This window comes from Eublepharis macularius, chromosome 12 (genome assembly GCF_028583425.1).
Source record: "Eublepharis macularius isolate TG4126 chromosome 12, MPM_Emac_v1.0, whole genome shotgun sequence".
NCBI lineage: Eukaryota > Metazoa > Chordata > Lepidosauria > Squamata > Eublepharidae > Eublepharis > Eublepharis macularius.
In genome coordinates, this window is record NC_072801.1 from 75,724,389 (window position 1) to 75,999,399 (window position 275,011).

Here is a 275,011-nt window from a genome sequence, read left to right on the forward strand (position 1 = left end):
GTCAGCGTTTGATCAGATTCTACATCCTGCTTTCCCCAAGCATTTCTGAAAACATATTGATTGATCCCACTGGTGTTCCACTCTCCCTCCAAGAGAGCTGCATCCGTAGCATTAGCCTATTTTATCTACACCCCACCTGCATGAGTTAGGATAGGCTGAGCATGATTTGTCCAAGACAGTATGGTGGTCTTCTTGGCTGAACGAGGATTTGAACACAGGATTCTCTTGTCTGAAGTTTTATCGATTCTATGGCAATGGCTCATTAAGGGCTTGATTGGCATCTTCATCACGCAGATCTTGTGAATGCAAAAGTAGGAATCACTTGGGTACACAAGGCAGATCACTACTTATAACCTGATTAAACCAGAGGATGTAGTTTTCTGCCAATATAACACCACAGTCTGAACTACATTGTTTGGAAGTAAATTCCTATAACATCCACACAATTACCTTCAAATTATCACATTGAACCTTCCCGAGTGTAGCCGATTCCGCACAGCTTACCTGAAGCCGGAACGTTGCAGGATGTTGCAGAACATGTCGGCAAAAACGCAAAAGATCGCGTTTTCTCGCGCGAGTTTTGCGCAATGTCGTGCAAAACTCGCGCAAGAAAACACGATCTTCGGTGTTTTTTCTGGCATGTTCTGCAACATCCCAGCTTCAGGTAAGCCGTGCAGAACTTTCAAACACATATCAGGATATATGGCAAATATTAAATTCAGTTATACCACTCACCTTTCAGTCAGAATTGAAATGCATGCTTATGCGTTTCATCTATGCATCCCCAGCACAGACCATAAGAAACAGCATGCCTAGAATACTCCTTAGAAGTCACTGAGAAAGTTAGCAATCCAGGCCACATCATAAAATTTTGGAGAATCAAATGTGCAACAGAAGAACAGCAAATCCGAAATGTGGTTGGCCTCTCCTCTCAGAAAGCAAAAGAGTTAGGAAATCCAGTCAAATAGTGATTTAAAAAGCCATCCCAGTGCGGGTCCATTCTGCACTACTAATTTAAAAAAAAACAGTCAGCTCTGCCCATGAATCCAGGCTGGAACTGCATACGAACATTAAAAATTATGTTCTTCTTCCCAAACATTTTACACACACATATGTCTGTCTGTACCAATGTGTATTTCAGCATCTATCTACATAATTCTCTCTCTATATCCACTCTTTCTTTCTCTCGTCCATCACAAAGTCAGCGTGTCTGTCTGAGGGCCAAGCTACACATGACGAATGACACTTGAATGGCAAGTGGATTGAGTGGAGGGCAAGTGAACAGGGAGAAATACACTTGCCATTCAAGTGTCATTCGTCATGTGTAGCTTGGCCCTGAGATGTCTTCTGCATCTGCAGTGACAATGGCTCAAGCCACGATGCCACTTTGAAGAACTTGTTGCAACAAAGCATGAAAGATAAAAGCGGCGTCTCCTTTCCCTCAGGAGATCCAAAATTAACCCCAAATGGGAAGTCGGTTCTGTCTTCTGTTTCCTCCCATAGATCAGCCAATACAGTGGCAGGATGGGCAGATGGCACAAAACCACAATAACCAATAAATGACTGCAAGAGAGAAATAGGGGAGCAGAGGAAGAGAACTTCCCCTCGAGTCTCTCAAAAATAAATTTAGCAGACGTTGGAGCTTGAAGAATGCAAACAAGGTCAATTCACATAAACTGTTTTTTTTTAATGGCAGATTACTTTTCCAGCGACTTGTCACACAAATTTCATAGGAGCAGGAAGTTAAAGCCAGGAAATCAGTCCACTGAGGGCTTTCATTTATTTTGGAGCAAAAGTTGAAGGCCAGATGTTTTCTAACAAAGACGAGATGGCGTAGTTGAGTAGACATTTGCCCCCTCAATGGATACATTTCCTGGATTTGTTCCAAGTGAATAGACCGGGGCTTTTTTTCCGGGAAAAGCGGTGGTGGAACTCAATGGGCTGCTAGCACAGGGGGCAACTCCTGGTGGGAGGTGGTGCCCTTGGTACCACATGTGCTCGCGCAAAGTGCGCGCACACTCCAAGGACCACACAATGACATCACTTTGGGTCACCTAGAACAAGGGGGAAGTTTTTTAAAGTTCAAATCACCCTCAGTGAAAAGGTCACATGGCCAGTGGTCCCGCCCCTGATCTCCAGACAGAGGGGAGTTTAGATTGACCTCTGCACCAATGGTGCAGAGGGCAATCTCAACTCCCCTCTGTCTGGAGATCAGGGGGCGGGGCCACCAGCCATGTGACCATTTTCAAGAGGTGCCGGAACTCCGTTCCACTGTGTTCCAGCTGAAAAAAAAGCCCTGGAATAGACCGTTGGTGTTCACAAAGAAACACATCCTGCATTTCACTTGCCCTGTAAATGACAGCAGTCCCCCAAGAGAATGTCTGCTGAAGGCTCTGAAAGAAGTTGGAACGAAGTTAAGGAACGAAGTTGGAACGAAGTTATAGGGCGCTCTAATTATGGACAACTGGCCTAATTTTCAGTAACATGCAAGTCCTCTACCTGAGACCCTGGAGAGCCACTGCTAGTCAGAGTAGACAAGATTAACCATGATAGATCAAGGGGCTGTCCCTGTCGAATGCCATTTCCAGATGATGTCATCTCTCGATTCTTTGGCAACCGACATGGAGACTTGAGAAAAATTGTGAGGTGAGGCCAGGGCAACCTTACACTGAGTGTGATTGGAGCACTCAGTCACTCCCAAGAAAAGATGCAGTTGAATTTTGTGGTATCCGAAGAGGCTGCCTGTTCCTTCTCTGCATGAGTCCCTGGGTGCAGGGATTTGGGAAGCCCTAAATTAAATGCACAGGACTATCAAAACCCCTCCAGAAAGTCAAGGAGAGCTCCCAACTAGCTCCTACCAGAGGTCAACCCACACCAGAGCCTGCTGCAAAGAAAAACATCAGTGAAAAGCTTTATTGGTCAGGCTTCAAGGGAGCCAATGCCACCCTCTGATTTTATCTGACCTCTTCTACTCTACTCTTCTAATTTGGTCTTGGTTCATATCTATATCATCCATTCCCCCCTCTGCTCAGCTGTATGATCTTTGTGATATATCATCCCATTCCTGCTCACACCATCCAGGCAACACTTTCAGTCCAAGGGGAGAAAAAGAATTTGTGCTGTCACTGCCTGGCTCTTGATGGTGTATCTGGCTTGACAGGATTTTCTATGTACCTCTTACAAAACTTTGTCCAGTAATATGCAAATTCTCTTACTGGCCCTCCATCCAAATACTAGCTCAGAGCAGATGAGTTCTTAACTTCGCTCCATCTCAAGGGAAAAGCTGCATTGGAAATTCTGGCTGCCTATTAAAATTCTCTCTGAGAGATTACCATGGCACTTGACTTCTTTTTTGTATTTCTCCTGGCCCTCCGCCTGGGTTGGTATTGCCTAAAACTTTCCCAGACTCTCCTACAAGACAGTCAAAAGGAAACTGCTGCTTAAGCCATTGAATTCTGTTGCTCTTACTGACATCCAACACTGCTCTTGTATTTTGGGTTAAGTGGGTGTGATTTTCAGAGACGAAACGTTTCAGGTATGGCTATGCTAGTTTAACTCTGGGTTTCTTTGCCTCCCAAAGGAGTTTCATCCGAGCTCCAGTTACAGGAATCTGGGACAGGAGTGGTGAAACCAGGAGGCACCTTCGAACTCACCTGTATAGTCTCTGGTGCCAAAGTCACCAGCAGGTATGGTTGGAACTGGATTCGCCAGCCCCCTGGGAAAGGGCTAGTCTGGATGGGATACTGGGGTGGAGACATCAGTTATGCTCCAGCACTGGGAGATCGAATCAACATCTCTGTGGATCCTTCACAAACCAAGTACTTTTTAAGGCTGACTTCGATGACGGCTGAAGATTCTGCCATCTACTACTGTGCAAGAGGCACATTGGGAGAGACGCGAGAAGGAGCCTGAACAAAAGGGGGAAGTGAACAGTGACTTCAAGGAGAAGTACATGGAGGCCCATCTGTTGGAAATAGGCAGGGTTTTCCTTAGGTAAGGCTTTATTTGTTCATTTGGCAGCCAGAAAAGCATCCTTCTTATTGATTTCTCTCTGATCTGGGAAACAAAGTGAGTTTTCAAATGGCTTTTGCCTCCTCCACTTAATCTTCATAGACAGATCATGGTGAGGGTCAGTTAGGATGAAAGATTGTGAAAGGCCCAAGATCAATCAACAAACTTCCATGGCAGAGGTGCGGATTCTGACCCGGTTTTCCCAGTCCAACAATCTAACTTCACCAATGTAACACCTAAAGCTGCAATCCTCAAGTGCCACCCCCACAGGATATGCACCCCCTCTCAGAATATAGGTGTTGAAGTGCCTGAGTAGAGTGTGTGGGGTTGCCAGCCTCCAGGTGGGACCTGGAGATCTCCTGGAATTACAACTAATCTCTAAAGATCAGGAGATCATTAATCTCCTACCAGAAACTTTTTTGTCTCATATGGATTAAAGCTACAGTTGCTTTGTCCTCATTGGTGGGCCACTTTCTAACCTCTGTTCTTAGTGGTTATTGTTTAATATTCATACTTCTTTGTGTTTAGATAACACAAAAGTTCTCGGAATGCAAGACCAAATAAAGCAACAAAGATTATGTAAGTGAACAGAAGCCAAGCACGATAAGGGGCAGAGGGGGTTTGCCAGGTACCAAAGACCTGACAAGTAGCTTTCTTAGGTGACTGTTACTTGGAGTCCAAGAAAGGACAGCCCTTAAGGGATATTTAGGGTCTCTCTAAATGTTACTTCCTTCACAAGCTCTCTATGGAGCCAACCTAGGCTTGCACAGACACACACCAGCTTTGGGGCATGGGTTGCATTAAAAAAGAGAGAGAGCCCAAATGAGCTTGGAAAGGTACTGCCAGAAGGGGGAGATCTCCAGACCTTACTCCCAAGCTTTGTTCCCTGTGCCAAAAGAGTGGTAAAGGGAGGAAATTTCCCATTTCGTCTGTTCTACATGGAGGTACTTTGTGCACGAGGCAGCAGAAATGGGAAAACTGTCCCCCCACCACTGTTTTTGCATAGGAGGAAGCTTGGGAGAAAGGCTGGAGTTCTCCTCCCCCCAGCGGCAGCTTTCCAAGCCCATTTGGGACTCTCTTTTTTATGCAAGCCATTCCTCAGAGCTGCTGTGTGTCTGCATAAGCCCAGACTGGCTTCATGGAGCACTTGTAAAGGAAGTAACGTTCAGAGTGACCCATAGGAAGAAGCAGAGATGATTGGTTGTTCCCAGCCACCTGACTGTCAAAAGGATGGAGACTCCAGCCACTCACTGGAAGAGCTTGCAGTCCATCCGTCCCCCTTCTGTCCAGCTGTCCTTATGGGGTAGGAAATTAGAGGATGGTGCCTGACTCCCAAGGCACTCAGTTCAAATCCTACAATAGTCTTTTTGTTTTCTTTCTGGAACTGAGCAACTGCAGCCTTCAATGGTTGAGGTTTCTGGACATTCTTCAAGAATAAAGTGATGCAGTTACTCAAAAGTTGGTTCAAATGCTTTTAAGCTTTTAATAGTTCCTGTGTCTGCTCCCAACCCGATACTTGGTCATTTTAATTGATTGTCACCAGACCTGCACACGAGGATTCCCTTGTACTTGAACTCTTGATCTGCTACGCTCAGAAATTGTGCCTCCTTTTATCCACTCTGCTTCTGGCCCATGGGCCCTTTATGCAAATCTCCCTGGCAGGCCCCTCCTGCTTAAATAGCATCATCCTCTATACCTCTGTGGTGGGGCTGTCTCCATTTCCTTCTGTTTGAAAGGAAGAGAGAGGGGCGAGAAGGAAGGAAAAGAGATGGAACCCATCCTGATTTCTCTCATTCTGTTATGCATTACACCAGGTGAGGGTTTATGCAGTTGGTAAAGATAAGAGAGGAATGCAACAAGAGGGAATCCCGGGACTGGCTCTCATCGCTCTCCTCCCTTTTTTCCCAGGCACCTTTTCCAGTCCCCAGCTGACCGAGTCTGGCCCAGCAATGGTGAAGCCAGGAGGGTCCTTCAAAGTGACCTGTACGGTCTCCGGGGTTCAAGTCAGTGATTATTACTGGAGCTGGAACCGACAGCTTCCCGCAAAAAGCATGGAGTGGCTGGGATTCATTCGAAGTACTTCACGGGGAGGAACCACTAAGAACAACCCAGCATTCGTCAGCCGAATGAAGATCACCAGGGACACCTCCAGGAACGAAGTCTACCTCCAGCTGAGCTCCCTGACAGCTGCAGACACTGCAACGTATTACTGTGCAAGAGGCACAGAGAGGCGAAGCAATGGACCATCCAAGCAAAAACCACACTCACACTCCACTCCCCCCCCCCCACATACATTGATGCAAGTGGGCAGCGCAATCCTGAGGCATGCCACTGAGGGCCAAGCTACAAGTGACGAATGACACTTGAAGGGCAAGTGAACGGACTCATGTGTATTCCTCCCTGTTCACTTGCCCTCCACTTGCCCTCTACTCGATCACGTAAGACAAGTGTCTCACGAATGACAAGTACTTGTAGCTTGGCCCTGAAAATCTCAAAAACATGCACTTCCAAATTTGATATTGTTCCTTATAAAAATATCATATATTACTATTGTTTCATTAATTGTTTTTCTTCTACATGCTTAATAATTCTCTGAGAACAGCTTTTATGATTTAACTGACCTTAATATTCTAGTTCTCTTCTAGATTCAACCTTTTAAAAATCAATGTTGCATTTACTATTTTCCAATCAGCAGTTTCACATATGAGTTATTTGAACAGGGAACATGAGTTCGAAACAAACATGATATAATTAGATTTGTTACACAAATTGTCATTATCCAGTCCCACATAACCTAGGAACGCTCCTGATCAATTTTGAACTTACTCTTAAATAGTGAAAGAATAAGAACAAAAATTTGCTCTTTTGCCTTGTAATGAGGTTGGCTCCAGTCGAAGGAAGATTATGTTGAATAGAAAATGTTTACCTACAGACTCTCTGGTCTTCTCCTAGCGAGAGTGCTGCATTTTTAGACAATTACCAGTAGGTGGCAGTATTATATATATAAACGTTTAAGGTTGGTACTTTACATATTCATACATGGGCACCACTTTGCACTTTTGATAACATTCCTAAGATTAAATCAAGATATGCCTCCTTCCATTGTTCCCTCTTAGTGAATGTCGCTGAATTTGTTTAAATTGCATCTGGTCTGTAATAACAGCTGGGCCTGTTGTGAGAGTAAACACATTCTTCAAAATTCCTACATTTGTAGAAGAGCAAAAATCTAGCTATATTCCTCTAATACATCTGTCTATAAATATGGTTTTTTAAAGTGGAAAGTTACAGCTAATTAAACACTTCTGATTTAAAGAATAAAGTAAATGTGTGTGTGTGTGTGTTATGTGCCATCAAGTCGCCTCCGGCCTATGGCGACCCTATGAAGGAAAGACCTCCAAAACGTCCTATCATTAACTGACTTGCTCAGATCTTGCAAAATGGAGGATGTTGCTTCTTTTATTGAGTCACATCATCTCATTTTAGTCCTTCCAATGTGCATAGTACATTTTTATTTTTTAAATTATTTACTTTATATATAGTTCACCTTTCTCACTGAGATTCAAGGTTAATTACACTGGATAAGTCAATATGATTCTTGACCAGGACCATCAATGAACAATACAATAGGGAAAGCATAAAAGGAATTTGAAAACAAGTAGAAGTCTGATTACGGAATTGGAAAAAATGCTGAAACAAGCCATTATCAGATTGATATGACACTGATCAATATGGCATATTAAACAGCACATAACTAATCAGTAAGAGTATATTTGCAGCAACAGGCAATATATAATAATATAATACAGCAAGAGACAAAATGTTGTGGAGTAAATTACCCTAGTTTTATGGGTAGCCTCAGGGTGGTGCCTATAGATCTCTCATAATTTCAACTGATTCTAGATGGCAGAGATCAGTTCCCCTGGAGAAAATGGCTGCCTTGCAGGGTGGAAATGATGGCATTATACCATGCAGAAGTCCCACCTCTCCCCAGTCTCCACCACCAATCTCTAGGAATTTCTGGTCCTGGAGTTGGTAACCCTAGTTGAGGAAGATTCTTAGGCTGTGATTTTTGGTGTAAGAACGGGGCATCTGCAAATTCACCAGTGCCTTTTTGTTTCACGCCTCACAACATCTCCCCATGTTCATGCCATTGCTTCCAGTGTATCCAGAAGTGATGGAGCACATGAGTGCACATGCAGCATTTTGCCCAATATGCCTGCAAATGGTGGGCGATCTCAAATGGCAGTGATCAGTGGCCACAGTGGCCAATCACTCGGAATTTGGCTTTCACTGGCAGACCGTTGCCAAGAGGGTCTCCCCAAAAATTTAAACTGTATACAAAATCCAATAGTGTCTGCATACTGCTAAATCACCCTTCTAACATCATATATAAATCACTGCCACTTGCAAAAATTATTTTTATCTATCACAGTGAATACTTTAACCAAAACACAGTCTACTTAAACCAATACACAGTCAATGAATGTAGAACTACATGTGGAATTACATATGTGCAAATCAATACAAAACAATGTCTCTCTGTCTGCATCTACCAGTAGTCCATAATATGTTCTCAACTCCAAAGGATGTTCCAACCTGATAGTAAACATTCAAGATGTAGGGGAAGGTCCTCCTTCAGGTGGGGAAGAAGTAATGAAAGTGCTGTTGCGCTGGCAAATCCACGTCCTTTCAACCGCAGGCTTGAATATGCGAAGGGATCCCCTTGCCTCCACAACAGTCAACGCATTCCAAGTTGCAATCTCTCCCCTGGAGTAACAAAGACGCTGTTCCCAGCCTGACAAAATGCTAGCAATTTTTGTTTCGCTTGATAAAGCTTTCTCAGGGGCTTTGTGTTTCAATTCATTTCTAGGCATAGAACTAGTCTGGAGCCAGTGTGACGGCAATTCTCTCCATGACACCAGGCAAGCCCACTCAAAGGGAATGAGTGCCAGAGTATGAAATGCTTTCAAAATTCTCCACTGTTCATTCTCTTGACTGCCTAGTAGGCCCATTAAACAGATCTAACCGTATGGTTGTTGTGGATTTTCTGGGCTGTATTGCCGTGGTCTTGGCATTGTAGTTCCTGACATTTCGTCAGCAGCTGTGACTGGCATCTTCAGAAGTGTAGCACCGAAAGAAACTACAATGTCAAGAGCACGGCAATACAGCCCGGAAAATCCACGACAACCATCGTTCTCCGGCCGTGAAAGCCTTCAACAATACATAGATCTAACTGTACTTTCTTTATTTCACCAGCTATGCACTTATTATTTAATACTTAATTTACTTGCTCTCATAAAAAAAACCGCCAGAAGACACAGAAGTCTGGAGGCTGCACGACCTGGAGACGAGAGTGTTTTGAAACCCCCTTTATCTTCCCTTCTCTAAATACAGCTGAACGAAATATTCGAGGGAAATGTATGACAGCAGTGCTCATTCAGTTAAACACTTATGAAATGTCATAAAGAATCTCAAAACGAAACAAAGAATTAAATAGAAATTTTTGAGCAAAACACAAGAAAAATTCTAAACAGACCGTGGCACATAATAGAATCAAAAGACGTACATGCAGATAATCGGAGCAATGAAGGAATTTTCATTCATTCATGGTGTTATGGGACCTATACCTGTAATGTACATCATGTCAAAAACTCCACTGATCCACTTCTTATTCCACTCCTCCATTAATCACACAGACCTATGACCAAGCAAATATCTTGTGGTTCCTCTACATCATTTAGGGATTTACCTAACATTAATTCAGGTTCCCTGCTTCAAAGCTGGAAGGATACAGTTCAGGCCATGAAATGTCAGCAAAGAAGAAATATGAACACTGGAAAAGCTCAGTCGTCCCACCAGCCACCTAAGTGAGAAGTCCCACCGGTTTCTTCGGAATCATGCTAGATTCAGGGGTTCCATGAACAAATCCATATGGGCATGGCACTGCCAGGGGCAAAATCCAGAGAGGCAGCTCTGTCACCAATCACAACTTATACCTCAACAATATCCTGCCAACCTCCACATTTTGTCAAGTGATGTATCATAGTGGATATTATAGTGGTTGGAGCTCCCACAGTGATGGAGGCTCAGACAAAAACCTGCTCAGCCTATTGTCATCTCACAACCTGTGCAATTACTCATCTGTCTGCATACTTTCTTTACCAGAACATAATTCTTTCTACCAGGTTACACTAGATTTAAAGGTGATCTTGCAGCTCCTTTATACCATTCTTAAGAGCTCAAAACACATTTGGAATGCTCATGGAAAGGTATTGTTACAGACTGCCATCCTAAACAGGTCTATTCAAAATCTACTCTGGTCTAGTCGATGAATCTTACTCCCAGGAAAGTCTCCTTAGGGTTGTACTCTAAGGAGCGTCGTCCAGAGACTTCCAAGCAGAAACATAAATACAGCTGTGCCAATGAACATTCACTCTTTTGTCAGGTTGGAAGCCGCTGATGAAATTCCCCCACGTAAAGGTGATGCATGCGCTATTTTCAGAAGAAGGCTCTCTGTAGGGTGACTGCACAGACCCCTGAATCCAGACCACAAATGGCAATTCTAAATATGCTAACAAAACAAATACCCACTGAATTCACTGGGAGGTTAGATTCTGAGGAAACAGATTCAAGATCAGGTTTTTTTAATTTTTGGAGGCTTAAGACTGGATCAGATAAAAACTTCAGATTTGCAAACTGTTTTAAGTTTGTGGATAGGACTGCTGTCCTAAACAGGTCTACTTGAAATCTACTCTGGTCTAGTTGAAGAATCTTACTTTCAGGGAAGTCTTTTTAGGGTTGCACTCCAAGGGACACAGACCAGAGACTTCTCAGCAGATATTTAAATATAGCCGTGCCTATGAACATTCACCCTTTTGTCAGACTGGATGCTACTGATGGACTTCCCCCACATTGAGGTGATACGTGTGCTATTTTCTGAAGAAGGCTCTCTGTAGGGTGACTGCACAAACCTTTGGATCAGGACGACAATTCTAAATATGCAAACAAAGGAATCCCACTGAATTCACTGCAAGAATAGCTTCAATGGAAACGGATTCAAGATCAGGTTCTAAATCAGCGGAGGCTTAAATTTAGTGATAGAGTTGGGGATAAGGGAAGAAGATAATGGGTCTGTTCCCCAACACAATACTTGTCCCTTTTAATTGATTGTCACCAGACTTGCACACAAGGATTCCCTTGTGCTTGAACTCTTGATCTGCTAAGCCCAGCAATTGTGCTTCCTTTTATCCACTCTGATTCTGGCCCATGGGCCCTTTATGCAAATCTCCCTGGCAGGCCCCTCCTGCTTAAATAGCATCATCCTCCATACCTCAATGGCGGGGCTGTCTCCATTTCCTTCCGTATGAAAGGAAGAGAGGGGGTGAGAAAGAAGGAAAAGAGATGGAACCCATCCCGATTTCTTTCATTCTGTTATGCATTACACCAGGTGAAGGTTTATGCAATTGGTAAAGATAAGAGAGGAATGCAACAAGAGAGAATCCCAGGACTAGCTCTCATCGCTCTCCTCCCTTTTTTCCAGGCATTTTTTCCGGTCCCCAGCTGTCCGAGTCTGGGCCGGCAATAGTGAAGCCAGGAGGGTCCTTGAAATTGACCTGCACGGTCTCCGGGGTTCAAGTCAGTGATCATTACTGGACGTGGAACCGGCAGCTCCCAACAAAAAAACTGGAGTGGTTCGGATTCATTCGAAGTACTCCACAGGGGGGAACCACTCAGAACAACCCAGCATTCGTCAGCCGAATGAAGATCACCAGGGACACCTCCAGGAATGAAGTCTACCTTCAGCTGAGCTCCCTGACGGCTGCAGACACTGCGACGTATTACTGCGCAAGACTCACAGAGAAGCAAAGCAATGGGGCATCCAGGCAAAAACCACCCTCAGACTCCACCACCCTACACACATTCCTGCAACTTGAGTCACCCACAACCACAGTCCACACAGCAACACAAGCCAGTTTCCTTAAAGTGTTGGAGTTTAGGTAGCAAAATACCCATCGCTATGATTGGCAGAGGGGATTATGCTGCCCTCTAGGATTCCACACGTGTTCTTCGATACACACATCTCTATACGGCCCAGCCCTTTGTGTCTATAGCCCTCCCTCCAGTTCTGTTTCTTCCTCATATCAAGGTGCTGAGAAACTGGCTTTGAATAATAGCTCACAGAGGTGATTTAGTCTGCATTATTCCCGGGAGTTGCATACTTGATTGCTTATGTATTGAAATTTTTTTCTAAATATTTTGCCTGAGTAGTCAAACGGCACCAGAAGCACCTGGGATGAAGAAGCAAAAAGTGGAATCTGCTGAGAATATGAATGGCAGCCATCCATCAGCAATTAATAAGTGATCCAATTTAGTCTGCCGCACCTTCTGAGCTCCAAGGTTATAATGTTACAAGCTTCCAACAGAGGATTCAATCCAGATTAAATTGGTAATTCCTACCAATTCTGTCTTCCCACTACAGACTCCCTAAATGTCATTCCTTGGGGTTACCCTTCCCACTGGAGGAGCATATTTTGCTGACCAGTAAGCTATAGTGGGGGGGGGGGGGGGAGACAGGGTAGTTTGTTTTCATTAAGGAAACAATTAGGTAGGCCCCAACCCTGAAATTATTCTTCCACCCACCTTTTAACGTTTTTTGCTCAATACCCAGCCTGAAGAAGAATACTAGAGAATCTCAAAAACAGGCACCCAGATTTTTTATTGTTTTAATAAAAATATATATTGCCATTGTTTCATCATTTTTCTTCTAAATGCTCTGAGAACAGCTGTTATGATTTAACTGGCCTTAATTTTCTAGTTCTTCAGTAGATTCCAACTTTTCAAAATCAGTGTTAAAATTTACTATTTTCCAATCTTCTGGCAAGAACAAGTTTAGTTCTGTTAGGAGATCAGCAGTTTCACTTATGGGTTATTTTATCAGGGAATATGAGTTCGAAACAAACACCATGTAAAATAGATTTACGCCAGTTTAGTGTAGTGGTTAAGAGCACGGGACTCTAATCTGGAGAGCCGGGTTTGATTCCCCACTCCTCCACGAAGTCAGCTGGGTGACCTTGGGCGAGTCACAGTTCTCTGGAGCTCTCTCAGCCCCACCCACCTCACAGGGTGATTGTTGTGGGGTAATAATAACACTTTGTAAACCGCTCTGAGTGGGCATTAAGTTGTCCTGAAGGGCGGTATATAAATCGAATGTTATTATTGTTATTATTATTATGCAAATTACCATTATCCACATGTCCACATATCATAGGAATACTGATCATTTTTAATGTACTCTTAAAAAGTGAAAGATTAAGAACAAAAATTTGCTATTTCCACTTATAATGAAGATGGCTCCTGTCGAAGAAACATTATGCTGGATAAAAATGCTTATCTAAGGACACTCATGTCTTCTCCTAGCAAGAGTGCTGCACTTTTAGACAATTACCACTAGGTGGCAGTATTTCATATATAAAAGTTGAACTGTTGATAATTTATGCTGGTACTTTATCAGATGATATGACATAGCTTGATATGACATATTAAACAATGCATAGCTTTTCAGTAAGAGCATATTTGAAGCAAGAGGCAATACACAGTAATATAACACAGCAAGAGACAAAATGTTAGTTTTATGGGTAGCCGCAAGGTGGCACCAGTAAATAATACACGGGCATGGCATGGCATTTTTGGAAACATTCCTAGGATCATATCAAGGTATGCCTCCTTCCCTTGTTCCCTCTTAGTGAATGTTGCTGAATTTGTTTAAATTGCAGCTGGTCTGTAATAAGAATCGCGTCTGTTGTGCAAGTAAACACATTCTTTAAAGTTTCCACAGTTTTGAAATTTGTAGAATTTCAGCTGCTGTAGAAGGGCAAACATCTAGCCATATTCCTCTAAATCTATCTATATATTTTTTTTAAAAGTGGAAAGCTATGGTTAATTGACAAAAAGTAAAGTAAATTTGCATAGTACATTTTTATTTTATTTACTTTAAATGTAATCCACTTTTCTCATGGAGATTCAAGGTTAATTACACTGGATAAGTCAATATGATTCTTGACCAGGACCATCAATGAACAATACAATAGGGTAAGCATAAATGGAATTTGAAAACAAGTAGAAGTCTGATACTGAATTAGAAAAAATGCTGAAACAAGCCATTATCAGATTGATGTGACACTAATTGATATGACCTATTAAACAATACATAACTATTCAGGAAGAGTATATTTGCAGCACCAGGCAATACATAGTAATATAATACAGCAAGTGACAAAATGTTGTGGAGTAAATTACCCTAGTTTTATGGGTAGCCTCAAGGCGGTGCCTGTAGATCTTCCATAATTACAACTGATTTCTAGATGACAGAGAGATCAATTCCCCTGGAGAAAATGGCTACATTGCAGTAGGGAGTTGATGGCATTCTACCATGCAGAAGTCCTGCCCCTCCCCAAGCTCCACCACCAATCTCTAGGAATTTCTAGTCCTGGAGTTGGTAACCCTAGTTGTGATTTTCGGTCTAAGAACCGGGCATCTGCAAATTCACCAGTGTCTTTTTCTTTCAGACATCACAACATCTAACTGGTAGAGTTGTAAGGTTCCCCTGACAACTGTTGTTAGGGTGAGGGGGCTGGGGGGTACCGATATTTACCTTTCCCCATTTTCATGCCATTGCTTCCAGAAGTGACTTCATGATGTGCGGCACTTGAGTGCACGTGCAGCATTTTGCCCCATCTGCCTGCAAATCGTGGGTCTCCAGGTGGCCTACCTATTCCTGCCAGATGGCAGCAATCAGTGAGCACAGCGGCCAATCGCTGGGAGTTTGTCTGCCACTGGCAGACACCTGGTAAGCCCACTCAAAGGAATGCTTATCAGAGTGTGAAATGCGTTCAAAATTCTCCACTGCTCATTCTCTTGACTGCCGAGCATGCCCGTCAAAAAGATCTAACTGTACGTTCTTTATTTTCTTCATCAGCTATGCACTTATTATTTAATATTTATCTACTTGCTCTCATAACAAATGCAAAACCAGAAGACACAGAAGTCAAGAGGTTGTACGACCTGGAGACAAGAGTGTTTAGAAGCCCCTGTATTCTCTAAATACAGCTGAACATATTATTCGAGGGGAATGTAAGACAGCAGTGCTCATTCAGTCAGGCACACATGAAATGTCATACAGAATGTCAAAAAGAAAAAAAAGACTTAAATATAAATTTTTGAGCAAATCTCAAGAAAAATTCTAAACAGACCTGGGAACAAAGGAGAATCAGAAGACCTAAGTGCAGATAATCGGATTGACGATGATTCATTAATTCCTGGTATTACGGGACCTACATCAGTAATACACAGCATGTCAAAAATTCCACTGATCCACTCCTTCTTGCACTCGTCCATCCATTAATCACACAGACCTATGACCAAACAAATATCTTGTGGTTTCTCTACATCATTTACGGATTTATCTAACATCAATTCAAGTTCCCTACCTCAAAGCTTGAAGGATACAGTTCAGGCTATGAAATGACAGCAAAAGGGAAACTTGAAACGCCCCACCAGTGACCTAAGTGAGAAGAAGTCCCGCCGGCTTCTTCAGAATCATGCTAGATTCAGTGGTTTCATGAGCAAATCTCATATGGGCATGGCACTGCCAGGGGCAAAATCCAGAGAGGAAGATCTGTCACCAATTACAACTTATGCCTCAACAATATCCTGCCAACCTCCACAATTTGTCAAGTGATGTATCATAGTGGATATTATTATAGTAGGAGCAGGTACTCCCACAGTGATGGATGCTCGGTCAAAAACCTGCTCAGACTATTGTCATCTCACAACTTGTGCAATTACTCATTTGTCTGCATACTTTCTTTACCTGAACATAATTCTTTTTACCAGTCTACACTAGATTTAAAGGTGATCTTGCAGCTCCTTTATATCATTCTTAAGAGCTCAAAACACATTTGGAATGCTCATATCATGCTATCCTAAACAGACTGCCATCCTAAACACGTGCTATTTTCAGAACGAGGCTCTCTGTAGGGTGACTGCAGAAACCTTTGGATCAGGACGGCAATTCTAAATATGCAAACAAAGGAATCCCATCTGAATTCACTGGGTGATTAGCTTCCAGGGGAATGGATTCAAGATCAGGTTCTAAATCGGTGGAGGATTAAAGTCAGGGAGAGGGTTGTGGATAAGAGAAGAAGTACGGAGTTGCAGTTCAGGTTCCCTACCTCAAAGCTTGAAGGATACAATTCAAGGCATGAAATGTCAGCAAAAGGGAAATTTGACAGTGGAAATGACCCACCAGTGACCTAAGTCAGAAGTCCCACCGGCTTCTACAGGATCATGCTAGATTCAGTGGTTCCATGAGCAAATCTCATATGGGTGTGGCACAGCCAGGGCCAAAATCCAGAGAGGAAGATCTGTCACCAATCACAACATATACCTCAACAATATTTGCAAACCTCCACATTTTGTCAAGTGATGTATCATAGTGGATATTATAGTACTAGCTGGTACTCCCACAGTGATGGATGCTCGGACAAAAACCTGCTCCGACTATTGTCATCTCACAACTTGTGCAATTACTCATTTGTCTGCATCCTTTCTTTACCTGGACATAATTCCTTCTACCAGTCTACACTAGATTTAAAGGTGATCTTGCAGCTCCTTTATATCATTCTTAAGAGCTCAAAACACAATTGGAAAGTGCATGGCAAGGTATTGTTACAGACTGCCGTCCTAAACAGGTCTACTCAAAATCTACTCTGGTTTAGTCCATGAATCTTACTCCCAGGAAAGTCTCCTTAGGGTTGTACTCTAAGGGGCAGTTCAGAGACTTCCAGGCAGATATAAAAATACAGCTATGCAGATGAACACTCACTTTTTTGTCAGATTGGAAGCCGCTGATGAAATTCCCCCACGTAAAGGTGATACCTGTGCTATTTTCAGAAGAAGGCTCTCTGTAGGGTGACTGCACAGACCCCTGAATCCAGACCACAAATGACAATTCTAAATATGCTAACCAAAAGAATACCCACTGAATTCACTGGGAGGTTAGATTCTGAGGAAACAGATTCAAGATCAGGTATTTAAATTTGTGGAGGCTTAAGATTGGATCAGATAAGAACTGTTTTAAGTTTGTGAATAGGACTGCTGTCCTAAACAGGTCTACTCAAAATCTACTCTGGTCTACTCAATGGATCTTACTTTCAGGAAGGCCTTTTTAGGGTTGCACTCTAAGGGACACAGTCCAGAGACTTCTCAGCAGATATTTAACTATAGCCATGCCTATGAACATTCACCCTTTTGTCAGACTGGGCGCCCCTGATGGACTTCCCCCACACTGAGGTGATACCTGTGCTATTTTCAGAACGAGGTTCTCTGTAGGGTGACTGCACAAACCTTTGGATCAGGACGACAATTCTAAATATGCAAACAAAGGAATCCGCACTGAATTCACTGGGAGATTAGCCCCCATGGAAATGGATTCAAGATCAGGTTCTAAATCTGTGGAGGATTAAAGTTAGGGAGAGGGTTGTGGATAAGGGAAGAAGTACGGAGTTGCAATTCAGGTTCCCTACCTCAAAGCTTGAAGGATACAGTTCAAGCCATGAAATGTCAGCAAAAGGGAAACTTGAAATGCCCCACCAGCGACCTAAGTCAGAAGAAGTCCCGCCGGCTTCTTCAGAATCATGCTAGATTCAGTGGTTTCATGACCAAATCTCATATGGGCATGGCACTGCCAGGGGCAAAATCCAGAGAGGCAGCTCTGTCACCAATTACAACTTATACCTCAACAATATCATGCCAACCTCCACATTTTGTCAAGTGATGTATCATAGTGGATATTATAGTGCTAGCTGGAGCTCCCACAGTGATGGAGGTTCGGACAAAAACCTGCTCAGACTATTGTCATCTCACAACTTGTGCAATTACTCATTTGTCTGCATCATTTCTTTACCAGAACATAATTCTTTCTACCAAACTACACTAGATTTCAAGGTGATCTTGCAGGTCCTTTATATCATGTTTATGATCTCAGAACACATCTGGAATGCTCATGGCAAGATATTAAACAAAGCAGCGGTGGCTCTCCCGGTTACAAACACTTGCAAAAAAGGTGGTGGTGGGGGGGAGACAAAGGGCCAAGCTACAAGTGACAAATGACACTTGAACGGCAAGTGGATTGAGTGGAGGGCAAGTGAACAGGGAGAAATACACTTGCCGTTCAAGTGTCATTCGTCACTTGTAGCTTGGCCCAAAGTCCCTCATGGGAGAAAAATGCACTTGACGCTGTGCAGGCTATTTGTCAATTTAAAGTGCAAAAGTGCTAATACATATTATATACTAAATCTCTTGCACAATATACAGTGTCCCAATACAAAAAGTACAAAATTCTTCCTGTGTGAATTTGCTACAGTCTTACAGATTGAGATAATTCCGGAGGAGAACAATAAAGTCCATTAGGTGGAGGCAATTAGTTTTTGTCTGTTTCTTCTTGTGTTTTCTTTAACTTTGTTAATCTCCAAGCGTTGTGTGGTCAAACTGAAGGGAAGATGGTAATGTAGTCGGGAAAGTCCCATGGCAAGACATTGGCTGATTCCGCACACATTGGATAATGCACTTTCAATGCACTTTAGCAATCGTTTGGAAGTGGCTTTTTTGTTTCACACACGAAAAATTCAGTTCCAAATGATCTCTCATGCATCTGACGAAGAGAACTGTGATTCTCAAAAGCTTATGCTACAATAAAGTTGGTTAGTCTTAAAGGTGCTACTGGACTCTTTTTGATTTTGCTACTACAGACTAACACGGCTAACTCCTCTGCACCTAAAGAGGATTGGAAGTGCATTATCCAACGTGTGCGGAATCAGCCATTGTTACAGACTGCCATCCTAAACAGGTCTTCTCAAAATCTACTCTGGTCCAGTCGATGAATCTTACTTCCAGGAAAGTCTTCTTGGGGTTGAACTCTAAGGGGCATCGTCCAGAGACTTCCAGGCAGATACATAAATGCAGCTATGCCTAAAAATATTCACCCTCTTGTCAGATTGCACACCACTGATGGTGATATATGTGCTGTAGGGTGACTGCACATATCCTTGAATCAGGACGACAATTCTAGATATGCAAACAAAGGAATCGCCACTGAATTCACTGGGGGATTAGCTTCCAGGGGAACCGAATCAAGATCAGGAAACTTTCTGCTCTTTCCAAATCTCTGTGTTATTGTTCATAACTTAAGGTAATCTGAAGGAAAGTAATTCTTATGACCAAGAATGTTTCCCAGTGGATGTTTGGGTATGAGCATGTATCAATGTGCTGCTGCTGATTATGAGACAGATGATTATGGCAATATAGTAGCAGTGAGTTCCACAGTGGTAAAGAGCCTATCAAAAACCGCTGGGCTATTGAGCAATATCCTCATCACTCTTTCCAATAGTCAATGTTTTCTAGAAAGGAAGAGATCCTCTCTTGACCCAGAAATAACCTTTGTTTCAAGCAATTATGGATCCCCTCAGGTTGGAAGGAGAAAAACACCTCAAATATTTATTTAATTATTGGGGTAATACACACACTCACCTCATAACAGCTCCCTAATATCTCCCTCTAAATACCAGAGAGAACTCCAAAGTGAACAGACTCGGATATGTGGGGAGGGAACAACAGTTTACATAGCTAGGGAGTCCGATTTCCCAGCAGGTATATAAATACAGCTATGAACATGCCACCTTTTGTCAGATTGGGCGCCACTGATGGACTTCCCCCACATTGAGGTGAAACATGTGCTATTTTCAGAAGAAGGTTCTCTGTGGGGTGACTGCACAGACCCCTGAATCAGGACCAAAAATGACTATTCTAAATATGCTAACAAACAAAATGAAATTAAATCCTGCCCTCAAGTCAAAGTTGATTTATGAGACCCCTAGTGGGGGTTTCATGGCAAGAGACTAACAGAGGTGTCTTGCCATCACTGGCTGTGCAACCCTTGTCTTTGTTGGTGGTCTCCCATTCAATTACTAACCAAGGCCAACCCTGCTTAGCTTCTGAGAGCTGATGAAATTGGGGTCTCCTGGGCTCTCCAGGTCAGGAAAGTAACAAAAGAATCCACACTGAATTCATTGGGAGTTTAGCTTCCATGGAAATGGATTCAAGATCAGGGGCTAAATTGGTGGAGGCTTAAAGTTAGGGACAGGATTGTGGACAAGTTGCAATGTATTGCCCCCAAATCTTGAACATTTTCCAGATGAACACAATTATTCTAGCATAAACTTTTGGGACCAGATGAATCAAAAGCGAACATTCCCCAAATGCTGCAAAGAAAAATGTTCTGTTCTTTCCAAATCTCTATTATTTATCATAATTCCAGGTAGTCGGAAAGAAAATCATTCCTATTATCAAGGATGTTTCCCAAAGGCAATTTTTGTATGAGAGTGTATCAATGTGGGCAGCTGTTTATACCATACTGGAAGCATATGAAATTGGAAGACATAGAACAGAGTTCTAGAATGGTTCAGACTCTGTCAAAAACCAACTGGCTAACAAGAGCGATATCCCCATCATGTTTTCCATAGCCAATGCTTCCCAGAGTGGGGAAAACCCTCTCTTGACACAGAAATCAAGCAATCTTCGATCCTCTCAGCTTCAAAGGAAGAAAAAATCCACAAATGTTTATCTAAATATTGAAGTAATGCATGCTTTCCCCTTCTAACACCTCCGTAATATCTCCCACTTTGTACTTGACGCAATTGGAAAGAGAACAGACTCTGATGAATGGAGAGATCACAACACAACCGTTTACAGACAGCTAGGAGATCCTACACCAAGAACAAAAGGCAGAAAAGTACAGTCATCCCATGGATCATCAACAACAACAATAACAGATACAGATACAGCCAGACAACTGTAAATTCGTTTAATTTAAAATCTTGATTTTCTCATTAGCTGTTATTTAATACTGAAAATATCAAAAAAGCACCAGGGAGCCCACTGCAACTATTAAGTAAACAGGGAAGACTGAAAAGTAAACACGAGAGCAAACTCACAATTGTGGTCCTTATATAACCTTAAGTATTTTATAGAAAGTGCAAAGTGCAATATACATAAATAGGAAAGGATCCACATACTATTACAATAACAGTCTAAAACTTTGGTTCCATACCAGTCTCCTGTAATCGCTCAAGGTAAGCTACAAAGTCAGTTTCAAAAGTAGGTAATATTATCGTATGTGTATCTTTCAGATGAAAACAACAAGCTCATTCCACAGCCTTGCCATTCGCCAGCTTCGACAAGATGCCGGCTTTCTTTCCTTGTTTCGCAAGGCTTCCGCAGGAAATGCATACGGCATGAATCTTCTTGTTGTGAGTTTCCCCTCACAGCTCACATTGGCACCAAATCATTCACAACCATGGCCGCCCCACATCTCTCATTTTAAAGGTGCTTGCTCCCAGTTTACACATACTTGGGATTGTAGCGTAAGCTAAGTAAAGATATCAGCCTCGACCTGACTCAGCACCCTCTTAATGCTCCAGGACATATTTTAGGTTATGATGCAAAACCAGGGTTATGAGGTCAGTATCATTGTACACAATACAGGAGTGGGTGGAGTGATTTCCAATTATACAAACACCTACTGCAACCACTAATCACCATAGCCTCTATCCACAGCTTCACCACTGATCAACAGACACAAACTCATGAGACTAACAGTGTTGAACAAAGTGTCTGATCAGGTTCAACCTCATTCTTTCCCAGTGCCTGGTCCTGTCTGAAATTTTATCTTACTGGCTCGCTCACGGCTTAATTTACATCTGCATTGTGGGGTTCTTATTAATACCAAGTAGGAACAACAGGAAGTTCGCTATTAAAATCCACAACCTGGCTAAACTGGAGAATATAGCTTTATAAAAATACAACATCAAGGTCTGAACCACATTGTTTAGAAGTTAGACCCTGGCTGATTCCGCACATGTTGGATATTGCACTTTTAATGCACTTTAGCTATCGTTTGGAAGGGGATTTTTTGTTTCACACTCGAAAAATTCAGTTCCAAATGATCTCTAAAGAGGATTGGAAGTGCATTAGCCAACATGTGCGGAATCAGCCCACGTCAAATCATCATATTTTACCTCTAAATTATCATGTTGATTGTCCTCAGTTTAAATGCTGAGCAGAGATCATTAGGCCCATGTGGACTGTGAAACATGTATCAAGATGCGTGGCAGACCGAGTTACACTACTTAGATTTTGCCCAGAATTGAGATTCATGCTTATGGGTCTCATCTGTGTATCCCCAACACAGGCCACAGAAAGTCATACCTCAAATATGCTTCAGAGAAATCCAGTCCACACTGAAAAATCTGGGAGAATTAAACATGGAACAGAAGGACAGAAAATGCAAGATGTGGTTGGCCTCTCAGAAGGCAAAACAATCCTGAAATCCAGTCAAATCATGATTTGAAAAGCCAACGAGATGTGAGTCCATCCTGCATTGCCAGTTTGAAAAAAAGTCAGCTCTACAAAATGAGTTCATGCATAGGAGTGCAGCATGAACCTGCATATACACATTAAAAATCTTGCTCTTCTTCCCAAACATTTTACACACACGTATGTCTACCTCTACCAGCATGCATTCCAGCATCCATCTACATAATTCTCTCTCTCTGCTTACACTCCACAACTCACAACTATCACAATCTCTCGTGCTCTCTTTCTCTCTCTCTCTCATCCATCTCATAAGTCACTGTGTCTATCTGAGATGCCTTCTGCATCTGTAGTGACAATGACTCAAGCCAGGATGCTCTAAGAAGAATTGTGTGTAATAAAGCACGAAACATGAAATGGCATCTCTTTTTTCCTCAGGAAATCCAAAATTAACCTCAAATGGGAAGTCTGTTCTGTATTCTGTTTCTTCCCATAAATTGACCAACACAGTGGTTGGATCGGCAGGTGGACCCAATCTAAGTAATGTAAGAATGAGAGTCAGAGAGCGATAAGGTCGAACAAGGGAGAGAGTTTCCCCTCTAGTTTCACAAAAAATAAATTTAGGGGACACTGCAGCTAGAAGAATGCAAACAAGGCCAATTCACAAAAGCAGGGATTCTTTTTAGTGGAAGATTACCTTTCAAGTGACTTATAGGAGCAGCTGGGAAAGTCCATAGAGGGCATTCATTTACTTCCGAGCAAGAGCTGAAGGCCACATGTTTCCCAACAAAGACGGGACAGTGGGGTTGAGTGCAAATTTGCCTCCTTGACGGACAATTTCTTGGATTTGTTCTAAGTACAAAGACTACTGAAGGTCACACCTCTCACCTGGCTGGCAGGGCGGGGAAAGGCAAGGGAACGGGCCTCTGTGGGTACGCTCCTGGCATGGGGCAACCACATCACTCCCAGGAGTGACATGATCACGCAGACCCCAAGAGTGCTCCCGCACTTTGTGCCTGGCCGATCTGGGCCCCTAATGGGTCAATTCTTTAAGAATCAGCTGGGTGCGAAGCGCAGGAGCACTCCCGGGGCCTTCAGAACGATGTCATTCACAGAAGTGGCATCATCGCAGCATGAGCAAACAGGCTCAAAAGGTGAGTGCCAATATCCCCCAACTCCCACCAGGAGGGTAAGGGGACGGGCAACCCGAAAACATGTCCTTTTGCATTTCACTCGCCCTGTAAGTGAGGGCCAAGCTACACATGACGAATGACACTTGAACGGCAAGTGGATTGAGTGGAGGGCAAGTGAACAGGGAGAAATACACTTGCCGTTCAAGTGTCATTCGTCATGTGTAGCTTGGCCCTAAGTTAAAGCAATGTTAGAGGGTACTCTAGTTATGGACAACTGTCCACATTTTTGGTAACCTGCAACTCCTCTACCTGAGACCCTGGAGAGCAAGGGTCTGATGCTGTAGATGTCATTTTCAGGATATATCATTTCTCGATTTATCGGCATAGTGCTTGGATACTCGGAGAAAATTGTCCGGTGAGCCCAGGGGAATGTCTGCACTGAGAGGGATTGGAGCATTCAGTCACTCCAAAAATGAGATGCAATGTTGTGCTGGAGGGTGTTTCCAGCTACTCCCTGGAAAGGCTTGCAGTTCCCCCATACCCCATTCTTTAAAGTTCCTACAGCTGGAAATTTGTACTTGGCTTCATTAGAATCATGCTGGAATAAGTGTTGAATTAGCAGCTTTGGAATTCTGTCTTATGTCTGTAGAACTGTCATGAGCCAAAGTCAGAGAGGAAGATCTGTCACAAATCACACAACTTATAGCTGAACAATATCCTGCAAACCTCCACATTTTGTCGAGTGATGTATCATAGTGGATATTACCGGGGCTGGGGCTCCACAGTGATGGAAACTCGGTCAAAAACCTGCTGAGACTATTGTTATCGCACAACTTGGTACAATTACTTATTTGGCCGAATCCTTTCTTTACCAGAACATCATTCTTTTTACCAGGGTCTTTTTACTGGGTCTAGAAGACATCTTGCACCTCACTTGTATCATTGTTATGATCTCAAACTACATTTGGAATGCTCGTGTCGAGGTATTGTTACAGACTGCCATCCTAAACGGGTTTACTCAGAGAATCTAGTCAGATCTTTTCCACGAGTCTTACTCCCAGGAAAGTCTCCTTAGGGTTGTATTCTAAAGGGCATCATCCAGAGACTTCCAGGCAGATATATAAATACAGCTGTGCCAATGAACATTCACTCTTTTGTCAGATTGGAAGCCGCTGATGAAATTCCCCCACATAAAGGTGATACATGTGCTATTTTCAGAAGAAGGCTCTCTGTAGGGTGACTGCACAGACCCCTGAATCCAGACCACAAATGACAATCCAAAATATGCTAACAAAAAGAACACCAACTGAATTCTCTGGGAGGTTAGATTCTGAGGAAACAGATTCAAGATCAGATTTTAAATTTGCAGAGGCTTAAGATTGGATCGGATAAAAACTTCAGATTTGCAAAGTGATCCCCCCAAGTCTAGAACAACAGCTGTCAAGGGACTGATGGCACTATCCAGATGAACACCATCATTCTAGCATAGACCTTTAGAGACCACAACATCAGATGAGTCAAGAGCCAACTTTCCCTAAACGTTGCAAAGAGAAACTTTCTGCAGTTTCCAGATCTCTGTGTTATTTTGCACAATTTATGGTGCTCTGAAAGAAAGTAATTCCTATGACCGAGAATGCTTCCCAATGGCAATTTTGGTATGAGCATGTATCAATGTGCTGCTGCTTATACTATAATAGAGGGTGATATGATAATAGAAGAGTTCCACAGTGGTGAAGTGCCTATCAAAAATAAATGTGCTGACATGAACAATATCCTCATCACCAATTCTTCCCAGAATGGGGAAAACCCTCCCTTCAGCCAGAAATAGTTTTGGATGCCCTCAGCTTGGAAGGAGAAAAAAACACACATAAAAATGTTTATTTAAATATTGAAGTAATTCACATTCTCCCCTCCTCATAATATCTCCCTCTAAATACCAGAGAGAACTTCAAAGTGAACAGACTTGGATGGGAAGAGCAGGTCAGTTCACACAGACAACTAGGGGGTCCTACACCATGACCCATAAGGCAGAAAAAGACAATAAACCCATAGATCATCATCAACCACAATAACATAGACACAGCCAGACAACTATAAACTCATTTAATTTACAATCTTGAATTTCTCATTAGCTGTTATTTAATATTGAGGGTTTTTTACCCATGTGTTGTACCAGAGAGAATTATAGTAATATTACGTTAAGAAAATGGATAAAGAAAGGAAATTTAACATATCTGCAAATCCCTTACTTTAAAGGCACTTGCTTCCAGCTTACATATACTTGGGATTGTAGCATAAGCTAAAAGATATCACCCTCGACCTGACTCACTATCCCCTTAAAGCTTGAGGGCACATTTTATGTTATGATGCTCACCGCAACCACTAATCACTATATCCTCTATCCACAGCTTCACCAGCAATCAACATACACAAATTCATGAAACTAACAGTGGCTGATTCCGCACACATTGGATAATGCACTTTCAATGCACTTTATCAATCGTTTGAGGTGGATTTTTTGTTCCACACCAAAAAAAAATCCGTTCCAAATGATCTATAAAGAGGATTGGAAGTACATTATCCAATGTGTGTGGAATCACTCAGTGTTGAACAAAGCATCTGATCAGGTTCAACATCATTCTTTCCCACTTTCTGGCCTTTGAGATTTTATCTATGACTGGCTCACTCCCAGCTTAATTTACATGTTCATCATGAGGGTCTTGTGAATATGAAGTAGGAACCACAGCTATAAGAACAGATCACTATTAATCCATCAAGGTGTGGGTCCATCCTGCATTGCCAATTTGTAAAACAGTCAGCTCTGCAAAACGAGTTCGGGCATAAGAATGCAGGATGAATTTGCATACGCACATTAAAAATCTCCTTCTTCTTTCCAAACATTTTAACATACACATATTTGTACTAATATGCATGCTAGCATCTATAAAATATCTACTACTCTCTCACACACACACACATACACACACACACATCGATCTCAGAAGTTTCTGTGTCTACCTGAGATGTTCTTCTGCATCTGTAATGATCAGGGCTCAAGCCAGGACACCAGTATGAAGAATCTGGTGTAATAAGGCACGCAACACAATAGTGGCATCTCGTTTTCTCAGGAAATGTAAAATTAAACCAAAATGGGAAGTCTCTGCTATTTTTGGTTTCCTTCTACAGATCAACCAATCCAGTGGCAGGATGAGCAGATAGAATATGTCAGACTAACCCATGAGTGAACTATAGGGTATTAGAGGGAAATAATTTTCCTATCTAGTTTCTCTAAATTCAGTGGAGCCTGCAGCTTGAAGAATACAAACAAGGGCAATTCACAGAAGCTTTTTTTAAAAAATGGAAGGTAGCTTTTCAGGTGACTTTTTACTCAATTTTCGTAGAAGCAGGAAGTGATGACTGGAGAAGTCAGTCCACTGAAGATATTTGTTTTATTTATGTGCACTTCTTTGGGAGCATGAGCTGGAGGCCAGAGGTTTCCTACCAAAGATGAGTGGAAATTCGCTCCCTTTACTGATAAATTTCTTGGATTTGTTCCAAGCACATATGCTATTTGTTGGAAATTGCAATGTCTGGTGTACTGCAGCAGCAAGAAGGGAAGAAGAGCCTTCTATGCAGGGGGCAGCAAGGATCACTGAGAGCCAAGCAACAAATGACGCCTGACACAGGTTGGACACTTGTCAGCTTCCCTCAAGTTTTGATGGGAAATGTAGGCATCCTGGTCTTGCAGCTGTAATGGAGAGCCAAGCTGTAAAACCAGGACACCTACATTTCCCATCAAAACTTGAGGGAAGCTGACAAGTGTCCAACCTGTGTAAGGCATCACTTGTAGCTTGGCTCTTAGTTAAGACAGTGAGATCAGCATCTCTCTTGTTTCCTGGGGGTCATTTCCTTGTCTTGTCTCTTATTGGGCTAAACAGGGCAATATCCTGCTTCGTCTCTCTCCTGATTTCTTCACTCTTCTACAAGATGTACTCAGAGAGCAAGGACTCTATCCCTATCTCTCTTCTTCACTCTCAAGTATGTATTTCTTAAACTTTTTGCCTCCTTATTCAGCACAGCATAACTTCTCTGCCCTGTTTACACTCTGCTAACACTATTAGTGGTCACATGGAAATACAGCCTTCTACATTTCACTTGCCCTGCAAGTGACAGCACTCTCTCAAAAGAATATGTGTTGCAGGCAGAAGTAGCAACTAAGCTAAGGCTGTCTAAAGAGGGGTTCTAGTTATGGACAACTGGCCCAGTCTTTGTCAGGAGTGAAATGTTGATTTCACATTCACAATAAACACCTGATCACTCATTTCCTTTGGCAAATGCTTAGAATCTCTGGACCAATTTGGCTCCCTACAAGGTATGCAAAACTTCTAGCCTCATATTGTCAAGCCATTCAAAGCCACAGTGATTGTGAGAGGCACTGCCTTTCTACCCATCTCCTAAGACTTTACAAAGCACAAAAAGATTATTTTCCCCTCTGACATATTTGGGTGATCTCAGTTGAAGAGGGCCTTGAGACCAAGGCCTTGACACTAACAGAGCTATCCTGTGCAAAGTTACTCCAGGCAAAGATCAATCATTTCAATGGGCTTAGACCAGAGTAATTCTGCAAAGGATTGCACAAAGTTTTCTGCAACAAGTGGCTGAAGGTTCCACAAGGCCTCACAACAATAAAAAAAGATAAGTGTAGACATATTCGCCATCCATCTCTGATTGACACTGGTAAGAACTGGTAAGACAACCTGAAAAGCCACATGAATTTTAGTTCCACTGTTCACCAAAGTTGGGGGACATTTGTAGGAAGGGGGAATACACATGCACTGATAGGTTTAGGAAAGTGTTACTGGAAAATGCAGAGAGAGAAAGCAATTAGCACATGTCATCGCAGCTTATGAGCCGAGTCCAAATGCTAAGAAAATATGCAGAGGAATTCAGCACCCAATGTCAGTGCAAATGTACCCCTGCTATACTCTATAGGGCCATGGTGCTTGCTGGCCACAATCCATTTTGATAGGCTTCAAGGAAGAGACGTTTTTGTCAGGGTTTCAGTCATTGTGGATGGACTGGCAGCACAGTGATATAGTCCCCTACAAAAAGAAAAAAGAACCTTTGGACAGTAAGAGAGGAAGTTGCCAGATTCTCTCCATCAGCTGCCCCTGAGATGGCATCAAAAGTTCAAGCTGGAGATGATAACTCTGGCCACCCTGCTGCATTTCTCCCCAGCATTTACTTCTCACAATAGGGTTGCCAGCTCCAGATTGGAAAATTCATGGAGATTTGTGGGGGGGGGGGGGTAGAGCCTGGAGAAGGCAAGATATGGAAGGAGAGGGACCTCAATGGGGTACAATGCCATACAGTTCACCCTCCAAAGCAGCCATTTTCTCCAGGGGAACTGATCTCTGTAGCCTGGAGTTGTAATTCCCAGAAATCTCCAGCCACCACTTGGAGGTTGACAACGCTAACCCACAAATAGACTTCTGGTGAAGCCAGAAAGAAGAAAGATGCCTTGGGCTAGAACTTGTGATCCAGTCGGCCTCCCCTTCTACCTATTCCATTTAAAAAATAGCAATAAAAATCCTTTTCATTTAGAAAGAGGGATAATGTTTGGGATCTTTGCCCAAATCAAAGTCAACTATGGATTTGCTGGTGAAGAAATAGTTATGCATAGATTCTCATTCATATTCACCATCAAATATGTTATTCCAGGCAATAAGAATGTTTAGGATCAGCTCATAAATAAGTACAAGGGTTAAGACGATGCTTAGATTGGAGAATGTCCTGTTTGAGATTTGAAGAGGGTTACATCTCAAAAGCCAGATTTTTCACTCAATCTCTCGCAGTTCCCTCCTTACAGACTAACCTTCCTCACTTCATTCTTTTCAGGATAAAATGGAGGAGAGGAAAATGATGTAAGCGACTTTGGGTCTCCTTTGGTAAGCAAGGCAGGGTATTATTGAAGTAAATAAAAAAAATAATAAATGAATAATAAAGCCTTCATCCTACATGGCTTCCATCCATGTAGATCCCATCCATGTAGATCCCATGACCCCCCAGCATAGGCAGTTTTAGTGACCAAAAAGCGATCTCTCCTTCCTTTTTCACAAGCACAAAAGCTGGTTTGATCCCAACCCAATATTCCCTGAAAGCTTTGGGATGGAATTATCTGTCAAAAGCCAAATGCATGATTTTTTTTAAGTCAAAGTCATACCACAGCTAATAGTTAACTACAGTTTAATTCATTTAAAGAACACTCACTTCAGCCAAAAAAAAAAAGTATCAAAAGCTTTCTAGTGGGAGCAGCCAACTCTTTTTCTAGTTTCTTTTCTAAACTTGTGGGGAGCAGGACGAGTGTAACTTTTCAAGGGCTTTTCAAGAACACTGATTTAATACTCTCGTTCATCTACAGGAAATAAAGTATCCCTGGAAATTTGAACCTACCGTTCCCTCCCAGTCTTTGTTCTCTCCAGAGCAGATTCCCTCACAGAGTTCCCGCTTTTTTGCCACCACAGAGTTTTTGTACGGCAACACACCACTGTGTCACCAGGAGCTGGCACTGTGACAAACACCCTTTCAAAACCATCTGCATTCAGAACCAAAGAGGATGCCCAAGATTTAGAGAAGGATTGGAGATCTTATGGCTTATGCAGTTTAACGGGGCTATCACATCAATTATGAACGTATGAGGCTATTCTCTGCCTGGAATGAAATGTTTCAGTCTTTTCCCAGCTTCTTAACTATACATTTATCTCAGTTGTTTACAGTAAATCTCTATAATTTTTCTCAGAGATAGTTCTGGGGGGGGGGGGTCATGGAACATACAGTGGTTTAGCAGGTAAGCTGGAAAACCTGAGTTCCAGCTTTGCCTCTATCATGATTCTATTTAGGTGGGTTTTAGGCCTGGGCCAGACCAACATATCTCAGGGCCTCCCAAATGTGTCTGGTATATGGACAATGATTGGGCCTGCCTGACTTATGGCCACTTAGCTGTGAAGCTCACTGTGTGATTTTGACCTGTTGCTTTTGTTCAGCCAAACCTACCTCACAAGGAGTGGAGAACAACATATGCTGTCCTGAGAACTTGAGGAGGCAGGATTTTTTATAAAAAGATCTGTCAGTCAGTCAATCAATAAATTGAACAGCAGGATGTCATTGGAAACCAGTTCCACTGATGTCCAGCTTTAGTATTTGACACATTTGCTGACCTAAACTAAGTAAGCATCTCTGCCTGCACTGGCCCACATGTCAGTGAATAATATAAGTTACAGAGCAAGGGGGTAGTGAATAATATAGGTTACAGAGCAAGGGTTACTGTCTGGATGTGTATCATTGTGGGAGGTACAGGAGCACAGTGATTGGTGGCAGTTAGTATTTTTACGGCCAACAAAATCCCAAATTATCCAGGTAATTCAGGCTGGGGTCAAGTTTTAGAAAAATAGAAGACAAGAGAATTTGTACAGAGACAAATACGGCTATCCACACTCATTAGAACGAGACATATGCCACCCTTTCTCAGGCAGCACAGAAAAGCAACCATTGTGTTAACTGACCGCATTTCTTCCAAGGAAACTTGTGTCATTCCACCTTGCTGGGCTGGGAACACAAGTCACTACATTTGAACCCTGTTATATCCAAGCCCGAAATGCTACCCACTACTACATAGGCCACCTCATAATCAAGTGGTTCCTGTAGAGAATGTTGACATCTGGTAGATTCAGAGACTTTCTTTCAATAAATATATTTAGGACTGAGGCTGACATTTCAGTAATAAGCATATTAAGAGCATGAAGAAGACAAGTAGATGGACAGGTGCAATGATAATGCCACCCAAGTCCAGTCAGTAAACTTTGGAATTCACTTCACATTTGAAAGTATCACGCAGTCTACTTTACACAGAAAAATCTAGATAGATAAGAAAGCCAACAGTACGGCAGTAATGATAACATCCTACCTGTTGACAAAGTATCTGAGATCTATATTCCTTGAAACGCAATGCTTGTTGACTGCTCTTCTTAGAAAACAAATTTGGTTTAAAATCCAACTATGTAAAGATTTTTAAAAGCCATCAAAATGCACATCCACGCTGAGCTGCCATTTTGGAGAAAAGGCCATTCAGACATACGCAAGAGAGTTTTTGTACTTTCCCTCATAAAAAAACACCTGTACTGAGGCATTTCTTCACTTTTACCTCTTCCTTTCTATGGATCTACCATAAACATTTTTCTCCATAACTTTCCATGCAAAATCCTCCAGAACTGAGGAAAAAGTTCTCTCTTCACCACCTCTCTGTCTGTCTAAAGAAACCAGATAGGAAACATGAGAGAGGAAGGCACTCTAGAGAATAAAACTCGTGTCTCCCTTTCTCAGAGCACCCCAAATTAACCTCAGACAGGAAACCTGCTCTGTTTCGGTTTCCTCTCACAGTTTAAGCAGGAAGTTGGCATCAAAAGTTGGCTGAGGAGATGAGATTAAGGACATAAGGAAATAACTGATTGGTTTGTAGATGGGGTACAGAAAAGGGAGGTGGCTTCTGCTCTGGTTTTTCTGAGACGGATAGAAATGGGACAACACATGCACCTCTTTTTGAAATTCAAAAGTCTTCCCGAAGTAACTTTCTCCATGTTTTCATATAAAGAACACAACAATCAAAGCAAATTAATCCACTTGTGAAATCGGCTGCCTGGGGAAGTGGTGGGTTCCCCCTCATTGGTAGTTTTCAAAAAGCAGCTGGACAAATACTTGTCAGGGATGCTTTAGGCTGTTCCTGCATTGGGAGGGGGTTGGACTAGATGGCCTGTAAGGTCCTTCCAACTCTATGATTCTATGATTCCTTTGGGATCACTGAGAAAAAGAAAACCTATACTTCTGATACTCTTTAAAAAAAATTATTGGGTGAGTAAAGATTAATATTACACATTTTCAATTGAAACCCTCATTTCCATATTCTCCCACCCTTTCCCCCCCTCTTAATCTAAGACTTCCAACAGTTTTCCAACCCGCTGTCTAAACCTACTACTTATATCTCCTTTTCTATTCTTAACTATCTTAATACACTACTGAGATAGATTATATATACTGAATTAAGCAAAACCTAACATCCAACTATCAATTACATTATATTTCTAACTTATCTCCCCTCTTCTTTTGTAAAGATCAGTATCTCTTCCTTTCTGTAAGCTTAATAGTTATCTAACAACCATAATTCTCCCTTTACGTCCCACTTCTTTTCCAAATACTGTTTTAACTTCCCCCAGTCATTAAAAAATTCTTCTGGATTCTGTTCTCTCAACTACTTCTGATACTCTTTTGTTTCCCATCTTCCTTTCAGCATTTTACCCTTCTTGTTTTGCAGATTTGTGTCCAATCTGTGCTGAGAAAAAATAAAATTTCTGCACTAAATGAAAATGAATCCATTTTACATAATTTATTCTGCATTTGCTACTGAGCAGTAGGGTCTGTTCTAGCCTGTACTACTACTCTCAGTCCTAAAACAATCTTCATTCAGAACTGACTAATTCTGAGCTTTCTCTTTCTACTGGCACCACATTTTCAAACCAACCTTCTCAGTCATAAAGACTAGAAACGTCCCTTTTTAAAACAGGGAAACTGACAGTCCAGGAGGCTAAATTCTTCTCACTAAATAATATGCCTGCATGGAACCATGAATGTTCTTCATGCTATTGATGTTGTACACTGGAAGAAGAAGATTAAAATGAATGCATGTGTTTGCATGAGTGCATGCATGAATGCATATGAATGAGGTACATCGGTTGCAACAATTGTCATTTGTGGCTGCAGAGATGCAGATGCCAAATGGCACTTCTCCTTCTCTGATAAGTTTTACACCTAGCAGAAAACACTGTGGCATGGTATAGCAACCACAGTGTTACATCTCAGGACAAAAACTGTTTCCTGAGATGAGGACAGGCAAGGGGAGGGGGGTCTACTCGCCTATCATAGGCAGTTTTTTTTCTGGTGAGTATATCAAACCAGCTCCGTTTTTATTCCTGGGGAACAGAACAAGTACAGATGGATAAAAGGATCCACTTTGTGGGCCAGACTGGTGGTTCCTTTAGCCCAGCCGTGGCTGCTGTAACTGGCCCCCACCCACCAAAGTCCAGAGCAGATGAATTCCCAGTCCTGCTACTTACTTGACATTAATGGTTCCGACCAAATTTGCAAATAACGAACTTGCAATACAAGCTTCCACCGCTCAGACATGCTTGGTTTTGATTCCAGGTTCGGTTCCTGCAGCCTGAACCGCTTAGTCGATTCGTAATTCATTATGGGATGGATCCCATGACACATAAGCACTTGCATACATAGACAAAACACCCTCTCCAGCATCTGCATGCGAGTCCTGAAAAACTGGCGCCAGATGTTGGGGGAGCTCGTGGGCAGAATGCCATCGGGCATGGTTATCTGCACTGAGGGTCGGGCACCACCTTTGGCCAGACCAATTGGATGCATTTCGAGCTGATTTTCCAGTTTTGCATCTGAGTGGCTCACATTAATCAGACCAGGAAAACTGGCGCCAGATGTTGGGGGAGCTCGTGGGCAGAATGCCATCGGGCATGGGTATCTGCACTGAGGGTCGGGCACCACCTTTGGCCAGACCAATTGGATGCATTTCGAGCTGATTTTCCAGTTTTGCATCTGAGTGGCTCACATTAATCAGACTAGGAACTTTAACCAGCAGAAGCTGATGACGTTTTCAGAACTTAATTACTTTAACCCTTTAATTGGTCTCATTGAGGAACTATCCTTGTTATCTGAACTGACTTAATGGAGGTTTTTTGGTGGCATTGTAATTTATAGGGGAAATTACAAAATTCTATTAGATCAAATTTCTTTTTTAAATAATTAAATTTTTATTTCAATTGACAACTCAAAAATGTACAACATAAAATGCAATCAAACAATCATCCAGATCGTCTCTCTACCATCATCCACAACTGCAATAATTGATAACCTTCTAGATCCTACATAAAACCTAACCACATCATCCAAATCTTGTATATATTAAAAAATAGGTAAATTATATCATCTCTCTGTATGAAATTTGCTCATATATGGTCATAGTTTTTTCACTTCTATTCAAATATCTTTCTGTTTTCATATCTAAACAGTAGCTCTTTTTTTCCCCTTAATTTTCAGCTATATAATAAAAAATATTTTCCATTTTTCTTGAAATTCTGAAATTGGCCTATTATTTAGATAGAATTTCTCTTCTGAACCAGGTCCCCCCTCCCTCTCATATTACACATAATCTGAAAACCACATCTGTGGGGTTTGTCTCTTTATAATGAACAGTCTAGCTAAGTTTATAGTTGTCCCCCACAACTTTCACTTACACTTCGTTATTTCCTAAGATTCCCACAGTATCTACTGCATTTAAGATCTCTGGGTGCTCATTTCTGCAACTTTTGGATCATTGGAAAAAGCACACCCAGGTCTTCATTGGGGTTCTCTAGTCTGATACAGGGAGATTCTCTAATGTGTTATATTTTCACCAAAATATTGGTATTCTGTGCTGCAGACATGCATTCCTTCCATGCGCTCAAGCATAAGTAGTCTTTGCATGGGTGTGGTGGAAAGCAAGTGCATACCTCAGCCTGGACTCTGCAATTCTGTGGCTCCAGAAAACTTTAGCACTGATGCCTCCCTATGCGCTAGTATCAATAGAAAACCATCTCTGCTTCTCATTTGCCTTGAAAGCCCCAGCAGGGGTCACCATAAGTCAAATTGTGACTTGACAGCACCTTACACACACACATGCCCTGGTATACTAAAGCAAATATGGACTCTCTGCACATTGTTTCCTGGGGGTAGGGCATGGTCACACCCAAATTAAATACCATTTCCTCTCAGCTAGGACTATGCTAAACACAGGTGAGCTGAGACTGGAACTCAAGTCTCACCTACCAAAGTCTGGCCAGCTGACTGTTGGTATTCTGCAATGATCCGCCCTGAGCCTGCTTGTGGGGAGGGCGGAATATGAATACGATAAAATAAAAATAAAAATAAATGCTGACCCACAGGAGCATATTTGTCCCCAGAAACAAATAAAAGTCTCCAGTATTCTCCACCCAGGTTTAATCTGGATGGACTGACCAGAAGGAAATTACAGCAATCCATGTAACCATGTGGGTTTTTGCTGAGCGTCACATCACTGTGGCATATAGCTGGGGTGGGACACAGTGATAAACTCACGTACAAAAACACTGTATGTTGCTTCTGCCAAGTCCTTAGGCAGGAAACTAGTATTGTTAGTCATGGCTGATAGGCTGCACGCAAGCCTTATATGAGATGCTGGAGTGGGGCGGGAGCATTGCTCAGCAGGAGAGCACTTGCTTTGCCTACCAAAGATGCCAGGATCAGCCTCGGGCATCTCCACTTAAAGCATCTGAGGTTGCAGGAAAGACCTTTCCTGTCCTGAGACCCTAGAGACAGATCCTGTAAAGTAAAAAACATCCAGTTGGATGGACCAGTGTTCTGACAATGGATCTCTTGAGGCAGCTTCATCTGTTGAATTGAGCATTTTTGGTTTAACTGGAGTCTCTCTGCTACTCACCTTGTGGGCTCAAAGCATCTTCTATACGTCTTCTTCTCCAAATGTGGGCAAAGTACAGTTGGGGGAATAAAATGTGCCCAGTGAAACTGACACGATCATCAAGCGGGCATTTTAAAAATATTGCACCAGAGTACAGAACAAATCCCGACAGGGTCATCAGTTTTGCTGGCACCACTGAGATGGAATGGGTGGAAATGAGACGTTCGACCACGGCATTGCTGATTCCATGTTGGAAGAGTGGCTTTCTGATCCCAAGAGAGACGAGCAGGTGAAGAAATGATAGCCTGGCCCATCTCAACTGACCCTGCTTCCCCATCACTTCCCCCAGGATGAATGAGAACAGCAACATAGGACAAGATGGCAGCACAGCTAAGGTTACCTATCCACAGGGTGAAAGGGACTGTTCTGGCTCCAACTGTTCTAAGTAACTCTCGCTGCCTCCCCTTGCTCGCTGGCAGAGGAGCCACATGTTACCCATGCTGCAGGGGTGTTTCACTTGACATGAGGCAAGGAGAAGTCTGAAACCCTTCAGGGCAACTCAAGCCAGACTCCCCACTTTGGGGGCTGCATGCTTACGGGCAAAGACTTGTCACCTCTCCACTTCCTCCCTCCATTCCTGCATCAGACAGCAGAAGAAGGGTGCAGCTGCAACTTCTGAGTCATAGATTCTTGGTTAGCTCATGGGGGGACCCAAAATCAGCTCTCCATTTCTGACCCCGACACTGGCCCTGGTCCCTGGTGGAGCAGCAATGGTGTCTCTGGAGCATTGTTCGGGAGGAGAGGGCAAGCCTCTCTTTCCTTATATGGAGGATCCCCTTTGGTCTCTGGCGAATGGGTTGGCACAAGCTGTCACAGCGCTGTGCATCTCTAGTCTAGCTGACTTAAGCAGCTCTCCCAAGCTGAGAGGGAAGGAGGTTTTTGTCAAGGCTGCAGCCATTGTGGGCCCAGCTGGGGCCCACAGTGATACAGTCTCATACAAAAAGCCCTTCAGAGACAGGCAAAGAAAGCAGCGCCTTCAGACCACGAATTCCATCTGAGCCCCGATACAGAGGGAGGAAGTGAACAGAATTCCTTGTGCTTGTTCTCTGATAAGATGGACACTTGCTCCTGCTGTCACACTTGTATGATACCCATTCACGAACCTCCATGGGTTTGACTGCCAGCACACCTACTCCTCCTTTTTTTAAAGACTGCGTCCCATCAGCCTCTCTCTCCCTCTCCCTTCCTCTCCCCCCCTCTCTCTCCTCCCTTGCTGTTGTGCAAATCAATCGATTCAAATTCTCTCTTTGATTTCCTTTTGCTCTTTCTTTCGTTTAAAGTTTGTTTGGGGGAAAGTACTTCTCTTTTTTTGTGTCTATGTTTGGGCTTTTGCTTTAAACGATAGTCAAAAACATTTCCACTAGCCAGGGATCTCCCTTAAAGATTATATGGGAGGGGGTGAAAGAAGGGGATTTTTTTTAAAAGAAGAAGAAGAAGAGTGGAAAACCCCCCAAAGCAAAGTAGTGTCACAATGCTTTGCTTGGTCCTGCAATTCTCCCCTCCATTTCTTTTGCATTTAAACCCTTCCCCATCTGATTTGCAAAGACATCTCTCTCTCACTCTCAAAATAAGGCACGGGCAATATTTTGGAAGGATACTTTTTTCTCCTTTTGCTGGGAGTGTGGGGCACACAGCTCTCTTTCAAAGTCTCCTCTTTCCTCTTCCCCCCCCCCCATCACCTCTCTCCCTCTCTTTTTTCTCTGTCAATGCTTTTGTGATCTGAACAGCAAGACACTTTATGCCAATGAATCTATCATTTAAGTAAACACAGAGATGCATGGTCATAGGACCAGGATATCAAGTGGATGGAGGAGGCACGGGAAGTGCTGTTGAATTAGCAGATAAATGGACGAGCAGCTACACATTCAAATTAAACACAGGAGACCCTTGCATGAACTCGTGAAGGATGTAGCGTCTATTTCCTCTCCAAGTCACCACATATGGTTCGATGTTGTCTTTTTGGTCTAATGTGTTTTTGCATTAAGGCTTGGCTCAGGCCAAGGTCCTGCCAGGCCAGCATTCAACTCCCCAAAAGCTGCCAGCCAGATGTCTCCTCAAGCCCAGAAGCAGGCTGGGAATTTAAGGAACATCTCCTACTGCTTGTTCTGAGTATCTGTTCCTCAGAAGTACACCACCACTACACGTGGGTGCTCTGCATCCTATATTGATTGTTATGGATTTTTCTATTCATTTGAAAAACCATTTCTTATCCAGAGGCCGTCACTAGTCATCCCAAGATGTTGTATGGTGGTGAAGTTGTCACAGATTTCCAGCATCAAACCTACACATATTCACATCCTCTGGTATATACAAAACAAAGTTCTTTTTGCACATTTATTTATTTAAAATATTTATATGCCATCTTTTCATCCAAAATAGAGTGATAATCAGTTGATAATTAAAACATGAAAATAACATAGACTCCAGGAAGGCATTTACACTCTTCTCATTGTCATTTCCTAGCTCCCCCCCCCCGCCCCCGCCCCCATTTCACATATACACAGGGTTATAGGCCCAGAATAAATACTTTAGTTTTTTACCTTGTTCATAATGCCATGTGGAGGCCTGAGCCTTTGAGACAGGCTACAGAATAGCTCAACATGTTGTCTGTGTAAAGGCGAGTAAAAGCTCTCCTAAGGAGTCGATCTAAACAGGCAGGTGACCCTACAGGAGTCCCTGAATGGGTTGAAAGTTATTTGATGAAACTCTCTACCCTATATGTCACAGCAGTGTGATTTGCAAGAGCATTTAGTAGGATTTGAGAGCTATGGGTATTGGGTTTTCTGTGCTATGTTTTATCTGATGTGTCAGGGATTGAATGGAATGAATTATAAGCTGCCTTGAGCCACGAAGGAAAAGGCAGAATATCAACATTTTAAGAAAACGAAAAACAAAATCACTGCACCACGTCTCTACTGGGGTGTGACTGAAGCATTCAATCTTGCCCAGTACAGTGAAGCGACTCTGTAGCCTGCCCTCAGGCTCCTAGTTGCTCCTCTGCATGAGTCACCACTCTCAGTTTGCCTCCTTCCCATCTCTGTGGTGGGACATGTATTTGGCTGCAATATGGGAGGACCATTTTGAAATCTGGTGTTCAGCAGTGACAGTGGCAGGAGAATCCTGAGGGTCTATGAAAGTACACAAGGAAGGTGTTTATACAATAAAGCAGTCTGTGTTGCATTCTAAAGACTATCCGTTTCAAGACACTCCCTTATAGTGTGTTATGGAAAGTGGACTTTCAGAATGAGCAACCTATACAACTAAAGGCAATTGAGCCAACAGCAAGGATTGAGCCTTTATTGACAGCCATGGCTTCTCCTTGACCAGTGCTAAGATCATGATCATCTACAATGTACAGCCAGGTAAACCAACAAAGAGTACCCAAATGGTTACCAACAGCTCCTGAGGTGAACAACTCCTGGAGTTTATAAGGGAAGTTAATTGATTCCTTACAGTTTGCCAATCATCTGGGTTTCTACCTGCTGGTGTGAACAGCCTGCAGTCACAGACAGTCCTGATATCTTCTGCATCTTCTACCAGAGAATGTGCCTCTGATTTCCTCCCCAGAGAAGCGTCCAAAATCTTCAAGGGCAAGTTCATATAACAATACATTGCAGTAGTCTAGCCTTGAGATTAGAGAGTTTGAATCAAGGCTCCTTGTGACACAAATTGGCTCTAGATGTATTTTCCAAGTCAGTTTAGATGATGTCCATATATCAGCACCACACACCTGATCCAGGCAACAAAATTTGATAATTTTGCAATTGAAATTTTGAACTGTCAGTCCTAGAACGAATGTCTCCTTCAATCATCTTTGCTTCATCAACATGGCACTAGATTTGCATGTCCTCCATGCAAATCCCATAAACAGGAAACTCTTGTTTACATGACATTGTTTGGGATTGCTCTGTGGTCAAAATTTGTCATCTGGCTCTATCCATTTCACTCTGTACAAAAGAGAAGCAGAGAAAGACAGAGATGAGAGTATGTGTGGGGAGGTCGCCATCAGTTGGCTGCTACTTAACAGCACTTTACACACACAAAAAACAGTATCTTATTGTACACTCTAAATTTCCCACCAAGTCCCTAATGCTGGCGTAAAGTCCTTCATAGTGTCCTTTTAATTTTCAGCTAGAACCAGGGCTTTTTTTCAGCGGGAACGCAGTGGAAGGGAGTTCCAACACCTCTTAAAAATGGTCACATGGCCAGTGGCCCCGCCCCCTGATCTCCAGACAGAGGGGAGCTGAGATTGACCTCCATGCTGTCTGGAGATCAGGGGGGTGGGGCCACTGGCCATGTGACCATTTTCACCAAGGGCAATTGAAACTTTTAAAAACTCCCCCTTTGTTCCAGCTGACCCAAAGTGATGTCATTGTGTGGTCTTGACTTCCACCACCTCTTTTTCCTGAAAAAACGCCCTGGTTAGAACCAAATATAGCCAAGCCAATCAGCCAGGGGTTTTTTTCCCCAAAAAAGCCCTCCAAAAAGGCAAACAAAGCCATAAATAAGCAGTATAGATGTGAATATAAATCTCCTAAGTGGTGCCCATCCACCAGTCAGCCTCTTTAGAGTTTTATATGACAGTCATCATAATGAGCAAGGCAACAGAGGATAGGACACTTCTGGGTAGCAGTGTGTGGGAACCAAATCTTGGGATTCGGGTGCATAGGAAGCTAAATATGATGTGTGACGTAGCAGCAAAAAAGGCAAATGCAATCTTGGGGTGTATCAACAAAGGCAGAACGTCCAAATCGCAGGATGTCATTGTCCCACTATATACCACTTTGGTCAGGCCCTAGCTGGAGTGTTGTGTGCAGTTCTGGAGGCCTCACTTCAAAAAGGATGCGGATAAATTGGAAGGAGTGTAGAGGAGAGCAACCAGGATGATCAGGGGCCCAGAGAACAAGCCCCATGAGGAAAGACTGAAGGACCTGGGCATGTTCAGTCTGGAAAAGCGGAGGTTGAGGGGGGACATGACTGCTCTCTTTAAGTATTTAAAAGGCTGTCACTTAGCAGAGGGAAGGGAGCTGTTCCTGTAGGCAGCAGAGGATAGGAAGCGAAACAATGGGTTTAAACTACAGGAGGGAAGGTACTGGCTGGACATTAGGAAAATCTTCTTCACATTAAGAGTAATTCAGCAGTGGAATCAGCTGCCTAGGAAAGTGCTGGTTTCCCCCTCACTGGCAGTCTTCAAGGAGCAGCTGGACGAATACTTGTCTGGAATGCTTAATGCCGTTAGTACATTGGGTAGGGGTTGGACTAGCTGGTCTGTAAGGCCCCTTCTAACTCTATGATTCTATGCTTCTAAGGACATTCGTCATGACCCACACCTCCCTGGCTCTTAGTCTCACTGCAGATAGTACGGGCTTGGATCCAGGGCACAGGTTATTGCCAGGGTTTGCATCACTGTGGAGGCTACTGGCGCACAGTAGTTTCTAGATGTTCAAATACCAACAGCGGCCCCTAAGAGCCTAATGCTGAAAAGGCAGCCAGGGAATTGAATCACTGTCTACCAAACAAGAGTAGAAAGTGGCTCAAGGAGCTGCTGTAGCATAGTGGTAAAGTGGCTGGGCTATGAATCAGCTCTCTGCTGGTTTGACTCCCAGGACTGCCATGGCCTCTGCAGGTGGCCTTGGGTCAGCCACTCCTCTCAGCCCTAGCTGTATTGTGAGGATAATAACACTCTTCACCTGTCTGAGTGTGGCATTAATCTGTCCAGAAGGGCATCATCATCACCACCATCATCATCATTATTCAAATTACACACAACACAATCAATAATAATAAATAAAGATCACATGTTATCATTGATTGGCCTTGCTGAGCTGATACAAGTTTCCGCCAGCTACCTAAGTATCAGCCAAGCATCTGTGCAATATGTACGCTGTTCCAAGTAACCTGTCTTTTGCAATTCTGTAGGTGTTATGTCAGAAAGCTGCAGTTTTCCCAATTTTTGAAATAGTTCCCAGTGCCCCAATGACAATGGGGACAACTGTTACATTCTTCTTCCATAGTTGGGGGTTTCTATTGCCAGATATCATCATCATCATCATCATTAGCTAAAAGGTACATAATAATAATAATAATAATATTTATACACAGTAAATGTCTGATGAGGAACATTATCTTAGAGTGATGTTACGTCATCTTTTCTCTGGTCCCGCTGGAAAGCTCTAATTGATTGCTATGACCACAATTATATGTCCACTATTCTATATCCACGGGGTTGTCCCATTTTTAACCACAAAATATCTTGAGCTCAGAGTCACAGCCTAACCCAAACCACCAGCTCACCCTCATGATTGTGTGCAAAGATCTGAACTTTTGAGTTTTAAATTCTGCCAAACAGAAGGCCATGTTTGTTTCTGCTACTTAACTCTGCCACACTGAGGGCTTGGCGCGGTTCAGGGAGAGGGACAGAGGAAGAACCATGGGCAGAGTTTGCTGCAGTTGTCTATAAGCAAACTAAGGGCCAAGCTACACATGACGAATGACACTTGAACGGCAAGTGGATTGAGTGGAGGGCAAGTGAACAGGGAGAAATACACTTGCTGTTCACGTGTCATTCGTCATGTGTAGCTTGGCCCTGAGTTAGATGAGATGAGTGGTGTATCTAGTCCAGCATCCTATTTCCCTACAAGCAGGACAAACATTCCATGGCTTCCCCCTCTTACTGCTCCCAGCCATATTCAGAGGGTAACTGGCTCTGATCATGGAGTTATTATGATTAATAGCTGTTTATAGACCTATCCTGCATGAATTTGGGTAACTTACAGAGGGCCAAGCTACACATGACGAATGACACTTGAACGGCAAGTGGATTGAGTGGAGGGCAAGTGAACAGAAAGAAATACACTTGCCGTTCAAGTGTCATTCGTCACTTGTAGCTTGGCCCTAAGACAGACCATGTGGAGTCAAGACAATATATCTTGCAAACCACTGAAACCAAACACGTTACTTGGATGTATGTTCTATTACACATAATCAAATGTGCTTCCAAGCCACATGTTCATGCATCAGGAAATCGCTCCACTTTAATGCCTGGTGAACCAAGCTCAAAGTAAACATTTTGGGACACCAAGACTGATGTCAATGGAGATGGACAGACAGACAGACAGACAGATAGACAGCAGACTGACAGATACACCCACATAAATCTTAGCTCTGATATAAATTCTTGTTCGTGCATTTGATTGGCTGTGTTCAGCACAGACCTTCAAAATAGATGCTTCCTACCTGGCATAGAATCCAGAAGTCAAGAGCTCAACAGTCCGTTTCATGCTGGAAAATCAGGGAGGATTCAGTTGGCTACAAAAGGTTAGTAATGGCTCCTCATCTTCCGGTAAAGATAAATCCAAAGATCTGCAGTCCTTTAGGAACAAGCATATGTGTTGTTGGCCTCTTGTCCCACAAAGCAAAACATCACTTAATTCCAGCCATGTGATTACAAAGCCATCGTGGTGTGTATCCACTGAGAGCTCAGGCATAATTCAGCTTTGTCTCCTAAATCATAAACATACACACACCCCTATTCCTCTCTCTCTCCAACTCAGGATATGAGAAACTAGCCTGCAGTCGTGAACCCCCTGTGCGAATGCAACAGGGAAAGAAAACTGGTTTCTCTCTTTCTTGTGGCATCCAAAATCAATCTGGGACAGGAAATCTGTTCTACAGGAAGCTAGTAAAGTCCCCCGAGCTTGGTTGAGCAGATGGGATGAGACAAAGGAAACAATGAATAACAGATCCAGAGGAGTTAGCCGTGTTAGTCTGTCCCCTTCTGATATATGTCTCCTTCTCTCCCCTATCTCCCCTCCTCTTCTGTATTTGACCAGTTTGGATCATGCATCTGACGAAGAGAACTTGATTCTCGAAAGCTTATGCTACATTAAAAATGAATAACAGGACAGTTTGCGGGTGGAAGAACGAAGCACTGTTCTCCTCTCTGGTTTCTTAGAAATGCCACCAGACTTGAAAAATGTAAGCCACATGAGAATTTCTGGAGATGGAAATGACCACCAAGTAACCTTTTCTTCATGAGTTGTCAGACATTTCCTGACTCTTTTCCTCCCCCAAACTCTAAAGTGTTTTGTTCACTGCTAAGGAAAAAAATGTAAAATCCTGCAATGAACACAGATATGCAAATTGAGCTATTTTGCATTATTAATTGAGTTTGTACTACTCAGGAGGAGGAGGAGCGACTTCAGGTATTCAAACACTGCTGCATGGCCACTGGAAATCCTAACCCTATCTTAGGGCCAAGCTACACATGACGAATGACACTTGAACGGCAAGTGGATTGAGTGGAGGGCAAGTGAACAGGGAGAAATACACTTGCCGTTCACGTGTCATTCGTCATGTGTAGCTTGGCCCTCAGACTAACTCTGAACTTTTTCCAGATTACCCCCCACACACTTTCAAACTTATCTTCATAACGCCTAGAAACACATTCATTTTTTGAAAAGAAGGCTGAGATTCTCAGGATGCTCTTACTGGGAAATTTCATGCCTGCATGGACTTACAGACAATGCATAGCCCTACTCGCGCTGTAAACCAGAAGAAGAGGACTGAAATGAAGGCATGCACGTTTCCCCAAGCAAATACTGTCCACCAGTTGACAAACTGACATTTGATGGTGGAGAATTCCAGATGTCTTTCCCAATGATCGTGCTTCTCTGTATCAAGATCTAATAAGGGTTTTTGTACTAGCCCAAAGCAGTGTGGGAGTATATAGCAGCCACAGTGTTACATACCAATACAAAAACTAAAAAGTGTAGTTCACAAAAAAGCAGAAAGGATTTCAGGACAGTTTCCGCCAGGTCCTCCTGTTTGGCACATCAGTTTGTTCTCTTTGTTGCCACCAACCCTTGGCTGCTTGAAATCTTCACAGACTATCCAAGGGTCATCCCCAGAAGACAGTACAGGCAACTCATTCTGATGCAGTTTAGGGTAGAAATACACATTACGAAGTACCTAGGGATGCTCAAGTTAACCTCATTTCATGTGTCCCCCCTCCAACTTCCCATGCACTCGCTCACACAGTCACACTTCAAATGTATTCACACGTTCAATATCAGTTCCCCCTCAAGTGCTAAAAGTATCCCAGTTCCCCCCACCTCCACATCCATTCATTGAAATGCAGATCTTGACAATGTATCACACTTTAAAGAAATGCAAATTGGCAAGTCAAAGGAGCCTACAGTAGTTGTTCTTCACTTGTAGATGCAGTCACACAAAGGGAGCTCCAGTGAAAGTGACATTCACGTATGCTGAGCAAGAGCAGCCTGCGTGTGAATTGAGAACCATACATAAAATTTTCTCTTTGACTCCCGAAGTCTCTGTCAGTTTCACCTCCCCTTCTAGGAGGTGAAGAGGAAATAAACCCTCTGAGGAGCCATCTTTGCTGGCTCTGTAGAGAGAGGAAATTGACAAAGCCTTCCAATCTCTTTTAAAACTCAGCTTCCTGGCTAACATTGTGACTCCCTTCACGTGAGCGTCCTTGTGTAGTTTAGCTCTGAAATGTACTACTTAGTTCAAGATGAGTAGCCGTGTTAGTCTGTCTGTAGCAGTAGAAAAGAGCAAGAGTCCAGTAGCACCTGCAGACTAACAAAATTTGTGGTCGGATTTTGTTAGTCTTTTGTTAGTCTTATAGGTGCTACTGAACTCCTGCACTTTTCACAGCCAGCCGATAAACCTGGCAAGTCTTTCGATCAGTTCTTACACTTACTGCACAGGTGCAAAAGACAGGCAATGAGTTCTATGTGCCATTACACATTTAACAGTGAAATCCTAAGCAGAGTTACTCCAGTCTAAGGGCCAAGCTACACATGACGAATGACACTTGAATGGCAAGTGTATTTCTCCCTGTTCACTTGCCCTCCACTCAATCCACTTGCCGTTCAAGTGTCATTCGTCATGTGTAGCTTGGCCCTGAGTCCATTGATTACAAGAGATGCATCCAACTGCACAGGGGCAAAGAGATGATGAGCTGAAGTGATTCCATGCTTTATAGAAAGTGCTCCATTTCATGATCTGTCCATTCTCCAGCAACTGATCAGATGTTGTGCTTGAAATGGAGAAAGGGGGCATCACTAGAGGGTGAAAGTGCCCCTCATATGGCTGCACCAAGGAATTCTCACCATCTGAGAAGACAGAATGTTTTTGTCAAAGCTTCAGCCATTGTGGATGGAGTGGGAACCACAGTGATGCAGTTCCATACAAAAAACCCTTTGGAGACCAAGAAAGGAAATTACTAGGTTGACTATAACTGTGTCTAAGTGAATGTTATGAGGATGAATCTATAGCCATCGCACATCATTTGCATATGTGTTTTCTATTCAGCTTTATTCATGTTTTTTTTTTAAATAATCAGTTACCATATGTAACTACAACAAGTAAACAATAACAATTTGTTACATTAACAGTCAGCTTTCAGACTAAACAACCACTCGAAGTTATGTCAAATAATCATATGGAGAATTGTAGAAGTGACTAGACATTAGATCAACAAAAAAGAGAGAGAATTACACTCTCTTTGGGCCAAGCTACAAGTGACAAATGACACTTGAACGGCAAGTGTATTTCTCCCTGTTCACTTGCCCTCCACTCAATCCACTTGCCATTCAAGTGTCATTCGTCACTTGTAGCTTGGCCCTTAGTATCCAAACCACTCATAGAACGAGGTATGTATCTGACTATCTGTAAATGAATGTTGTTTCTCTATATATTCCGGTACGGGCTGCCAAGTTTTGAGAAAGGTGGAGTCATAATTAGTGTTTTCTGTCATTTTTATTTGGTCTGCCATCTTTTCCGTTATTAAACTATTTTTAAAAAATTAAGAAAACCAGCCATAAAACAAACCAAGAGCACAGCACGCTGGGGAAATAAAAGCAGTACTAAAATAATAGCCCAAAAAAGCCCTCAGGCAAGGGGAAGGCCATAAAAGCAAAACTAAAAAGGATGGAACCTTTGGGTTAAAAGTCTGAGGGAAGAGATCTGTTTGGACCTGCCTCCCGAGTGACAGTAGCTACTACAAATACAAAAGCAGGAGGGGGGTGTGAGGAACTCACAGGGGAGCAAATATCCCATCCCATCTCTGATCCCTGCTTTCCTTTACTTGCTTTCCCTTACTTTATTTCTGCCCTCCGTCACCATCACCTCTGTTTCATCTCCTCAGCTCCAGCTCCAGCCCCATCCTTCTGTCCCCTCCGCTTTCCCAACCATGCTTCTTTCCTTCCCCCACCCCTTCTGCCTCTGTGGTTTCCCCCTCCTCTAATCTGTTTCCTACTTTTTTAGTCACTTGGTCATATGTCTGCTAGACAACTGTGATGTGTGAGCAAGAATCACTGCTCCAGTAGAGGGTTGCTCCCCACGTTTTTAAACTTTTGAGAATTTTCAGCAAATCTAGAAGTTGCAGGAAATTTCTTCAAGGAGTTTGAGCCACCTTTTATACTAGAGAAAGCACTGCACTTCTCACAACGTGCCACGAGGTGGCAGCATTTCATATATAAAAAGCCCAAAGGGTCTCATCTATAGCAGCGCAGGTACACTGTTGGAACGCATCACCGTTCTCACAACCACAACCTGCCATGTTTTGGTTCCAAACTGCTTCAGCTTGTAGCAAGGCAGTCATGCACACATGCTGCCAATGATAGGATTTAATTCCATTTCAAGTGTGACAGCTCAGATGGCATCGCCATAGGATGCCCTGAACTGTATTGTATGTATGCCAGACATTGCACACCCATTGCATGCTCCTACAAATAATTCTGCAAATACCCTTTGGTATTTGCAGAGGTTTCTATGGGGGGGAGTGGCTGTTGTGAACTGGGAAACCCAGCTGCTCTCAGTTTCTATCTATGGCTCTAGTCCCTGATGCCACTGAGGCAGCACAAAACCAACTTTACTGCAGAGAGACACTACCTCTTTTGTCTGTTGTCTGAAGATATATCTGCTTCTCTTCCTCATCACAATACAATTTATATGCTTCCTTTGAGATTTGGTTGCTGTTATGATGGACCTTCATAGTCCACAGATGGGGACCTTGATACGAGCTGATACCAAGTGTGGAACTGTTATGAGTTGCATATCTCTCCACTGGGGTTTCAGTTCTTCACTGCCAGTTCCTCCTTCGCGGGCCACACAGCCGGCAATCGGAGACGTTATCTGGGTAACAAACCCTTTGCCACAATCAGTGTTTTTTCCGGGCATGCTGGACCTCTTGCCAGCTTGGCTTGCATCCAGATTGCAATCAGTTGCCAGCAGTTTGCCAAGCTGTTTGGATGTTTTTAAATGATACCCATTTGTAGGAATAAAAACTTCCTTGCACAATTAGGCTTCTATCTCAGTTTGGTGTAGTGGTTAAGAGCGGCAGGACTCTAATCTGCAGAGCCGGGTTTGATTCCCCACTCCTCCACTTGAGGCCAGCTGGGTGACCTTGGGTCAGTCACAGCTTCAAGGAGCTCTCTCAGCCCCATCCACCTCACAGGGTGATTATTGTTGTGGGGAGAATAATGGCATACATTGTAAACCTCTCCGAGTGAGTGTTAAGTTGTCCTGAAGGGCAGTATATAAATCAAATGTTGTTGTTATTCCTAGTGGCATGATGTTAAATCAGCGCCTCCTTCCCAACACCTGATGTTTTTTTAACTGGAGACAGAACTTGCGCATGCAGCGTAGGGCTGCCCACTTCCATGTGGGTCCTGGAGTTCTCCCAGAATTACCATTGATCTTCAGACTACAGAGATCTGTTCCCTTGGAGAAATTGGCAGCTTCCGAGGGTGGAGTCTATGGCATCGCATCCCTGCTGAGCCCCCCCCCTTCCCCAAACGCTGCCCTCCCAGGCTCCACCCCAAATCTCCAGGAATTTCCCAACCCAGCATTGGCATGCCTAATGCAAAGTGTGTGCTCTACCGTGAGGCCACACTTTTCTCCAATGACATAAGGATTAGCCAGAGATGTGAGGCTCATATAAACAGATCAGTTACTAATCGGGTAGACAGGGTGCCCTGGAGACAAATTTAGATGATAACATTACTCTGTGAGAAGCAGATTGAGGAAGGACCTGTCACATTACAGCTGGGTTCTGCAGGAGGATTTTACACAGCTGTGTAGCACTGTGGGATGGGACTACACAGTGAAACGCAGCATATCAAAAAGGTAGGAGCGCAAACCTTCCATTTTTGCCTCAGCAAAGCAACAACATAATCTTGGTAGACACAAGACTATTTTGAAAACGAGTGTGTGTGTGATTCCTAAGACCACTCGTGTGTATCTTAAGAGCAGTGATGGAGCAGCCCCAAGAACCAGAGGCACCACTTTTATTTCTGGGTGATAAAGGAGGCTCCATATGAAGGGGAAAAAAACAGAGATGCTGAGAATAACAATCAGAGATGGCGGCAGCAAAATGATGGTGGAGGACTGACATCTGAGAGATAATATATAATAACAATAACATTTGATTTATATAACACCCATCAGGAGGACTACTTAACACCCACCCACAACAACAACAACAACAACAACAACAACAACATTCAATTTATATACCGCCCTTCAGGACAACTTAATGCCCACTCAGAGTGGTTTAAGAAGTATTTCATTATTATCACCACAACTATCACCCTGTAAGGTGGGCGAGGCTGAGAGAGCTCCTAGAAGCTGTGACTGACCCAAGGTCACCCAGCTGGCTTCAAGCAGAGGAGTGGGGAATCAAACCCGGTTCTCCAGATTAGAGTCCTGTCACTCTTAACCACTACACCAAACTGAGATAGAAGCCTAATTGTGCAAGGAAGTTTTTATTCCTACAAATGGGAATCATTTAAAAACATCCAAACAGCTTGGCAAACTGCTGGCAACTGATTGCAATCTGGATGCAAGCCAAGCTGGCAAGAGGTCCAGCATGCCCGGAAAAAACACTGATTGTGGCAAAGGGTTTGTTACCCAGATAACATCTCCGATTGCCGGCTGTGTGGCCCGCGAAGGAGGAACTGGCAGTGAAGAACTGAAACCCCAGTGGAGAGATATGCAACTCATAACAGTTCCACACTTGGTATCAGCTCGTATCAAGGTCCCCATATGTGGACTATGAAGGTCCATCATAACAGCAACCAAATCTCAAAGGAAGCATATAAATTGCATTGTGAAGAGGAAGAGAAGCAGATATATCTTCAGCGGCATTTGCAAAAAACAGAAAAACCCTTTGTGTTAAAAATGACTCTTCTGTTGAGGTGGGTCGGAGTTTTTGACTGTATACCACGGTGGATGGAGCTAGAGGTTACCACAATGCAATGATACCAATCAAAAACTTGCATGTCATAAGAGAGGCCTGTGCTACACTCTTGAGCTACACACAGGACACCAGGAATCTTTTGTGGAATCCCACGGACTCCGCAAGCTTCATTTTCCTACCTAGCTGGAGTGCAGAAGCAGGATTTCTAAATGCTTGCAGGACGCAGGTGGACGTCCTTTGGCTTTGTATATCACAAAATGTGTCACTCCATGAGACAGCTGCATGGGAAAGAGGTCAGCCCACCAATATGAAGTCCTGCCAGGGGATTTTGCACAGCTCCGCACCACTGGGCTCGTTGGAGCAGTAGTGGCGACTACCACAGTGAAAAGAACCCTGTCAAAAAGCCGGGCGCACCATGCTCGCATTTTCTAGAGAGCAACCCTATCATTCAATAAAACATGTTAGCATTCTGCTAAAAGTGCATCCCTCTGAAATTTGGCAAAACAGAAGCTTTTGAACGGTAAAAACATTCACTTTTTATTTTGAAACTCTACTGAGTTTGTGTGCCTACTCCTCCAGATCTACATATACCCTCATAATTTCCAGTCAATTAATTTTACAATTTTAAAATAATTGGGTGAGTCACATGCTCTCAGAGCTTATTGCTAAAAATGCCCTTTGGTTTTATACTCAGTATCTACCATTTTATGCCCAGTATCTTACCACTCTGAGCCCCTTGGCACAGAGTGGTAAGCTGCAGTACTGCAGTCCAAGCTCTGCTCACAACCTGAGGGCCAAGCTACACATGACGAATGACACTTGAACAGCAAGTGTATTTCTCTCTGTTCACTTGCCCTCCACTCAATCCACTTGCCGTTCAAGTGTCATTCGTCATGTGTAGCTTGGCCCTGAGTTCAATCCTGGCGGAACCCGGGTTCAGGTACCCAGCTCAGGGTTGACTCAGGGCCAAGCTACACATGACGAATGACACTTGAACGGCAAGTGTATTTCTCCCTGTTCACTTGCCCTCCACTCAATCCACTTGCCATTCAAGTGTCATTCATCATGTATAGCTTGGCCCTCAGCCTTCAATCCTTCTGAGGTCAGTAAAAGGAGTACCCAGTTTCCTGGGGGTAAAGTGTAGATGTCTGGGGAAGGCAATGGCAAACCACCCCGTAACAAAAAGTCTGCCAAGGAAACGTGATGCAACGTCCCCCCATGGGTCAGTAATGACTCAGTGCTTGCACAGGGGACTACCTTTACCTATCTACCATTTATCCTTAGGCTGGGATAAGCATCTTGCATACTTTCTAGTGCATCTAACACTTCCATAAAACTTCTCCTCACCTAAGTCTTGGGAAATCCATTTGATTGGACACCTCTGCTTAGTATTAGTTTCTAAAAGTTACATAAACCTGTAGATGTTCTCGTTTATAACTTGATACACAATGGTACATAGCTACAATGCTGAAGACATTTATATACTAATTTACCTATTGATTCATTCCTAAACCTCTAGGAGAAAACATTTCAGCTAGCATTAGAGAATATTGTTCATATGAATATTTCTTTGTCGCTAGAACAGTAACATAGACCATGCCGAAAAAATTCACTCATTCATAAATTATGCAGACGTTTATCCAAACACAGCTACATTCACACCTTTACTTGATACAGTGTTTACGGTTTTCTACAACCGCACTTGGATACACTGGAAACTATGAAAAGGCCATTGAACAACTTCAATTATGAATAATCAAACATTTTACCCGTTTCCCACCAACCATCCAACTTCAGTAGAATTGCTCAAGTCATTCATCTTGTGACTGCTTTGGGGAAACACATCCCAAAAGAGCTAGTATCTTACACCAGAGGTAAGTCAGAAGAAGAGTAGCTGACCCCTCCCCACCTCCCGTGTGTGTGTGTTAGCAGAGATCATGAATCCTCTGTATTTGTCAAGCCATGTATCATAGTGCACGATATAGCTGGGGTTCTGGCTACCACAGTGACATACGCTTGGTCAAAAACCTGTTCTGATTATCATCTGGCTGAAAAATTGCAGCTGCTAAACCTTTTTGCCTACTATATTCTCAAAGGCTTTCACAGCTGGACAACGATGGTTGTTGTGGATTTTCCGGGCTGTATAGCCGTGGTCTTGGCATTGTAGTTCCTGACGTTTCGCCAGCAGCTGTGGCTGGCATCTTCAGAGGTGTAGCACCAAAAGACAGAGATCTCTCAGTGTCACAGTGTGGAGAAGATGTTGGCAGGTAATTTATATCTACTCAGGAAGGTGGGTTTGGGCTGAGTCATCCTATAAGAGTTTCCCAGGGTGTGGAAAGCTAATGGCGGGAGGCTTCACTGTATCCTGAGTGAAGAGACCTGTATATACTAAGAGTATATAGAGTATACTCTACATCCTACAATAGCCTTGCAGAGAAGATTAGCATATCAAGCACCAATCCATATGCAAAAGAACCTCCTCAGGATACAGTGAAGCCTCCCTCCATTAGCATTCCACACCCTGGGAAACTCTTACAGGATGACTCAGCCCAAACCCACCTTCCTGAGTAGATATAAATTACCTGTCAACATCTTCTCCACACTGTGACACTGAGAGATCTCTGTCTTTCAGTGCTACACCTCTGAAGATGCCAGTTACAGCTGCTGGTGAAATGTCAGGAACTTCAATGCCAAGACCATGGCTATACAGCCCGGAAAATCCACAACAACCATCTTTTTGCCTACTGTTTACACAAAATAATTATTTTAAGGGCCACAATTAGACAGGAAAAGGATTTTTCTGTTTTCCAGTATGCCAGCCAAAATATTTAAGACTGCTTTCAAGCATGCAAATCAGCTTCCATGCATTTACTCTGACATCAGCCCCTTTCACTGCATAGAAGGCCATTGTTGAATTTCCTGTATGTCTTTTTGCAGTGACTCTCATAGTTATGTAGGATGCATCCACAAGGAGGGGACACAGAAGACCCATTACCCATTCTCAGATTCCTGGATCAGTCCTCAATTACACACACCACAACGGATGTCTCATTGAATTCGTGGGATTTCGTGTGGAACCAGATGTTCAGAACCCAACATACATCTCAAAATTCTCACTGCTGATTCCATATTACTGAAAGACACACCCATGGCTGCAGGTTTAGAGGAGCAAAGAAGCTGTAGGAATTTCATCGTGCATAGTCACCACTGAAAATCTTGATCCTACATTACTTAATACTCTTTGTTTTTGTATGGGAATGCATCACTGTGACCCCGGGCTCAGCACTGTGACTAACACTCGAACAAATTCTTCCATGCTCAAAAGGAGAAGTAGGGAAGAAGAACACAGTTTGTGATAGATCAGGTTTAATACGGCCACCACATCAAGAATGCACGTGTGCTTGGAACGTAAATGAGGCAAGCAAATCTTTCTCTTTCTTTCAATCTTCTTCAAAAATAATAGCAATATTTTGTAGAAATTCCATATGATCTGAAAAGAAACCAGGAATTCCATCATTTTCTATACAGATCTATCTCTGGGCTCATATAATGGAGTATGGCTCAAAATGTGCACTGGGAAGTCTTGTGTCAAGTCTAACCTCAACCATGAAGTTAGTTGCATGTATCACTTCCTCCAGCCTCTGCCCCCCTAACACACACACCTGTTAGTAACATTATAAAGTACTGTCCTACCTTACAAAGTTCTTGCAAAGATTACCGAAAACATGCTTATGAAATGCTTTGAACCTTCTGTCACCATGATTATATTCAATCTATTTACCTATTTTCCATGCATTTGTGAAATTTGAGAAAATCAATTGGACACCTCCATACGACTGACACTAAAAATCAGGAAAAACTCAAAAGTGCATAAATCCCAATTACAAATATTACAATATTAAAATAGTAGGGATGTGCGTTTCGGCATTCAGAATGCCGAAAGAATGCCGAAACAAAAATGTTTCGGCTTCTTTCGGGGAATGCCGAAACGTTTCGGGGAATGCCGAAACGTTTCGGGTAGCCGAAAGAAAAAAGCCGAAACGTTTCGGGATTCTTTCGGCTTTCTTTCGGCTTTTCTATGGGAAAATGCCTCCGTCTTCCAGGACGTCTGGAGGAAGCATTTTCCCACCGAATAAGCCCAAAATTGGTGGGGACCTTCCTCTAACCCTTCTCTAACAACCACCCAAGTTTCAGACAGATTGGACTTTGGGGGGCCATGTTATGGCCCCCCAAAGCAGGTCCCCCCATCCTCCCATAAGAAAGCGAAGGAGCAGCATATTGTTAGCATGCTGCTGCTGATCTTTCTTCATTATTTCCTATGGGGAAAAAATGAAGAGGCAGGCTTCCTTTGCCAGGGGTGGCATTTTGCATGCAAAATGCCCCCCAGCCCTCAGGGGCCCTTCTCCCACCCCTCCTCCCACCCCCCACCAAGGCTCAGCCTGCTCCCACTTGGGGGGGGGCATTTCATGGCCTCCCCAAGTAGGTGCTCTAATCTCTACCACTGACAGCTGGGGGAGGCTTGTGTTGCCAGGGGTGGCATTTTGCATGCAAAATGCCCCCCAACCCTCTGGGGCCCTTCTCCCACCCCTCCTCCCACCCCCCACCAAGGCTCAGACTGCTCCCACTTGGGGGGGCCATTTCATGGCCTCCCCAAGTAGGTCCTCTCAGCCCCTAAAGTCCACCCCTTACAGCCCCACACAAACCCAATTCCCCCCCAGCTGCCACACACAGACCCAAATCCCCACATTAGCCCCTTACAGACCCAAATCCACCCCCACCTGCCCCACACCCATAACCCCAGGAACAGGCTGGCAAAGGCCAGCCCTCTCCCTTTGTTCCCTATGCTGGGAACTTCTAAACTCTCTTTCCCTAGGCAATTCTGCACAGCCCAGGGGTGCCACAATGGTGGGCACACTTCTGAGTGCCAGCTGGTCCCTGTGAAAGAGCACCTGAACTACAGACACCCTCCCTCAAATTCCCCCACCACCTACAGAGATGGCTGGCCAGCCAGCCCCATTGTTCCCTATGATGGGAACCAACTGCACAACAAAGAATAAAACAAGAACAACACAAAATAAAGTTTTTAAAAAATTATATTCTCCCTTCCAAAGTACAAGTAGGCAAAGCATTATGACACATTACACCAGCAGTCCCCCACACAGAAAAATTAAAACAAAACTCACTTAACATCAGAGAATCACAAAGCATGATTCCTGTCAAAAACACTTTATTTCTTGAACAGCTTTAGGTTACACAGCAGGGGGGAACACCAAAGGGCATGGCAGCACTATCTTACACAAAAATAACACAACTCACTTCACATCAGAGAATCACAAAGCACAATTCCTGTTAAAAACACTTTATTTCTTGAACAGCTTTAGGTTACACAGCAGGGGGGAACACCAAAGGGCATGGCAGCACTATCTTACACAAAAATAACACAACTCACTTAACATCAGAGAATCAAAAAAACACAATTCCTGGCAAAAACACTTTATTTCTTGAACAGCTTTAGGTTACACAGTAGGAGGGCACAACAGGGCATGATAGCAATGTACTGCAAAAAATAATACAACCCACTTCACCGTTTTTGACAGCAATTGTGTTTGTGTGATTCTCTGATGTGAAGTGAGTTGTGTTATTTTTGTGTAGTACACTGCTTTCCTGCTCTGTGGTGCCTTCCTAAAGCAGTTACAGAAATAAAGTGCTTTTGACAGCAATTTTTTGGGGTGATTCTTTAATGTGTACTTTGGAAGGGAGAATATAATTTTTTTAAAACTTTATTTTGTGTTGTTCTTGTTTTATTCTTTGTTGTGCAGTTGGTTCCCATCATAGGGAACAATGGGGCTGGCTGGCCAGCCATCTCTGTAGGTGGTGGGGGAATTTGAGGGAGGGTGTCTGTGGTTCAGGTGCTCTTTCACAGGGACCAGCTGGCACTCAGAAGTGTGCCCACCATTGTGGCACCCCTGGGCTGTGCAGAATTGCCCAGGGAAAGAGAGTTTAGAAGTTCCCAGCATAGGGAACAAAGGGAGAGGGCTGGCCTTTGCCAGCCTGTTCCTGGGGTTATGGGTGTAGGGCAGGTGGGGGTGGATTTGGGTCTGTGAGGGGCTAATGTGGGGATTTGGGTCTGTGTGTGGCAGCTGGGGGGGGGAATTGGGTTTGTGTGGGGCTGTAAGGGGTGGACTTTAGGGGCTGAGAGGACCTACTTGGGGAGGCCATGAAATGCCCCCCCCCCCAAGTGGGAGCAGTCTGAGCCTTGGTGGGGGGTGGGAGGAAGGGTGGGAGAAGGGCCCCAGAGGGCTGGGGGGCATTTTGCATGCAAAATGCCACCCCTGGCAACACAAGCCTCCCCCAGCTGTCAGTGGTAGAGATGAGAGCAGAGCATCTACTTGGGGAGGCCATGAAATGCCCCCCAAGTGGGAGCAGGCTGAGCCTTGGTGGGGGGTGGGAGGAGGGGTGGGAGAAGGGCCCCAGAGGGTTGGGGGGCATTTTGCATGCAAAATGCCACCCCTGGCAACACAAGCCTCCCCCAGCTGTCAGTGGTAGAGATTAGAGCACCTACTTGGGGAGGCCATGAAATGCCCCCCCAAGTGGGAGCAGGCTGAGCCTTGGTGGGGGGTGGGAGGAGGGGTGGGAGAAGGGCCCCTGAGGGCTGGGGGGCATTTTGCATGCAAAATGCCACCCCTGGCAAAGGAAGCCTGCCTCTTCATTTTTTCCCCATAGGAAATAATGAAGAAAGATCAGCAGCAGCATGCTAACAATATGCTGCTCCTTCGCTTTCTTATGGGAGGATGGGGGGACCTGCTTTGGGGGGCCATAACATGGCCCCCCAAAGTCCAATCTGTCTGAAACTTGGGTGGTTGTTAGAGAAGGGTTAGAGGAAGGTCCCCACCAATTTTGGGCTTATTCGGTGGGAAAATGCCTCCTCCAGCCGTCCTGAAAGACGGAGGCATTTTCCCAAAAAAAAACCCCGAAAGAATGCCGAAAGAATGCCGAAAGAATCCCGAATCCCGAATCCCGAAAGAGATTCTTGTTTCGGCTTTCGGCTTTAACGGTAGAGAATCTTGTTTCGGGTAATCCCGAAACAAGAAAGCCGAAAGTTTTTTCCTTGCACACCCCTATAAAATAGTCAAATCTACTATGAAATACAGACAGATTTTAATGTAGAGTGTTGTAGTCAAGCAAATCTTCCCCAAAGGCCTCTGAAAACAAAAATGATTTGGGCATTTTTGATTCTAAAAAAGCATTGAGCAAGTAGTATAAACATATCTGCATGTAAATATAAGTATGACTGTCTTTAGTGTACACACACATCTCTCTGTCCACCAATCAGTGTTCCATTCTGCAGCTTTATACATTACTGATTGGTGCATCTTTACAGCGTTTCTTGTCCTAAGCTAAGCTCTTACCCATGATGACCACTCCAAGCTTTGCCCCCTTCCTCTTAGCAGAGGTTATTGTCATGGTTTGTATCATTGTGGAAACTACGGCAGCACAGTGATTTGGAACCATGCAAATACCAGCAAGAGCCACCAAGAAAATGCAGCCTCAGCTTAAGATAATTAGTATTGTCTTCAAAAGAAGAAGAAGAAGATGACGACAATGACGACGACACATGAGGTACACCTTGTCTTTTCCCCAACTCGTACAAAAAAAATACTTCATTGATCATATTTCTATGTTACCCTTGTCTCAAACAAGCTGCACGTGGAATTGCCCTTTATTATCATCATATCAAAAATACCGATTGTTTCAAGAAAACTCATTGAGCTTCAGAAGAGTTGCCCACATCCAGCCCCATAATTCTACCCCATTTGACACATTGCCTCACTTCAAAAAGATCCTGGACAGAACACTCTCGGTACAGAGAGGGAATCAAAAAAGAGATCCAGAAAGCAAAACATTACTGTTGTTCATAAACTAGTAAAGTGAAAATATGCAGAGTGGCAACAATATAATGCAATCCATACATTATTTGGAAGTAAGTCCTATTAGAACCAAGAAAGATACTTCCAATGAACAGGCTCAATCCTATAATTCAGTTGATGGTGGAATTTTCCTTCCACCAGTGGAAAAGATATCTCTTGTGGGTAGAAGGCTCTTTGTTCCAGAGGAAGGCCACAGTGTTAGCAGAATGGAATAATAAGAGCCGATCCAATTCATTTAGGATTAAGGTGATCACGTCAGCTTAATGGCTGGTAGATAAGACTGACAGTTAAGTGAGAAATACACTAGGACTTCAAGACTGATGCCAACAGTGACTAATAAAAAAAAGAAGTTGGGATGGATGAATATTGGAAGCCCCCCTAACATCACCCATAATCTAATTTCATATTTATCCTTTTCTCCTAGGTATCCACAGAGACGCTTGAAATACACCATACATTTCAAAGAGTTAAGGGAATTACACCAGTCCTGCTGACAGGAGGAAAAAATAAGGAAAAAAAATATTTAACAGTGGTGGCTTTTCATCTTATGACCGTGCCAAGTATACTAACCTGTTGTCTTGCAGGTACAAGAGAACGTTGCTCGACTTTCAAAAAGCAAACCAGTTTTTAAATCCAGGAGTTTAATGATTTTAGAAATTCATCAAGATGTAGAACCATACTAGGTTCCCATTTTGCAAAACAGTCAGCAGTTGCTGCCTGAGCCAAGAAGGAAGGCGGGGTATAAATATTTGAATTTTAATTAATAAATAAAATAGAGCAAGCTGTGGAAAATGAAGTCAAGCATATGGGCTTAACAAATCTTTCTCTGCCTCTCAACGAAACACACACAAAACCTTCCGTACGTCTATCTGTTCCCGTCTTCATATCTTTACAAAAGTATGTTTACTTTAATCTTGATATTCATACCAAGCTCTCCCTCCCTCCCTCCCTCTCTCTCTCAACATCTCGCTCTGGATACACAAAGCCAGTTCAGCCCCAAGGAAGCCCTTAAAGCAAGGCACCAGGGCATCCAAAATTAATCCTGGACAGGAAATCTACTTTATTTCTGTTTCCTCCCACAGTTTAATCAGGAAGCTGGAAGGTGGAGAAGGAAATAAAAAATGAGAGTGCTGGGTGGGCAATGGGTCAGTGGAAAAGACCACACTTTCTAATTTCTCAAAATTAAGCAAAATGGATATTAAATTGACTTTTTAAAAAATTTTAAATTGACTATTTATTTATTTTTGTTTATTTAAATAGCTATACCCTGCCTTTCCTCTGGGCTCAAGACAGTTTATAAGTAATAATTAAAGGTAAAGGTAGTCCCCTGTGCAAGCACCGAGTCATTACTGACCCATGGGGGGACATCACATCATGATGTTTTCTTGGCAGACTTTTTATGGGATGGTTTGCCATTAAAACATTACAAATTAAAACCAAGCAAATGAGGCTGTACTCCTCCTGAGTATTCCTATTACAAAGACATAAGGGAAGTCCATGAGAACAGCAGTTGTGCAAAACTGAACACTAGACATTTGACCCCATACATTTTCCCCATACATTCATTTTCTTGACAACCCTGCGATGCGACCAGACCAACTCATCTTTCTCAGCACCTGTTGCTCAAAATAATGTTCTTTGAACTTGCTGAGCATTTGTGCATGCAAAGCCAGTGCTCAGGCAGGGACCCACAGGATTCCCCATGGAATTCATTAATACACCAAGTCAGCAAAGTTAGGACACAGCCAAATAGAGAGATTGGTTATGAAAACTGTGCAGACCCTGGAGACAGATCCAGATAGTGACATTACTTTGTGAGAAAGCAGCTTGAAAAAGCAGCCGTCCCACCACTGCTCAGCCCTGCAAGAGGATTTCAGACAGCTATGTACCACTGTGCTGACGGGAACTACCACAGTGAAATGCAGTGTATCAAAAAGGAAGGAACATCAACAGGGCTGCCAATTTTCCACCAGAGGTATGGAATTCCCTGTCCCGGCTCCTGTTTCCCACCATCGCTCCTGAGGACAGTGGGAGAAAAAATGGGGGGTGGGGATAGCAGTGGCAACAGTGGCCCTTTTCACACTGCTTACCTGCTCCCAAAACGTTGCGAAATATCGTGCAAAAAACGTGGAAGGTAGCGTCTTCTCGCAAGAGTTTTGCGCAACATCGTGCAAAACTCTCGCGAGAAGATGCTATCTTCCACGTTTTTGTGCAATATTTTGCAATGTTGCGGGAGCAGGAAAGTAGTGTGAAAAGGGCCAGTGTGATGTCACTTACAGAGGAAACTTAGGGCCAAGCTATAAGGGACGAATGATACTTGCCTGGCAAGTGAACAGACTCATGTGTATCCCTCCCTGTTCACTTGCCATTCACTTGCTCACTTGATCAAGTGGAGAGCAAGTGAATGGCAAGTGAACAGGGAGGAATACACACGAGTCTGTTCACTTACCTGGCAAGTAACATTCGTCCCTTATAGCTTGGCCCTTAGAAGTGACATCCAGAAATTCCTAGAGAGGTGTGATATCATGTCCGGGTTTTCCCTGGAAGTGACATCACAGCATTACTACTGGCAGCCCCATGTCTCATAGCTTACACACTCACCATGGAAAAAACTGAGAATTTTCATGCACAAGCTGCATGTTGTAAAATTCCTGGAGATTTTGAGGGTGGAGCTTGAGGAGGGTGGAGTTTAGGAAGGGAGGGACTTCAGCAGGATATGATGCAATAAATTTCACCTTCCAAAAGAGCCACTTTCTCCAGGACAACTGATCTCTGTTGTCTGGAAATCAGTTGCAATTCCAGATGTTCAGCCAGCAAATCTAGATACAATTCACAGCAAGTTCAAGCACTTCATTAAAAGCATAATTCTCTCAGAGATTCAAAGGGTCAACAAATGACCCAAATAGAGGAGAGCTCATCGTTCATAACTACCCATTTCTGGCTGTATTGTAACTGGGATGTATAAGGAAATTCCCATATAAAACGTAACAGTAATACTTTTGCTATTGGCTTGTAATTTTTTGAAACCAGGGCTTTTTTTCAGCAGGAATGTGGTGGAATGGAGTTCCGGCACCTCTTGAAAATGGTCACATGACTGGTGGCCCCGCCTCCTGATCTCCAGACAGAGAGGAGTTTAGATTGCCCTCCATACCGCTTGGTGGCGCCACCAGCTATGTGACCATTTTCACCAAGGGTGATTTAAACTTTAAAAAACTCCCCCCTTGTTCCAGCTGACCCAAAGTGACATCATTGTGCAGGCTTGAGTTCCACCACTGAGTTCCACCACCTCCTTTCCCAGAAAAAAAGCCCTGATTGGAACTAAATAAGGAATATAAAGAAGCGTCACAATGGTGACCTAGATCTGAAAGTTGCACTGGGAAGATAAACAAGACATGCTTCTAAAGCATTAAAATAAATTATCTTCCAAGTTCCCCTGATCTGAAGTGGTTGGTCTGGCTGTAGACCAAGACGGATAGAGCAAACCACCATGTTGCAATACCCATCAAACCCCCAGCTATGACAGCCCAAGCTTGCACATCTTATAAAGCCCCAAGTTATACATAGTTCGGCACCTATCCGTTGTGGACTTCTAGGAGTCTATAAATCTTCCCTCTTTGCTGTCTGCCCATCAGGAACTGCAAAATATGCAGAAGGTTTAAGAATACAGGAAATGTCTGGTGGAATATATTCCACTATTATCTGAAGAAGGGAGCTTTGACTCCCAAATACATATACCCTGAAAATGTTGCTAAGATGCAACATTTGAGGTGGACTCAAATCCTGATACTCCACTTGGCAGAACACAAGATGCTTCGGCACATGGTAAATTGAGAGAGTCACTCCATGAGGCAATTACAGGGGAAACAGGTCAAGCCACCTATCCTCCTACCAGAGGATTTTGCAAAGCTCTGCAGCATGGTGATAGATGGGGTAGCGGTAGCTACCACAGTGAAATAAGCCCTATCAAAAAACTGGCCACATGCTTCACAATGTTGAAATAGCACCACTTTAGAAATTGTCAAAATTTTAAAATTTGAAATGCATACTTCACTGTGAAATTCAATAGTACAGAACGCTTCAAAAACAAATGAACCTTTGAATCAATACAAGCATCAACTTTCCAAATTCAGTTCTTATAGACCTCAGGTTTTGTTTTTGTTTTTTTTAAAAAGCTCCCTAAAACCAACCGCATGACTTAATTGTGAACACCAACAAAAAACCTGAAATGTTACAAGTGTGACTAAAGAATCCTTTCCGTCCCAAATACTTCCGGCTCTTTGTTCCTATTTACATTCTTTGAGAGGGCACAGATTCTGGCGCTACCCAAATCATACCTGCATCATGTAGACACAAAGACTGCATCATATAGACAGAAAAACTTTAATACTGGCCTTTCAGCACTATACACTTTCAGAGGGAAACCTGGGATGAATCCACACTTACCGGCATAGCGCTAAACAGTCAGAGTGATAGCTTCTTCCTGGAACGTTTTATGACGTCATCGCACCATGAGAGCGGCATCGTGGCATGATGACATCATAAAACACGCCAGGAAGAAGCTATCACGCCGACTGTTTAGCGCTATGCTGGTAAGTGTGGATTCAGCCCTGGAGCACTCTGTAGACTGTATATGTAAAGGTAAAGGCAGTCCCCTGTGCAAGTACCGAATCATTACTGACCCATGGGGGGATGTCGCATCACGACATTTTCTTGACAGACTTTTTTACGGGGTGGTTTGCCATTGCCTTCCCCAGTCATCTACACTTTATCCCCAGGAAACTGAGTACTTATTTTACCAACCTTGGAAGGATGGAAGGATGAGTCAACCTTGAGCCGGCTACCTGAACCTGGCTTCCGCCAGGATCGAACTCAGGTCATGAGCAGAGCTTGGACTGCAGTACTGCAGCTTACCACTCACACATTAAAAATTCTATGAGGAGCAATTCTTGAATCCACACCCACTATGTTTCCTTCAGTTATGCCACCAACACTAACAGATATCCTGGACACGGGACTTGTTTGAGCGTACATGAAGTATCTGCCATTTACACCCAAAATGGATGCCTACATTACCTGGCAGTGCAATCTTAAGCAGAGTTATTCATTCTAAGCCCACTGACTTCAATGGACTTAGAAGGATGCGGAAAAATTCCTTCCTATCATTATATACTAAAGTGGCAGATCCCTGTGCCAGTCACAAATCACAAAAACCACAGGGGACACCAGCAGCACCCCAAGATATGGAGGGAAAATATACCTGTGCATATTAAACAAAAAGAAAATGGAGGGGATCAAAAAGAAGCTTGGTAAGCACTAAATTTCTTCCAGGAACAATATGCTAACTTTACTTTACTTTATTTGGTATTTAGCCCTCCCTCCCCACAAGCGGGCTCAGGACGGGGTACAACATTAATAAAATACATAATTATATAAATACAATTAAATCATATCATAAAATCATAACTCAGATGGCCTGTTGCACATTTCTGCCCTCCAATACAAAGAGGGAGACATTCAGACGGATGGGATGTCATTGGATAGGAGAAGGCAACAGGAGGCTCAATGATGATCTTAATACTGGCCTCAACCATATGCCCGGCAGAACATCTCCATCTTGCAGGCCCACCGAAATGATACCAGATCTTGGCGAGCCCAGATCTTGCTGAGAGCATTTGAGTCACCTAAAGGAAGGCATTCTTGTGCATTTACCAGAGAGATTTGCAACGTGGTCATGAGCAAGGAGCTCATCATCTGGCAAGCTGTTTGGATGTGTCTGAATGAATGTGAACGTGCCATTTGCATGTTTATGCTTCTTTCCATGGTTACAGTGCTTCTATACAGCTGCATTCCCCCATTCATCTGCCACCTTCTCCAATTTTATAAAGAACATAGAATAATTAGCTTGAGATTTCTGACTTGAGACTTACTACTAGTGTTTCTGTGTACCTTCACTGTCTGCCCAACGAACCCAGCTAATGTTGTGATCATTACTTGTGATCGTTTCTTGAATACGCAGCACTGACTTCAAAGATAAAAAGCAGGTTGTATCCAACGGCATAGATGTAAAGAGGAAAAAAAAGTGCAAGTGATTCCCTGATCTGTAATATAAGTCAGACACTTTAATGACCCAACAATGACTATGGAAAATATGTGCCTCCACTGAGAAAATAAACTTCTCATACTGTGTATAAGAAGTCCAAAGCCAAAATGACCTAGCTCTGTAGAACTAACAAACTATTGTGTAGTACAAAATTTAGACAGTTATTGAGGCAGTCTTTATTAGGAGCTCACCTTCAAGGGAACAGCAGGATTTGAGTCCAGTGGCACCATTGAGACCAATAAGATTTTCAGGATATTTTCACCTTCAAGGGAGTTGAGCAAGATAAGTTCATCTAGTGATCACGTTCATATCAGAGTTTACAACATGTCTACTTATTACTAGAGATGGGCATGAACCGAAATACAAACCAAAATTAAGCACGAACCAGGCTGGTTTGTGGTTCGTGAACCGCAGTTCGTCAGATCCCATTTCTGACGAACCGTCACAAACTTTAGGCTGGTTCGTTTGGTTTGGTTTTTTGGTTCGTAACTGCAGACAGCCTGGTGCCAATCAATCAGTTTCCTAGGCAACAGGGGATGGACTTTCTGCAGACCTTCTGCTGACCCGGAAGTGACCTTTTGCTGGCCAGGAAGTGATGATTTTCTGAGCCGGATGTGACATTTTCACCAACCAAATGAACCGGTTCGTGAACCAGGGGCAGGTTCAGGAAAGTTCATGGTTTGTGAAATTTGACGAACCATAAACTGCATGGTTCGGTTTTTTTTCCGGTTTGTTCCCATCTCTACTTATTACTACTATAGACAAAGGAATAATTAGGCTGCTTAAATCACTGGAGGAGAAAGCATTGGAGTGTTGCATTTTCCAAATTGTTCCGCATAACAGCAGCAATTCTGTCTGATCCAGCTTAATAGAAGATTATGTATATGAAAGTAGCACAGCACCACTGTCATTATGGATGCTACCACATTACCATACCCAAAACTCCTTTCTTTCCATCAAGTTCTCCAGAACTTTGTCCAATGTGAACTATATTCATAGCTTTTCCAAAACAAAATGATTACTTAATAGAACATAGAGGATACCCTTTAAACTATGGAAAGAGATGTCCACATGGAGGGAAAATAATAACATAATAATAACATTCAATTTATGTACTGCCCTTCAGGAAAACTTAACACCCACTCAGAGCAGTTTACAAAGTATGTCATTATTATCCCCACAACAACAAACACCCTGTGAGGTGGGTGGGGCTGAGAGAGCCCTTAGAAGCTGTGACTGACCCAAGGTCACCCAGCTGGCTTCAAGTGGAGGAGTGGGGAATCAAACCTTGTTCTCCAGATTAGAGTCCCACGCTCTTAACCACTACACCAAACTAGCTCTGTGGAGGGTTTTTTTTAATGTTCTCAGTCTACCACAAACCAATTATGTCAAAAGAGATTCCTTTGTCTTTACTAGGATCACATGGGAGTAGATCTTTTCATGGCCAGTTGGCCACCTTTTAGAATCCCATCTGAAAACAGCAGATATTTTATGCCTGTGATCCATCGGAAAAAGTCAGATTGGATTGCTTCTCCCAAACACATTTGTACACAGCTCTCTTTTGTCAAGCCATGTATCACAGTGTGCTAGATAGCTGGGGCTACCACAGTGATGGACATTCTGTCAAAAACCTCATCTAAATATCAACAGGAAATTATCACTTACACAAAGACAACATTTTAATATGCTACATTCAGCTATCGTTAACCACTCAAGTCAGAAGAAGCAAAATTAGTTTGATTAGCCTCATCCTGGAATAAACGGTTACCTCATCACCTTTCTGAATTCTGACTAGAAACAGCAATTATATTATACCTAGTGGTGTATTGTTAGCTACAGTCACAATGGATATCTTGTCTCCGACATCTGAGCAATGATCTTGAATCCTTCCTATTTGTCAAGCTATGTATCATGGTGCAGATTATAGCTGGAGCTACCACAGTGATGAATGCTCACACAAAAACAGCTCCGACAACCGCACAAAATCTGTTCATTAAAGAAATATTCTTAGCAGGCTATATCAAACTGTCACTGACTACCCAAGACAGAAAAGGCCTCACTGGCTTGACTAACTTCAGCCCAAAATAAATGGATCCCTGATCACCTTTTAGAATTGTGAGAATAGCAAATCTCTTACATCTGGCGTTTCACAGGCCATCTTCAGAACAGATGTCCTGTCTCATATATTTGACCAGCATTCTTGAGTCCTCCGTATTTGTCAAGTCTTATATCAAAGCCAGTTTGGTGTAGTGGTTAACAGCAGTAGGACTCTAACCTGGAGAACCGGGTTTGAGTCCCCCCACTCCTCCGCTTGAAGTCAGCTGGGTAACCTTGGGTCAGTCACAGCTCTTTCAGAGCTCTCTCAGCCCCACCCACCTCACAGGGTGTTTTGTTGTGGGGATAATAATGGCATACTTTGTAAACCACTCTGAGTGGGCATTAAGTTGTCCTGAAGGGCATTCTATAAATTGAATGTTGTTATTGTTATCATGGTGCATACTATTACGGCAGTGGCTACTACAGTGATGAATACATGGTTGAAAATTTGCTGTGATTATCGATGGATTCCTGGATCTCATACTAAGTCTGTTTATCACTCCCATTAAGATAATACTTTCTAAAATGCTACATTCAACTATCACCAACCGTCCCAATCATAAAGGGCACCACTGGCTTAGCTAGCCTCTTCCAGAAATCAATGGTCCCAGCTTAGAATTCTATCAGAGAACAGCAAATCTCTTCCATCGGTGGTTTCACAGACCAAAGTCAGAATGGATGTCCTCTCTCATATGTTTGAAGAGCATTCTTGACTCCTCCCTATTTGTCAAGCCTTGTATCATGGTGCATACTATAGTGGGAGCTCCCACAGTGATGAAGGCTCTATCAAAAACTTCTTTGATCTTCTATGGATTCCTGGATCCCATTACAAAGTATGTTTATCACTCGCTTGAAAATAATACTTTCTAATATGCTCCACTGAACTATCACCAACTTTGATTAGCCTTCTTAGGAAATAAATGGTCTATCCAAGAACAGCAAGTCTCTTTCATCTGGGGTTTCACAGGACAAGGTCATAACAGATATCTTGTCTCGTACATTAGAACAGCATTTCTGAATCCTCCATATTTGTCAAACCATGTATCATGGGGCATACTATCATGATGGGAGCTACCACCGTGATGAATGCTCAGTCAAAAACTTGCTCTGATTATCATTAGACTCCCAGATCCCATGCAAAGTCTTTTTATCACCCGCATGAAGACAATACTTTCTAATATGCTACATTCGACTATCACTAACCTTCCCAGTCAGACCTATATCTGAAAGAAGATCTGAAGAAGTGAGCTGGGACTCACGAAAGCTCATATCTTACCACAAATTTTGTTAGTTTTATAGGTGCTACTGGACTCTTGCTCTTTTCTACTACTTCCCAGTCAGAAAAGGCTCCGCTGGTTTGATTAGCCTACTTAGGAAACAAATGTTCTTTCATAGAACAGCAGATCTCTTACACCTTGAAAGCCATGGGCCAAAGTCAGAGGAGACAGCCTACCTCATATCCCTGAATCATCCATATTTGTCAAGCCATGTATCATGGTGCTTACTATTATAGCGGTGGCTCCCACAGTGACAGATGCTCTATCGAAAATTAGCTATGATTACCCATGGACAGCTGGCCCAAGTACTAAAGCTGCTAATTCCATTCATCAGTTGCACCCATGGAATTATCCTTTGACTTACAGTGGTAGCTCCTTGCACTGTATTGAAAACTACTCCTGATATTGGTAGTAGCTTTATTGCTGGTGCGGAAACTCCAAAAGGAAGGGCTTGGAAACTTCAACACACATAAACAGATCTCTAGATCAATCCTAAATATATATACCAAGAAGGATGTTTCATTGAATTAGTGAAACTAAGATGTTTGGAGGCTGACGTTCCTCAGAACTCTAATGATGGCTTCTCCACTTCTCCCTTACCCATCCCCAGCCAGTGTCCAGGATAAATATGCAGAGGATTAAGATTAGAGTTAGGGTTAAGGATCAAGGTAAAATTCAGAGTTTGATAGAAGTTTCATCTAAAACTGATACTCCTAATTTAGTCTGCAGGAAGAGATATTCTGCCCAAATCCAAATGAGTCAAATACATCAGTCGTAGACATAGACATATGTGCCGTCAAGTCACAACTGATTTATGGCAACTCGAGCAAGGGGCTTTCAAAGCAATGGAGATGCAGAAGTCATCCCATTCAGAAAAGGCTCCACTGGTTTGATGATCTGCCTCCAAGAAAAAAATGGTCTGTCAAAGAACAGCAACTCTCTCACCCCTTCAGAACCATGGACCAAGGTCAAAGGAGATATCCTGCCTCATTCTCTGAATTGTCCATATTTGTAAGGCGATGTATCACGGTGCATGGTATAGCAGTAGCTATGGCTACCACAGTGACAGATGTTCTGTCAAAAACTTGCCATGAATATCCATGGACAGCTAGCTCAGATGCTGTAGCTACTAAATCTATTCCTCAATTGTATCCATAGAACCATTCTTTTGCTTACAGTAATTAGCTCATTGCACTGCATTAAAAACTACTCCTGATATTCTCCCATATTTGAGTAGTGAGTTTATTGGTGGTTGGGAGACCCCACAAGGAAGAGCAGCAGTCCTTTGCCATTCACTACAGAACAATCACAGTCTCCCCAGGTGGTCTCCCATCCAAGTTCTGACCTGGGTCAACCCTGCTTAGCTTCCATAATATGACAGGTTCAGGCTATACTATGCTACCTTCCCTCCTAATGGTAGACTAGAAGTGTAAATTTCAATACTAATGCTTTGCATTAGTAGAAGTTTTCTTATTGGCATGTTTTACTGTGTTTTCTGTAACTCTATTAACATTGCTCCAACAGAATGCTCCTAACAAAAATAAAATCAAACAAAGTCCCATGATGATGGGAAATGTGGGATTATTCATCCCACATCCAATCCTTCTAACTCAGGAATTTGGGGGTGGGGGTCATTTCTCGAGACACAATTTAAACCCAGTAAGTAACCTTTGCTGGCTAATAGCTTAGCTTTTTCACTGAAACTCGACTAAGGCAAACTATTTAAGATGTTTATTCATATTAAGGCAATTCATACTGTCCCCTTTTGTACTCACTTGCCTTGAATCCGGAAGAATGAGAAAGCTCAATGGTTTTTGCGAGGCTTTTCTGAAGTATTAAAAAACTGTTGCACTGAGCTATCATTTTATGCCACAACAACAAATCAAGTACCAAAAATCATGCAGGAATCACAAACTCTTCACCTGTTAATGGGGGGGGGGGGGTGTTATCATCTTTTCAAGACATTGGCTGCTTCCACACACGTTGGATAATCCACTTTCAATACTCTTTAGTGAACATTTGAAACTGATTTTCCATGTGTGGAACAAAAAATCCACTCCAAAAGGATTGCGAAAGTGCATTGGAAGTGCATTATTCAACGTGTGTGGAAATGGCCACTGTCACGAATGTCTGGTACACTTTCTTCCTTTCTATCATCACTAGTGTAGCGGTTCCAGTGTTAGGCTATGAGCTGGGATAACCAGGTTTGAATCCCCAAACTGCTGTGGAACTTCATTGGGTGACCTTCAGCCCATCACATTCTCTCAGACTAGACTACCTCACAAGGTTGTTCTTGGGAGGATAGAGGGCAGAACAATTTATAAGCTGCTTTGGGTCCTGATTAAGGAGAAAAGTGAGATATAAATAAGAAAAGTTCATTTTAAGAAACCATCTCCACCCCCAAGTACCTCTTCTTCTAGGACTATGGTCTTTGATAGTTTCCCGGTAATCTTTTACCACATACTTTTTGTAGAGGGAAATATCACTGTGTATACTGGGATGACCCTGGAGCTGATATACTTACAAAATCTTTGACTGCTAGGAAGGACAGTCATAAAAATGGAAAACGGGCCATACAGTGTATCCAAGTTAATGAGTTTATCATCTCAGCCACAAACATTTGAAGCAATTCTTCAATGAACTGGACAATGTCTGTCTGTCTGTCTGTCTGTCTGCCTGTCTGTCTGTCTGTTTGTCTCCATCTTATTCAACATACACCTCAGGATTGTCTTTTTCTCCATAGTTTTCCATACTGATCTGTTGGCTCATATAATGTACAGCTGACAATGTAGACTATGAGCTGAATTGGGTGTGATGTAATAAATAAAGGGCCATGACCTTACTTATGCCTTAGGCCAGCCACAGCTCCACCACCACAATGGATAATAATAACCAGGCTACTTTACAACACTATATGAGAGATACCAGAACATTTATGAAGTACTTCTATCAATCAAAATACTGTTTCAATGTCATCATGACTGCTGTTGTTGTCATTGTTGTTATATTTCTCGGTCTCATTGTCTCTGTCTCATTTGTCACACCCTTTCGAATTTCTAGATTTATTGCGTTATTTTGTGTTTCACATTTATAACTGGACTTTTCAGGGGCTCTCATGAAAGAGCACGAGAAATCAGTTGAAAGCTTACAGAGCCCAACATATGAAGAATAAACTCAAAACCATCAAGTCAGAAACAGTGTAAAAACTAAAAAAAACAGACACATCCAGACCAGCTCTACTGAAAGACCTCTAAAAACAGAAAAACAGTTGCCACTTTTCTAAAAACTACGAGTAACCATGTTCAAGTCCACATGTGGGCATACATATAATTGTCCTAAGGACACAGTCAGATCTCTGTCCCTGTCTTTCCATCCATCCATCCACTTCTCACTGTCCACTCCCCTCCCCTTCCCAAGAGCTTTATGTATCGCCAATGGCAGCATCTTTTCAACATTTGTGACTCACACAATTCAACCATGGATTCAAAAACAGGGATAAACATGCAGTTGCATCTGCTTTGGACATCACATTCAATCCTTACTTGGAAAAAAGTTCCACTACTTTCAGGGGTTCTGGTTTTCACTTCTTTTGATTTTTTATGATATACGTGTTTGCTAACAAAAGAGCTCTGCTTTGGTCCTCATTTCCCCCTTTTTTGAGTGTGTATCAATGGATATTTTAGACTGAAGTTATTGTTAGGGCGTGCATCATTGTGTATAACTACGGGGCACAGTGATTTCCAAGCATACAAATACTAACAGCAAAGTCTGAGTCAGACAGAAAATGCAGGTGGAGATCCACAAAGAAGAAAAAATAAAGACAATGGGCATCGCACATTGTCTGTTGAAGTTAACTGTTTTGAACCAGTTTCCATGACCCATTGGGAAACAGTCAGTTGTTGGCCTATCACAGTTATATGCACACCCTTTCTCCAAGGAAGTGGAGTACATAATGGCATCTCAACAATCCCATGAAGATCAGGTTGAAACACACAACCTAACCTCTGGATGCTCAGTGGCTGAGCAAGATTTTGAACCTGGAGATATTCCCATGATTCAATTTGCTACACCATAGGAATATAAGGGCTGCAGGGTCAAATGGTCTATCTAGTCCAGCATCCTATGTCACACTGTCCAACCAGGGCCATTTCCACACACGTTGAATAATGCACTTTCAATGCACTTTGGTTATCCTTTAAAAGTGGATTTTGTGTTCCACACATGAAAAAGTTCCAAATGATCACTAAAGAGCATTGGAAGTGCATTATCCAATGTGTGTGGAAGCAGCCCTGATGTCCCTGATCCATACTGACTCAGTAAGTGCTTGGAGTTCTTCCTATAGAGAACACGGAGGCCTGACAGCTTCAGAAGAACCATGCACAGAGAGACTGTAGGCAAAGCATTGACATCATTTATAAACTGTTTAAGGCAGCATATGTGGGCTGAAGAAAGTGTACACCACAGCTGTAAATTCATTACTTGGGAGTAAGCCCCATTATACCCACCCAGACTTGCTTCCAATATGCTGTTTATGACCCAACTTCACGGCTGTTGGATGAAGTTTACTGATATTCTTGAGAAGGAAAGTTGGTGACAATGGAAGATAACATTGAAAACAAACTGGATGAAAAGAGGGAGAGAGAGGGAGGGAAAGGAGGCAAAGAAACAGATGTAAGATAGATTCAGGATGAGAGAATGCCATCTTGTTTAAAGTTTTGAGCAGAACCAATTTGAAAGTTCAAAAAAAAGCTGTTTTTCATCCAATGCTCAAAATTATTCTAATTTGTATTGCAAGTCTTTTGTGCATGCATGTTTTCACACTGTTGTCCATGTATCTCTCATCATCTGCCCACCCAACCAACCCGAAGGGGGGGGAAATTAACTTACATATCCATACATTCCTTGGTTTACTCAGTCCTGCTGGGGAGGGAGAGAGCTGCATGGATTGTCTCTCCAGTATTCCATTCTGCCTGCCTTATTCCCAACGCTAAATGCATTCAGCAAGTGTTCTAAATTAGATTGAAAGTACTTTACGAGCTTTCAAAGTGCATCCTGGGGACTGTAGTTCAATCCATTAAGTTTTGAACATATGTCACTTTGATGAAGGCCGACGACTGACAAATTCTGCCAACTTTACAGATGCAGAACTAGCATACACCCTTGAAATGTAACTGATGCACAATCTCTCCATCATCGCTCACATGCAACTGTAATGCCAGCACTCCAGTAAATTATGGATATATGCCAACAATAGCTATTTGGTCAATGGCCACAATGAATGCTCCCAACAGCAAACGTGCAAAACTAGTCAGAAAACTGCTTATTTTAAATTGCAAGGAGATCGTCAAAGTGAGCATATGGGGTGCTCGACTTGACAGAAAAGACACATTGCAAGTTGGGTAAGACCAGTTTTAGAAGACTTTTTGCCAAGTTCACAGCAGATAAGTCATCAAAGTCTTGTCTACTGAGGATTTAAAGGCACAGAAAGAGTCAGCAGTCCAACTCACTCACCGCAGTGAAAGTCAAATAGACAACCAAAGAACACGAAAGGCATCTCATCTTCTGGCAGAGAAAAGTATACAGACCTGGTGTCCAGGAACAAGCACATGTTGTCGATCTCTTGCTTCAAAAGAACAGAACAACTCCTGCACTGAGCAGGGGGTTGGACTAGATGGTCTGTATGGACCCTTCCAACTCCGTGATTCTATGATTCTATAACTTTCGAATCCACCCATTTCATAAAAGCCAAAGTACAGATACAGAGTAAGTTGACGTTATCAAAAACTGCCGATGGAAAAAAAGTGAAATGAGTTCAGGTGTCTTCACATAACAAACCTTTCTCTCCCTCTCAATGACACATCTATTCTAGTACATCAATGATCTCTATATACCCATCCATAAATATCTATCTACATAACTTTTCACAATATATGACTCTCTCTACTTCCTAACTCAGCACTGAATCCACCTTCCCCATCTCTCAGAATTCTTCATCTCTGAAAATCTCGCATCTGTCCAGAAAGACATATGAATCTCAAGATAAGCAAAACCAACCTGCCATCCGGAATCCCTTAGAGAACAACACTCTGGGATAAAACGGGCATCTCACTGCTGTCTCAGAGCATCCAAAATTAATCTTGCACAGGAAGCCTGTTCTATTTCTGTTTCCTCCGACGGTTCAGGCACAAAACTAGTAAGGGATGTTAGTTGCACAGATGAGATGAAATGACAAAAATAAAAAATGAAATGGGGGATGGGGCAATGGAAAGAGCAAGACTTTCCTCTCTAGATTCTCAAACGTGAACTAAAGGGAGCTTGCAGAACAGAAACTCTGGACAATTCACAAAACCATTTTTGAAAGAGAAAACTCATTTCATAGAGGCTTTCCCCTCACTGTTTATAGGAAGTTAGTCCATCAGAAGTATATAAGCTGACTGGCACTACTGGACTGCCAACTCTTTTGCTAAGTTTTTTCCCTTTTCAGCCATTTTTGTTAACCCCTTATCTACCACTTTGTGTGTGCTAAGAAAAACAAATTGTCACCAAATGCAATTGTGTAAATTAAGCCATTTATGCTGCTACTGCAACTCTGTTACAAGCAAGGGCTGGTGGTATTCTAAGCACCTCAACTGTTGTGTGTCCACTGGCAATCAGAATCAAGCTGCATTCCAGGCTGCCTAATTCTGAGCTTTTATCACACACTGACCATATACTGTCAAATTTACTGGTACAATTTTACAGTTGGATCCAACCAGCTTTGTCCAGTCCTCCTTACGACAGCCTCCATCCCACATGACTTTTGGTCATGAAGGTCCCGTGATCAGCCTTTGTGTGATCAAAGAGGATCTCTCCATCCTTTTTCACCAACAGAAGAGCTGGCTGGATCCAGCCCCCTTTTCACTACATTCTTGTTCCAACATTCCATATACCCATACAATAATCAATGTACCACCCTTGTGCATGCAGTAAGCCAGAAGGAAAAACAACACAGAACTGAATGCAGGCACATCTTCCCAGTATGAATAATGTGTCATCTATTGCAGAACCCATCATCTAGGATTGCAGAATTCCTGACATCTTCTTACAATGCCTCAATGATGTTTCTCTGTCTTGGGGACTGATAAAGGTTTTAGTTCTAGAAGTAACCACTGTGAGACAATATAGCGGCCACAGTGCTACATCTCAGCACAAAAACCAATGAGTAGAGTCAAAGACAAGATTCCCTGGAAAAGTCGATAATGGTAGGAAAAGTGTAAGGCAGTGAAAAAAGAGGAAGACCTAAAACAAGATGGCTTGACTCAATAAAAAAAATCCATGTACTCCATTTTACAGGATCTGAGCAAGTCTGTTAATGACAGGACATTTTGGAGGTCTTTCATTCATAGGGTCGCCATAGGTTGGAAGTAATTTGATGGCATGTTACACACAGAGTCAAATCAGGTGTTCTCTGCAGTAATAGGTTGGTGTATTTTCTGGGAGACAGACCCCATTCACCCCTTCATTGCCCTCCTTCCCCCACCTCTCGACATTCATTGCAGAATATCACAAGATCATCCTCAGAAAATGATTATAGCTGTCTCATTTTAATGCAGCTTAGGTCAATACAAGAATCTGGCTCAGATTCATGGTTCACCTAGTCCTTATCTCCTATTGCTGATTAACAACCAACTCTTCAAGGATCCAGGCCAATGCTCTCCCCAGCCTTGCTATCTTCAACTGTTTTTGAAAGATTGACCCTGGAGACTTGCATGAGCAAACCTGGAGGTTTGGAGGAGGAGCCTGGGGGAAGGGAAGGACCTCAACTGGGATGTGATGTCCTGAGGTCCACTATCCAAAGCTGCCATTTTCTCCAGGGAACTGATCTCTGCAGTCTGGAGATCAGTTGTAATTCCTAGAGAATGTGGAAGTTGGAAGGCTTGACTGCAATGTAGGAGGGTGAAGGAAGCCCCAGTAAGATCTCACAGGCCACAGAGATTGGCCAACTGGATGAGAAGAAGCCAGGCTAGAGTTGTCAATCAGGTGAGGGAAGAAGTTATCTCAGAATGAAATCCCATCTCCTGACTATAGAGATCAGTTGCCCTAGAGAAACCGGCAGCTCAGTCAATCAATCAATCAATCAATCAATCAATCAATCAATCAATCAATCAATCAATCAATCAATCAATCAATCAATCAATCAATCAATCAATCAATCAATCAATCAATCAATCAATCAGTTTATTACAGTCAAAGACCAGTGTAGCACAGAAACAAGAAATTATGCTATCCTAAAATACGATTTTAAAATGTAGAACCAATATACTATTTAAAATGTTATTCGAATACACATTAAAAATTAAAAAGTTATATACATATAAATAATTCCAAATAAGTAGGTACAATAATTATGGCAGCATTATTCTATAGAATTGTACCATCTAGTTTGTATCTTCCATTGACAGTGGCTTACTACTAACATTGCTACTATTCGATGTTAATTATGATATTTTGCCAAGCTTTATAAACTGCTGCAAACATTTTGCAGTGGCTGCTGTGACCTTCTTCTCCCATAAGCAATATTCTAACATATGCTTGATTTGAGCAGCCTGTAAATCTGTCCAGCAGGAGAGAGAGATACTTTAAGCATGGGAGATATATACTTTATTGTGGTAGCATTTAATTCATCAGTTTCGTTCTTTCTAAAGTTGCTAAAATGGATGGCCAGATGTTTCCTATGAAGGAAGGGATGGTGAGAGTTAGCAGAGACGTTCTTCTTTGGTTAATATATTATACTCACTGCGGTAAAAGCAAAGGGGATTTATTTTGGTTGGTAGCCATAGTGAAACGTATTCCTTCCATATTTCACATATCCCTCAACTAATAACACTCTCCTCGAAGAATGTGTCCCACAGGCTGAGACAATTTTAATGGAGATAAACCTTTCTGCTTAGTCCTAGCCAGGGCTTTTTTTTCACACAGAACATAGAGCAGAGCCACAAGTGACAAAAGGCACAGATTGGACACTTGCCAGCTTCCCTCAAGTTTTGATGGGAAATGTAGGCAGCTTGGCGGAATGTTAGACAAGTGACAGTTGAAAAGTCCATTGGACAGCAGTCAGAGAGCGAAGCTGCGAGATCAGGATGCCTACATTTCCCATCAAAACTTGAGGGAAGCTGACAAGTGTCCAATCTGTGCCTTTTGTCACTTGTGGTTCTGCTCATAGTCGAACAGAGTTCCAGCACCTCTTGCCCCAGGCACAAAATTCTGAGGAGCTGTTTGGCACTGTGCAGAGGTCCAGCATATGTGGCTGCTCGGGGAGGGGAGGCTGGAGGAATAGGTCTCCTCAGTAGATATGAAGGACTCACCTCAGCTGCCCTGGGGAGAGTATAGAGGCGGGGCTGGAGAAATTTTGTACCCCTCAGAATTTTGCACTCAGGGCAAGAGTTCACACTTATTGTAGGATCCTACTGGGTAGTTCCTATATCGCTAAATACAGCCACCTCCCACAAGGTAGGGGGTTCTGTCTCACAGTTGATGTAAGTCCATAGCACATGAAAATAATATTATTTCAAAGAATCCCATGCATTTCTCCCTCTTTTCGCTCTTGAGAGTTCCTCCACCTCTTTTCCCAGAAAAAAAGGCCCTGGGCCTATCCAAATGATGCTCTGCACTGCAGCCATATACACCTTCTGTAAGCTCCAGAGGTAAGTAGGCTGTACAGGGTGAGGAGGGGAAGGGGGATGCATGCCCAGCTGAGAGGTGCAGGGTCCTTGCCCTGCCCTCCTATAGCATATCAGGAACAAGACTGCACATGCACTGATTCATTAGACCACATTTCCCAGAATCTCCATACTAAATTCTCACACTGCTTTTAAAATAAACTGAACAACCATAGCAGTTTTTGTTGTGCTCTCTATCACAGTGGGAGCTGGCTGGGGGAACACACTGATAAGTTGTTCTACAAAAACATGGTAGGTCAGCACTGGAAAATCCTTCGAGAGTAAAACATTATTGGAAGTCACAGCTGATGGCCTACACTGAAACTGAAACTGTATAAAGGAGATTGTTATGTAACTGAGTGTACCATGCTGGCACAAGCCGCTCCATGCACACTCACAGTTATGGACACCTGTAGGACTTAAAGACCCAGCCCATGCTTGCACAAAGTAATTCCGGCAAGTTGGGAGGAAATGAAGTTTTTGTCAAGCTTTCAATCACTGTGGATGGGGGGGGGCACAGTGATACAATCCTATACCAAAAGAAGTGTGCCAAAGCCCAGAAATGGCCAGATTCATTCCAACTGTAAAGGAACCACAAATTAGGAGCCCTAACAAAGTGGACACATACCACTCCATTTGTCTAGGGGTCATTGTGGATAGCCTTGAGACCACAAGAGTTGTCCCCTCAGAGCAGTTGTCTCGGCACATCCAACCCACATTCTGTGTTAGACGAAACTACCCTGATGATTCTGGAAGCTCACAAACTGAGTGAGGGTCAATCCCCATCATTTATTCCTACCATCGGATAGGAAGAGGTATACTGCCTCTGAACATGGAGGTTCCATTTAGCTACAATGCCTAACAGTTGACAGGCCATTAATTTGTCTCATTGTAAAAAAAGTGTAGCTCATGGCCATCAATAGTCGTAAATAGTAATCCTGCAGCAACTAGAGTGGGAAGTGTTCTATTGCAGAAGGACAAAAAGTCCCCATATCCAAAGCTTACATATTCACACTGATCCAGCAACATCAAGTCACACATAAATGCAAAGAACTTTGCATACTCTTCAAAGCGAGAGAATGAGCGGAGCTCGTTCCTTTTGCTCACAGACATTTCCCAGCACGAAAGAGAATAGGAGAAAGCGAAATCAAGTGAAAGCATACACATTTGTGAATATAGGAACCCTCTGGAGCTTTAGGTCATTCTGAGTCCAAACCTCTGACAATGACATCGACCAGGATAAATATCTGTAAATCACATTGCACTTTGAGTGAGTTAGAAATTAGATGGATCTGAATCCTTCTAAAAAAAAGGAAGGCAAAAACTGGCATACTTACAAAGATGCTGATACTTGAATGTGATTGCCATGAAAACATACCTTGTTCAAACTCCTTGTAGATAAATTGCACCCCAGTTCTGTCTGATGTTTGATTCAAATTCCATACACATTCCACATGCTCCAGGTTCATGGCTTGGTCATACCCTGCTAAATAACTTTCATTTACCGTTGTATTACAGCTCTTTTTGCTCCTGCAAAGTCTGTGAAGTCAATCTTCCCAGTCACAGGAGAAGAGGGCAGGTATCTTCCAGGGTCCTGGTTGGGCCATTAAAGTAACCAACATTTCAAGCTCAGGTCACTCACGTTTTGCCTTCCTCCTCACCCCTGTGGCGAAGACTTGTTTGACACATGAAAGACACATTTAAGCTGTTCGAACATAAACGAAAAATCCGCCGAATGTTCAGCTCCTGTCTATTAGGAGGTCAACTCAACAGCTGAACCTCCAAGTAAGTGAGCATCGCTTCATATTAACAGTTTATCTACAGGCAATAGGTACAAAACACTCCAGAATTTTACATACTGATGAAGGCAGCCACCTCTCTAAATGGCAAATCACCACTGGCATTTAACTAGTTTCCATCCAATATTCCAACTATGATGCCACCAGCTGGTTCAGGTGCCCCCTGCCCCAAGGAAGTTGGCGCGCTCGCTAGGATTTTTGGCCTCTGCACTGCATCTCCCTCCCTAAACACAACACAAAGTTCTTTTGCAAGTCAGTTTTTGAAATGTCAGCTTCCAAATCAGTTTGCTGAATGGAATGGGGGAGGGTGTGTTTTGAAAAACTCAAATCCCAAACCCCCTCGAGTATGCAGAAGTGGAAGCAAGGTTCATTGATTTCTGGCCTGCATCTGAGGAATTCAGCTTCTCAAGCCAGCTGAGAAAAGATTTCAAATTCCTTAAAAAGGGGACTCTACCTCCTCCAAAAATCTTGAAAATTAAATTATTCTCTTTCAGAAAAGGAGCATAAAAATACTATTTATAATAATAAAAGAATCAGTATGTTCATCAATCCATTTGACCACCTGTCCTTTTGTGGCAGAACTTAAAGCAAGGAGCCTCAAAATTGGCCGTTACCTTAACAGAGGATCACGGGAGCTGAAGTGAGAAACATGACAGGAACTGGAAAATCCTGGTCCCGAAATCACCTGTCGTGCCATCCACAAAAGAAGCTAAGACTCTCTGTTTGTGTCAGGCAAAACTCACCAGAAAATAAAGTTAGGAGTGCCTCCCTACATCCTATTTGTAATGGCAACAGTGGTTGTCTGTTTGTGGCAGGAATAACTCATCAGAAACTAAAGCTGGAGTCGCAAAATTGCCTCCTAGCTTTAGGATGATGATTGGACTTACAGAGCCTAAAGTGAAGGGAATCTTAACATGCTGGCTTAGATTACCTCCGGAATCTTCCTATGCTGTTTGCAAAGGAGGCAAAGGTTTACTCAGAAGAAGGCAGGAAGATGGTGGCAGCATAAACAGGGATGGTGTAAAATGCCCACTCCGTTACAAAACAACAATCAGAGCCAGTGTGATATAGTGGTTAGAATGTCTGACTATGATCTATAGGAGAAGCTACAAGTGACGAATGACACTTGAACGGCAAGTGTATTTCTCCCTATTCATTTGTGCTCCACTCAATCCACTTGCCGTTCAAGTGTCATTCGTCACTTGTAGCTTGGCCCTATGAGGCCCAGGTCTGACTCCCATCTCTACCACAGAACCTTGCCTGGCAAACTTGGCCCCCTCAGTCACACACTTTTCCTAACCTACCTCACAGAGTTGTGGTTTTCTGGATAAAATGGAAGCCAGGAGAATTGTATAAAGAACTTTTGGCCCAAACTGGTGAGAAAGGGAGCAGAGGGTGAGTGGAAAATATTCACTCCCTCAGAAAATGACAGGGGAGGGAGTTAAGAACTTCTCCAAGCTAGAAGAACTAGTATGGAGAATTAGTCAGAATGTCAGACTAGGATATGAGCCCTCATCTTCATTCTGCTATGGAAGATTGCTGAATGACCTTGAGGTAGTGTTACCAGGCCCCCTCAACATCCCGGTGTGGGATAGGGGTTGGCACTTACTGAGGGGAGTGCGCATGTGCAAACCATGCACACACGCCCTCACAAGCGCGATGACATCACTTTGGGAGTGCCATTGTCATGCGGCCCATGGGAGCATGCCAGGGCTCTGCAGGGGCTCAAAACGGGCCCGATTCGCACCGAAACAGGCCTGTTTTGAGGCGCTGTGGAGTGCAGCAGCGCTCCTGTGCTCTGCAGTGCCTGAAAATGGGCTGTTTTGCTGTGGATCAGGTCCATTTTGAGGCTCTGAGGAGTGCAGGCGTTCCCGCGCTCTGCAGCAACACCGATCCAGGCCTAAACAGGCCCAATCCCGGCGGTTGCTGCGCATGGGAGCACACAGAGCTACTGGGGAGCGCACATGGAAGGTGTGTGCCCCCCATTGTTTAGGTAAGTGGGGGCGGAGTGGGGGAAGTGGGGGTGGGGGAATCCCCTGCCCCCACCAGGGGTCTGGCATCCCTACCTTGAGGGCCAGTCACACACAATCAGACTAACCTACCTCGTAGGATTTGGTGAGGATAAATGGAGGAGAGAAGAATGATGTGAGCTACTTGGGGTTCACATTGGGAATAAAGTAGGGATCTCATTCCACCTTTTTCCCCTCGTCACTACTTACCTGGCCAGTGGAGTAGAAAGGTGGGGAATGGGCCTCCTAGGCATGCTCCCGGGTCCAGCATGGTGACCTCACTGATGTCATCACACCATCACAAGAATGCTCCCATACTTCGCAGTGGGGTGATTTGAGCCCAAATTGGTCTGCTGCGAAGCACACACAATGATATCACTTCCCAGGAGGTGAATGCCAGAAGCAAGAAGAAAGTAATTGCCAGGTACCCCCTCCCCACCATCCCCAGGAGGGTAAGGGGACCTGACAAATAGAGATGGGCACGAAGAGCAATACGAACAAAAAAAAGCCACAAACAGCCCAATCTGCTGTTCATGAACAAGCTGTTCGTGAGGCCCCATTCTAAATGAACAGGTGGTCGTTGCAAGCCTCGTTTGTTGCTGTTCATTGTTGTTCGTCAAGCCAGACAATCTGGCACCTGCAATCAATTCGCTTGGCAATTTAGGCAGGGATTGTCTGAACTCTGTCTGAAATCCTGCTGTTGCCCTGGAAACCCCAATCTAAGCACAATTTAGCTTGATAGGCAGGTCTTCTTTCAAGTGTGGAGCTCAACATTTCTTACAAGGGAGGCTCTGGTTTTGCAGATAGTGCAGAGGGAGAGACTGTTGCTGTTGGCATTTTGATAGAGAGAGTGCTTTGGAGCTTGAATTTTCTTTGTGTGTGGTGGGATAGGGATCTACTCCTTCAAGTTCCAGGGCTGCTGCCAGGCTCTGGGCCAAGCTATTATTTATTATTAGTACCTTTCCTACTGCCTGCTCAGGTCAGATTTCTGGGAGTGGTGCAGTAGGGATCTTGACTTGAATGATGGCTGGAGGAGAGCCTGCTGGCCTCCACGAACAGCCAACCATGAACATGTTTGTGAACAGGGCCATGTTCGTGGTTGTTCGTGAGTTCACGGATGGCAATGAACAATGAACATCATGTTTGGGTTTTTTTCTGCTCATCTCTACTGACAACCCTAGAATAAAAGGAGAGTAAGACATCTGGTATAAATCTAATTAACCTGCTGCAACTCTTTTGACAGAACTACCATTAAATACTGCAAGTGTGGTGAGCTATGGGGTTGGTAAGCACAGCATGCAGGGGAAGGTAAAATAAAATGGGATTGTTATGACAGCCACATAGATATCTTCTGTCATTTTGGTCCAAAATAACAAGAAATGTTCAAGAGGGATGGTGACATTATCTTGACACAAGAAGCCTTCCTGATTGGCGGCAAAATGCAGGCTTCCTTACATTATAAAAAACTTTTCAGAAGAAAACATCTTTCTCTCACATTTTCTTCTGGGCCTTCGCCAAGGAGCTCAGAGTGGCACACATATTTTTCTTCTCTCTTCCCCGCATTTATCCTCACAACAACCCTGAGAGGTAGTGAATGACTGCTCAGGGTCACCCACAGAGATTTACAGCTCAACTATGAGAAATAGAAGTGGCACTTCAGCCATTGAACTTCGCTGCCTCTCCTACCAAAGCTTTACTTGAGTATTAAGGCCCTTGTTTTCTGAAAAGGAGAAACTTGTTTCCTATTTTTTTGATTCAGCCAACAGAACAAATTTTAGATTTTTTTTCCTGTGGTGAGAAGGGGACATTTCAGATACTTGAGTACAAAGGAAACACAGAGATGCTCGATACAGACTGTGGTCAGGTTCTTCTGGGCTCATATACCACAGGCAATGCCAAAACTTGTGTGGGTTTTTTGTTTACTTGTGGTTAATAGAAGGAAAGTTATTACAGTAACATGCAGTCATCTTGGCTATAAATATTCCCTTTCAATATCTCTGAACTAAATCAGCAATGACTAAGGTTTTTTTTACACAGAACCTTCCATTTCCAGTGCTAGAGCTATCCTCTTATTGTTACCTGCCTATATGTATGCATCTCTCTATTTACCACTGCCATCAATACCCAACGATTTTTCTCTTTGTCCCTCCTTGCCCTTTCCACTCCAGATATATGATCACATATATAATGGCTTCCGTCTGTCAACTCCAGCTAAAAATATAAAAACAAAACACAAGCTCCTCTGAATTAGACCAAAGGTCCATCTACTTCTTAACACTGGCCGTTTCCAGACTACTCACCTTCAATCAGAACGCCATGGAACGTTGCAAACAAAACCCGGAAGATAGCATTTTCTCACGTGAGTTTTGCACAACGTTGAGCAAAACTCGCACGAGAAAACGCTATCTTCTGGGTCTTGTTCGCAATGTTCCACAGCATTCCGATTAAAGGTGAGTAGTGTGGAAACAGCCACTGTTTCACACAGTGGCCAACTAGATGCCACAAACATGGATAAAGAAGGCAATATAGCCCTCATATGATGCTACCCCCTAAGCCGCTGGTATTCAGAAGAATATTTGGAACATAGAATCATAGGATTGGAAGGGACCTCCAGGGTCATCTAGTCCAACCCTCTGCACAATGCAGGAAATGCACAAATACCTCCCCCCTCCACAGCCCCAGTGACCCCTGCTCCATGCCCAGAAGATGGCAAAACACCATCAGGATTCCTAGCCAAACTGGCCTGGGGGGAAATGCTACCTGACCCCAAGGTGGCGATCAGCCTTACCCTGGGCAAGTAAGAAGGAGCCAAAAGAACCCTTCCTGCCTTCCCTCTCATGATCTGTCTAGGTTCACAGAATTAGCACTGCTGTCAGATGGCCATCTAGCCTCTGCTTTAAACCCTCCAAAAAAGTAGACTCCACCACCTCCTGAGGAAGCCTGTTCCACAGAGGGACTGCTCTAACTGTCAGGAAGTTCTTCCTAATGTTTAGCCAAAACCTCTTTTGATTTAATTTCAACTAGTTGGTTCTAGGGGCAGCAGAAAACAACTGCATGCCATCCTGTATATGACAGACCTTCAAGTACTTGAAGATGGGTATCATATCACTTTTCAGTCATCTCCTCTCCAAGCTAAACATATTGAGCTCCTTCAACCTTTCTCCATAGAACTTGATCTCCAGACCCCTCACCATCTTCGTTGCCCTCCTCTGGATACATTCCAGCTTGGTCTATATCCTTCTTAAATTATGGAACATGAAGATTTCATTTAGGCATCATTGCTAATAGCTACTATGAATTAGACCAGTCCCCTTTAAAGCTAGCAGTCATCACTAGGCGTGTGCAGGGACTGAAAGATTCGGTTTTCCCACTTTGGAATTTCCAAAGTGGGAAAAAGAGTCAGAAATAAGTGATTTCTGAAGGAGCAAGCTGCTTCAGAAACCGCTCATTGCTCATTGCTCATTGCTGCACTTCACTATGCTCCATAAAGATTCAGAGCACAACAAAGCTTCTGCCCCACCACTTATTTCACCCAATGGGATGGAGATGAGGGGGTTCCCTCCTCCCCCTCCCACGGGGTGAAATAAGCGGCAGCAAGGCTTCCCATGCTTCAGCTGGCAGGCGAGGGAGCCCTTCTCCACTGGTCAGCTGGAGCCACCTGCGGGGTTTGAAAGCGCCTCAAATCTTCCTGAAGCGACCCAAATTGCTTTGGGAAGCTTTGATTTGGCATTTCCTAATCGGGGTCAGCATGCTGGGCCTGATTCAGAAATCCTGAATCTTTACAAATTGAATCCAATTTGGATATTTATCCTGAATTGGAAGCCCGAATCACACACTAGCCCGAGTCATCGCTACATCTTGTGGCAGTGAGTTCCATCTCTGCTAGATGACATCTCCCCCTACGGCAAGCATAGAAAAGTGTCAGTGGCTTGCAGATATATTTAGCACTGTTCTTGACAAGCAGATTTATTAAAGACATATAGTGTGCTACTGGGCTGCTCTTGCTTACTGGGGCCAAGGGACTATGGTTACCGTGACCACAGGTAATTTATAAGCAACATTTCTTGATTTTTAAAAATCTACTATTGTGATATTTTCCAGTTCAGGCCAGATAACTATGAAAAAATTATTTTGGCTAACGAGGAGAGGTTGTTAGTGTCTTCTGTATAACTGGGACAGTTTATTAAGCGGAATGGGGAGGGGAACCTGGAGGCATGGAAACGGCCCATCCATAGGTTGCAGTAAATGTTGGGCTTGGAGAGAGAGCTAAACAACTGTGCTACTGGGCTCTTGCTAACTGGGGGAAAGGAACCTTGGTGACAGTAACTTCAGGTAAGGGATTCTGTTTTGAATATGTTTATTCTTTCCCTCAGCTTTGGTTTTTTTTATCACTTTTTAAAATTCTGAGAAATGAGGCTGTTCCTCAGTTGCTTTGTGACGGGATTCAAAATGCTCAAACTAGGGTGACCAGAAGCAGTCCGAGATAGGGGCTCCTTTACCTTTGATAGATGAGGCAATTTAGCAGATGTAACTTGACATGTCCCGGTGTTGTATAGATGAAAAAAACTGGATGTGCCAAAATTCTCTATTCCACAAAACTGTTCAGTTAACAGGTGAGCTCTGACTTAGATTGCTTCTGGTTATCCATAGCTCTAATCTAGGTCTCTGTTAACTGAGTTTAAGTACAAATTCAGGCTGCAATCCGATGAACACTTACCTCGGGTAAGTTCCAATGATTATGTGACTGACTTCTTGGTAAATGTACTTTGGATTGCCCTGTTTGTTGAAAGGAAATTGCGCATGATCAAGTTTGGAAAGAAAGCTTCTATATAATATCTTCCCAGTACAAGAAGATTAAATTTCTCTAACTTTCAAACAGAAAGGGTTTAATTAAAATGGTACAATGATCACATTGACTACAAGGAAAATATACTCTTGACATGGTTAGAACAGATTTTTAAAAACTCTTTTTGGAAGTAGCTGAATTAGGGCCAAGCTACAAGTGACAAATGACACTTGAACAGCAAGTGTATTTCTTCCTGTTCACTTGCCCTCCACTCAATCTGCTTGCCGTTCAAGTGTCATTCGTCACTTGTAGCTTGGCCCTTAGACCCATAAGGTAATTTTATCTGAGATTTTGCATGGCTATCAGAAGAGAATTGAGCAATGTGCTACCTCCAGTACTGGGGAAAAGGGACCCTCGTCACAGTCACATCAGGTAAAGTGCTTTATTTTTCTTTCTTTCTTTCCTTGGAAGCTTTCTCCAAATCCAGTTTCGGTGTTAAAATCACTAACTTAAAACCAGCCAGGATAAAAGGTTTTCTATTTGCCAAAAATACTACAAGCTTTTGAGTTACTCTTCACTAGGGAGTGACATGAAAGGTTGACTATTATTATACTAAGAAAATATTCCATTAAAATAAGTCATTTGGTGTATTTTAGAGCTTTAAAAGTCAGTCTGAATGACTGACAATTCTCATTTGTTATATACTGAAGAATCCCAGTTTTAGAGTCTGTCTCTCTCTCTCTGTCCATATGGGTGATTTTCGTCTATGAAGTCAAACCCAGAATACAAAGTATTTGTAGAGTTCCTCTTAGGATAGATACAATTGTGCTACTACGCTTATGGCTTTGATTACTGGGGCCAAGGGACATCAGTCACAGTTACTTCAGGTAAATGTTTCTTTGCTTTTATTTGTTCAGTTCCATCCAACTGGGGGGGGGTGTCCCAAAGAGAAATTACTGCTAACATTTTCCAACAGCTCTATTGTCATTTATGTGTGCCCCAGTTAATGGTTTCATCCATCTGTCTGGCATAATATCGATTACACATCATTCCGATTGATTTTAGCAATCATATTGGACAAGGATGGTTGATCTGTACCTTTAGGAAACTTTCTAGTGTCTTATGCAAGTCTCAGTACACTTTGATCTAAATAGGGTCTTAAATTAACTCTAAACAACTTTGAACGAAGTAGCTTGATTGTTAAGTAACTGTGCTATAACTGGGTTGCTTTTGATTACTGGGGACAAGGCACATTGGTTACCGTCACATCAGGTAAACATTTAACCTTCCATCAAGTTCTTATTTCTAGCGTGAAATGTACAGTTCTTGTCTTTTTTGGGTTGGGTTCTTTTGTGAGTATTTGAACTGAGTAGCTTGGATGTTAGGCGACTGTGATACAGCTGGGATGCTTTCGATTACTGGGGACAAGGCACCTTGGTTACCGTCACATCAGGTAAATTTCTAGCCCTTCTTATTCTTATTTCTAGCATAAAAAGTATGGTTGTTGACTTTCTTGGGTTGGGTTCTTCTATGAGTATTTGAACGGAGCAGTTTGGGCAAGCTATGACTGTGCTACGATGCTTTAGATTACTGGGGACAAGGCACCCTGGTTACAGTCACATCAGGTAAGACTGCTCTTTAATCCCAATTATATTAGTACAAAATATAAGGATAAATACTGCCATGGGGATTTTCTGAAAGGGGATTTTATGGATTTTCTGTTTGGGGCATGTTGATTCCAACTGTCACTGCAAGCCCAAAACATGAGCTTTGGCTTTAAAGCTGTGTGCTTGTAAGTGGATAAATGATGACAGTTATTATTTTTGTGTGTAGAATTAAGATCCGTTTGGGTTTTTGATCTCAATGTAACTTCCATACCTTAGTTCAGTTGGAATAAATAGATGTGTTCAGATAAACCAGATTTAATTGAAATGTATTTTAAAATCTGGACTGTATTTACCAAAAGAGGGGAAAAAATACCTAGGGGTTAGTTCAAATTTTTTTTCCATCACTGCAGCTCTTAAGACCAGGGTCAATGGCCTTTTAAAATGGTTAGATTCACATCAGTGTCACACTTATTTTCATGACAAAAGCATCACCAGAGAAAAGTCTCATGTCTGCCTTTTCTGTAACATCTGAAAGGTCCTCAATTTTGTCTCATTTTTCTGGACCTATTAATGACTGGATGGTTGGGGTGGAAAGAAAGTCCACACTTAAGACAGCAGAATTACTTGGGAGAACCTAAGTGTTGCATTTTAAAGAGAAAGAAAGAAAGAGACAAAGGAAGAAGGCAGCAAAGAACTCCGTCCACTAAATCAATGAAGCCAACAGAAAACTTATCGTACCCGGTCTTGGCATTTCTATTTTGTTGCGGCTTGAGTTCCAAAACTCCTTATTCAGTGGTAGTCTTAGGGAAATTTATGGGGAACTCTACGCAGAAAAGTTGCAGCCTAAAGGATTTCATCCTAGAATGGAGCAAAGAAAAATAGGTAGTTTTGCATCATGAAAGCACTTTTTGTACAGACGTAGCATGGAATAATCCTAGTGTGCTACCCATTTGAGTACTGGGGCCAAGGGACAACGGTAACTGTGACATCAGGTAAGAACTCTTTCTAATCCTATCCATTTAATCTTGGGATAGTTTGGTTTTGTCTCAAGATATCCAAAATGTACCAGGGCTATTTTGAAATGAGACGTGTAAAGACCACTTCCAATGTTCTCTTGAACAGAACTATACCAAGATGCACATCTTAAAAAAGATGTCTGGATGTCACAATAATGAGAAAATGTTTTAAAAGATATGTGCACAATGTTTAGAGATATTTTTTTCCTTTCTGAATGCTTATCTTGCCAATGAAACAGGCAAAAACTACTCTTAAGTGACATTCACATGTGGTACAAAATGGGTCGTACAAGGCTGTTTAAAAAGCAATACTGGAAGCGTCTTTGGGTTAAAGCTGAAATGTAAAAAGGGAAAAGGTGGATAAGAAAGAGGGCAGTGTAATGCCATTTAGTCTGCGGTAGAAAAAAAAGGAAAACTCTTAAATATGTTTGCAAAAGAAAGCAATCTAATACCATCTTCTAACTAGTTCAGTTTGAAAATAACCCTTGGAAAATGTGAAAAGAGGTCAGAGATATTGTTTTGGAAAATAACTGTAGGGATTTAGTTTCTTCACTGGAACACCAGTGAATGCCAAGAGAGAATGGAGATTTTGAGCTAGGTTCTTAGTTAGAAATGTCTCTGTGCTACTGGTACTTCGATTACTGGGGGAAAGGAACCATGGTGACCGTCACATCAGGTAATTATTTTTATTCCTCAAATACTGTAGATGTTTGTTGCAGATTAACCTAGAACATGTGAGTTTTTTGGTTCTCGGTTGTATAATTCTTCATGTGGGTCTCTTCTATTCCCATTCTACAATCTAAGGTTTAGAAGGGGGGCTAAGGTTTAGAAGGGGTTTTATGGGGGGGCTATCTTTGCTATTTACAACCTATCTAAGGTAGAGTGGTCATATTAACATCAATAGGACTTTTCCAGAGCAACTGAGTTTTGGGTCACTGATTAACTTACCTAGCATCTGCAAATTTTAGAAATACAAATATAACAGACAGTGAATCAAATATGTAATGGGGGTTATTTTAAAGTTGGAAACAAAGTCTAAAGACTCTAAATTATGAATAAGTTCTGCCTAAGTTGTCTAGACCTGTGCCCAAGGAAACCTACTTTGGATTCCAATTGTAGAACTCATGCGTTTATTTCATGAGCACTCCAATTCCCTATAAAAACCATCAGGCAACTTTTTGTGCATTACTGAAAAGATGTTTAACCAATGTGTAACTGGGGCTTCGATATCTGGGGACAAGGCACCCAAGTGACTGTCACATCAGGTAAAAAATTCATATTCCATTATTGCAATCTGTAGAAAGTTTGCTTGAAATGTTTTTTTTTTTTTTAAATCAGGGTTTTTTTCTTGCTGTTGCTTTCTGGCTTCTTTCAGTCCTTAGTTTTATTCCTATGAAGCATAAACTCTTGCTCCCCTTTAAATCTCCAAAGGGGTAGCTTCGTGTGATATAACAAAACTAGAAAGAGTTTTGTGGCACTTTAAAGGCTAACAAATTCCTCACCACAGAAATGCTTATAGGCTGTGATCCATGGGACTTTGTGTCGTAATAAATTTGTCAATCATTAAGATGCTGCAAGATTTACTTTTACTTTTTGTAAAGTGCATAAGGTATCTGATCTTGGCCTTTCGTGAGTTCAAATACAAGAAGGAAATAATGGCTTAGATCACTCAGTAGGAAGGTATTAATCAATTTTGCCACTTTACTTGCTTTATGTCTGGGAGCAAGTAACCCAAGTTTTGCTGTCAGGAGGTTAAAAAAAAGTTTTTTGTCTGTGGTATCAAAATAATGAAGAAGGATTTTGCACACCAATCAGCAGAGAACTGAGTGGTGTGCAATGCTGACTTTTACTACTGGGGACAAGGGACTCTCGTCACAGTCACAACAGGTAAAAAATACTTATTTTTTGTAGTAATTTAAAAAGCCAGACCCATTAACTATCTCTAAGTAGGATTTTGTACACCTCTCGGTAGTCAATTGAGTAGTGTGCTACTATGGCTACTTCGACTACTGGGGACCAGGGACCCTCGTCACAGTCTCAACAGGTAAAAAAATACCTCTCTTCTGCAGTTGTGGAAAGGGCTAGATCCATTAACTAGTTCTAAAAGAGATTTTGCACGCCTCTTGGTAGAACATTGTATGATGTGCTACTACGACTACTTTGAGTATTGGGGCAAAGGGACCCTTGTCACGGTCACAACAGGTAACCAATGTTTTGACTTATATCAACCTGTAGAAAACTGTCTTGAAATGTTTGCTCTTCTTAAGTCTTAGGTTTGATCCAAAAGCAATCTTAATTTGCAAGGTTTCTTGCCAGCTTGGTTTTGGATCACACCTACATACAGATAAATATTAAACCACTTTTGTTGTGATGTCAGTGAATTTGAAGAAATGATTGAAAAGCAGGGAACATACAAAGAACATAGAATTCATGACGATTAACCATTCAGTTTTCATAGTTCAGCAAACTGCAACTCAGAACAAAATTTACAGTTGTACAGCCTAATCCAGAAGTCTTAAGTATTTAAATTTAGACCAGTTTAATCTTCTTGAAATGAATGGACAAGTGCATCTTAACTTTGAGTTTGGGGAAACTTCCTGATTTTAATCATATTTATGTTGGAGAAAGCTCCTCTGACTTTAAGTGAACTTACATAGAAGTAACTTTCCATTGGAATTATTGGGGTCTACTCTGCTAAGCAAATAGTTTTAGGATTGAGGTGCAAGAACTATAGATGTGATGTTTATTATGTCAAGTGTTTGTATACAGAAATATAAATTATTTCCCCCCAATATTACATTGAAAATCTAGATATATGCTTAAAGGACATGTGTAACTAATAAACGGAAGAAATCATAACTGATAGTCAAAGAGCCAAAGGGGTAAACTAGAAAGTGTTGGGTCACTGTCAGACTGTCTACAGTTCTCTTAAATCCTCTTAATACCAACCTATCGGTGGCCTTTGCAATACAGCCATATTGGTTATTGTTCGCATGTCAATAGCAGAGTAATCAATGTGACTACTATGCTCGCTTCGATCATTGGGGCCAAGGGACCATGGTGACCGTCACTTCAGGTAAAGTTTTCAGTACTCTTTCCATTCTGTGTTTATTGTTGAATTAAACATCTAGTCCTTTTGGCAACATTAGCAGAACTTCATGACAGTTTTTTAAAAAACTTGTCGAATCAAGATGGTTTTCTTAGGTCCCCCCTCAACATTTTGTGTGAGGCAATGTGATCTTAATTTTTTTAAAAGAAGGAAAGTACATTTGTGTCCCTGAGGGATAATTTAGATATGATCTCTGGCGTCTCTTGAGCTGAGGACACAAAGTTTTTAGACGCCTAAGAGAGGAATTAAAACCACTGTGACTACTATGCTTTCGACCACTGGGGCCAAGGAACAATGGTGACAGTGACCAGTGGTAAGTTCAATTGCCTTGTTTAATTCTGTCTAGTGTGAGTTAAAAAAATTTGTCTGAGTTTTCTAACTTTTTTAAGGCCTGATAGTTCCTGCTGCTCCCTTTGACTATCTCAGTCCATTTACTCCAGAGTATTCCCTACCTTTAAATAAGACAAGTCAAGACTAAAAATACAGTTTTGATTATATATCAATCTAACCTATGACTCAAATAGATTTGTGGTGAACCATAGATTGGAGAGGTTAGGAATTTAATTCCCCTAAATTCATTCTTTTTTCCCGTTAATACTGTATATGTCCTGGGCGGCTATTGTTTCCACCTAAGTTTATGGCCTGAAAACCATCATTTGACAGATAACTAGAATTTTGGTGGATTGTGAAGGACAGATGTAGCCCTCTTTAGGTTTTTGTGCATGGTGTAGAAAGGTTTTAGGCAATGTGACTACTTCGACTACTGGGGGAAAGGAACAATGGTCACCGTCAGTTCAGGTATGATTTTAATTCCTTTTCAACATGCTAGTATTTAACAGGGCATTTCTCTTATTTTTTGAAGTGATGCTTTTGAAAAATTAGTTTTTTCCATTGTTACTTAGATAAGAGTCTTAAAATTCCTTTTGGGGGCATGTTCTAGGATTTGAGGGTCAACAGCATTACTCCAAGAGGAGTCCAATGCCATTCAATCAGTTTGGCAGCTTGCTGGAGATAAAATACCGGACTGGACCTTGGGTCCAATCCAGGAATACAGTTTTTATGTTCTTCTGTGAGAGTGACATAATCTTAAATTAATCTTAAACTCATTTACACAAGGAAAGAGTATGTTTAATTTAAAATACTAAAATTTATTTTCAAAACATAGATTTAGGATTAAGATATAAGACAAGGGCATAAAACCCAATCCAAGTCATGTTCAATAGGGCAACAAATGTCTTAAGAAACTAGCTGATGGACAGAAACGGTTTTTGTAATATGTCCCCGCATATACATCCCAGTGTGATAACTGGTTTGACTACTGGGGGAAAGGAACCCTTGTCACCGTTACATCAGGTAAATCAAAAATTCTTTTCTGAAATGTTCCGAGTGGGAACAATTGTCTTTGTAATTATTGTTAGGCTAATATGAGTTTAACTGGATTCACTGGAGGACTCTTCATGTGTTTCAGAACAAATTGATTTTTTTCCATCTTGCATGGAAACTAGAAACCCAAACCACTCTTTATCATTTCTTTTGACTATGAACTATTTATTTTCTGTGCTTTTCCTGTTCCCTGAAAGTGTTGTACTATATGCCCTATTCATTTCCCAAGAGTCTAGAAATATTTACTTTTTTAATATGCAAGTATTTTGTCAGACTCTTTCTAAAAGATGATGCCCCCTACCCCAAAAAGCATATTATAGGGACTTCAAGTAATTGAGGAAAATGCAATTCCACCCCTTAAAATAAAAGATTCACTAAAATTTAGTACTAGATCTTATGGACATACATTTCTGACCTCCGTGACTATAGAATATTAAGTATGAGGTCACCAGGACTTTGTGTTAGAGTGTACTACGGATTCCGCAACTGGGGCCAGGGGACCCTGGTGACCGTTACTTCAGGTAAATTAATATTCTTCTAATTCACACTAATTTCTGTCAACACTCGGGATTAAATTCCTTTTTGGCGAGGACTATGCCTCCCACATAGAAACCGATTTTTCAAACGTGTCAGAGTTTCCAGATTGTAACATATTTGGAGAGGTCATACAAATTATAGAATGAAATTCTACGTATTAAATGAGGGGATACGTGATATTTGTCCCTTAGCAAACTCTTGTTCTCTTCCTTAATGGACAAAAAAGTCTCCTTCTTACAAAAAAAGTTCCAAAAATGTGAGTCTGTCTATCTATGGCACAAAGATATCTATCCATCATATGCGTTTCTGTCTCTGTCCATAATAATTTACCCTTAATCATTCATTCTGTTATCTATTCATCATCTATATTACCTTCAGTATAGCTAGATATTCATTTCTCCATCTACTTATTTCTCTAAGACTGTCTGTCCATTCATGGGTATTCTGTCTGTTTGTCTATTTAATTACCAGAAGTAGAAAAAATTAGTTTGTTATATCAAAAATGGATCATGGGCACCTAACAGATGGATAAATGTATTGTGGAATATGCTTTCATAGATATAATCTTACTTCCTAAATTTAAATCTTCATTTGGACCAGATAAAGTAGGTTGGGCTCCTGTCTATAAAAGTTCATGCCCGAATACATCTGTTAGTTGTCAATAGATCCTTTCTTATTTTACCTATAAACTTTATTCCTTCTAATGGCCAAGTTTAATTAACTAATTAATTAATTAATGTCAAGTTTACTTTAGATATGCCCTAGTTCTTTGGTAAAACCATTGTAATGGTTTTCTATTAACTCCCCCATCCCACATTGCTGCATACAACAAAATCTTTGTACAGGTTCCCAATCCTAAGCAATTTGTTATGTTTTGATTGGGGGGGGGGGTCCCATTTGAGAAAAATTAGCTTGAAACCAGTTCAGGCACTCACTTTGAATCCTAGCCTATGTGATCTTTTAATTTAAAGTGGAAAGAATTCTACATTTCTAAAAAGTGAGGTTTCACTCCAAGATATTCTTAAATAGCAGGGCCTGCTGAGATAAAGACCTAGAAACAGAATTATGGGGTCTGGTTTGGATTCCTCAGAGATGTAGGAAAGATACTCTGCACATGTTCACAGTATTGTTTTATGTGTTCATATGTTCAGAGGCAAATCACAGTCACTGAATGGAGGTTTGAGGGGGTTCATGACTCAAATTTGAGTGATCAACATTTCTTATACTTGAATTACTTCCATCAAACACAGGGTAGTTAATGGCATGGCAACATAAATTAATATGCATTAAAATCTTAAGTCAATACAGCAATTAATAAAAGGCTTTTAAAACAGTTTTATTTTCAGTAAGCCTAAAATGGAGGCTCAGAAAATGGGATCTCTCTGAGGGAATTAAGAAAACAGGTGGCCTCAAATTCGTTTCTCAGTTTTGGTTTATTTTAAGATCCTAAGTTCCTTTTCTTGGGTTCATGAAATGCTAAACTGGTTTTGCATGGCTGAAAATAGCTGGAATGTTTCGAAAACAACAACATAACACCTGTCTTTTTAAGATTTGTGGGGGTTTTGAGAATTGTGGTTTAGAAAAATAACCCAAATCTATCATGCTTTTGGCTTAAAGAAAAAAAAAATCTGGTTCTCGTATTATAGAGGTCTATTTACCATTTCAACTAGAAATCGTGCATTTAAAGGGTAAGAAAAATGGATTTATTCCTCTAGAAATATTTTTTTACTTTTCTTTTCATTATTTTAATTGCAAGTTAAAAGAAAGCAATGATTTTTTTTAATTAGTTTGATTATTTTTATAAATCTTAAGTTATGTTTATGGAAACTTAGCACAAAATCCTGCAGTATAATGGTATCTGAGAAGATAAAGTTTTTATATTCTATTATTTGCATATTTTTCTCAAAAAAGAGGTAATGAATTTGTAGAACTAAACACTATTTTATTATTTTATTTTCACTAAAGAAGCCATTCTTAACTGTTACTAAGTTGGGCGGTGGAATTTTTCCTAACGTTTTGCCTCAGTTTTATTGTTCGTTCTTTGTGAATGGGAAGCTGAAATAGTATTTATATTTTTATATATTTTTATATTTCTTAATGGTATTATTTCTTCTGAAACTTCCATCTCTGAATGTAGTATAATTGCATTGATTTTTTTCAGATTAGTAACTGGGGAAATTAATGATTTTTTAAAAAGTTATTTATTTTACATAGGAACAGGGAACAGCAGAGTGAATAACCATTTAGATTTTTTAAATATACTTTTGGATCAGTTTATTTATTATTCAATCACAGAATTAATTTTCATGATTATTAAGCAGAATTTCTGGTTCCAGCTATGAGAATTAATGATAATAGTTGATTGTTTAGCAGTTATTTTGTGGATATTGATTGTGATTAGACTATTAGTACCTTTATTAGTACCACCACAATCCAGTTTGTAAATTGAGAGGGATGCCCTAATCATAGCGGGAACCTGACCGTGCATGAAGAGGCATTTAGGTCCCCCATCAGAACCCTACCATTGGGTCTGACTGCCTTTCAGATCTTTTGCTACAATAGCTGGGGCACACAAAGCTACTGTAGTCTCTCCGAAGCCCAGTGCTTTTCAGTGGAAGCTTTTATCAGCTGCCTGCTGAATTGTGGTCGTAGGAATAATATCTAAATCACCTGGTGGTCCCCTGGGTACCCTGAATGTCAATATGGAACTGGGAACAAGGCAAGCCTTGCAGGTTTTTCGCAGAGATAGTTGGGGCTTAGGGAGCAACCAAATCACTCCCAGCCCGGTGCGAAACAGAAGGAGGTTTGGGTGGCTCCTAGCAGAACTGTAGTGTTCTGAATGGCAGGAGATGCAACTGGCAACCTCCTAGCTAGCCCAAAGACACCTTTGTAGCAGGGAGCCAGGCAAAATCTTTTGCAGAGCTTTTGCAGCTCCTTGCAGAGGTGCAGTGGTGTGAATTCTGGACAAAGCAACACGCATCCCTCTAGCTACCTTGAGACCACTACAAAGCACGGAACCAGGCAAACCTTGCAGGTCTTTTTTTTGAAATAGCTGGGTGCAGGGAACTACGGCAGTCCCCGCAAAGCCCAGTGGTCGTACCATGCACCCTCCAGTGCCTAGTACTCTACGGGGGTAGGTTTGGGTGGCTCCTTGCAGAGTTGTGGAGGTGTGAATGCCGGATAAAGCAACCGGCATTCCCCTAGCTAGCTTGTTGACTGCTACAGAGCACGGAACCAGGCAAACCTTGCAGGTCTTTTGTAACAATAGCTGGGCGCAGAGAACTACAGCAGTCCCTGCAAAGCCCAGTGCTACACAATGGATGATTTGGGTGGCTCCCTGCAGAACGGTAGGGTTGGCAATGAGGAGAAAAGTGCCTGGCATCCCTTAGCTCCATGATGCTTCATGGAGCTACTGGAGTCTCTCCAAAGACCAGGGCTCTGCAGGAGGTTTTCTTGGCTCCCTGCTGAATTGTGGTGTTCTGAATGGCAGGCGACACAACAGGCAACCCCTAGCTATCCTGAAGCCCACCATAGAGCAGGGAGCCAGGCATGCCTTGCAGGGCTTTTGCAGCAATAGCTGAGCTCCAGGAGCTTCAAGAGCTCCTCCGGAGCCGAGTGCTCTGCAGAGGTTACCTTGGCTAGTTGCGTGCAGAGTTGTATTGTTCTGGATGCTGAAAACAGCAACCGGCACACCCCTACCTAGCCTGAAGACCACTATGGAGCACAGAGTCAGGGCTTTTACAGCAATAGCTGGGCACAGAGAGCTACGGCAGCTCCTGCGAAGCCTAGTACTATGCAGGGAAGGGTTTTCTTGGCTCCCTGCTGAACTGCAGTGTTTTGACTGGTGGGTGACACGACTGGCAACCCCCAGCTATCCTTAAGCCTACCATACAGCAGGGAGCCAGGCAAGCCGTGCAGGGCTTTTGAGGCAATAGCTGAGCACCGGGAGCTACAGCAGCCCCTGCGAAGCCTAGTGCTATGCAGGGAAGGGTTTTCTTGGCTCCCTGATGGATTGCAGTGTTGCGAATAGCTGGTGAAGCATGGAAACAGGCAGCCTCGCAAGTCATTTGTAGCAAGAGCAGGGAGCAGGGAGCTAGAAGACCACAACAGAGCGGGGAACCAGGCAAGCTTTTTCAGGAATAGCTGGGCAAAGGGACCTGCTATGTTCCCTCTGGTGCCCCGTACTCTACAGGGGTAGGTTTGAGTGGCTCCCGGCAGAATTGTGGGGTTTTGAATGGTGGGTGACACGACAGGCAACCCCTAGCTATCCTTAAGCCCACCATACAGCAGGGAGCCAGGCAAGCCTTGCAGGTCTTTTGCTGCAATAGCTGAGCGGCCAGAGCTACCAGAGCTCCTCCAGAGCCCAGGGCTGGGCAGGGGGTGGCTTGGGTGGCTGCTTGCAGAGCTGTACCATTGTAAATGCTGGAAACAGCAGCCGGCATCCCCCTAGCTAGCCTGAAGACCACAACGGAGCACGGAATCAGGCAAGCCGTGCCGGGATTTTGCAGCAAAAGCTGGGCACGGGGAACCAGGCAAGCCTTGCAGGGCTTTTGAGGCGACAGCTGAGCTCCAGGAGCTACCGGAGTTCCTCCGAACCCAGGGCTCTGCAAGGGTTGGCTTGGGTGGCTGCTTGCAGAGCTGTACTATTGTAAAGGCTGGAAACAGCAACCGGCATCCCCCTAGCTAGCCTGAAGACCACTGCAGAGCACGGAATCAGGCAGGCTGTGCAGGGATTTTGCAGCGATAGCTGGGTGCGGGGAGCTATGGCAGCCCCTGCGAAGCCCAGTGCTAGACAAGGAAAGGTTTTCTTGGCTGCCTGATGAATTGTGGTGTTGTGAATGGTGGGTGAAGCATGGAAACAGGCAGCTTTGCAAGTCTCTTGTAGCAAGAGCAGGGAGCAGGGAGCTAGAAGAACACAATAGAGCAGGGAACCGGGCAAGCTTGTTTGGGAATAGCTGGGCACAGGGACCTACTATGTTCCCTCTGGTGCCCAGTACTCTACGGGGGTAAGTTTGAGTGGCTCCCGGCAGAGTTGTAGTGGTGTGAATGCTGGACAAAGCGACCGGCATTCCCCTAGCTTGCTTGTTGAACACTACAGAGCATGGAACCAGGCAAACCTTGCAGGTCTTTTCCAGCTATAGCTGGGCACGGCGATTCACAGCGGTACCTGCAAAGCCCAGTGCTACGCAGGGGATGATTTGGGTGGCTCCCTGTAGAATGGTAGGGTTGGCAATGAGGAGAGAAGCGCCTGGCATCCCCTAGCTTCCATAAACCATCAAGGAGCTAGAAACCAGGCATTCCTTGCAGACCAGTTGTAGCTATAGCAGGGGCACAGGGCGCTACTGGAGACTCTCCAAAGACCAGGGCTCTGCAGGGGAAGGTTTTCTTGGCTCCCTGCTGAATTGTGGTGTTCTGAATGGCAGGCGACACAACAGGCAACCCCTAGCTATCCTTAAGCCCACCATACAGCAGGGAGCCAGGCAAGCCTTGCAGGTCTTTTGAGGCAATAGTTGAGCTCCAGGAGCTACCGGAGTTCCTCCGAACCCAGGGCTCTGCAAGGGTTGGCTTGGGTGGCTGCTTGCAGAGCTGTACCATTGTAAATGCTGGAAACAGCAGCCGGCATCCCCCTAGCTAGCCTGAAGACCACAACGGAGCACGGAATCAGGCAAGCCGTGCCGGGATTTTGCAGCAAAAGCTGGGCACGGGGAACCAGGCAAGCCTTGCAGGGCTTTTGAGGCGACAGCTGAGCTCCAGGAGCTACCGGAGTTCCTCCGAACCCAGGGCTCTGCAAGGGTTGGCTTGGGTGGCTGCTTGCAGAGCTGTACTATTGTAAAGGCTGGAAACAGCAACCGGCATCCCCCTAGCTAGCCTGAAGACCACAACGGAGCACGGAATCAGGCAGGCTATGCAGGGATTTTGCAGCGATAGCTGGGTGTGGGGAGCTATGGCAGCCCCTGTGAAGCCCAGTGCTAGACAAGGAAAGGTTTTCTTGGCTGCCTGATGAATTGTGGTGTTGTGAATGGTGGGTGAAGCATGGAAACAGGCAGCCTTGCAAGTCTTTTGTAGCAAGAGCAGGGAGCAGGGAGCTAGAAGAACACAATAGAGCAGGGAACCGGGCAAGCTTGTTTGGGAATAGCTGGGCACAGGGACCTACTATGTTCCCTCTGGTGCCCAGTACTCTACGGGGGTAAGTTTGAGTGGCTCCCGGCAGAGTTGTAGTGGTGTGAATGCTGGACAAAGCGACCGGCATTCCCCTAGCTTGCTTGTTGACCACTACAGAGCATGGAACCAGGCAAACCTTGCAGGTCTTTTCCAGCTATAGCTGGGCACGGCGATTCACAGCGGTACCTGCAAAGCCCAGTGCTACGCAGTGGATGATTTGGGTGGCTCCCTGTAGAATGGTAGGGTTGGCAATGAGGAGAGAAGCGCCTGGCATCCCCTAGCTTCCATAAACCATCAGGGAGCTAGAAACCAGGCATTCCTTGCAGACCAGTTGTAGCTATAGCAGGGGCACAGGGCGCTACTGGAGACTCTCCAAAGACCAGGGCTCTGCAGGGGAAGGTTTTCTTGGCTCCCTGCTGAATTGTGGTGTTCTGAATGGCAGGCGACACAACAGGCAACCCCTAGCTATCCTTAAGCCCACCATACAGCAGGGAGCCAGGCAAGCCTTGCAGGTCTTTTGAGGCAATAGTTGAGCTCCCGGAGCTGCCCGAACTCCTCCAGAGCCCAGGGCTGGGCAGGGGGTGGCTTGGGTGGCTGCTTGCAGAGCTGTACCATTGTAAATGCTGGAAACAGCAGCCGGCATCCCCCTAGCTAGCCTGAAGACCACAACGGAGCACGGAATCAGGCAAGCCGTGCCGGGATTTTGCAGCAAAAGCTGGGCACGGGGAACCAGGCAAGCCTTGCAGGGCTTTTGAGGCGACAGCTGAGCTCCAGGAGCTACCGGAGTTCCTCCGAACCCAGGGCTCTGCAAGGGTTGGCTTGGGTGGCTGCTTGCAGAGCTGTACTATTGTAAAGGCTGGAAACAGCAACCGGCATCCCCCTAGCTAGCCTGAAGACCACAACGGAGAATGGAATCAGGCAAGCCGTGCAGGGATTTTGCAGCGATAGCTGGGTGTGGGGAGGTATGGCAGCCCCTGTGAAGCCCAGTGCTAGACAAGGAAAGGTTTTCTTGGCTGCCTGATGAATTGTGGTGTTGTGAATGGTGGGTGAAGCATGGAAACAGGCAGCCTTGCAAGTCTCTTGTAGCAATAGCTGGGTGCAGGGAGCTAGAAGACCACAATGGAGCAAGGAACCGGGCAAGCTTGTTTGGGAATAGCTGGGCACAGGGACCTACTATGTTCCCTCTGGTGCCCAGTACTCTACGGGGGTAAGTTTGAGTGGCTCCCGGCAGAGTTGTAGTGGTGTGAATGCTGGACAAAGCGACCGGCATTCCCCTAGCTTGCTTGTTGAACACTACAGAGCATGGAACCAGGCAAACCTTGCAGGTCTTTTCCAGCTATAGCTGGGCACGGCGATTCACAGCGGTACCTGCAAAGCCCAGTGCTACGCAGGGGATGATTTGGGTGGCTCCCTGTAGAATGGTAGGGTTGGCAATGAGGAGAGAAGCGCCTGGCATCCCCTAGCTTCCATAAACCATCAGGGAGCTAGAAACCAGGCATTCCTTGCAGACCAGTTGTAGCTATAGCAGGGGCACAGGGCGCTACTGGAGACTCTCCAAAGACCAGGGCTCTGCAGGGGAAGGTTTTCTTGGCTCCCTGCTGAATTGTGGTGTTCTGAATGGCAGGCGACACAACAGGCAACCCCTAGCTATCCTTAAGCCCACCATACAGCAGGGAGCCAGGCAAGCCTTGCAGGTCTTTTGAGGCAATAGTTGAGCTCCCGGAGCTGCCCGAACTCCTCCAGAGCCCAGGGCTGGGCAGGGGGTGGCTTGGGTGGCTGCTTGCAGAGCTGTACTATTGTAAATGCTGGAAACAGCAGCCGGCATCCCCCTAGCTAGCCTGAAGACCACAACGGAGCACGGAATCAGGCAGGCTATGCAGGGATTTTGCAGCGATAGCTGGGTGTGGGGAGCTATGGCAGCCCCTGTGAAGCCCAGTGCTAGACAAGGAAAGGTTTTCTTGGCTGCCTGATGAATTGTGGTGTTGTGAATGGTGGGTGAAGCATGGAAACAGGCAGCCTTGCAAGTCTTTTGTAGCAAGAGCAGGGAGCAGGGAGCTAGAAGAACACAATAGAGCAGGGAACCGGGCAAGCTTGTTTGGGAATAGCTGGGCACAGGGACCTACTATGTTCCCTCTGGTGCCCAGTACTCTACGGGGGTAAGTTTGAGTGGCTCCCGGCAGAGTTGTAGTGGTGTGAATGCTGGACAAAGCGACCGGCATTCCCCTAGCTTGCTTGTTGAACACTACAGAGCATGGAACCAGGCAAACCTTGCAGGTCTTTTCCAGCTATAGCTGGGCACGGCGATTCACAGCGGTACCTGCAAAGCCCAGTGCTACGCAGGGGATGATTTGGGTGGCTCCCTGTAGAATGGTAGGGTTGGCAATGAGGAGAGAAGCGCCTGGCATCCCCTAGCTTCCATAAACCATCAAGGAGCTAGAAACCAGGCATTCCTTGCAGACCAGTTGTAGCTATAGCAGGGGCACAGGGCGCTACTGGAGACTCTCCAAAGACCAGGGCTCTGCAGGGGAAGGTTTTCTTGGCTCCCTGCTGAATTGTGGTGTTCTGAATGGCAGGCGACACAACAGGCAACCCCTAGCTATCCTTAAGCCCACCATACAGCAGGGAGCCAGGCAAGCCTTGCAGGTCTTTTGAGGCAATAGTTGAGCTCCCGGAGCTGCCCGAACTCCTCCAGAGCCCAGGGCTGGGCAGGGGGTGGCTTGGGTGGCTGCTTGCAGAGCTGTACCATTGTAAATGCTGGAAACAGCAGCCGGCATCCCCCTAGCTAGCCTGAAGACCACAACGGAGCACGGAATCAGGCAAGCCGTGCCGGGATTTTGCAGCAAAAGCTGGGCACGGGGAACCAGGCAAGCCTTGCAGGGCTTTTGAGGCGACAGCTGAGCTCCAGGAGCTACCGGAGTTCCTCCGAACCCAGGGCTCTGCAAGGGTTGGCTTGGGTGGCTGCTTGCAGAGCTGTACTATTGTAAAGGCTGGAAACAGCAACCGGCATCCCCCTAGCTAGCCTGAAGACCACAACGGAGAATGGAATCAGGCAGGCTATGCAGGGATTTTGCAGCGATAGCTGGGTGTGGGGAGCTATGGCAGCCCCTGTGAAGCCCAGTGCTAGACAAGGAAAGGTTTTCTTGGCTGCCTGATGAATTGTGGTGTTGTGAATGGTGGGTGAAGCATGGAAACAGGCAGCCTTGCAAGTCTTTTGTAGCAAGAGCAGGGAGCAGGGAGCTAGAAGAACACAATAGAGCAGGGAACCGGGCAAGCTTGTTTGGGAATAGCTGGGCACAGGGACCTACTATGTTCCCTCTGGTGCCCAGTACTCTACGGGGGTAAGTTTGAGTGGCTCCCGGCAGAGTTGTAGTGGTGTGAATGCTGGACAAAGCGACCGGCATTCCCCTAGCTTGCTTGTTGACCACTACAGAGCATGGAACCAGGCAAACCTTGCAGGTCTTTTCCAGCTATAGCTGGGCACGGCGATTCACAGCGGTACCTGCAAAGCCCAGTGCTACGCAGTGGATGATTTGGGTGGCTCCCTGTAGAATGGTAGGGTTGGCAATGAGGAGAGAAGCGCCTGGCATCCCCTAGCTTCCATAAACCATCAGGGAGCTAGAAACCAGGCATTCCTTGCAGACCAGTTGTAGCTATAGCAGGGGCACAGGGCGCTACTGGAGACTCTCCAAAGACCAGGGCTCTGCAGGGGAAGGTTTTCTTGGCTCCCTGCTGAATTGTGGTGTTCTGAATGGCAGGCGACACAACAGGCAACCCCTAGCTATCCTTAAGCCCACCATACAGCAGGGAGCCAGGCAAGCCTTGCAGGTCTTTTGAGGCAATAGTTGAGCTCCCGGAGCTGCCCGAACTCCTCCAGAGCCCAGGGCTGGGCAGGGGGTGGCTTGGGTGGCTGCTTGCAGAGCTGTACCATTGTAAATGCTGGAAACAGCAGCCGGCATCCCCCTAGCTAGCCTGAAGACCACAACGGAGCACGGAATCAGGCAAGCCGTGCCGGGATTTTGCAGCAAAAGCTGGGCACGGGGAACCAGGCAAGCCTTGCAGGGCTTTTGAGGCGACAGCTGAGCTCCAGGAGCTACCGGAGTTCCTCCGAACCCAGGGCTCTGCAAGGGTTGGCTTGGGTGGCTGCTTGCAGAGCTGTACTATTGTAAAGGCTGGAAACAGCAACCGGCATCCCCCTAGCTAGCCTGAAGACCACAACGGAGAATGGAATCAGGCAGGCTGTGCAGGGATTTTGCAGCGATAGCTGGGTGTGGGGAGGTATGGCAGCCCCTGTGAAGCCCAGTGCTAGACAAGGAAAGGTTTTCTTGGCTGCCTGATGAATTGTGGTGTTGTGAATGGTGGGTGAAGCATGGAAACAGGCAGCTTTGCAAGTCTCTTGTAGCAAGAGCAGGGAGCAGGGAGCTAGAAGAACACAATAGAGCAGGGAACCGGGCAAGCTTGTTTGGGAATAGCTGGGCACAGGGACCTACTATGTTCCCTCTGGTGCCCAGTACTCTACGGGGGTAAGTTTGAGTGGCTCCCGGCAGAGTTGTAGTGGTGTGAATGCTGGACAAAGCGACCGGCATTCCCCTAGCTTGCTTGTTGAACACTACAGAGCATGGAACCAGGCAAGCCTTGCAGGTCTTTTCCAGCTATAGCTGGGCACGGCGATTCACAGCGGTACCTGCAAAGCCCAGTGCTACGCAGGGGATGATTTGGGTGGCTCCCTGTAGAATGGTAGGGTTGGCAATGAGGAGAGAAGCGCCTGGCATCCCCTAGCTTCCATAAACCATCAAGGAGCTAGAAACCAGGCATTCCTTGCAGACCAGTTGTAGCTATAGCAGGGGCACAGGGCGCTACTGGAGACTCTCCAAAGACCAGGGCTCTGCAGGGGAAGGTTTTCTTGGCTCCCTGCTGAATTGTGGTGTTCTGAATGGCAGGCGACACAACAGGCAACCCCTAGCTATCCTTAAGCCCACCATACAGCAGGGAGCCAGGCAAGCCTTGCAGGTCTTTTGAGGCAATAGTTGAGCTCCAGGAGCTACCGGAGTTCCTCCGAACCCAGGGCTCTGCAAGGGTTGGCTTGGGTGGCTGCTTGCAGAGCTGTACTATTGTAAAGGCTGGAAACAGCAACCGGCATCCCCCTAGCTAGCCTGAAGACCACTGCAGAGCACGGAATCAGGCAGGCTGTGCAGGGATTTTGCAGCGATAGCTGGGTGCCGGGAGCTATGGAAGCCCCTGTGAAGCCCAGTGCTAGACAAGGAAAAGTTTTCTTGGCTGCCTGATGAATTGTGGTGTTGTGAATGGTGGGTGAAGCATGGAAACAGGCAGCTTTGCAAGTCTCTTGTAGCAAGAGCAGGGAGCAGGGAGCTAGAAGAACACAATAGAGCAGGGAACAGGGCAAGCTTGTTTGGGAATAGCTGGGCACAGGGACCTACTATGTTCCCTCTGGTGCCCAGTACTCTACGGGGGTAAGTTTGAGTGGCTCCCGGCAGAGTTGTAGTGGTGTGAATGCTGGACAAAGCGACCGGCATTCCCCTAGCTTGCTTGTTGACCACTACAGAGCATGGAACCAGGCAAACCTTGCAGGTCTTTTCCAGCTATAGCTGGGCACGGCGATTCACAGCGGTACCTGCAAAGCCCAGTGCTACGCAGTGGATGATTTGGGTGGCTCCCTGTAGAATGGTAGGGTTGGCAATGAGGAGAGAAGCGCCTGGCATCCCCTAGCTTCCATAAACCATCAGGGAGCTAGAAACCAGGCATTCCTTGCAGACCAGTTGTAGCTATAGCAGGGGCACAGGGCGCTACTGGAGACTCTCCAAAGACCAGGGCTCTGCAGGGGAAGGTTTTCTTGGCTCCCTGCTGAATTGTGGTGTTCTGAATGGCAGGCGACACAACAGGCAACCCCTAGCTATCCTTAAGCCCACCATACAGCAGGGAGCCAGGCAAGCCTTGCAGGTCTTTTGAGGCAATAGTTGAGCTCCCGGAGCTGCCCGAACTCCTCCAGAGCCCAGGGCTGGGCAGGGGGTGGCTTGGGTGGCTGCTTGCAGAGCTGTACCATTGTAAATGCTGGAAACAGCAGCCGGCATCCCCCTAGCTAGCCTGAAGACCACAACGGAGCACGGAATCAGGCAAGCCGTGCCGGGATTTTGCAGCAAAAGCTGGGCACGGGGAACCAGGCAAGCCTTGCAGGGCTTTTGAGGCGACAGCTGAGCTCCAGGAGCTACCGGAGTTCCTCCGAACCCAGGGCTCTGCAAGGGTTGGCTTGGGTGGCTGCTTGCAGAGCTGTACTATTGTAAAGGCTGGAAACAGCAACCGGCATCCCCCTAGCTAGCCTGAAGACCACAACGGAGAATGGAATCAGGCAGGCTATGCAGGGATTTTGCAGCGATAGCTGGGTGTGGGGAGCTATGGCAGCCCCTGTGAAGCCCAGTGCTAGACAAGGAAAGGTTTTCTTCGCTGCCTGATGAATTGTGGTGTTGTGAATGGTGGGTGAAGCATGGAAACAGGCAGCTTTGCAAGTCTCTTGTAGCAAGAGCAGGGAGCAGGGAGCTAGAAGAACACAATAGAGCAGGGAACCGGGCAAGCTTGTTTGGGAATAGCTGGGCACAGGGACCTACTATGTTCCCTCTGGTGCCCAGTACTCTACGGGGGTAAGTTTGAGTGGCTCCCGGCAGAGTTGTAGTGGTGTGAATGCTGGACAAAGCGACCGGCATTCCCCTAGCTTGCTTGTTGAACACTACAGAGCATGGAACCAGGCAAACCTTGCAGGTCTTTTCCAGCTATAGCTGGGCACGGCGATTCACAGCGGTACCTGCAAAGCCCAGTGCTACGCAGGGGATGATTTGGGTGGCTCCCTGTAGAATGGTAGGGTTGGCAATGAGGAGAGAAGCGCCTGGCATCCCCTAGCTTCCATAAACCATCAGGGAGCTAGAAACCAGGCATTCCTTGCAGACCAGTTGTAGCTATAGCAGGGGCACAGGGCGCTACTGGAGACTCTCCAAAGACCAGGGCTCTGCAGGGGAAGGTTTTCTTGGCTCCCTGCTGAATTGTGGTGTTCTGAATGGCAGGCGACACAACAGGCAACCCCTAGCTATCCTTAAGCCCACCATACAGCAGGGAGCCAGGCAAGCCTTGCAGGTCTTTTGAGGCAATAGTTGAGCTCCCGGAGCTGCCCGAACTCCTCCAGAGCCCAGGGCTGGGCAGGGGGTGGCTTGGGTGGCTGCTTGCAGAGCTGTACTATTGTAAATGCTGGAAACAGCAGCCGGCATCCCCCTAGCTAGCCTGAAGACCACAACGGAGCACGGAATCAGGCAGGCTATGCAGGGATTTTGCAGCGATAGCTGGGTGTGGGGAGCTATGGCAGCCCCTGTGAAGCCCAGTGCTAGACAAGGAAAGGTTTTCTTGGCTGCCTGATGAATTGTGGTGTTGTGAATGGTGGGTGAAGCATGGAAACAGGCAGCCTTGCAAGTCTTTTGTAGCAAGAGCAGGGAGCAGGGAGCTAGAAGAACACAATAGAGCAGGGAACCGGGCAAGCTTGTTTGGGAATAGCTGGGCACAGGGACCTACTATGTTCCCTCTGGTGCCCAGTACTCTACGGGGGTAAGTTTGAGTGGCTCCCGGCAGAGTTGTAGTGGTGTGAATGCTGGACAAAGCGACCGGCATTCCCCTAGCTTGCTTGTTGAACACTACAGAGCATGGAACCAGGCAAACCTTGCAGGTCTTTTCCAGCTATAGCTGGGCACGGCGATTCACAGCGGTACCTGCAAAGCCCAGTGCTACGCAGGGGATGATTTGGGTGGCTCCCTGTAGAATGGTAGGGTTGGCAATGAGGAGAGAAGCGCCTGGCATCCCCTAGCTTCCATAAACCATCAAGGAGCTAGAAACCAGGCATTCCTTGCAGACCAGTTGTAGCTATAGCAGGGGCACAGGGCGCTACTGGAGACTCTCCAAAGACCAGGGCTCTGCAGGGGAAGGTTTTCTTGGCTCCCTGCTGAATTGTGGTGTTCTGAATGGCAGGCGACACAACAGGCAACCCCTAGCTATCCTTAAGCCCACCATACAGCAGGGAGCCAGGCAAGCCTTGCAGGTCTTTTGAGGCAATAGTTGAGCTCCCGGAGCTGCCCGAACTCCTCCAGAGCCCAGGGCTGGGCAGGGGGTGGCTTGGGTGGCTGCTTGCAGAGCTGTACCATTGTAAATGCTGGAAACAGCAGCCGGCATCCCCCTAGCTAGCCTGAAGACCACAACGGAGCACGGAATCAGGCAAGCCGTGCCGGGATTTTGCAGCAAAAGCTGGGCACGGGGAACCAGGCAAGCCTTGCAGGGCTTTTGAGGCGACAGCTGAGCTCCAGGAGCTACCGGAGTTCCTCCGAACCCAGGGCTCTGCAAGGGTTGGCTTGGGTGGCTGCTTGCAGAGCTGTACTATTGTAAAGGCTGGAAACAGCAACCGGCATCCCCCTAGCTAGCCTGAAGACCACTGCAGAGCACGGAATCAGGCAGGCTGTGCAGGGATTTTGCAGCGCTAGCTGGGTGCGGGGAGCTATGGCAGCCCCTGTGAAGCCCAGTGCTAGACAAGGAAAGGTTTTCTTGGCTGCCTGATGAATTGTGGTGTTGTGAATGGTGGGTGAAGCATGGAAACAGGCAGCCTTGCAAGTCTTTTGTAGCAAGAGCAGGGAGCAGGGAGCTAGAAGAACACAATAGAGCAGGGAACAGGGCAAGCTTGTTTGGGAATAGCTGGGCACAGGGACCTACTATGTTCCCTCTGGTGCCCAGTACTCTACGGGGGTAAGTTTGAGTGGCTCCCGGCAGAGTTGTAGTGGTGTGAATGCTGGACAAAGCGACCGGCATTCCCCTAGCTTGCTTGTTGACCACTACAGAGCATGGAACCAGGCAAACCTTGCAGGTCTTTTCCAGCTATAGCTGGGCACGGGGATTCACAGCGGTACCGGCAAAGCCCAGTGCTACGCAGGGGATGATTTGGGTGGCTCCCTGTAGAATGGTAGGGTTGGCAATGAGGAGAGAAGTGCCTGGCATCCCCTAGCTTCCATAAACCATCAAGGAGCTAGAAACCAGGCATTCCTTGCAGACCAGTTGTAGCTATAGCAGGGGCACAGGGCGCTACTGGAGACTCTCCAAAGACCAGGGCTCTGCAGGGGAAGGTTTTCTTGGCTCCCTGCTGAATTGTGGTGTTCTGAATGGCAGGCGACACAACAGGCAACCCCTAGCTATCCTTAAGCCCACCATACAGCAGGGAGCCAGGCAAGCCTTGCAGGTCTTTTGAGGCAATAGTTGAGCTCCCGGAGCTGCCCGAACTCCTCCAGAGCCCAGGGCTGGGCAGGGGGTGGCTTGGGTGGCTGCTTGCAGAGCTGTACTATTGTAAATGCTGGAAACAGCAGCTGGCATCCCCCTAGCTAGCCTGAAGACCACAACGGAGCACGGAATCAGGCAAGCCGTGCAGGGATTTTGCAGCGCTAGCTGGGTGTGGGGAGCTATGGCAGCCCCTGTGAAGCCCAGTGCTAGACAAGGAAAGGTTTTCTTGGCTGCCTGATGAATTGTGGTGTTGTGAATGGTGGGTGAAGCATGGAAACAGGCAGCCTTGCAAGTCTTTTGTAGCAAGAGCAGGGAGCAGGGAGCTAGAAGAACACAATAGAGCAGGGAACCGGGCAAGCTTGTTTGGGAATAGCTGGGCACAGGGACCTACTATGTTCCCTCTGGTGCCCAGTACTCTACGGGGGTAAGTTTGAGTGGCTCCCGGCAGAGTTGTAGTGGTGTGAATGCTGGACAAAGCGACCGGCATTCCCCTAGCTTGCTTGTTGAACACTACAGAGCATGGAACCAGGCAAACCTTGCAGGTCTTTTCCAGCTATAGCTGGGCACGGCGATTCACAGCGGTACCTGCAAAGCCCAGTGCTACGCAGGGGATGATTTGGGTGGCTCCCTGTAGAATGGTAGGGTTGGCAATGAGGAGAGAAGCGCCTGGCATCCCCTAGCTTCCATAAACCATCAGGGAGCTAGAAACCAGGCATTCCTTGCAGACCAGTTATAGCTATAGCAGGGGCACAGGGCGCTACTGGAGACTCTCCAAAGACCAGGGCTCTGCAGGGGAAGGTTTTCTTGGCTCCCTGCTGAATTGTGGTGTTCTGAATGGCAGGCGACACAACAGGCAACCCCTAGCTATCCTTAAGCCCACCATACAGCAGGGAGCCAGGCAAGCCTTGCAGGGCTTTTGAGGCAACAGCTGAGCTCCAGGAGCTACCGGAGTTCCTCCGAACCCAGGGCTCTGCAAGGGTTGGCTTGGGTGGCTGCTTGCAGAGCTGTACTATTGTAAAGGCTGGAAACAGCAACCGGCATCCCCCTAGCTAGCCTGAAGACCACTGCAGAGCACGGAATCAGGCAGGCTGTGCAGGGATTTTGCAGCGATAGCTGGGTGCAGGGAGCTATGGAAGCCCCTGTGAAGCCCAGTGCTAGACAAGGAAAAGTTTTCTTGGCTGCCTGATGAATTGTGGTGTTGTGAATGGTGGGTGAAGCATGGAAACAGGCAGCTTTGCAAGTCTCTTGTAGCAAGAGCAGGGAGCAGGGAGCTAGAAGAACACAATAGAGCAGGGAACCAGGCAAGCTTGTTTGGGAATAGCTGGGCACAGGGACCTACTATGTTCCCTCTGGTGCCCAGTACTCTACGGGGGTAAGTTTGAGTGGCTCCCGGCAGAGTTGTAGTGGTGTGAATGCTGGACAAAGCGACCGGCATTCCCCTAGCTTGCTTGTTGAACACTACAGAGCATGGAACCAGGCAAACCTTGCAGGTCTTTTCCAGCTATAGCTGGGCACGGCGATTCACAGCGGTACCTGCAAAGCCCAGTGCTACGCAGGGGATGATTTGGGTGGCTCCCTGTAGAATGGTAGGGTTGGCAATGAGGAGAGAAGCGCCTGGCATCCCCTAGCTTCCATAAACCATCAGGGAGCTAGAAACCAGGCATTCCTTGCAGACCAGTTGTAGCTATAGCAGGGGCACAGGGCGCCACTGGAGACTCTCCAAAGACCAGGGCTCTGCAGGGGAAGGTTTTCTTGGCTCCCTGCTGAATTGTGGTGTTCTGAATGGCAGGCGACACAACAGGCAACCCCTAGCTATCCTTAAGCCCACCATACAGCAGGGAGCCAGGCAAGCCTTGCAGGTCTTTTGAGGCAATAGTTGAGCTCCAGGAGCTACCGGAGTTCCTCCGAACCCAGGGCTCTGCAAGGGTTGGCTTGGGTGGCTGCTTGCAGAGCTGTACCATTGTAAATGCTGGAAACAGCAGCCGGCATCCCCCTAGCTAGCCTGAAGACCACAACGGAGCACGGAATCAGGCAAGCCGTGCCGGGATTTTGCAGCAAAAGCTGGGCACGGGGAACCAGGCAAGCCTTGCAGGGCTTTTGAGGCGACAGCTGAGCTCCAGGAGCTACCGGAGTTCCTCCGAACCCAGGGCTCTGCAAGGGTTGGCTTGGGTGGCTGCTTGCAGAGCTGTACTATTGTAAAGGCTGGAAACAGCAACCGGCATCCCCCTAGCTAGCCTGAAGACCACTGCAGAGCACGGAATCAGGCAGGCTGTGCAGGGATTTTGCAGCGATAGCTGGGTGTGGGGAGGTATGGCAGCCCCTGTGAAGCCCAGTGCTAGACAAGGAAAGGTTTTCTTGGCTGCCTGATGAATTGTGGTGTTGTGAATGGTGGGTGAAGCATGGAAACAGGCAGCCTTGCAAGTCTCTTGTAGCAATAGCTGGGTGCAGGGAGCTAGAAGACCACAATGGAGCAAGGAAGCAGGCAAACCTTTTCAGGAATTGATGGGTGCGGGGACCTACCACGGTCCCTCCTGGGTGCCGTACTCTGCAGGGGTAGGTTTGGGTGATCCTTGCAGAGTTGTAGAGATGTGAATGCTGGAAAACGCACCTGGCATCCCCCTAGCTAGCCTGAAGACCACTATGGAGCACAAAATCGGGCATGCCTTCCATGCCTTTTGCAGCAGTAGCTGGGCACGGGGAGCTACAGCAGTCCCCGCAAAACCCAGTGCTGCACAGTGGATGGGTTCAGTGGCTCCCTGGTGAATGGTAGCATTGACAATGAGGGGAGAAGCACCTGGCATTCCCCTCGCTTCTCTGAAACATCTTGGAGCGAGAAACCAGGCATTCCTTGCAGACCAGTTGCAGCTATAACTAGGGCATGGGGAGTTACTGTAGACTCTCTAAAGACCAGGTCTCTGCAGAGGAAGGTTTTCTTGGCTCCCTGTTGAATTGCAGTGTTTTGAATGGTGGGTGAAGCAACTGGTAGCTCCCTTGCTACACTGAAGTCCCCCATAGAGCAGGGAGTCAGGCAAGCCGTCAGGGTCTTTTGAGACACAACTGAGTGCCGGGAGATACCGGAGTTCCTCCAGTGCCCAGTGCTACGCAGACGGTTTGGGCAGCTCTCTGAGCAGCTATAATGTTGTGCATGCTGGAAATATTAACCGGCACCCCTCTAGCTACCCTGAAGACCACAATGGACCAAGGAGTCGGGCAAGCCTTTCAGGCCTTTTGTACTGATAGCTGGACTCAAAGGGCTACTAGAGTTCCTCCAAAGTCCAGTGCTATTCAGGGTTTGCATGGCTCCCTGCTAAACTGTGGTGTTTTGAACAGTGGGTGAAGGAAGCAGAAATCCCCGAGCTATCATGAAGTGTACCATACAGCAGGGAGCCAGGCCAGCCTTGCGGGTCTTTTCCAGCAATAGCAGAGCGCCGGGAGCTACAAGAGCTCCTCCAGAGCCCAGCGCTCTGCGTGGGTTGGTTTGGCTGGCTGCTTGCAGAGTTGTACTGTTGTGAATGCTGGAAACCACAACCGGCATCCTATAGCTAGCCTGAAGACCATTGTGGTCCATGGAATCAGGCAAGCCTTTCAGGTCTTTTGCTGTGAAACCTGGGCGTGGGGAGCTACCAGAGTTCCTCCGGAGCCCAGAGATCTGCAGGGGTTGGTTTGGATGGCTGCTTGCAGTTTTAGTAGTGTGGATGCTGAAAAAGCAACCGGCAGCCCCCTAGCTAGCCTGAAGATCATTACAGAGCTTGGGGTCCGGCAAGGTGTGCAGGTCTCTTGCGGCAGTAGCTGGGTGCAGGGAGCTCTGAAGCCCAGCGCTATGCAGGGAAAGGTTTTCTTGGCTGCCTGATGAATTCTGGTGTTGTGAATGGCAGGTGAAGCATGGAATCAGGCAGCCTTGCATGTGTTTTGTAGCAATAGCTGGGCACGGGGAGCTATCTTGCATCCCTAGCTATCCTGAAGCCTACCGTACATCAGGGAGCCAGGCTAGCCTTGCAAGCCCTTTGCAGCAATAGCTGAGCGCCACAAGCTACCAGAGCTCTTCTGGAGCCCAGTGCGCTGCACGGGTTGGTTTGGGTTGCTGCTTGCAGTTTTAGTGATGTGAATGCTGAAAAAGCATCCAGCATCCCCCTAGCTAGCCTGAAGTCCGCTATGGCGCAGGAATCAGTCAGTCTTGCATGGGGAGCTAGAAGACCGCAAAAGAGCAGGGAACCAGGCATGCTTGTTCAGGAATAGCTGGGCGCGGGGACCTACCACGGTCCCTCTTGTGTGCAGTACTCTGCAGGGGTAGGTTTGGCTGGCTCCTTGCAGAGTTGAGGCAGTGTGAATGCTGAAAAAAGCAACTTAGCTAGCCTGAAGGCTATATGGAATCTGGCAAGCTTTGCAGGCCTTTTGCTGGAATTGCGGGGCTTCAGGAGCTACCAGAGTTCTTCCGAAGCCCAGCGCTATTCAGGGGAAGGTTTGCTGGGCTCCCTACCTAATTGTGGTGTTCTGATTGGCACGCGAATTTACCTGCAACACCCTAACTATCCTAAAGCCTACTATACAACAGGGAGCCAGGCGCTCCTTCCGGATCTTTTGTTCTGAGCACCAGGAGCTGCTAGAGCTCCCGCAGAACCGAGTGCTCTGCAGGGGTTGGTTCGGGTGGCTGCTTGTAGGATTGTAATGTTGTGAGTGCTGGGGAAACAACCAGCATCTCCCTAGCTAGCCTGAAGACCACTACAGAGCATGGGATCAGGCAAGCCTTGCAGGGCTTTTGCAGCAATAGCTGAGCACCCAGAGCTAGAGCCCAGTGCTACGCTGTGGATGGCTTGGGTGGTTCACTGCTGAATTGTGGTGTTGAGAATGATGACTGGTGCATGATGCGCCTTGAAGTTCACAACGGAGTAGGGAACCAGGCAAACCTCGCAAACTTTTTGCAGCAATAGTTGGAGCACAGGGAGCTACTGTATTTCTGGAGACCAGTGCTCTGCAATGAGAACTTTGCTTGGCTGCCTGATGAATCGTGGTGTTGGCTGGGCAACCCTATAGCTACCCCATAGCCCACCATGCAACACAGAGCCAAACAAGCCTCTCTGAACTTTTGCAGCAATAGCTTGGGATGGGGAGCTACCAGAGTATCTCCAGTGCCCGGTGCTTCACTGGAGTAGGTAAAGGTTGTTCCCTGCAGTGTCATACTGTTGCAAATGATGGAGAAAGCACCCATTGCCCTCATTGCTACCCTGAAGACTACTATGGAACAGGGAACCAGGCAAGCTTTGAAGGCATTTCCCAGTAGTGGGGGCACACGGAGCTACAGTTGTCCCACCAAAGACTAGTGCTGATCAGGGAAAGGTTTGCTGTACTGCACTGTTGTGAATTATGGATGAAGCAACCAGCACCCCTAACCTGCCCTGAAGCCTGCAATGGAGCTGGAAACTAGGCAAGCTTTTCAGATCTGTTTCAGCAATATCAGCTACGTGGGGTCCCTGTTGCAGTTCTTCAAAGCATAGGACTCTGGGGGGGGGGGGAGGTTTCAGTTGCTCCCTGCTCAACTGTGATTTTCAGAATGGTGGGAGAAGGCAATGGCATTCCTCTAGCCTAGCAAACCGTGCAGTTCGTTTGCAGCAACAAGATATCCTTATTGGTCTTTAAGGTGCTATTGGGCTCAAATCTGGCTCTTTGGAAGCAAGGTGAATTGCTTGGATGCATGCAAACCTTCCAAGTCCATAACCACACAGGTGGGGGTTCACAGCAGTCTCTCTGAGAGCCAAGCTACAAGTGACGCCTTACACAGGTTGGACGCTTGTCAGCTTACCTCAAGTTTTGATGGGAAATGTAGGCGTCCTGGTTTTACAGCTTGGCTCTTCATTACAGCTGCAAGACCAGGATGCCTACATTTCCCATCAAAACTTGAGGGAAGCTGACAAGTGTCCAACCTGTGTCAGGCGTCACTTGTAGCGTGGCTCTGAAATTCAAAACTCTGATGGGACAGGCTTGGAGGGCCACATGCTCAGACAGAGGAAGATATGAGAAATGCCCCCTAGCTTCCCTGAAGCCCACAATGCAGTTAAGAGCCAAGCAAGCTTTCCCCATTCTTTGCAGCAATAACCAGGACATGGGGAGATACCAGAATCTGTCTGGAAACCCGTGCTCCACTTCATTGAATATGTGAATGCCTCTTTGCTAGAGTTTAGATTTGGGGATGGTAAGTGAGCATCTGCAGGGCTTTTACCTTATAATAATTTTACTTCTGTAATAGCTGAGAGGCATGCAGTCTTTCCATCTCCAGCCCTGAGACCCTTCCTGCTTGTATCTTTTTTTCTTATTATTCTCTGAGAAGTCTACAGCCAGTTCTTCGGACTCCATGAGCATATAATACTGTGTACTTTCCTACTAAGCACGCACTACTGGTCGGTAACTCTGAAGCCCAGATTTTGCCTCAACGTCAGCTTTGGGGTTTCTCTTATGAGGCTCACAGTCTGCTGTGTAGTCCTTGATATACACACTGTTGCAAAAATGCCCCCTGTGCTCCAACCCAATCCAGAACAAAGGGAAGAGAGAAACAAGAGCTTTTCAAGAGTATAGAGTCCAGTAGCACCTTTAAGACTAACCAACTTTACTGTAGCATAAGCTTTCGACTATCACAGTTCTCGTCAGAGGCTTCATCCTGCATCTGATGAAGAGAGCTGTGGTTCTCGAAAGCTTATACTGCAATAAAGTTGGTTAGTCTTAAAGGTGCTACTGGATTCTTTTCTGTTTTGCTACTACAGACTAACACAGCTATCTCCTCTGTTTCAAAAGTATGTAAATATAATTTTTGTGTATATTTGGAGGGGGGTTATCTTACATTCAGGATTATCTTCCTTTCCAGTAAACACGGTACTTGCTGTAGCCCTGCTAGTTCTAGTGGGTGGAATGAAGTAGAACTAGCGGCTGTTCTATCCAATATCAGCACCAAGGACAATGTGAGGCTCTTAAATCTCTGTGGCAGTGTGGCATGTGTGGCATATCTGAGGGCCAAGCTACAAGTGACGAATGACACTTGAATGGCAAGTGGATTGAGTGGAGGGCAAGTGAACAGGAAGAAATACACTTGCCGTTCAAGTGTCATTCGTCACTTGTAGCTTGGCCCAGAGTCTCTCCTTCCCCGTGGATCGCTTTTTATCAGTTCTCATGTCTTGTATGAAGAAACAGTAGTTTGGTGTTCTCTGATAGCTAGCGTTATATCAGCGTGGCGCTGGAGGTGAAATTTCTGAAGCACTACTAGCCTCAGCATGAAAATGAAGAGATTTTCCACAGGGGTTCCCAATTTTCAAGTTAGCTCAAGGTGCCTGTTTTACATCACCTGTGGAATTTGTTATTTCCCACTTACATGAGCTACTTCAGGAAAAATTGGGGGGTTGCCAACCTCCAGGTACTGGCTGGAAATTTGGAATTACAACTGATCTCCAGGCAAGAGAGATCCGTTCCCCTGGAGAAAATGGCTCCTTTGGAGGGTGGAATCTATGGCATTATTCTGTTCTGAGATCCTTCCCCTCCTAAACCTTGCCCTCCCCAGGCGCCATCCTCAAAATCTTGAGGAATTTCACAACTCAGAGTTGACAACCCTGTCTGCCTGGATGTCTAAGGCTTTGAGGCCTACCAAGCCTATTTGTGTACCAGGAACTTCGGAAGTAGGATTTTTGTTTGATTTTGATGACCAGTGTCTGAAGTATTAATTGGCAACGCAGTGCTAATCCTTTTGAATGGTTTTGGAAGGTTCTAAGAGCTTTTTAATAATGTGTTCATTGTGCAGACATAGCCAAGGAGTGGAGTTTCTGCATTCTCCCAAGCATAACTTGATGGGAGTTGTCAGACTTTCAACAATGTGAAATGTCCCTACGTTTTTTTTATTTGTTTGTTTTTTAGAAAGAAGATGGGATTTTTACAAAAGAGTTGGTATTATTTAAGGAGAGTGCACTGTTGTGGGGATGGTCAATATACAATATAAATGCTTTAAACAGTAACAACAGGAATGTCAAGTGGTTGGGTGGGGCTATTGTGTGAAAGAATGCATGATTTTATTGCGTATTTTAAATCAGTATCTCAAACAAACTAAGATTCATTTCATTTTATTGCATGTGAAAATTATAAAAAAAAAAGTTGGTATTGCGGTAGTGATGATGGAGGAGCAATTATCTTTCCAAGAGCATAGTAAGAAAGCAAATATACACACCAGGTTCCACAAAGTTTCTACATCTGGGTCCACTAACTCATTTCCTGTTTTAAAAATGCTCTAAAGTTCATGTGTTTCCTTCATTGGCCAAGGAAAACATTCTGACACAGGCCCAAATGGGGGCATTACAAAATGGCTTCCAGTTCTAACAATGCTTTGGGCCAGGCTAACCTCTGGAAAAGTGATGCTAAAACAGCTTCTCCGCCGGTCCTTGCTGCTTCACTGAAGGTACTTTGCCTTCTCAATGGATATTGACCACAGCCCCTGGGGATGGGCGGTATATAAATTGAAATATAAAATAAAAAATAAAATATTCTAAAGAAGGTCCAAAGAAGGTCGTTTCTACAACTTTAGGGGAACACTATCCCTCCGCAAAGAAAGGGTTCCTCCAACTTAAATCTTTCAGTAATAAAATTTCAAGCAGATGGACCCCAACATCATCATGAGTACTGTATGGAAGGCGGTTGTCTTTTGTGAGGGAGGAGGTCCTAGTTGATGGCAAAAAAAAATAGACCCTCCACTAGGAAAAACATGTGTGTTTGAATGCTGAATAATCTTGTCTTTCTTACCTAGTTCACATTTTGGATTAATCAGTCCCAGATGAACATTTAACTCCTTTCCAAAAACCCTGCATCCTTCTGTTTTTTTCTTCTCCCTCAGCTTCCCAAAGTGCCCCTTCTCTTTTCCCCCTCATTCCATCGTCGAGCATCACAGACAGTAACGAGATCACCATCGGGTGTATGGCCAAGGATTTCCTTCCTGACTCACTCACTCTGTCCTGGCAAAAGCCAAACAATGACAGCCTTGAGGCAGACAAAATCAAGCGGTTTCCTTCCATTAACAACCCTACTGGGACTTTCACTGCAAGCTCAGCGGCAACTGTCCCTACTAGTCAATGGGATGCATTCAAACCCTTCTACTGCAAGGCTGAACATGCTTCTACAACCAAAGTGGCACGAGTTGTTCGCCAAAGTAAGTACATGTGTAGTTTGTTTTGTTCAACTAGCAACACACACACACACAACACTAGGCTAGAACAACATAGACCCATTTCAGAAGATCAGCAACAAGTAGTCAGAAAGAGCTGTGGCAGTCTTAGAAACTAACTGGTTTATTATCTCAGAATATCTTGCAAGAATTACTGCTTACATAGTATCTAATAACTAGCTGGTCCCTAAAGTGTTATATCCTGGTAGTGTTTTAACATAATAAACAATTACTGAAATCCAGTGCAGAACTCATCTTTACTAGCATAGGAAGCTTCCCCTTCTGACCCAGAAACCTTCCTGCAAATAAGAGATGTGGATGAATGAGAGGTGGTTATTCTGTAGTAAGGAAATGTGTTCTGCACATGCTCTGTAGCACTCTTTCTGAAACTACAATCTGTTTTGGAGCTGAGCATCTTGGCTTGAATGATGCTCTGCTTGCCACAGATTCAAATGAAAGTGAAAATGTTTCTCCAGAAAGAGATAAGCATATAAACCACTTGAAGGAAAAAGACTTTGTGTGTTTGATGGAGATAGATTCCAAGATAGATCTGGATTTGTAAATATGAGACTATCATACTTTGGTCACATCATGAGAAGACTCTCTGGAAAAGTCAGCAATGCTAGGAAAAGTGGAAGGCAGTAGGAAAAGAGGAAGACCCAAAATGAAATGGCTTGTCTCAGTAAAGGAAGCCACATCATCCAGTTTGCAGGATCTGAGCAAGTCTGCTAATGAGAGGATGTTTTGGAGGTCTTTCATTCATAGGTCCGCCATAGGTTAGAGGCAACTTGATGGCACATAACTCACACATATTAATACAGTTTCAGTTGCCATTTAAATGTTACTGTTGGGATAATAAATTCACCTGCAATGCGTTTGTTCTTCTAATTTTCCTTCCCTCCTGTAGCACCAATCGTACCTATTGAACCTACGATTATTATCCGAGTGCCTCCTCTAGAAGATTTTCTTGGTCCCTACCTAAACGCCAGCCTTCTCTGCAAGGCTGATCACCTGTACACTGAGAAAACTACCATTAGCTGGATGAAGAACGGGCAAGTGGTTATCTCCGGCATCACCACCACTGCACCAATCAGGCAAAACTCTGGTTTCTCCATAATCAGCGAGCTCACTGTCACCAAAAAGGACTGGTATGCTGACACGGAATTTTCCTGCCAAGTGCAAAATGAGAAGTTCAATGAGATAAGGAACGTCAGCAAAGTCTCAGTTTGTGAAGGTAAGTTGAATCGTTCCATCCTACAACATCAGAGAACGTGCCAAATAAAATCCCAGACAACATTGACTCTTCGATTTTTGTCATTCGTATAAAGGAGTCAAAATCAGCAAGTGGAGGAAACCTTGGAATAAACCAGCCGAAAAATTTGATGCTGTAAATTTAAATAGAAAAAAACAGGGAAAGGCATTCACTTTGTCTGAATTGGCAATCATTCAGACACAGAAAAATCTGAAAGTCCCTTCAGAAGTTGGTAACAGGTTCTGGGAGTTAAGTAGTGCAGCTCTCTGGCAGGCCTGGCCAAGCCCTAGCTAGGAGATCACGTTCCCCATGCATGTCGCATTGAGCTTCATAGAGTAAATGCAGAATAGAATAATCCACAAATGAGAAATAGGCCTAATACTAAATTTTGAAATGTTCTCTGTTCAAAATCTGAGAATTCAAATAACAATCATTTGTGGAAAGATAGTGGCTGTTTTCACAGGCGCCCCGGGAGATTGCGGAAACTCACAGCATGCAGCGTCTTCCTAGCACCATCTCCCGGCACAATCCCATCAGAAAAAGGGCCATTAAACCGGATCATGCTGAGAAATTGCACTAAGAAGATGCTTTTATGGTGTGAGTTTCGAGAAATCTTCCAGGCGCCTGGCTGTGTGAAAACGGCCACTTTCTCCCTCTACTGCAAAATGAGCATGCAAAGGTCCTTCCTTTCTAGTTCCAGCTCCCCTGAGAACTCTTTGATGCCCATACAGTTTAAAACATCATCCTATTCAAGTACCCAAATGCATTTCAAATAAGGCCAACATTGGATTAAATGTCATATAGGACATCAGTTTATCCATATTTTGCTTTCTATATGAAAAACTTTCTCCTCTTTGGTAATTCAGGCATTAATACTATATTTACAGCTGAACTGCATTTGAGGAAAGAAAAGTAAACTCTTCCGAGTCCGACTTAAGTTTGTTTGTGAATATTTGAATTTCTGTTCTCTTTCATCTTTATTTTAAGAATTCTTTGTGATACGGTATTTTACAAAAAAGACACAAACAAGTCCGCTGACCTAAAATTTCATCAGACTTTAAATATCCTACCAAGTATCAAAAAGCAACATTTTATGTTAAATTTGTATCAAATGTTCTTGTAGGTCCATCCATTTTGTTCTACTGTTATCTTTAGGATGTAAGTAAGTGAAAGTTTATTGTATATAGCCATAGGTCATTACAAATCACAAATAGCAAAAAGTAAAAAACCAGAAATATATAATTAAGTAAAACTGATGTAACATAGTCAGAACAATAACATTTCAAACTAAATAAAACCGATAAACCATTTTCAGTTGACAGATTCAGATAGGACAATGAAAGAGTACATAATTGATAAAAACAGTAAAAATCCTGAAAATTCAGTATTAATTGAATCCCTTAAGAACCGCGTTAGCCCATTTTTTTTTTTTGCAGCCAGGGCGTATAAAGCCATTTTATAAGATATATTGCCATCAGAATCGGCTAGTAAAGCTACAATCTTTAAGATGTAGAAAGAGGGAAGAATGGCTGAATACATAAGCCTCCATAATATCAATCTTTTGCCAGTTCCATAGACCTGTATTCAAACGTATGTTACAAAAATATAGCAATTAAAAGCAGAGGGATGCCCTAGCATATACTGAAAATCCTATCATAACAGAAAAACTGTAATTGGTTTCCTAAAAACTGACTAAGCCAGGGATTGGTGGACTTCCAACTGAAAGGACTTCCACAGCTGTGAGGCAGACATCAAGAGTGCCTGTCCACAGCCTGAAAAATGCTCATTTGATCCAAGAAACTGATTAGCCACAGAGATGAAGACATTGAAGTATCTTGGTCATTTGAAATATGCGTAGTATGTATTTGGTATGAAGCACCTGCAGATTTTCAGGTGCCATGCTTTCATTTACTATGAAACGAAACATTGTTCTCAGCTGTCCCTCTATTGCTCCTCAGGTGGTGGTGAATGTAATGTGCGAATCCGCGTGGAGACCATCCCACCATCCTTCAATGATATTTACCTGACCAAGTCAGCCACACTGACCTGCAGAATCTCCAACATACCCTTTGGTGAGGATCTTGCACTGAATGTCACCTGGACGAGAGCATCCGACAAAAAAACATTGGAGACCACAACTGGACAGGCTAAAGAGCAAGAAAACAGAGAGCTGGTATTTGTGGATGCTACAGCCACAATCTGTGCAGAAGAATGGGAGAAAGGGGATACCTACACGTGCACAGTTAAACATCGGTTACTTGCTACTACTGAAGTAAAGTCTTTGAAGAAGCAGAATGGTAGGTGACTATTTTATATCATCCCACAAAATAGTTAAAGAGCCCCCAGTATCATTGTCTTCCACATATCTTTGATTCTGGTAGATTCCAGAGTTTCCAGAATGCTTATGAACTGCCCTTTAAATCATTAACTACAACCTAAAGCAGAAACAAGGGTACCCCAAGATACCTTAACTTCAATGAATTCCCATTACAATATCTCTTTACATGGGGAGCTCTTTTGTCCTTTCTGCTTCATAATGGCTCTGCAAGTTGGGTCAAACTAACAGTTAATGATTTGGCTAAGACCAACCAGAGGGCTTCCAGGGACTTGTATATCGGCTTCTTTGGGTGAAATCAAGGGAGCTGGTTGAGTGCTAACACTAGTTCATAGCCTATTCTTTGAGGACTGAAACTGCATTACCACTTTCATTTAGAATGGTATGCATAATTTGCAGCCCACCAAATCAAAGGCATCTCAGCATCCATATACGTTGTGACCTTTCAAGTGACTAGGAGTCTGAGGAAAGCAGCAAAAAGGAAAGGGTTCTTAAGCCTCTGGTGGCCCACCAGACAGGACTGGTGCAGGAGCTAAATGGCTGCCTTTGGATGGCAGCTTCACGAGTTGTACAGACTTACCTGCTCACCCCACTTATGCGGAGAAACCAGAGCATCATTGTGTTCAGTGAAAGATGGGTCTGTTTCCAGTTGATAGAAAGCTACTGAATCGAAAAATTCAATTGGGTCAATGGTGCTGGTGTTAGCTTTGCTGGCTCCAGTTCACCTTTTAAAGGAGCACCACTGTACTGCTTTCTCAGGACAAGCTATCTGAGATCAGTCAGAGTTCAGTTGTCATCTCAAGAAGCTAAAAATGCTATACTAAGAATTTCTTCAGATATAACGAGCAACATACATTTGCCCATGTGCATACTTTTTCTTCTTTTCACTATCCAGGTGGTAGTCACAGTGCTCCAGCAGTCTATGTCCTCCCCCCACCCTCAGAGCAACTGGCTTTGCAGGAAACAGCCACTCCCACTTGCCTGATAAAAAGTTTTTACCCCGGCGACTTCTTTGTGAAATGGCTGCAGGATGGTGAGCCCGTGCCAGTTTCGGAATACTTCACTAGTGGCCCCATACAAGAATCCAAGTCCCCCGAGCGGTACTTTGCCTACAGCATACTGAATATCAACGAGCAGGACTGGAATTCTGGAGCCCGTTTAACTTGCGTGGTGGGACACGAGGCACTTCCCCTCCAGATGACTCAGAAGACCGTAGACAAGCACACGGGTAAACCCACCAATGTCAACGTCTCCCTGGTGCTCTCCGACACCGCCAGCACTTGCTACTAACCATCATTGTCATTTCTGCTGACCACCTTCCATCCCGCTCCTTCTGCCAGCATCTTTCTCTTGTTGTGTCTCCTTGTCTCACTATTGGTTTTGTAGCAGAAAGGATAGGCAATGTTGGTGGTCTAAATGAGTGTTCTTAAATGTTAAATCCATTGACTGGCTGCATCTTTGTGATGAAGAATGAGAGTTTGCAATAAAGTATGTTTTTTCAAAACAGAAAGAAAAAATCTGGCGTGATGTGAGAAATGGTGTTCGGGAGTAGGGGGAGGATTAATATTTCTTTTTGATTGTGCAAGCATGGAAAGACCTACATCCCATTTGAATTAAATGGGAAATAAAGCTTCATTTAAAAATACTCCCACAACTTCTTCTCAACAGAGGTCTGAGATTTTCATAACAATCCTAAAAACATTAGAGATGTCCCGTGTTCCCATGGATGAACCATGAGGACTGAAGTTCTTCTCCCATCCATTCTCTGGCTGTGGTCTTTTATTACCATTTTCTCTTGCGAGTCCCTCTTCCATTGCTTCCTCTCTTACCTCATTACACATTATGATGCTCTTTGATCTAAATCGTTCAATTACCATTTCTAAGATGAGGAAGAACTGTTTTAGAAAGCTAGAAAATCCCATTTCTCTTATTCTATCTCATGGATTTTTTGTAATTTGGGATGATCCAAGACAATCTGATAATCCATTCCCCATATCATCTCAAGAACCCTCTCAATAAATGTAGGGACTGGGAGGATAAAAGATTTAATAGTTCTGCATAAGAAAGGAGATGTCTCACTCATTGAGTGTTAGAACCATCTATGCCAACATTATTTTTTCCAAGACAAGCATGTTATTAAACCTTATCTTGAGAATTTGCAACACACTTTAAAATGACATATGAAATGACTGATGAGAGCTTGATTTTGTTAATGCACTGATGCACAAACTTACACACACACACACATATAAAACCACATTTCTCTCCACAGAGGTGATACATAAATGATCTAAATAAATAAGGATATATTTTATGCACATCAAAAGGCAGTTGTTTCCATTGAAGCACACCTAACACTGTCTTCAGATAAGCTGACCCAACTTGTCTTTGTCTGTCTTACAAACAAAGACAGCAGACGCCAGTTATTCAATAAACAAACCACTTCCTCATGGATTTATGACACACTGGCATTTGTCAAGTAACAAATGCAGGATATAACAACTGCAGTGGTGATGCCATCAAAGTGTTTATGGTGACATCTTGGTAGCTGGCGCACAAACGTTTAGATGCACATTGTACATGAACTCTAACTTAGAAATGTTTGGTTAAAACATTCAGTTTTGTTGCAAAGAACACTGTTGGTCTTTGCAACAAGAAGGGCTATGTCACTTACTACTAAAATTTGGACATTAATTTGGATGTTGAATTGTAGTATTAGCTTTTAAGGAAGGAGCATCCGCATGACTGAAAAAGCATTGCCCACTTCACACTCACACAGACGATTCATCTCGTTGGCCAAAGACATTCTCCATTGTCCCTATGGAGAAGATCACTCACTCTCAGACACAAAAAAAAGAAATGGAAAGTACTATCAACTGCTGCTCCAACTCTGCACCAACAGATCACCATATTCCAAAACATTCCTGCTTGCCCAGGAATTTCTTTGCTGTAGTCATGGCAACAGTGGTAATTCTACCACAATTAGACAGAAGACCCAGGATAAGTCTACTACTATTACTTCTTTTCTAGAAGCAGCCATGGGGGAAAAGATACGAGATGAGGTGCTTATTTGGAGACATGGTTCATCCATGCACCAGACTTCCTTCCTTCTTTTCCAATCCCACAGAGAGTCACGTTTGACTAGGACAAAACTTAGACAAGACATCCATTTTTTCCAAAGATGTTTAATAATGGTGTTTAAGAAAAGACCAGTAAGTAGGAAAGTGTCATGGTTGTCCCCATCCCTCCCCAGCAAAGCATTTTTCTCTTTGGGAGGGAAATGTCACCGATTAACCTCTCATCCCAGGCATTCGACCTTCTTTGCTTCTCTTTCCATACGCAAACATCTTTCTTCCTGTTCCCATATATAATTCAGAACCATTTCCATTCCTTCCTGTCAAGATCAACTCACAAAAGGAAGAGCAAAGTAACTGGGAGGAGTCAGTACACCCCCTTCCCCACCTCACCCTTAATAAGAACAACAACAACCGATTTATATACCACCCTTCAGGACAACTTAATGCCCACTCAGAGCAGTTTACAAAGTATGTTATTATTATAGCCACAACAAAACACTCTGTGAGGTGTGTGGGGCTAAGAGAGCTCCTAGAAGCTATGACTGACCCAAGGTCACCCAGATGGCTTCAAGTGGAAGAGTGGGGAATCACACTCGATTCTCCAAATTAGAGTCCTGAGCTCTTAACCAGTACACCAAACTGGCTTTCAGGGGATAGAAGGACCATGGGCAATACAGATCAGTATCAGATGGTTCTGAGGTGCTCCCCAATACAACCTCATGGGAGATGACCCAATTCAACCCTTATGCTCGAATCACTTTGGATTCAGAAAGGAATTTTAACCCAGGTTAGCTGGATCAGGAATACTGGCACAGTGACTGTCTTCTGTACTTGTTCTGATCCCATCATAAAGGATAATAGTAATAGATAAAATCCACAGAGTATTCACATAAGGAAAGACAGGGAAGTGTCACCAGCACACACACACAAACACACACAAATAGAACACATCAGTACCATGGAGTAGATCGAGTTCTGGACTGAAGAGAAACTCTGTTCAAACATGAACCCCACCTTCCCTCTAACTTCTCTACAGTTGTACCAGTAAATGATACACTAATTATAAGACACTCTTTAAGCTATACATTCAACCCTAAATAGCTAAATACTCCAAGAAGATAAACATCTGAATAATAAGAACAACATCTGATTTATATACCACCCTTCAGGACAACTTAATGCCCACTCAGAGTGGTTTACAAAGTATGCCATTATTATCTCCACAACAAAACACCCTGTGAGGTGGGTGGGGCTGAGAGAGCTCCAGAGAACTGTGACTAGCTCAAGATCACCCAGCTGGCTTCAAGCAGAGGAGTGGGGAATCAAACCCGGCTCTCCAGATTAGAGTCCCACGCTTTTAACCACTACACCAAACTGGCTGTATGTGGAGTTCAATTTGCGGGAAAACTTTTAAAAGAAATCTTCAAATGCAACATTGAAGAAACTCATAAACTTTGGGGAAGGCCCATGGCTCAGTGGAAGAGCCCCTTCTTTGCATGTCAACAGTCCTAGGCAAAGTTCCTGGCATCTCCAGATAAAGAATTTAAGTCAGCAGGGTAGAGCTGCTGCCAGTCAAAGTGGTCCACTGGTCCGCTTCAGTATATGAGTTTCATAGCTGTATGTTCAAAGACAACCACAAGTATGAGACATCTCTCTTATTACATCACTATTAAGCAGAAATCAAGTATCTGATCAAATGAGCTCTGTCTCACGACGGCTTATCTTGGAATACATTTCAGTCTTTTGAGGTATTACTGGATACCTGTTTAAGTTTGCTAGCACACCTATTCCCTCAGGAATTATTTCACCACCATTTCGCCACAATTATTTCACCACAACCATAAATTCTGTATTATAAATTGCTCTCAGCTTGAAAAAAGCCAATATAAAACCATCAAGCAGTTCCTTCTTCACAAATTTCCCAAGGACCATCTTCATCACAAGACAATTGTTGCAAAATTTCTATGAACTTTATGTAGTTAGAAGGGCACCATACCGGAAGGAGACATTCCTGGCTCCCTTTACCAAGCAGGCCTTACCACACACAATTCAAGCATGCTTTGCTTCCATTGGTATGAGCTCAACTCCTAGGTTGTTTTCATGTTGGATATATGTCAGTATTCTACTATACCAACACAACCAAAGATACCAACATGGATCCATTATGAGCTTCCTCATATTGCTGCTTGGTCTAATGTCATGGTGGAAAGGGCCGTTGAGTCATGACTGACTGATGATAACCCCTGCTGGGGTTTTCAAGGCAAGAGACTAACAGAGGTAGTTTGTCATTGCCTACCTCTGCAACCCTGGTCTTCCTTGGAGGTCTCCCATCCAATTGCTAACCAAGGTCAACCCTGCTTCACTTCCGAGATCTGATAAGATCGGGCTTGCCGGGACTATCCCGTTGAGGGTCCTTGGTCTAGTATCCCAACCATTATCTCCCTAATTACCCAATTCTCTTAATTTGTATTCTTCATCTGGATCCAATAGCAGAATTCGAGTCAACAGCAAACCGAACAATAATTCTTTGCCCAGAGAGAAAAAAATGATGGCTTTCCCCTTCTCTCTCAAGAAAATGGGGTATTGTTCTTCATCTGGACAACACTGAGAAATGCCTCCATCTGCCAAGATACCAATCCTACTCTCTGCTACTTGACTTCTCTTTCCCCTCCACGGTTACAGATTCCATTGGGGTAGTTAAGTTAAACTGTAGCTGCAAAAAGAACAGCCTTGTGGCACCTTAAAGATTTTTTGGGCACAGAAAGTGTCATGTGGTATATATACTTCCACTGACAGAGCTGTTGCTTCCTGCATCTGATGAAGCCGAGGGATTGGATCCAGCCACAATTCTTGTTACTACAGCTCCCATCTCATATGGCTTTTTACCATGCAGGTCTTCTGATCAACAGCAGTCCCTTTTTGAGCAATTAAAGGGCATCCCTTGTTCCTTTTACACCAGCAGAGAAGCTGGTTGGATCCAACCCAGTGACAGTTTGCGCTTGATACACCTGTGATTCTTTAAGTTACCACAAGATTTTTTCTTGTACTTACTGCTTGGCATAATCAAGACTTAACTGTTGTCTATCAAAAAATTCTTTCCCATTCCCTCCTCACTTTCCCTGCTTTTGTCCTCGCTGTGTTGCCATTTGTTGTGTTCTATGTCAACTACATTGATGCCTCTCCTTTTCTTTCTGAACTCCTAAAGAAATTGATTTCCATTTATCGTCCAAAGCTTACCTTGATGGGATTGTATTCATTGATGACGATGAAGGACTCCTAAACATCTCGTCAATCCTTTCCACGTTCATCATCCTCTTCCTTGTGAGCCTCTTCTACAGCGCCACCGTGACTGTCATCAAGGTAAAGTTGGTGGTATGGGAAGGATTTGAAAGGAAATTTCTAGAAGACAGTCTTACAAACTATGGTCCGGCCATCATTCCCTTCCAGAAGAGAGGAAAACTAAGAGCAAAATCTACATTCATTGCTAGTAGTCTTCACAGGATTGGCCCAAGGGTGGTCATGTTTTGTGGACCATTGTGTTATTCAAAGAAGGTACCACATCAGTAGTTCCAGCCCTCTGCTTTTGAAGGATATAGATAGGCCCAAAGCCATCATTTATATTGTGTAAAAAAGTTATCATGCCATTGGACGGCATCTTTCTTACCAGATGGTGATGGTGAGCCAGATGCCACAGAGATTGAAAGGGAATGGGTAGTTTTATAGTATGTATCCTCTACAGCAACACTAATTCTACTTTTATTTCCTCCTCAATTCCAGGTGAAATAGCGATGACAATGTTTTGCGGACAGTGGATTAGGTGGACTCCATACTTTCCCTCTCTTTCATCATACTAATCAGGAACTTACATCTCTCTTTTCATTTTTGTGAGAGGACTGACATGGGGGCAGGGCTTGCATTATTCTCTTGGTTTCTATCATAATCTTAAAGTTCAATATGTGTTAAACTAGATTTGTGGCCCACTTGTTTACATTTTAAAGCCATCTAACCGACGTGGTGCAATTTTGCCTTTGTTTTATCTGTTTCTGTGGTGGTCATATTTTATTCTAGCTTTTGTTGTATAAAGCCATGAAGAGTTCAGGTGCAATAGAGTTCAGGACCGTTGCAGAATCCATACCGACTAGAATGTTTGTCATTTTTACTTTGGTTGCATGTATAATATTACAATAAAGATGAATTCTTTATCAACTCTTTCTTATGAATTGTTACACTTACTTGTTGCTGGTAGTTCCTGTGCATAAGGTATCCCAAATTAATTTTGCAGCCAGGGACAAAAAGGGGTGTATGGTATTAGGACTCTGAAATTCTTGTAAAAAGAAGAAGTAAACACTAGTATAAATTTCATGATGAGATATGCCTTCCTCAGAGAGATGTCTTAATGTTATCAGCTTCATATCTACCACCCCTGTGGAGAAATAGTGGAGGAATTTGTCGTCAACACAAAATTTGTAAAAAAAATAGAAAAAGAGTTAATGGTGTGTTTATAATGCTGTATAAGTCCAGCTAAACAGAGAAAAGATATAAATGTGTCCCTGTTATATCCCTTATTCTAACGGGTACCCATGCGATATAATTGGCCTGCTTCTATGATTGGGCAAGAGCACCATTTTGAATGCTGAGCACTGAGCCAGGTGGGAGAAACTGAAGAAGTTTTATACAGACTTCTGCAGGTGATGTCAGAGTTTTGTGTGACCTTCTCTTTCAAGAAAAAACTATATTAAACAGTGGGATTTGTGTGGGCAACGGGCTGTGAGCAACTTTCTCCCTGAAAATATTTAGTCCATCTTCGCTCCCTGGTCTGTATGTTAATTTTGATCAGAATTTTGTGAGGAGTTCCACAATGACATGCAATGGCTGAAGAGATGTCCTGAATGACCGTTTGCCCATTGTTAACATATTTTTATGGTGCATACTCAATTCATGGAGGGAAATGGCCAGGACTTGATGTGTTGCCTAAGAAATAGATTCTGCTTGTATCCTCCACAACAGAGACTCCAACATCCTCTACAGTATCAAAGGCATGCTTCTCTAAATACAGAGGAGTTAGCTGTGTTAGTCTGTCATTGCAAAATAGTAAAGAATCCAGTAGTACCTTTAAGACTAATCAACTTTATTGTAGCATAAGCTCATTGACTCAGCCTTCTATCCTTTCGTGGTCAGTAAAGTGTAGATGACTGGGGAAGGCAATGGCAAACCACCCCGTAAAAAGTCTTCCAAGAATATGTCATGATGCAATATCCCCCCATGGGTCAGTAATGACTCAGTGCTTGCACAGGGGACTACCTTTACCTAAGCTTTTGAGAACCACAGCTCTCTTTGTCAGATCTGACAAAGAGAGGTGTGGTTCTCAAAAGCTTATGCTACAATAAAGTTGGTAAGTCTTAAAGGTACTACTGAACTCTACTATTTTTCTTATCTAAATACATCACTGTAAAGAAATTTTTCTGAGGATCTCACAGAGATATAATCCGGTTACTGTCACAAATGGGATTAAAGGACTATAGGAATAGTTAGATTGATGCACAGGGTTCACTACACAGAGAATAGCTGCCCGGAAATGATTTGGGTGTGGCTTCCATCACATTTAGATCTACCTCAAGCAAGTCCAACTATAGAGTATTCACTATATGAATACATTTAGTGATTATATTACAACTCAGCAACACTGTGAGGAAAGGAGGAAGGAAAGAAAGTTACGATGACTGTCAGATTTCTATCATAAAATGATAGAAATCTGTCAGAGTGACACGCAAACACAAATAATAATAATAACATTTGATTTGTATACTGCCTTTCAGGATAACTTCATGCCCCCTCAGAGCGGTTTACAAAGTATGTCATTATTATCCCCACAACAAAACACCCTGTGAGATGGGTGGGGCTGGGAGAGCTCCAGAGAACTGTGACTAGCCCAAAAACTAAGAATATATAATGGTATTTATTCAAGTTCACCTAAAATAACGTGGGCTTTTTCTGTCCTTCCCAATCCACCTCCAGACCAATGTAAGCTCCTTGGAGCAGGAACGTGCTGCTTTAGCACAGTGGTTAAGTGGTTCAGCTGTGAATCAGCACTCTACTGTTTCGAATCCCACTACTGCCATGAGCTCAGTAGGTGGCCTTGGGTAAGCCACTCCTCTCAGCCCAGCTCCCCAGCTGTATTGTGGGGATAATAATAACACTTACTTGTCCACCGTTCAGAGTGAGGCACTAATCTGTCTAGAAGAGCGGTATATATAAGCGAAATTATTGTACACTGTAACGCAACACGAATTTTAATGGGATATAGAGATAGACAGATATACATAGAGAGAGGGAGAGATGCATATAAGGATGCAGAAAGAGAAACAGAGAGCAGGTCTTCGTTCATGTATTAACAAGGTTTTTCTATACAACTATAAACAAGACAGACAGAGATGTATAGGGGATAGACAAACTTATGAATATAATGTGACTGAAAATTTATTTCTGTCATTTTGTGTCTCCTGTTGCTTCTGTCCCTTTTCCTTCTCCCACAGCACAAGCACAAGCTCCCTCCGTCTTTCCTCTGCTCTCCTGCTGTGGCTCTGATACGGAAGAACTCTCTGGAAGTGTGACCTTTGCCTGCCTGGCTACTGGCTATTCCCCAGGCAATGCAGAAATCACGTGGGAACCTAAAGATGCTACAAGAATAATGACATTCCCGGAAGTGCTCCCAAATGGAAGCAACATGTTTTTCACCCGTAGCAGTCAGTACACCGTTCCTTCCACGGACTTTAAAAAGAACACCTATACATGCATCGTGAAGCATGCTGGTATTACAAAGCCAGAGGGTGAACGGAAGCACATCGAAAGCAACCGTAAGGCATTTATCATGGGGTAAAAACCATGAATGGAAATTTGAAATATGCTGTACACTCAAAACAAACCCAGTTGTTCGGGAGAGGGGTTGATAAAAGGAGTTCCAAACATATTTAGGGGGGGAAGGCACTGTAAGATGGTTTCCCACATCATGGAATGATCTGAGCTGCCTTGAGCCTCAGAAGATAAGGTGGGGTACAAACATTTTAAACAAATGAAATAAAATCCCACAGAAAATGAGGGTGGCCCAAGAGCTGAGTCAAAAAGAAGGCGTCCATTTGAAATTTAATGAATGTTTACACTTTATGATTTATAATTTTGACATATCAATTTTGAGTGCAGAGAGCCGCTTTATGCCATTTAGAGTCTGCCTTTCTCACTGAGACTCAAGGCGGATTACATAGAGAGAGATTAGCACAATCAATATCAAGGCCACGTCAATAAACAATGCCATAGGATAAATAAATGCAAGTGATGCTTCAACTTGCCAGATCTGGCAAAATTACTTAAATCCAATGCTTCATAATCAGCAGTGTCTTGAATGATGCCAGAAAAATGAACTTGATTCAATAACAACTAGCTTAGATCGTTTCAATGGGGGGGGGGAGGTATGGGGGGCAAGGACTCCTGCTGGCTCTTATCCATGATAGCAAAATGGGACCTCTGGAGACAGAGGATTGTCATGTGCTAGAGAGCTCTCAGCAGGTGAGGGATGTTGGCTGTGGGGCCCTGCTTCTTGCCTTGCCTGTGGCATCTGAGTGGTTCTTGGAAACAAGATACTGGACCGAATTAACCAGGGTTAATTAACACAGCTTCTCAGAGCTCTCTCAGCCCCACTCATTCACAGGGATAATAATAACACACTTTGTAAACTGCGCTGAGTGGGCATTAAGTTGTCCTGAAGGACGGTATAGAAATTGAATGTTATCATCATCAGATGTTGGTATGGTTTGATCCAGCAGGGCTACTCATTTTATACTGGCATGTTGGACGGAAACAGTTATGTAGGGGGGAAATGTACTTGATACTGAGAGCCAAGCTACAAGTGAGAAATGACACTTGAATGGCAAGTAAACAGACTCATGTGTATTCCTCCCTGTTCACTTGCCATTCACTTGTGCTCCACTTGACCACATAGTGATCAAGTGGAGAGCAAGTGAATGGCAAGTGAACAGGGAAGAATACACACAAGTCTAATGTATTGTCGAAGGCTTTCACGGCCGGAGAACAATGGTTGTTGTGGGTTTTCCAGGCTGTATTGCCGTGGTCTTGGCATTGTAGTTCTTGACGTTTCGCCAGCAGCTGTGGCTGGCATCTTCAGAGGTGTAGCACCAAAAGACAGAGATCTCTCAGTGTCATGAGAGATGTTGTGGGTTTTCCGGGCTGTATTGCCGTGGTCTTGGCATTGTAGTTCTTGACGTTTCACCAGCAGCTGTGGCTGGCATCTTCAGAGGTGTAGCACCAAAAGACAGAGATCTCTCAGTGTCATGAGAGATGCAGTGTCATGCAAGAATGAACAGAGCATGGTTTCCAGTTCTGAAAAACACCAGGCTAACAAAAGACTCTATACCCAACAATAGCCCTGCAGAGAAGATTAGCACATCAAGCACCAATCCATATGCAAAAGAACCTCCTCAGGATACAGTGAAGCCTCCCGCCATTAGCATTCCACACCCTGGGAAACTCTTACAGGATGACTCAGCTCAACCCCACCCCTCCTGAGTAGATACAAATGACCTGCCAACATCTTTTCCACACTGTGACACTGAGAGATCTCTGTCTTTTGGTGCTACACCTCTGAAGATGCCAGCCACAGCTGCTGGTGAAACGTCAAGAACTACAATGCCAAGACCACGGCAATACAGCCCGGAAAACCCACAACAACCAACACACAAGTCTGTTCACTTGCCATTCAAGTGTCATTTGTCACTTGTAGCTTGGCCCTGATAGTACTATGCTCATACTGTGTAATCCGCCTTGAGTCTCAGTGAGAAATTCGGAGTATAAATGATATAAATAAATTTTAAAAATGCAGAATGTGGTAAAGGAATTGCATACCAACCACAGTCTTGTCTTACTCTGACCTACCCCACTATGCATAGTGGGGAGCAGATATTATGAATGTTTCATGGGGACAAGACGAGCCCACTCAAAACCCATAATACTCCCTATGGAGGCATATCCTTACTCCTGTATGCTTGTTCCCAAATATCAGCAAATTTCTCTTTTTTCCCACTCCTTTACTTCCAGATTGTGTTGAAAGAAAACCAAAGCCAATTCAGGTCCGACTTTTAACCCCTGACTGTGATGAGGAGAACGCAGAGGCCAATCTGGAGCTTGTATGTATTCTTTTGAGTTCTGGCCCTGCCCAAGCCAAAGTGGAATGGCTGCTCAATGGAGCTGTGGAGCAAACCAAGGGGAAGGTGACCCTCCGTGGAAAAGAAGGCGAGGGTTACTCCAGCTACATCAGACAAAACATCACCAAAAAAAGTTGGGACGAAGGGGACCGCTACACCTGTCGAGTGACTCATCCGCCAGGCTCTCAGAACATTGCAATGTACAACACCAGCAAATGCGAGGGTAAGCACTGGTAGGTGTAAAGAAAGAGGAGGACAGATCTTGGTCAAGAGGTGTGATTAGGATGGATATAAGCAATGTAATGGTTCTGTGAACTTGGGTTAGAAATTTAAGGCAAAATCAAAAATCCAAGGAAGGCAGACCTAGTGCAGGCAAGTGAGTGGGAGGGTAAATAACTTCAGATTCAAGGGTCCTTGACAGGCAAGGAAAAAGAGAAGCCAGGTAGAAAATAGTGCCAGGGGCATACACTCAATACAGAACAACCTGCAAAGGAGCTAGAAAGAGGAATGAATGGTCAGTCTACAAGTAGCCACTTCCCACAACCTTGTCCAAAGGCTTCTGGGAAATTGATGCCAATCAGGGCTGAGCAAGTTGAGAACCAGTTTGGTGTAGAGGTTAGTGCGGGACTACCGGGTTTGATTCCCCACTCCTCCACTTGAAGCCAGCTGGGTGACCTTGGGTCAGTCACAGCTTCTAGCTCTCTCAGCCCCACAGGGTGTTTTGTTGTAGGTGTAACAACAACATACTTTATAAACTGCACTGAGTGGGTGTTAAGTCATCCTGAAGGGCAGTATAAAAATTGAATGTTGTTGTTGATGTTGTTATCTCATCTGCATTTAAGAGAAAGTAGCATGGGAGAGCTGAAGGGTAATTTGAGACTATTATTATCAAGACTTTTATCCTTTAAGAACATTTTCATTACATTTTTCTCAACTACAAGGCATACAACCCAATCTCTGCAGATTTACTGAAAAGTACATCCGGATGAGATTAATGACTCCGGTGTGGCATAGTGGTTAGAGTGCTGGATTAGCGTGGTATAGCGGTTAGAGGATCTTGGACCCAGGTTCAAATTCCCATTCTGCCATGGAAGCTCACTGCGTGACCTTGGGCCAGTCACACACTCTTTGCCTAACCTATCTCATAGAGTTGTTGCCAAGATAACACGGAAAAAAGGAGAATGTTGAGATCCACATTAGAGGGGAAAGGAGATACAAATAAATAAATAAATAATCAATCTTATTCCAAGTAAGGATGCATAGATATATGACAACAGTTTTTTGAATGCTAAGAAGTCTGATTATTTAAGCCATAATTGAAGTTTTCTTCTCTCTCATTATGTTTTCCAGGCTGTTATAAATCAATACAAAAGCCAACCATCTCCATCACAAAACCATCCTACGGAGATCTGGTTGAAGGGACAGCCAGTGTCACATGCCTTGTGGAGGGCTCCTTCCTTGAAAAGATCCAAATAACCTGGAATGTAAATGGCAGGGCTAGCACTGAGCCTCAAACAAATGACATTGGCCGTCCGAATGCAATAAGTCGCCGCCACTCGGTATCACTAGAACAATGGAAAAGGGGCACCACATTTCAGTGCAAAGTGACCACCACGTGCTTTGGAGAAATCAGCAAAGATATCACAATCAAACAGGACACACGTGAGTACAGACTCCTGGCTTTGATTCTACTAGAAGGATACTCTCCTAACGAAGTCTTTCTAGCTTTCTGTCAAAGTTTTGTCTAGCTCTTCCTCCAACTTGATCAGCACTCATAATTCCAACTTAAGGTAATAATGATCTCAACTTGACCCTTGTATTTTAGATGTACAAACTAGCAAGCCTGTAATCAGGATCTCCCAAGCCTACCGTGAATTATCTTCCATCAGCACCATAGCCCAGATTCTTATGTGTGATGTGAGTGACTTTTCCCCAATGGAAATAAGCATCTCATGGAAGAAGAACGGCATGCCACTTGCCAAAGCACTGTATGACAATGGGCCTGTACTGCCATCTGGGAATGCCTACACCACTTACAGCATCTTGAAGATTGGCAGGGATGGTGAAAGAAAATGGGGTGGCAAATACACCTGTGTGGTCCATCATTCCTCCTCTCTTGAGCCAGTCTCTGTCAATGAACCAGTATCTTCTGGTAAGTGAACCTTCCAAGGGGGGCATTACCTAGAGATCAATTAGATCATTTGCATGAATTATCCCCTCTCAGCCAGTCTTTCATTTATGATGGCCCTGTCATTTCCTTCACCAGTCTTTGACCAAATTACTTTGGCTTTAGGAAGAATGTTCTGGAAACTGATGCAAGATGTAATGTTTGTTTATTCTTTCCTGGTTGAAAGTTCTTCAGTACCAATCAAAAGACTGGGAACAAGGGTTCTTGCGTGATGTTTCCATCATGCCGAACCACACTGAGAATGTAGACACTGATGCAGCAAAATAAGATGGCAATGCATTGCGCAAGTAATGGCACATGCCAGATGAGAATAGAGGAGACACAAAAAAGGACAGGGAAGCATCAATGTGGAGCCATCCTATAGTCTTCAGCTGGAGCAAAGAATCTCACATATCTCAGTCTCACACTGATGAAATGTAGTGACCACAAAACGTAAGTATTAACGGGAAACAACAAATACCAGCTATAGGATGCTGGTTAGATTGGGTCAAGCTACACGCGACGAATGACACTTGAACGGCAAGTGAACAGACTCACATGTATTCCTCACTGTTCACTTGTGCTCCACTTGATCACTATGTTCAAGTGTCATTCGTCGCTTGAAGCTTGGTTGATCACTATGTTCAAGTGTCATTCATCGCTTGAAGCTTGGCCCATTCAGACTCCGTCTGAAGTTTTGTCCCTCCCCTTATGTCCCCATGCACCAATTCATGCCTTCTGGTTTCCACACTCTAGTTTTTCCCTGCTGAAGGTGGCCCATTTGGCATCAACTAGAACCCGTTCCTTTTCTAGATGGGCCGCTATTTGGTGGATGGACTCTCTGAGGAGATGAGGGGGCACCATCTTTAGAAGTTTTTAGGTGTTGTACAGCTATTTTATTTGCAGAGATTTTTAATGTGGTTTAAGCTACAAATATATTCTTTGGGAGGTGGTACATAGGGTTTTCCTAAACTTAACTGCATGTTTTTTTTGTTTAATTTTTTGGATTTTTAAATTCCCTTAAGCTACAAGAAAAGGGTATGGTCTAAATTATTTTAATCAGTACAGTAATAAATAATGTAACTAACTTGGATGAGGGCAAATAGCAACCATCATTTGCAAGCACTAATTGGTTTGGGCTGCCCAGTACCTATCAAATAGCTAATTAAAGATTGCAAGTTACACACAATTTGAGAAGCAATTCCACTGAAAAGAGGATGAAAATAAAAACTATGTTTTACCTAGGCCTCTCAGAGGAATTGTATATTGCCTCTCTCCTCTCAGATCACGAGCTTCGGATCATAGAAAAAGCAGCCAGATTTTGTGCACCTGCTAGAGCCCAGCCTACTAGAGTGCTATATTAATCTACTGGATTATATTTTCTCATTTTAATACAATTTATGTTATTTTTTATGTATTGTAACTGGTATTGTATTTATTTCTGATCTGGTCTTTGGACATAAGAAATCATTCATTCCACTTAGACCTCACGAAGCCTCAACCCAGATACAAGAGGCTTGAAGAGCTCCCTGCCAGGACAAATCCACGCAGGCAAAATACATATTGCTCCAATTTGGGTTCTGATTTACACATGCGAAACAGCCATCAAAACCAAACACCACAGACAGAACTTTAATATCACTTCACCTCACTTTGAGGCTGCACAGTATGTTCTGTTGGAGGCTCACCAGAATCCAAACCTAACCTCTGCTTGACAAATGTAAATGCATCACTCACTCATCTTCAGGAGAACATGTGAATGCACTCCACTGAAAAGCACAAAGAGTGCCCTTGTTCTCTGAACTTGGCCTACAGATAGAATAAGCAGGGAATGTTCTTTGTGATTCATAATTCCACCTTCATTGCCCAGAAGACTCACTTCTGTATAAGATACTGCTGGGTACATTAACTGGTGCTTGATCTCCATTAGGGCATGTTCCAAATTCAGTTTTATCAGCTTCTTTTACCAATTGCATGGCATGGATTCATTCCTTCTACTAGCCACAAAGGAAAGACACACATGGCCCTCATCTGCTGTTTACCTTGTTTGGCTCATGAAGAACATCTTCATTCCTTTTGCTAATGCACCTGAGGGATTCCTTGGCTTGATCCAGGTAATTTAGTATCTTCCCAGCCACCTTCTGCTGCTACTCTTTTTCCTTGTCATTTTGCTGTCCCTAACTGCATTTTCTTCACAGATTTACCCAAACCTCAAGCCCCCAGTGTTGAACTCCTGCAGATGGTAGACCAAAAGAAGAAAATTGTGACATTGAAATGTATTGCATCTGACTACTGGCCTGAAAAAGTTGCTATCAATTGGAAGAGTAGTCCACAAAGTAAGAATGTAATGTTCACAGAACAAAAAATGGCAAATGGAACATACACGGCCAGTAGCCAACTCAATATCACCTTTTCTCAGTGGCAAGAAGCGGACAGCAAAGCTTGCGAGGTGGTGCATAAGGAATCGAATACAAAGATTGTCAGGAAAATCTCCAGAAAAGGTGAAGTGGGACAACGTATTCACAGCCACACACCATACAGTCAGAATCTCTGCAGCACACTTCCCAGTTAGATCAGATAGCACTCTTTCAAAATTAAGCAAGCTGGTAAAGATAGAACTAGTAAGGTGTCTGCTGTTAGCCTTGGCATAGCCTTCCTGAAACTATGCAAGTCTAGGTCTGGTCTGTACCTGGACTGGAGACATCCTTGGAAATCTATGCTTTCATTTCCATGATAAAAGGAAGGCAAGATAGAAATGGAAGGGATGAATCAATGAATCAGTGAATAGGAGCAAATCAGTCTTCTGAGTTAGAATGTCGGGAAATAGATTAGGAGGCAAAAACAAGACATCCTATGGCCTGAGGAGTGAATAACAAATGAAGTTAACATGGTGCAAACAGATATCAAGAAAAGGAAGGAAGGACTCTGATTGAGAAAGCAAAAAGATTCACCTTCCCAAAATGTACAAGGATCATGATTATGACTAGCTTTATTCTAAACTCCCAAGAACTATTTAGAGAAATCTTACATTCACCATAATCTCATGAAATAAGCTTGGATGAAAGAATATATTTTTCTTTCTTCCTTTCTTCAGACTGGATTATGCCCGCACCCCTCACTCTGAGGCTCAGCACTGAACCGCACTGCCCCAGCCTAGGCCTGAGTGATAGCAACAGTATCACTTTACTCTGTTCCGTCCATGGCTATCTAGAGGACATCCAAATCACCTGGGAAACTGGTGGGAAGGTTCAAAAGAGCCTGAAGATGAAACACCCTCAGGGTAAAGGGGACCAATTCTATACCACCAGCAACCTAACTGTGCCTCTTGAAGAGTGGAACAAGTTACAGGAATATACCTGCCGGGTGTCTCAACCTGAAACAAATATCACCCAGACAAGCAACATCAGCAAATGCACAGGTGAATCCATTTTAGATTCTCTTGCTCTCTTTTTCATGGATCTTTTCACAGTCGATAAAATATATTTATGCTTTCCCTATGCTATGCTGCTGTCTCACGTGCGTACTTGATTCCTATTTAAAGCTAAGACTTACTGTCCCAGTCTGTGCTCTGTGCTTAGTCATAGGTGTAAAGTTTACAGCCCACACATCTGAGAATTTAACAAAAGAAGGCATAATACTTTGGAAGATGGTCATCATTTCCACCATCACTCTTGAAAAACAGTTGGCATTGTCAAACTCTCAAATAATAACAATAACAACAAACAACAACTGTGCTTATATACCACTCTTCTAGACAGATTAGTGCCTCACCCAGAGCGGTGAACAAGTTAGTGTTATTATTATCCCCACAATACAGCTGGGGAGCTGGGGCTGAGAGGAGTGGCTTGCCCAAAGCCACTTACTAAGCTCATGGCAATAGTGGGATTCGAACCAGTAGAGTGCTGATTCACAGCAGAACCACATAACCACTGTTGTGCAGCAGTTCTCAAACTGTGGTGGAGATAAGGCTCTAGCTACTCCCATCCTACATTTCCCTTTCCATTCTCTCTCTAGTTCTCCATTTCTTCTTCTCTTCCCCACCCCCAACAAATGCTTATCTCTGCCCATTGTAAAATACTATTGTCTTTTTTTTTGCTTTCCAGCATGTAAAGACAGCATCCCACCCCCCAGCCTCTACCTCTTGAAGCCATCACTCGAGCGACTACTCTTCCAAAAGAAAGCTGTCTTGACCTGCCTAGTGGTAGGGTATGAGCTAGACCATAGCATACTCACGTGGATGGTGGGTGGTGTTAACCACAGTGGAAATAGGACAACTGGGGGGATCAGAAATCATGAAAATAAGACCCAGAGTTTAGAAAGTCAGTTGGCCGTCTCCAGAGAAGACTGGAATTCTGGAAGCCAAGTCCAATGCATACTTTCTCATCCCTGCTCACTTTTCCCAAAGAAGAATGCAACAATCCAAAACATTCAAGGTGAGAGAAGATTTAAGAAGTATATAAGTGGTAACCAATAGCTTTATCATAGTGTGCCACTGGAAGTATTATTCTGTCTACCAACAAAAACTTGGTGGGGGGAGCCTTCCAAGTCGATATCTGAGCGATGTTTCTTATGTAAAGTGAAGACTTTACATAGTGAGATGCCCTATCCTGCATCACCACATTTCAAAAGAAAAATACTAGGATCTCTCTCCAGATGCTAAGATGATCCATTTCTATTTCTGCCCCCTTCCCTACAGATTCCAAAACAACTAAAGCTCCCTCTCTCTCCTGGGTCAACTCACCATCAACACAACGTATGCAACCTACTTCCCAAGCTGTCGCTTGGGTGGCTTGTATGGCCTCTGGGTTCTTCCCAGCAGAAATACTGTTCAGGTGGAAGAAGAACGACAGCAGCGTTGATGTGTCTGAGTACATCACCGGGCATCCAGCGGCCGAGGATGAGAAGTCCACCTTTACCACTCAAAGCATCCTGAGAATTCCAGCCTCTGAATGGGAAAGCAGAACTCTGTATACATGCATGGTGGGGCACGAATCCTCCCCTGACATGCGCAACATCAGTCGGGTTTTGTACGGTAAGTCTGGGATCTGGAAGAACAGGATGGAACTCAAAGTTGCAAACCACAAATTATCGTCTAAGCTGTAGCTAAAGATGAATCATTGGATCCTGCTGCTCTGATACAAATCCATTAAAGTTGATACACACACAAACTTCTTTCACTTGGCAATCTTATCAATTCTTGGATTAACGCTGAAGTTCCTGTATTTAAAAATACTGTGTTTTAGGTGGCCTCAGTCTGTGTTTTAGGAACACTCTGTCTGTGGTGTTCGGGCAGGGATGGCAATTCACGGTTGCAAGTCATCATTTGAAAATGCATCCATCAAGTGATGGATTGTTAATTCATCCTTTACTTAAAAGCAAATCACTAGAACTTAAAGCCATTGAAGTCAGCGGAATCAGGCATTTTAATGTATGAAGTCAAAAGCATTATTTACTTCCACATAAGCCTCACATATGAAAATGCCCTTTAATTTCACATATATATTACAGTGTCAGAAATGTGACATTGCCTTATCTGTGGTTTGGGTTATCCTCTTAAGCTCACAGAAAATACTATATCCGGCAGAAACAATTTGTGTTGTTCATCCAAAAGGTCAACCATTTCATTTCAGATATTCTGGAACCAGCTTCCCCTCAAGTTATGGCATTGCACACCTCTGAGGAAGAGGGAAGACATAACCTTATTTGCTTTGCCACTGGTTTCCATCCAAAAACCATAGACATCCAGTGGAGTGTCCCAGGAACAGATCTCAGCTGTAGTGCTGATTCTTCAGCTCTGGTGGCTCTTGGTGATGGGAAGTATCAGAAGAGCTGCAATTTGGCACTCACTGAAGAAGAATGGAGAAAACCCAAGACATATACGTGCACCGTCAATCATAGCTCAACCAACACATTGATTAAGAAGGTCTTGCATTCTTCTGGTAAGTCAAAATATGAAGGCAAATGGCATACAAAATGTGTAAATGGACAAAAGCCAAGATTAATACAGGGGAAACTTCTTGGTATCTAAAGAGTGTCATTCCCTTACCACTAACTGGACACAATCATTCTTCATATACCTTATAAGGCTATTAGAGCTCCTAAGCAAGATGGCATGGCATACAGGTTGCTGAGTAGGGATAAAGACTAGACATGGGCTCCCCATGAACCACCCAATCTTCCGTTCGCAATCCGGCAGTTCGTGAGCGCCCATGGCCAATGAACCACCGTCGGTTAGAGGTGTGGTTCGGTGCATTCTTCTGCGGTTCGTGAAGCCAGACAGTCAGGCACATTCAATCAATTCCCTTGGAAATGGAGCCGGGGGAATGTTTGAACTCTGTCTGCACTCCTTCTGTCGCCCTGGAAACTCGAATGGAAGCCCAGTTTACCTTGATTGGCAGGTCTTGCTTCCAACCATGGAGCTGCAAAGTGGTTACAACCTGGGAGAAGACACCCGGGGGAGGGAGGGGGGAGGGAGTGTTCTGTAGCCATGGGCACTCCAATTTCATCTCTGCAAACCCTGATAGGCAGCTCTGATGGCCAACCACAGACTTCCTGTGTTGCTCAATGGGACCTCAGCTTATAAAAAGCAGTGGGCTCCCAGGCTGGGTTTCACTTTCAGCGAGCAGTGGAGTGTGACAGAGCTGTTGCTTGCTACTTGCTAGCCTTTGGGGAGAGAGAGAGAGTTTAATTGGAGCTTGAATCCCTACTGCAATCTTGACCGAACTTGGGTAATGGCTGGAGGAGAGCTTGTTAAACACTCCCTGGGAATATGGGCTCTCCAATTCCTACAGGGACCGTTCTGATGCCCACAAACCTCAAACCAGTTCAGCAACAGGAAAAGTTCATTGCGGTTCGCTAGTTCAGGTTCATTATCGGCACCGAACCACGAACCGCTGGTTCGTTCAATTTTTTCGGTTCGTGCCCATGTCTAATAAAGACATAAATAAATAGGGCTTGTGATTGTCTGCTGGTGAGCAAGATGGTTGGAATGATATTGATTGAGTATAGTTGTGCATAAAATGGATGGAGGAAATTAACTGATTCATTACTAGACTATTTTCACATGTCTTTAAAATGCCTGAATACTCATGGAAGGCTGCCAGCTTCCTCATGAGACTTTTGATACCATCCCTGATGATGGCACCTTTGTGGCTGCCTGCCTCCAATTTGTAAACAGATGGCGTCAAAAATCACACGAGGAAGCCAGCTATTTTAAAGATGGGTGAAGACAGCCCTAGTGTTGCAGTAGATATTTTAAAGATGTAGTGGACATATGATTAAACACAGATGAATGCTCGGAGGAGGACACTCACTTGCTCTGGCAATGGACCCAGTTTCAACTCAGATGAAGGTGGCAAACTGATCAGTTGGTTAGGAGAAGGTAGGATCATTGGTAGATGGGGCTGAACTCATATCACACCATGGAGTTGTGTCAGCTTCCCCCACTCTTCACGTCTATCAATCAAAACTGGGGGTTATTTTCATTTTCTACAATAGGGGTAGAAAAAAACAAGCAGGGAGGTAGTTGTTGCCTTCTCTCTTCTTTCATCCTCATTTTAACATATACCTCTTAAACTTCCTTGGTGTAAGTCTCATTGCATATTTCAACACAAAGTATATTGTGTCTTTAACCAGGGCTTTTTTTCAGCTGGAACACAGTGGAACGGAGTTCCGGCACCTCTTGAAAATGGTCACATGGCTGGTGGCCCTGCCCCCTGATCTCCAGACAGAGGGGAGTTTAGATTGCCCTCCACGCTGGTGCACGGAGGGCAATCTAAACTCCCCTCTGTCTGGAGATCAGGGGGCGGGGCCACCGGCCATGTGACCATTTTTGCCAAGGGTGATTTAAACTTTTAAAAAATCCCCCCTTGTTCCAGCTGACCCAACGTGACATCATTGTGTGGTCCTGAGTTCCACCACTGAGTTCCACCACCTCTTTTCCCGGAAAAAGCCCTGTTTTTAACCATTATGAAAGATGAATGAAGTAACTGGTGGAAAGTTCATCTCAAATTATTTCATACCTGTGATGGTTTATTTTTGAAGGAATGGTCTCAACTCCTATCAACACAACAGTTATATCCATGCAACCCCCGCCCTTCGAAGACCTCTTTATAAACAAAAGTGCAGCTCTGATATGTACGGCACCTCTTGCTGATACAATGATGAATTGGACAGTCAGTTGGATTATGGATGGAAAACCTGCCAACACACAAGCTGTGACCACGAAAGTCTTGAATACATCCACCAACACTTCCTGCCTCTATAGTCAGTTGTTGGTGAACCTGACTGAATGGAAAGCCACCGTAAAGTTCACCTGTACCATTTACAGTGGATTAGGAGAAGCTAAACAGCTCTACGAGCGAAGGAACGGTGAGAATTTATGGCAAGGGTGGGTGGACACTGAGGATATCAAGTATGACAGGCGATGACAGGATAGAGTAGGAATATAACAAAGTTACTAGCGGTAACTTGAACAACAGGCTCACCTAATCAGCCCTCTTTGTTGCAAACCGAATTGGATGCTACTGAGCATAATGGCTTCTGATCAACCCTAAAGCCTGACTAAAGGAATGGAGCCACTGGTTGTAGGGCACAAGTATATGAACGCTTACCCCTCTCCTTATGGCACTTTAATTCACAAGGAATTATAGGAATTATAGTTGGGGATGAAAAATCCTATTAAAGATCTTTATCCCATATCCCTCATAGTTGCCTGGGTTTCCTGGGAAGGAATGACGGCTTTAGGCAATATAAATCTGTAGTACTGATTAGACTTTTTGTTCCCATAATCATGTGTATGCACTTTCTAACACAGGCACCATGAAGCACCCCAAAGTCTACCTCCAGCACCAGTCCTCCAAAGAAGACCTAAATGTAAACTTGCTCTGTATAGCCACAGATTTCTACCCCGGAGAAGTTTTTGTACAATGGCAGAAGGAGAACACAGAGATGTCACTGAAGGGCCACGAGCCCCATGACTTGAAATGTGACCACGAAAGAGAAAGATGCACTTTCCTGAGCATTCTCGAGGTCCCCAGAAACCAATGGACGATGGGAGCTTCCTACACCTGCCTTGTAGCTCATGTCTCCTCTGCAAACTTCATAGTTAGAAGAGTCAGTTCTCATTCTGGTAAACACCTTAGCGGTGCCATTTGAAAATATCACCAGACAAAAAAGATGGTCTCTTTTCCTTGGCTTCTTTCTCCAACTTCATTGTTTGGCCCATAATTGCTCTTTTCCATCCATCAATGGAGTGCATCCTCTCCTTTACATTATATATCATTGTGTATGTATACTGCAACTTTATATTAAACTAATACTCCAAGGGATATTTCTCTTGTTCTTCTTGCACTAGGCTTAACTCACACTATCAGACACTCTTGGGGTGCTATGGATCTTGACCAGGTGAATGGAGCTTCCATTTTCAAAATGTGAACAATAGTTACTGGGGGAGGGAACAAAGAGCAGGGAGGAGGCTATAGCATTCATATCATGGTAGCGGGTGACCCAGAAACATGATCAGCAACTGTGCAAAAGAGGATGCCAAATCATTTGGGCCTTTGTTCTGATTCAGTAGGGCCAGGGCTTTTTTTTATGGGAAAAGAGGTGGTGGAACTCAGTGGGTTGCCAGCAAAGGAGGCAACTCTTGGTGGGAAGTAGTGCCCCTGGTACCACATGTGCAAAGTGCACACATGCTCCCAGGACCGCACAATGACATCACTTTGGGTCAGCTGGAACAAGGGGGAAGTTTTTTAAAGTTTAAATTGCCCTCAGCGAAAATGGTCACATGACTGGTGCCCCCACCCCGTTCTCCAGACAGAGGGGAGTTTAGATTGCCCTCCATGCCGAACGGCGCGGAGGGCAATCTAAACTCCCCTCTGTCTGGAGAGGGAGCAGTGTGGAGAGCAATCTAAACTTCCCTCTGTCTGGAGAGCAGGGGGCAGGGCCACCAGCCATGTGACCATTTTCAAGAGGTGCCGGAACTCCATTGCACCATGTTCCAGCTGAAAAAAAGCCCTGAGTAGGACTATTCTTACGTCCCATCAACCTCTTTCCCCACCTGCCCCAATTCTCCCTGTCCTTATTTTTCTTGCAACTCTTCTCCATGGAATGATCTTTTCCATCTCGCTTCATTCTGCAGATTCCTGGGACTGGGCCGTCACAAGTACTGAAGTTTGTGTCATCTGCAATGAAACAGAAGATGACTACAGTGAACTAATTGAGATGGATGGTGCCTGGAACAGGGTCTCTACTTACCTGATCCTGTTTCTTCTTGCACTCTTCTATGGGGGCCTTGTCACTTTCTTCAAGGTAAAAAGGGGAAAAGGGTTTAGACTCCAGTCACAGCAGCACCAAACATATTTGGAAAATGCTTTCTTTTAATGACTCACCCATCAATTCGTTCTGAATTTTCTATCTTTTTGGCATTTGCTCATCAATCAAATGCAAGCACAATCCTTATTATTAATAATTAATAATATCCTTATTAGTTTGCAAGGGAACCAACAGGCAGTCTCCTGATCTCATGAACTTCTATGTAAGCAATGCTTGAAAATAAGCACCCAGACTGGTTTTCAAAGCATCCTAACAGAAGTAGTCTACAACATTCCTAAGAAAGATATTCTGATTCACACATTATATTATGAGGTGGTGGAGGAGAGTGCCCTCAAGTCACAGCTGACTTAAGGTGACCCTAGTGGGGTTTTCATGGCAAAAGACTAACAGAGGAGGTTTGTCATTGCTTGCCTCTGCATAGCAACCCTGGTCTTCTTTAGAGGTCTCCCATCTAATTACTAACCAAGGCTGGCTCTGCTTAGCTTTTGAGATCTGATGAGATCAGGCTCACCTAGGCTATCCAGATCAGGGCATATTAAGAGGTATATACCTAAAACTATTTAAGTGTACACCTGCACAGGTACCTGCAAAGGTAATTTGCGCACAAAGTGAGACAAATTTGTGCTTGTAAATATGTGTATTGTAAGATGAGCTCGAGTTCCAGCTACGGGTACATTCAGAATAAAAAATGGGCTTACCACCAGGGCTTTTTTTCAATGGGAACGTAGTGGAATGGAGTTCCAGCACCTCTTGAAAATAGTCACATGGCCGGTGGCCCCGCCCCCCGATCTTCAGACAGAGGGGAGTTTAGATTGCCCTCCACGCAGCAGCACGGAGGGCAATCTAAACTCCCCTCTGTCTGGAGATCAGGGGGTGGGGCCACCGGCCATGTGACCATTTTTGCCAAGGGCGATTTAAACTTTTAAAAATGCCCCACTTGTTCCAGCTGACCCAAAGTGACGTCATTGTGCAGTCCTGAGTTCCACCACCTCTTTTCCCAGAAAAAAAGCCCTGCTTACCGCTATGCAATATTTGAAAAGAGCCTCCATTCTTAAATTCTTCCTAATGTTAGTTGTTTCTATCTACTTACCTACTTCTCTGTGTACTGCCTGTCTATTACAAGAGCAGAAGAATACTCAACAAATCAATGGGCCATATCAGTTTGCTCCATCTACAGCTAACCAGATGCCCCACTCCACATCACTGAGATGATATAGAGCGATTATTTAATCCCTTTCTCCTTCCCACCCCTTCTGTTTTTCTAGGTGAAATAGGCATCATGGTCTACTTGCAATGAAGTATGAGCCAAGCTTTCCTCTGCATTATAAACCTCTCAGAGTTACTCCATTCTAATATTATCTACTACAACTTTCAGTGCCTGTGCAATACGACGAAGTATTCAAGATGGAAAGCATTAACTTGAGTGTTGTTTAATCCTTTGGCAACTTTTGCAATCATTTATGTACATGATTTTGCTTCGTATGCAGAAGACAGTCCGCTAACCACTGAAGAAGACAACATTAAATTATCTTGCAGTGAAAGCAGAAATATCGAACTGCAGATGTGAATAGTGAAGAGCAAGCCTGCCAGATCCAGAGAAGAAAGTGTGGTACACAAAACACCTATAAGTGAAAGATTCCTCTGTACATCCAAAGGCTTGAGGGGAAATCAGAAAATTGGTATAAACCACTCCAGCAAACAGTTGACAAGCTCAAAAGTCTGGACTAAATTTCTGTTGAATCTAGTTATGAACTGTATATTTGAAAAACCCTTAATCCCTCTGCAGCAGCAGCAATATTGGAAGGTCCTGAAAAGATGATGTGTTGAAATATTTTGACAAGAGTAGCATAGAAAGCCTGGGGAAAAAATGATGCCTTCAAACTCACGGATAACATTTGATTTCGATTTAAATAACATTTGATTTATATACTGCCTGTCAGGACAACTTAACACCCACTCAGAGTGGTTTACAAAGTGTGTTATTATTATCCTCACGACAATCACCTTGTGAGGTGGGCAGGGCTGAGAGAGCTCTGGATGAGCTGGTCAGATGGGGAATCAAACCTGGCTCTCCAGATTAGAGTCCTGCCACTTTTAACCACTACACCAAGTTGGCTCAGGCAGCAAGAAAGTGCAGCTGCTGTGAACATAAGAAAAGCCCATAAGACCAGTAGTCTATTTATCCCAGCATTCTGTCTCATGCAGTGGCCAATTGGTTACTCGGACAGCCAACAAGGAGGCATAGGAACCAAGGCTTTCCCCTAATGTTGTCTCCTGGCACTGGTATGTGAGAGGTTTATGGCTTCTGGAAGTTCCCTTCAGTCCCCATGACTAGTGGCTGATAGACATGGGTTTGCCCATTTCTCCCTGAACTCTTTGGTCTGCACTTCTCCCTCACCTGCAGTAGCAAACATGACTCAATGTTTCCTCACCTGGGGGCGGGGGAAGGCTGTGCTGAAAACTGCTGAGAAAACTGACACAACAAAAGGGAAAATGGAACCGTACGTATAAAAAGAGTCCACCTAGGGATAGGTACCCTCCTGACCAGCAGGCAGGGTGTGAACTTAGCTGAAAGGTGGTCAAGCGTCCATTGTTCTATCACCTCAGGCCCCTCTTGAGCACCAACCCTTCTCAAGCCCTGTTGATTTTGGCTGGATAAAGTCAAGCAGGGGCTAGTCTGTCTACATGAGACATCTGACACGTGAAGAACATGTGTCGGGAGATGCAATGTTAGCTGGGAAGGGAAGTTTTAAAAGACAAAGCCGGTGGCAGGCCAAAGGCTTTGCTATACACTGGAGCTGTGTGAAGGAGCTGTGAAATGACAGAAGAGACATTTCAGCCCATTATAACCGCTCCAAGTCCAAGCCTGGCTCTGGAAGGCAGCTCCATCCCATTTCCATTCCTCGCTGCCCTCTGGTTGCAATCCCAAACAGTTTTAAACTGGAGAGGTGAAATTGACAGAGCCTTTAGGGAGGCGAAGGTGAAATTAACAAACACTTTGAGGAGTGATCTCCGCCAGCTCTGTCTTTTTAAATTATGCTTCCTGGATAACATTGCGTCTCCCTACACTTGAACATGCACTGAGGCGTCTCATGTGCAGAGACTTTCAGAATCAAATTAGAGAGAGATTAAAAATGCTCTTTCCTTCCTGGACTGGACCCTGTCCGCCTGCATCATGATGCATGACACTGGTTCTCATTGCTCTGTGCTGTGCTGAATTACGTTTCAAAGTTGCACTGTTTCTATTTTCAAGACGTGTGTTAAAACTTTATAGTATCCTATTAGCATTACAGTGTGCTCTCTTGCTGCTTTTTGGTTCAGTACAGAATGACTGTTCTTATAAAAATTTCAATAGCCACAAAGATGTGGTGCTTGTTCAGTGACCAAGGAACTTGGGCGTATTTGTCCTGATGTAGCGCATCTGAGCATTCAGGTTAATTGTTTAATTGTATTGTACATAGCACAGACCTTTTATAACATGAATGTTGATCACACTGCATTCAGACTGTTATCCTGCCCTGCTTGTTGTCATACCATTTTTACTATGTATAAACAGCAGGATTTGAGCCCAATGGCTCTTTAGAGACCAAGATTTTCAGGGAATAAACTACTGAAAGTCAAAGCTCCCTTCTTCTGATACTCTCAAAAGCTAATACCCTGAAAATCTTGTTGGTCTCTAAGATGCCACTGGACTCAAATCTTGCTGATTTACTGCAGACCAACATGGCTACCTACTTGAAATTATGTATAACCATATTAAACTTGGACTTAGTTGCTTTCTATTTGGCTGTATTGATTGAATCTATGAACCGCTTGGATGCATTCTTTAATTTGTCGGTTTTATTCTGCGCTCCCATTCAATCTGATATCCTTGTATCCCTCTTGCCCTCCATTACATTACTTTTGACTCCATTTTGATGAAACTGCTGCTGCTGCTCAATAAAGCCTTTTTTGCTTCTTATATGGTATCATTGTCCAATGTGAGGTGTTGCTTTTCAGCCATCAGAACTTAAGACTCTCACCTTAAGTGACATACCACTCATTAGAAAAGAGCAAGAGTCCAGTAGCATCTATAAGACTAACAAAATTTGTGGTAGGGTATGAGCTTTCATGAGTCCCAGCTCACTTCCTCAGATAGTATAAATACTACTTTTTAGTATTTATTTTAGGGTTGCCAGCTCTGGGTTGAGAAATTTCTGGAAATTTGGTGGTGGAACCACCGGAGGTTGGGGTTTGGGGAGGGAAGGGACCTCGGTGGGGTATAATGCCATAGAGTTCTCCCTCCAAAGCAACCATTTTCTCCAGGGAAATTGATCTCTGTAGTCTGAAGACCAGTTGTAATTTCAGGAGATCTCCAGGAGGTTGGCAGTCCTAATTTATTTACTTATTAAAACATTTAAACATTTGAGGAATGCCTTTCCATGTGATCCAAGGCTGCTTTACAATAATAAAGACATTTCTACTTAAAACCAAAATAAAATAACAGACCCCAGGTCTCTCCAGCCTTCCCTCCTTAAAACATGTCTGCCATTCACACCCCATCACAGCAAGCAAACAAGGAAGCCTTGCAGTGTCCCCTGAAGATTTCCAAGGATGGGGCTCCTCTCTCCTCTTCAGGGAGCCCATTCCACAGAGCAGGGGCCATGATGGAAAAGGGCCAGACTCTGGTCAATGCCAGACAGGCCACCCTAAGTGGTAGGATAGCCAACAACTGGCTGCCTGATCATTGACCGAACACGATGTTTGTTGTTCACTGCCATCCACGAACAGTGATTCACAAACATCAACAAACATGACCTGTTCACAAACATGTTCATGGTTGGATGTTTGTTGGGACCAGAATGGCCCCCTTGGAATTAGGAGAGCCCATATTTGCGGGGAGTGTTCAGAAGCCTCTCCTCCAGCTATCATCCAAGTTTGGTCAAGAAACTTGACCTGAGCAGGCAGCAGAACAGGTAATAATAATAAAGAATAGCTTGGACCCAGAGCCTGGCAGCAGCCATGGAACCTGAGGGAGTAGAGCCCCACCCCACCACACACAGAAAAAAATCAAGCTCCAATGCACTCTCCCTCTCTCTCTCAAATGCCAGCAACAGCTCTCTCCCAGTCCACTGTCTACTAAAACTGAAAGCCAGAGCTGGGAGCACAGTGCCTTTTAAAGCCAGAGATCCCATAGAGAAATACAGGAGGTCTGTGGTTGGTGGTCAGAACTGCCTAACAGGGTTTGGAGGGATGAGATTGGTGTTCCCATGGCTACAGAACCTCCCCCCTTGCTCTTTGCTCCCATGTAACAAAATGGGAGCTCCACGCTTGGAAGGGAGACCTTCCTATAAAGGTAAGTTGGGCTTAGATTGGGGTTTCCAGGGCAACAGAAGGAATTCAGACAATCCCTGCCTACATTGCCAAGGGAATTGATTGAAGGTGCCAGACTGTCTGGCTTTACGAATGGCTGAAAACGCCACGAAAAGGGCTTGGAACGAACACATGTTTGTGGGAAATGGGGCCTCATGAACAGCTTGCTCACGAACAGCAGATTGGGCTGTTTGTGGCCTTTTTTTGTTCGTATTGCTGTTCATGCCCATCTCTACTCCTGACACTTTACAGAGGTTCACCTCTTTCCCAAACACCTTATATTTTCAATTGCCAGAGGGGACTGAAAAGGCAAATCAAACCAGCTAAGATGGGGAAGTAATGGGAGAGGCAAAGGATGATTCAGAAGAGTAATAAGAAGATAAACTCTTCTGAAGGCATACCAGCTTCAGCATAGAGGGCTGAATCAGAATTAGGAGATGCGTGTTTGAGTCTTAGCTATGCTCTTGGGCGGCCTTAATTAACCATCAGTAATACATTACACACATCCAAACTTTATCACTCAAAGTCAAAGGAACCCCATCAATAATGGGACACTTTTCCATGGCTTGTTGTAACAAAGAAAGAGAATAAGATTTCAACGCACACTGCACACTGCAAATGAAAGTGCTATGGGGAAGATCTAGAATTGCAAGTCCTAATGCAGATCCACAGGCCAGCTTACTCCATCCAAACAATGTTGCATGAGCCAAGAGTAAATGCACTGCAGAAAGGTCAAAATAATGTCCCGCAGATTGTACACAGCATGTTCTAAAGACCAGAAGTGTCTCATAATGCAACAAAAATGTGGGAAGGGGCTTATCAAGCACATAGCCACTGACACATTCAGCCAGGGTATTGCTGCAGGGGCTAGACAGGGGTTCTCTGGACCAAGGTAATAATACAGGGGAAGCCATGAATCATTTCCACACCAAAAAAGGAGCTGTGCCTCAGTTTCTCTTCTTGCAAATTGACATATCACAATTCCTATTTGCTTCGAAAATCATGCTTCCTACCTGACAATAATAAGAAATACAATCTCAGTCCAGGCACTGAGAAATATTTAATGAAAAAGAGAACAAACATGTTATTGCCAATTCGTGTGGGGCTTCCCCAGCAAACCAACAAAGATGCCCATTGGCATCTGTGCACCAACGCTGGCCCTTGGCTCAATGTGGAAGCATCTGGCCCCAGCTGGTTGTGTAAACAGGACACATCTGCTCTCCAAATGACTCAGTAAAATGTTAGTGCAGGTCTTTGGTTCTTAGACACATTGCTAAGAGGAGCAAATATCAGGAGAAAAAACACCCCACAAATTTCAGCCTTGTATGTTATGTGTGTATGTTATGTGCTGTCAAGTCACCTCTGACCTATGGCAACCCTATGAAGGACAGACCTCCAAAACATCCTATCCTTAACAGACCTACTCGGATCCTGCAAACTGGAGGACATGGCTTCTTTTATTGAGTCAAGCCATCTCATTTTCGGTCTTCCTCTTTTCCTACTGCCTTCCACTTTTCCTAGCATTATTGACTTTTCCAGAGAGTCGTCTTCTCATGATGTGACCAAAGTACAGTAGCCTTAAATTCTCCAGCTGAGGCAGGTAGACACTTGTACAATTGTGACTATCTAGACACGACCTTTAAAAAGTGGACGTTCTGTCACCAAGAGGCAGTTGCTCCTCTTACTGGGTATCAATTAACTCCTTCTAACTCAATCAATATATTTAGAAAACGATAGAAAAATGTTGCTCTTGAAGGATCTTGACAGGAGGCTTTTTAATGTATTGCATAATATTTTTTCAGGGCAGATATTAAGGCCTTTAGTTGTGCAAGGCTGAAATTTGTGGGGCTACTGTACTTTGGTCACATCATGAGAAGACAAGACGCTCTGGAAAAGTCAATAATGCTAGGAAAAGTGGAAGGTAGTAGGAAAAGAGGAAGACCGAAAATGAGATGGCTTGACTCAATAAAAGAAGCCATGTCCTCCAGATTGCAGGATCTGAGCAAATCTGTTAATGATAGGGTGTTTTGGAGGTCTTTCTTCATAGGGCTGCCACAGGTCAGAGGTGACTTGACAGCACATAACATACACGCACTAAGAATCTTCACCCATCCAAAAGCTATTTAATTTGTGATATGACAGCTATCATCCAAACAACAGAAAATTTCTTTTAAAATGGGGGAAACTATGTTTTCCAAAATATCAGTAGCATTTCTTGCTTTCCTCCCAAAAATTATGTTTCAGCTCCCTCCATCCAAGGTCGCCCTAGCACCTCTGCCCAATGAACATCCCTCTGGTAGAACTTTCAAGATTTTCGTCACACCTTAAGCTTCAGCAATTATGGGACAATCCTCTTTGGACTATTCTTAACTGTGAATAAAATGATTTTAAAGAGTAAGAAATGAGGACAGCTGGACTTGGCAAAAGGTATCTTGGTTTCTGTTGTCCACAGAAATATTGCTTCAGATTTGTGACATGGCAACTTCCATTTTTAAAATTTACTTTTAGAATAGGAAAATTTTGAATTAAAAAAACCTGTGGTGTTTGCCCCCCCCCTAAAGTGATTTGATCCCACCCAAACAGAAGCTATGCCCACTTAAAATTCCCTCCATGTTCCTTTTAAGATCACCATCACTCCACATACTTCACCCATCTTAGGATAATTCTCATTTAGCTACCATGACTGTGAAAAGTATGGGTCAAATGATTAAGGGATGGTTAAAGAAAATTATATTTTAGTAGCCGGCATTTGTTATAAGAGTGTAGAAAGTTCTGAACATAAAAATAAATTTTCTCACAGCTCTTACATTTTAATGCTAAAAATTAATGGGTATCAAATACAGCTAGAATTGAAGAAGTGAAGCTGTGGCTCACGAAAGCTCATACCTTACCACACATTTTGTTAGTCTTATAGGTACTACTGGACTCTTGCTATTTTCTACTACTACAGACAGTCCAAGAAAGCTGCCCATTTTGGATCATAGCATTCTGGATTTCTGGGTTTTGGAAACAAAGTGGTAAAAGACAACAGGAGAAAAGGGGGAAGTTCTTTTATGGAATGCCACTTTGGGATCCTTTCCCTCCAGACAAACCCATGGAGCTGCCTTAGGATGAGTCAAACCCTTTCTTTATCCAGGTCAAACTTGTCTGTTTTGGATTGGTAGTGGCTCTCTAGGGTGTCATATAGAGGCCCTTCACGTCACGTACTACCTTATCGACTGGAAATGCTCAGGATTGAACTTGGGACCTTCTGGAAGCCAAGCGGTTGCTCTGCCCCTCAGCTAAAGCCCCACCCTTAAACATATCACTGCCCCACCTCTAAATACAACATGGACTATCATGGGGACATTTCTTGTGTATTTATAAAACTGTATTACTACTGCACCTTCACAACACAGGGCAGTTCTCTGTCTACTATTCTCGGTGTTCATTTGCTCTTCAGTAGGGTTGCCTACCTCTATGTGGGTGCTGGAAAGCTCCTGGAATTACAACTGATCACCAGACTACTGAGATAGTTTCCCTGGGGAAAACGGCAACTTTGGAAGGTGGACTCTATGGCATTATACCTTATTGAGGTCCCTCTCCTCCCCGAACCCCCTTCCCCAGGCTCCATCCCCAAATGTCCAAGAATTTGCCAATCTGGAGTTGACAGCAAGGGTGAGGCCTTGTCTGCCTCCCAAGCCTGCTGTAGATATCTTATATATTCAGTTTCAAGTGAGCAGCCATGTTGGTCTGTTGTAGAAAAGCAAGGTTTAGGTCCAGTAGCACCTTAAAGACCAACTAGATTTCCAGGGTATGGATTTTCAAGGGCCAAAGCCTCCTGAAAGCTCATACCCTGGAAATTTAATTTGTCTTTAAGGTGCTACCGGACCCAAATCTTGCTGTTACATATTCAGGACTGTTTAATTTATTTATGTTGTAAGATCTATCTTGAATGTACTTTGAAAGGACAATGATAATAATGGCCATTTCCACACGGCTTACCTTCCCTCAGAACGACCCAGAACATTGCACAAAAAACTCAGAAGATCGCATTTTCTCGCATGAGATTTGCGTGACGTCATGCAAAGCTCGCGTGAGAAAACGCGATCTTCCATGTTTTTTGCACGATGTTCCAGGTCATTCTGAGGGAAGGTAAGCCGAGTGGAAACGGCCAAAGTTTAATAAAAATATTAATAAAACAAATGATGGGGTCACAAAGATCCTTGCCAACTGTAACTTTTACAATCTCCCTCTACCCAAGACCAAAACTGAACTTCTGGATTTTGAAATGAGGTAAGCAATGTGGGAAGGGAAAAAAAAAGAGGAAGTCTAGCCTGGGAAAATGTTTCACGTGACTCATCTTAAAACTCAGTTATAACCCCCCAAGACCACCTTAGTCAGACTCTTCCAGCAGCAAAGAAGTCCTAATTCAGAACTGTTGTTTTCAGAAACTGAATTTCTGGATTTGTAAAAGATCATACAAAGCTGCCCTATTAGGCCACTGGTCTTGGTCAGTATTGTCAACATTGACCAGCAGTGACTTCTCGGGGTCCCAGACAGAGGTCTTTCACCTGATCCTTTCAACTGGAGATGTCAAGGGTTGAACCTGGGACATTCTGAATGCAAAACAGATGGTCTAACACCAAACCATGCCCACTCCATAAGTAAACAGGCCAAACAAAACAGGAGGAGAAAAAGAGGAAGTCCAGCCTGGGAAAAGTTTCATGTGTCCCCTTCTGAAGTTCAGTGATGCCCCTCCAAAAAAAATTTAGTCAAATAATTTTTCACACCTCCTCAGTCCCACAATAAAGGGCATGACTATACACAGTTTTATTTTTTCAGTGCTATTTTTGAGAATATGACTACAAGAAAAACTGAAGGTGCCATTAGAATAGAGAATGTCTCCCACAGACAAAGACTGGGAAGTCAGGAGTAGAGGCTTGCTTTCCTCAGACAGATGCAGTCATTGGCTTGGTGAGTAAAATAGGGTTTTCTTCTAGATCTCCTTTATCTGGGAAAGAGGAGAACAAAGAAGATGTAGAGGGAAAAGAGCTCCTAGGATAAGCTCTGTCTCCATAAAGGGATGATAATAAGCTTGGGCATGGCGACCAGTATTACCATTTGTGTTCTGATTTCTTGTTCTGAATTCCAGTCTCCCAAGCTAGGCTGGGCTTGCTGCTGCCTCCCTGGTGTGAGTCTCGGCTTAGGAAAGATTTCATTGTTTGGGGGAAACCGGAGTCCCCAACAAGATCTCCAAGGTAGGAATGGCTGAATGTCAGATTTAGCGTAGGCCAACGAGCTGTCTAGCAGCAGTTTCCCTGGATTCCAGGACTCAGTTTGGCATTCAAAGGAATAAGTAGAAAGCAAAAAAACTAGAAGTCTGATAAACAGACCACTGGAAGTTTTGCTTTTGAAAAGGTCGTAATGGTATCTCTCTCAATCCCACAGCTCAGCTAGGGAAAGCTGGGGTAGATCCCTGCTCACCCGTGGCTTTGGGAAGGGTGGGGAATTTTCCTGATACCCCCTTAGCTTCCCTGAGCTGTATGCTGGGAACCACAGTGGCGCTCCCTGCTTTCCTGAGCCACAACTCATCAAGAAGCCATGCTAAACACTCCAAGAAGAAGAATGGGATTCAGAGAGCTAAGGGGATTTGCGTCCACTCTTCCAGGACACCCAGAGCTTAGAGTTTTGCAACTATACTAGGTAAATAATGGGCTTCAGAAAGAAACTATCTGGTCACTTCCAGCTTTCTCAAATATGGTACAAGTCCCACCTAAGAGCTATCTTTAAAAGGTTCCGGGAAGTTTTGTGCATTCCTGGACTTCCTTTGCAGGACTACACAGATGGTTGCTGAATGTGGGTCTGTCATAAATTTGCAGATTGGGGTGGTGGGGAGAGAAAGGGATCATTCCCTATGAAATCGTCCCCAAGCTGCTAGAGAGAGCTAGGGCCTTGCATGCTGTGCTGTAGAGTAGCAGCCTTCACTGGGGGCACTTGCTGCCCTTACCTCTCCTGAAGCTAAAGATTCAGTTGGATCCACAAAACTGTTCCAGCAAAACATCTGCTTTCAAGACTCATGGGAAGGAGACCCTAGCTCATCTCTCAACTTTCTTAAGACATGCATAAGCAAGGGAGGATAGTTCCCTGCTGAGCAGGAGCACTGGGAAGGCTGGAGGGGGTGGCTACTAAGGTTCTCCAGTTTGGGGCACCACAATTTCAGAAGGATATAGACAAGCTGGAACGTGTTCAGAGGAAGGCAATGAAGATGGTGAGGAGTCTGGAGACCAAGTCCCATGAGGAAAGGTTGAAGGAGCTCAGTATGTTTATCTTGCAAGGGAGATGACTGAGAAGTGATATGATAACCATCTTCAAGTATTTGAAGGGCTGTCATATAGAGGATGGTGTGGAGTTGTTTTCCGCTGCCCCAGAAGGTCGGACCACAACCAACTGGTTGAAATTAAATTAAAAAAGCTTTCGGCTAAACATTAGGAAGAACTTCCTGACAGTTAGAGCGGTCCCTCAGTGGAACAGGCTTCTTGGGGAGGTGGTGGGCTCTCCTTCATTGGAGGTTTTTAAGCACAGGCTAGATGGCCATCTGACAGCAATGCTGATTCTGTGAACCTAAGCAGATCATGAGAGGGAAGGCAGGAAGGGTTACATCAGTGTTTAGTTCTTGTGGCACCTTCTTACATGCCCAGGGTAATGCCAATCATCACTTTGAGGTCAGGTAGTAATTTTCCCCAGGCCAATTTGGCCAGGGATCTTGGAGGGTTTTTTTGCCATCTTTTGGGCATGGAGCAGGGGTCGCTGGGGGTGTGGAGGGGGGAGGTAATTGTGAATTTCCTGCATTGTGCAAGGGGTTGGACTAGATGACCCTGGAGGTGTCTTCTAACCTTATGATCTTATAATATCACAAGCCCTGTTTGCTTCAGAGACCACAGCATGCATAGAACACTAACCAGAAAAATATTTTTGCCAGATGCTGAGAAAGTTTGAATGAAAAAGAAAGCAAACATGTTATTGCCAATTAATTTGCCACATTAATCTGATTCCCCAACAACAAGGAAATGAGTTTCTATTCAAAGCTTCGCATGCAACATATGGCCATCAGCATCTGTGCGCCTGCAGTAGCCCTTGGCCAAAAGTGGAAGCATTTGTCCCCAGCTGTTTGTGTACACAGGATACATCTGTGGTAGGATATGGAGCTTTCGTGAGACATAGCTCACTTCACGAAAGCTCATACCCTACCACAAATCTTGTTAGTCTCACAGGTGCTCCTGGACTCTTGCTCTTTTCTGCTGCTACAGACAGACTAACACGGCTACCCATCTTGATCTATCTACATATTGATAGTACTTTCATACTTCCAATCTCAGCATCTAGATATAGGGAAGCTGGGTGGGGTTTTGGGGTGTTTCCCCCATAATTCACAAATCCAAGTCTATTCCAGCTGCGTACTGGATTTTGGAGAGCCCCTGGTTTCCTCCATATCTCAGCTGCAGCTGGTATAAATTTCCAAGTGTTAGAAGTCCAGAAGGCTTCCATGCCTCCAGAGTAAAGGGCAACAGAAAAAACCAAGGGTGTGCTGGCGTCTCTCTGGCTTCAGAGATCTGAAAGCCATCCTCACTAAGAGTCTCTCTACACAAGATGCCTCAATGCATGTTCGCCAAGTGTAGGGAGATGCAATGTTAGCCAGGAAGCATAGTTTAAAAAGACAGAGCCGACGGATATCACTCCTCAGAGGGTTTGTTAATTTCATCTTTGCCTCCCCAAAGGCTCTGTCAATTTCATCTCACCCATCTAAAACCGTGTGGGATCACAACCAGAGGGTAGCGAGGAATGGAAATGGGCTGGAGCTGTTGTCCAGAGCCAAGCTTGGATCTGGAGAGGTTATAATGGGCTGAAGTTTCCCTTCTGGCATTTCACGGCCCCCTTCACACAGCTCCAGTGTATAGCAAAGCCTTTGCCCTGCTGCCAGCTCCGTCTTTTTAAACTACCCTTCCCAGCTAACATTGCCTCTCCCAACATGTGTTCTTCATGTGTCAGATATCTCATTTAACTGTCACATTTAGGGCTATAAGAAGGAAGAACCATCAATAATATTTCTCCTGTATGATGTTGTTTTCAGATGTAAGTATCCATGTAAAAAATATAAGCGGTTAGCATCTGAAAACATTTCAGTTGAATAAGAGGTGTTGGTGGTTGTTTTTCAGTGTTTGATTTTTCCCTGTTTCCAGTACCTTCTTTATGATGTTCCTGGTCAGGAGAAGGGCTGTGGCTCAGAGCATCTGCTTTTTAAAGAAGAAGGTCCCAGGTTTAACATCCGTTGTCTCTGACTAAAAGGACTGATGTAAAAAGTCTCTGCCCATGGACTATAGAAAGCAGATGCCGGTCAGAGTAGACAGAGTAGATAGACCAGTTTGTGTGTGTTTAAGTGGCTAGAAGTCAGGAGAAAGAAAAAAATTAGGAATGCAGGTTTCCTTTCTGGAGGGGGCCAACCTTGATTTTTCTAAATTCTGCCTAAGTCTCGGCACAGAGGTAGCTTTCTCCTGACATTAAATATACGAAGAGGCAGGACACCACTGTTGTTTAGCAGTCTTTGCATGGTCAGTGGTACCTCTTTTGCCAGCATTTAGGACTGGAGTTGAAAACAAAATCCTGGGAGAAGCCCTGATGCAGCCTAAGTACAAATTAGTTTACTAATTCCAGGGACAAATTCCAGAGGCCCAGCCATGTTAACCTGCTGTAGCAAAACCAAAAAAAAAATGGAATTTTGCATCACCTTTAAAGACTGTCAGATTTATTGTAGCGTAAGCTTTCCTGGCTATCCTCAGGGTTGCTCTAGACATGCAGGATTTTAAATAGTTGGGTCTGGAGGACCCGAGAATTCGGTTTCTCCACAGGCTCACAGCAGCTGTGGGGAATGGCTGTTAAAAAATTAAGGAGAGCCCACATGGCCTCAGGAAACCACTGTGGGGGAGGGGCCTGCCTCCCCCTACCCCCCCAAGCTGTTTCCCTATGTCAAAATATCACAGGTGGAGGATATTTCCCTGTTTTTACTGCTCCACATGCACAGAATACTCCACATGGAGGAATAAACACAAATCACCCCTCTTCCCAATTGCTATTTTGGAAAACAGCTTGAAAGGGGAGCCATTTGGGCTCTTTTATTTTTTAACAACCATTCCCGACAACCCAACTCTCCTGCACATCTAGAGAGACCCTCATTGAGCAGAGATAGCTGCATGTATGGATACAGACTGGAAAAACTGTGAACAGTGGGATTAAAAGGCCATGAAATGCAAGAAGCACAGTTTGTGACATTTCTAGGCAGAACAGGGCCGTTTCCACACTGCTTACCTTGTTCTGGAAAACAGCGAAATCTCGCGAGAAGACGCTGTTATCATGCGAAATCGCACGAAAAGACGCTGTTATCGTGCGAGAAGACGCTACAACATCGTCTTCTCGCGAGATTTCGCGCAAGATTTCGCTGTTTTCCAGAACAAGGTAAGCAGTGTGGAAATGGCCCAGAAGTACCAGATAAGCAGACTGACCACTCACAGTTTAAGTCCTAGTTAATACATCACATCCGTTGTTAAATTCTAACTTGGCCGTTATTTATGCTTCAATAAATCTGAGACTTAAAGGGGCCACAAAATTCATTTTTGCTTCTAAGGAAGGAAAGCAATTATAATGCCCATTAAAATATATTCTGCCATGGACTTATGATCCCGTGCAGTATATAAGAATTATATATTTAGCAAGAACCCATAAAGACTTGCAAGTGGGACCTCGCTTTTCCTCTGTATCCTTCTCTCCATACCATTCCCTGCTTCCTTCCCTCCCACCCACTCACCTTTTATCTTTCCCCCATCTTCAGCTATATTTATTATTTATTTATTTCATTTATATCGTGCCTTTCATCACAAAGCAGCTTACATCATTTTGTTCTTCTCCATTTTATTCTCACAACGCTGTGAGGTGGGTTAGGCTGAGAATGTGTAGCTGGCCCAGGGTCACCCAGTTTAGCTTCCACAGCAGGTTGTATATCAAAGTAAAATAACTGCCTGAATCTGTTCCTTTCATTGTTCCTCCCAACTCATAATCTCTTTGGAGCACAACAGCCATGCAGTTTGTGGATGTTTTTCTTTAACACATAAGGAAGTGTGATGTAATACTTAGAATACCTGGATTAGGACAGGTGAGACCAGAACTCAAATTTCATCTCTGCCATGGAAGATCAACTGTATGACCTAAGGCCAGTCATTCTTTCTAAACTTAATCTATTTGACAGGGTTGTAAAATGGAGGAGGGGAAAGGGAAAATGGAGGAAGGGAAATTCTACTCTGAGCTCACCTGAGGAAGGGTAGAATAAACATGCACCAAAAAGTTACTGTATAAAGTTCCCATGCTTCCCAAACAATTCTACATTCTGTTGTCAAGTTAATAACAACAACACTCGATTTATGTCCTGCCCTTCAGGATAACTAAATGCCACATTCAGAGCAATGTACAAAGTGTGTTATTATTATCCTCACAACAATCACCCTGTGAGGTAAGTGGGGCTGAGAGAGTTCTAATAAAGCTGTGAGCAGAACCACAAGTGACAAAAGGCACAGATTGGACACTTGTCAGCTTCCCTCAAGTTTTGATGGGAAATGTAGGCAGCTTGGCGGAATGTTGGACAAGTGACAGTTGGAAAGTCCATTGGACAGCAGTCAGAGAGCCAAGCTGCAAGACTAGGATGCCTAAATTTCCCATCAAAACTTGAGGGAAGCTGACAAGTGTCCAATCTGTGCCTTTTGTCACTTGTGGTTCTGCTCTGTGACTGACCCAAGGTAATCCAGCTGGCTTCAAGCAGAGGAGTGGGGAATCAAACCTAGCTCTCCAGATTAGGGTCCTGCTACTCATAGCCACTACACCAAACTGGCTTTCTGAAGTTCAGTTACCTGAAGATGTATTTCTTTCCATCATTGCTGATACCTCCTGTCTCTTTCTCTACTCCATTAAGAGACCAAACAGCTCCCTGGAAAGACAGTTTGCCCATCATTAACACACTTCCAAGGTACACACTCAATTCATTCAAGGTTATGTCAGACCTAGATGTGTTGCCTTAGAAGTAGATACTGCAGATGTCCTCAGCAACACCCAATGCATTCATGGCAGATGCAGAGGGCTGCTTCTCAAATCAAATCACTGTAAAGAAGTTTCCCTGAGGAACCCACAGAAATTTAATCCAGTTACTGCTACAAACTGGATTGAAAGCAGGGGAATAATGAAACTGATGCACAGCCTTTGCTACATGTACTGCCAGAAAATGATTTGGGTGTGACATCTATCACATTTAGATCTGGCAACCACTTTAAGTTCTTTGGGGCAGAAACTTGTCTCCCATATTCTATAAAGTCTCATGGGATACTTTGATGGGATAGCAAATATATATATATATATATATATATATATATATATGTATGATACATTAGAAAGTTATCATAAATGCTCCCCCAATATTCAATCCGGGGATGACTAGTTGAATGTAACCATAATGTGATTGGTGGTTTATTTCCGGTTTTCATGTCTCCTGTTGCTTCTGTCCCTTTTCCTTCTCCCACAGCACAAGCACAAGCGCCCTCCGTCTTTCCTCTGCTCTCCTGCTGTGACTCTGATATGGAACAACTCTCTGGAAGTATGACCTTTGCCTGCCTGGCTACTGGCTATTCCCCAGGCAATGCAGAAATCACGTGGGAACCTAAAGATGCTACAAGAATAATGACATTCCCGGAAGTGCTCCCAAATGGAAGCAACATGTTTTTCACCCGTAGCAGTCAGTACACAGTTCCTTCCACGGACTTTAAAAAGAACACCTATACATGCATCGTGAAGCACGCTGGTATTACAAAGCCAGAGGGTGAACGAAAGCACATCGAAAGCAACCGTAAGGCATTTATCATGGGGTAAAAACCAAGAATGGAAATTTGAAATATGCTGTACACTCAAAACAAACCCAGTTGTTCGGGGGAGGGGTTGATAAAAGGGGTTCCAAACATATTTGGGGGGGAGGCACTGTAAGATGGATTCCCGCATCATGGAATGATCTGAGCTGCCTTGAGCCTCAGAAGATAAGGTGGGGTACAAACATTTTAAACAAATGAAATAAAATCCCACAGAAAATGAGGGTGGCCCAAGAGCTGAGTCAAAAAGAAGGCGTCCATTTGAAATTTAATGAATGTTTACACTTTATGATTTATAATTTTCACATATTAATTTTGAGTGCAGAGAGCCGCTTTATGCCATTTAGAGTCTGCCTTTCTCACTGAGACTCAAGGCGGATTACATAGAGAGAGATTAGCACAATCAATATCAAGGCCATGTCAATAAACAATGCCATAGGATAAATAAATGCAAGTGATGCTTTAACTTGCCAGATCTGGCAAAATTACTTAAATCCAATGCTTCATAATCAGCAGTGTCTTGAATGATGCCAGAAAATGAGCTTGATTTAATAACAACTAGCTTAGATCGTTTTAATGGGGGACAAAGGTATGGAGGGCAAGGACTCCTGCTGGCTCTTATCCATGATAGCAAAATGGGACCTCTGGAGACAAAGGATTGTCATGTGCTTGCAATGTAGTGCAAAGGAAGAGCAATGATCTTAAAAGATGCTGCACGTGCAAGACAAACCTATGCAGGGGCGGGGGGTTAATTCCCTCTGGTTTAAAGGGGGGAAGCCATCATAAAGTGACTCTTCCCCCTTAGTATGTATCTCCATCACAAAATGATGTTGTGAAAACCCACAGATTGCATTCTTGAAATTTAGTGAACTTTTGTAATCGGAATTACATTCATTTTCTAATATTAATTTGAGGAGAAGAGCCTTTTTAAAACAAAGATCCCATATTCTGTTATATTACCGAGCGATTAATTTGTCATAGCGAACAATATAGATCTTTGTCTTTCTTTTCTGGCACTGAGATCCTACCCAAGTCTACTCAGAATCCTACACAGGTCTATACAGTGAGACTTAGAGCCAAGCTACAAGAGACAAATTACACAAAGAGGAGCACGTGATGGGAGTTGCAATGTTAGCTGGGAAGCTGGGTTTTGAAAGAGATCGGAAGGCTTTGTCAATTTCCCCTCTCTACAGAGCAAGGGAGATCCCTGCTCAGAGGGTTTGTTAATTTCCTCTCTGCCTCCCAAGGCTCTGTCAGTTTCACCTCCCCTTCTAAGAGGCAAAGAGGAAATAAACAAACCTTCCAGCAAGGATCTCCCTGGCTCTGTAGAGAGGGGACATTGACAAAGGCTTCCGATCTCTTTTAAAACACAACTTCCTGGCTAACATTGTGACTCCCTTCATGTGCACATCTTCATGTAATTTATCTCTTGTATCTTAGCTCTTATTCCCAACAAAATGTCCTTAGAGTTGCACTGTACATCCCATAAATCCAACACTCCATAATCAACAGTGTCCTGAAAGAAACTGAAAAGCAAGAAAGACAGACAACTATCTTAAATAGATTCAACGATGGGAGGAGGGACAGAAAATACATGAAGAAAAGGTCTACTGCAGTCACTCAGCCATGATAGCCAAATAGGAACTCCAGTTGGGGAGCTTAGCCAGATGTGACCACACGGCAGCTGTTGGCTGTAGGCACTGCTTGTGTTCCCTATGGCATCTAAGCAATCTCTCTAGGAAATAAGATGCTGGACTGAAAAACTGATCTGATCCGTACAATGAATTGTACAACTATATACATTATACAGATTTGGTGGGAAGGGAGATACAGGCTATGTATGGCTCATGACTATAGGCTAAGCCTACCGAAGACCCATAATACACCCTGTGGAGGCATATCCTTAGAGAAGATCCTGTATGCTTGTTCTCAATATTCCCCCCCCCCCCCATTCTTTTACTTCCAGATTGTGTTGAAAGAAAGCCAAAGGCAATTCAGGTCCACATGTTAACTCCTGACTGTGATGAGGAGAACGCAGAGACCGATCTGGAGCTCGTATGTATTCTTTTGAGTTCTGGCCCTGCCCAAGCCAAAGTGGAATGGCTGCTCAATGGAGCTGTGGAGCAAATCAAGGGGAAGGTGACCCTCAGTGGAAAAGACGGCGAGGGTTACTCCAGCTACATCAGACGAAACATCACCAAAAAGAGTTGGGACAAAGGGGACCACTACACCTGTCGAGTGACTCGCCTGCCAGGCTCTCAGAACATTGAAATGTACAACACCAGCAAATGCGAGGGTAAGCACTGGCCACTCTGAAGAAGGGCTGGGGGGGGGGGGGGGCTGGCATCAGATGGAAGGTCAAAAGTTATGCCAGGAATGGACTAATTTGGGGTGTTCAATTAAGAGCAGACAACATCAGTGACAAGAGTCGAGAACAAGCTAGAAGAAAAAGTTCAATGACAAAAAATTTAGCATAGGAGACCTGAGAAAAGTTCCTGACCAGTATTAGCAATCCTACAACATAACAGCTTGACAATTCTTACTTATTCAATGTCTGATCGTATAAACTTTTGCTGAAGTTTTCTGATCTCTTGGCATGCTTTCCAGCTTGTTACAGATCAATACAACTACCAACCATCTCCATCACAAAACCGTCCTATAGAGATCTGGTTGAAGGGACAGCCAGTGTCAATTGCCTTGTGGAGGGCTCCTTCCTTGAAAAGAGCCAAATAACCTGGAATGTAAATGGCAGGCATAGCACTGAGCCTCGAACAAATGACAATGGCCGTCCGAATGCAATAAGTAGCCGCCACTTGGTATCACTAGAGCAATGGAAAAGGGGCACCACATTTCAGTGCAAAGTGGCCACCACGTGCTTTGGAGAAATCAGCAAAGATGTCACAATCAAACAGGACACACGTGAGTACAGATACTTGGCTTTGATTGTGCAAGAAGAATTCTCTCCTAGTAAGGCCTTTCTATCACATTTTTGTCTCACTCTTCTTCCAGCCTGAAAAGCAATCATAATTCCACCCAGGGGTCATTTCGTAGAAAAAGAGCTGGAGGAACTCATTAACATATGTCATGCCCCTTGACATCACTGGAAGTGTGTCAGTAACATAACTGATTAGTGTATGCCACACCCCCTGACATCACCTATCCTGGCAGTTTTGGACCCAATCCTGGCCATTCAGAGCTGAAATTGGGGTCAGGATTGGGCTGCTGATGAGCAGGAGAGTGATCTACCACCCATCAGAGGCCCAATCCAGGCCAAAATGGGCCCAAAATGGCCGAGAGTCAGGTGGGTGGGACCACCTGACATGTGACCTCTTTGGGGACCTGCAGGAACTGTGTTCCTGCACGTTCTCCCTCGAAATAAGCCCTGATTCCACCTATATATTAATAATAATCTCAACTTGGCCATTGCATTTTAGGTGTACAAACCATAAAGCCTATAATTGGAATCTCCCAAGCATACCATGAAGAATCTTCCGACAGCACCATTGCTCAGATCCTTGTGTGTGACGTGAATGGGTTTTCCCCAATGGAAGTAGGCATCTCATGGAAGAAGAACAGTATCCTGCTCAGCAAAGCACTATACGACAATGGACCTGTACTGCCATCTGGGAATGCCTACACCACTTACAGCATCTTGAAGATTGGCAGGAATGAATTACGGGATGGGACAGACAGCTACACCTGTGTGGTCTATCATTCCTCCTCTGTGGAGCCAATAACTAAGACTGAAACAATATCATCTGGTAAGTAGACCTTCCAAATGGAGCACAAGCATTCTGGGAATAATTTTTATTACTGGTGTGAACAAACAACTCCCAGCAATATCTTCAGCTGTGAAGGCCAGCAACAAGAACAAAAAGAACTTTCATATATAAGACTTTTGTGGTAGCTTTTGAGACATGTTTAGAAGAAACAGTGAAGTGCCATGAAACATACTAGATTTGTGTATTTATTGATTTACTTAATTTATACCCCGCCTTTCCCCCCAAAGCGGCTTATATCATTCTCCTCCATTTTATCCTCAAAACACTCAGGAGCTACATTAGGTTAAGAGTGTGTGACTGGCCCAAGGTCAATGAACAAGTTTCCATGCCAGGGTAAGGAATCTGGGTGTCCCAGATTCTAATCCAACACTCTAATCTTTATATTACACTGACACCAAAAAAAAAAAAGCCTAAGCTAAAGAACGTGTTCTTTGTTTCCCTCAAAATACACAGGCCTGGATTTTGGTGGCTGTCCAAGAGAAGGGAGTTCTTCCAGTCCTGTTGTCAGCACCAAAGTTTTCTTTCTACCAGCCTCTCCTTTCTGTACATGGCTCTAGGGGTGGCAAGGAAATTCTCCACCAATCCTAGAAAGAATGTGGTTAGTCAGTTTTGGATAGTAATTAAGAACTGCAGGACTCTAATCTGAAGAACCGCATTTGATTCCCCACTCCTCCGCTTGAAGCCAGCTGGGTGACCTTGGGTCAGTCACAGCTCTCTCAGCCCCACCCACCTCACAGGTCCAGAGGAGTTAGCCGTGTTAGTCTGTAGTAGCAAAATCAAAAAGAGTCCAGTAGCACCTTTAAGACTAACCAACTTTGCCGTAGCATAAGCTTTCGAGAATCACAGTTCTCTTTGTCCTCCATGCATCTGACGAAGAGAGCTGTGATTCTCAAAAGCTTATGCTACAGTAAAGTCAGTTAGTCTTAAAGGTGCTACTGGACTCTTTTCGATTTTGCCCCCTCACAGGGTGATTGTCGGGAGGATAATAACACACTTTGTAAACCGCTCTGAGCGTGGCATGAAGTTGTCCTGAAGGGCAGTATATAAATCGAATATTATTATTATTATGACTCATAGGGAAGAAAATAATTTACAGTGAAATCCTAAACAAAGTTACTCCAGTCTAAGCCCATTAAAATCAATGGGCCGTTTGAAGAAAATACAAGGAACTTTTGGTGTTAAGCACCAAGAGGGTATCAGTCGCCATGGCATGCCTCATTTACTGCAGAACTGAACACCGTTCTAACTTCTCTTCCATTGCTCTTCAGTGTCTGGCTGTTCGGTGGAGCCAGTCCATGTGGAGACCATCCCCCCATCCTTCTCCGATATTTACCTGACCAAGTCGGCCAAGCTGACCTGCAGAATCTCCAACATACCCAGCGAACAGGATCTTATGGAACTGAATGTCATCTGGATACGAGAACGTGATAACAAAGCATTGGAGACCACGATCGGAGAGGCTAAGGAGCAAGAAAACAGCGACCTGGTATTTGTCGATGCAACAGCTGCTATTTACACAGAGGAGTGGAAGAGCAATGACACCTTCAAGTGCAAAGTTACTCTTCCCCTCCTTCCGACTGCTGAAATAAAGACCTTGCAGAGGCTGAATGGTATGTACCTCTTTTGCAATTTCAGCAACTGTCTCAGAGCCAAGCTACAAGTGATGAATGACACTTGCCTGGCAAGTGAACAGACTCGCATGTATTCCTCCCTGTTCACTTGCCATTCACTTGCGCTCCACTTGATCAAATGGAGCACAAGTGAATGGCAAGTGAACAGGGAGGAATACACACGAGTCTGTTCACTTGCCAGGCAAGTGTAATTCATTACTTGCAGCTTGGCTGTCAGCCTGGCACCTTCCAGGATGGTTTCTGAAATGCTTGCTAAATTATCTTTTTTCCCCTTTACTTAAAACTACAGCAAAATTCCAGTTTAGTCTCTTTTTTTCTCACTAACCCGTTTTTCTTCTTACGATCCAGGTGGCACTCCCAGAGCTCCCGCTGTCTACGTCCTCCCCCCTCCCCCGGAGCAACTGGCATTGCAGGAAACGGCCACCGTCACTTGCCTGTTGAAAGGTTTCTACCCCGATGAATTCTTTGTGAAATGGCTCCGGAATGACGAGCCCGTGGGAGATTCAGAGTTCTTCACCAGCCGTCCCATACAGGAATCCAAGACCCCTGAGCGATACTTCACCTACAGCACAATTAATGTCAATGAGCAAGACTGGAACTCTGGAGACCGTTACACTTGCGTGGTGGGACATGAGGCGCTTCCCCTCCAGACGACTCAGAAGACCATAGACAAGAACACGGGTAAACCCACCATTGTCAACGTCTCCCTTGTGCTCTCTGACACTGCCCAGACTTGCTACTAACCATTGTTGCCCTTCCTACTACACACCCTCCAGCCCCATATTTCCACCACTATCACTTTTCTTTGTTGTGTCTCCTCTTGTCTCGTTACCAATTCCTTAGTGGACAGACTGGCAATGTTGAACATCGAAAAAGATCTTTCTTAAATCATTGGCTGGCTGGGTGGCTCTTTTTGAAGAACAGTAGCATGCAATAAAGTATTTTTTCCCTCAAACTGAAGGAAGAAAAATTTGCCTTGGTCTCCTAGAGAGTTAATATTCCTTTTCAAAGGAACAAGTGCGGAATGAGTCACATAACCCCTTCTCCATTGTGATGCAGACGGAAATAAAGCTTCACATAAATCCTATTACACATCATCCTCTGAACTATGGATGGATTTTTAAAGGATGCCAAAAATATTTTTCCTTCTTTACCTTTCTAAAGCATTTTTACCCCTACACTCTAAGTCAATGGGTCCTCAAGATGACTTACAAATCCCTACAAAATAAAGTGTTCTACATTAAATGACACTAAAAAAAATCTTTAAAATCATCTCTAATAACAAAATTAAGAGTCAACAGATGCACAAACTAATAAATAATCAAAGCATTAATTAAAACAAACAGCCAATAAAAATTATTTTTAAAGTGACAGGAGGGATAAAAGATGTCCAAAAAGATACATGCCACATAGCTACACAACAACAACAACAACAAAAAGTCTGCTTCTGAACGTGGCAACAAAAAAGTGTAGGGACACAGAGAACAGAGCCAGTGTGTATGGCCTCAGATAGTAGGCAAGTCTGTATGGTTGTACGGCAGCAGGTACTCAGTGCTGCACGTTGCTGCAGCATACATGTTTGCAGAGCATGTATTTTCTACTCCCACCTTACCTTTCTAATTTTCTTTCTTGGCTTTTGCCACATCATCTCTCATTTCATCTCCTTCTACATACGCACCACCATAATTGTCCTAAATGGTTCTATTCCTCATTCTGAAGATATTCCTCATGGTGAAGATCTGTTTTAGAAAACTGTAAATCACCTTTTCCCATATTCTTTCTCATAGATCTTTCGGCTCAGACATTGTGGTATATTTAAAGTCATCTAAGAATATTCAAAGGTTAAATTCCCTATAATATCATAAGAACCTAAGAAACCAGTCTGAATATACACGGGCTAGGGTCATGAAAGGAACTTTTGCACGCCTTTTTAAAGAAGAGGTCTCACTCATTATATGTTCATGAGGAACCATGTCTACCACCATTACATCCTTTACATAGCCAAAATGTCACCATTCTGTTGGAATTGGAAACATACAGAAATTATGAGAAAGGTGTCTAAAGATAGCAGGTTTCTTTTCACATCAACATGCTGAACCACAAAGAAATATTTATAGCAATATATTTCATGCACAACAAGTGGCGATCCTCAATTCAGTTAAGGTTTACCCTTGGAAAAGTGGATTTCTCTTACTCCTGTCTAAACCCATTCATTTCAGGGGGTTAAACTGGAATAATTCTACCTAAGATTGCACTGGTTGTTTCAGTCAAAAGGAAGATTGCCACAAGAGTTTGTTCCAAAAACACCAGAATTTTCTATTGGAGCTTGCCCAAAATAGTATAATGATGATAGTAATTCTATCAAAGTTGTATTCCAAGTTTCACTGGGTGGCATGCCGTTAGTTGCTTTTTTAAGCTCTTGAGGCAGCAATAAAATCTCAGGGCACTGATTGTAACCTACATATAGCATTCAAGATCTCCAGAAATCAATTTACCCAGCAAGAAGTTTTATAACGACAAAAGAAAATAGTGCTAGGTAACATAAAGGGTCGTCTCACCGGTTACTAGAGAATAAAAATACATGGATTCAGCCCTAATCAATACTTTTTGAAGGAGGAATACCCATATGACTGAGGAAAAATAATGCCCACACGTTGAAACTATTAAGACATATCCAAAAAACATTTCTAATATCTTAAGCCGCATCAAATCTTCCATTCTCTCTATGGAGAGGGCCAAACATCTTCCATTCTCTCTATGGAGAGGGCCAAACATTCATGGAATCACAGAACGAACAGAAAGAATCCTGAAATGCTGCTACTTTAACAATCCCTCCTAAGCTTTAAAGTTCTATTCCCAAAACATCCCTGACAAACACTTATCTAAAAATTTCTACTCATGGTCATAGGGCAATAAGGACAGACAGAGATCACCCCAAGTCACTTTGTTTTAGGAGAAGTCAGAGAGGAAAGGATGCTGAGTCTAAGAAGCTTGGTTGGAGGGACACTCTACTGACTCCTGTGCAAAACCTCTATTTATTAACTATGCCGCAATATATTTGTAAGCCCAAGATTCTTCTTCTCCCACTGGGAGTTGTGTATAACTAAGATAAAATGTGCCGGTCTTTAGTAGTTTCACTGTTTTATAGTTAGCATTGGTTGGGAAATGATCTGAAAGCATGTCCGCTCCTATCCGAGCAATCCATTGTATGGTGAGACAAGCCCCACTTAGGAAGCTTTTTGAGCCATTCCCCTCTTCCTCCACACTCAAGACCCATTCTCCGTGCTTTTCTTGTAAAAAATAAACTATGGAAGATAGAGCAAAGAAATTAAACCCTGACTCCATGCTTAGGGTTGCCAACAATCTGGAGAAAAATGTCTTCTCCCTTTAACAGAAGTTTAATGTGCAGCAACAGGCACTTGAAGCTTTTCACAGCCTGGAAGTAAATGACATCACCCAGTAAATAACACTCCAGTATGCCTCTGTTAAAAGGGCTGTTGGCAACCCTGTCCATGCTTGGAATGCAGAAGTTCAGCTCATGCTATAAATATCTCCTAGAGTTCATCGATAATCAAATCAAGTTATCACCATGCCATTCATTGGAGTTCATTGGGCAGCTGTACGTCCAGCATAACGGCACACATATGCATTTGATCAGCTGGGTCACACATGCTCAGTTTAGCAAAGGATCATAGAAATTGTATTTTCCACATGCTGCTTTCAAACTAAGGTTTTTCTTTCCATTTGGGAGGTTCTGTTTCTGTGGTGGAACGTTCCCCCTTCAAGACAATTTCTTTCTATTTGGGGGCTCCATTTCTTCAGTGGAAAAATGCCCATTGTTGATGATGATGAAGATGACAATAATAACAACAACAACATTCGATTTATATACCGCCTTTCAGGACAACTTAATATCCACTCAGAGCGGTTTACAAAGTGTGCTATTATCCTCAAGACCATCACCCTGTGAGGTGGGTGGAACTTAGAGGGCTCTGAGAGAGCTGTGACTGACCCAAGGGCACCCAGTTGGCTTCAAGTGGAAGAACCCAAGGGCACCCAGGAGGCTTCAAGTGACTCTCCAGATTAGAGTCTCACACTCTTAACCACTACACCAAACTGCCTGGCTTATGTATTTCTTCCTAAGTGGGGACTGCATTTCAGAATAGGACAGCTCCCCCCCTACACACACACACACACACACACACTGCAGGGCATCACTTTACAGCAGTGGGACTCATTCCACAATTTAAAGAAGGCCACGTTTGCTTCTGTTCTCTTTTTTAAAAAAATCATTTTATTAAAACAGAAAATAGCACTGAACTGCAGAAAAAGTATCAAAAGCAGAATATATAACAGAAAGTGACATTAATATTGAAAATAGATTATGTAACAAAGTATTAAAACTACATAATAAGATAATAGAGAGAAGCATTAGAGAATAGACCTAATATCAAAAACAGTATAGCAGAATATTAAAACTACAAAATATTTCTCCTCTCCATCCCCCCACTTATTTATGTTAAAATACATTATACTCGGTATTTTATATTCAGCATTTTTAATCTTTCATCTACATAGTCCCAAAAAACTTCTTCCCCAGACGTTATCCACTGGACTACCTCATTACACAGATTAGTACATTTAGTGCTCTCTATCTGTTTGCCTTTTAAAAGCTCTGCTTTTGTGCAGTTCCTCTGCTTTGCTCTCATTAGTTATTGCGGGGATGAAAAACACACCTTTGCACACTCACATAATGAAGGGATCTACAGCTGCCCTTTATTCCGTCTTTCGGAAACAAGTCAGAAGCCCTTTCCATGTTACAGTGAATGCACATACATCTCTGGCCGTGAAAGCCTTCGACAATATACATGTACATCTTGTTTGCAAGAAAAAGCCAACATGCATTCACTTTACGAATCACCTGAATAAATGGAGGGGCATTGTATCACATGTTCAGCTGTGCACGCATTGACTGTAACATGAGAATTACTCAACGAACATACAAAGAAGAATTAAGATCCAGCGGAGTTAGCCGTGTTAGTCTGCAGTAGCAGACTACCAGGACATCATCATCATCATCATCATCATCATCATAAACAACAACAACAACATTCAATTTATATACCGCCCTTCAGGACAACTTAATGCCCACTCAGAGTGGTTTACAAAGTGTTATTATTACCCCACAACAATCACCCTGTAAGGTGGGTGGGGCTGAGAGAGCTCCAGAGAACTATGACTCGCCCAAGGTCACCCAGCTGGCTTCGTGGAGGAGTGGGGAATCAAACCCGGCTCTCCAGATTACAGTCCCGTGCTCTTAACCACTATACCAACCTGGCTCTCCATCAAGGACTTAAAGGTCACCATAGTTCAACAGAAACCTTTCAAAAACAAAATCCAATGGGAATTGGAATTCATATGTAAATTTGACTCAGTCAGACTTGGACTGAATAGAGACTATGAATGGGCATCTCATTACCAAAAGTAACTGCCTTCAGGAATTCCATTTAGATTCAGCATTGGAGGGAGGTGGGGGTCACATCCAGCTTGGATTGTGCATTCTGCCTCTTTCATGAACTCATTTACATTAACATGACCCTTGCTCCCTGCACCCTCTCCCCCCTCCCCTCACCACCTATATATCTCCGGCCAGTTTCTTCATACCCTCCATCCATCTGACGAAGAGAGCTGTGGCTCTTGAAAGCTTATGCTACAATAAATTTGGTTAGTCTTAAAGGTGCTACAGAACAATTAAGGGTACACTGTTCACAAACTGTACATGAGTTCACTGTAACATGTGAACAGGGCTTGAATTAGATGGGATATGGGTGCCACCAACATCCAAATTAAAAGACTGGAGGCAGGCAGTTGGAGAAAATGGATAGTTCTTGAAACTGAGGGTAATAGTCAGTGAGCTCCCTCGTGGCCCTTTCTTGCAAGCCCAGAGTAATGCCAATCTCCACTTTGGGATCAGGGAGGAATTTTCCTTCAGGCCAGATCAGCTGAAAATTCTGGGACATTTCCACACGGCTCCCCGCTGCTCGTAACAGCCCAGAAGATCGCACAAAAAATGCAATCTTCCACGGGTTTTGCACTATCTTCCAGGTTGTTGCGAGCAGCGGGGAGCCATGTGGAATGGCCCTGGAGGTTTTTTGTCTTCCTCTGGGCATAGAGCAGAGGCCACTGGTGAAGGTGAGAAGGGGGGATAGCTGTGAATGGCCTGCATTGTGCAGGGAATTGGACTAGATGACCCTTGATATTCCTTCCAGCTCTGTATTTTCATGTGGTTATCATATGGTTAAACATAAATAAATGTCAAATTCCAAAAGCACAAATCAGCAAGCAAGAAGGCTGTGTTCCCTCGTCTACAATGGACTTGAACCTCCAGTTACCTTACCAGCATATTTAAAGTCCATGACGGTTCCCCGATATTGAGATATTTTCTCGGCTGCTAGATTGAATGTTGTATTAACCCTAGAAATGAACAGTCACTTTTTGAGAATTTCCTTTTCAGAACGCTGAGGTTTCTGCAAAAAGGGAAAGATGGGGACCTTGCCTCATCTAGTTATTGAATGTCCCAATTTCAGCAAGGAGAGACCTCGATACTTGAGAAGAATGAGCTCGCAAATATTAATTAGAGCCTTTCTTTTCTTTTGCAAGATAAGGACCAGGTCACTGGCATCCTACCTTTTAGCAATTCATCTTAAACATTTTTTTAAAACCCTTTGTGATTGGAGTGAGATACCCCACCTTTTTTTAAAAAGTGGGATTAGGCTGAAGGCTGTGGCCAAAAGAGCTATATCAGGAAAGGATAAATGTCAAGACTAGGATACTCGTTGGTTCTGGCAATGGTTAATAACCCCTGATTCAACTCAAATGCATGAGGAAAGTTGATCTGTTACCCTGGATAAGATAAAATCAGCGGGATACGGGGCTGAACCCATGTCACTCCAATGAGCTGGGTCAGCTTCACACACACTTGCTGTGTCCTGGACAAAACTGGAAGACTTTCATTTTCCACAGTTGTGAAATATCAGCAGAGGTGGTAACTGGTGGAAAGCACACATGACTTCATACCTGTTTTTAACTTATGATGATTTATTTTTGAAGGAAAGCTTCCACCTCTCCGCGACAGGATATCTATATCTATGCAACCCCCACCTTTTGAAGACCTCTTCATCAACCAAAGTGCAACTCTAACCTGCATGGCACCTCTGGCCAATGCAATGATCAATTGGACAGCCAACTGGACAATAGATGGAAAATCTGTCAACCAGCAAGCTGTGACCACCCAAGTCTTGGATGAAGCCAACAGTACTTCCTGGATCTATAGCCTCTTGAAAGTGAACCTTACCAAATGGAAAGCCACCATGACATTCAGCTGTGACATCTATACTGGACTAGAGGAAGCTGACATACAATATGAGCAAAAGAATGGTGAGAATTTATGGGAAGGGTGGGCTGGACATGGAAGATATGAGGTATGACAGGTAACAACAGGGTGGTTTGGGAATACAGCGAAGTCAGAGAGTGCTTTGAATATGTGGACCACCTAATCAACAAGTATATTGATTTGGACTGCAGCTGGTGTTTGGGGCTACTGAGCAAAATCTCAATCACTTTTAAAAGTATAAGGCCTCCAGAACAGTGGGTTGCAACCACTGATTTTAGGCCATATCTATATGAAAACTTTCATAATTCTTCCATGAAGAATTATGAGAATTATTGTTGGGTGACTGTACTAAGTATCATTTTAGAGATCCTTAACCCCTACCTTCAAATTTCCCAGATTATACTCAGAAGGAACAATTGATTAGGCAAGATAGATCTGCAGTATGGATTAGACTTTTTGTTCCCATAATCATGTTTCCTTGTCACAAGCCAGACACCAGTTACCAGGTGCAAACCTAAGAGAAAGGCTATTGCAGTCATACCCTGTTTGTGGGTTTCCCAGAAGCACCTTACTGTGGGAAACAGCATGCTGGACTTCCTGAACCTTTTGTCTAATCCAGGAGAGCTTTTATGCGCACCAAAGAGAATGCCTCTGGAAAATCTCCGTGTCTCTTTCTTCCACCAAACTCTTTTTCGTTACATTTGCTTTCTTTGCTTATTTGTAATTCTGCTCCACAGAATGACATTTTCATCTCATCTCATTCTGCAGAACCCTGGGACTGGGCCATCACAAGTGCTGACATTACCTCCAATGTAACCACTGATATGTACTGCGAATTAATTGAGATGGATGGTGCCTGGAACAGGGTCTCTACTTACCTGATCCTGTTTCTTCTTTCACTCTTCTATGGGGGCCTTGTCACTTTCGTTAAGGTAAAAAAGGGGGAGAGGGTTTTGGACTCCAATCACAGCAGCACTAAACACAGAGAGCTAGTTTGGTGTAGTGGTTGAAGAGTGGTGGGACTCTAATCTGGATTTAATTCCCCACTCGTCTCCTTGAAGCCAACTGGGTGACCTTGGGCCAGTCACAGCTCTCTCTGCCCCACTCATCTCACAGGGTGATTGTCGTGCGGATAATAACACACTTTGTAAACTGTACCAAGTGTGATATTAAGTTGTCCTGAAGGGCAGTATATAAATGGAATGTGTGGTGGTGGTTTGGAAAACACTCTTTCCGGCTACCCACCCATCAACTTCTTCTGAATTTTCTCTTTCTTCCTTTGTGCCATTTCCCCATCCATGTGGTTCCCCACCCCATCCATGCATAACCCTTACATTATGGAATCATAAATATGCAAGGGAACCAAGTAAGGATCATCCAAGACCACTAGTCTTACAGGGTATCTTGTGCTGAAGCACAGTTTCAAGATATCTATCCATATCGGTTTTCCAAGCATCCTAACAGAAGTCCACAACGTTCCTAAGAAAGATAGTCTGATTCACACATTGTATTTTGGGGTATATCCCTAAAATGATTTAGATACATTTGAAAAGGTAATATGTACATAAACCAAGACAGATTTCTGCTTGTAAATATGTACACAAGAAAGCCAGGACAGGCCGGGGTCCTAGCTAAGTATATTTTCAAGATCAAACCTGGATTGACCACTGTGCAATGAGCGAAAAAGGCATTCGTTCTTAAGTTTTTTCCCCAATGTCAATTGTTTCTCTCTCTCTACTTACCTATTTGTCTATCTACTGCCTATTACAAGAGCACAAGAATACTTAACAGATTAATGAGCCATATAACCTTGTATTCCCCACCAAGAGCAAACTAGATGCCCCATGTCATGTCATTCCGATAACTGATCCATAATTTAATCCATTCTTCTCCCCACCCCTTCTGTTCTTCTAGGTAAAATACTCATCACCCTCTACTCACAATAAAGCATGACTTCAGCTTTCCTCTCCATTACAAACTTCTGACTTTCTCCATTCCAATTATTGCCTACTACAATCTCGAATGACTCTACAAGACAGCAAAGCATCAAGAATGGAACACATTAGTTCATGTTGTATTGTGTTGGTTTAAACTGCATTTCAAAATTGTACTTTTTATTTTCAATCACTGTGTTGCAGTATGGTTTGCTCTGCTCTGTGCTCTGCTGCTACTTTTTTTTTGTTCAGAGATTTTTCTCACATTACGGATGTTAATTTTCTGGACTTCTCACCCATTATCTATCAAGCTAATTACATCGTGTATTATAGCTAGGTTCCTGACTCTGATTTGCAATACCACCCTCTGCCTAGATTATAAAGGCCATTTCCACACACGTTGAATAATGCACTTTCAATGCACTTTCGTAATCCTTTAGAAGTGGATTTTTTGTTCCACACATGGAAAATCAGTTTCAAATCTTCACTAAAGTGTATTGAAAGTGGATTATTCAACGTGTGTGGAAGCAGCCCATGACTCCTTTTTTCCACTCCTTGTATCTGACAAAATGAGCTCGCAAGCTCATACCTTGGAAATCTAGTTGGTCTTTAAGGTGCAACTGGACCTGGATTTTGCTCTTTAAAACTTAACTTTTCCAACATTTGGCAAATGCCCAGGCCAACCACCCCAAAGAAATTGTAACTATTTTTGATTAGCTATTTGTTGCTAAATAGCTGACAGGTGCTGTATATACTAATCAATTACTTACCATGTCCATAGATAGCCTTGAGTGAACTACTTAGCAATGGAAAGATAACAGGTTAGTTCCAGGGCAAAAAATCTGCTTGCACTAGAGCTCTTGTGCAAGCAGAAATGCAAAAAACAAGCCCTGTAGCGGCCACTTGAGATAAGTCAGACTTATGGTATCCCCATTTATAATTCCAGTTGCACAAAATGTTGTGCAACCTATTTCTGGGCACTATAATATAAAGGGAGAACAGCACAGCTGTTATACAAGGTCTTCACAAGCAGGGCTTTTTTCTGTGAAAACACGTGGTGGAACTCAGTGGGTTGCTAGCACAGGGGGCAACTCTTGGCGGGAGGTGGTGCCCCTGGTGCCACATGTGCGTGCGCAAAGGGCAGGCATGTTCCCAGGGCCAATGACATCACTTTGGAGCAGCTGGAAAAAGGGGGGAGTTTTTAAAAGTTTAAATTGCCCGCAGAGAAAATGGTCACATGGTTGGTGGCCCCGCCCCCTGATCACCAGACAGAGGGGAGTTTAGATTGCCCTCCGCGCCGAGTGGCACGGAGGGCAATCTAAACTCCCCTCTGTCTGGAGATCAGGGGGCGGGGCCACCAACCTTGTGACCATTTTCAAGAGGTTCCAGAACTCCGTTCCACCGCATTCCCGCTGAAAAAAAACCCTGTTCATAAGTCCTTTTAAGTTTCCACTTGCGCATCACCAGATCCAAGTCAACAGGTTGGTTATCAAAGATCATTGATAATGAACAACCAAGACTTTCCTACACTCATAGCACAAAATGACTCTTCTTCTCAAACTACGATTATCCACAGATACATGGTGCCTGTCAAATAGCCAAGATTCTTCTGTTTCTTTGTCCTGATATAGCACATCTGTGCATTATAGTTAGTTGTACTGTACTCAGTTACATAACACAGACATTTTATAATATTCATCACCCTCAGTGCAGACTACTACCCTCCCTGGCCTTTGACAAGTAGAGTACAAACTATGTATAAACTAAACAAAAAGGATGAGCCTCAGTTGATTTCTACTGCACTGTCCCAAAGAGCATTGACTGAACCTGTGCCCCAGTTGGGCACATCCCTTAGTTTGCCTGACTTTTTTATTCTGCTTTCACATCCATTTTGATGGTCTTGCATCCCATAGATTTCCATTATCTAACTTCTGAATCCATTTTAATAAAGTTTCTACTGCTCAATAAAGCCTTTTTGCTTCCTAACCAATGTGAGTTATTGCTTAAGACTCCTATTTTAAGAGGCATACCAATTATTAGTATGATCCTTACCATTCAAACAGTTCCATCAATGCATCTGGCATTTTACCCAGATTCACACCTATCCCGAATGCCTTATAGTCTAAACTGTGAGAGGGGAGATTACAAAGGAAAGAGTAAGCAAACTAATTGATATGGGGAAGGAATGGGGAGAGGCAAGGGATGATTCAGAAGAGTAACTAGAAGAAAAGCTGTATTGAAGGCACACCAGTTTCTGCATAGAGAACTCATTCAGAATTAGGAGATGTGCATTTGAGTCTCAACTATGTTATTGGGTAACCTCAGTTACCCATCAATAATACATTCACATATACACACCCCCAAATTTTATTGCTCATGGTTGAAGACAATGCTATCAATGGGACATACCTCCATGACTAGGTGTAGGCACAAGGAGATTAAGATTTCAGCATATATCACAAGTAAAAGAGCAAGGGGGAGGATACTAGAGCAGATCCATTTTCCTAGTCCTGAAGATCTGTTTACCTGCCACTTTCTGACATCCACTCCAGACTAGTGTACCACAAGGCAAGAGTAAGTACAGTACAGAAAGGTCAAAATAATTACCCACAGACTGTATATAGCATGCACTAAAGACCAGAAGTGTTTCATAATGCACTATTTTTGATTCCATGGACAAGGGGTATTAAGCACTTGCCTGCTCATAGGATTCTGCTAGCATATTTGTATATGTATGAGATGGGAAGGCAGTGGTTTTCTGGACAAAGGTAACAATGTAGGAGAGCCATCCTTTCCCCCATCAAAACAAGGACCTGTGTCCCAGATTTTCTTACTGAAATTGGACATATAGGGGTCTTAGTAGACCATACACTGAACATGAATCAGCAGTGTGATGTGGTAGCTAAAAATGCCAATGTGATTTTGGGCTGGATCAACAAAAGTATAGTGTCCAGTTCACGTACAGTTATAGTATTGCTGTACTCTGCTCTGCTTAGACCTCACCTAGAGTATTGTGTTCAGTTTTGGGAACCACAGTTTAAGAAGGATATAGACACGCTGGAACATGTCCAGAGGAGAGCAATGAAGATGGTGAGGGGTCTGGAGACCAAATCCTATGAAGAAAGATTGAAGGGGTTCAGTATGTTTAGCCTGGAGAGGAGACAACTGAGAGGTGATACGATAACCATCTTCAAGTACTTGAAGGGCTGTCATGTAGAGGAAGGCATGGAGTTGTTTTCCACTGGCCCAGAAAGTTGGACCAGAACCAACGTGTTGAAATTAAATCAAAAGAGTTTTCGGCAAAACATTAGGAAGAACTTCCTGACAGTTAGAGCGGTCCCTCAGTGGAACAGGCTTCTTGGGTAGGTGGTGGGCTCTCCTTCATTGGAGGTTTTTAAGCACAGGCTAGATGGCCATCTGACAGCAATGCTGATTCTGTGAACCTAAGCAGATCATGAGAGGGAAGGCAGGAAGGGTTACATCAGTGTTTAGTTCTTGTGGCACCTTCTTACATGCCCAGGGTAATGCCAATCATCACTTTGAGGTCAGGTAGTAATTTTCCCCAGGCCAATTTGGCCAGGGATCTTGGAGGGTTTTTTGCCATCTTTTGGGCATGGAGCAGGGGTCGCTGGGGGTGTGGAGGGGGGAGGTAATTGTGAATTTCCTGCATTGTGCAAGGGGTTGGACTAGATGACCCTGGAGGTATCTTCTAACCTTATGATCTTATAATATCACAAGCCCTGTTTGCTTCAGAGACCACAGCATGCATAGAACACTAACCAGAAAAATATTTTTGCCAGATGCTGAGAAAGTTTGAATGAAAAAGAAAGCAAACATGTTATTGCCAATTAATTTGCCACATTAATCTGATTCCCCAACAACAAGGAAATGAGTTTCTATTCAAAGCTTCGCATGCAACATATGGCCATCAGCATCTGTGCGCCTGCAGTAGCCCTTGGCCAAAAGTGGAAGCATTTGTCCCCAGCTGTTTGTGTACACAGGATACATCTGTTCTCAAAATGACTTACCAATATGTCCCTTCGGACCTTAGCCACAGTGCCATGAGTAACAAAAATCAGGAGGAAATGCATGCCACAAATTTCAATCTTGCCAGATTTACAGTGTAATCCTAAACAGAATTATACCCTTCTAAATCTACTGAAGTCAATGTATTTAAAAGGCTGTAACTCTACTTAGGATTGCACTTTAATACTTGCTCTGAAAAATAATCAACAATAAATGAAAAGAGGGCACCTGTTGGGCTTCTGGTCATTAAGTTCAACATTTTCTAAAGAACTGGCAAGTTTAAAGAAGTCAGCTGCTGTCCAGAAAGAGGAATAGCCAGCCACCCCTCAGTGGCAGAATGTCCATGTTTTTAATGTATATAGTCACAATCATGTAAGTGTTCACCAATGTCTCCTGGCCATACTACTGTGATTTTAACAGTAATAGAGCCAGAGAGTGGTGAGTGGGTCCATGGCTCATCACGAAGAAGAGATTTTCCCAACCTAAGAAATCCACTCCAAAAAGCTACCTAATTTGTGGCACAAAATCTTCCACTTCAATAATGGAAAATTTCTTTTTAGGAAAATTTTTAATTTTAAAAAATCAGTGGTATTTGTTGCCCCCGAATCTGATCCAAACAAAGACTATACCCACTCAAGATTTCCCTGGCAGTTCTTTCAAGATTACCATTATACCACATACTTTAGCCCTGCTAGGGCAATCTCTTTTAGCTACTGTGACTGTGAACCAGGTGGGTAAAGAGATTATTATTTAGCAGAAGGTGCTTGTTAGAAGCATTTAAAAACTTCTCCTTATTCAATTCTTATTTCTAATGCAAAGAAATTCTAGCAAGAGTCATCTAGGTTTCAGTTGTTTAGGAAAATATTGCTGAACTATGGTAGCCTAACCTCTGTTGAAGAAATCCATATTGTAATAGGAGAGGTAAACATTTTAGCTGTAAAGTCCCAACTAGACAATTCATGTGACAGACGTGCAATTGCACAAGGTGTTGGGGGAATTAATGTTCCCAAGTGCCCCAGGGCACAGATTGGCTCAGGAGCATGATGCGGATGGCTGGGGCTTCAGCTTTCCTTCCCACACCATTTTCTTGAGCCGAAACCACCAAAGGGTAGACCGTTTGCTTTACTGTGGAAGCAGGTTCCATATGCACTCAATGCAGCGTGCGGAGCCCTACCATGGGGCAATCAAGGGCCCTGATTGGGAAGGCAGTGCAGGAGGCCAAAGCCCCTCCCAAACATACACTGTCCCTGGGCTGAATTTAGGGATCCCATTCCCATGGTGGGGGCGGAGGATTCCCCACTTTCACTGTCCATGCCCCACCACCACTTATGTGGCCAGCAGGGGGGAAGGTGCAGGAACAGGCCTCCCAAGACGGCAGGATAACATCATTCCCAGGAAGTGATGTTGTCGCACCACCCCAAGAGCACTCCCGCACTTCACAGCAGGCTGATTTAGGCTCCAAATTGGCCTGTTTGGAGCATAAATCGGCCTGCTGCAAAGCTTGTGGATACCCCCACACCTGCGCAATTACATCACTTCCAGGAACTGAGGTCAGATGAAAAGGTAAGCACTGGGTCCCCCCCGCCCCCGCTCCCATCAGGAGGGTAAGGGGAGGGAACCTAGCAACCGTACTGAATTAGGCTCTGGAGTGCTTGGGACTAGAAGCATTAGTTCCCTAACATCATGTGTGACTGCATTTTAACAATGTTTAATTGTTATTTTTTTAAAAAAGACTAATAAATAAAGCAAATGATGGGAGTTTGGTTAAGCATATCCTTACAAGCTCTGGTAAGCTCTGTTGTTGTTTGGCCAGAAATTGAATTTGTGGATTTTGAAATGAAGTCAACAAGACAAGAAAAACAACAGGAGAAAAAGAGGAAGTCCAGCCTGGGGAAAAGTTTCATGTGTCCCCCTTCCAAAACCTCAGACAACCTCAGTCAAATTATTCAGACCGTCCTGCAAGCAATAAGGATGTCGCAAGGTGTAATTTTTTTTTCAGTGCCATTTTTGAAAACATAATTAGGGGAAAACTCTGGAGGCCCCATTAGAATAGCCACAGACTGTGGTTCAACAGCAGCCGAGGCCTGGTTTCTCCTCAGACAGATGCAGCCTTTGGCTAGGTGAGTAAAATGGGGTTTCATTCTGTATTTCTTGTACCTTGGAAAGATAGAAACAAAGAGAAGGGTGGAGGGGAAAGGGCTTCTGGGATGAGCTCCTTCCCCAGAAAAGGAGAGAATGGTGAGGTGATGTCCTTGCGTATTATTAGTATTTAGCATTAGTATTAAAAGTAACTTTTAGTACTAGTACTAGTATTACTGGTAGTACCAGTATTAATACTAAATTATTTCCATTTGTGTTCCAAATTCTCATCCTAAATTCAGAGGTTCCAGCAGGTACGAGAACGAGAATTTCTGTGTTCTGGTTTCTCATACTGATTTCCAGCCTTCTAAGGTGATGCTGAATCAATAGGCCAACTTGCTCTTATTTATTGTTCCTGGGTTGTGAATGATTTTGGAGGGTTAGGGAACTCGACTCCCCAACATTTTCCCCCAAGATACCCTAGAAGCAGTTTCCCTGGAATGCAGGGCTCAGCTGAGGGCCAAGCTACAAGTGACGAATGACACTTGAACGGCAAGTGTATTTCTCCCTGTTCACTTGCCCTCCATTCAATCCACTTGCCGTTCAAGTGTCATTTGTCACTTGTAGCTTGGCCCTCAGACTCGCTGAGCACTTCAGGGAAATGAGCAAGAAGCAAAAAGCTGAAAGATAATTAGGAGGAAAGTGAGCTTTTAAAAAAAATTAACCATATGCTGAAGTACTATTCTCTGAACAATTTATTTAACAGTCAAAAAATTTAACTGGCCGCACTGTTGATTCCTAATGGGAAATTTTATGATACGTTATTCAGCACATACTTTGGCATTAGGTGCTATAATTCTAGTCACATCCATCCCTGTTTTCCTGAAGTCAGCAGGGATGCACCCAAGCCTTTCAGATCTACAGCAGCTCCAGTCCAAGCAAGGGAAACAAACATGGTCTCTCCTGAAGGCCATTACTGAGCTGGAAGAGAACTGGATGGCTCCCTGCTGAGCTGCAACTAAAAGTAATGCCACAGCTTCAAGTGGAGTTTCAAGGAAGCTAAAACCGCCCTGCAGCTTCTCTAGCCTCAGCCTAAACTTGCAACTCAGCAGAGAGCAGTCCTATTCCCTTGCCTCTGCAAGCACTGGATGGATTGAGGAATCCAGCCAAGCCTATCATATATCAGCTGAGAGAGCTGTGTCTCCCAGATTAACTAAGGGCCAAGCTACACGTGACGAATGACACTTGAACGGCAAGTGGATTGAGTGGAGGGCAAGTGAACAGGGAGAAATACACTTGCTGTTCAAGTGTCATTCGTCATGTGTAGCTTGGCCCTCAGACAGCGGAAGACTTAAGCAGCAGGGTGGCCATCCTCCCTGTATCCACCACTCTTTTCTCAGTTTTCTTTTGGAAAACTGCAGGGTAGGGGACACAAGATCTTGTTCACTATTCTGCTGGAAAAGCTGAACTCCAGCTTTGGGACTGCTCAGCGTAGGAAACCCAGCGGCATGTCACCTGAGAGGCATGGAACTTTTCAGATCAACTACAGCTGTAGCTGAAGTAGGAAGAGCACCCAGGGTCACCTTGAAGCCCATGGCTCAGCTGGGGAAGAACAGAGTGGCTCCCTGTTTTGCTATAGCTTGTGAGTGGAACCTAGCTACCCTCTTTGAAGACCCATACTCAGCAGGGAAGGCAGCAAGCTGCCAAAGCTAACATTCCCCTCAGCCTGTGGGCAACCCGCTGCTGAGCTAAATGAGTTGTAGCCTCCTCAGATCTTTATAGCTAAGGCAGCAGGGATGTGTAGTGCTTACCTGGGAAAAATCCAAGCACCAAATCTCTAGCGGGTTTGAGAGCCTCCATCCCTCTGAAAGCTGAGCTTAGCTTCAGACTAATTAGCTCCTAGCTGAGCTAGGGCTTGGAAAACATGGGGAGAGCATCCAACTTCTGAGAAGAACAGGGTGGTCACCTAGGAGTCCTGGAAGCCTTCCTAGCTAGCAATTTTAATTTTAAGATAGTTATATCAGGGGTGCAAGGGAGCAAACCTACTCTCTGGAAAGATTGGTGCTCAGTTGTGAAAGTGATGGATAGTTACCTGTTGCACTATGGATTTTAGAATGGAAAGGGAAGCACCTGTCCAACCTCTTCTGTATTCTGAAGCCAACTGCTCAACTGGGGAACCCTTGGATCCTTGTTCCAGCTGTGGCTTTGAGAATTATGGGGGAAGCACCCAGCACCCTTTTAACTTCCCCATGCTGAATGCTAGAAAAGCCCATTATACCACCTGCTTTCCCAGGTGGCAGATCAGTAGGGAATTATGCAGGACTCGCCCAGCAAAATGACAGATGTCAGAAAGACTATGAAGATCCTAGTTGCTTCCCCACAGCCTGCATTCCCAAAGCTGGAGCCTCACAGCTGTGCATATATCCCAGCTGAATACTGGCTTTCAGTCACCTCCATCCAGCACAAGTCCCATTTGAGAACCATGCTAGAGAGGCTCGAGGGAGCCCTGTGCGTTCCATGGGCTTAACTAGGGGGACTGCATGCACTGCAGCTCAGTGTTGTTCTGCAAATTTGTGGGGAGGACTTGATCCTTCTCTGAAGCTGCTGTTGACCTAGGAGCCTTGCCTGTCTGTCAGTTGAGTGGCAGCCTTCTGGAGGGTTGGGGGCCAATCCTTTCCTGAAGCTCATGTTTTGTTGGATTCACAAAATTCTTCTTAGTGAAAGAAGGCTGCAAAGGAGACCCTGGCCTTCCCAAAACAAGTACCTTTTTCTGGAAGAATGATAGCACCCAACTAAACTGAGCTTCAGTGAGACCCATCCCACCTGTAAGTGCTACTGATCTATGTTGGAGTCCGGTGGCACCTTAAAAGCTAACAAGATTCCCAGGGTATAAGCAGTCAGAGTAGAAGCTCCCCTCATTAGATACCATTTGTCAGAAGGGAGTTTCACTCTCGTAAGGTTATATCCTGGTACCCTTACAGTGCAATCCTAAGCAGAGTTACTCCAGTCTAAACCCACTGATTTCAATGGGCATAGACTCGCACAACTCTGCTTAGGATTACACTGTTATTGGTCTTTAAGGTGCTACTGGACTTCAACCTTGTTCTTCTACTGCAGACAAACACGGCTACCACCTAATTCTATGAATCTGAAAGAATCTTAGAATCATAGGGTTGGAAGGGACCTCCAGGGTCATCTAGTCCAGCCTTCCTGCGTAATGCAGGAAATTCACAACTACCTCCCCCCCCCAAACCCCCAGTGACCCCTGCTCCATGCCCAGAAAATGGCAAAACACCCCCAGGATCCCTAGCCAAACTGGTCTGGGGAAAATTACTACCTGACCCCAAGATGACGATTGGCATTACCTTGGGCATGTATGAAGGTTCCACAAGAACTAAGCACTGGTGTAACCCTTCCTGCCCTCCCCCTCATGATCTGCCCAGGTTCACAGAATCAGCATTGCTGTCACATGGCCATCTAGTTGATTGTCCGATAATTCTGAGACCTACAGCTCAACAGGGAAGCATCCGATTGTTCTCCAGCTAAGTACTCTGCTTTACTCTGGCTGCTCAGCTGTCTGCTGCTGTATCTAGAATAAATTTAAAGCACTACAATCGGAAAGGCTTTCATGGTTCCCAGTGAATGGTGGGCTACAGAAAAAGCAAAGGAGGTGCCAGAGAGACACTAGTGCACCCCACGTCCCAGCTAGCTTCTCAAGATCTGAAACCCTTCCTGGTTAAGTAAGGGCTACAAACTGGAGACTTCAAAAATAAAGCAGTGGTTTTTTTAAAAAAAAATGTCATCCATAAGAGATTTGTTAAAAAAATGTCATCCATACGTCTCCATTCCTGATAGCTCTGTTCCATATAAAAATAGAGACAGAAGCCACTCACAGTAAATGCCTTCCTTAAATAAATAACATGCCCCCTTTAGGGCCCTTCTGATCTCCTCAGTAATATTAGCCAAAGGAGGGCTTTTTAAAGGAAAACTTCCACATAATAAAAATGAGAGTAGACTTGAAAATGCCTTCTTCAGTCAGGGAGAATCTTAGGACAAAACTGAGCAGATCAAGTGGGTGTAATTTGAAGCAGTTCCTTTAATATCAATTTGATGTGAGGCAATTATCAAGTGTTATTTTTTAGCTCTATGCCACAAAAGGCTTCAGCGGCAGATTTCTGCATATGAAATCTCTATTGAAGGGACTAAGCTTTTTTCCCCTGGCTAGTTGGCAACCTTACTTCAGAGAACAGCAGGATTTGAGTACAGGGGCTCCTTAGAGACCAAGAAAATTTTCAAAGTATAAGCCTTTGAGACTCAAAGCTCCCTTCTTCAGTCACAAGTCTTCAACGTAAGTCTGAAAAAGGGAGCTCTGACTCTCAAAAGCTCACACCCTGAAAATCTTGTTGGTCTCTGTGGTGCCACAGGACTCAAATTCTAAATGTTCTACTGCAGACCAACATGGCTACCCACCTAAACTTACTTCAGAGAGGGGGAAATAACATGTCAACAGTTCTTTTTCAATAAAAAATATTCCTCTGCTTAAAAACAAAACACATTAAAATTTTGCGGGAAGGATTGGACAGTTAAGTGAGAACTCCCTGTGGCTCCACAGTCCTGCAGTCCTCTCATTTCTTTGCAGACCTTGGGAAAGCTCAGGCAACAACTGAGGTCTCCTCACCTAAAAGCCAATTATCAGCTGGCTAAAGAAGAGCATATGTAAGACTAACAAAATTTGTGGTAGGATATGAGTTTCCTTGAGTTAAAGCTCACTTCTTCAGAGCTGTGACTCACGAAAACTCATACCCTACCACAAATTCTGTTAATCTTATAGGTGCTACTGGACTCTTGCTCTTTTCTACTGCTACAGACAGACTAACATGGCTACCCATCTTGATCCAGCTAGCTAAACATTAACCTCAGGCTAGGTGGAGGCTGCAAATTAGATCCATTAGTTTAGGAGTAGCTTTAGGAAGAGTTTTCTTCTCTGAGCCTTGTGGATGCCCAGTGTTCAGCAAAGGATGGGTACAACCCTGAGTTCAGCCCAGGTTTCAGAAGAGCTCAGTAGAAAATGACTCAACTGTCATGAAGATTGACACTCCTCCACGAGCTGTGAAAAACTTGTGGAGAAATTATGACTCCACCTGCCCACATTTCTGTTTAGGGGCATACACACACACACACACCCCAACACACATACACACTTCTGGTCTCTTACAAGCTTCTCTATGGCCAACTTCCCTCAAACTACCAACTTTTCCTCAGCCCAGCTGACTATTGGTTCCCAAAGTCTCACAGGAAGGTCTCCTCTCTGAACTTTCATTCCGCTATGGACCCAGATCTGAGCATTTCAACAATGGCTGGACCCACCTTCCAGCCAAAAGTAACATGAGAAAGCACCAAGATCTAAAATATCAGACAGTCTAATTTGATCAGTCAACAGCAACTTAATCCACCTCAGAGAAAAAAAAGTTGTGGACGGTGGACGCCTCTCCCTATATAGACCCCGGAGAACGCTTCGATCAGCTGGAAAACATCTGCTGATGGTCCCTGGTCCCAGGGAGGCACAGTTGCCCTCAACCAGAGCCAGGGCCTTTTTGGTCCTGGCTCCAACCTGGTGGAACTCTCTGTCTGAGGACACCCAGGCCTGTGAGGATCTTATATCATTTCGACGGGCCTGTAAGATGTTCCGCCAGGGGTATGGTCAAGGCCAGTATTAGATCCTTACCGAGCCTCCCACCGGCCTCCCACATAGCATGGGGCTATGTAGTGCCCACTTGTTAACTAGAAATGTAAATAATAATAATAATAATAATAATAATAATAATAATAATAATAGTTTTCCTTTTGCAACAAAGAAGGGGTTTGCTTTCTTTTGATTAAACAATTATGGCTGAACAGATAACACTTCTAAAAACTCTCCATGCTTATTTTTTTCCTTCTCTTGCAGTTTCTCCAAGTGCCCCTTCTCTTTTCCCCCTCATTTTACCCTCTGAGAGACTCCCAAGCAACGGACGCATCACCATCGGGTGCTTAGCCAAGGATGTCGTGCCTCCCGTGGACAGTTTCACCTGGGACGACCTGAACAATGTCAGCATCAATGCAAATTATATTAAGCAATTCCCTTCTGTTTTCAACCCTAATGGGACTTTCACCTTAAGCTCGCAGGTGTCTGTCTCTGTCAATGACTGGCGGAATTTTGAGCCATTCTTTTGCAAGGCTAATAACACCGTTGGAACCACATTGGCACGAGTCACTCGTCAAAGTAAGTGAACTTATTTGGTTTCTCTTGTTCAGCCAGCAGCATCCATACACAAATGAACCACAACTCTAGGAAACAATTTCAGAAAATAGTTTCTAAGGCTGCCGCAACAGCAATCCTCATTAACTGATTTATTATTTTTGTCATTATTATATTAAATATATCCCACTCTTCTGCCTTGAAACCACAAGTCAGTTTGCAATGTTTTTAACAGAGAATTATGGCATAAAGTTGGATAGGCAAGGCTTCCATCAAGAATTAATACTTACACATTCCATCCAACTCTGTAATAACTAGTTAGTTCCTAAATTGCTACATCACTCTTTCTTAACACAATGAATAATTCCCAAAGTCCAACTCAGACCTAAGATTTATTTTAATATACAATTACTAGTTTCTTAAATAAAGAGAGTCAGAGAAAGAAACAAGGGAATTAAGGCTGCAATCCTAAGGACACTTTCCTGGGAGTAAGCCCCACTGAATAACATGGGACTCTCTTCTGAGTAGACCTATCTAGGATTGTTCTCTAAGTCTGTCTGGAAGCCTCTCTGTCCTAGGAGCCTTCAAATGAAAGCCTAGATCCCACAAATTCCTGTTAATGTTTCTACAGAAAAGATCAGAGAGAAAAATCTCTTAGAAGACAGATGAATGGGTTTGATAGCAAGGAATTCCAAATCTCTCCACATAATTATAGTTCCAAATGCTACAATAAGATCCACCTGTAATAAATCTGCTGCTCTCCTTATTCTTTAAGCTTCCTGTCTTAAACCTGAGCTGAACATCCATGCACCACGCCTAGAAGATTTTGAGAATCCTGACGGAAATGCCACCCTCGTCTGCATTGCTGTTAATTTGCACACACCGAGCACCACAGTCCAGTGGCGGAAGAATGGGCATGTGCTGGACTCTGGCTTCACCACCACTGGACCAGTCGCAGTGGGTCCTAGCGGCTACAGCATCGTCAGTGAGCTCACAGTCGATAAGAGGGACTGGATGACTGGCAAGCCATACTCCTGCGAAGTGCACAATGAGGAGTTCAGTGACATTAAGAACATTAGCAAGCCCTTGACTTGTGATTCTGGTAAGTTCTGTCCTATCTAACTACATCTGAATAGCATGTACCCTAGCAAATTATTCTAAAGCTAGGCTGATATATCTTTTCATGCCCTCATGAAGCGGAACTGAAAGGTTTCCTAGAACAGTTAGCTGTTAAGTATGATATCTGAAATAGTTACTTAGATATTTAACATTTCATGTTTTGATTTAAAATATCAGGGGTCTGAAATGCATAATAATAACAACAACAACAACAACATTTGATTCATATACCACCCTTCAGACAACTTAATGCCCACGCAAAGCGGTTTACAAAGTATGTGATTATTATCCTCACAACAATATCACCCTGTGAGGTGGGTGGGGCTGAGAGAGCTCTGACAGAGCTGTGGCTGACCCAAGGTCACCCAGCTGGCTTCAAGTGGAGGAGTGGGGAATCAAACTCGGTTCTCCAGATTAGAGTCCTGCACTCATAACCACTACACCAAACTGGTTCTTGAATTCAGGAGTATTCGTACACAAAGGAACTCTTGTCAAAAACTGAAATCTCACAACAGTAGTATCTAGAATGTAATCTGATGACTTATACCACAGCAACCTAGTTGAAGCATATTTCCCATCTCCATTCGTTGGCTGTTTCACAAATTTGCTATCCTGAATTCCAATCCTCCAAATTTCCCATTTAACTGGAAACATTTCTAAAATAATTTCAGGAATAGGAACACGTGCAGTTCACCACATATTACACATGCCATGGTCTCATTTACTATGAAACTGAACATCCTCTTTCTCTTTGGTGCTTCTCAGGCCCTTGTTCCGATGCACAAGTCCATGTGGAGACCATCCCGCCATCCTTTACCGATATTTACCTAACCAAGTCAGCCAAGTTGACCTGCAGGATTTCCAACATTCCCTATGATCAGGATCTCAAAGTCCTGGATGTCATCTGGACAAGAAAATCTGACAACAAAGAGCTGAAGACAACCAAGGGAGAGAAACAGGAGCAAGAAAACAATGAGCTGGTATTTGTAGACGCAACGGCATCTGTGTGCGTAGAAGAATGGGACAGTGGAGAGACCTTTGAGTGCAAAGTAACTCTTCCTCTTCTTCCCACAACTGAAATAAAAACTCTGACGAAGCCTAAGGGTAGGTATAAATTTTACAGCTTTAAAAAAAGATGATGCCGCCCAGAGTGTATATTGGCTTCATCAGGTCATCAGCATACTCTGGTCTGGAGTGGGCAGAATGGTTCCAAAATGTCCACCGAATCATCATTCATTTGCTTTCTTTTAAAACTTTTCTACCCACAAAGGCCTTCAGGGCACCTCAGAACACTTTCAGAGAGTGAGAACTGAAACAATACATACAACATCATAAATAATAAATAGAACAATCAAAATAACAAAGCACCAGTAAGTAGCAGTAGAACAAACTAGTCAACAAATGCCTGTAAACAAGAAAGGCCTCTTGTTGGAATCTAAAAATAAAATAAACTTGGCGCAATTTGAGTTTCACTGAGAAGAAAATTCCATATATTGAATGTTGCCCAAAAAATCTTGCCAGATTTAATCACTAGCAACCTTTCTTCAGAAGGAAGAAGCACTCCAAAGATTACCTCAGTGGCAGGCAGGTTCATATATAGACAGCAGTCATACAGGCACCTGGGTCACAAGCCATTTAGGGCTTTATCAGATAAGCCTGCACAATTCATGAATTGCCAAACTAAAGGCACCCCATCAGCCATGAACGGTCTTCAAGATTACTGGCATTCTCAAACAGGCAGCAAATGATTAAACTCCCACTTGTATTCTCTCTCTCTCACACTCGCTCATATGAACACCAATGAGAAGATGGTGGGCAGCTGCACACCTTAGAAAGGAACGAGTTGCATTTGGGCCTGTCTCCTTCCAACATTGCTCTTACCTGACCACCTTCCACCCTTTAAATTACCAGTCTAGACATCAAACAATATAAGCACCAATGACAATAATAGTTCAAACTGACTCTGTGATAGGTCTCCTAGGGACAGCGAAATCATCAAGTTATCCAATGAAAGTTATTTTCTAGAAGACCATGATATCAAAACTATGATTTGGTTAATTGTGTTGCTTTGCCAGTTTGTAATACGAAATTCACCAACTATAGGGGCTTCACTGTGTGGCTTTATGTCCTACCTCATTCTCAAAATATGCTAGTGGTTAGAGATTTGCTGAGGTCTAGCTATGGGTAAGAATTTGGTCAAAGATCAAGGAATATGCAATTGCTACTCTTCCTCTTCTTCCTTCCCCCCCAACACATACTTTTTTGTTTCTTTCCACCATCCAGATGATATGCCTGGCGCACCTTCTGTCTAGCTCATCATCTGGTTCATTAAGTGTCTTGGCCTGGCATTTTACAGAACAAACACAAAATGTCCACTGAATCTTCTTTTTCTCCTTTAAAGTTCTAATTTAGTCCAGTTTGCAGACTAATTCTTGCTTCTTTTCACCATCCAGGTGGCACTCCCAGAGCTCCCGAGGTCTATGTCTTCCCCCCTCCCTCAGAACAACTGAAATTGCAGGAAACAGCCACCCTCACTTGCCTGCTGAAAGGTTTCTACCCCAGTGACTTCTTTGTGACATGGCTCCGGAATGAAGAGCCCGTGGGAGATTCAGAGTACATCACCAGCCATCCCATACAGGAATCCAAGACCCCCGAGCGGTACTTCACCTACAGCACATTGAACGTCAAGGAGCAGGATTGGAGTTATGGAGCCACTTACACTTGCGTGGTGGGACACGAAGCACTTCCCCTTCAGACAATTCAGAAGACCATAGACAAGCACACGGGTAAACCCACCCTTGTCAATGTCTCCCTCGTGCTCTCCGACACTACCACCAGTTGCTACTAACCATTGTCACTATTTCTGTTGTTCTCTCTTCGCCCTCTTATTTTCACCAGCATCTTTCTCTTGTTGTGTCTCTTCTTGTTTGATTATTAGATCTTTATAGCTAGTAGATGGAAAAGAGGAAGATGCTGAACATATCAAATGATTGTTAAGTCACTGGTTGGCTTCATCTTTTTGAAGAAGGATAACAGTTTGCAATAAACTATGTTTTTCAAACTAAAAGGAGAAAATCTGGATTGCTATGTGGGTTGACACTGCTTTTTAGTTGCAGAAGTATGGAATGAGACATCCATCTGGAATTCAGAGGGAAATAAAGCTCCTTTGCAAATCTTGCTGACATCAACTTCCTGGATTTTCAAAGGATGCTAAAACATTATTTTGGTTTTTTATCTCTCTAAGGCATGCATACACCTCGCTCTTCACCAGTAGGTCCTGAGATGGCTTACAAAACTACTATTTGTTTGAAAACAATAAAAAAACATTCTAAATTAAATACTAAATTTTTTTAAAACAAACCCTAATAACAACGTTAACCAGTGGTAGAAGCATAGTCTGATACATTATTAAAGCATCTGCAGTAAAAGCAACTATTTGATTTTAAAAGCCACAGCAGAGATAAATGATGTTAAAATGCAAGCAGGACAACACAACACCACACCTCAACAAAAAGCCATCAATCAACAAAAACATCATTCTCAGAAGATGGGGTACATGGAACAGGGTTGGGGAAACAGACGCAACTGCTGGGCAACTTTGCACACGTTCCGTGGTAGCCCATCGTAACACTGTACATGTTTACTCTGCTGATATAAACTTTCTAGTTCCATCTAATTTTTCACTGTTCCTTCCCTGGCTTTGGCCTTTTCTTTTGTGCATTCTCTTCCATCACTTCTTCTACCACTTCATCACATTCCACATAGACATCATAATAGTTACAGCTTCAAATGGTACTATCCCTGCTTCTGAGATAAATCTGATTCCTTATATTTCTTCGTTTGGATTTTTGGGCCCCAAAGTTGTGCAATAAATTTACAATCATCAAAAAGTATTTGGATGTCAAACTCTTAGCCCTTAAAGAACCAGTCTGAAGAGGCCATGAAATACCCTTCTGTACACTTCAGTTCATATGTATCCCTGGACAAGGTGATCTATTTTATCCTTAGTATTGTTTCCCAGTTAAAAGGAAGACTGAAGATACCAAAAAACATGCTTCCTCCTCAACCATCGTTATAGAACTTGGACATGCCAAAATACTAAGTAGCTGTTCCATGACAACCAGGACCTTCCACAGGCTCACCGCCCAAAACTGTCATTTGTCAAGTAACAATTCAACAATATTATAATGACAATGATGCCATCAAAGTGTCTTCCATGCAACACTGGATGACATGTCTGTAGCTGCTTTGCAATCTCTCAGGACACGAAACAAATCTCAGTACACTTTTTCCAACTCAGATCTAGCATTAAAGTTATCCCGAAATCACATAGTTCAATAAGAAGATTTTTAAGAATGACAGAAGGAAGAGCTGGGTAACGTGAAGATTCATAGAGCAAAAGGCAAGTAGCACCTATAAGACTAACAAAATTTGTGGTAGGGTGTGAGCTTTCATGAATCACAGCTTTACTTCTCATGAAAGTTCATGTCCTACCACAAATTTTGTTAGACTTATAGGTGCTACTGAACTCTGGCTCATTTCTATTGCCACAGACAGACAACACATGGCTACCCATCTTGATCTATGAAGGATCATCTCAACTATTTCTAGAAATTTTAAACATGCAAATTGCATTCTAATCATTAGGTCTGGATCAGTGGTTCTTAATGTTTAATATATAACTGCCCCCTCTCTAAATTCATAACATTTATTTTATTTTATTTATTTATTTGATTTTTAGCCCACCGTCCCCACAATCAGGCTCATTATCATTTAATGCCCCACCCCAAATGACTTTATGACTTTATTACAGTATTTAAATGCGACCTTCCCCCTCCCACATAACCACATTGCCAACTCAAGATGTCCTATGAAGTAACCTGACACACAGAAAAGGGTCGTTAAAATGTTAAAAGATAAGAACTAAATAGCTGTCCAACTTTCCCCCCAAATAATAGTCTATTAAATGTAATGAAAAATGTGCTCCTAAAACGAATAGCCTTGCCTTTCTAATGGAAGGTGGACAGAATAAAAGACCCTCGCCTTCTCCAGCAGAGCATAACACTGCAGCCACCAGCTAAAGGAAGTGGGCCAACTGTAGCCAGACAGAGAGCTTTGTGGAAGGGCTCAACCATGAGGAAAATCTGGGAGGATCTGAAGTGTTGGATATGCACTTAACAAGTAAATACATTTTAAAAAGAGGGCATTAAAACATCACTCCGGATAAGGCAACTTTCTTTATACATGTATACTGACAACAAACGCACAGGATACACAATTCTCTGGCATATATTCAATTTGAACTTTATGTCTGAAAGCCATCATCCATTTTCTGAATGTTAGGATCAGAGATGCGCACGAACCGAAATATGAACCAAAATTAAGCATGAACCAGGCCAGTTCATGGTTCGCAAACCACAGTTCGTCAGATCCCATTTCTGACAAACCGCCACGAACCTTTAGGCTGGTTTGTTTGGTTTGTTTTTTGGTTCATCACTGCAGGTAGCCTGGTGCCAATCAATCAGTTTCCTAGGCAACAGGGGATGGACTTCTTGCAGACCTTCTGCTGACCCGGAAGTGACCTTCTGCTGGCCTGGAAGTGATGGTTTTCTGACCCAGATGTGATGTTTTCACAAACCAACAAACAGGTTCACGAACCAGGGGCAGGTTCGTGAAAGTTTGTGGTTCGTTAAATTTGACGAACCACATGTTTCAGTTTTTTCCCAATTCATACCCATCTCTAATTAGGATTGCTCCTACTTGCCATGTACCACTTTTCTGCAGGAGAAATCTGGGATCTGAGTTTCTTTCCTAGCACAATGTCGCAAGCAATTACAAGATCAGAGAAGCAGCTGCATAAAATCCCAAGATGCCTAAAGCTCTCCATTTGACCTCCTCAAAGTTTTGAACGGCCCACAATATTTTTCGATAGCCCCCCCTTAAGAATCACTGTCATAGAGGGAGGATTATCCATATCACTGAAGAAAAATAATGATCAGTTGCTGAAGCTGTTAAGACACACAGACTCAAGCAAATGTTTGCATCCTCTCTTCTCATTGGCCATATAGAAACATAGAGCCAGAAGGGATACTAAGGGTTATCTAGTCCAGCCCCTATACAATGCAAGAAATTCACAGCTACCTTCAACCCTCACTTCCCCAGTGACTGCTGCCCAGAGGAAGGCAAAAAACCTTAAGATCCTGGCCAATGTGGCCTGGAGGAAAATTCCATCCAGACCCCAAAGTGGCAATCACCCTGGGCATATAAGAAAGGGCCATGAGAGCCAGGCACTCGCTCATCCCTTCCTGTTCTCTCTCTCCCAATCTGCCTTAATATTGTAAGCCCAAATACTCTATCCCTGACAGATGCTTAGCCAAAACTTTCTTTACCATAGCCATAGCCATATGGTAATAATTCCATTAAGGAAAAGGCCCTTCCAAACTCAGCACCATTCTCCATTTCTTTTCTGTTAAAAGCAAACTATGGAAGGTAGAGTAAATATACTGAATCCTCTCCCAAAACCCTACCTAAGCCAATCCATCTGCTCACCATTATGTCTCCCTTCCTCCCTCCATCCTACATACATATATTCACACACACGTTGAAAGTGATAAAGAATAGGTTAAAAATAACCTCCCGAGGATAAACATTCACCTTATGATTCCATTTTTCTAGAAAATTCCAATTGAAAATCACAATTGAAAGTGTGGTGCAGTGGTTAGACTAGGATATGGGAGACCCAGGTTCAAATCCCAACTCTGCCGTGGAAGCTTGCTGGGTGACCTTGGGCCAGACACACACGCTCCTTTACCTACCTCACAAAGTCGCTATGAGGATAAAAAGGAAGAGACGAGAACGATGTAAGCCTCTTTGGATCCCCATTGGGGGAAAAAGAGGATTATAAATTAAGTAAAATAAAATAAATAGGAGAACCCATGCAATGACTTCTCTGATTACTATACATATTATGGACCTGTAACTAGAACTCTAGTTCTGTAATTTAGCTGCAAATATAACAACGGGAGGGTGTGCTTTAGACTAGGGCTACAGTTCTAAGGAAGTAAAATTTAACACTACCACATCATGAACTCACCCATGCTCCCCTGCACTCTGCAGAGGTTCCTTGATGTTAAATATGTCAGGGGACCGATATGGATCCCCAATATTACATAGTTTCGCCCTCAGATGTATCCATAACACCTTACTGCCCCTCAAAATTGTAGCAAGCTATTGCCATCTGAATTGCTATGGTCCGTTATGACAAGTTGAAAGAATCTAAAACATCTTGGCCAGAAGTTCATTCTTTACAAATTCGACAGCATTATCTGAGTCAGATCTCCAACTGTTGTCAAGTTTCTAAGGGTTCCACATGGTTATTGGTACAAAATGGTGAATGGAGAAACATCTTAGAACCCCTTCAAGAGACAGACTCCACCATAAAAAACTCAAAAAGAATCTGCACCTCATTCATGAGCTCAACTCATGGGTCCCTCGCCTGTCAGATATGCCCCAGTCCACCATCACGCTGCCCAAACAAGCAAAGTTTAGGGCACTGAATATTCCACAATTTTAGCATATTCTTGCAGCTCAATGCAGCATTTTGCTCCTTCTTACTTTAGTTCCCTGTAATATATTGAAATCTTAATAATTTCCTTTACTACAGTCGCAGAATTGTGGGGTCTCTTACCAACACGTCAAGAAACAATTCATTGCTTGGTCAGAAATAACTTCTGTCTAAGGCAGACATTTTTTCTTCTACTTTCATCAAGACAGAGAACAGCCACCATTTGCAACTGTCCCAAGGGTTCAAAAATGCAGTTCTCCTATTCACCTTGACTCTTTTTCTAATTCTATTTATCGCATGGCATCATCAAAAGTTGGCTGTTACCTGTCAAATTAAAAAAAATGTTAATAATAATAATAATAATAATATCCGATTTACATCCTGCCTTTCAGGACAACTTAATGCCACACTCAGAGCAGTTTACAAAGTATGTTATTATTATCCAACAACAATCAACCTGTGAGGAGGGTGGGGCTGAGAGAGCTCTAATAAAGCTGTGAGTGACTCAAAGTCACTCTGCTGGCTTCAAAGAGAGGAGTGGGAAATCAAACCTGGCTCTCCAGAATAGAGTCCTGCCGCTCTTAACCACTACACAAAACTGGCTCTCAACTGTTGCCTATCAAAGTATATCTTTCCCATTTCCTGGTCTTTCCTTGCCTTTGCAGTTGCTATGATACCTTCCACTGTTTTCTTTGTCAACTACTCTGAGACCTTTCCTTTTCTTTCTGAACTCTGAAAGAAACTGATTTCTGTTTATCGTCCCAAGCTTACCTTGATGGGATTGTAGTCACTGATGATGATGAAGGACTCCTAAACATCTCGTCAACTCTTTCCACTTTCATCGTCCTTTTCCTTGTGAGCCTCTTCTACAGTGCCACCGTGACTGTCATCAAGGTAAAGTAAATGGCTACCAAAGAAAGCATTTGAAAGCGTGTTACTGTATACTACACATTGTGATCCAAAAGCCATTCATTTTTAAAAGGGAGATAATAGAGCAAGAGGAGAGCTAAGGTTACATTTGGTGCCAGTGGTCATCATATGATGTGCTACATCAAGGTTGGGCAATATATTGAGAAGTCTATGTCAACAAGGGATGTATATCCAGATGTATATATAGGACAGAAGTTAGCCCATTCAACACACTGCATTGACCTCCTAATCCCACATTCATAAATTATGAAAGATTTCTCATGACATTCGAGCATCTTTCTTTCCTCACAAAATTATGATGGTGAATTGGATAGCAGAGAGATTGCAAAGGAAGTTCTATAACACTTTTCCTAGAGCAACACTAATTAATCTCTTTTCTCCATTCCAGGTGAAATAGCAAAACCAATAATCTTCAAATAATGACTGATCCGTTGACTAAAGGAGTCCGACTCCACCATCCTTCACTTTCTTCCATCAACATCGTAATAAGAAGACTGATTTGCATTATCCTCTTGCTTCATTTTCTTTCCCAACTCCTGATGAAATAGCAAGGCCAGCGATCTACTAGCAACAGACTAAAGAAACTAAAGAATGCTTCCAATTTCTTTTCACTGCTATCCTAATGAAAGACTTGCACCTCTCCATCCTCTTCAATGAGACAACTGATCTCTGGAAGAGTTATATTATTCACTTGTTTTCTGTCTTAGTTTTAAGAATCCATGTGTTCTGAAGTAGATAGCTGCCAGCTGTTTACATTTTAAATCCATCCAATTTATTTGTGCAATTTTGTTTCCGTTTTTTTGGAGCATGTTTCTCTTTCTGGTGGTCATATTTTATTCTCGTACTTGTTGTGTACCTGGTATAAAGCCATAAAGATGATAGTTTATTTTTAAATTTGGGGGGGGGAGGTAGACAGGGGATCATAGTACTCAGAAGATTGGCCATGTTTACTGTAATTATATGTCCAGTCTATATAAATAAAAGTATCTGTTCATATTTCTTTCTGTGGCACACATCACTTCTCAGAAAATGAAGCCAGGAGTATCAAAACTGGTCTTCCAGTTCAGGATGGCCATGGGAGTTGCAGTGCCAAATTTGAATGGAAAATGGAACAACCTGACCACAGTTTGGTGCCAGTTTGGTGGTTAAAAATGGCAGGACTCTAATTTGGAGAGCCAAGTTTGATTCCCCACTCCTCCACTTGAAGCAAGCTGGATGACCTTGGGTCAATCACAGCTTCTCAGAGCTCTCTCAGCCCCACGTACCTCAAAGAGTGATTGTTGTGAGCAGGGCTTTTTTTCAGCTGGAACATGGTGGAATGGACTTCCAACAATTCTTGAAAATGGTCACATGGCCGGTGGCCCCACCCCCTGATCTCCAGACAAAGTGGAGTTTAGATTGCCCTCCACACCGCTCCAGCAGCGCAGAGGGCAATCTAAACTCCTCTCTGTCTGGAAATCAGGGGGTGGGGCCACCGGCCATGTGACCATTTTCACCAAGGGCAATTTAAACTTTTTAAAACTTCCCTTGTTCCAGCTGACCCAGTGACATCATTGTGAAGTCCTGAGTTCCATCAATTAGGGCCAAACTACAAGGGACGAATGACACTTGAACGGCAAGGTATTCCTCCCTGTTCACTTGCCCTCCACTTGCTCTCCACTCGATCCACTTGCCGTTCAAGTGTCATTCATCACTTGTAGCTTGGCCCTGAGTTCCACCATCTCTTTTCACAGAAAAGAGGAGGAGGATAATAGGATAATATGGTTGTGTGGATAATAATAACTTTGTAAACCACTCTGAGTGAGCGTTAACATCCCAGCCCAGGTTTTCTCCAGATCTCCCCATCCACCCACCTGCACACACACTTACTTACTATTCCAGAGTAGTTAGCCGTGTTAGTATGTAGTAGCAAAATCAAAAAGAGTCCAGTAGCACCTTTAAGACTAACTAACTTTACTGTAGCATAAGCGTTCGAGAATCACAGTTCTCTTCATCAGATGCATGGAGGGTACGAAGAAACTGGTCAGATATATAGGTGGAGAGGGGAGGGGTAACTAGATACAATCAGTAGCTTCTGATAATGGGATCAGTTGGCTTCTGATAATGAAATCAGTTACTTCTGATAATGAGATAATCATTCATAATCTCTATTCAATCCAAGCCTGACTGAATCAAATTTACATATGAATTCCAATTCAGCAGCTTCCCATTGGATTCTGTTTTTGAAATGTTTCTGTTGAACTACAGTGACCTTTAAGTCCTTGATGGAATGTCCTGGTAGACTGAAGTGTTCTCCCACTGGTTTCTGGATGTTGCCATTTTTAATGTCAGATTTGTGTTCATTTATTCTTTTGTGCAGAGGTTGGCTGGTTTGTCCAATGTACGGAGCAGATGGACATTTTTGGCACATAAGGGCATATATCACATTGGAGGAGGAGCAGCTGTAAGAGCCAGAGATAGTGTAGTTGACGCCATTGGGTCCTGTGATTGTATTTCCTGGGTAGATATAAGGGCAGAGCTGGCATCTGGGTCACTCAGTATTTGCACTGGAAGCTACGGTTCACTGTGGCAGACATTACTCTTCCCAAAAAATAGAACTAGGACTCTCAAAATTAGCCACTCGCTTCTGAATGATCACAATCCCTACTGATCCCCACCCCCTGTGTTTTTGCACTGGAAGCTGTGGCTATCTGTGGCAGGCATAGCTCTTCAGAAAGTAAAGCAAGGGGGTTAAAAATAGGAGAGTTGCATCGGGCTGATAATGGGAGTTGTCCTGAGAAAATGAAGGGAATTGTATCATCCTGGGACAGATTATCTCAGGAACAATCCTCTAGTATTTGCAATGGAAATAAAGGTTTACTCAGGGCTTTTTTTCAGCTGGAACGCGGCGGAACGGAGTTCCGGAACCTCTTGAAAATGGTCACATGGCTGGTGGCCCTGCCCCCTGATCTCCAGACAGAGGGGAGTTTAGATTGTCTATCTAAACTCTCCTCTGTTTGGAGATCAGGGGGCAGGGCCACCAGCCATGTGACCATTTTTGCCAAGGGCAATTTAAAAACTCCCCCCTTGTTCCAGCTGACCCAAAATGACATCATTGGTCCTGGGAGCATGTGCATACTTTGCAGGCGCACATGTGGTACCAGGGGCACCACCTCCCACCAAGAGTTGCCCCCTGTACTGGCAACCCACTGAGTTCCACCACCTCTTTTTCCAGAAAAAAAGCCCTGTTACTCACAAGAAGCCAGCAGCACAGGCAGCCTGCTTAGATAGGGAGGGTGGAAACAAAGGGGGATTAACAGCTTCCCTGAGCTATCACAGTCTGTGTGGCCTAGTGGTTTGAATGGCAGACTAGGGTCAAGCAGATCCTAGCGGAAGCCCCAATCTGCCAGTCATGACCTCTCAGCCAGATCTACCTCATAGGGCTCTTCTGTGGTGGTAGAGAGTGGAATGTGATGGTAGAGAGTGCTCTCAAGTCATAGCTGACTTATGGCAACCCCTGGCAGGGTTTTCATGGCAAGAGACTAACAGAGGTGGTTTGCCATCGCCTGCCTCTGCAACTCTGGTCTTCATTGGAGGTCTCCCATCCAATTACTAACTAAGGCCAACCCTGCTTAGATTCTGAGATCTGAAGAGATCAGGCTCACCTGGGTTATCCAGGTCAGGGAATGAAATGGAGTAGAGGAGATCAATATAAGCCACTTTGTTTCCCCTTGGGGGAAAACAGCATGGTATAACATTTGTTATTAATCTAATTTTGGCCACAGTTTTCAAAAAGGGATGATCGCTCTTGATGTTGCTTTCTCTGCTATTCCTGCAGTTCTATTGGCAGCAGGCAAAATGCTCCTTCGGTATTCTAATTGCCATTATATATGGCAAGCACAAGACCCTTCCAGATTGGCGAGCCAGGCAAGCAGGATCAGAGCCCCTAGTATATAAAGCTATAGTCTTAGGTAGCAATTTACATGTGTTGTCATTTATTTATGTATGTACAAAATTTATACCATGCCTTTCTGCTCTGGACAGGGCCATGAAGGCAGGTAACAGGTTAAAAACATACGTAATAAAAATACATCATTAAAACAATTAAAACCAAACTAAAAGTATGTACAACATAATAAATACCATCCAATAAAATACACAGGGCAGGAAGATGGGATTGCTGAAGGAACATCAAATGAAACAAGTCTTCTCTTGCTGGCCAAAGACAGCAACAGAAGAGGACAGATGAGTCTATGGGCAAATCCACACACCTTTGGCTAGAAAGACACTAATCCCAAATTACTTTTGAGAGAGTTTCAGGTGGCTAGCCATGTTGGTCTGTAGTAGAACAGCAAGATTTGGGTCCACTAGCACCTTAAAGACCAACTAGTAGGGTTGCCAGGTCGGGAAATTCATGGAGATTTGGGGGGCAGAGCCTGAAGAGAGTGGGGTTTGGGGAGGGGAGGAGCCTCAGTGGGGTATAATTCCATAGAGTTCACCCTTCAAAGCATCCATTTTCTCCAAGGGAACTGATCTCTGTTACCTGGAGATCAGTTGTAATTCCAGGAGATCTCTAGTTATCACCTGGAGGCTGGGTAAGCCTACCAACTAGGCTTCCAGGGTATTAGCTTTCAACAAAAGGGTCTTTTGATGGAAGTTGGTCTTTAAGTTGCTACTGGACCTGAATCTCCCTCTCAAATTTCTGTAGCAACCAGATTTATTCTGAAATAGTTCTGAGGTTGGGAGTTCCACGAACTCTTTTTTCTATAAAACTTGCACACAAAATGGCTCAACATGAAGGGAAGTTTAAAGTTTTCCTCATGCCATTGTCCCAGTCTGAAACCACTAGGGAATCATTATTTGCTCTACTAGGAAAACATTCTGGTACTAATACAGTACTAAGTTTCTTATGGCTGGGACAAATAGCAGTTCTGTGGGGCCATTTCAATTTTTTTCCTTGTTTAACAGTATAAATAATAAAAGAGCAAAGAAACTTACAGCGGTTGTAAATATCCATTCCCCAATCTCCCCCATCCACACAACTTTCTTGCTTATTGACATCACTAATTTTATTTACTTATTTATTTATTTACATTATTTATAGTCCACCTTTCTCACCGAGACTCAAGCCGGATTACACAGTGTGAGTCAGTACAGTCAATTTCAAGGGAATTTCAATAAATGATGCAAAACGTCTACTGTCATGCCTCAGGTAGGGTGAGCCACCTTATGCTGCCACCACTCTGGGATTCAGGGTCCCTTGGGAAGGCCCAGAGTACCCTCCCAACCCTTCTGACCTCTGTAGCTTGGCCAATAAACAGGCGTGAGGACCCAGCAGAGTAACAACAAACAAAATAGTTTATTTACAAGGAGGTTAGTTAATATCAAACAAACAAGCAAACAAGGTGCCTTAGCAAAAATAGATGGGTGAAAGTAAAATAAACAAGAGGCCTTAGTGCGACTGAACTTCCTGTCCCTCTGTCTGCCAGGCCTGTCTTCTCACCCTACCTGGATAGGGGCCTCTCTCCCTAGCAGAAACCTCCTCTGGCCTGCTCCCTGGGAGAAAGAACCCAGGCTTTTTCCCTCCCAGACTTATATGGCACTATCCCCCTGTGTTCTGATTTGCCAAAAAGGGCACCAAAATGGCCCAGGGGCTCCTGGGAATCATAGGCAGGCCTACTCCCACTGCTAACAGGTTTCTGAGGCCTTGCTAGGCCTTCCTGGCACAGCCAGATCATGACATCTATAAATGCAAATTTTCCTATTAAACTCCCATAAATTTTATAACATCAGTATAAACATTTTATATGGTTCTTCACATGGGATCATTTCATAATGGGAAAATGGCACAGGAATGTAATCCCCCTCCTTCTGTACCATGGCTCCAATCCAAATTAGACCCCAAAATGCCTGGTTTTTAGAAAAAAGAAACACACTGGGAGCTGCATTCATCGAAGACCCTTCATCACATCTGTTTGAGTCCATTGCCCTGATTCAACAACAGCAGGTAAAGATGACCACTTACTGGCTTCCCAGCCTCAGCTGCTTTAGGTTTCTGTTATATTTTGGACAACTTAATGTTTTTATGGCCTTTGTTTCATTTTGAGAGTCAGTGAAAAGAAAAGTGATTAATAAATTTAATAGGCTAAAAAGAGAATTCTGGGAGTTTGGTCAAATATATCTTCACCAGCTAGGTCAGTAGTAGCTTTTGGTTTTTCTAGAAACTGAATTTCTGGATTTTGAAATGAAGTAAACAAGACAAGAAAAACAACAGGAGAAAAAGAGGAAGTCCAGTCTGGGAAAAAAGTTTCATGTCCCTTTTTGAAGCTCAAATATAGCTCCTCCAAAACCTCAGGCTGTCTCAGGCAAATTATTCACAGCTTCCCGCCAGCAATAAGGATGTTACAAACTCAATTTTATTTTTTTCAATGCCATTTTTGAAAACATAATTAGGGGAAATCTCTGGAGGCCCCATTAGAATAGCCACATTTGTGAGTCGGCAGCCGAGGCCTGGTTTCTCCTTAGACAGATGCAGCCTTTGGCTTGGTGAGTAAAATGGGGTTTCATTTTGTATTTCTGGTACCTTGGAAAGATAGAAGCAAGGTGGAGGGGAAAGGGATGAGCTCTTTCCTTCTCCAGAAAGGGAGATAGTGGTAATAGGCTTGCGTATTATTAGTATTTAGTATTAGTATTTAACATTATTATTTGTCCTAGTATTACTTGGGACAAGTCTCTTGGGCAAAACAAGAGCAGATAGCAATAGGCTTCCACATGATGATAAATATGTTTGTTTGGTTTCTCATCCTGAACTCAGGTTTTCCAGCAGATGCTGTATCTCAAGGCTGCCTTAGTCTTGCCTCCCTCCTGTAAGTCTTGGCTTAGGAAAGGATTTAGAGGGTGAGGAAAACCCAGTCCCCCAACATCCTTGCCAAGCTAGGAACTAGTTAGAATAAGGCTCGAAGGAGTCAGAAGGGTACAGTTTCTCTGAGCTCCAGCACTCATCTCAAGAGTTTCCCAGTTGAGCAGATTAGGGAAAAGAGAGGAAGCAACAAGTTAAAAGTCAGATTACTTGTTTTTGACTGGGGGAAAAGCTTAATTAACTGCACATATCAAATACAGTTCTGGTTTGTGTCAGCTTGCAACACTGATTGGATAAAAGCTGTGCTGTTTTTACAACTGGCCCTTTGGTTTATTTAACATCTGTATCATATAATAAATTAATGCTGATGATCAGTTCTTCAGCATGTATTTGATGCATCTGTATTAATTCTAGAACCCTTGCTGTCCATCACCACCCCATTTCTGACACCTCAGTGAGGGGGGCAACTGGAATTCCCTCAGTAGCCATGGGACTCAGCACTCTGTAAGGAAGCTTTTAAGACCCTCAGCTGAACATAGAAGGTGGGAGTGGGACAGCTTGATGGCTTACAGTAGAACCCATCCCAACCTCCCTGACATTTTGACCAGAAGGAATCTGGAGGGTTCACCACCACCTGCCCTAGAGAAGCATTCATGCAAGCTTCTAGTGCCTATAGCAGCTTTGAAATTGAGGTAGCAGCTACTTCTGGGAAACGAAAGAAATAGGAATTCCTGTGAGGTTCTATGCTTAGCTAGGGAAGTTGTGGCATACCACAGCTTTTGGAAAGACGGGGGAAGCAGTTGGCATCCCTTTAGGCAGAATGTTTCAGGTGGATAGCCATGCTGGTCTGCAATAGAAAAGCAAGAATTGGGTCCAGTAGCACCTTGAAGACCAACTAGATTTCCAGGGGATGAGCTTTCAAGCGTCAAAGCTCTGAATCTCAAAAGCTCATCCCCTGGAAATCTGGTTGGTCTTTAAGGAGCTACTGGACCCGAATCTTGCTCTCCTGAAACAGAATATCAGCTGAAGTGCATGCAAGATTTTCAGATGTAAAGGAGATTTAGCTCCAGCAGGGAAGGAAAAAAAAAACAGGGTCTCCCCAAAGGCCAGTGCTGAGCTTAAGGAGAGTGGGATGGCTCCCTGCTAAGCTGCGACTTTGGGAAAGTTGTGGAGAACTACTGGTTCCTCTGAAGTTCAGTATTCTGGAGGAAACCACATGCATTCAGCAAAGCTAGCAACTTCCCTGCAGTATCCCTGGGATCATCCTGATGTTGCAGCTCACCAGACAGCCATCTCATGCCCAACCTCAGAAGGGGCTTTAGATCCTATCCCAGCCTCCCAGAAGCCAAACCCTTAGCTAGGAAAGCTGCATATCCTAGGTTAGCTTTCAGAAAGGAGAGGACCCAAGTAGCAGAACCATGATGAAACTGAAATGGGTCCAGGTGGGATGCACAACTCCTAGCTCAGCAGCAGCTTTGGGAAGATTTCCTTAGATGGGCAGATTTGGAAAGGCTGGGCGGGGGGGGGGGGGAAGCGCATCAGTTCTCTTTGGCACCCTCCGTTCTGCTGGGGAAAACAGCATAGATCTCCTGTGCACTCCAGCTGGCCGTAAAACTACTGGCATATCCCCAGGGTGATTCATCACCCACCTGAGAGGCACAAAGCTTTATGGATTGAAAATAGCTTTGGATCACTACCGTTGAAGCGGGTTGGACGCACCTAGAGACCCACGGAAGCCCATTGATCCCCTGAAGGCCAGCTGAAGGGGAAGCTGCCAAAATTGGCATCCACCCCAAATTCAGCTGCATGTCTCCCAGTTGAGCGGCAGCCTTCTAGGGAGTTGGATTCCCTAGAATGTTCCATGGGATCGCCAAAGCTGTTCCACCAAAGAATCTAGTTTCAAGACTCCTAGGAGGAGACCCCAGGCCATTCCTCATGCATCAATGTAAAAGAAGGATAGCTCCCTGTTGAGGTGGGGCTTTAAGAAGGTTGTACTGGGCAGGGGGAGTACTGAAACCCTCCCAGCATTTCAGTGCTGAGCTGAAAAGTATGCATTTCCCAGATGAGCCCTGAGGTTTAGAAGCATGGGGAGGGGAGAAGAGCTTCCCCTGCTTTCCCAAGGCTACAGCTCAACAGGGAGACATCAGACTCTTCTCCCTCTATGTACTGAGCAATTCTGGTCCCTCCCCAAAGCTCAATTGTTACTAGTACAAATTTTAAAACACTAGAGATCTGGAAGGCTTGTGGGCCTAAGAACGGGGAGGTAGGCTACAGAGAAACTAAGGAGGTGCCAGTGAGTTTCTGGGGACCCCCATATCATAGCTGTAACCTGATCAGTACTTGAAAGGCAGGATTTGGGTACAGTTGCACCTTAAAGACCAACAAGACTTTCAGAATATAAGCTTGCTTTCTCTTCTGTTGCTGTTCCTTCAACCCAGTGGTCTCGAACAGCCACTGAGAGTTTATGTTTAGTCAATTAATAATATAAGGTTTCTTTTGAGAATCAAGGCTCCCTTCTTCTGAAGAAGGAAGGTCAGACTCTCAAAAGTTTCTGCTGCAGACCAACACAGCTACCTGCCTGAAACTCTTCACTTACGTGGAGCTGTCATTCCTGAGGTTTCAGAAATGATCTATTAGACAGTGATTTTTGTGGGTGCCTATTTCTATCCTAGTATTTACCTAAAATATATTTAAAACTGTTTCAGAAACATTAAAGCTGAGAAATGTTTTATTTGGTTTATTCAAAATCAACAATTTCACATTCAAGAACGTTTACCTACTTACAATGAAGGCCTCCCTTAAATAAAAAAAAGTCTCCTCTCATCCTCCCAGTCATGTTAACCAAAGGAGTGGGGGGTTTTTTCCAGTAAAGTGTCAGTATAATGAGGTAAAACTGAAAATTCTTTCCTCAGTCAAGGAGAATCTTAGGTGAGCAAAGAAGAGCAAGTCAGTTGTGTGGAATCTGGTACGAGATCAGTACAGGGAGGGGGGTACTATATGGCCAGAGTTCACTGTCAATCAGAAATGTTCATATTCTTGAAAATAAACAAACAATACAAAGCTGTTTTTTAAAAGAAAAAAAACAAGGAAAATGAGAACTCCAATAGGGCATTGAGGTGGAGTGGTTAAGAGCAGCAGGACTCTAATCTGGAGAGCCAGGTTTGATTCCTCACTCTTCCACTTGAAGCCAGCTGGGTGACCTTGGGTCAGTCACTGCTATCTCAATTCTCTCTCAACCTCACCCACCTCACAGGGTGATTGTCGTGAAGATAATAACAACACGCTTTGCAAACCACTCTGCGTGGGCATTAAGTTGTCCTGAAGGGTGGTATATAAATCAAATGTTGTTGTCGATTCCACACAGATTACACCCATGTAAAGTTCCCGCTTCTCTGCAGACCATGGGAAGACTCACGGAACAAATGAGATCCCTTTCCCAGCTTCCCAAAAAATCATCACTCGGATAAATATCAGCTTATCAACTTCAGGTGGCAACTGAAAATAAGGTCCTTTGAGTTAGGAGAAGCTTTAAGAAGTGTTTACAGGGAAAGTCTAGCATCCCTAAGTATTGTAGAGACCAGCAGTGAGAGGGAGAAGGGAGAGGGAGAATAAGGTCCAATGCTCTGAGTTCCACCCAGGCTTCTGAAGGGTTCAGGGTACCATGGCAAGCAATTAAGCTCCTCTGAACCTTACTGAAGCTCAGTTGAGACATACAAAATAATTGGGGGAAACTAGGGATTGCTCCAGCCTGCCAAATTGCAGCTTAGGGGAATACAGTCAGAGTATAACCTCCTCCTAAGAGTTAGTCAATGCAAGCCAGCCCTGCTTGACTTTTGCATCTTCTTTGAGCCCACCTTCCCCAAAATGTCCAAAGCTCTTTCCTTTTCCTAGCTCAAAATTCCTTCTAAAAAGCTACATGGAACAACTCTCTCTGCTGTTCCTCTCTGGAACCCAACATTCAATAGGGATCTTCAGAGAAGTACTGAGCTCTTTCCAGCCTCTAGGTTCTCAACCAAGGATACTATCAGTGGAATCCTAAACAGAGTTACTCCAGTCTAAGTCCACTGATTTCAATGGGCGTAGACTGGAGTAACTCTGCTTAGGATTGCACTGTCAGCGCACTATTGGTTTAGGAAAGTGAGTGGGACCAACTAATACCACCCTTGAGAGTAATTTCATCCTGACATAAGCCCAGGGCTCATTTTGAGGGGGAACGTGCAGGAACGCAGTTCCAGTAGTTCCCCAAAGAGGTCACATGTCAGGTGGCCCCAACCACCTGACTCTCGGACATTTGGGCCCATTTCAGCCTGGATTGGGGCCAAAACGGCCTGGATCGGGCCTCTGACGGGTGGTGGATCGCTCTCCTGCTCAGCAGTGGCCCAGTCCTGACCATTTTGGGGCCCTTTTTGCCATTTTGGACCCAATTTCAGCCCTGAATGGCCAGGATTGAGTCCAAAACAGCCAGGATATGTTATGTCAGGGGATGCGGCATATGCAAATCAGTTATGCTAATGACACACTTCTGGTGAAGTTAAGGGGTGTGGCCTATGCTAATGAGTTATGCTAATGAGCGCCTCCCGCTCTTTTTCTACAAAATGACCTCTGCATAAGCCAGACCAAATTCCAGCATGGCTTCTAGCCAAGCTGACCTCAGCGAATACACCAAGAACTAAAATATCAAACAGTCTCACAGCAGAATTCATTCAACACATTTTTAAAAAAAACATACAGTAGACACACACAGAGGATCCATTTCTGCGATCAATTGCAAATGGTGAAATCTGCGAATGTTGGGACGCAGGAGTCTGCATCCTCCCCAAAGCAAAACAACCATGTTTGCCACAAAATTTAAAAACGTAATTATTGTGATGGTGGCACAGTGTGAGTAAATACGGGCTAGAGACCACCTCACATTTTTTGATCATGGACTGTAAATAAGTGAAACCGTGAATCCACGAATGGTGAGAATCACCTGTTAAAAAGATAAATTTAGATGTTAGATTATTTTCATTCACTTTCTTTGGTCTGTTCAATTGCAGGTGAACACCTAATGACTTCTAAAAACTCTCCATCCTTATGTTTTTTCTTCTCCTGCAGCTAATCAAACCAGTCCATCTCTTTTCCCCCTCATTTTACCTTCTGAGAGAATCCCAAGCAATGGACTCATCACCATCGGGTGCTTAGCGAAGGATGTCCTACCCGCCTTGGTCAGTTTCAGCTGGGACGATTCCAACAACATCAGCCTCAACACAAATTATGTTACGAAATATCCCACTATTGGAAATCCTGCTGGGACATTCTCTTCAGTTTCCCAGGTGGCTGTCTCTGCCAACGACTGGCGGAATTTTCAGCCGTTCTATTGCAAAGCTGAAAACGTTGATGGAGTGGCACGAGTTGTTCGTCACAGTAAGTGAATGGATTTGGTTTCTTTTGTTCAACCAGCAACAACACACACACATGAACTACAATGCCATAGGCAATAGCTTCCTGCAAGAATTACTGCTTACATTCCATCCAACCATATAAAACAAGCTAGTGACTGAATTGCTACATGACTTTTTTCTTAAGACCATGATCAGTTTCTGAAGTTCACACCTAAGATCTATCTGCATGTGTGGTGATTAATTTCTGGAAAAGGCATTAAAACAGAAGCAGATATTGGAATTAATGCGCTCAGAAGCTTCACCTTCTATATTGGTATCTTGTCTGCTGATCACAGATTTAGGTGAATGGAACTGTGATTAGTCTGTGGTTATTCTGAGATGTGAGCATGGGTCAGTGGATAAAGCACATTCTTTGCAAGCAGCATGTCCCAGGTTACGTCTGTGGCATCCCCAGTTACAGAGTCTCCCTAAAGTGTAGGGAAGGACCATTCTTGGCTTGAAAGCACAGATAGCTACAGTCAGCCAGAGTAGACTACCCAACTAGATGGACTAGTGGTCAATAAAAGGTATCTTTCTCTATTCATATTTCCTGTAGCAAGGCTCTGCACGCTTACAGCAGCACTCTCTCGTGTATTATGCTTTTGGTTGTTGTGGGTTTTCCGGGCTGTATTGCCGTGGTCTTGGCATTGTAGTTCCTGACGTTTCGCCAGCAGCTGTGGCTGGAATCTTCAGAGGTGTAGCACCAAAAGATAGAGATCTCTGACACTGAGAGATCTCTATCTTTTGGTGCTACACCTCTGAAGATGCCAGCCCCAGCTGCTGGCGAAACGTCAGGAACTACAATGCCAAGACCACGGCAATACAGCCCGGAAAACCCACAACAACCATCGTTCTCCGGCCGTGAAAGCCTTCGACAATATTATGCTTTTGTTTCTTCTTTCTCTGACAGCCAGGTTGGTGTAGTGGTTAAGAGCACGGGACTCTAATCTGGAGAGCTGGGTTTGATTCCCCACTCCTCCACTTGAAGCCAGCTGGGTGACCTTGGGCTAGTCACGGCTCTCTGGAGCTCTCTCAGCCCCACCCACCTCACAGGGTCTTTTGTTGTGAGGATAATAATGGCATACTTTGTAAACCACTCTGAGTGGGCATTAAGTTGTCCTGAAGGGTGGTATATAAATCAAATGTTGTTGTGGTGGTTGTGCTTGTTGTTGTGAGAGCCATGGGCATCCTTGGTACAAATGTTGCCCTGGAACCCACTAATGCATATTTAAGTTAACTTGCTTCTTCATAATGGGTCACACTCATGAATACTTAGAAAACGATCCAGTGAGTTTTATAGAGGGGCTTCCTTGACAGCTCTGCATCTGTAACTCTCTCCACATACATATAATGTTGTCACTTGGCACATTTAGATTATCTTAGAGTATTGGATCCATCTGTAGTGAACTCTTCCTTCCTGTTATTTTTCTTTCGCAAGCTTCATGCATTGAGCCTGAGATGATCGTCCGCGCACCACGCCTAGAAGATTTTGAGAATTCTGACTCCAATGCCACCCTCATCTGCATTGCTGTTAATTTGCACACACTGAGCACTACAGTCCAGTGGCGGAAGAATGGACATCTGCTGGACTCTGGCTTCACCACCACTGGACCAGTCGCTGTGGGTCATAGTGGCTACAGCATCGTCAGTGAGCTCACTGTAGACAGGAGGGACTGGGTCACTGAGAAGAAATTCTCCTGCGAAGTACACAATGAGAAGTTCTCTGGCATCAAGAATATCAGCAAGTCCCTTGTCTGTGACCTTGGTACGTTGAAATGTTCCAGTCCAATTTTATCAGAACTCCAGAGTCCCTACCAAACCAGTTTAAAATGTCTTCAGTAAGGAGAGTCGAAATGATATATTCGTTTTATTTGAGAGATATTTTCGTTTTATGCTTTAGTGTTCCTCTGAATGAATCCAAAAACAGAACCTGGAAAAGCTGAAATCTCACACATCTAAAGCTCATTGACATAGAATCTAGGGTGTGGTCTCACAACATTTTGCTGGGGATGACCAAATTTCCCATTCCATTCCTTTATTATTCCTTAAGTTTGCTGTCCCCCGTGTGCCACTTCTCCTGATTTCCAGTTTAATGGGGAAAAGTTCTCAAATAAATTCTAAAAGTGGAACATGTGCAGCTTGCTAGAGATTTCAGTACGATCCAACCCTTCATACTCACCCACTCCCCAACTACAAATGTGCATATGTGCACTGCAAACCACACTACAAGACAGTAATATTGCTGTGATGGTATTATGATTACAAACAGGTTGCATTTTGTTAAGGTGGGTGTCACATTGTTCAGTGTGGTAGAGGAAGGACAAGAAGAAAATAGGAGCTTGGGCAAACCGGGCATGCACAGTACTAAGTATTTAGGTCAAAAATTTTTAGAAAAATGGTAGAGGATTCATGATGCATGCATTCCATTTCAGAAACAAGGATATTTGGAATGCCAAAATCCAAGGAGAATTTTCGAAGCATACCTAACCATAGTAGGTGTGAATCTGGTCAATATTTTGATGGAAGACTACCAAAATGGTGATATAATGGTTAGAGTGGTGGGCTAGAATCTGGGAGACTGAGAGCCAAGCTACAAAAGACAAATTACACACGGAGGAGCACATGAAGGGAGTCGTAATGTTAGCCGGGAAGCTGAGTTTTAAAAGAGATCAGAAGGCGTTGTCAATTTCCCCTTTCTACAGAGCCAGGGAGCTGGCTGGTCAGAGAGTTTGTTAATTTCCTCTTTGCCTCCGGAAGGCTCTGTCAGTTTCACTTCCCCCTTTAAGAGACAAAGAAGAAATAAAGCTTCTGAGCAGGGATCTCCCTGGCTCTGTAGAAAGGGGACATTGACAAAGCCTTCCGATCAACTTTCGGGCTAACATTGCAACTCCCTTCACATGCTCCTCCTCATGTAATTTGTTTCTTGTAGCTTAGCTCTGAGGTTTGAATCCCCACCCCGTGCCATGAAAGCTGGCTGGATAACCTTTGGACAGTCACACTCTCAGCCTAATCTACCTCACAGGGTTGTTGGGAGAATAAAATGGAGAAGGGGAGTATGTTGCAAATCACTTTGGGTCCCCAATGGGGAGAAAAGTGTAGTGTAAATGGAGTACATAAAATAAATAAGAAACATTCTCTTCCACTACTACTTCTCCCACTTCATTACATTCCACATACATATAATAATAAATATTGTTCTAAATTGTACGATGCTGCCTTGAGGTCGATAAATGAAAGGCATGATACCAAATAATTAATTATTCTCTCTGAAAGCCCACATGATGTGGAAAGTTCTTCCAGCTCTATTGAATGACCAAATGACCTCATTCTCCCTGATCTATTGACACACTTTTATATTTAAAAACAGTATCCATCAACATATTCCAGGATGCTTCTGAGAAGTGTTCAAACATTAGAATAACTACTGCGTGGAATGTCACTTCATCCATGTTCTGTTATTCCTCTATTCTCTCCTCGACCACATATTCAGGGCCAATTTTGTTCCAGGAAACATTCTAAAAAGACCAGTTTCAGAAAACAGACCAATGAAGGATGTAGATTACCTGAAGCAGATGCAAGATACGAAGCATAAACAGGGGGTGAAGTACCTCAGACCGCCAATTTCTTATTCATTGAGAAACTAAAAGTTTTTCCCTCTTTGTTATTTCTCAGGTCCTTGTTCCGATGCACAAGTCCATGTGGAGACCATCCCGCCATCCTTTACCAATATTTACCTAACCAAGTCGGCCAAGTTGACCTGCAGGATCTCCAACATGCCCTATGATCAGGATCTCGAAGTCCTGGATGTCATCTGGACAAGAAAATCTGACAACAAAGAGCTGAAGACAACCAAGGGAGAGAAACAGGAGCAAGAAAACAATGAGCTGGTATTTGTAGACGCAACGGCATCTGTGTGTGTAGAAGAATGGGACAGCGGAGAGACCTTTGAGTGCAAAGTTACTCTTCCCCTTCTTCCCGCAGCTGAGAAAAAAACCTTGCAAAAGCCTAAGGGTAGGTACTTGTTTTACATCATTTTTAAAAAAGATGATACAACCCACAATGTATATTGGCTTCATTAGGTCTCTTGCCTAGCACAATCTGGAGTGAGAAGAATTGTTCCAAAATACCCACCAAATCATAATTTATCTTTTCTTTTAAGACTTTCTTTTAAGCCTTTGAGGCAGCTCAAAATAACCTCAGAGAGTGAGAATTGAAATAATGCATGGACACAACATCATACAAAATAAAAAAAAATCAAAACAACTAAACACCAATAAGTAGAACAAACTATTCATCAAATGCTTGTAAATAAGAAAAATATCTTAACTAGGCACCTAAAAAACCCCTTGATGCCGCTTGAGCTTCACTGAGGAGAAAATTCCACATATTGGATGTTGCCCCCCAAATCTTGTTAGAATTAGTCACTAGCAGCCGAAATTCAGAAGGCAGAGGTACTCCAGAGCTGACATCAGAGACAGGCAGGGTCATATATCAGTTGGCAGTCATTCAGGCATCCCAGTCACAAGCCACTTAGGGCTTTATCAGATAAGCCCACACAATGCATGAATCGCCAAACTAAAGGCAGCCCATCAACCCTGAACTGTGTGGTCTTCAGTGCTGATTCCGCACATGTTGGATAATGCACTTCCAATCCTCTTTAGAGATCATTTGGAACTGAATTTTTCGTGTGTGAAACAAAAAATCCACTTCCAAACGATTGCTAAAATGCATTGAAAGTGCATTATCCAACGAGTGCGGAATCAGCCCAAGATTACTGGCAGTCCCAAACAGGCAGCAAAGTATTGAGCCCCTACTCATATTCTCTCTCTCATTCACACATACAAACACCAATGAGAAGAAGATCGGCAGCTGCACTTCGGGGAGAAAGCAGCTGCATTTGGGCCTGCCTACTCTCAGCTTTGGTCTTACCTGACCACCTTGGACCCTTTAAATTACTTGTCTAGATACTGAACAATATTACCACCAGTGACAGTAATCTTCCATATTGACTGACTCAGTGATAGGTGCCTTAGGGAGAGTGAAATCATCAAGCTATTCAGTAAAAAACCGTTCCTAATTTCCTGGATAGTTATATCTCAAAACTATGATTTGGTTGATTTGCTAATCTGTAACTTGATATGAAATTCACTAACCAGAAGGGCTTCACTGTGTGGCTTTAAGTCCTACAACATTCTCAAAACATGCTAGCGGTCAGAGCTTTTCTGAAGTCTGGCTATGGGTAAGAATTCGGTGAAAGATCAAGGAATATAAATTTGCTACTCTTCCTCTTTTCCCCCCAACCCATACTTATTGTTTCTTTCTACCATCCAGATGGTATTCCTGGCACACCTTCTGTCTATCTCATCATCTGGGCCGTTTCCGCACGGCTTACCTCAACCCAGAATGCTGCGCAACATGATGGAAAAAACGCGGAAGATTGCGGTTTTTCGCACAAGTTTTGTTCGATGTTGCGCAACATCGCACAAAACTCACGAGAGAAAATGTGATCTTCCACGGGTTTTTTTGGCACGTTGCGCAGCGTTCCGGGTTGAGGTAAGCCGTGCGGAAACGTCCCTGGTTCGGTGGCTGTTTTGGCCTGGCACTTTCCAGAACAAACACAAAATGCCCACTGAATCATCTTTTTTCCCTTTAAAGTTCTAATTTAGTCCAGTTTGCAGACGAATTCTTGCTTCTTTTCACCATCCAGGTGGCACTCCCAGAGCTCCCGAGGTCTACGTCCTCCCCCCTCCCTCAGAACAACTGAAATTGCAGGAAACAGCCACCCTCACTTGCCTGCTGAAAGGTTTCTACCCCAGTGACTTCTTCGTGACATGGCTCCGGAACAATGAGCCCGTGGGAGCTTCAGAGTACATCACCAGCCATCCCATACAGGAATCCAAGACCCCCGAGCGGTACTTCACCTACAGCACATTGAATGTCAAGGAGCAGGACTGGAGTTATGGAGCCACTTACACTTGCGTGGTGGGACACGAAGCACTTCCCCTTCAGACAATTCAGAAGACCATAGACAAGCACACGGGTAAACCCACCCTTGTCAATGTCTCCCTCGTGCTCTCCGACACTACCACCAGTTGCTACTAACCATTGTTGCCATTTCTGTTGTTCTCTCTTCACCCGCTTGTTTTCACCAACATATTCCTCTTGTTGTGGCTCTTCTTGTCTGATTATTAGATCTTTATTACTATTAGATGGAAAGGACAGGTGATGCTGAACATCCCAAAAAAGGTACCTTGAATGTTAAGTCATTGGTTGGCTTCTTTTTGAAGAAGGATAACAGTTTGCAATAAACTATGTTTTTGAAACCAAAAGGAGAAAATCTGGATTGCTATGCAAGTTGTTGCTAGTTTTCAGTTGCAGAAGCATGGAATGAGGCACCTAATTGGAATTCAGAGGGACATAAAACTCTCTTGCAAATCTTGCTGAGATCAGGTTCTTAATTCTTGGATTTTCAAAGGATTCTAAAAATAATAATAATAATAATAATAATAACATTCGATTTATATACCGCCCTTCAGGACAACTTAATGCCCACTCAGAGCGGTTTACAAAGTGTTATTATTACCCCACAACAATCACCCTGTGAGGTGGGTGGGACTGAGAGAGCTCCAGAGAACTGTGACTCGCCCAAGGTCACCCAGCTGGCTTTGTGGAGGAGTGGGGAATCAAACCCGGCTCTCCAGATTAGAGTCCCGTGCTCTTAACCACTACACCAAACTGGCTCCTAAAAACAGGTTTTTGTTTCTTTATCTCTCTAAGACATGTATACACCTCGCTTTTTACTAGTGGTTCCTGAAATGGTTTATAAATTCCCATCCAAAACTACTGTTTCATTAAAACAATTACAAACATGCCAAATGAAATCCTAATTTTTTAAAAAAAACCTAATAACAATGTTAAAGAGTGGCAGAAACATGGATCAATAAATTAATTATTAAAGCACCTGCAGTAAAAGCAACTATTTGATTTTAAAAGCCACAGCAGAGATAAAAGATGTTAAAATACAAGTAGCTCACCACAAAACCACACATCAACAAATAAATTCTCAGGTAAATAAATTCTCAGAAGGTTGGATGAATGGAACAAGGCCTGGAGAAATGACCTCATCTGCTGGGCAACTTTGCATATTCTCCATGGTAACAGTGTCCATGTTTACACTGCAGCTATAATCTTTGTACCCCCACCTGAACTGTCACTGTTCCTTCCTTGACCGTGGCCTTTTCTCTTCAGCCACTCCTTCAACCATTTTATCACACTCCACATACACATCATCATAGTTATTGTTCTAAATTGTACTATTCCTGCTTCTGGGATGAAACTCTTTTCTCATATTTCTTCTCTTGAGTTTTTGGACCCCGTAGTTGGATGTCAAACTCCTCTTACAGTACAATCCTAAGCAAAGTTACACCTTTTTATACCCATAGAAGTCAGTGAGCTTAGAATAATGCAACTCTCTTTAGGACTGTGACATTAGCATCCTAAGTAACCAATCTGAAGATGCAATGACTTGAACAGTGAAAGCCCTGGTGTCCACCCCACCTAATATTTTAAAAAGAGCGATTTTGCTTATTTTGTATTAGCTAAGGGCTACATGTACGATCATCACATAGAAACTAGAACAAATAAACTGAAATAAATAAATCCTTTACACATAGCAAAGGTTTCAAGAGGCCACTCATCAGAAACACTCAGGGCCAAGCTACAAGTGACAAATGACACTTGAATGGCAAATGGATTGAGTGGAAGGCAAGTGAACAGGGAGAAATACACTTGCCATTCAAGTGTCATTCGTCACTTGTAGCTTGGCCCTCAGATATTATGACCAGAGTGTTTAGAGAGAGAGGAAGTTCTTAACACATCAACACACTTTCCTACAAGTTAATATTTATGACTATATATTTCACATTCAAATATAGTGTTCAGTTCAGATATATCCATAGAAAAGGGGATTGTCTTAGTTTCCCAGTCAAAAGAAATACTGACGGTGCCAACAAATCATGCGAGTTCCTAATCAACCACAATTCATCTTGGTCAAGACAAAGCAGCTCTTCCATGAGAACTGGGAGCTTCCATTGATCAAGCAACAATTGAGCAACATCATAAGGATGATGATACCATCCAAGTATCTTCCGTGCATCACTGGATGACATGTTTGCCATTGCTTTGCAATTCCTCCGGACAAGAAACAAATCTCAGTACACAGTTTCTACCTTAGATCTAGCATTGAAGATATCCAGATATCACAAATTCTGCCAAGAATGGTCATAATGGTGACAGAAGGTAGAACCGGTAACACAAAGAATCATTTCACCCATTACTAGAAATTTAAAACACGCAGGCTCTAATCATTAGCTTTAGAGCAGCTGTTCTTAACCTTTAATCTACTACAGCCCCCCCAAATTCATAACATTATCCTTTAATGTTACAGTATTTAAATACCACCTTCCCCTCTCCTCGCCTGTGCCATGGAAGCTCAAGGCAGCTTATAAAGAAACCTGACACACACACAAGACAAGATATAAACAACCATCCAACTTTCCCCCTAAAATGGTACCTTCCTTATTAAATTTCAATGCCAAATATGCGCCTCAAAAGAATATATTAGCATTTCTAATGGAAGATGGACAAAATAAGAGACTCTCACCTTCTTTAGCAGAGTGTAACACTGCAGCCTCCAGCTAAAGGAAGTGGGCCCATGCTGTAGCCAGCTTTAAGGACGAGTCCAACCAGGAGGTGCTCAATAAACCCTTTTGGCCCTTCTCCTCATCCTCATCCCACACCAGAACCATTCTTCATCACCTTCTGGCAACAGCAAACCATGAAAAATAGAGGAAAGCATCTGTATCCCAGCTCTGTGCTGCACCTTTCCCCAGACCTCTACTGACTCCATTCTCCTTACACACAAACACACATGGAGAACCGGGTTTGATTCCCCACTCCTCCACTTGAAGCTAACCGGGTGACTTTGGGTCAGTCAAAGCTTCCTGGAGCTACCTCGGCCCCACTCACCTCACAGGATGTGATTGTTGTGAAGATAATAACATACTTTGTAAACCGATCCGAGTGGACATTAAGTTGTCCTAAAGAGCAGGATATAAATCCAAGGTTTCCAATCAAATCCAATCAAATCCACTATGATTGATATTATGGTATTTCACTGTGTTAAATAGACCACTTGGGAGATCCAAATTTGACCCTTCTCCTCAATCATAAATGTCCATAGCTGGCCACTACACCTCTTTTCCTGACTTACCTATGCTGGAGATAAACGAGGTACAAGTCATAAGCCACTTTGTAGGCTAAAAAGCTAAATCGCTGTACATCTGCAAGGACCAACATTCCTGTCCTGTGCAATTTCATGGTGCTGAAAAACACCTATTTGAAAAAATCTTGAGCATCATATAAAAGAATTCACACGCTGAAGAATGAACCATCTCCTTCCGCCTCAGATACTATACTTGATATTAAAGATCTGTGACTAGAACTCCAGTTGCATAATTTAACTACAAAAGAGTCACCATGGAGTCCAATGTGGACGGAGAATGTAGTACTGAGGAAGCAGAATTTAATGTATCCGTGCCATTTCCAAAATGAAAACAGACCCTTTCTCCACACTGTTTTAAGCCCCATATGAGAAAAGACAAGTACAATATGGGTTTCTGCCATTCTTTCCTACTACTGTGGCTTAAAGCAACTCAGGAGGGCCATTTTTTTATCAGAGAAATAGAACAGGAGCATAAGATTTGGGAACGTATTCGGGGCCACGGTCCAGGGCAGAAAATCTGCTTCCTACACAGCAGTTCCCAGGATCACTCTCTGTTTAACGGGATCAGAAAGCAGGTGATGTCAAAGACCTTGATCTGAGAAGCTGGACAGCTGCTGCCCGTCAGAGTAGACAATACTGATCTTGATAAAACAACAACAACATTTGATTTATATACCGCCCTTCAGGATAATTTAACACCCACTCAGAGCGGTTTACAAAATATTCTATTATCCCCACAACAATCACCCTGTGAGGTGGGTGGGGCTGAGAGAGCTCCTAGAAGCTGTGACTGACCCAAGGTCACCCAGCTGGCTTCAAGCGGAGGAGTCGGGAATCAAACCCAGTTCTCCAGATTAGAGTCCCACCATTCTTAACTACTACACCAATGGTCTGACTCAGGCTGCTTCCACACACGTTGGATAATCCACTTTCAATACTCTTTAGTGAACATTTGGAACTGCTTTTCCATGTGTGGAACAAAAAATCCACTTCCAAAGGATTGCTAAAGTCCATTGAAAGTGCATTATTCAACGTGTGTGGAAATGGCCTCAATGAAGGCAGCCTCATACGTTCATGCATTCGTAAGTTCTATATAAACAAGGCCTCGACCCATGTCCCCTGAACCTCCACAACTGTACTTCGAAATAGAATGACATGTCTTCAGCTAGGATCCCAGTATACATACCCAACGTCCTATATAAGTTGGCTTCAATTTCACCATGACAGCATCCTTGCTGCCTCTCAAAACCATATCAGGTTATAACCATATTACAGTCTATATCATTACAGCTCATGTTCACCAGTTGAAAGAATCGTATAAAACCCTGGCAAGAAGTGCATTCTTCACATATTTCACCAAAGCATCTATGCCAGAACAGCAATTGTTAAGAAGTTCCTAAGGGGTAACAAAACAAAGTTGGACAAAGACACTTCCTAGCCCCCCCCCCTTCAAGTCATAGCCTTTGCCATTCAGGATTCGTAATAAACTTGCAGATCCATTGGGACCGCAGCTCATGGGTTGCCTAACAGCCAGATATATGTCAATAGATCACAATACTGCCCAAACAAGCAATGTTTGGGAACTATTCATAGTTTTAAGCATTTTTGCTGTTCTGTGTTACAGCTAGCTCCCTATTAATTCCATTAAAGTTCAACAATTTTCTTTCATTCATTCATACCACAATTGCAGAACTCTAGAATTTCTGACCAGCAAGTCGAGAAATATTTATTTATTTAATTCACTGCTTGATTAGAAAGCGGCACTTCCTGGCCAGTGGCAACAGCTGGGGGCCAAGATTTGCTGCCGTGGATGGAGAGAGAAGCAGCAGAGCTTTCCTGGCCATCCAGGTATGTGGCAGGGGTGGAGACAGCGGCTCTGTTTAGCTGCTCTGCCCTCCCAGCTTCTCAGTTGTGCTTCATAGCCATACGATGGATAGCTTTCCCCTTGGACAGTTGGTGGATAGCCCAGACAGGTCGGGGCGGAGGTCCGGGAGTGACCCCAGGGCCCGACCTGTACCGCTAGTCAGGCCCTTGCCGCATTGACAGTACTGTTGTTGTAATTTTAATAAAGTGGCCCTTTAATTCCCAGCACTTGTGTCTGCATTCTAACCGGGGGTGGGGGTGGGAAATAACTATACGACTCTGTCTCAAACAAGCATGTTTGCTTCTTCTTCTTATTATTATTTATTACATCTCTAACAAGTGGGCTCAGGGCGAGGTACAACAGTTATACAATACAATACAAATATTAAACAACAGTCAGAGAAATGCCACCATCTGCCCCTCTTCCAAGGTTTCAGGGGCTTTTCTCCTATTTACTTGCTTAATTCTTATCAATTAATATCAGGACTTACTTGCTGCCTATAAAAAACGTTTCTGTTGTCTTATCAAAATACACCTTTTCCATTACACTTTCCCATTCTCTACAGCTGCTGTATGTGACAGCTTCTGTCACAGTTTTCTATGTTGTCTACATTGAGATATTTCCTTTTTCTAACCTTATAATTTCCATTTACCATCCAAAGCTTACCTTGATGGGATGGTAGTCACTGATGATGATGAAGGACTCCTAAACATCTCATCAACTCTTTCCGCTTTCATCATCCTCTTCCTCGTGAGCCTTTTCTACAGCGCCACCGTGACTGTCATCAAGGTAAAACAAATGGCAAAAGAAGGGAACAAACTAAAAGAATATTGGTTGTTGTGGGTTTTCCGGGCTGTATTGCCGTGGTCTTGGCATTGTAGTTCCTAGACCACGGCAATACAGCCCGGAAAACCCACACCAACCATCGTCCTCCGGCCGTGAAAGCCTTCGACAATACATAAAAGAATATTATTAAACATTCCATTGTGGTCCAGTAGACATTATTTTTAGAAGGGAGGGAAACCAAGAAACAACCTGATTTTGGTCCCAATGATCTTCAAAGGTTGGGCTAGACCACGGTTGAGCAACATGTTATGAAGACTTGTGTTTCTACAAGACAACACCATGTCAGCAAGGAAGACAGAGAGGTTGCAAAGGAAGTTCTGTCATATTTTTTCTCAAATAACACTAATCAGTCTTCTTTCTCAATTCTAGGTGAAATAGCAAAACCAACAATATTTAAATAATGACCCAGCCATTGACGAAAAGAGTCAGACTCCACCGTCTTTCATCTTCTTTCATCACCAGCCGAGTAAAGGACCTCTCCACACATTTTGTGAGGAGATTGAGTTGCATTATTCTCTTGTTTCTTTTCCTGTCTGAATTCCCTGTGAAATTGAAATGCCAACAATCTATGGACAAAGAACGAAAGGAATCAGATTCTATACATAATTTTTTCCCCTGCTGTTGTAATCAGGACTTATATCTCTCTATTGTGAGAGAATTGACTGGAGAAGTTGCATTACTTACTTGCTTTAAACCAAAGTATTGGGAAGCCATTTGTGCTGAAACAGATTTCAGCCCGCTGTTTACATTTTAAATCTGTCTCGATTATATGGTGCAATTTTGCTTCTGTTTTGTTCTTCTGTATTTCTTTCTCTCTGGTGTTCATATTTTATTCTATCTTTTGTTGTGAGCCTGGCTGAGAGGTATAAAGAAGATATTTAACTTCCACGTTCAGAAACAACAGGCATGGGGTCACTGCAGTAGGAGTGTCAACTTCCAGATGGACCCTGGAGATCTCCTGGAATTACAGAACTCCAGACCACAGAGATCAGTTCCCCTGGAGAAAATGGCTGCTTTGGAGGGTAGACTCTATGGCATTATATTCTGTTGTGGTCCATCCTCTCTACAAGCCCTGCCCTCCCCAGGCTCCACCCACCAATCTCCAGGAATTTCCCAACCTGGATTTGGCAACCCAACACTGCACACAGCAACTGGAGGACTGGACGTTTTTACTATGATTGTATATTTCATAATAAAGTTATATTCTTGATTAACACATTACTTCCCTTGTTAATTCTGTTATTTTTAGTTGTAGCTTGGTTATGAAAACATTTTATATAACTTTGGGATTCAAATATCTTGCACGTTTATGCTGAAAGATATATGACCAAGATGTTATAAATGAACCCCAAATTTCTGTAGCAGCCAGGGGCAAGAACGTATATAGTTTATTTATGAAGAATATTCTGCAACACTGCTAGCATAAGAACACTTTCCTGTAAGTCCCTCTGAATAGGCTTAAGTAGATTGCTTAGGGTTGCTGTCTACTTTGTCATCATATATGAGGGCTCAAATAATTTGAGAGTTCCATACAGATTTTCCTTTTTCTGTAAATCTCAGACACATGGTAAGTCAATGTCTGGAGGGCAAGTCCTATGAGGAAATATTGAAGGAGCTCTGTATGTTTAGCCTGGAGAGGAGACTGAGAGGTGATATGAGAACCATCTTCAGATATTTGAAGGGCTGTCATATACAAGATGCCCTGACCTGGATAGCCCAAGTGAGCCTGATCTCGTCAGATTTCAGAAGCTAAGTAGGGTTGGCCTTGGTTAGTAATTGGATGGGAGACCTCCAACGAAGACCAGGGTTGCAGAGGCAGGCAATGTCCACCACCTCTTCCCATGAAAACCCCAGCAGGGGGTCGCCATAAGTCAGCTACACATACACACAAACACAGAGAGAGAGAGAGGGGATGGCGCAGAGTTGTTTTCCATTGCCCCAGAAAATTGGACCAGAACCAACGAGTTGACATTAAATCAAAAGAGTTTTTGGTTAAACATTAGGAAGAACTTCCTGACAGTTAGAGTGGTCCCTTGGTAGAACAAGTTTCTCAGGAGGTGGTGGGGTCTCCTTCTTTAGAGGTTTTTAAGCAGAGGCTATATGGCCATCTGACAGCAGTACTGATTCTGTGAACCTAGGCAGATCATAAGAGGGAGGGCAGGAAGGGTTACATCAGTGCTTAGTTCTCGTGGCCCCTCCTTACATGCCCAGGGTTATGCTGATTGCCCCTTTGGGGTCAGGTAGCAAGTTTCCCCAGGGCAGTTTGGCTAGGCATCCTGACAGTGTTTTTCCATCTTCTGAGCATGAAGCAAGGGTCACTGGGGGTATGGGAGGGAGGTAGTTGTGAATTTCCTGCGTTGTTCATTAGGCTGGATTAGAGGACCCTTGAGATCGCCTTCCAACCCTATGATTCTATGTGGACTAGTGTGCAAGAAAGGAGCGTTTAACCATACCCTCATATCTCCCCAATCTGAACATGCACCAGGGAATTATTAATTGCCCCCTTTGGAAAACACCCTTATCCTAATACAACCTTATACTAGCTGCACAATCCTAAGCAGTTGCTCCAGTCTAAATCCATTGAATGGGCTTAGACCGGAGTAACTCTACCTAGGATTGCACTATATGTTTGTTACACTGGGGCCAACATGAGCTCTGTGGGGCCTTTTCATATCAGGAAAATGGCAATGGCCGGGGGCGGGGGACATTCCCCTTCCCCTTGCATCAAGGCTCCAACGTGTCCAGATTTGGGTAGGAGGGGAGCTCCATTCACAGAACTCTCAGCATCACATCTGTTTGAGTCTGTGGGCCAAGCTACACATGACGAATGACACTTGAACAGCAAGTGTATTTCTCCCTGTTCACTTGCCCTCCACTCAATCCACTTGCCGTTCAAGTGTCATTCGTCATGTGTAGCTTGGCCCTGTTATACGTGAAAACAACTAACCCTCTGCACCCTTCCCAATTAGACATAAAGGGCTAGAATGGGGTGAATGGTCTATAGAACTTTAATTGCAATTATAGGAGAGAGAACAAAATACCAAAAAAATGGTTCCCTCTGGTTCCTCCCTTGAGCAGCAGAGTTTTTATAGCAATTATCGTAAAGAGTCCAATATCACCTTTAAGACTAACCAACTTTATTGTAGCATAAGCTTTCAAGAGCCACAGCTCTCTTTGTCCGATGCATCTGACGAACAGAGCTGTGGCTCTCAAAAGCTTATGCTACAATTGTTGGTTAGTCTTAAAGGTGATACTGAACTCTTTACAATTTTGCTACTACAAACTAAGATCCAAGCTATAAGTGACGAATTACACTTGCCTGGCAAGTGAACACATGAGTCTGTTCACTTGCCAGGCAAGTGTAATTTGTCACTTGTAGCTTGGCTCTAACACGGCTAACTCCTCTGGATCTATAGCAATTATGACATCACAATATCAGTGTAATTAATTAGAACATGATTGGTTCACAGTTATGTCACAATTAGAAATTTTAGTACACAACACCTTTTTAGTGCAGAGTCAGGTCATATTACATTGCGCGTGTGTGATCCTACAGAATAAGCCATTGTCTGAGTATGTGAGTATGTTACCTTTTAAGAATTCCTTTCTGCCTGGCTGTATCTAGCAAACACACAATGCTAACCTGTATTATTCTCAGATAAAGCTCTGAATTCTTGCTTTCAGTACCCAATGTAACTAAACACAGCTTCTCAAAGCTACTAAGCAATTGTGTACTGCTAATAGCAAACTCATAAGAAACCACTGCTTGTATTAGGTCTATCAACATATAATTAATTGTTAATTATTATAGGTGAGCTTGGCTGTGATAGCCACAGCCCTGATTTAAGAACAGCAGAAAATGTGGCCTGTGGACGCTGCTTTTTATTTCTGTTATAGTCTGGACTGCTTAATGCTTTTATGGCCTTTGCTTCAGTTTGAGTGTCATAGGAAAGAAGTGACTAATAAATTTAGTACACAAATAAAACAAATGATGAGTGTTTGGTCAAATAAATCTCTGCCAGCTCTGGTAAGGCAGGCACATGTGAGGATGTGTGTATTTTTTTTTCAAAACGGAATTTGTGGATTTTGAAATGAAGTAAACAAATCAAGAAAAACAAGAGGAGAAAAAGAGGAAGTCCAGTGTGGGCACAGGTTGCCCCTTTTGAAGCTCCATTATAGCCCCTTTCCAACCTCAGATAGTCAAATTGGTCAGGCCTTTCCGCTAGCAACAGGCATGTCAACAACTGCAATCTTTTTTTCAATGCTATTTTTGAGAATATGATTAAAGGAAAACTCTCCCCTAAAATACAAAACACCTCTACAGACTCAGATAAAACATCTCTACAGACACAGCGGCCTGGTTTCCTCAGTCAACTGCAGCCTTGGGCTTGGTGAGTAAAACAGAGTTTCCTTTCCGTATTTCTTGTACCTTGGAAGGTGAGGAACAAAATGAAGCTGGAGGAGAAAGGACTCCTGGAGCTGCTTCTTCAGAAAGGGAGGGGATAGTAATAAGCTTGGACATGAGGAATAGTCTTTTTATTTGTGTTCTGCAGCATGGTGCAGTGGTCAGAATATTACCGTCTAGGATCTTAGAGATCTAGATTTGACTCCCTCATTCCACCATGCTAGGTTGTTTTGGGCCCATCACTCTCTCTCAAGCTAACCTGCTTCGCTGGGTTGTTGTGAGGGTAAAATGTGTTATGTTTGTGAGGGGATGTGATGTATGCCACCCTGAGCTTCTTAGAAGGGTAGTATAAAGAATAATTAAATATATAAATGGCTGAGCATCTGGGGACCCAGTATTCCACAGGGAGGCATGCAAGTCCACAGAAGAAGGATGGTTGGAGCTAGAGCTCAGCCCACTCTAGCCTCCCTTAGCCATTCTGCTGAGGAAACTGCACAGCACTCAGGTGAATTGCATTGTGTAAATGCTGGCGGGGGGGGACACCTTGGCATGTCCCTAGCATGAGCCATTACTCACTCACCTGAATGCATGAAGCTTTTCACAGCTGAAGTAACATTAGATCACTTCTAGCTGAAGCAGCAGGGCCCTTGAACCCTAGTGCTGGCATTCAGGTAACCTACTAGCTTCTCTGAAAACCTGTCAAGAAGCAAGCTGCCAAATCTGGAATCCATCCTGTTCTGGACAGCACACTGCTCAGCTAAGAGGCATGCAGCCTCTGCAGTGCTTTAAATGTGAGGTATCAGGGACATGCAGTGATGGGTTTTTCAGCTGTAGGTCTATAGCCACAATAGATCAGATGGAAAGCAAGCACAGTTATGCTGAAGCCCAGTGCTTAACTAGAAGGAAACAGGGTGGCTCTTTGTTCGACTGTGGCTTTGAGGAAACTACTTCACTAGTCCATCTAGATCAATATTCAGTTGGCAGGGAAACAAAGCCGTGACCTGGATAGCCCAGGTGAGCCTCATCTCATCAGATCTCAAAAGCTAAGCAGGGTAAGTCTTGGTTAGTAATTGGATGAGAGACCTCCAATGAAGACTAGAGTTGCAAGGCAGGCAATGGCAAAAGACCTCTGTTAGTCCCTTGCCATGAAAACTCCACTAGCAGTTGCCATAAATCAGCTATGACTTGACGGCACTCTCTGCTACTAGGGAAACAAGGCACCTAATCTGGTATCCCAAAGAGGGATGCCATCTTTTCTCCACAGCTGGGGCAGAAGATGAGTACAATTCTCAGATGGGAGGGATGCAAGCTTTTCAAATATATGACAGCTTTGTGCCTACAGCAGCAATAGCTCAGGTGGGAGAACCAACCACAGTCCATCAACTAGGGAATAATTTGATGCATCCCTGCACACTTATGATTATGGGAATGATGGAGGAAGCACCTGGCACCCTCTTAGCTTCCTGGGGCCAAGGGCTAGGAAACCCAGGTACATTACCTGACCACAGCCCAGTAGGGAACAACACAAGGCACACCCAGCAAAGTGATAGCCTCAGAAGTCTAAGGGGATCTTGGCTGCTTCTCCGCAAGCAGGGTTCTCAAAGCTGGAGAATATCTTAGAACCATGATCCACCTGAATGAGAGGTTTCAGGAAGAACCCATGTGGTCACCTCCATCTTTCCCAAACACAGCGCAAATACCATTTAAGGCCCATGTTAGAGAGAAGCCAGAAGGGAAGAAGGGATTGCTCCCTCCAAAGTCTTCCCCAAGCTACTGTTAAATAGCAGCATTGCATGCCTCAATTGAGTGAGAGGGGGGTGCCCCCACCTCTCCTTGTGTTCAGATCCAGAAGGTTGTTCAGCAAAGAATCTAATTTCAAGACTCCTGGAGAGGAGACCCCAGCTCATCCCTAAGCCTTTCTAAGATATTCACCAGTGAGGAAGAAGGCTAGCTCCCCAATGAGCTGAAGTGTTAAGACATTTAGAGGGGGTGGAGGGAGGGAGTTCTGAGTAGAGATGGGCACGAACAGCAATACGAACCAAAAAACCCCCACGAACAGCCCAATCTGCTGTTTGCGAGGCCCCATTCTAAATGAACTCTAAACGAACAGGTGGTTGTTGCAAGCCTACTTCGTTGCTGTTTCTTGCTGTTCGTCAAGCCAGACAGTCTGGCACCTGCAATCAATTCCCATGGCAACTCAGGCAGGAATTGTCTGAACTCCTGCTGTTGCCCTGGAAACCCCAATCTAAGCCCAATTTAGCTTGATAGGCAGGTCTTCCTTCCAAGTGTGGAGCTCAAAATTTGTTACAAGAGGGAAAGACCAGGGGGGAGGGGGGCTCCCAGCTCTGGCTTTCAGGGAGAGACAGCCGCTGTTAGAGAGACAGGGTGAGTGCACTGGAGCTTGAATTTTCTGTGTGTGTGGTGGGATAGGGATCTACCCCTTCAGGTTCCAGGGCTGCTGCCAGGCTCTGAGGCCAAGCTATTATTTATTATTGGTACATTTCCTGCTGCCTGCTCAGGTAGGGTTTCTGGGAGTGGTGCAGTAGGGATCTTGGTGGCTGGAGGAGAGCCTGCTGGCCCCCACGAGCAATGAACAACAAACATATTCATGAACAGGATCATGTTTGTCAATTTTCATTGTTCATTGTTCATGGATGGCAATGAACAACGAACACCATGTTCAGGTTTTTTTCTGTTCGTGCCCATGTCTAGTTCTGAGACCCTTCCAGCATTTCTGAAGTGCAGTGAGCAGCTTGAAAGTAGACATTTCCTACATGAGCCTGGAGCTTAAAGACAGAAGTCGTTGTTTTCTTGCCTTCTCAAAGCTGAAACTCAGCAGGCAGGTAGTCCTAAGAGCCCTGCTGGATCAGCCTAATAGTCCAACTAGTGCAGCCCCGTTTCACACAGCAGCCAACCAGCTGCCCAGAAAGGTGGCATAGTCCCAATATTAACCTCTAGCACTGTGTTTCAGATTGATTGCCTCCGCATATGGAAGTTCTCTTTACCTACCATGGGGTCTCTCTACACAAATATGTCTCGGCATGCGTTCATCAAGTGTTAGCCAGGAAGCATAGTTTTAAAAGACAGAGCCAGCAGAGATCACTCCTCACAGAGTTTATTAATTTCATCTTCACCTCCCCCTGAGGCTCTGTCAATTTCATCTTTCTGGTCTAAACTGTGTTGGATCGCAACCGGAGGGCAGCGAGGAATGAAAATGGGCTGGAACTACATTCCAGAGCTGGGCTTGCACTGGAGAGGTTATAATAGGCTGAAGTTACCCTTCTGGCATTTCACAGCCCCTTCACACAGCTCCAGTGTATAGCAAAGCCTTAGCCCTGTTACCAGCTCTGTCTTTTTAAACTACCCTTCCTGGCTAACATTGCATCTCCTGACATATGTTCTTCAGGTGTCAGATGTCTCATGTGAGACACTCATAGTCTAGCTCTTTAACTATAAGAGGTAGACTGTTAAACAATAAGTTCCTCCTAAGATTGTGCCAATAAAAGCTCACAATCCTGATCTCTGCAACTTCTTTATGGTTGCCTTGATCTCAGGCTCACAAGTCATTTTCATTTTCCTATCTCAATATTATTTTTGTTTGAACAACAGGTCTCAGCTATTCCTCTCTTGAGTCCTGAACACAGCTGGGATCTATATACCTCCCAGGAACTGGGATCTCCCTAGCCCTTCACTAACCAGGTTTTCATGCAAGAATGATGTGTGCTTCACACTCACAGCACATTATTGACTGTACAAGCGACTGATCTCACCCTTGCACACACTTTCATTCTGATATGGGCCCAGGCTGGAGCACTATCATAATGGCTCTAAGGCTGTGTCCAGCTTCCAGTCAAGCTAACCTCAGCAAAAGTAGCATGAGAAAGCACAATCTGGTGTAGTGGTTAAGAGAGGCAGGACTCTAATCTGGAGAACCATGTTTGATTCCTCATTCCTCTGCTTGAAGCCAGCTGGGTGACCTTGGGTCAGTCACAGCTCTCTCAGAGCTCTCTCAGCTCCACTCACCTCACTGGATGATTGTTGTGGGGATAATCATAACATATTAAATCATAACATACTAAACTTCTCTGAGTGGGTGCTAAGTTGTCCTGATAGGTGGCATATAAAGCAAATGTTATTATTAATATCAGACAGACTCATCAGTCAACAGCAGTTTAACAGGGAAACTCAGGGAAAAAAATGTGAATATTGGATCATTTTAGTTCATATTTTTATTTTTGGCTAATCAAACGCAGTTAAACGCTTAATACCTTCTTGACATTCTCAGTCCTTGTGTTTTTTCTTCTTCTGCAGCTACTCAAAGTGGTCCTTCTCTTTTCCCCCTCATTTTACCACCCTCTGAGAACACCCCATGTAATGGACTCGTCACCATTGGGTGCTTAGCCAAGGACGTCCCACCTGCCTTGGTCCGTTTCACCTGGGATAACCATAACAATGTCAGCATTAATGCAAGTTACGTTAAGCAATATCCTACTATCCGCAACTCTGCCGGGACTTTCACCACAAGCTCTCAGGTGGTCGTCTCTGCCAACGATTGGCAGAATTTTGAACCATTCTATTGCAAAGCTGAGCCTGTTGTTGGTGTGGCACGAGTCGTTCGTCACAGTAAGTGAATGGGTTTGAGTTTCCTCTTCTTTAACCAGCAAATGTCCCCCAAACAACCACAACACCATGGAACAATTATAAAAGATTAGCAGCAAGTTGTTAGCACTGTTGTTGCAGCCTTAGACCTTAAATGGTTTATTGTTTTTTATTATTAATTGAAAACTTTATCTTCCTCTTCTAAATTAATTGAAGCCATAAGGTCGCTAGTAAGTTTTTAAAACCAGAGGAGTTAGCCGTGTTAGTCTGTAGCTGCAAAATAGTAGACTCCAGTAGCACCTTTAAAACTAACCAACTTTATTGTAGCATAAGCTTTCGAGAACCACAGCTCTCTTCGTCAGATGCAACTTTATTGTAGCATAAGCTTTCGAGAACCACAGCTCTCTTCATCAGATGCAATTTTATTGTAGCATAAGCTTTCGAGAACCACAGCTCTCTTCGTCAGATGCATCATTCTCCCTTCAATGAAGAATTACTGAAGTCCAACTCAGACCTCAGATCTCCCTACATATATAGCAATTATTTTTAAAAGAAAGAGAGTGAGAGTGAGAGTGAGAGTGAGAGTGAGAGTGAGAGTGAGAGTGAGAGTGAGTGAGTGAGAGAGAGAGAGAGAGAGAGAGAGAGAGAGTATGGTGGTACACACCAGTATTGAGTACCAGCACTTTGAAGGTGGGGGGCTCTCCCAAGTGCTCAGGGGGAAGTAGTAGAAATTGGTGCAACCTTATAATATGAGTACCTACACCTATTTTTTTCTCCAAAAAAAGTACTGGTTAATCTTGTTGAAGCTGCCTGGAAGTCTGTCCTCTAATCACAGATGTCAGTAAAGGGAATCGTGGTTACTCCAGGAAAAGAACATGGTTATTTTGAGAACAGTTATAGCTCAGTAGATAGAGTGTGTGCTTGGCTTGCAAACATCCCAAGTTTAGTCACTGGCACTTTCAGTTAAAGGATGCAGGGAAAGACAATTCTTGGTCCAAAAGCCCGAAGAATTGCTGCCATATCAGAATAGACAATAAGCAACAAGATGGACAAAGGTAGCTTCATCTATTCATGTTCTCCCATAGCAAGGGGACCATGCTTTACAAACACTCAGCGACACTCTCTTCTGTATTGTTCTTCCCCAGGCATCTATGCAGCACCCATTCAAATGAAGTTCTGGATCCCACCAATTCATATTTATATTAAAGTAAAATGTTTCTTGACAATTGATTAGATTAACGAAGTCCTAGGAAAGACCAAGAGATCAGTAGCACCTATAAGACTAACAAAATTTGTTGTAGAGTATGAACTTTAGTGAGACACAGTTCACTTCTTCAGATACCGTGTCTCATGAAAGCTCATACCCTACAATAAATTTTATTAGTCTTATAGGTGCTATTGGTCTCTTGCTCTTTTCCACTGCTATGGACAGACTATCATGGCTACCCACCTTGATCCAAGTCCTAGAAGGCAATGAATTTAATAGAGATAGATGCCTGGATACACCTGGAGCTCCTAATCTCTCCATAAACAAATCACTAGCTACATTTAGATTGTTTCCTTTCGGGTATTAGATCCTCCTATAGTAAATTCTTCCCTTCTTGCAATTCTCTTTCCTCCTTAAGCCTCAGACATGGAGCCTGAAATGATCATCCGTGCCCCATGCCGAGAAGATTTTGAGAATTCCAACCGGACTGCCAACATCTTCTGCATGGCTGCTAACTTGCGCACAGAAAGGACCACCCTCCAGTGGCTCAAGGACGGAGAGATACTTGACTCTGGCTTCACCACTACTGGACCAGTCGACGTGGCATGTAGTGGCTTCAGCATCTTCAGTGAGCTTACAATTACTAAAAACGACTGGATCACGGACAAGAAATTCTCCTGCAGGGTGCACAATAAGAGGTTCGGTGACATTAGGAACATCAGCAAATCCTTGGTTTGCGACTTTGGTAAGTTGAAATACTCCATTTCATGCTGCAGATCCCATTTGGATGTGAGCTTTCAATTTGTGATGGCATTTCACTTTTGGCAGCCTTTTTTTCCTTTTTTTTCCTCTGGATGATCACAAATTCAGGAATTCCTGTTGTGGATCACTTCTCACAAACATTATTTTGTGAATGAAATTAAGATACTAAAACACCTGAAAGTAAAGTTCAAAAATGGGCATGTGATGTTTACCGCAGGTTTCAGTTCTTTCTATTTCTTCATCAAGACTAATAATTAGAAGTTTGTATGTTTTATATATTTATATAGGGAAAAGGTCACTCAGAGTGTTCTTGGATTCATGCGTGGGTTTGCTCATGAGGCACTCAGAAAGAAAGGGTAAATCAGCAGAAGTGATACATTTTGAGTTTCAATTAATGCTTTTTGATTTGGCGGGCTGAATAAATCTGTATCCTTAACATTCATAAGCAAGGAGAGAGTGCTGGCAGTAGTGAAGCAGCCACCAAGATCTTCTGTTAGCAAGCATTTGCCTTCCAAACATGGCAACAGGATGGCTAGAAGAAAATCTAAGCTGATCATACAGACATTGTTATTGGTCACAGACTCCTATGTATGTTGAGCCAGTTTGGTGTAGTGGTTAACAGTGGCAAGACTCTTATCTGGAGAACCATATTGGATTCCCCACTCCTCCGCTTGAAGCCAGCTAGGTGACCTTGGATCACTCACAGCTCTCTCAGAGCTCTCGCAGCCCCAGCCACCAAACAGGGTGCTTGTCGGGAGGATAAGAACAACACAGTTTGTAAACTGTGGGTGTTAAGTTGTCTTGAAGGGTGGTATATAAATTGAATGTTGTTGTTGTCAGGGCTTTTTTTCTGGGAAAAGAGGTGGTGGAACTCAGTGGTGGAACTCAGGACCGCACAATGACGTCACTTTGGGTCAGCAGGAAAAAGGGGGGAGTTTTTTTAAGTTTAAATTGCCCTCAGTGAAAATGGTCACATGGCTGGTGGCCCCGCCCCCTGATCTCCAGGCAGAGGGGAGTTTAGATTGCCCTCTGCGCCACTGGCACGGAGGGCAATCTAAGCTCCCCTCTGTCTGGAGATCAAGGGGCGGGGCCACCGGCCATGTGTCCATTTTCAAGAGGTGCCGGAACTCTGTTCCACCGTGTTCCAGCTGAAAAAAAGCCCTGGTTGTTGTTTGGAGAAGTTATATGTTTGGTAATAAGCATCAAGAGAGCATTAAGCACCAAGAAGCGCCATGTTCTCATTTACTGTAGAACTGAACAGTGTTCTCAGTTGTCCCTCTATTGTTCCTCAGGGGGTGATGGTAACATGCCGATCCACATGGAGACCATCTCGCCATCCTTCACTGATATTTACCTGACCAAGGCAGCTAAGCTGACCTGCAGAATCTCCAACATACCCTACAGTCAGGATCTTGCAACACTGAATATCTCCTGGACTCGAAAACGTGACAACAAACCATTGGAGACCATAACTGGACAGGCTAAGCAGCAAGAAAACAAAGACCTGGTATTCGTCGATGCAACAGCCACTGTTTGCACAGAAGAATGGGAGAGTGGGGATACCTTCGAGTGCAAAGTTACTTTTTCCCTTCTTCCCGCAGCCGAAATAAGAACACTGAGAAAATTTCAAGGTAGGTTCCTATTTCCTATTATCCCCCAAAGAGGTGAAGGAATGCTGGGTACTGTTGATTTCAGTAGTTCTCTCAGCCTATCACACTCCAAAGTTGACTGAATGTTTATGAAATGTCTGCTGTTATCATTTATTTCCTTTAACTAAAACTACGTTAAAACTCTAATTTAGTCCATTTTTCTAATTAACCTTTCTTTCCTTTCACCATCCAGGTGGTACCCCCAGAGCTCCTGCTGTTTATCTCCTCCCCCCTCCCTCAGAACAACTGGCTTTGCAGGAAACAGCCACCCTCACTTGTCTGCTGAAAGGTTTTTACCCCAACGATGTCTTTGTGAAATGGTTGCATGATGGTGAGCCCGTGGGAGTTTCAGAATACCACACTAGCAGTCCCATAGAGGAATCCAAGTCTCCCGAGCTGTACTTCACCTACAGCACATTGACTATTGACGAGCAGGCCTGGAGTTCTGGAACCAGTTACACCTGCGTGGTGGGACATGAGGCGCTTCCCCTCCAGACGACTCAGAAGACCGTAGACAAGAACACGGGTAAACCCACCCTTGTCAACGTCTCCCTGGTGCTCTCCGACACTGCCAAAACTTGCTACTAACCATCACTGCCATTTTTCCTGAGCATCTTCCACCCCCTGGTTCCATCAGCTTTCCCCTCCTTTCTGCTTCTTTTGTTTCATTAACTATTCTTATAGTAGAAAGTATGGGTAATTTTGGATATCTAAAAGAATACATCTTAGACACTGAGTCACTGGATAGCTGCATCTTTTTTGGAAAAGAATAACAATTTTCAATAATGTTTTTCAAACCAAGGGAAGGAAAATATGCCTTGGAGAAATTATGTTAGAGGGGTTATTATTAATTTTCTATTGTACAAATATGGAACGAGGCACCCAACCCCCTTGGAATTCAGGGGGAAATAAAACCACTTGGCAAGTCCAATCTACATAAAGCTCTCATCTATTAACGGGATGCTAAACATATTTTTAGTTTGTTCATCTTTCTAAGGCATTTTTACCCCACACTCTACCTGTAATGCCTGAGAAGACGTATAAATCCTGACACAGAAAAAAATTCTTCTATAAGCACAATTCAAATAGGGTAAATTAAATGACAACACTAAAAATCTTTAAAAGAATTCCTAAAAACAATGTTATCAAGCAATAGAAGCATGGGTTGATCAATAATTACGCTATCAGCAGTAAAACCAATAAATAGGACTTCAAAGCCCACAGCAAAGATAAAAGATGTTAAAACACAAGAGAAATGCTGCAAAGCCACACATCAACAAGATTTCTAGGTAAAGAAAACCTGCACTAAGGAGATGTAGGGAAGGAGCATCATACCACTGCAGAAAAAGCCACATCCCTTGTAGGCACCCAACTTAAAACATCTGCAGAAAAAGCAACTATTTGATTTTCACAGCCACAGCAAGGATAAAAGATATTAAAATAAAAGAGGCACACCACAAAACCACACAATAACAAAAAGCCAGGGCAAAGAAATTCTCAGAAGGTGGGGTGCATAGAGCACGGCCTGAAGAAATGACCTTAGTTTCATCCAGGGCTTTTTTTCTGGGAAAAGAGGTGGTGGAACTCAGTGGGTTGCCCTCGGAGAAAATGGTCACATGGCTGGTGGCCCCGCCCCCTGATCTCCCCTCTGTCTGGAGATCAGGGGGTGGGGCCACCAGCCATGTGACCATTTTCAAGAGGTTCCAAAACTCTGTTCCACCACGTTCTTGCTGGAAAAAAGCCCTGGTTTCATCGCATCTCACATACACATCATAATAGTTATTGTTCTAAATGATACTGTTCCTGCTTCTGGAATTATACTGTTTTCTCATATTTCTTCTCTTGGATCTTTGGGCCCCAACATTGTGGAATAATTTATAGCCATCAAAAAGTAGTTGGATGTCAAACTTCTCTTAGCATCCTAAGGAACCAATCTGAAGATGCAGTGACTTAGATAGTGAAATGTCCTTCTGTACAACTCATTTAAAAGATTGTATCAAAAAAGGAGCTATCTTGTTCATTTAGTATTAGTACAGGGCCATGGGTACCATCATTTAATTTAATTTAATTTAATTTATTATATTTTTATTCCACCCTCCCCGCTTTCGCAGGCTCAGGGCAGATAACAAAATACAGGGCGGATAACAAAATGTCTTTATTAAGAGGCCACTCATCAGAAATGCTCAGAAGTTATGACCACGGTCCGTTTTTTTTTTCTCATCAACACACTGTAAATGTTTGTGGCTAGTATTTCACGCACAACAATAGTGGTTCTCAGTTCAGTTCAGCTATATCCCTGAAAAAAGTGATGTATCTTATCCTTATTGTTTTCGTGTCAAAAGGAAGACTGAAGATACCAACAAAACATGCTTGTTCCTAAACAATCATGATGTAGCTTGGCCATGACCAATTAGCTCTTCTTCCGTGAGAACCAGGAGCTATTGGGCAATGGAATTTCCCAGGCTTTTGGCATCCAGAATCTTAAGAGCTGATTGGGTATCTTGTATGAGGGCCCACGTGGGCTGCACTCAAAGGATGCTGTTCCTTTGTCTTAGAGTGTGAGTGTAGGTGTGTGAAGAAACTTGAAGTTCCTTTTAGCCAGGGCTTTTTTTCTGGGAAAAGAAGTGGTGGAACTCAGTGGGTTGCCCTCGGAGAAAATGGTCACGTGGCTGGTGGCCCCGCCCCCTGATCTCCAGACAGAGGGGAGTTTAGATGGCCCTCTGCGCCATGGCGCAGAGGGCCATCTAAACTCCCCTCTGTCTGGAGATCAGGGGGCGGGGCCACCAGCCACGTGACCATTTTCAAGAGGTTCCGGAACTCCATTCCACCGCGTTCCAGCTGAAAAAAAGCCCTGCTTTTAGCTAATAACTCTTTTCTGTCTTTATTTCCATTAGCCTGTAACGATAAGCCTCTGCCTGTGTTTGTAGCTGTAAACATGGTTATTTCACAGAGATCACTGCAATGATTCTTTTTGCATGTCCCAACTGCAAAGCCAGTGGTACCACATACTCTTTGGAGGCAGTTGTTTCCCTGGGCAACTGTCCTAGTACAAGGAGGGACCCTAAGGTACAGGGGGCAAACATCCAGGGACGGTGGCATGCTAGGCAGAGAGACTCTTGAACCTACCTTGCACAAGCACTGGGGAGAGAATTAGAGCACTCTCGTTCCGAGCCTGAACTTTCCAGGAGAAGATATCATACTAGAGAGAGAGCAAGAGTGAGACTCACTGATTGGTTGGTTGATCTAATTTATAATCCACTCTTCCTGTAAATCGGCTTACAGCACATAACATCATATTAAAATTTACAATAAAATTTGCTTTAAAAACCATAAACATACAATTCAAAAAATAAAACAGCTCAAGATGGTGGCTCATATTTACATCCCAACCAGACATTCTATGGGGTGGGAGATGGAGGAGCAGCAGTGGTCCAGCTGGTGGAGAAAATCAGGGTGAGGATTGCACTAGGGTGAGGAAGGCTCACCCCAAACCCAAGTATCCAAAGATTCTCCCTCTATATAGTAAATTGTTATGTCTTTAAACCATTTAATAAAGTGCTAAGTAGTGCTGAAGTGCAATTTCAATACAAAATACAGTAAATATTCAAATCCATACTATCAATCCATACACATATAATACACAGTTTACCAAGGATTTCATACACCAATAATCAATAAATAACAACCAGATACAATTTCATATATTCATCAATGGCAGTAAACATTCTCAATGGAAAATAGAATTCAAGCCGCCACAATCAAAGAGTCCATTCCACGGAATAATGTTAACCAGTACTATGAACCACTCTTGCCAACCAAGTCCTTAGTCAAGTTGTCGGTGTCCTGGTAAAAGAGTTGAAATTCAAGAGGGAGTGGTTGTAATTCCACCTGACAAATAGCTAGCATCATTCGTTTTGCAAAGGATGCTTCCACGGGGGCAACTATGCAATGATCAAACACCATGAAATTGCTCAAGACATTTCGGTTTCATCTGGTAGCGACGGAAACAATGTCCGTCGCTACCCAAAACTCAGCCTCAACCATATGTCTGGCAGAACATCTCTCTCTTAAAAGCCTAGTGAAAAGATACGAGATCTTGTTGGGTCCGGGTTTCAGCAGACAGAGTTCCATCAAGCTGGTGCCAGGACTGAGAAGGCCCTGTCTCTGGTCAAGGCCAAGTGAGCCTCCCTGGGGCCAAGGATTACTAGCAGTTTTTTATCAGCTGATTGGTGCACCCTCCAGGGCATATATGGCAAGAGACGATCTCACAGATATACTGGTCCCAGTCCACTAAGGGATTTATAGGTTAAAAACAAAAACTGGGAAAGGACAGGACAAATGATGGCAGAAGGTAGAGCTGGGTAACTTGAAGGATCATCTTACCCATTACTAGACATATAAAACATGTGTATAGGGGGTGGGAGTAAATTATTTTACTTCTGTTACATTCAGTCTTTCTCCCTAATGGGAATCCAAAGAGGATTTCATTATTCTCCACTCCTCCATTTCTAATGATTAGCTTTAGAGCAGTGGTTCTTAATTTTTAGTCTATTTACCACCATCCCTCAAACCATAACATTATCCTTGAATGCCCCACCCCAGTTGATGAATTTATGTGTTCATTACAGTATTTAAATGCTGCCCTCTCTTCCCCTGTGCCATGCTGGCTCAAGATGGCTCAAGAAATCTGAAACACTTTCCCCCCAAATAATACCCACCTTACTATATTTAATGCAAAATGTGCACCTAAGAAGAATAACCTTACATTCCTCGTGGAAAGTGGACAGCAGAAGAAACCCTCACACCCTGCTTCAAGACAGCATAGCACCAGAACCTCCAGCTAGAGAGAGTGGGCCCACACTGTAGCCAGAAAGACATATTTAAGGAGCTCATTAAACCCTTATGGCCCTTCTCCTCTGCCTCTTCCCACTTCAGAAGCATTCTTCATTACCTTGTGGCAACAGCAAACCATGAAAATAAAAAATCTGAAACCCAGCACTGTGTTCCACCTTACTCCAGAACTCTACTCACTCCATTTTCTTCACACACAAACACTCACATACATGTGCTAATATTGACACAGTGTATGTGCTAAAGTTCACAGTTTAGCACATACACTGTGCTAAAGTTGACAGGCAGTATGCCACTTGGAAAACCTGAATTCAGTTCTTCTACTCAGTCATAAATGTCAATGCCTGGGTTTTGATAAGGCACTACAACTCTCCTCCTAATCTACCTATTTATGTATGCATGTGTGTTTGTGCACGCGTATGCCATCAAGACACAACGGACTTATGGCAAGCCCAGCAAAGGGCTTTCAACGCAAGTGAGGAGCAAAGGTGGTTTGCCATTGCCTTCCTCTGCAGAGCAATCCCAGTTGTTCTTCATAGTCTCCCATTCAACTAAAGACCAGAGCTGACCTTGCTTAGCTTTCAAGGAGATCAGGCTATCCCAAGCCACCTTCCCTCCCTACAACCTACCTATACTTAAGATAAATTAGATAAATGTTTCAAGCCACTTGATAGGCTAAAAAGCTAAATCACTGTCCATCTCCAGATGATCAACATTCACATCCTGTGCTGTTTCATGGTGTTGAAAAATCCCTATTGAATATCTTGAGCATCACATAAAAGAACTCACACACTAAAGAATGAGACATCTTCATTCCTCAAATACTATACATGACTGAAACTCCACTTGTGTAATTCAACTATAAAATAGTCTTGGAGCAACACAACATGGATGGAACTGCAATATCAGGGGAAAGAATTTAACACACCTTGGGACTCGGTTAAGACGAGAGGCAGGCACGAACCGAAATACGAACCAAAGTTTATCATGAACCAGGCTGGTTCGTGGTTTGCAAACCAGCGGTTCGTCAGAGCCCATTTCTAATGAACCGCCACAAACTTTAGGCCAGTTCATTTGGTTCTTTTTTGGTTCATCTTTGAAGACAGCCTGGTGTCAATCAATCAGTTTCCTAGGCAATGGGGGTAGCTTTCTGCAGACCTTCTGTTGCCCGGAAGTGATGTTTTCATGACAGGAAGAGACATTTTCATGAACCAAACGAACCAGTTCACAAACAGGGGCAAGTTCATGAAAGTTTGTGGTTCATAGTAATTGTTAAGAGGTCTCTAAGGGTTAACAATCCTACTATATAAAGGGCAAGCCATATTGGCAATGACTGACTTTTTAATCCTCATGCAGGCACATTGCCGACAACTCTGCCCTTGAGGCTCTGCAAAGCGCCCACTAGCTGCCAGAGGAGGTCCACCAAATCAGTTTGCTAGAGCTCATTGTATTTTTCCACACAACAGGAGTTGTTGCTGGTATACAATATTGGATGGCATAGCCTTTGTCATACAGAACTCGTAATAAACTTGCAGCTCCATCGGGGGCTCAGCTCATGGGTTGCTTAACAGACATACATACGCCAATACATCACCATCCCTGTCCAAATGAGCAAAGGCTGGGAACTGAACTATTCATAGTGTTAAGAATTTTGCTGTCCCATGTAGCAACAGCTAACTCCCTTTCACCTTAATTTGCAGGCTTATATTGAAATTTCAACAGTTCTCTTAATTTATTTCACTCACTCATACCACAATTGCAGAATTCTAGAATTTCTGACCAGCAAGTTGAGAAATAATTCATTGCTTGGTCAGAAATAACTATATATATCTTCATGGCCATTTCCACATGCCTTTATATGGATGGCCCACTCATGGGACACTGGCAATGTCTCCACTTGCAAAACAGTTGCAGGCTGTTTGGCTTCCAGGGTTTTTTGGCACCTTTTTTGGGACTACAGAAGGTGCATTCCCAGAAAAGACGCCAAAAAACTGGAAGCCAAACAGGCTGCAGTCATTTTGCAAATGGAGACATATGGATTCCTGGGGGAAAGCCACCACTGTTCTGTGAGTGGGTTGTCCCTATAAGGGCGTGTGGAAATGGCCTTTGTCTCAAGCAAGCATGTTTTCTTTCTGTTCCTCTTCAAGACAGAAATGCCACTCTCTGCCACTCTTTGAAGGCTTCAGATGCACTTCTCCTATTTGCCCTGCCTAATTTTAATCAATATCATCAAGACTTACCTGCAATCTATCAAAAAAAATTCTGTTGCCTATCAAAACAGACCTTTCCCATTACCCTTTCCCATGCTCTAAAGCTGCTGTTTTCCCTTCTGTTGATTTCTGACAATTAAATTGAGATGTTTCCTTTTTTCTAAACTTATAAAAAAACTAATTTCCATTTATCATCCAAAGCTTACCTCGATTGGACTGCAGTCACTGAAGAAGATGATGAAGGACTCCTAAATATCTCTTCAAATCTTTCCACTTTCATCATCCTTTTCCTTGTGAGCCTTTTCTACAGTGCAACTGTGACTGTCATCAAGGTAAAATAAATGGCAAAAGAAGGGAAAAAATAGGAAGGAAATTATTAGGCATTCCATTGTGGCCCACTAGCCATTTTTTTAAAAGAAAGAGAAACCAAGAAACAAGCTAATTTTAGTGCCAGTGATCTTCACAGGTTGGGCTAGACCAAGGTTGAGCATTATGTTATGAAGGCTTATATTTCTATAAGACGGCACCATGCAAGAGAGATGTATTTTGCAAAGATACATATCCACATCATTAACTGTGAATTAGAGGTGGGCACGGAGCAGAAAATGGATCAAAATTTAACATGTACCAGACTGGTTCAGCATTTGTGAACCGGTGGGTCATGGGACGCCTGTTTCCACAGACCCCATGGACTTTTCACTGGTCCATGGTCTGTTAAAGTCTCCCCATCCCACTGGCAAGTGGTGCCAGGAGCGCTGTAACATTTAAATACCTCCTTGCTCCTGCTGACTGGCAGGTCTACCAGTCAGCTGGACCAAGGGGGGATTAAAGCTCTCCCAGCGCCAGCCCAGATGGATGAACCAGTTGGTTCATGAACGCGCACTGGACTGTGAAAAGTTCGTTGTCTATGGTCCGTGAAATGCCACAGACCACGGACCCACAACCTGTGGGTTTTTTCCAGTCCGTGCCCACTTCTATTGTGAATAAAGAGGATTAACCCATTCATCATGGAATTTGCTGACACTGACCCCCCCCCAACCCTTCATCTGTACTTTATGAATGACTTCTAATGCCACTGGAACCTATTGGCAAAAAGTGACAGTGAGCCAGATGAAAGAGATTGCAAAGAAAATTCTGTAACATTTTCCTTATTAATAGTCTTCTTTCCCAATTCCAGGTGAAATAGTAAATCCAACAATCTTCAAATAATGACCGATTCATTGACTAAAGGAGCCAGACTCCATCATCTTTCATTTTCTTTCATCATCAGCCGAGTAAAGACACTCTCCATTGATTTTTCTGAGAAAATGGAGTTTCATTATTCTCTTGCTTCTTTTCATTGCCAAATTCCATATGAAATAGCAACACTGAAGATCTATGGACAAAGGAATCACATTCTACGCTTACAATTTCTGTCATTGGTGTTGTAATCAAGGCTTATACCTCTCTTTCTTCTACTGTGAGATGATTGGAGAAGTTGCATTATTAATTTGTTTTATCCCTTAGTACTATGAAGCCATTTTGTATAGAAATCGCTTTTGATAGGTGTTACCATTTTGAATCCATCCAACTTACATCATGCAATTTTGCTTCTGTTTTGTTCATTTGTATTTCTCTGTCTCTCTGGTAGTCATATTTTATTCTACCTTTTGGTGTGTGCCTGGTCTAGAGCTATAAAGAAGACATTTCTCTTCTACATTCAGGAACAACCAACATGGGGTCACTGCACACAGCAACTAGAGGACTGGACATATTTACTGATTGTATGTATCATAATAAAGTTGTATTCTTGATTAACACATCACTTCCCTTGTTAATTCTGTTATTTTTAGTTGTAACTTAATTATTAAAGCATTTTATATAGCTTTTGGATTCAAATCTCTTGTACATTTCGGCTGAAAGATACATGACCAAGATGTAAATTATAAATGAACCCCAAATTTCTCAAACAGCCAGGGGAAATAATGCCTATTATTTATGCATTATTATTATTATTATTATTATTATTATTTATAGTCCACCTTTCTCACTGAGGTCCAAGACAGGTTACAAAGTGTGAGTGGAAATACAATATAATCAAATAATGGACAACAGTTGGGACATTTAGGGAAACAGATACAACAGGGAATGGTAGCACAAAGTTTTTAAACAAACATAAAGCCAAGCACAGAGATGAAATCTATCTGAAACAAAACATAACTAATTTCCATGGCATGTTTAGCAGTGTGGAAACTCCCTAGAGGGCACATGTCTACATCAGCAGACAGTGCTCTATAGCATATCATTTAGTCCCCCTATCTCTACCATGGCATTTCTCTGATATTTCTTATGATACAGTTAACAGTGCTCTCCTAAGAACACTTTCCTGTGTAAGACCCATTGAATAGACTTAAGGAGTCTCTCTACATGTTACTAAGTACCTAAGGATGCTCAAGTGCAGGATTATATGTCTAGTCCTCAATTCACGTACAGGCTATTCTCGCTTAATGCACATGAGTGCCGATTTTACGGGAGCTCCCTTTTGTGACTGTATCTGCAATTGATTCCAAAGGGCTAAGTGCCAATTCCACTCTGTTTTTGCTGCGAGAACAAGTACTGTAGGCTCCTTTCAATTGCCAATTTGCATTTCTTTAAGGTGTGAGAAAATGTCAAGATCTGCATTTCAATGAATGGATGGGGGAGGTGGGGGAAACTGGGATACTTTTAGCAGTTGAGAAGGAACTGATATCAAACATGTGATGCAGAGCAAACTGAAGTGTGACTGTGAGATCCAGTGCATGGAAAGTTGGAGGAGGGGACACATGAAATGAGGTTCACTTGAGCGTTCCTAGATACTAACATGTAGAGAGACCCTGGGCCGTTTCCACATGGCTTACCTGTGTGCGTAACGTCCTGGCAGATCACGCAAAAAATGCGGAAGATCGCGTTTCCTTACACAAGATTTGTGTGACGTTACAATCTTCTGCGGTTTTTGCATGATCTGCCGGGATGTTACGCACACAGGTAAGCTGTGTGGAAATGGCCCTGCTTAGAATGGCTGGCCACTTTGTATTCATACATGAGGGTTCAAATAGTTTGCGAGTTCCATGCAGTTCATTCATTCGTTCTCTTCCTTCCTTCCTCCCTTCCTTCCTTCCATAAACCTCAGACACACAATGAGTCAATGTGGACTGGTGCAAGAGAAGAGCATTTATCCATTCCCTCATAACCATCTTCCCAAACTGAACATGTAACAAAGAGCTATTACTTGTCCCATTAGAAAAACAACCTTACAGTAATACAACCTTACACAAAGTTTGTTCTAGGCTTGCCAGCCTCCAGGTAGGGCCTGAAAATCTCCCAGAATAACAACTGTCCTCCAGAGTACAGAGATCTTGGTCGAATCCACATTCACCCATTACCCGCATGTTTATCGGACATCTTCCGTTTGCCTCCAATCCACGATTTTTTCCTCTTCGTTCACATTCCTGCTTCCAATCCGTCTTTCTCGCGCGTCCCTCCGGTCACATGGCCACTCGAAAACTGCTTTTGGGGGCGGGACCTTTTTTCCCCCGCCCATTTTTTTATTTTTTTGAGCGCACTTTTCCGTTATTTTGATCTTGCCTTATAAAGAAACATCATTGAAGATAATGATGCCTCTCTTTCCCCCACTGACAGCACTGATGGCTCTCTCTCGTTTCTTTTTTGGAAATTTGGAAGCATGTGGGAAGCTTTCGTGGGCATTTCCTATGCAGGATAGTTCAGTGTCTGAATTTTACTGAAGTTTCACTTCCTTGGAGTGTCATTATTTCGATATTTCGTAATTTCGATATTACAGTAATATAAAATAAAAAAAATAAAAAACAGTTAAAAAGGAAGTTTCGCGAGTCCGTTCTGAGGATGGATTCACCCCAAAATGATTTTTCAAACTACCAGATTTGATTCAGAAACAGCATAATCAATAAATCCAATGCTATGAAGTCAAAAACAGTCTTTTGCAGACTACGGAGCACTTGCAAGTTGAATCAGCCAATAGGAACTCTTGGAACGGCCGGAGAGACAGGAAGGGGGGTGGTTTTTAAAAAAACCGTGTAAATTGCACATTGGCCCGTTCGCAGCCACCGTGAAACTTCCGTTGAAAACCTGTGACCACATATTTGGGAGAAATGCGAATGAAATGCGTCTGTTTAATGAGGTAATGTGACCGGCACTCGGGATTGCGTGGGGAATGCAGGGAACATGCGACTTAGAATGAGTAATGTGGATTCGACCCAGTTCCCATGGAGAAAATGGCTGCTTTGAAGGATGAGATCGTCTTCTTCTGTGCAGCCCCACATTGGGACTGCGCAGGTGCAGCCGCGGAAAAGATTTTTCTAGCTTTTAGAGATGTGAAGGGGATGTAGACACTCACACCCGCCCCCATTGGTGAGATGCTAGTTATTCTCCCAATGTGGGGCTGCACAGAAGGACGAAGACGATAAACAGGGTTTCTCACCTGTAACTGTTGATCGTCGAGTCTCTTCTGTGCAGACACACATTCCCTTCCACCTACCTCGCTGTGAGTGCTTGGTTTACTGAGATTTTCTCCGGTGGCTCAGGTGAACTGAGGGAATGCCGGGGACGTTCGGATGCGCGGTGGATCCGACCGTCTCCTTCACATCTCTAAAAGCTAGAAAAATCTTTTCCACGGCTGGCCTGCGCCTGCGCAGTCCCAATGTGTGTCTGCACAGAAGAGACTCGACGATCAACAGTTACAGGTGAGAAACCCTGTTTTTCTCTGGCATTCTTCCCCACCATCCAGGCTGTACACCCAAACTTCCAGGAATTTCCAAACCTCCAGTTGGCAACTATTTGTTATACTGGGGCCAACAGGAGCTCCACGGGGCCATTTCATATCACGAAGGTGGCATGGAGGGCAAATCTTAATCCTCTTCCCCTCACGCCATGATCCCTATCCAATTTAGGCCCCAACATGCCAAGTTTTTTGGAGAAACAGAAACTGAAAGCTCCATTAACAGAACTCACAGCATCACAATTGTTTGAGTCTGTTGCCCTGAAGAGCAGAAGATGCGGCCTCCACTGGCTCCCAAACCTGAGAAAGCTAGACCAAATTTCTTTTATAGTCTGGACTTCTCAATGCTTTTACGACCGTTGAGTGTCATCAGAAAGAAGTGACAGATACATTTAGAGCACAAACACTAATAAGACAAACGGTGGGTGTTTGGTCCAACAAATCTCCGCCAATAAGTCAATTCCTTTGTGCATGTGTGTGAATGCATGTGTAGTTTTTTCAAAAACTGAATTTGTGGATTTTGAAACAAAGCAAACAAATAAAAAAAAACAACAGGAGAAAAAGAGGAAGTCCAGTGTGGGCAAAGGTTGCCCCTTTTGAAGCTCAATTATAGCACCCCTAAAACCTCAGACAGTCAAATCATTCAGATTTTTCCGACAACAATAACCACGTCAAAAACTGCAGTCTTCTTTCTTTCAATGACATTTTTGAGACCACAATGAAGGGGACACTCCATAGGTCCCCTTAAAATACAGAAATCTCTACAGACACAGCCAGCAGAGGCCTAGTTTCTTCAGTCGACTACAGCCTTTGGCTTGGTGAGTAAAATAGGATTTCATTTTGTATTTCTTGTGCATTGGGAAGATAGAGACAAGGGGCCAAGCTACACATGACGAATGACACTTGAACGGCAAGTGTATTTCTCCCTGTTCACTTGCCCTCCACTCAATCCACTTGCCGTTCAAGTGTCATCCGTCATGTGTAGCTTGGCCCAAAGAGAAGGTGGAGAGGAAAGAGTTTCTGTAATAAGCCCCTTTTGCAGAAAGGGAGGGGATGCAACCCACAATTTCTATTTGTGTTCTGGTTTCGTGTCCTGAATTCTGACTTCACGGCATCAGTTTTGGCTTACAAGAGACTTTGGAAGGTGGGGGAAAGTGGGTGTCCTTAGTAAGAACTTATTCATGTAAGGACTGGAGGAGACAGGGAGATAACTGAGGGCTAAGCTACACATGACGAAAGACACTGGCCTGGCAAGTGGATTCAGTGGAGGGCAAGTGAACAGGGAGAAATACACTTGCCGTTCAAGTGTCATTCGTCATGTGTAGCTTGGCCCTTAGAAGCAGCTTCCCCAGAGAACAACCCCAGCTGAGCTCTTCAGGGAAATGAGGAAGAAGCGAAAAAGCTGGACATCAAATAACTAGTGGACCTCTTTGAATTACTTAGGGAGGGGGGAATCACTTTTAATTAAGTGCCTAAGGGCCAAGCTACACATGACGAATGACACTTGAACGGCAAGTGGATTGAGTGGAGGGCAAGTGAACAGGGAGAAATACACTTGCCGTTCAAGTGTCATTCGTCATGTGTAGCTTGGCCCTAATTATATGAAGTAAGCTCATGGCTCAAGAAGACTTGCATCACTGATAGGATAATGATTTTGTTTGTTGTACAGTTCACTGGCTTTTTAACAGTGATAACGCACATCAATTTAATTTTCTGAACTGACAGTACAGTTGATTCCAAAAGTGAGAGGAAGGGTGAAGCTACAAGTGACGAATGACACTTGAACGGCAAGTGTATTTCTCCCTGTTCACTTGCGCTCCACTCAATCCACTTGCCATTCAAGTGTCATTCATCACTTGTAGCTTGGCCCGAAGTCTGACACCAAAGGCAGGGAACCTGGGAGGAGAAGCTATCATGGAGCAGCGGTTAGAATATCAGAGCCTAGGACCTGGGGGACCTAGGTTCAAAGTCCCTGCTTCGCCATGCTAGCTTATTTTGGGCCACTCTCTCTCAGGCTAACCCTACCTTCCTTGGTTATTGTGAGAGTAAAATATAGGGGTATGCCACCCTGAGGTCCTTAGAGGAAAGGCAGAATAAATATACATTTAAATAAATAAACAACAGGAATGCCTTGAGTATTTGGGGACCCAGAACTCCAAGGAGAGGCACCCATGTCCACAGCAGCAGGATGGTTGAAGGGTCTGCTTGAGTCCATCCCATCCTAGCCCCACTTGGCATCCGCCATTCTACTGGGGAAACTGCACAGCTCTTAGCTGAACTGAATTGTGTGAATGCATTGTTTGTTTCCTCGAAGGGTGGTGAGCTGTCCTTCTTTAGAGGTTTTTAAGCACAGGCTAGATGGCCATCTGACAGCAATGCTTATTCGGTGAACCTAGGCAGATCATGAGAGAGGGGGCAGGAAGGGTTGCATCAGTGCTTAGTTGTCCTGGCCCTTCTTACATGCCCAGGGTAATGCTGATTGCCACCTTTGGATCAGGTAGCAATTTTCCCCAGGCCAGTTAGGCTAGGGATCCTGACAGTGTTTTGCCATCTTTTGAGCATGGAGCAGGGGGCACTGGGGGAGAGGAGGTATTTGTGATTTTCCTGCATTGTGCAGGGGGTTGGACTAGATGACCCTGGAGGTCCATTCCAGCCCTATGATTCTATGATTTTATGATTGTATGAATGCTGGTTTGGGGTGGGATGGGGACTTTCCCTGTCCCGAGTGTGACGCACCACTCACTCAGATAAGTTTTTCAAGTCTACAATAACTTTGGGTCACTTATAGTTGAAGCAGCAGGGCTCAGAGACCCTTTGAACCCCAGTGCTGGCACTCAGGCAACCTGCTATTGTCTTTGAAGACCAGCTAAGAAACAAGCTGGCAAATTTCTGGCATCCATCCTAAGTTCTGGACAGCACCCGGCTCAGCTCAGAAGGAGGCAGTGTCTGTCCTTTACAGGTGAGGCAGAAGGGACATGCAATGCTCAGACGGGAGGGATGCAAGCTTTTCAAAGCTTTAGATCTATAGCAGCAAGAGATCAGGTGAGAGAAGCGACCACAGCTGTGCTGAAGCCAAGTGCTCAGCTGGGGGAAAACTGGATAGCTTGTTTGTTCCACTGAGCACTTGGCCAGCTAGCTCAACATTCAGTTGACAGGGAAACAGGGAACCTAATTTGACATCCAGCTCAAGTTCTTACTTCCCACATGACCAAATCCAGGTGAGTCAGCTGGGAATGCTTGATCTGAGCCTGGGACTCAGCTAGGAGATTCCTCATCTCCGAGATGAGCATCAAGAGTGGGAAAGCTGGGGCTGGGGGGGCTGTCTGAAAGGCTGCACCAAGACTGGGAGTAAGAGAACTGCTTAAAAGCCTGCTGTAAGTCAGATTTTCTGCTGGGACCCTCTGGTTTACATGCTAAGTGGCAAAATACAGGAAAGCTAGCAGTGAGGTAAGGCAGCACTTCAAATCCTGCCCACAGCCTGAGAGGTACCCTCATCACTCAGATAAGCTCAAGGATGCAGTGAAGCTGGCAGGGAATCTGGGATCTATTGGAAACCCCCTCCCAAGCCTGGAGCTCTGCTTTGAGGTTTCTCACCTCACAGATGAGCAACAAACTCCAGGGGAGCCAGCCTTCAGCAAGGGGGTCCTGGGAGCTTAGTCTGATGCTCAGCTGGGAAGTTTTTCAGCTCACACATGAGAAGAAGCTATAGAAAAGCTAGTAGGAAGTAAGCAGGGCTCCTCGAAGCCTAGGGGCTCCTCATCACCCAGAGAAGCTGCAGGTTATAGAGCAGCTAGCAGGGAGAAATGGGGCTGCACGAAAGTCCATCCCAAGGCCAAAGCTCTGCTAACAGGTTCCGCAGCTCCCTGTTGAGTAACCAACTCCAGAGGAATTAGCTGGGAACAAGGGGGTTTCTGGATGCTTGCTTACTCTAAGCCTGGTGCACAGCTAGGAGGTTCTTTATCTCTTAAATGAGCACCAAGCGCCAGGAAAGATGGCAGGGGGCTGCCTGAAAGGCTGCTCCAAGCCTGGGAGGTTTGCCATCTCCTAGATTAGCAGCCTACTCCAGAAAAACTAACAGAGAGCAAAGCATCTACTTCAAAGTCTGTTCCACGCTAAATTATCTGCTGGAAGCCCCTGGCTTTTCAGCCAAGCAGATCAGAGGAAAGCTAGCAGTGAGCTAAAGGTCCACTTCAAATCCTCCCTGCAGCCTGGCAGGTCCCCTCATCACTCACATAAGCTACAGGCTGCAGTGGAGCTGGAAGGGAGTCAGGGAGCTATGTGAAAGCCCATCCCAAGCCTGCAGCTCTGCTATGAGGTGAGGTCTCTCTCTCCTCACAGTTGAGCAACAAGCTCCAGGAGAGCTGGCCTGGGGCAAGGGGTTCCTGGTAGCATAGTCTGGTGCTCAGCTGGGTGGTTTTTCAGCTCACACTTGAGCAGAAGTTATAGGAAAACTACTAGGGAGTGAACAGAGCTCCTTAAAGCCTGGTGGCTCCTCACCACCCAGAGAAGCTGCAGGTTACAGGGCAGCTATCAGGGAGAAATGGAGCTGCACAAAAGCCCATCCCCACAGCAATGATCTACTAAGAGGTTCCTCACCTCCCAGCTGAGCAACCAACTCCCCAAGAGTTAGCTGGGAATAAGGGGGTTCCTGAATGCTTACTCCAAACCTGGTGCTCAGCTAGGAGGTTCTTCATCTCCTAAATGAGGGGGCTGCCTGAAAGGCTCCTCCAAGCCTGGGAGATTTGCCAGCTCATAGATGAGAAGCAGGCTCCAGAGAAACTAGTGAGGAAAGGGAACTGCTCACCCGCCTGTTCCAAGCCAGATCTTTCTGGTGGGAGACTCTGACTTTCCAGCTGAAAAGCAGACGCCAAGGAAGCTAGCAGGGTATTTTAGAGGCTACCCAAATATTCCTCACTTCCCCAAAGACTGGCAAGCTCATAGGGAGCTACTGTAAATCAAAGAAGCCACCTGAAAACCTGTTCCAAGACAAATTTTCTGCTGGGAGCCTGTAGCCACAGCTAGGGAAGATTTCAAATCCTACCCACAGCTGGGGAAGTTCCTCATCACCCAGATAAGCAGCAAGCAAGCTCTAGGGAGCCAGGAGCTACCTGAACACCTGCTCCAAACCCATCCTCTGCTAAGAAGGTTCCTTGTCTCCTAATAAGCAACAGCCTCTCAGAGTCTCTCTAAATGAGATGCATTACATGAGGATACTCAAGTGAAGGGAGACGCAATGTTAGCCAGGAATTGTAGTGGAAAAAGTCAGATTGGAAGGCTCTGTCATTTTCAGAGCCGGCTGGGTTTCTTTGTAGAGAGGCTAACATTGCGTCTCCCTGCACTTGAGCATCCTCGCTTGAAAGGTCTTCTCTAGAGAGACTCTAAGAAAGCCAGAGTGGGGTGTGATGCCTAGAAGTATGTTCCAGCCTGAATCTCTACCAGGAGCCTCCTGACTAGAGATGGGCACGATTGGCATTATGATAGAAAAATACCCATAATAATGGCATTTGCGCGATCAGGACCCAGTGGATCGGTGCCATCCATGGCGACCAATCCAGCGGCTGGGGGGGGGGCTTGATCAGGGCAATCGGGATCTGATCGGGGATCCAGTCACTCCGGCGCCAGCAATCTATTCCCCTGACAATGGAGCCAGGGGAATGCCTGAGCTGTGTTTGCCCTCCTTCTGTCGCCCTGGAAACCCGAATGGAAGCCCAGCTTTCCTTGATCAGCAGGGCTTCCTTCCAACCATGGAGCAGCAAAGCACTCACCAGTTGGGAGAAGACAGCCAGGGGAGGGAGGGGGAAGGGGGTGTTCTGTAGCCACCACGGGCACTCCAAACGTTTTTTGCTTTTAAAAAAAATGGGGCTTTGTGGGAGGAATGGCTGTTTTTCTGTCTGTCACTCTCTGTTTTTAACCTGCTTTTAAAACAATGTATTTTGTGGGAAAACCTCATTCACGGCTTTGTGTGTGTGTTTAAAATATGCTTTTGGAAGACTGGCTGCTTGCTTTTAAAATCGGGTGGGGAGGAATGGAGGATTCTGTCCCTGCTTTTTTTTAAAAAGATGGCTGAAACATGTTGATGGGGTGTCTCTCTCTCTCTCCATTTGGAGAGGCAGGGACAGGTGAAAAACTTTTTTACCCCTCTGCTCTAAGTGTGTGTGAACGTCCCTTCCCTGAGGGGAGGCGGCTTGTCACCGTCTCCCCGGGCCCGGTGGCCACCGCCACCATCCACCTTCCCACATAGCTGGGAATAGCAGCGCGCCCCACTTTGGCCTCCCCGATCCCCGATCCACGGATCGGAAACAGGAGATGATTGGTGTGGATCACTAATTCGGGATCATCGCCAGCGCCGATCCCCGATCACCTTGATCGGTAATTTTTTTTGGATCGTGCCCACCTCTACTCCTGACTGTCAAATCCAAGCTGAGCATGGGGCTCCAGGAAAGCCACTGAGCCAATTTCCAAAGGCAACTTCCAGAGTGGTTGCTTTGAAACTCAGTTGCTGACCTTCTTGTCTCCCAGAGCTGAGTGTCTGCCTTTGGGGAAGCTGTTAGGGACCAACATTTCCAAGACTTTGTAGAGGACTGTTAACACTCCTCGGGGGCTTCATATCTGAGACCTGATGCAGTAGGCAGAGATACAAAACAAGCCTCGAAGTGTTTGCAGAGCCCAGATTCTTGGGTTCCTTCCTTTTCTTTGAAACTCAAGAGCAGCAAAAAAATCTCCATGCTTTGCAAAGGATGGGGGGGGAGTAATGGAGGGACAGAGAAAATATGTCAATAGGGCTAATCTTGGTTAAAGCACCAAGCCCTTAGTCAGAACACGTAGTACGAGATTCACAGCAGCTTCCAGAAAGACTTCTAGGAAGCTCACTTTTCTGGGTTCTCTTTTCAGCTCAGAAGGATAGTATAGCCTGGAAGCTACTATATGTATTCATCAGTGGAGAAGTGGAGGAATAGTTCTGTTGGATGTCACTTGCTAATTTATATCAGGTTGCTTCTACATGCATAGTAGTTAGGCCAGTAGATAAACGTGGCATTGTACTAATGGTACGTTGTTTCTAGCGCCAGGGGATGTGCCTTAGAATATGTGAGAGAATAGGAAAGGACACAGGGCTTTGGTAGGATTGTCAGCTGTCCAGAAAATCCCTCTGGATTTTGGGATGTGACAGGCATGCACCATGGATTCAGTCTCGCAGATTTAGGTTGAGCATTAGTGGTGGATCTGAGATCATTTAAGAGGGGAAAAAAGAGATACCAGCTGCCTGGCTGCATAGGGACGCAATGGGTATGAGGAGACATTAATCTGAGTCCTTGGAAAGTACACCATGTGGTGATAAAGGTATTTATGGACCTGACGTAACAACCAGAGGTCGTGGAAAGTACACCATGTGATGATAAAGGTATTTATGGACCTGACGTAACAACCAGAGGTCTTGGAAAGTACAGTTATTCTTGCCAGTGTGTAATGGACCTGACACTGGCGGGCTGATGATTTCTTATGATATGTACAATAATATATCTGTCATTTCCTTCTTGCACACATTATTATTCTTGCATTCATTCAGTTAATTTCCTCAGTCTAATTTTACAGTCTTGTTGTTTAAATCATATTGGTCTACTAGAGATAATTCCCTGTAACTTTAAACATAATGTATTATGTAACATCAGAGTTTATCATACTGTGACGACAGTCCTGGGGCAGATAAATGAATGCCTAATTATACATAGTATGTACTATGTCATATGAGAATGGGTAAAGACTTTCTCTTAGATCTGCAGAAAATTAGCATGTGAAACATTTCATGGCATGGATATCGGCAATATCACCTGTTAACTTATTATTTGTTTTATTTTTCCCAATAATAAAAAACATAAGTTTGCCCTAGCATAACAATTTCTTTATGTACAAGTATATCGAGATGGATAGCCGTATTTGTCTGCAGTGGAAAAGAGCAAGAGTCCAGCAGCACCTCTAAGATTAACAAAATTATAATACCAGTATTACAGTTTTACAGTTTTACAGAATCAAGGGGGCAATTGTATAAGCTTTGCCTGGATATATATTAAAATCAGCCATATAATTTAATACCGGAAACCACATTTCTAAAAAGCTAAAATGGCCATGTTCTGCATTTAGTTAAGCAATTTGGTCAGTAATATTTTCCATATAGTAGTGGTTACCAGTAGAGATGGGAACGATCCAAAAAAAATTAACGATCAAGCTGATTGTGGATCGGCGCCGGTAACAGTCATGATTTAACGACCCGCACTGAGCATCTCCCATTCCCGATCCATGGATCGTGGATTGTGGAGGCAAAAGCGGAGGGGTGTCCCGCTGTTCCCAGCGATACAGGAACGGTGAGTGATGCTGGTGGCATCTGTGTTTGTGTTTGGCCGTCAGAGCTGCCTATCAGGGTTTGCAGGGATGAGATTGGAGTGCCCATGGCTACAGAACACCCCCTTCCCCCTCCCTCCCCTGGCTGTCTTCTCCCAAATGGTGAGTGCTTTGCTGCTCCATGGTTGGAAGGAAGCCCTGCTGATCAAGGAAAGCTGGGCTTCCATTCGGGTTTCCAGGGCGACAGAAGGAGGGCAAACACAGCTCAGGCATTCCCCTGGCTCCGTTGCCAGGGGAATAGATTGCTGGCGCCGGAGTGACTGGATCCCCGATCCGAGCCTGATAGCCCCGATCCAGGCCCCTCCTGATCACTGGATCATTGGTCGTGGTCAGGATCGCACGATTGCCATTATCATGGGGGTTTTTTGATCGTAATGTGGATCGTGCCCATCTCCAGTTCCCAGGGCTCATTTTGAGGGGGAATGCACAGGAACACAGTTCAGGTAGTTCTCCAAAAAGGTCACGTCAGGTGGCCCTGCCCACCTGATTTTCAGCCATTTTGGGCCCATTGCGGCCTGGATTGGGGCCAAAACAGCCAGGATAGGTGATGTCAGGGGGTGTGGCATATGCAAACCAGTTATGCTAATGACATACTCCCAGTGATGTCAAGAAGCGCGCCATATGCTAATGAGTTATGCTAATGAGTTCCTGCAGCTCTTTTTCTACGAAATGGTGGTTCCAAAGTTTACTGTATCATAAAGAAATAGAGAGTGCTCGAGAGTCCTTCCATACTGTTGTTATAGTGGCTTTTGCAGCAACCAGTAGTATGGCTATTCACTTTTTGGAACTTTTAGGTATTCAAGATCCACTCATGTTAAGTAATACTAATTCTGGAGACACCTGTTAATACCTACAGAATAGGGTGGTGTTAAGGACATAGCCACAGGGCCAATTGAAAAGTTAGACTCCGTCTAAATAGAAAAGAGTCCAGTAGCACCTTAAAGATTAACCAACTTTACTGTAGCATAAACTTTCAAGAACCACAGTTCTCTTCATCTAACGTTTACTATACAAGCATAGACAGAGGCTATCTAAAGATCCTGTTGAACTGAGACGTGCCAACGTGTTCAGAATGATGGATAAGAGAACAGAGCTGGAATAGTTCTTGCCAATTTTTTGCCTACGTAATTAACCATTGGTGTTTGTTTGTTTTTGTTTGTTTGTTTTGCTTGGCACAAATAATTTTTTTTAAAAAAACCCTAAACACATGTGGACAATACTTGGTACAGTTCAGTAGTTTCCATGCACAAGCTACCTCTTTATGAAAAGCAGCAGTGAAAATTTTGCAGTTCTCTTAATTCCAGGTAGGGTTGAATGCTTTTGAGCAGAATTCTGCAGCTATTTGTGCATGAAAGTTCTCTCGTTTCAACCTATCCTACAGAGCGGTTGTGGAGATGACAAAATGCTGTCTGGTAAGCTACCTTTAGCTCTTGGAAGACATATGTACATACCTATGTGGGTAGCACATCAACACCCTGTCTCTTTCTTTCAGAACCCCCACCAACATCCACAGCCCCATCTGTGTTCCCATTGTGCCCATGCTGCCAAGACCCCACCTCAAATAAGACCATGGGCTGCTTGATAACGGGTTACTTCCCTGAACCAGCCACAGTGCAATGGAATTCAGGAGCTATCACCTCCGGCATTCAGAACTTCCCTGCAGTACGGCAATCATCCAGCGGCACCTACACCTTCACTAGCCAGCTCACCGTCCCAGCCTCCAGCTTGCACTCCCAGACTTTCCAATGCAATGTTGAACACGCGGCTACCAGCACCAGAATCAACAAACAGATCGAAGGTGAGCCTGGCAGGATCCTTGTCGCTTCCATTCACCTTCTTTTAAGGAGTTATAGATAGGCAAGAAGGAAGATGATTGTATTAATGGTGAGATAGGAAATAGTTACAGTGGAGGGCATCTAAACAGCCTCCAAACATCTGTCCACCGAATTAAGTGACTCTTCCTCAAATAGAAGAGGAACTTAAGTTGGCAGAAGCTCTGTAGACTGGAGGAAGGCTACAAACATGAGCCAAATGGAAAAGTGGGGAGGGTTCCTATTTTAACAAATTAATCACTTGATTTTGCTCAACAGAGTGGTAGAATGGGGTAGGGTCCACCAAACCATTTCAGATAGTGCTACCTAACTGTTGTCTGTTACCAGCAGCAAATTAAGCACTGCAAGCCCAAGTAACGGTCCCTGCCCCATGTGGCTTACAATCTACACGAGGTACTAGATAAGAACGGAAGCATCAGGACTGAGCCTGGAGCCAATTATGTCTGAGTAGTACCAAGAGAGCCATTTCAAATTTCACTGCAGGCGGAAAGTTTCAGTAGTACTCAATGGCTTGAACTGGAATACATTTGAGGTTTAATATTTTTGTCCAGATTTCTTTTGTCTTCTGTTAAGTTTTATAATTCCTATACAGAAGTTATACTATGCTCACCAATGCACATGCTTGCACTTAACATTGAAGCATTTATACTATTTGAGTCAAACTGATGGACGGCTGTGTTGTGCAGGAGCATTCCTTAGCCCAAATTGTCTTGCATGCAAAATGTGGGGAGCCACTGTCCTGCCCTTCCTTGGGTAGGAGTAAACAAGGTGATGCTTCACTGTTTTAGAGCAAAGGCAGCTTTTGAGGAAAGTCAGAGCAGAAAAGTGTGTCTGATGATCACAGATGGTGAGGATGTTCCAGGCTTGAGCAGCATTGTGGCCAAATCAGGAAGACACAGAAGGAGGCATCGTGGCCTCTCAGTCTGGATGTCCCTTGATCCTGATGCCCCCACATATGTCACAATGCTTTTCCTCTGTGATTATATTAAGCTGGAGCTCAGAGAGACTGAGGTACACCCTAGATCGTCAGAAAGGGAGCATGCGTACTCCTCATGTACCTCCTTTCCTTTCAGCCTGCTCTCAAGAGACCCCGGACGTCCGCCTCCTCCATTCCTCCTGCAACCGCAACTCAGACGATGCCACTATTCAGCTTGTGTGCCTTATCTCGGGCTTCTACCCTAGCACGGTCACAGTGAATTGGCTGGTAGACGGGCAATCCGGGATGTTGCCTGCACACACTGAGGACCCCAAGAAAGACGCCAGCGGGGACACCTTCAGCACCACCAGCACAGCCAATATTACCCAACTAGAATGGAAAGAGGGGAAGACATACACCTGCCAGGTGATCCACCAAGGTTCCACAGTGGAAAGAAATGCCACAAAATGCAGAGGTAATAACTGCTTAGCTGGGGTTTGACTGGGTTCATGCTGCTCAGCATGGATTAAGGAGAGAAAAGAGAAAAGTAGGGGAGAGGTCTTTCAGTGTCATGGAGGTTACACCAGGGTTGTTCATCCAGAAATGCACAACCAGTTTCCATTACGGTCCACTGGGCCTAGGAAGGCCTCCCTCCCCTCTCAATCTGCCTCCACACCCATACCGTCTTCTGGTTGATGGATTCCATCTTGGTTGAAGGATTATCTTGGTTCTGAGCTTCTCCCCAGTGCACTCTAATTTCTATGCAGCCACCGTTAGTTGTCCTGTGAGCACAAGTTACCTCCTCAGCTCCACACCTGAGGTGCATCAGTTGACCAGCACCAAGCTACACCCAAGTGCCATAAAAGCCTACTTTCTTCTTTCAGTCAGCATCTGCAAATGTGCTTTCCTTTATTCTACTGTAAGAAACATCTTATTTTTAAATTCACTAGCAACAGAGCCCGTTTTTAAAAAAACAGCCCCTAGAAAACAGTGCTGCCTCTGGAGGGACAGACTGGTTCTCCTGGTCTTCCCGCCACGGCGCCAGTTTCCATAGGGAAGGGACGGCTCACCTGACCATCCCACCACTGCACCAGCCTCTGGAGGACGTATTGGCCATGACGCACTTTTTAGCCTGGTGCTCCTGCATAGGCGCACCAGGATAAAAGGTGCATCGTCGGCAACACAGTTTGCCTTTTATGTTTAGGGTGCTATCTTCTAAGTGTGCGAAGAACTGGGGAGACACTCCAAGGCATTGTTGATCGTCACAGACTCCTACATGTGTTGAGTATTTGTGTTACTCAAATAATGTCTGCTCCTTGACTATTGGAGCATCCCCCTTTTTGGTGTCAAGTACAGACAAATTATGGGATCATATTATTATGTATACCAAATACATCAACTTATTTAAACCAGGGTCACAGATCTGGGCAGTGCCTTCTATCAGAGTGCAGTGATTTCCAGAAACAAGTACACAGAAGACAGAATGCAATTAGAATCTTTATTATGAAAGAGATAGAACATGGGAATGGCAAGAGGCACACAAGAATCCAAACAAGCTTGTAAACACACACACAGAGAGAGAGAGAATAAAAAAACTAAACTCAACACCTGACACCTAAAAAAAATAAACAAGGGGGGAAATGAAAGCATATGACCTGTCCTGCAGAGACTGGAAATGCTGAGGCGGAGAGCAGAAGAAGAAATGGAGAGACAGAGATCAGCTCGTATCTCCAAGGAACGTGTGCCACACAGGGGCAATAGCTGGAGAAACTGCTGCAAAGTATTGGGAATTTGTGGGGTATGCTTATAGTACAGATGTTCGTGATCTGGAACGTGCTGGACATAATGTGGGGCAATGATAAGAGAACAGAAGACTGGAAGTGACAGGTGTCTGTCTCTGGGAGGAGGATGGGTCTATGACAAGGCTGATCACCTGCTACATCCTGTTCTGCATTGCAGCTATCAGAAAACCTGATTCTGGAGAACCATCCAAGTTTAAAGTGGGGTGGAGGCTGATATTGAAAATGGGTGTTTTCCTGGACTGCATAAAAGTTAAAAATGCTTCCCAGAGGAGGGTTGGAGAGAGACCTAAAGCTGGGTGAATAACAAGAAATCTTCTTGTACAGTCATTAAGACAAGAGGAGGAACCAGCTGGGGTCAGTCCATTGCTTATTATCTTGGAGAACGAGGTAGTTCATGGGTGGTGGAGAGTGCCCTCAAGTCATAGCTGACTCATGGCAACCCCTAGGGGGGTTTCATGGCAAGAGACTAACAAGAGTGGTTTGCCATTGCCTGCCTCTGCAACCTTGGTCTTAGTTGGAGGTCTCCCATCCAATTGGGTAGTTCAGTATGGACAGATTATTCAGAGAGGAAGCTCCAAAGTCCTCGGGAAGAATGGCCCTCCAGTTTAATTAGCCTGAGAGGGGCTTTATGGAGGAGTGGGTCTACATTCCATTGCTGCTTAAAGACTCACCACCGTGCCCTTGGCATAGCTCACTGCCACTGCTGTTAGCTTAACTTCCAGACTCCATTTTCTAGCCCTAAGCCCATGTGAGAACCAAAGTGGAAGCCCTCCCCTTGAGGCAATGTTCTGCAGGCTACAATTTGAAGCAGGTACACATTCAGTAATAACCATTAGTACAGCACCATGTTCTCTTTTCCATGTTCTCCTCCTTTTTTCAGGCTGTGGCAATGCAGTCCATGTGGAGACCATCCCGCCATCCTTCGCCGATATTTTCCTGACCAAGTCGGCCAAGCTGACCTGCAGAATCTCCAATATACCCGATGAGCAGGACCTTGAAGAACTGAATGTCACCTGGATAAGAGCATCTGACAACAAAGAACTGGAGACCGTCATTGGGCAGCCTAAGCAGCAAGAAAACAGTGAGCTCTTATTTGTGGAAGCAACAGCCACCGTTTGCAAAGAAGAGTGGGACAGCGGGGATACCTTCAAGTGCAAAGTGACTCTTCCCCTTCTCCCCACAGCTGTCATAAAAACACTGAAAAAGGTTCATGGTGGGTACCTATTTTCTATCATGCCCCCCCAAAGATGAAAGAATGCTCGGCGTCATTGCTTTAAGCAGTTGTCTTAGCATGGCACCCTCCAGATTAGACTGGAAATGCCAACTGAATCATTATTTATTTCCTGCATGTGAAACTACATTAAAGTTCTAATTTACTCCATTTTGCTGACTAACCCTTTCTTCTTTTCACCATCCAGGCGGCACTCCCAGAGCTCCCGCTGTCTACGTCCTCCCCCCTCCCTCGGAGCAACTGGCATTGCAGGAAACAGCCACCCTCACTTGCCTGTTGAAAGGTTTCTACCCCGAGGAATTCTTTGTGAAATGGCTCCGGAATGACGAGCCCGTGGGAGATTCAGAGTTCTTCACCAGCCGTCCCGTACAGGAATCCAAGACCCCCGAGCGGTACTTCACCTCCAGCACAATTAATGTCAATGAGCAAGACTGGAACTCTGGAGACCATTACACTTGCGTGGTGGGACACGAGGCGCTTCCCCTCCAGACGACTCAGAAGACCGTAGACAAGAACACGGGTAAACCCACCCTTGTCAACGTCTCCCTGGTACTCTCCGACACCACCACCACTTGCCACTAACCATTGTTGCTATTTTTCCTCCATCCCCTGGTTTCGTCATCTTTTTCTCCCTTCATTACATCTCGCCTGATTAGCTGTTCATTAGTGCAAAGGATGGGTACTTTTGGATATCTAAAAGGATGCATCTTACACTGAGTTTTTGGTTGGTTGCATCTTTTTGAAATTTACAATAAAGTATGTTTTTCAAACCAAGGGAAGGCCAATCTGCCTTGGTGTGAGAAATTATGTTAGAGGGATTACTTTTCCAATGTACAAATATGGAATGAGGCACACAACTCCCTTGGAATTTAGAGGGAAATAAAGCCTCTTGGCAAATCCTATGCATGGAAAGCTTTCATCTATTAACATATTTTCAAAGGATGCTAAAAGCATTCTTTCCTTTCTTTATCCTTCAAAGACATTTATATCTCCACCACTGATTCCTGAGAAAATATACAAATCCTGACACAAAAATACTGGCTCTATAAAAACAATTCAAACATAATAAATTAAATGATAACATGAAAAATCTTTGAAAGAATTCCTAATAACAATGTTAACAAGCAGTTGAAGCATGGGCTGATAAACAAATTAAATACTAGCAGGTAAAACCAATAAAATGACTTCAAAACCCAGAGTAGAAATAAAAGATGTCAAAATACAAGAGCAACACTACAAATCCACACATCAACCGAATTCCTGGGTAAGAAGATATAGAGAAGGAGCTTCACAGCCATGGTGCCACTACAGAAAAGGCCCTGCCTCATCTGGGCCACCCACTTTACATGAAAAGGTGGTTACATACAGAACAGATAGATGACTGGAAGGCAAGCTTGTATGGGAGCAGGTGCACTATATTAGTACAATCTTTATTGTGGCCTACAAGCCATATAAACACAAAATCTATCAGCAATTAATAATCTACCCAAATCCCAGTTGCATTCTCCAACCACATTTTAAACATTAAAAACCTAAGCAATTTGCACACAGGCATTAACTCGGCTCATGTTTTCATCGCAGAAAGCAAAAACAGCTACAGAGGTGATGTATAATTGCCCATCATTGCAGGGCTGGTGTTTGAGATGCAAGTACTGACTTTATACTCCTGTCCAATAATTCTCTATTCTTCCTTGGCCTTTTTCTTGTCCTATAGTCTTCCACCATTTACTGCCCATCTCCTTTCACATACACATCAGCATAGCTATCTTTCTAAATGGTTCTAATTCTGGAATGGTAGTGAGTCATTTGGGGAAACTGGAAATCATTCTTTCTTCCATTCCTTCTCATGGATTTTCTGACCCCAGCACTGTAGAATAATTTAGAGTTCTCCAAAAGCAGTTGGATGTTAAACTTTCTGTAGCATCTTAAGATGCTACTATGAGATCTAGGGACCGGGACTGTGAAAAGGCATTCAGTTCACCTCTTTTTGAAGGTCTGTATAAGAAAGATGTCTTACTCATTTGGTAAGTACTTGGATAGTACTTACCAAGCATGTGCCATGCTTACATCCTTTTTACACATAGCAAAGATTTCACGGAGACCACTCATTGAGAAACACTCAGAAATTATGACAACGTATTGTCGAAGGCTTTCACGGCCGGAGAACAATGGTTGTTGTGGGTTTTCCGGGCTGTATTGCCATGGTCTTGGCATTGTAGTTCCTGACGTTTCGCCAGCAGCTGTGGCTGGCATCTTCAGAGGTGTAGCACCAAAAGACAGAGATCTCTCAGTGTCACAGTGTGGTTGTTGTGGGTTTTCCGGGCTGTATTGCCGTGGTCTTGGCATTGTGACACTGAGAGATCTCTGTCTTTTGGTGCTACACCTCTGAAGATGCCAGCCACAGCTGCTGGCGAAACGTCAGGAACTACAATGCCAAGACCACGGCAATACCGCCTGGAAAACCCACAACAACTATGACAACGTAGCTAGCGAGAACGGGTTTCTTTTAACATCAACACATGAACAATGAATAAGAATGTATTGTCGAAGGCTTTCACGGCCGGAGAACGATGGTTGTTGGGGGTTTTCCGGGCTGTATTAGCTAGACATCTGGCAGATCTCCTGCAGGACCACATCGGGAAAACCTCGTCTTACATCAAAGATTCAGCAGATTTCATCAACAAAATCAGTTCTCTGAAACTCAATCCACAAGACATACTTGTCAGTTTTGATGTTGTATCCCTGTTTACCAAGGTTCCAGTAAAAGACACTATTGCACTGATTAATCAGATTTTCCCAGAGGATGTAACAGCCTTATTCCATCATTGTCTGACAACCAGTTACTTCCAATGGGACAACGAATTCTATGAACAGATGGATGGGGTGGCCATGGGGAGCCCACTCAGCCCAGTTATAGCAAACTTCTACATGGAACATTTTGAAAAAACAGCTCTAGAATCAGCACCCCACAAACCCAGTGTACGGTTCCGGTTTGTGGATGATACATTCATCATTTGGAGCCATGGGGAGGAAGAATTGATGGAGTTTTTGAATCATCTCAACAACATCCACCTGAACATACAATTCACAATGGAGAAAGAAAGTGAGGGAAAACTCTCATTCCTGGATACCTTGGTCATCCGCAAAGCAAACTTTCAGTTAGGTCACAAGGTCTACAGGAAACCAACTCACACTGATCGGTACTTACACAAAAACTCCAATCACCACCCCTGACAGAAAAGAGGCATAATGAAAACATTAGTGGATCGTGCAAGACGGATATGTGAGCCGCGCTTTCTCAATGAGGAAATTAATCATCTAAACCACGCACTTCAGGCAAATGGCTACTCCAGAAATGAAATCCAAAGAGCAATCAAACCCAGGATGAATCAAACAACCAAAGAAAAACAGTCTCCCACAGGAAAAGTGTTTTTGCCATATATCAAAGGAATTACTGATCAGATGGGAAAGCTTATGAAAAAGCATAACCTTCAAGCAGTATTCAGACCCACCCGAAAAATACAACAGATGCTACGATCAGCAAAAGACAGCAGAGACCCCCTCACCTCTGCAGGAGTATACCGTATACCCTGCAGCTGTGGACAAGTTTACATCGGGACCACAAAGCATAGCATCCAGACAAGAATAAAAGAACATGAAAGACACTGCAGACTTGGACAGCCTGAAAAATCAGCAGTGGCTGAACATAGCCTAACTCAAACAGGGCACAGTATCTTATTCCAGGACACCAAAATACTGGACAACACTTCCAACTACTTTGTCAGACTGCACAGGGAAGCCATTGAAATTCACAAGCATAAGCAAAACTTCAACAGGAAAGAAGAAACCTTAAGAATGAACAGAGCATGGGCTCCAGTTCTGAAAAACACCAGGCCAACAAAACACTCCACACCCGACATTAGCCCTACAGAGAAGATTAGCACATCAAGCACCAATCCATATGCAAAAGAACCTCCTCAGGATACAGTGAAGCCTCCCGCCATTAGGATTCCACACCCTGGGAAACTCTTACAGAATGACTCAGCTCAACCCCACCCCTCCTGAGTAGATACAAATGACCTACATCTTTTCCACACTGTGACACTGAGAGATCTCTGTCTTTTGGTGCTACACCTCTGAAGATGCCAGCCACAGCTGCTGGCGTAACGTCAGGAACTACAATGCCAAGACCACGGCAATACAGCCCGGAAAACCCCCAACAACCAATGAATAAGAATATTTCATACACAAAAGTAATGATCATCAGTTCAGTTGAGGTTTACTGTCAGAAAAAAATTGTTCATCTTATCCCTATTATTGCATAACCAATTAAAAATCAAAGATACCAAACCAAACTAAAGATATCAACAGAATATACACATACTCTGACTTTTGAAAGCTCATACCTTGGAAATCTATTCAGTCTTTAAAGTTCTACTGGACCTGAATCTTGCTCTTCTAATATAGATCAACATGGCTACCCCCCTTAAACAATCATGTCACCTAGCTTGCCCACAACAAAGTAGTTCTTCCATGAGCACCAGATGCTGCTGTTTGGGCTTGTTCAAACCGAACTGGTATTTGTCAAGTAACACATGCACAATATTATAATGCCATCAAAGTTGTCTTCCATGTATCAATGGAAGATGTCTTTGCAGTTGCTTTGCAAATTCTCAAATACATATCCAGCTATAAAAAAATCACAGCACACTAAAAATGATGAAAAAACAGGACAAGTAACATGTATCTAAGATACATATCAAGTTGCAGGTATTTATGCCATCCCCATAGGGCTTTCAAGGGAAGAGATGTACAGAAGAGTTTTGCCATTGGCATAGCACCCCTGGCCTCTTTGGTTGTACTATCCAAGTACTAACTAACCGGCTTGGCTTTCAAGATCTGATGAGATCAGGCTAGCTTGAGCTATCCGGGTCATGGCCATGTTATCAACTACTAAACCATTAAAATGTACAATTTAATTACATTAATTTTAATTTAATTTAATTTTAATTTATTACATTTATATTCCGCCCTCCCTGCTTCCGCAGGCTCAGGGTGGATAACAGAAATACAAATATCAAATGCCATTAAAAAAATTAAAAATATTACATCTAACACACTACATCTAATCAGTTAAAATTACAACTATGCAAATATATAAATGTCGTATATTTACATATAAATAATTAAAATAATTAAAAGCAGCACATAATATATTTTTTTTTTGAAAAGTTTTTTATTGGGTTAGAACATTATTATTTTTACATTACAATCAATTTTCCCCTAATTTTTCGTTTCTAACCCCCTCCCTTTCCCCCCCTTTTGTTGACTTCCAACAGCTTTCCCACCCTCTGTCCCTTTTCCCTTACTTCTATTAAATTCCTCTGTCTAAAACAGATATACATTCTCCATTATATTAAGCAGTACATCTTTAACTCCTTTACTTATTATACACCCAAACTATACGTCTTTAGATAAACAATTTATCCCATTTTCCAGTTTTGAATATTTCTATATAAACCTATATATCATAAACCATAAAAATTTCCCACATTTAAATCAAACAATTTGATTTGTTCTCTATATATTACTCATTTCATCTTTTTATGGTAATTCTATATAACTCCTCGCATAGTCAATCAATTTAACTCTTCTGTACATTCAGTTTGGTGCATATAAATCTTATCAAAGAAAGAAAATATTGTTAATTACTCAATCCTCATGTTTAAACCTTATCATTAATTATTCTCTATCAATGTTCTATCAGTTAACCTATACATATCTATATATATCTCAGTCAATTAATCTAACTGCTTATGAATTCACATTTCTCTTCCTCCCCCGGTAAAGTCACCCCTCTCTTTTATACTTTTATTATACTTCAGTAGTTCTCAAACTGCCACAGTTTTCCTCCCACCTCCCATTTCTTCTCCAGATATTGTTTCAGCTTCTCCCAGTCTGTGTTAAACTGCCCTGAGTCCAGATCTCTCAGTTTTCTTGTCATCTTGTCCATTTCAGCCATATACAGCAATTTGTAGATCCAATCTTCAATAGTTGGCACTTCTTGTACTTTCCATTTCTGCGCATACAAAAGTCTAGCTGCTGCAGTCATATAAAAAATCAACGTCCTATGATGGGCTGGAATTCCCTCCATTCCCAAGTTTAGCAGCAGGAGTTCTGGGTTCTTATTTATTTGAAACTGTAAAATTTCACTCATTTCTCTTATTATTTCCCCCCAGTACTACCTAGCTACCTCACACGACCACCACATATGATAGAGGGAGCCCTCATGTTTCTTACATTTCCAGCATTTATTAGAAGTATTCAAGTTCCCTAGCGCAATCTTCTTTGGTGTCATGTACCAACGATAGATCATTTTGAAAATGTTCTCTTTAATATTAATACATGTCGTTGTCTTCATTGTAGTTTTCCACAAGTATTCCCATGCCTCCATTGTTATTTCTTTATTGAAATTTATAGCCCATTTCACCATCTGTGTTTTAACTATCTCATCCTCAGTATACCATTTCAACAGTACTTGGTATACCTTGGATATTCTTTTCTTGTCTTCTTTAAGAAGGGTCTGCTCTAGTTCCGAGTTCTCTGTTCGTATGCCCCCTTTTGCGGAGTCCGAATTGTATAAGTCTCTAATCTGTCTGTACTGGAACCAATCATAGTTAGGTGATAGTTCCTCTTGCGTCTTTATTCTAAGTTTAGATACTTCAATTTTAGTTATTTCTTTGTATGTTAAACATTGTTGTTCATTATCAACAGCTCTCGGATCTATCACCTCATATGGAACCACCCACAAGGGGGTTCCTTCTTGTAGATAAATTCTGTACTTCTTCCAGATTGTATATAAACTTCTCCTTACAAAATGATGTAGGAACATCGAGTTGACCTTTACTTTGTCATGCCATAGGTATGCATGCCATCCAAAATTTTTTTTATATCCCTCTAGGGCTAATAGTTTCTTATTCTTTAACGTCATCCACTCTTTTAACCAAACTAGGCAGATTGCATCATGATAAAGTCTCAGGTTGGGCAGCTGCATTCCGCCTCTTTCCTTTGCATCTTGTAGAACTTTTACTTTCACTCGAGGCTTCTTGCCTGCCCAAACAAAATCTGATATTTTCCTCTGCCATTTTTCAAATTGTTTAGAGTCTCTGATGATTGGTATTGTCTGTAGCAAAAACATTACTCTTGGTAACACATTCATCTTAACTGCTGCAATCCTGCCCAACCATGACAAATTCAGTCTATTCCATTTAATCAAGTCTCTCTCTATCTGAGTCCATAATTTTTCATAATTATTCTTGAACAAATCTATATTTTTTGCAGTCAGCTCAACTCCCAAATATTTCACCTTACTAGTTACTTCACAGTCCGTTGTTTCCATTAACAATTGTTGTTTCTGCTTAGTCATGTTTTTGCATAATATCTTTGACTTCTTTTTGTTAATGAAGAAACCTGCCAAGTCACCAAACTCCTTGATCTTATCTATCACTATTGGCATGTTCTCCAATGGATCTTCTACAATTAACATTATGTCATCAGCAAATGCTCTAACCTTGTATGAATAGTCCTTTATTTTTATTCCTCGTATTTCCTCATCTTGTCGTATTTGTATCATCAGAATCTCCAATACTAAAATGAACAACAATGGAGATAACGGGCAACCTTGTCTTGTTCCTTTACTAATCGTCAATTTCTTGGTCAGTTCATCATTCACTACAATTGCTGCAGTCTGGTCTCTATAAATTTCTTTAATTGCTCTGATGAATCTTTCTCCCAATTGTAGCTTTTCCATAGTGGCAAACAAAAAGTCCCAGTTTAAATTGTCAAACGCTTTTTCAGCGTCTACAAAGAAGAAACCAACCTCTTTATCACAACGCTTATCATAGTATTCAATAGCATTGATCACTGTCCTTAAATTGTCTCTTATTTGTCTATCTGGCAAAAAGCCTGCTTGTTCTTCCTCTATGACTTCCGAGAGCCACCCCTTCAATCTCTCCACCAATATCTTCGCAAAAATTTTATAATCATTGTTAAGTAATGATATAGGCCTGTAATTTTTCACATTAGTCAGATCTTGGCCCTCTTTTGGGATCAATGATATATTCGCTTCACTCCAAGTGTCTGGAATCCTTTGATCCCTAAAAACTCCGTTCATCACCTCTTTTAGGAATGGTGCCAGTTCATTGGCCATTGTCTTATAAAATTTTGCCGTAAGTCCATCTGGCCCTGGCGCCTTTCCTAGATTTGCGGATTGTATTGCCTTACTTATTTCCTCATCAGTTACTTCACTGTTCAACTTATTTCGCCAAGCTTCCGAGATCTCTGGAAGTTTGGTTTTCTCCAAATATGATGCTATTGATTCTTTGTTTACTTCTTTTTTATTATACAGCTTAGCATAGAATTTATAAAAGGCTCTACTAATGGTAGTCTGCTCCAGATACGTTTTGTTTTCTTCACAGATTTTATTTATTATTTTCTTTTCCCTTTTCTTCTTCAATTGCCATGCCAAATATTTCCCAGGTTTATTAGCACCCTCAAACGCTTTTTGATTCAGTCTTTTAAGGTTCCACTCCAATTCTTTATTACTCATTGCTGTTAGCTGTTCTTGAAGAATTTTGATTTCCTGATATATTTTCTTTTTCCCTGGTCTCTTTTTTAACTGTACTTCTTTGGCCTTTATTTTCTCCTCAATCTCTTGTCTTTTCTCCTCTTTCTTTTTCCTTGCTCTACCATTTAAGTCCATTAGTATGCCCCTTACAACCGCCTTATACGCGTCCCAAACTTTACTGGTTGGTACTTCTTTATTCACGTTATATTGTATAAAAAACTTTGTCTCTCTTCTCAATATTTCCATATTCTCACTTTCCTGTAACAAGTCCTCATTTATTCTCCAGGCTTTCCTTTTTCTCCTTTTTCCAAATTTCCACATAATTGGGTTGTGATCTGAGCCTACCATCGGCATTATTTCTGCCTCCTTAGTCCATAGCGCTAAGTCCTTTGAGGCCCAGATCATATCAATTCTTGATAATGTAAGATGCCTTGCAGAATAAAAAGTAAACTGTCTGGTTTTAGGATATTCTCTCCTCCATACGTCTTCGAGAGTCTCTTGTTGAATCAACTCAAAAAAAAGCTTTGGCAATAGTCCTCTTTTCTTTTGTGCTGTTGTAGTCTTTTTGTCTAGTTCCAAATCTGTCACTCCATTGAAATCTCCAGCAAGAATTATCTGGTCATATACAAGATCGTCTAAGTGCTTCCTTAAATCCTCAAAGAAGCTTTCCTTTGCACCGTTAGGTGCATAAAGTCCGACTACCAACACTCTCTTTAAGTCCCAATTACATTCCACTGCTACAAATCTAGCTTCCACATCTCTCATAACAAATTTTGGCTGCAGCTCCTCTTTTATGTACAACACCACTCCTCTTTTTTTCTTGTTGGAGGCCGCTACAAATTCTTTGCCCAATTTTCCAGATTTTAAATATTTTACATCCTGTTTTCTAATATGGGTCTCCTGCAAACAAACAATATCACATTTTTGTTTTAGTAGCCAATGAAAAATATTTTTCCTCTTATTCGGTGAGTTTAGTCCATTTACATTCCAAGATAATACTTTACACTCCATATTCATGGTTTTGTTGGTAAGTCTTTTTCATTGTCCTTAATAAATCTCTCCATCTCCCGCTCAGATCTGATGCGTTTTTTTGCCCCTCCAAACTCAAAGGACACTCCTTCCGGTAGCTCCCATCTGTACCTGATGTTCATGTCCTTCAAAGTCTGAATTAACACTCTATATTTTTTCCTGTCCAGTAACACTGATCTGGGCAATTCCTTCATTATGATAATCGTCTTGCCATCAATCTCCAATGGATCTTGAAATTGTTTTGTCACAATCCTCTCTTTCATGTTTCTAGTTGTAAACTGCACGATCACATCCCTTGGCAGTTTCCTCTGGGTTGCAATTCTCGAGTTCACACGGTACGCCACATCTAGGATAGCCACAATTTCCTCCTCCTCCTTCCCCAGGTATTCAGCCAACACCTCAGTCATCTGTTCTTGCGCTGACTTCCCTTCCACTTCTGGCAGACCACGAAAACGAAGCTGCTTCTCCATGTGTTTAGTTTCTGCAACTGACATCCTCCCCTTCACCAGTCTCATCTCTGTTTGTTGCGTTTCTATTAAATTCTCCATCGCGTCTTCTACTGTTTTGACTCTCTGCTTCGTTCCTTGTAATTCACTGCTAATCGTTTCCACGCCTTTTTTCACTTCTGACAGCTCCGACTTTACTGTCTGTGTAACTTCTTTGACCTCTTTAATAAGCTCCAATTTCGTGTCCTTAAGTTCTTTCATCATGTCTATAAGTTTTTTGTCCAAATTTTCTATTGCCGATTGCCACTCTTTTTTCGACATCGTGGGGCTTGCTTTAGCTCGCTCCCACGAATCTGCTCTCTTCCTTAGCTCCGTGGCGTATAATTAAACGTTTTCCTTTTTTTTCAAATGTCCCAATCTTTACCAAAATTAATTTTTTTGTATCCAAAATGTCGGGCGTCTTTTCTCTATGGTTTCTCTATGTTATTATAATCCAAGATGGCCTACTTCCTCTTCCGCTGAAGCCGCGGCCCTTCCCCTTTCAAAAATGGCGATTCCCCACTTCCTGTCCGTTGGCAAGGGCCGCTTCCCTCCAGCCACTCTATTGTTGTTACGCACTTCCTGTCTCCCGTCTTCCCACAGCAGGTCTCGCGATGGTGTCTTTTTCCCACAGCTCCAAAACCACAGGTATTCAAAACAATAGTCCGATTTTTGTAATAACTTCTTTAAACTTAGTCTCTTTTAAAATACAACTCCTGCCGAGTCTTCACCTCCTTTTCACTAGTCTGTTGCAGTTTAAAAATCTACTTTCTTTCCTCTCTGTTTTTGTCAATCTGTCCCGTTTCAAGAGATAGCGATCTTTACCTTCTCTTCAACTTTCTCGGGTTGTAATCGCTGTTTCGATCTTAAATTCTCCTCTCGACTTCCCTCCCCGATCGAAGCTTGGGTATGTAGGTCTTATGCCAGCCGAATTGGCCCCAAAACTGCCGCAGAGATTATAGCCGACCCGTCGCAAGGTGGGACCTCAAGGATCGGGGGGGAGACTCCTTGTGTAGAGCCCCCCCTCGTCCGAGATCTAGCTCACCCTAGGGTCTTGAGCGTTCTTTGCCTGCTCCCCGCCTGAGAGCAGTCGGCCGCGGGTTATTTTCACCCCTCCGGCCGGTTAAAACGGCAGTCCGGTCAGCTCCGCAAATGGAGCTGCGTTAGACCTCCATGGATCCCAAACCGGAAGTCCCCCAAAGCAGCACA

At 43.6% G+C, this 275,011-nt stretch overlaps 1 protein-coding gene and 3 gene segments (V, D, J or C); all 4 read left to right on the forward strand.

Annotated features, from left to right (window-relative positions):
- Positions 1–5,241: 5,241 nt before the first annotated feature.
- On the forward strand, positions 5,242–201,640 carry LOC129339980 (uncharacterized). The gene is made up of 22 exons (XM_054994533.1): positions 5,242–5,314; positions 5,920–6,214; positions 11,382–11,458; positions 11,552–11,894; positions 87,517–87,569; positions 163,747–164,067; positions 166,050–166,379; positions 166,691–167,002; positions 167,518–167,600; positions 167,655–167,844; positions 169,134–169,475; positions 169,845–170,177; positions 176,607–176,933; positions 177,658–177,821; positions 178,804–178,836; positions 184,903–184,969; positions 190,876–191,190; positions 191,942–192,268; positions 193,051–193,389; positions 194,739–195,071; positions 200,616–200,743; positions 201,168–201,640. The coding sequence occupies exons 1-22, from the start codon at positions 5,242–5,244 to the stop codon at positions 201,174–201,176; spliced, it is 4,794 nt and encodes a 1,597-aa protein (XP_054850508.1). The 3' UTR covers positions 201,177–201,640.
- Positions 92,088–129,241, forward strand: LOC129338783 (Ig mu chain C region membrane-bound form-like). The segment is given in 7 exon segments: positions 92,088–92,161; positions 118,094–118,405; positions 119,328–119,654; positions 121,631–121,969; positions 122,903–123,235; positions 128,290–128,444; positions 128,862–129,241. Coding segments are annotated over 7 exon segments (1,494 nt in total).
- On the forward strand, positions 144,473–150,759 carry LOC129338784 (Ig mu chain C region membrane-bound form-like). The segment is given in 4 exon segments: positions 144,473–144,833; positions 145,279–145,593; positions 146,605–146,774; positions 148,064–150,759. Coding segments are annotated over 4 exon segments (819 nt in total).
- A 57,810-nt stretch (positions 201,641–259,450) lies between the features above and the next one.
- On the forward strand, positions 259,451–264,244 carry LOC129339981 (Ig mu chain C region secreted form-like). The segment is given in 4 exon segments: positions 259,451–259,679; positions 260,787–261,104; positions 263,312–263,644; positions 263,850–264,244. Coding segments are annotated over 4 exon segments (1,275 nt in total).
- Positions 264,245–275,011: the final 10,767 nt, after the last annotated feature.

Excerpts from the sequence above, each read along its gene's own strand:
- LOC129339980 (XM_054994533.1), top strand. The coding sequence starts at position 5,242 with ATGGAGACTCCAGCCACTCACTGGAAGAGCTTGCAGTCCATCCGTCCC. Across the intron at positions 167,845-169,133 it reads GACTGAAACAATATCATCTG|TGTCTGGCTGTTCGGTGGAG; the intron begins GTAAGTAGACCT and ends ATTGCTCTTCAG. Across the intron at positions 191,191-191,941 it reads GGCACGAGTCACTCGTCAAA|CTTCCTGTCTTAAACCTGAG; the intron begins GTAAGTGAACTT and ends TTATTCTTTAAG.